The 247,868-nt window shown below is 38.4% G+C and overlaps 5 protein-coding genes and 1 long non-coding RNA gene across 11 annotated transcripts; 4 read left to right on the top strand and 2 right to left on the bottom strand.

Annotated features, from left to right (window-relative positions):
- Positions 1-8,692: 8,692 nt before the first annotated feature.
- Positions 8,693-38,456, top strand: LOC106055970 (adhesive plaque matrix protein-like). Of its 2 annotated transcripts, none has more exons than XM_056006832.1 (4): positions 8,693-9,245; positions 28,698-28,862; positions 29,211-29,304; positions 32,290-38,456. In XM_056006832.1, the coding sequence occupies exon 4, from the start codon at positions 33,241-33,243 to the stop codon at positions 34,411-34,413; it is 1,173 nt and encodes a 390-aa protein (XP_055862807.1). In that variant the 5' UTR covers positions 8,693-9,245; positions 28,698-28,862; positions 29,211-29,304; positions 32,290-33,240; the 3' UTR covers positions 34,414-38,456. The 2 variants fall into 2 exon arrangements, with proteins under 2 accessions (XP_055862807.1, XP_055862808.1); XM_056006833.1 differs by having other exon boundaries at positions 9,037-9,245.
- Positions 38,457-39,770: 1,314 nt separating this feature from the next.
- On the top strand, positions 39,771-63,087 carry LOC106055968 (uncharacterized). The gene is made up of 13 exons (XM_056006822.1): positions 39,771-40,056; positions 40,814-40,929; positions 41,323-41,449; positions 42,586-42,732; positions 43,678-43,824; positions 44,655-46,159; positions 50,702-50,811; positions 53,022-53,159; positions 53,696-53,851; positions 53,941-54,432; positions 54,547-54,758; positions 59,802-59,859; positions 61,079-63,087. Exons 1-13 carry the CDS (start codon positions 40,036-40,038, stop codon positions 61,537-61,539), a joined length of 3,690 nt encoding a protein of 1,229 aa, XP_055862797.1. The 5' UTR covers positions 39,771-40,035; the 3' UTR covers positions 61,540-63,087.
- Positions 62,162-75,177, bottom strand: LOC106055969 (fatty acid-binding protein homolog 8-like). Its single transcript, XM_013212483.2, has 5 exons — positions 74,914-75,177; positions 72,858-73,260; positions 66,796-66,965; positions 65,576-65,692; positions 62,162-62,781 (listed from the first exon to the last, which is right to left on the bottom strand). Exons 2-5 carry the CDS (start codon positions 73,216-73,218, stop codon positions 62,698-62,700), a joined length of 732 nt encoding a protein of 243 aa, XP_013067937.2. The 5' UTR covers positions 73,219-73,260; positions 74,914-75,177; the 3' UTR covers positions 62,162-62,697.
- A 3,407-nt stretch (positions 75,178-78,584) lies between these two features.
- On the bottom strand, positions 78,585-186,015 carry LOC106073490 (uncharacterized). Of its 5 annotated transcripts, XR_008774123.1 has the most exons (18): positions 185,884-186,009; positions 182,732-182,873; positions 174,769-174,874; positions 173,939-174,054; positions 172,315-172,555; positions 171,015-171,214; positions 169,565-169,718; positions 168,134-168,216; positions 165,787-166,009; positions 154,481-154,656; positions 152,806-152,998; positions 149,100-149,209; positions 138,292-138,511; positions 135,077-135,180; positions 84,678-84,924; positions 81,857-82,060; positions 78,812-79,157; positions 78,585-78,763 (listed from the first exon to the last, which is right to left on the bottom strand). XR_008774123.1 is itself a non-coding variant. In XM_056006899.1 (17 exons), the coding sequence occupies exons 3-17, from the start codon at positions 174,827-174,829 to the stop codon at positions 79,120-79,122; spliced, it is 2,370 nt and encodes a 789-aa protein (XP_055862874.1). In that variant the 5' UTR covers positions 174,830-174,874; positions 182,732-182,873; positions 185,884-186,009; the 3' UTR covers positions 78,585-79,119. The 5 variants fall into 5 exon arrangements, 4 of the variants coding, with proteins under 4 accessions (XP_055862874.1, XP_055862875.1, XP_055862876.1 ...); XM_056006899.1 differs by having other exon boundaries at positions 78,585-79,157; XM_056006900.1 differs by lacking the exon at positions 182,732-182,873 and having other exon boundaries at positions 78,585-79,157; positions 185,884-186,015.
- Positions 186,016-202,533: 16,518 nt separating this feature from the next.
- On the top strand, positions 202,534-203,748 carry LOC129922135 (uncharacterized protein K02A2.6-like). Its single transcript, XM_056006821.1, has 2 exons — positions 202,534-203,329; positions 203,462-203,748. Exons 1-2 carry the CDS (start codon positions 202,534-202,536, stop codon positions 203,746-203,748), a joined length of 1,083 nt encoding a protein of 360 aa, XP_055862796.1.
- A 1,267-nt stretch (positions 203,749-205,015) lies between these two features.
- Positions 205,016-212,843, top strand: LOC129922072 (uncharacterized). Its single transcript, XR_008774075.1, has 2 exons — positions 205,016-207,293; positions 212,577-212,843. It is a non-coding gene; the product is annotated as an uncharacterized LOC129922072 (long non-coding RNA).
- The last annotated feature ends 35,025 nt before the right edge of the window (positions 212,844-247,868 follow it).

Below are 247,868 nucleotides of genomic sequence, written 5' to 3'. Positions count from 1 at the left end.
GCAGGTTGGGTATATGTGATCACCAGGCGCCGTTGCATTATTACCATTCTTTCTGCTTCTGTAGTGTATGGCATCTGCAATCCGAGACCCTTCCTTTATGCTCTCTCTCCATGTAGATCTATCCATATCTATATATAGCGACTATGGATAATCTCATGGAAACGAGATGAAATCCTGGTCATTAACTTTGATTGTAACGATGTCGTCCACACAGCAGTTTCTCCCCTTTCCATGCAGCTGATGTTTCTGAAGGAACGAAAAGTGCAGATACAGTTTGGGATCGATCAGCGGCGTTGCAAGCTCTGCCAATGTGCAGCACTGTGCTGAAACTTCCTAAGGGTCGCTGATTTTTCCTCAAGGTTGACTCCCGAAGCCTTTCTCGTGATTGGGTATAAATGCAAGGTAGCAGAGTTTTGAATTCAGAATTTTTTTTTTCGTAGGTGATCAAAATCAAGACCTCGTCTCGTACTCGTGAGGTGTCTTGACAGTACTACACACCGAACCGTCGTAATGGGTTTCACAGAACCACATCACTGAACCATTATGAACAGAGTCGTGCGGAGGATTCCAGCTCCCGTCACCTTATCATTGTGCCTCGTCCACCCGAGGAAGCAGAAAGACTAAGAACGAGAGCAAACAGTGCATTCAGTGGGCTACCACAGTTATGTGCTAATGAGTGTACTTGCACATGGTGGGGATGGAAGAAAGTCTTGCTAACTCGTGCGCATCTGTTGCACCTTTCCCCAAGGGGGTTCATACGGGCGAGATGCCCCCCCCCCAACAGAACGCAATGTGACATTATAAGAATATGGAAGTTGTCCCCTCGTTGGCTCGGCCTCCGGCTTTGCATGGGATGGGGGAAACTCATTGCATTGGCTCAAGGATGTGACCCACGAACAGACGGATGTGATTAAATGATCATTAGGTTGGGGGGGGGGGGGCTCCAGAAAGTAGGAATAAAATCCTTTCCCGGGTTCTAAGGTTTATAAAATCGATTTATCTCGAATCTTTTTGGACATCTCAATGAGTACGTCTGACGTGATTGGCTCGAGTACTTTTCACTTAGATGTTTCTTGAATCTTCACCAGTCATCCCTGTGGACCGTCGCCACTCGTCACGGTTGGCCTCTCGTCTAGCGCTTGCCTGGGGCGATTCGTGTCGGCTGACTACACAAACTACTACCCCTACCCGAACCACCACCGAATTTATAACAATATCTACATTGATAGATAGATAGATGGATAATTTATAATATATGGTGTTTGAGAAATGAATATTCTAAGGTAACTTCAGTGCATTATCCTGCTATTCATTTAAAAATTGTAGGTCAGATATCAAAGCTGCTATTATCTTATCTTATCTTATTAACTGAACTTTAATAATGGAGCCGAAGAGGGGTAGATTTTGCTTTAGTTTTTTATTGGAAAAGTGAAGGGAGATTAACCACAAAATCCCTTTTGGCTGCGCTCATGGAGTTTGGAGAAAGCATTAGAGCTCCACTACATGACTTACAACTAATGAAATAAAATTAAAAGAAAAAAAAAGGGCAACTAACTAGTGGTAATGAAGGTGATTTGATACGTATATCACTCGGCCTACATTGGCCGTGCATTGTGGGATTGTAAAAATAATAGCTCAATACTTCTTTATATAGTTGGCTGAAAATGTGTTCCACGGTCCACGTATAAATAAACTTTCAGACACAAATACATTTTGAGACACAATAAACTTTACTATAGGTCTTTACACCAAAAAAAAAAAAAGTGACTGGATTGAGCTGTCACAAGTCCATTATCTACGGGGCTGAAAAATCCAGTTCACTAGATAGAGAGATTCGAGAAACAATTTTTATTTTCTTTCTCTTTCCTTTGCCCTCAACCTTCTGGAAGATAACAAGTAAAAAAATAAATAAATACATACTTAAAAAAAATAAATCTTAGGCTATATTAAGTGTGATTGTATCAATTAGTTTGGATCAGTCATGTTATTAACTTTGTAATAAATCTAGACTAACAATAATAAATATGTGGGATTAGAATTTATTTTTACAAATTATTTTTACATGCTTTTAGCTTTCTCAATGCCCTTTTGAGTTTTTCAGTTGGGAAAGGGGAGATGGGGAGAAAGAAGCGGCAATAACTCTGAATTTTACTGTGATCGTTTTAAAATGCATTTAATAAAAAAAAAGTACGAGTTGAATTCAAACTAGAGTGCTCAAGCATTCTTTCAAGTCAGTACACTAACCACTATGCCAGCGAAGTGCTTATGAAAATAGAAAATTTTATAGTTATCTATTGTTAGTTTCAAACATACAAGCCGCGAAATACCTCTCTACACAAATTATAGGCCTATGGGGGACTAATTCATCTTATGTCATCTCATCTGTGAAATACAATTTTACTTGTCATTGTTTGATACCAAACAAAATAATTAATTAACTAATTGTCTGTTTGTTTCTAAATTGATTCTTGTTTGTCAGGTAAAAAAAATAATTGTGCAAAATTTCAACTTAATCCGAGATTGTGTGGTAGAAATAACGTGTACAAACGTTTGACAGAGTGAGTTGTACAATTAGATACACTGTGACACAGTCAAATTTTTCAAACGTTAGTATATTTACACTTTTTTTTCCAACAGGTTTTTTCTTTTCTGAACTAATAAGGTGAACAGAAGCTGTTTTTATGGGATATTTTTTTAAAAGTGGCTTAAAAAAAAGTTTATGTACTTTTGATAGATTTATGAATTAAAAAAAAAAAAACTATTAAAATTCTGTGTAAGTTTGAAATTCTTATTTAGTTGATTTGGATCTAATTCAGGGGTGGGCAAATTATGAAACGTGGACCACATGCGGCCTGCCAGAGTGTTTTATGCGGCCCTCGGACATCTACAGAAATCAGGTGTACCTACAGTATAAACTTATAAAAATGCAAATATATTTAAAAATAATTCATATATCTATATGTGAGCTTGCGCTCCCAGAGCTAGTTTTATATGCAATTTTAGCTATTTTTTATATGTATTTTTGTTGTATAGGTTAGATCTATTTTTATATATTTTATTTTTATAGGTTAGTGTCAGATTTTATAAATGTACTTCCGCATATTTATATAGGTTAGTGCGGGATAGTATAAAAGGGACGTACTACATGCTGTCTAAAAACAATTCAGTGTACAGTTGACCAGTGGTCAGTATAGTATGTCTGTGTGACAGCCGAAGATCTTTGTGGTTTGTCGTGTAATTATTATATATTTCTGTACCTGGGATGGCCTGCTATTGTTACTGCTTTTAGTTGCTGAATATTACTGCTTTTAGCTGCTGCAATTACTCTGCTGAAATAGCTGCTGCTTATACCTGCTGTTGTAGATCTATTCTAATTCTAGAAAATCTAGTGTTATTTTCTAATTTTGTTCTGCTATAAACAGCTATTGATAGATCTAGTATTGTTATTCTTGCTGTAGATCTAGAATCTAGTGTTATTTTGTTTCTGCTATTGATAGTTTTGTTATTGTTTCTATAGATCTATTATATATCTAATTCTAGGGAAGCTAGTGTTATTTTGTTTCTGTAGTGTTATGGTTGTAGTAGTAGGATATTGTAGATCTAGACTAGTTTATTGTAGTTTGTTTGTCGATCTAGGTCTTGGGTAGTAGTTGTAGTGATTTAGTTAGATAGTTGGTTTGGTTAGTTTGTTAGTGTTTGTAGTGGTGTAGCTTTAGAGGGTTTTAGTTAGTTGATGGGTTCAATAGTAGTGATTAGTCAAGTTAGTGTATATATTATATTTTATTATTGATTTATTTTTGTATGTAAATAAAGTTTCTTCTTGTTTTATCGTAAACTAAAGTTTGTTATCTTGTTTTCATTTAGTTAAGTTAGTATAGTTAGTTGTCTGGTTACTTAGGTGACTCTAGCCCCTTGGTCACCATACCGAGGTGCACAGATTGAGCCCGCCCAGTAGCGCAAACATCTGCCTACTGTTGGTAAATTTTAATGTTGAGCAGAGAATAGGTCCTCCCACTCGCGCCTGCCTGACCTGCTCACATATATAAATTATTAAAACTGTCTCATTATAAAATGTTTCAAGTAAACAAAGACTATTCTGATAGGCTATACTTCAAGACACTAAGAAACAATCTCATGCCATTATTTATTCCATGCTATACTGTGCTGAGTGTTGGGTATACTTGGACCGAGAGAGCAAGTGTTACAACTGATGGAGCTTGAACTTTGTCATCCCAAACCATAAACTCCAAACAGGAAAGTTTGCACAAAGCTGCATAAGATATCTACATATTATTGGTGTAGAACCTTAAAAATCAAACTTATCTGAGCTAGGGAGTCTTAACCACGGGCAACTTCGAAAAGTTCTTGAAGATTTAAAAACAAATATTCCGATGCATCCGCTTGTAACGATAAGAATATAAAATCTCAAGAAAGAAATGCTTATCTTCCTTGAATGACCCTGAACTGTGACTTTATTACTAATATTTCTAATGAAGAGTGGAAGACGGATTTCATGTTTTACTTGATTGTCATTACAATGGGTTGTTTTCACATGTGTTGTGCATGTTCAATCCTTTCAAACAAAGCTTTTCCATTTCTCCAGGCAAGCAAGTGAAAACATTTTCCTTCGCTGAAATTATGAAACTGTTTCAAGTGAAATGGTTGAAAAGTACTAGACTTATTTGGAGTCGTGGACTTTATAAAGCAAATTTTAAGACGTCAAGCACCAGTTTTTAATACCACCAGCTCACACTTTAGCGAAGAAGCTGATTCAGCTCCAGAGGACGTAACTCAAAGCAAATTATGACTTGAGAAGTTCCAGTCAGTACTACTGCGTATCACAGTCTCGTTTGACATTGCCTGTTAAGTGTTCACCTCGGGTTAAGAGGGTGAAAAGACACGCGAAACTCCTGATATAGAAAGAGGAAGTAGAATGACTAAATTGACTTTGAGTTCAGTTAGTCAAGTGGTATCCTTTGGACAAGGCAGTCAAGTAGTATCTTTTGGTCCAGTACGGAAAATAGTGACTTAGAGAGTCAAGTAGTAATTTTGAGTTAAGAAGTATCTTTTGGGCAGTCGAAGCCAGTGGTCACTTGAGACATGTATTTCTAGTAGTTATTATTCTGTACTATTATTATTATTATGTATTTGTTACCCGATGTGATGCGGACGTTACTTGAAGTCTATTTTGGAGAATTTGACATGTTGGATATATTTGATACCAATGTTATGCGGATGTGACTTTGTTTCTTATTGGATTATGTAACCGACAAGGAGTGCAGTATTATTATTGTTATCCAATAAACTTTATATTTTGTCTGCTGAAACGGACTTAAGTCAATCTGTAGTATCTATGTTTGTCACGTGTCAAGTGTGACTCCAGGAAGCACGAACCCAGCATTCTACGGCATTCGCAACACATTAATAGTAACCAGTCTCATGTGTAATATTAAACTATACGTTCAGCACATAGAAGGTTTACACCGCGGGAGCTTTATGGATGCCAGGAGCTGTATTTACATACTTTAAAACAAACTTTGCTGCTAAGCGTTAACATTATTTGGGTACACATCTGTGAAGAAATTTTCATTTTTTTGTGGAAACTATAAAAAAAAATGTAATCACATTGCGATGGTAACTAACTGTAATTTGACAACAGTTACTAGGATAACAACTAGTTATCTAGTTCCACAGTTCCGGAACATTATGCACAAGTTTAAACAGTTCAATAATTCACTTAAAGTACAACTGTCCTTTTATGGTGAAATGTTGTGATGTAAAAAGACAATAGTAAGTTTTTTAAAATAGTAAAATTGGTTTCAGAAATGGCTAATTCTTGTTGTAATCCCTCAATTGGGAACGTGACAAAAGGAAAAAAAGAATTTATAATACAGTATAAATATGAATTAAAAGACATTATACAAAGCTAGGATATTTTTAAAGTTGCAAGTACGTGTATATATATATATATATATATATATATATATATATCATAGGCGTAGCCAGGGGGGGGGGTTGAGGTTCAACCCCCCCCCCCCGAAATGAAATCCCCCCCCGCAAGGGGGGGGGGGAACGGAATTAAGTGACTGAATTTTGCTTTCATTTTGTTTATGTTAGGTGCGATTTTAATACCTAATCATCACTTACCACAGCACAGCCGAGGGGGTTTTGAGTTAAAAACCCTCTACCAGGAAGTTTTGAGTTTAAAACCCCCTACCAGGGTGTGTTGAGAATTTAAAAAAACCCTATCAGGGGGTTTTGAGATACAAATCTCTCTACCAGCCAGGGAGTTTTGAGTTTAAAACCCCTACCAGAGGCTTTGAGTTTAAACCCCCCTACAGGGGTTTTGAGTTTTAAAAAAACCTACAAGGGGTTTTGCAGCTAAATCCCCCACTTCTATAAACAAAACTAAAAAAAATGCAAACGACAATTCCAAATTCCAAGAAAACAGCTAAGGAAGATTTTAACTCTAAAACCGCCTCCAAAAATTACGATAAACTCCCTCTCAATAAAAAAAGTAAATTACACACTCACAATTCTATGAGCGTAGCCAAAGGGGTTTTGAGTTTAACCCCTCCCCTTTCAGTTGGGGTTTGAAGCTAAAAAGTACCTATTCAATATAAAAAAATATTTAAAAAATCAAATTACACACTAAAATCTATGAGCGTAGCCAAAAGGGGTTTGAGTTTAAAACCCCCAGCCAGCGGGGTTTGAAGCTGAAAACTACCTCTTCAATATTAAAAAAAAAAGCAAATTACGAACTCAAAATGCTATGCGCGTAGCCAAAGGGGGTTTTGAGTTTAAATCCCCCTCCTCCAGATGAATTTTTCTTTAAAGTTTACAACCCCTCCAGATGGTTTTGAGTTTGAAATTCCCCTACAGAGCATTTTGAGATGGAAACCTCTCTCTTTAATATTATTTTAAAGCAAACTACAGTCACAAAATTCTATGATCGTAGCTAAATGGGGTTTTGAATAATAAAAAAAAACCTCCAGAGATTTTTTAATTTAAAACCCCTCAACAGATGATATTGACGATAAAACTTTCCTTTTCGATATAAAATCTAAAGCGAAATACAGGCATGTAATTCCAAGATCGTTGTCAAGAGAGGTTACAAATTTCTACCTGTGACTTGGGCTCCATTAATAAAGTGTGAATAGTCTTCTGCCGAAATTGAAAAACACTAAATGTGGCTCAACAAAGATGGCTAAGACACATTTTAGGAGTCAATTATAGAGATCGGGTCTAAATCAAAGAAATCATATGCCAAACTGGGAGTCGAACCCTTAGTAAGGTTGTGACAGAGCGTCGCATGAGGTTTTTGAGGACATGTTCTCAAAATGAATTACGCGGAAACAGCTTGCCGGAAAATGCGCCGAACGGCGCGAGAGGGTCTAAGCCAGTAAGAATAGCACATTAGGTTTTTGAAATAAAACGTTTTAATAGCAAGATAATGAGCTGTAGACACCTCAGAATATGCATTTTGTTGGCTTTAAATACCAGAAAGAGCGCTGCGAGCTCCCCCAGACCCCCTTTGCTAGCAAGGTCTACAAATTTTCCACTAATTCCAGGAAGAACCTATCCTAGGGCACAATAATTTAAACGTCTTCCGAAAGAGTCAGAATGTAATAAAGATTAATTATGTACACACATACACACATATATATATAAATTTTTTTCCGCGGGGGATTCCCCCCCCCCCCGAAAAAAAAAATCCTGGCTATGCCCATGATATATATATATATATATATATATATATATATATGGCGCCCACCCCCCACCCCCCAAAAAATATGCGGCCCTCGATACAAAAAGGTTGCCCACCCCTGATCTAATTTTTAATCAACAGAAACGGGATTACGGGGATGCGAAAAAAATTGCTGAAATAACCTATTTTGTACTTAGTTAAACTGTAAGTTAGCCAATCAATTCTATCACTCAATTACATGAACTTCAACCTTGACATACGATTCAAGCAATGTCATAGCAAAGAAAAAAGATTTTAATGAATTTAGGACTTTCAAATTGCTCACGTTTAAATATCGACCTAAAGAATACAAGAAAACAAATTCCTTGCACTACGTTGCTTATACGACAATGCCTTGACTAGGTTGTAAAGAGCCCTGACATCAAAATATCTTAGTGGAGATTTTCACGAAGAATTAAAAAAAAAAAAGAAGTCTCATTTTGGTTTAGTTGTTGGTGTGTAAGCTCAGGTTTACAGCAAAACAAAACAAAAAAAAATCATAGAAACAGAATATGGAGAAATGTGTGGGTGATATAAGGTACATTTAAGAAAAACTTCAGAAGATGAAAAATTAAGACAAAAAAAAAATTGGAAAGGATCTATATTCAAAGATCACTGTTACAAACTAAACAATGCAGAGCCACAAAGTTCAGAAATGTGATTTTACAGGCTATTTTACAGGCATTATCGGATCCGCTTTTACGTCTCAACACCACTTATTGTCTGTACACTTTCTTGATTGTACCGGTATCTATAAATAGCATTGCTTCATTCAAATTAAACGTGAGGAAAAAAGTTTGAGTCATGACGTCATGAATAATGCTATTTTAAGAAATTGTTTTGAAAGCCGAGAACTTATTTTCTAGGCTATTTACTTGTGATGTAGACCTGTGTTGTTGTGGTTGTTGTTGTTTTATGTCTAACTTTGGCTACCTACTTATTAGACTTTTCATTTCATACAATTTCTATTTCTTTATTCTCATCCCCATTTCGCCGAATACATTTCAAAGTCTTCAATTTGTTCCCGCCTTCTGCACAGTTCAACTCAGACGAACTTCCTCTACACTCGCGTTAGATTAAAATAAACTGGAAACACGATCTTTGGAATTCATTTAATCTTGACAACTAATATCTACAGCAATGTTGGACCACCCAATCGAGGGGCAACTAGTGAGGACAAATATTGTCACCATTCGTTTTGGCTCCCATCTTCTTCAGTACTTCAGATGTTGGACGTGTTGGTCACGTGTACACTTATGTAAATGAACGGCACATCTAGCTGATAGGGGGTGCGCTACAACAAAGACAGCTGCACCAGATAATAAATGAGTTGGTTGTTTACATGTTGCATACATAAATAATTATGACAAGAGACAACAATTCATTCTTCGCAGTTTTCTTGCTGTACGTATGAGTCAATGGTGAGGGGGAGAACTCTGCTGGATATTTGAGTCTTGAATAAAGTTATCTTAGTGTCCAATCTGGCAAGAAAGTCAAGGTAAGGATTCCACGTGCATTTTCAAAACATCAGAGTATTTCTATCGTTGGATTATATGACTGTATGCTCTCTCTTCCTTTTCTCCCTCTCTCTCTCTCTCTCTCTCTCTCTCTTTCTCTCTCTATCTCTCTTTATATATATATAGGCCCATATAGTCATATACACACATAATAAAAGTATGTTTGTGTATTTATGCATGTGTAGACTAAATTATATATATGTTCTGACATTGATTTCATTTTTGAAACGTAGATAACATTTGTTTGTTTTGATTTCCTGATATGTCTTCTACACATTCTCATAGCTGGCTAGTATTTATAATGACTATTTCTATAGCTAGTTTTCTATTTATAGTGTTTTTAAAGCAAGTATTTTTTAGCTAGTATTTTTAGAGTTAGTCATTTTAAAGCTAATAGTCTTATATTTAAAAGTTAAGTTCCCCTTTCAGACCTTGCGATCAATAAGACAGATGATGTAAAGGTCATCTGTTTCTGTGGCCCACGGTTAACGAAGGCGTCATGTGGCCAACCGCTTTTACTTTTCCCCAACTTATCTCGGGTACCCATTAGAGCTGGGTGGACTCAGAGGCGCCCAAAGATCCGGATATTAAAAATCCGTCTTCACCAGGATTCTAGCCCCGGAATCCCGGTTCGGAGGCCAACGCTTTACCGCTCAGCCACCGCGTCTCATAGTCTTATAATTAGTTGTATTTTTTTTTTGGGGGGGGGGGGGGGCTTTGCTATTTCCGAAGCGAGGCATATTGTAATAGTTATTTTAAATATAATAAAAAAAGATACATTTTTGATTCCGATAAGTGATGTCTCTATTGTACCCAAACCCCAAACACTGCAAGATAACAACTTGCAAACTATTTTTTGTTTGTTTGGTTCAACTTTTACCTTATTGTTTCTCTCCTAGCCTTTCTTTCTTGAGAACTAGACTGTTAGATTTAGATAGCAATGAAATGATTTTCATAAGGAACTATAAAGAAACTAATGACACTCACCTATTTAAAAAAAATACAGGAATCTACAGACCAGTATTACTTACCAACACAAACTCTTATAGCTTAATGAACTGATCACTCATTATGTCTCTCCACGGACTTAGTTTTGAAATGATCACACCACATATCCCTCAGAGAGCCTTGTGCTCCAGTGAGTTGAAAACAAAAGAATACAAGAAAAAGGTTACAAAAACTACTAGCTAACACGTTTGTAAAATGTTTTACATGTTTCGGATGTTCCTTCAGAGTTGAAGATAATTTACGTCCTAGTCCAAACCTCCCGCAGGACGACGGGGAATGGGAGCGGGCAGGGTTTGAACCCGGGACCACCGATAACGACCAGGCAACCATCCACGACCAAGCAACCATCCACGACCACTAAATAGAGTATAAATAAAGTCTTGACCTGACCTTGACCAGCTAGATTATTAAAAGAAATTACCAACACGCTAACATCAGTGTTCAATTTTTTTTTCTACCGTACTTAAGTACTGGCCTTTTAACTACATAAACTCAATGTACTCTCCAGCTTAACTTCTGGATCTCACACGTCCCCAAAACGCGATATAACCCGAAAGACATCTGTTTTTTATGCAGTAAAGGATAATAAGAAAGAATGCCATCAGGTACGTAAGCTTATTTTGATAAATTCTATATCTGAGGCTCTGGTCGTGAGCCTCGGCGTTCTGAATTCGTCGAAGAAGTTCTTGCATGGTTGGGTAGAATTTGGGTAGAATTTGTCATACATCTCAACTATTCTCAACCAAGTATAAAAACTGACCGTTGCATAAAGTGTTTATGTTCTCCCATTAAATGCGCGTTTTTTTTTGTTTTTTTTTTTGTTGCAAGGTACTGAACTCTTTCTAAAATTCTTGCGCGCGAATGATTTTTTTCTTTTCTAATTTGTTCTAGCATTTCCATAGCGCTACCATTGGGCGCGGTGGCTGAGTGGTTAAGCGCTTGGCTTTTGAGCCTGGAGTCCTGGGTTTGAATCTAGATGAAGACTGGTCTGAAAGGGGAACTTTCAGAGTTTAATCCAATCACGCTGACACATAATTATAAGTATGGATGGCTGTCTGGTCGTGCGGTATGCGCGCTGGACTGTTGTTCGGTCGTCTCAATGGTCCCAGGTTCATATCCTGCCCGCTCCCATCCCGCGTCGTCTTGTAGGAGGTTTGGACCAGGAAGTAGATTATCTTTAACTCCGAAGGAACATCCGATACATCCGAGCTGTATGGCCAAGATGTTTCCAGTCACAGCAACTTTCGTTTGCTCATTGGCCTCCGGTAGCTATCGAGTCAAACAACTTACTAGAATAAGAAAATACTGCCTTTAGTCTTTGGTATAAGAACAAAGTGTACAGTGGTACATTCACTTTCGCAGATCCGACTTTCTAATGAAAAAAAAATACATTCGAGTGGGATGGGACTTTGGCTCCTATCGCCCCCGGATCCGCCAGTGCCTCTGATACACAGTGGGGTACATCTATTTTTGTGAATGCAGACGAATATATCTTTTAAATGGATTTATGGTTTTGGGTTTCTTCTCATAAACCTTGTTCTAAACTGCAATCAAAGAGAAATCCATAGGTGTCAGGTCAGGTGAACGTGGTGGCCATTCTATGCTGCGGCTGCTGCCCCTTCTGAACCAACGCTGTGGAAAAACTTCATCTGTAAATCCACCTGTGGGCCAACCTGTATATATATATATATATATATATATATATATATATATATATATACATATATATATATATATATCATGGGCGTAGCCAGGATTTTTTTCGGGGGGGGGGTTTAGGGGGGGATTTTTCGCCCCCCCCCGAACCCCCCCCTCGCGAAAAAAAAATTTGTATATATGTATGTGTGTGTGTGTGCATAATCTTTATTACATTCTGACTATTCATTCTTTTGGAACACGTTTATTGTGCCCTAGAATAGGTTCTTCCTGTAGTTAGTGAAAAAAATGTTGACCCCCGCCGGCATAGAATGCCAACAAAATGCATATTCTGAGGTATCTACAGTGCATTTTCCTGCTATTAAAAAGTCTTATTACAAAAATGTATGTGCTATTTTTACTGACTAAGACCCTGCAGCGCCGTTCGGCGCATTAGCCGTCAAGCTGTTTCCACAAAAATCTGTCACTGGTAATTTCTGAAGCCTCTTTCCACCTACTCCGAGGACCTCCATGAATGTGTGGCGCCAAGTTGTACTAGGATGTCATCGCAACTCTTATTATGCGTAATTTATTTAGTCGGAGAACATGTCCCGCAAACCTCATGCAACGCTCTGTCACAAGTTTACTAAGGGGTCGACTCCCAGTTTGGCATAGGATTTCCTTGATTTAGACCCGACCTCAATAACTAACTCCTAAAATCTCTCTTAGCCATCTATGTTGAGCCACATTTAGTGTTTTTCAATTTCGGCAGATAACTATTCACTGCACATTATTAATGGAGCCCCGCCACTGGTAGAAATGTGTAGCCTCTCTTGGATACGCTCTTGGAATTGGGTGACTGTAGTTTGCTTTAGATTTTATATCGAAAAGTGAAGTTTTATCGTCAAAATCATCTGTTAGAGGTTTTAAACTAAAAATCTCAGGACTTTGTTGTTTTTTAAATTCAAAACCCCATTTAGCTACGATCATAGAATTTGGTAACTGTAGTTTGCTTTAGAGTAATATTGAAGATAGAGGTTTTCCACCTCAAAACGCTCTGTAGGGGGATTTTAAACTCAAAACCATCTTGAGGAAAGGAGTTTAAACTCAAACCCCCCTATTCGCTTGGCTACGCTCAAATAATTTTAGTGTGTAATTTGCGTTTTTTTTTTTATATTGAAGAGGTATTTTTTAGCATCAAACCCTTGTGAAGGGGGATATGAACTCAAAACCCATTTTGGCAACGCTCATAGCATTTTAGTGCGTAATTTGCTTTTTTTTTTACATTGAAGATGTACTTTTAACTTCAAACCCCGCTGGCGGTGGGTTTAAACTCAAAACCCATATGGCTACGCTCTTAGATTTTAGTGTGTGTAATTTGCTTTTTTTTTTTTTTTTATTGAAGATGTATTTTTTGCTTCAAACTCCACTGGAGGGGAGTTTAAACTTAAAACTGAGTCAAAACCCATTTAGCTACGCTCATAACATTTTGAGTGCATAATTTGCTTTTTTTTCATATTGAAGAGGGGGTCTATCGTAAATTTTGGAGGGGGGTTTTAAATCAAAATCTTCCTTAACTGTGCACTTGGAATTTGGGGATTATCGTTTGCATTTTTTGTGTGTTTTGTTTTATAGAAGAGGGGGATTTAACTACAAAAACCCCTGGTAGGGGTTTTAAACTCAAAACCCCTTTAGCTGTGCTGGGGCAAGTAATGGTTTAGTATTAAAATCTCACCTAAAATTAACAAAATCAAAGCAAAAAAACATGTCACTAAAGTGCGTCTCCCCCCCCCCCCCGTGGTAGGGGGTTTAAAAATTAAAACCCCATGGTAGGGGTTTTAAACTCAAAACCCCTTTGGCTGCGTTGGGGCAAGTGATGGTTTAGTATTAAAATCTCACCTAAAATAAAGAAAATCAAAGCAAAAAATCAGTCACTAAAGTCCGTCTCCCCCCCCCCCCCGATTTCATTTCGGGGGGGGGGGGGTTGAACCCCCCCTAGCTACGCCCATGATATATATTTATATATATGTATGTGGTGTGTGAATAACATTTAGCCTAATTAGGTAGTTGCTAAACCCTAATTTAAAGATACAAAAACACAACCTAATTATACTTTCTACATGTATTCCGTAGGCTTGGACGAATGAGTTCTCCTTCTTCCTTAGTGCCATAAGAGAATAAAACAGCTTGCCTGAATCAGCTAGTAAGCCAATGGCTTAGCAGAATTTACGTCTCTAATTAAATGCAGGAATAGATTAACACATAGATACGCGTAGGATGTAATTATCTTCTTTTTACAAGGAAAGTCTTAATGAGATAGACTCAACGCTCCTATTCAGACAACTTTAAAAGGAGATACCCTGACATTTTATTTGCAGAGAAGAATCCCTATTTTTTTGTGCTGTGTGTCTGTCTTTTTTGTCATGTTATTACCTCAAAGCATGACTGAATAGTTGCCTGGTCGTGCGGTAAGCCCGCTGGACTTTCGTCTCGATGGTTCCGAGTTTTCATCCTGTCTGCTACCCATCCCACGTCATTTAGCGGCAAGTTTTTATGAACCTGTCTGCTACCCAACCCACGTCATTTAGCGGCAAGTTTTTATGAACCTGTCTGCTACCCAACCCACGTCATTTAGCGGCAAGTTTTTATGAACCTGTATGCAATCTTATAAACTGAAATGCTTGAGTGAACATTTGTTTACTTTTGTAGTGTAATGGACATCGTTCTCGAAATAGGTAGGCCTACCCAGGCTATTTATGGACCATCTCTAAAAGTGTACATCAATGTTGTTTTTTATGCATTTTTTATGTCAACACGTCTATACCTGTTGTAAAAACAAGATGAGAAATAAGTTCATGTTACGCACTTTCTTGCCCCTATGTTGGAAACGAAATGAGAATTTATTTCATAACTCTATTCAAGTCAGAAATTCATTGCAAGAATCTGGACACGACTCTCAGAAATGGCTCTAATGTTTTTCCTAGAGATTAACAGTTGATGTATATTTAAAGCTGAGAAAAGAATTACTAGCTCGTTGGCCACACTGGGAAAACTATGTTTGACCATTTAAATTTTTCAAAGTAAAAAAAAAAAGGAAATAACGTCTACTGAACTAGACCTAGAACCATGGGCGTAGCCAGGGGGGGGTTCTTGGGGTTCAAACCCCCCCGAAATGAAATCCCCCCCCCCTTGGGGAGGGGGGGGGAGTCGGAATTGAGTGACTGATTTTTTGCTTTGATTTTGTTTATTTTAGGTGAGATTTTAATACTAAACCATCACTTGCCCTAGCACAACCAAAGGGGTTTTGAGTTTAAAACCCCCTACCAGGGGGGTTCGAGTTTAAAAACCCCTACTAGGGGGGTTCGAGTTTAAAAACCCCTACCAGGGGGGTTCGAGTTTAAAACGCCTACCAGGGGGATTCGAGTTTAAAAAACCCTACCAGGGGGGTTCGAGTTTAAAACGCCTACCAGAGCGGTTCGAGTTTAAAAACCCCTACTAGGGGTTTTGAGTTTAAAACCCCCTACCAGGGGTTTTGAGTTTTAAACCCCCTACCTGGTGTTTTTACAGTTAACTCCCCCTCTTCTATAAAACAAAACAAAAAAAAATGCAAACGAAAATCCCCTAATTCCAAGAGCACAGTTAAGGAAGATTTTGATTTTAAAACCCCCTCCAAAATTTACGATAAACCCCCTCTTTAATATAAAAAAAAGCTCATTACGCACTCAAAATGTTATGAGCGTAGCTAAATGGATTTTGACTCAGTTTTGAATTTAAACCCCACTTCACTGGGGTTTGAAGGTAAAAAATACCTCTTTTTAATAATAAAAAAAAAGCAAATTATACACTAAAAATGTTATGAGTGTAGTCTATGGGGTTTTGAGTTTAAACTCCCCTCCAGTGGATCTTGAAGCTAAAAAGTACCTCTTCAATATAAATAAAAGAAAATTACTCACTCTAAAATCTATGAGTGTAGTCAAAGGGGTTTTGAGTTTAAACCCCCCGCCATCTTCAGTGTAAGAAAAAAAGCAAATGCAATGAGCGTTGCCGAAAGGGGTTTTGAGTTTAAACCCCCATTCAGAGGGGTTTGGTGCTAAAAATACATCTTCAATATAAAAAAAAGCAAATTACACACTAAAATTATTTGAGCGTAGCCAAGCCAATCGGGGTTTTGAGTTTCTTCTACAGATGGCTTTTTTTTTTTTAAGTTTAAAACCCCTCCAGATGGTTTTGAGTCTAAGATCCCCCTACAGAGCATTTTGAGGTGGAAAACCCCCAACAGAAGATTTTGACGATAAAACTTCTCTTTTCGATATAAAATCTAAAGCAAACTACAGTCACTTAATTCCAAGAGCGTATTCAAGAGAGGTTACACATTTTTACCAGTGGCAGGGCTCCATTAATAAACTGCAGTGAATAGTCATCTACCGAAATCGAAAAACACTAAATATAACTCAACAAAGATGGCTAAGACAGATTTCAGGAGTCAGTTATAGAAATCGGATCTAAATCAAAGAAATCCTATGCCGAACTGGGAGTCGACCCCTTAGTAAGATTGTGAGAGAACGACGCATGAGGTTAGCGGGACATGTTCTCCGACAAAATGAATTACGCATAAGAAGAGTTGCAATGATATCCTAGTACAACTTGACGCCACTCATTCATGGAGGTCCTCATGGTAGGTGGGAAGAGGCTTCAGACATTACCAGTGACAGATTTTTATGGAACCTGCTTGACGTCAAATGCTCCGAACGGCGTGGGAGGGTCTAAGTCAGTAAGAATAGCACATTAGGTTTTTGAAATAAAACTTTTTAATAGCATTAAAATGGACTGTAGACACCTCAGAATATGCATTTTGTTGGCTTTCAATACCAGAAATAGTGCTTGGCGGCGAAGCCCCGCGCTGGGGAGCTCCTGGCGCTCCCTTAGACCCCCTTGCTGGTAATGGGGGGAGTCCACATTTTTATGGAAACAGCTTGATGGCAAATGCGCCGAACGACGAGGGAGGGTCTAAGTCAGTAAGAATAGCACATTAGGTTTTTTAAATAGAACTTTTTAATAGCAGAAAAATCCACTGTAGATACCTCAGAATATGCATTTTGTTGGTTTTCAATATCAGAAATAGTGCTTGGCGGTGGGGCTTCGCCCCGCGCTGGGGGAGCTCCTAGCGCTCCCCCAGACCCCTTTGCTAGTAATGTCGAGGAATCTACAATTTTTTCACTAACTCATGGAAGAACCTATTCTAGGGCACAATAAACGTCTTCCGAAAGAATGAAGGGTCAGAATGTAATAAAGATTATGTACACACACACACACACATAAATACATATAATTTTTTTTTCCCGGGGGGGGGGGGGGGTCGGGGGGGGGGAGAAAAAAATTCACCCCCCCAAACCCCCCCCGAAAAAAAATCCTGGCTACGCCCATGCCTAGAACTAACATCGGTTTTGAAAGGACTATCGCGTTCTTAAAGGACTTCTTACAGGGATGTTCCGAATGTCAGTTATTATTGCTTCAAGAGTTTAATAAATAAATACATCAGGAAAAATTTTCGCATCGTCGTCTGTCTAGATCTAAAGGTCCCTTATTGGAATATTATAAAGGCGGGGTGGTGTTAGGGGAGTGAGGCGGGGTATAAAATGTTCCATTGTTTTTTCATTAGTTATTAAGATAAAAACAACCGCTCTAAAATTTTTATAAAGTAGGTTTTTTATTTTTTTATAAAAGTATTTTTATAAAAGTATTTTAAATGTTTTACTTGTTACAATACCTCTATTCAACTCGTAACTTTGTGTAAACTTCCTTAAACCTTCTGGGTGGACAAAACCTTGACACGGATCTAAAAAAAGGCTCTAACGATTTTCATAGAAATTTAACAGTGGCTGTTTATCATTTGGGAAAGAATGACTAACTTGTTGGCCACACTGGGAACACTTTAGTTTGACCGTTAGAGCTTTTTAAAATAAAAAAAAAAAATAATAACTGTATAACTGGAGAACGAGAAAGTATTTTTCTTGAATAGAGCTGCGTCTTCCGAAATGTTCACATTCATTGAAGAGTTTAAATGTAATAAATTAATGTAATAGTCTCCTAAGTCTAGATCTAAACAACTACCATTGGGATATTACAAAGCCTAGTAGATGTATTGTTGATCACTTTTGTTACCTCGGCTCCATCATATCCAACAACACTCTACTGGATAAAGACATAAACAACAGGATAGCCAAGGCAATGGCCACCATGTAACGGTTGCAGAAAAGAGTCTGGGACAACATATTGCTGACTAGCAGTACTAAAGACCTAGTCTACCGGACCTGTGTGTTGAGCACCTTGCTGTACGGAAGTGAAACATGGTCAACCTACTCATGGCAGGAAAAAAAGCTGAATGTCTTCCACCTCCGATGCCTAAGGCGGATCTTTAAAATAAGGTGGCAAGATAAGATAACAAATGAGGAAGTGCTACATAGAGCAGGATGCCAGGACATCCGCTCTGTTATCAGCAGCAGACGCCTTGGCTGGCTTGGCCACGTTCGTAGAATGCCAGTAGGTCGACTTCCACAGGACATCCTGTATGGCGATCTAATAGAAGGCAGGAGAGCCGCTGGTCGCCCACTCTTACGTTATACGGATGTATGCAAACGCGACATGAAGCTCTTCAAAATCGACACTGGCAACTGGGAAGAGGTGGCACTGGACAGATCCACATGGAGAGAGAGCATAAAGGAAGGGTCACAGATTGCAGATGTCATACACAACAGAAGCAGAAAGAAGGGTGAAAATGCAACGGCGCCTGGTGATTACATATGCCCAACCTGCGATCGCAGCTGTGTATCAAGGATTGGCCTCTTTAGTCACACAAGAAGTTGCAAAGGGAAAAGATCGTCTCTCGAGACGTAAAATGCCAGAGAGTAGATGTATAGATTCGCTTAACCAGGATTCTTTCTCGTGCGGAGGGGATACAAATGTTCTATTGTTATTAATGTAACATGTATATGGAATGACGAGAAGAAAACAATCGCTCTAAAAGTTTGATAAAGGAATAAATTCATTTGAAAATGTATTGTCATGTTTTTCTTGCTTATTACATAGACACGACAGGGACAATAGTTTCTTACAATGCTTCTATCAACTCTCCCTGTCTGGTAAACGCTGGAACACTTTATTTCTCCCAAACCCATTTTCGGATCAAGTAGAAACTTTGCATAATAATTCATTGGTGAAAACAATACATTAATTAATAATAAAAAAAGAATTAGTCGATCAATTACTGGTAATTAATTATTTCGTTTGATAATGAAAAGGAAATTAATTCTGTATTATTCAGAGATATGGCTAAACATATGGGGCTCTGTCCCCTTAGAAAAAAATTAGATAATTGTACACGTCTTTGCTCCCACACCCATTCTCGTATCAAGTTGAAACTAAAACATGAGTCAACTAAAAAAAACAACAACAAACTAATTTGTCAATTAATTATTGGTAATGAATTATTTTGCTTGGTGTCGAAAATGGGAAATAACTTTTACATTATTGAGAGATATAGTTTTACATGTAGAGCTCTTCCCCTAGATAAGCTTTGTTTTTTTTAAAGTATTTTTATATTTTCCTTGTAAATACGTAAACTACTGAATTATGTTATATCCAAGCAAGATTATAACATAACGTCAGTAGAAATAATGAAAAGATTGAAATAACTTAAGTTCAATAATAAACTTACTGTAGATTTAACATGAAGCTTGAAACGTATGAATTGAACAAACTCTTTTTTTCTTTGGCCCCTAGTAAAAGTCTTGTCTCCTTTCTTTATAGGCTCCCAAACATAGTCAGAAATAAAAAGTTCTTTAATTTTCTGGTACCGAAAAGAGAAATTAATTCTTCTGTATTTGGAGGTATGGCTGAATATTTGAGTTTTATCCTCTTAGATAATTACCGGAACGCGATGGTACAGCATAGGAATATGGAGTTTGTTCTCTGGTGAGCTCGGCCTCCAGCCTCGCATGAGATGGGGAACCCATTGCATTGGCTCAAGGGACAGTGACCCATGAAAATATGGATGTGATCATCTAGTTTATGGGGGCCTCCAGAAGGGTCAGTAAAAGAGCCAATCCTTCATCTTGGCCACGGGATACAAACCTTTCCCGGGTCAAAGGTTCATAAAAGGGATTCAACTCGAACCTTTATGGACACTTAGAAGAGGTACCAGAAACCAGTTAATTCAACATAGATGATCTACTCTTCTGTGTAGAAACTGGAAGCTTGCAGAAGACAAATGATTACAAAAACTTCTTGCCTTTGAATGTGACGAAACAAATGTCATTGATCTGTTGAAGTGACGCTCTAGAGCCCAGTGCACAATCAAAGTCAAGCTAACAACAACAACAACAAAAAAGGTTACCATTTAACAATTACTTCAATAAGGAGGAGTCAGGAGGAGTGAATATTTTGTTCACATTTGTCGTTAGTAAATTGAGGCAGGAATAAGTTGAACCTGTCTGCCAAAAAAATGCCACATATTTAAATGACCTTTTCCACATTGATGTGACCTTTACTTTACATGTAGGTGACTTTTGACACACATGTAAGTGACCTTTGCCTCAAAATTTAATAAATTGCTTGGGAAATAAGAAGAACGTTTTGGCACTGCTCTTGTACGTGTCTTCTAGATGTCGTCCAGTAGGACGAGGGACTTGTCACGTGTTCAAATCTTTCTCCCCCCCCCCCCCAATCATCCTCTCAATTCTTTTCCGTGCTCTCCTCGTTTTGTTTCTTTAGACACTGACCAAACAACAAATCTGTAACACAAGTCAAAGTGTAGTCCGTCTCAGGTAAACACAAAAATGATGAACTATTTTTATAATAATGTAAAACAAAACTCGTCTAAACCTGAGCCACAACTTTTTTGGTATGGAAACAATGTGAATCTTTCAAGTCAACACTTGAATGTGTGTCAAGTAAATAAACATTCCTTTTTTGGGCGAGCAGCACACTGTGCCGTCTCACTGTAATCCTATTAGGTGTCTCTTTCATTTGTCATCATGACAACTAAGGGAGAGAACTCATTGTCAGGTAAACAAAAACAAAAGTTTGACAATAAGTTGTTCACTTCTGTGAAGTCATAAAATACAAACTGCGTGGACAAAAAGCTGCCAACATTGGTTTTTCGTTTACCTAGAAATAGGTTTTTTTTTTGGTTACAAAGCTATCAGCAATGGAGTCTTTGAATGGACTAAATGACAACCTTTCTAACAGAAAATGCTTAACTAAATCTACCCTATACTACTGACTTATTCACTATGGAATCTCTTACACTATCGTATGAATCCACTTAAAATGTCTTACACATTTCTTCTTCTTCATCGTTCTCATTGTTATGTTGGAGTGTTCATATGACTAGACCAATACATGAGATGAACTGCGCAGTGGTTTCCAAATCAGGGAGCTCTCCATATAGTTTTCTTTCTATTGGGGTGATTTGGGGCCAATGTCTTATACGGGCCTCTTGATAAAGAGAGCAGTTTTGGAGGACGTGGTCGGCATTTTCTGGTGATACTCCACATGGGCAGATTTCACTGGTTCCAATTTTGAGTTTCCGGTAAATGTGTTGTCGCATTCTGTTGTGTCCGGTCCTGAGTCGAAAGATTAGACATTGGTCTTGTCGGGATAGCTTATAGTAAGCGTCATCTTTCTTGTGATTTGGATGAGTGCTCGTCCATTTCTCATTTATTTTATCTACAATTAATTTCTTCATTTTTTCTGGATAGAGTGCAGAGTTAATTTGTGAGTTTGTTCTCCCACTCTTGGCGAGTGTGTCAGCCTTCTCATTTCCTGCTAGTTGTATATGAGCTGGTATCCATTGAATAACAGATTCCTTTTACCTTCTAGGTACTCACTGAGAACAGTTTTTGACAGAATCGCAACCTTGGGCTCGCTATTCGCGAAAACCTGCAGGCTTTCTATCAAACCGTTGTATTTTATGTTCGGTATTTACCAAAAGGCCGCATTCTACATAAAAAGCATTAACAAAAATAATGAATTTCGTATTTTTAAAGCAATATTTTTCCTTTTCTCTTAGTCTACTCATGGTCTACTCATGTACTCATGGTCTACTCATGGTCTACTCATGGTCTACTTATGTACTCATGGTCTACTCATGGTCTACTTATGTTACTCATGGTCTACTCATGGTCTACTCATGGTCTACTCATGGTCTACTTTTGTACTCATGGTCTACTCATGGTCTACTCATGGTCTACTTATGGTCTGCTCATGGTCTTCTCATGGTCTACTCATGGTCTACTTAGTCTTAATATGCCTTACGTCAATTCCACTTCCTTTTAGAAGTGGTCTAAACAAGAAAACAAAATTAATTCTAATAGCATTAATAAGATAGATCTAGAGATTTAGTCTTTTTCTTTTCCTTTTCGAGAGAGAGAGAGAAAGAGGGAGAGAAAGAAAGAGAGAGAGAGAGAGAGAGAGCAAGTAATGGTTCTTTGCAACACTAAAAATCTAATTAAAATAAAAAAAAATAAATCTTGATCTATTATCATTTCGCTATATGCACCTGGTTGCATGCGGCCTCAGAACGAGACAGCTGGAGGTCACTCAAAAAGGCTGCGGGATACACATTTGGGACCAAAAGAAAATCCGCTGCAGAGGATAGACGCAGACGGGGAAAAGAATCTTAATTGACCACCAGCGGACAATGGTGGTGCTTGCCATGGATTTGGCAAAATGTGTAGGTCACATCTGGGGCTGCGTAGCCACGGGAAATACTGCATTCCTCATAAATCTTCGGACTCGAAGACAAGCCATATTATTATATTTAATAGATTCTGGAAGAGCAGGCTATGGAGCCTACATCGACTTTCTTGGCTCTTACACAGTCAAAATCTTTGGACCATGTGGTAGTGTTTGCAGTTTTGATGCGGAGACCATGGCAGTCTGTGAAGCCTTAAAAGTCATTGACTCTCAACTCGGCGAGAAACATTTGAGGGCAACACAGATTGTTGTGGTCACTGACTCAAAATCTGTACTACAGGCTTTGCAAAGCCCCGGACCATGGCCCCCCAATATCAACACTGTCATCATGGCTTCACATAACATTAAACAACGCTATGGCACCCCTGTAATAATGCAGTGGGTACAGAGTCACATAGGTGTGACTGGCAACACAATTGCAGACTCTTTGGCCCACCAGGGAGGGCAAATTCCACCCACTGATCAGGCTGTAAGCTTTCATCCAGCCCTGGCTATAACAGAAAAAACAGAAATGGAAAAGTGGTTTGAGTGCTGGGACAAGTCCCAAAAAGCCCGTGGAGTCTGGGAGCGCATGAGGCGCCCTGACCGCACTTCCCCGTGGTGGAGGCTGTCCAGGCCTGAGCAAGCTATTATAGCACAGTACAGGACAGGCCACTGTCCTGTTGGCTCATATTTCTCGCGGATATGGCCAAATTTTGATTCACGGTGCCCCCGCTGCGGATAAGAAGAGGAAACCGTGCCTCATATTCTGTTTGACTGCCCCAGACTTGCTGATCTCCGTCTCGACAGGTCTGGGAAACCCAAAATTCTCGACCTGTATGGCGACATTTATGCACTACGCAAGACAGCAGGGTTTCTGTCCAGGGCTTTTGCAAGAGAGGATTTGAGCCTCTCAAGCCCTCACTCTAATGGAGTTTGATGATGATGATGATGATTATATTTAAATGGGGTCAAATAAAATAACAATGATCAATACCGATTAGATATTCCTTTTTATTTAGAGAACAAAATACTCAGATAAATGACGAAATAGGATCGGGAAAGAGAGAAATAGAGAGCGCGGGCCGTGAAATTTCATTGTTCACTTACATTAATTCACGTTCTAAAAAAAAAGTCTGTTAGGTTAATCGTGATTAAATTTGTATTAGATCTAGACTAACAATAATAAATTTGTGTGATAAGAAATATTTTTTCCCAATCGTTTTTGTTTAGCGCAATTTCATGCTTTTAGCTTTCTCAATACGCTATGATACTATCACTTGTCTAAACCAGTTGGAAAAGGGTAGGGAGAGAAAGAACGGTGTATCTGGGTGATCACCTTTTAAATATATATATATTTTAAAAAAAGGAACGACTTGAATTCGAACTTGTGGGCTAAAGCCTTCTCGGACTTCTCAAGCCAACGAGGTAACCACTCTACTAGCGAAGAGTCTATGAACATGGAAGATTGTTTCTATTTTATGTTTATGTTCACAAAGCCTCAGACGATAATATATGAAGGGGACTAATTCAGCTTATTCCACCACTTCAGTCGAGTATAAATTCTTTCCCTTGTTTGAGATACCAAACAAAATAATTTTAAAAAATTGATTCTTGTGTTGTAGGGTAAAAGAAATAATTATGCAAAATTTCAGCTTGATTCGAGATTGAGTCTCGGAGAAATAACCTGTACAAACTTTTAGCCAGACAGACAAAGTGAGTACATATAAGATTTGTAAAGAAGGGGGCGTTCCGACCATAATATAACAATAAAAACCTGGAAACAAATCAACGGGGATAGCCGGTGCGTACTGCTTATATTATTTATATGATCGTAACTTTGGGAATTCAAATGTTACGTTTTGTAAAGAGAAAATGTAGCTCTTCACCTAAAGAATCATTCCAGGCATGCACTATGACAACTGTAGGATCAGCTTGAATACACACTGGATTGCGGCACTGGTTGAGTAATAGTACTTATCAAGTGACACAGTCGCTTCTTCTAACCAGCTCTTTACTGCTGTGCTGTAAGCTCTTTTGCAGTCTGCAGTGTTGGTTATGTTGGGATGTAGTGCTAGTAGGGTCTGCCATACAGAGTGTTGGTTATGTTGGGATGTAGTGCTAGTAGGGTCTGCCATACAGAGTGTTGGTTATATTGGGCTGTAGTGCTAGTAGGGTCTGCCATACAGAGTGTTGGTAATGTTGGGATGTAGTGCTAGTAGGGTCTGCCATACAGAGTGTTGGTTATGTTGGGCTGTAGTGCTAGTAGGGTCTGCCATACAGAGTGTTGGTTATGTTGGGATGTAGTGCTAGTAGGGTCTGCCATACAGAGTGTTGGTTATATTGGGCTGTAGTGCTAGTAGGGTCTGCCATACAGAGTGTTGGTAATGTTGGGATGTAGTGCTAGTAGGGTCTGCCATACTGAGTGTTGGTAATGTTGGGATGTAGTGCTAGTAGGGTCTGCCATACAGAGTGTTGGTAATGTTGGGATGTAGTGCTAGTAGGGTCTGCCATACAGAGTGTTGGTTATGTTGGGATGTAGTGCTAGTAGGGTCTGCCATACAGAGTGTTGGTAATGTTGGGATGTAGTGCTAGTAGGGTCTGCCATACAGAGTGTTGGTAATGTTGGGATGTAGTGCTAGTAGGGTCTGCCATACAGAGTGTTGGTAATGTTGGGATGTAGTGCTAGTAGGGTCTGCCATACAGAGTGTTGGTAATGTTGGGATGTAGTGCTAGTAGGGTCTGCCATACAGAGTGTTGGTAATGTTGGGATGTAGTGCTAGTAGGGTCTGCCATACAGAGTGTTGGTAATGTTGGGATGTAGTGCTAGTAGGGTCTGCCATACAGAGTGTTGGTAATGTTGGGATGTAGTGCTAGTAGGGTCTGCCATACAGAGTGTTGGTAATGTTGGGATGTAGTGCTAGTAGGGTCTGCCATACAGAGTGTTGGTAATGTTGGGATGTAGTGCTAGTAGGGTCTGCCATACAGAGTGTTGGTAATGTTGGGATGTAGTGCTAGTAGGGTCTGCCATACAGAGTGTTGGTAATGTTGGGATGTAGTGCTAGTAGGGTCTGCCATACAGAGTGTTGGTAATGTTGGGATGTAGTGCTAGTAGGGTCTGCCATACAGAGTGTTGGTAATGTTGGGCTGTAGTGCTAGTATGGTCTGCCATACAGAGTGTTGGTTATATTGGGCTGTAGTGCTACTAGTGTCTGCCATACAGAGTGTTGGTTATATTGGGCTGTAGTGCTACTAGGGTCTGCCATACAGAGTGTTGGTAATGTTGGGATGTAGTGCTAGTAGGGTCTGCCATACAGAGTGTTGGTTATATTGGGCTGTAGTGCTAGTAGGGTCTGCCATACAGAGTGTTGGTTATATTGGGCTGTAGTGCTAGTAGGGTCTGCCATACAGAGTGTTGGTAATGTTGGGATGTAGTGCTAGTAGGGTCTGCCATACAGAGTGTTGGTAATGTTGGGATGTAGTGCTACTAGGATCTGCCATAGAGAGTGTTAGTTATGTTAGACTGTAGTGCTAGTAGGGTTTGCCTAAGGTAGATTTAAATGGGATATTCGGATAGGACATGATTCACAGTTAATGGGACACGTCAGCCTTAATAATGCAACTCCTGTAGGAGAAGGAAAACTCTGACTACAAGCCTCCACATTGTGGCGATATTCCCCCGTGTGGGTATCGTGGTCTTGGAAATGACCAAGGATAAAATAACCTCACTTCTTTTCCCACTTGACTTTCGTTAAAGGTGAATAATACTGGGCAGTCCTCTCCCTAGGTGCTATTTGACGGAGGTCTGGATAGCACTACTCCAGACAGAGGTATATGTCTTACTAATGCTCTATTATAGGACGTAAACTCATCATGAGGATTTTTGGAACTGGTGAATGTGAAAGCGCGAAGAGGTCTGGATAGAGGATGTGACGAGTGCACAGGCACACCCAAGGCACAGTTGACTTTAAAATTGTTACTGCAGGTAATTTCGTTTGGAGAGTTCTGTGTGTGGCAGAGAATGGACCAGCGGCTAACCACACGTTGTCCCGTGGACAGTCCAGTCACAGGACCATTGGCTAACCACACGTTGTCCCATGGATAGTCCAGTCACAGGACCATCGGCTAACCACTCGTTGTCCCATGGACAGTCCAGTCACAGCACCAGCGGCTAACCACACGTTGTCCCGTGGACAGTCCAGTCACAGGACCATCGGCTAACCACTCGTTGTCCCATGGACAGTCCAGTCACAGCACCAGCGGCTAACCACACGTTGTCCCATGGACAGTCCAGTCACAAGACCATCAGCTAACCACACGTTGTCCCATGGATAGTCCAGTCACAGCACCATCGGCTAACCACACGTTGTCCCATGGACAGTCCAGTCACAAGACCATCAACTAACCACGCGTTGTCCCATGGACAGTCCAGTCACAAGACCATCGGTTAACCACACGTTGTCCCATGGACAGTCCAGTCACAAGACCATCAACTAACCACGCGTTGTCCCATGGACAGACCAGTCACAAGACCATCGGTTAACCACACGTTGTCCCATGGATAGTCCAGTCACAAGACCATCGGCTAATCGCACGTTGTCCCATGGATAGTCCAGTCACAAGACCATAGGCTAACCACACGTTGTTCCATGGACAGCCTAGTCACAGCACCAGCGGCTAATCACACGTTGTCCCATGGATAGTCCAGTCACAAGACCATCGGCTAACCACACGTTGTTCCATGGACAGTCCAGTCACAAGACCATCGGCTAACCACACGTTGTCCCATGGACAGTCTAGTCACAGCACCAACGGCTAATCACACGTTGTCCAATGGATATTCCAGTCACAAGACCATCGGCTAATCACACGTTGTCCCATGGATAGTCCAGTCACAGGACCATCGGCTAACCACACGTTGTCCCATGGATAGTCCAGTCACAGCACCAGCGGCTAACCACACGTTGTCCCATGGACAGTCCAGTCACGGCTAGACTCAGTTGTTGTTTTTTTTTTACTTCACAATTGGAGCAACTTTTCAAGACCGAAAACTTCCTTAAAATGCGGGTATTATATAAAAAGTTTGAGGAAACTCCCAGCCTAAACTAAAGGCCGTCACATTTACACCAGGGAATATTTCCAGACTTTGAAGTAGACAATTGCCAATCTTTGCCAACTAAACTGTAGAAAAACTAAACGTCACGTTTTGAGTAAGTCATTAATAGCCGTTGTATATTTTGAGCACATTGAAGACAAAAGTAAAATCTTATATCCAAAGTTAGTTTCGAGATAATACCTTGTGTAAAACAAAAAGCCTGATCTCAGTTAGTTATGTCTATAAACTGACGTTAGCTAATTATGTCTATAAAACTGACGTAAGCTAATTATGTCTATAAAACTGACGTAAGCTAATTATGTCTATAAACTGACGTAAGCTATTATGTCTATAAAACTGACGTAAGCTAATTATGTCTATAAATTGACGTAAGCTAATTATGTCTATAAACTGACATAAGCTAATTGTGTCTGTAAATTGACATAAGCTAATTATGTCTATAAATTGAGTAAGCTAATTATGTCTATAAACTGACTTAAGCTAATTATGTCTATAAACTGACGTAAGCTAATTATGTCTATAAATTGACGTAAGCTAATTATGTCTATAAATCGACGTAAGCTAATTATGTCTATAAACTGACTTAAGCAAATTATGTCTATAAATTGACGTAAGCTAATTATGTCTATAAATCGACGTAAGCTAATTTTGTCTATAAACTGACTTAAGCTAATTATGTCTATAAATCGACGTAAGCTAATTTTGTCTATAAATTAACGTAAGCTAATTTTGTCTATAAACTGACTTAAGCTAATCATGTCTATAAATCGACGTAAGCTAATTTTGTCTATAAATTAACGTGGGCTAATTTTGTCTATAAATTAACGTAAGCTAATTTTGTCTATAAACTCTTCAAGTATGAAGTAATCATACCTAAAGACTAAAGGAGGTTTTAAGACTTAGTAAATGCATGAATCATGTCAACCAATTTCTATTTCAGTGTATCATGATTCGTTTCCTTCTTGTGATTTGTTTACTGGGCTGGACACATCCGGCCAAAACATCAGTCGCAAGTAACACAGCAGCATCGAAACATCATGGGACAAGCAAAGACTTCAAAGATATTAAATTGTGCAGAATTTTTAAATGTCTTTTTGTAGAGATGGTAAGTTATCTATCTATCTATCTATCTATCTATCTATCTATCTATCTATCTATCTATCTATCTATCTATCTATCTATCCATCCATCCATCCATCCATCCATCTATCTATCTATCTATCTATCTATCTATTTATCTATCTATCTATCTATCTATCTATCCATCCATCCATCCATCCATCCATTCATCTATCTATCTATCTATCTATCTATCTATCTATCTATCTATCTATCTATCTATCTGTCTGTCTGTTTGTCTGTCTGTCTGCCTGTCTAAACATTGACCTACTTACACAACTAACATATTTTCAACTAAAATTCCGTTACCGCTTCTGTTGTAAAACTCTCCCAGGGTTGTGCAGACACACCACTTAAAAGTGACGACACTTTATGTCGGGTTAACTTGTATGAAAATCTCAAAAAGGATAAAGCGTGTCCATGGAAACGTAAGTTCAAACAAATTGTATTTATTGATATTTTAAAATAAGGATGATACAATGGAAGGAATAACTTAATCATTAGTTCACTTTTTTATGTCTTGCGTTGTCATAAACCTGCAGTGCAGATTGTCATAACCTGCAGTGTAGATTGTCATAAACCTGCAGTGTAGATTGTCATAACCTGCAGTATAGATTGTCATAACCTGCAGTGCAGATTGTCATAACCTGCAGTGCAGATTGTCATAACCTGCAGTGTAGATTGTCATAACCTGCAGTGTAGATTGTCATAACCTGCAGTGTAGATTGTCATAACCTGCAGTGCAGATTGTCATAACCTGCAGTGCAGATTGTCATAAACCTGCAGTGTAGATTGTCATAACCTGCAGTGTAGATTGTCATAACCTGCAGTGTAGATTGTTATAACCTGCAGTGCAGATTGTCATAACCTGCAGTGTAGATTGTCATAACCTGCAGTGTAGATTGTCATAACCTGCAGTGTAGATTGTCACAACCTGCAGTGCAGATTGTCTTAAACCTGCAGTGTAGATTGTCATAACCTGCAGTGTAGATTGTCATAACCTGCAGTGCAGATTGTCATAACCTGCAGTGCAGATTGTCATAAAGCTGCAGTGTAGATTGTCATAACCTGCAGTGCAGATTGTCATAACCTGCAGGGCAGATTGTCATAAAGCTGCAGTGTAGATTGTCATAACCTGCAGTGTAGATTGTCATAACCTGCAGTGTAGATTGTCATAACCTGCAGTGCAGATTGAGATTGTCATAACCTGCAGTGCAGATTGCCATAAACCTGAAGTGTAGATTGTCATAACCTGCTGTTCAGATTGTCATAACCTGCAGTGCAGATTGTCATAAACCTGCAGTGCAGATTGCCATAAACCTGAAGTGTAGATTGTCATAACCTGCAGTGTAGATTGTCATCAACTAGCAATAACTAAATTCTGAAATAATGTATATGATAGTCTTAATGAGCTTTAAAAGCATGGACGTCAAGTATTAGTTTATATCAACTAAATCGTCAATTGTCACTCGAGCTAGCGAGTGGTCTCTTTTTTGTGTTTGACAATATTGCATCAATTTATCATAACAGACCATACTTTAACTTAATTAATAACATTTCCCTAAACCTGACACTACATTCTAAATAGCAGTATAAAAATATTTAAGGTCTAATGCTAATCTTAACCCTAAAGCACTTTCCATTGATTGAAAGAATACAAAGTCAGAAAAGGGTAAAGAAAGTTGAAGGTAAAAGGTTTTGAACAGTTCAACATATTCTCTAATTGTTATGAAGTATGTCATTTTTAGCGGCCCCCGAAAGGGGAAAAGACGCTATTAGTTTTGTCTGGAATGTCTGTCTGTCCGTCCGTCCCGTTTAGATATCTTAACTAAAGGAAAACTTTTATTTATTTTTTTAGAGAAAGGTTTTCTTCTTGAGGAATAAGAGATTGACCCTTAACAAAAAATTAGATCAATTATATTTATTATAAGACATTAGTTAGGCCAGGTTCACATCTAACTTCACATTCACCTGTCCTTTGGTCTGCTGGACCGCTGGGGCACCACACAAGATCTGTCAACCTTCTTTCTCCATTCTTTTCTGTCCTTTGTCTTTGATAGAATTTCATTCTGTTGTTCTTCCTGAAAATATTGAAACCTGCCTTTTTATCTTCCTGGGTGGACCACTTCGGGGGCCGATTTTGAGTTTCTGTTTCCACACAAACTGTATTTGTAACCTTGTTATCGGATATGTTGAGGGCAAGCTGCTGGTCCCTCAGGGAGTAAAGATAAAAGTATAATGATGTCATATGAATGTTATATCTGTAATACAATTTCTTTAAATAAAACAAGTATATTATAAAAAATACCTTATTTATAGGATTAACTCCCCATTTACAACCATATAGCTCAATAATGTAAGATTTATTTAACCTTCACGTTATAAAAATATTATTTACCATCATTTTATTAATTTTTTGGTTAATTATTAGATTGGTTCATATGTTGTCTTCGGATGGGAAATGGGAGAAATAACGTGTTGAAAATTTGTATCAGACAGACAGACAGAGTTACTTTGTATAATCTTCGTAATAAAATTAAACACTTAATTAAGAAATGATCCTAACACTAGCATGCTGTAGCGCGGTCAATACGAGACCAGCACAAGATATCAACACGAGATCATTGTTGTTAATGGTTCTAGTAGCTAATCTAACAGTAGACGACATTTTACTTTGCATAGTATTTACTACTAGTCAAACCAGTCGAACCATGGCCTAGCATACGCCGCTATTTTGCAGGGCCGGCCTTAGGCTACTGCAACCTATGCGACCTCAGTGGGCCCCGCACTTTCATAGGTCCCACGCTAATCCTAGGTGTAAATTATTAAATTAAACTTTTTATAAACTCTTAATTTTCAATTATTATCCGTATCTCTATCCAAACTAGGCGCCGCGCGATCAGTTTCGCATAGGGCGCCGCAATGGTTATGTCCGGCCCTGCTATTTAGTAACGAATGAATACAGAGAAGATATTCCCCCCCCCCCTTTTTTTTTACGCCGCAAAAGTTATTTGGGGTAACTCTAGTGCGACTTGCAGAAATAATAGAGTTATCTTTCCATGACATATTGTGGTGTCAGGCATGGTTGAGCCATGAAGAGAATTATATATATATATATATATATATATATATATATATATATATATATATATATATATATATATATATATATATATATATATATATATATATATATATATATACTTTTGTAACAGGGCTTCAATGAAAATGAAAGAATTTCGCATTTTTTTTTCATTTGGTTACAATTAAACTGTTTGAAAAATATATCTCATAATGTAAAACTAGTAGAAATGAAAGATTGTATCTCGCAAATTAAAAAAAAAAAAAATTAAAACGAAATCTCCCAACTTGTAAATTATTTTTCGAGTAAAACATATCATGTGTATTTTCAGCTTGCCAAGGTTATGACCAACCAGAAAATCACTACTGCATTGCCAAAAATTCGTCTTGTCCTGAACTTGAGGTGCCTTATGGACTTTGTGGTCAAAATATGCACTGCTGCTCATCTCTTCTTTCCATCCCGGAAACTCTACCACTGGTTCCGCATGTTACAGACAGCTATGAGCCACGCAGACCAGCCACCACCACAGCAAGACCACAGGTTGTAAGGCCCTCAGTATCTCCCCAGATAATGCCTCCTGTGGCAGCTCATGGAAGCGTGGCCTTGGATTCTCCTAAATGTTTGATTCCAGATTTTCCAAACAGAAGATGTATCAAAGGCGGCTTTTGTTCCTTTGACCCTGCGGTGAAGGTTCTTCCCCACCACGCGTGTCCTGACCGTGAGGATCTGTGCTGTGAGACTTTGCTCTAAACCTGGTCATGTTAGGATTTGGTCAGACCAGTGATAACATCAATGTCAAAGCTTCTGTAGAGGCCATAATGTGGATTGTGTTGACCGTAAATATAACGTTATATATGGCCACAGAACAGATACCAAATAAAAAAAGTGGTTTTGTTACATTGTAGTTATGTCATCGTGGCGATAACTTTGAACATGAAAGTTTTGATAAAAGTTGCACATTTTCAATGAAAGTCTGATACTTTGGAGACTATTGCTCTCGTTTTTGTTTCTTACTCTACTCTTTATCATTACTCCTCTTTATCTTTATCAAGCCTTTTATTTATTTGACGAAAACTAAAGTAGTAAATCATTTAGTCGATGGACTCATTTCAAAACAAAACCCCAAACTGTTTTGAGCTATCTACGCTCTAGTTCGCACTTGCTTTTGTTCTTTTGGTGTAACTTCCAGACAATATACCCAACACCGTGTAACTTCCAGACAATATACCCAACATCGTGTAACTTCCAGACAATATACCCAACACCGTGTAACTTCCAGACAATGTACCCAACACCGTGTAACTTCCAGACAATGTACCCAACACCATGTAACTTCCAGACAATATACCCAACACCGTGTAACTTCCAGACAATATACCCAACACCGTGTAACTTCCAGACAATATACCCAACATCGTGTAACTTCCAGACAATATACCCAACATCGTGTAACTTCCAGACAATGTACCCAACACCGTGTAACTTCCAGACAATGTACCCAACATCATGTAACTTCCAGACAATATACCCAACATCATGTAACTTCCAGACAATATACCCAACACCGTGTAACTTCCAGACAATGTACCCAACACCGTGTAACTTCCAGACAATATACCCAACACCGTGTAACTTCCAGACAATATACCCAACACCGTGTAACTTCCAGACAATATACCCAACACCGTGTAACTTCCAGACAATGTACCCAACACCGTGTAACTTCCAGACAATATACCCAACATCATGTAACTTCCAGACAATATACCCAACACCGTGTAACTTCCAGACAATATACCCAACATCATGTAACTTCCAGACAATATACCCAACATCATGTAACTTCCAGACAATATACCCAACATCATGTAACTTCCAGACAATATACCCAACATCATGTAACTTCCAGACAATATACCCAACACCGTGTAACTTCCAGACAATATACCCAACATCGTGTAACTTCCAGACAATGTACCCAACACCGTGTAACTTCCAGACAATATACCCAACATCGTGTAACCTCCAGACAATATACCCAACACCGTGTAACTTCCAGACAATGTACCCAACACCGTGTAACTTCCAGACAATGTACCCAACACCGTGTAACTTCCAGACAATATACCCAACACCGTGTAACTTCCAGACAATATACCCAACATCGTGTAACTTCCAGACAATGTACCCAACACCGTGTAACTTCCAGACAATATACCCAACATCGTGTAACTTCCAGACAATATACCCAACATCGTGTAACTTCCAGACAATGTACCCAACATCGTGTAACTTCCAGACAATATACCCAACATCGTGTAACTTCCAGACAATATACCCAACATCGTGTAACTTCCAGACAATGTACCCAACATCGTGTAACTTCCAGACAATATACCCAACATCGTGTAACTTCCAGACAATATACCCAACATCGTTTCTTTTTTATTACTAATTAAACGTTTTACACGATACATCTTAAAAAAATATTATTTTTATAATTGTAAAAATCGTTTGTTACTTTGTTAAAAATGTTAAAGACTGACAGAAAAACGCAACACACACATACATGACAGATTCTTTGATACACAGACATCTTTTTAACAAACACATAAACACTTATTTAACACATTTGTTGGCCCTACACATACATGTAGTTGTCAATATGCAGCCTATTTAATACCATCTGTAGATAAGCACATTCTAGACATAAACATTCACAAACACACATCCACAAACATGGAGCTTAATTTAATGAACACAGACAGACAGGCACGAAACACTTATCAACATAAACACACACACACACATACAGCTATTTATTAATTAAATATTTATTCAATAACACATACACCACAAAAATGTATCTCTCAAATACAAACAAAAACTCAAAAAAAACAAAACAAACTCTTGCCACAGTAGCACAATAACCACTACTTACCAATTAATACTAATGGCAATGTCTTCGTATCCGAAGATTTAGAATGAGTGCAGTTTTTCGAATGGCTAAGCAAACTTAGTTAGCACATGAATAGACTAACACATATATTTAATTCACACATACACCTACATACATTTACACGCACGTGCACAAACTAAAATTTAAAAATGAAATTGCTATTGTTGTAGTACGGTTCTTTTTGTCACGTCTTAATGAGACCACTGCTTTGTCTATGTCTCGGCACTATTTTGTCGCATCTTGACGTGACACTGCTTTGTATATAAATTGTGACATTGTGCAGTATTTTATTCTATTTCACATCTAGATGTCACACTTTTATTTCATTTTTAGCGGCCCCCGTAAATGGAAAAGCCGCTTTTTAGGTTTGTACAAAATGTCCGTCTTTCCGTCTGTCAAACTCAGATCTCGAAAACTAGAGAGAAATGAAAAATATTTTTTCACCATGCGATGCTGCTGAAAAGCTTAGTTGCAACGGCTACTTTTGGTTTTCTAAAAGCGAACCGTTTAATTTATAAAATTAATTATGCAAGCAATTTGTTCATAAAAATACACCAATTCTAAAACAATTACGTAAATGTAAGGCAGGCAATGTTAACAAAGAACAATTGTATATATATATATATCTATCTGCAGTATCACTAAGTCAAATATATTTTTAAAATGTATTAGAATTGTTCACAACAAATATAAATATTAGTTAAAGGTGTTTTTTCTGGCCAACTAGCTGCTAAAATAAAATTAAAAGATAACATTTATGTTTGTTTATAAAGGCTAAAAATGCACTTTGTATGTAGATATCCCGCACATTTTTTAAAATGGACCTTTTATGCAGCGACTTTCATGCAGTAGCGTGACAAGCATCTGCAAGACATGGTACTATCAGTTCCTTCAAAATTTTAAGCATAATCAGATTTTATTTATTTTTTGTTTAATGCCCCCATCAGAATAAAAGAGGCTTATTTGTGTGCGTTTTGTCGGTTGGTCGGTCTGTCCGTCACGTTTAAATAAAAAAAAACAACAACTCTATAAGCTATTGAAAATCTGATTTACCCTTTAATGTTTCTCCCGTAACATCTCAATAGTTTTAAGTATCTATAATTGATTGTTCCGGATGTTTTTGTGAAAAACTTATCAATGCCAACGAATGTTTGTTTTGCTCTTCTAACCTATATTACATTTAATTTCCATGCTTAAACGTTGCAAAAACACATTATCAATAATATGTTATAGCATATAAATGCTAAATCAAAATCTCTATACTGATTGACAGTAAAAATGTTCTGGATATTGTTTTATAAAAAAATGAATTATGGCAAATGATTGTTTGAAATCGCATAATTTACTAATATTACACTAATATTCTTTGACAAATAAGTTACCATAGTTTAATTATCGATATATATTAGTTCCGTATTTTCATCTTTAAACAAATTTCAAAAATGTCGACAATAGGTTGTTCAGGATTTTAAATAAAGAAAGTAATTTACTAGAAATGATTACTGAAAATTACATTTAAGACTTATTTTACATTTAATTTTCTTGCTGAAGCATAACAAAAGTTTTTTTAATCAATAAAGAATGTTCCGGATTTGTTTTGAAAAGAAAACGACCTACATTACTTACATTTTCTTACAAATCGTCGCTAAAAATTTCCGAATTTTATATGAAAAATCTACTAACGCCAAATAACTGTTTGAAATCTCCCTTCTAATTAATAACACAAATAATCTTCGCATTTACGAAAAAATGTTCCGGATTTTTTATGAAAAATATTTTAACTCTATTGTTATGTAAAATCTCACTTCTCTCTTACAGTTTATTTAATTTTCTAGCTAAAACGTTACAAAATCTAATTATCGTTAATATTATGTTCCTATTTTTAAGGAAAACAACTTGTAAACACCAAAGTATGGTGTGAAAATCTCTCCACAAGGCCACCCCAAAAACTTAATTAACGGTATAACATTTATCTGGAATTCTCTTTTATAGAAACATCCGGAACAATCTATTATACTGAAAACTATTGCGATGTTTCGAATCGAAAATTAAAGGTTAATCAAATTTTCAATAATTTTTAGTTGTTTTTTTTATATTAACATGACAGAAAGACAAAACGCACAAAAAAAATGCGGCTTTAATCCTCTTTAAATTAATTCTATTAGAACTCCGTGCACCAATGTCGTTAAATATCTCGTGTTAATAATGACAGTTTTTGGTACTTTTTAAGTCTAACTAGGCCGTGTGACGTAGTGGATTTTTTTTCCTTTGACGTCGTGTGGAATTAATTCTTTAAATGAAATGCTAAAAAAACTCACTCGGTGCACCAATGTCTATGAACACTCGATAACTGGCTCGTATAGATGAAGGCATCTTTTGTCTAACTAGGCCGTGTGACGTAGTGTTTTTTTTTTCCTTAGACGTCATATGGAATAATTTCTTTGAATGAAATGCTAAATCAACTCGGTATAGTAATATTTATAAAACCTCGTTATCTGACTCGTCTTTTAAAAAGACATAATAGCTAAATTAAGATCTTATCTAGATTTTTAAAACTAAATCTAGATTTTTTTACAGTATATCTAGATTTTTTTACAGTATATCTAGATTTTTTAAACTAGATATATATTTTTATTGTAATTAAAATCATCCTAGGTCTAGTTTAAAATGATATAGACTAGATCAAGATATAGAATTTCAATTTCTAGAATTAAAGTTTAGATTTTGATTTCCAAACGTCTAGATCAATATTGCAATCTTGCAATGTTATAGCCTAATATACTAAAACTAATCTATTTTGTTTTTAGTTTTTTTACCAGTTAGTTACCTGGTCGTGCGGTTAGCGTGCTGGACTGATTATCTCGACGGTCCCGGGTTCATATCCAGCTTGCTGCCATCCCCCGTCGTCCAGCGGGAGGTTTGGACAAGGAAGTTAATTATCTTTAATTTTGAAAAAACATCCGAAACATGTAAGACAGAAAAAAAAAATTTACAACGGCAAATAAATATTTGAAACATTATTACTTTTGACAATCAAAATAAAATCACGTCTTGAATATTCCTTTCGAATAGGCGGATCCGAAGGGGGCTGTAATCTTGTTTTTATTTTATTTCACGTCTTGGATGTCATTTACTGTTGTCTTTATACAAGAAAATGTATGGTACTTTAGTCTGTACCACGTCTAGCAGTGACTATGTGCAGTACTTTAGTGCATGTCACGTCTAGCAGTGACAATGTGCAGTACTTAAGTGCTTGTCACGTCTAGCAGTGACAATGTGCAGTACTTAAGTGCTTGTCACGTCTAGCAGTGACAATGTATAATACTTTTATTGAAAAATCTATTTGTTATGTTTTTCATTGTGGAGTTTTTCTTGCATTACTATTTGTTGAAATTTGTTGTCAAAAATATTAATTAATAATTACTTAATTAGTTAAAGTTATAATTGTATACGTGCTTATTATCTGTGCGAACTGGTCAAACAGACAGACAAGAAAAAATATTTGAAATATTGAATTTCATGTTGAAATAAAACTTGTCACTACAGTTTCTTGTTTTCACTTGCCTTTGTTTTTTTTTATTTGTTTTTTTTATATTTAACGAAAACTCAATAATTAATAACGTTTAATAAGGTAACGAAATGATTGATTAGTTTAACAATTACATAAATACTTGATCGAAACTTTCAACTGCGGTTGATCAAAGTACAATTCAACTCCAGTAAATACTTGATCGAAACTTTTAACTGCGGTTGATCAAAGTACAATTCAACTCCAGTAAATACTTGATCGAAACTTTTAACTGCGATCGATCAATGTAGAATTCAACTCCAGTAAATACTTGATCGAAACTTTTAACTGCGATCGATCAATGTAGAATTCAACTCCAGTAAATACTTGATCAAAACTTTTAACTGCGATCGATCAATGTAGAATTCAACTCCAGTAAATACTTGATCAAAACTTTTAACTGCGATCGATCAATGTAGAATTCAACTCAAGTAAATACTTGATCGAAACTTTTAACTGCGATCGATCAATGTAGAATTCAACTCCAGTAAATACTTGATCGAAACTTTTAACTGCGATCGATCAATGTAGAATTCAACTCAAGTAAATACTTGATCGAAACTTTTAACTGCGATCGATCAATGTAGAATTCAACTCCAGTAAATACTTGATCAAAACTTTTAACTGCGATCGATCAATGTAGAATTCAACTCCAGTAAATACTTGATCGAAACTTTTAACTGCGATCGATCAATGTAGAATTCAACTCAAGTAAATACTTGATCGAAACTTTTAACTGCGATCGATCAATGTAGAATTCAACTCCAGTAAATACTTGATCAAAACTTTTAACTGCGATCGATCAATGTAGAATTCAACTCCAGTAAATACTTGATCGAAACTTTTAACTGCGATCGATCAATGTAGAATTCAACTCCAGTAAATACTTGATCGAAACTTTTAACTGCGATCGATCAATGTAGAATTCAACTCAAGTAAATACTTGATCGAAACTTTTAACTGCGATCGATCAATGTAGAATTCAACTCAAGTAAATACTTGATCGAAACTTTTAACTGCGATCGATCAATGTAGAATTCAACTCAAGTAAATACTTGATCGAAACTTTTAACTGCGATCGATCAATGTAGAATTCAACTCAAGTAAATACTTGATCGAAACTTTTAACTGCGATCGATCAATGTAGAATTCATCTCCAGTAAATCCATTGTTTACAGCAACTATTTAAGAAGTGTCCACTTAGTCCACGCGGCTGACTGATGACCGAAACATCAGCTTAGTTTCACGACAGCTGAACAAACAGTTTTCTCTTCAACTTGCTATAAGTTAGTAGCTGATCTGGACAGGTCATTCTTAGACAGGTCAATCGGGTTACATTTCAAGAGAGTCTATTTATTTTCCGCATTCACCAGAAGGATACATATATTCACATTTGAAACAAAATAGACGGAAAAACATTTCACTTTAGAGAAGGTTGGTCTCAATACAAAAGTCAAACTTGAAGTGTACAACTATTTCTATTGGAAGTCGCAAGGCTGTCTTATGAATTTCTCCTCCTCTCTTTAGCAGTCGAGTCTAACGAATTGATCATGGGACACCTATCATGGCTGGTAAGTATTGGATCTATATTAATAGTGTTATGGAGTATGTGTACGTACTTCTGTTTTAACCATGAGTAAAAACACGACAGATATTTTGTTCTGTAATAGCTCTCAAAATCCAAACCCGTGGTTTTAGTTCAGTGTGCCTGTCCACTGCTGATTCTCGGCAGCACTATCTCAATACCAAGTTTGTTTGCCAGCATATAGAGTAAAGAATTGATAGCCTATAATAAAGCCTACATGTTGGCCACTGGGCCATCAACACAGTTACTCTAAGCCAGCCTATTACAATAATAACTTATCCTTACAACTTTAGCTGAAGCACTACTTGTTCAGTTGCTAGTTAACAGATTTGAAGTTGCAAACAAGAAAAACATTTTAAAATACTTTTAACAAAATGTAATACAAAGTGTAATTGTACCAATTAGTTTAGATCATGTCATTACATTTGTAATAGATCTAGACCAACAACAATAAAAATGTGCTTATAGAAGTATTTTGACCAATTGTTTTGGGCGCTATTTCATGCTTTTAGCTTTCTCAATACGCTATGATTCTATCACTTGTCTGGACCAGTTGGGAAATTGAGGGGGGGGGGGGTAAGAAAGAAAGGGATATCTGGGGTATGATATAGTACAACTATTTCTATTGGAACATACATATATATATATATATATATATATATGTGTGTGTTAGTGTATGCGTGTCAGTACTGGTACTATTTTTGCTAAAAAGTCTGCTGTGACGAAACAACTTTTGTTTTCAGACTTCCATGTCGGCCTGGTTCACATTAGGTACAACGAGCTTCATGGTAACATCACATGTCTCGTTACTATGGTTACTACGTCTCTACAAATACGAACAGATCCACCCTGCAACTTGGTGAGTACAATCTGTTGATGTCAGGGACGAAAAAAAAGTTATTGCTTTTGAGGACAAAAATTAAGTAATTTGCAGATTTATGAGTAGACCAGAAAACCTAACTTTGACCTAACTTTGACCTACATTTTCGACCAAAAATCAGGCTTTCATACGATTATACAAAAAGTGTAAATAAAATTTTGACTTAATTTCCCTTCCAAGCAAGTTATAGAGCAAAGTTCAGGGGAAGAAAAAACATACGACTTAATACATTGTACTCGGATTTTTTTTAAAGAACGTCAAAACTGTCTTCCTTTTTCTTGTAAACTTTGTATTGAAACCAAAAACATTGCCGAAACATCTTCATAAAAGATTGCAAGCAGGTATAGACTTCATTGACAATTGCTTCTCTAGGTATCTCATTCTACTCCTACTGTTATCTGGACCACACATTGTCAACTTTCTGTATCTGCTTTGGAAAACTCCGATACTAAGTTCAGCTTACAGTCTTCATGATTCCAATGTAGTCCACTTTGTTCTGGTGAGTAGACAAGTATTGTTTCTATAAGTAGACACAACTATGCAACATTGTCTCTAGTAGAAAAAACTACATTGCATTGTTTCTAGAAGTAGACAAAACTATACAACATTGTCTCTAGAAGTAGACAAAACTATACATCATTGTCTCTAGAAGTAGACAAAACTATACAACATTGTCTCTAGAAGTAGACAAAACTATACATCATTGTCTCTAGAAGTAGACAAAACTATACATCATTGTCTCTAGAAGTAGACAAAACTATACAGTACTGTTTCTCTAGAGAAAACAAAAGTTGAGATCAAGACAAACACATTGAAATAGAAAGTAATACAAACTCATGGTTTCTCTTTGCCCATCACATAGAATACAGAAACATGAATTTGTCTAAAGTAAAACAACAACAACATTTGAATGTATCCTCGATGTTTGGATTCCCGTTGACCACAATCCCACTGACAGCCAGACGATCAAGTTCTTTTATAGTTACAAACTCACTCGTTCTGTCTGTCTTCCTGTTACAAATGTTTGGACACGTTATTTCTCCCAAATTCATTCTCGGATCAAGTTGAAACTTTGCACAACACTTGAATCAATAAAAGAATAAACCAATTATTGGATCAATTAATCATAATTATTTTTTTTAATAGAAGATATATGACAAAAAACGCGGTAACCACTCTGCTAGCGAAGAGTCTATGAACATGGATGATTGTATTGTTATCTATTGTTTCTATTTCATGCTGTGTTCACTAAGCCTCAGAAGACAATCTTTAAAGGGGACTAATTCAGCTCATACCACGACTTCAGTCAAGACAATTTCTTTCCCTTGTTTGCGATACCAAACACAAGAGTAATTACCAATAGTTAATTAACTAATTGGTTAAGCTTTTTATTATTATTGATTCTTGTGTTGTCAGGTAAAAGAAATAATAGTGCAAAATTTCAGCTTGATCCGAGATCGGTTGTCGGAGAAATAACATGTACAAACTTTTGACTAGACAGACAGACAGACAGACAGACAGAGAGTGAGTTAATTATAAGATTTGTAAAAAAATGTCCTGATCGAGACCTTCTAAAAGGTAAATAAGGGGACGTAATTAGTTTCAGATTGTATTTGTATTTCTTGTCTATCCTAGGGGGTTGTCTCAGCTCTACTGGAGGGAGTGTGTACCACTGTGTTTGCTTGTGAAGTAGCACATTCAGTGCCAGAGCCTGTCTTACTGACATTACCGTCAGCAGCCCTTGCACTGGTTCTTAGCCTGGACCTCAGGAGACATTGGAAAGTACTGGCTTTACTTCGACACTCTCAGATACTCAGAATGAGACAGAGAGAAAGAGAGAGACAGAGAGAAGGATGAAAGAAGGAGAGAGAGAAAGAGATTGAAAAAGAATGAAAGAGAGAAGATAGAAAGAGAGAGAGAGAGAAAGATGAAAGAATGAGAAGAGAAAGACATTGAAATATGAAAGAATGAAAGAGAGAAATAGACTGAAAGAATGAAAGAGTGAAAGAGAGAAATAGATTGAAATATGAAAGAATGAAAGAGTGAAAGAGAGAAATAGATTGAAATATGAAAGAGTGAAAGAGAGAAAGAGATTGAAATATGAAAGAATGAAAGAGTGAAGGAGAGAAAGAGATTGAAAGATGAAAGAATGAAAGAGAGAAAGAGAGAGAAAGAGATTGAAAGATGAAAGAGTGAAAGAGAGAAAGAGAGAGAAAGAGATTGAAAGATGAACGAATGAAAGAGAGAAAGAGTAAGAGAGAGACAGAGAGAAGGATGAAAGAAGGAGAGAGAAAGAGAGAAAGATATTGAAAGCATGAGAGAGACTAAGAGAGAGAGAGAGAGAGAGAGAGAGAGAGAGAAAGATATTGAAAGATGAAAGAATGATTAAGAGAAAGAGATTAAAAGATGAAAGAATGAGAGTATATAAATGAATGAAAAGAGGAGGTAGATATTGAATGAGAGAAAAGATTTTTACAGTTTGTTGAGGACGATAGTTGACTTCACTGGAGTGTGCTTTTTCAATGGGAGTGTACTGTATTACAAAATCCTTTAATGAAATGGAGTTGATTTACTTAGCAAAAGTTAAAGTAGATTTTTTAGAAGATTGATTTGAGACGGAGAGATAAGAAAAAAACAAACTTTTGGCCCTGACCTGAATATTGAACCAATAATGACTTGTATATCAACTCTCTGCCAACACTTGTCCACTTGTCAATGTCTTTACAGAAAAAGAAACGTCTCTCCTTGTCACTCTTGGACAAGCTGTGTTACTGTGTACAGATCCTAACTGTTGGCTATGCTCTAATAGTGGTCAGTATAGTTGCTGGACTTCTGTGCCAATGGTCACAATTTAAGCAAGTTACTTTTTTTTTTTAATTATGTAGAAGTTACTTTTTTTTAAAAATTATGTAGAACATATTGAATTATTTGAATGTAAGAATTATCTTTCAAAAATACAAACAAGAAATACATTTGAAGATTAAGAAAGTAATATCACTTCTCGTGTACTTTGTATACTCTTCTTGAAACTGTCAGATAAAGTTGATCCTGGAACTCTAGGCCAGCAAAAACGAAAAAGAGCTCCCTCTCAACGGCTTAAATGAGAACGGTGTACACTGGTGTGTGTGTGGGGGGGGGGTCAGACCCTTTCTTCTTTGCACAAGTCTTATTTTTTTAAAACTACATTAACCTTTCTTATCTTATCTTATAAATGATAGACGTTACTTTAAAAGGGAAGATAATTACATCCTAGGCGTATTCATGAGTCAGTCTAGTCTTAAACGGGAGAGAACATTTACAAAGACCGCAGAGTTTAAAACTCAAACTCCCATCCAAGTGTAAGATAGACGCCTTAAAGCGTAAAGAAAACTTAAACTATGGCTCTGCCTCTGACAAGATGGATAGGTTTCTGCATAAGACACTTTTTTAATCTTTGAACGCAAAAAAAAACAATCTGTCATTTTAATTCTTCTTATTATTAATTAATAACAATAGAAAGTTGAACACATTTTCATGTTATCCTTAAGCAACACAACCTAGCTCATTGCAATCAGACCCACAACGATGAAGAGTGTATGCCATCTAGGTAGTATCGTGAATTAGCTTCATTGGCTGTTCCTAATCGCATCTTAAGTACACATTCAATGTTGGGCAGAACGGCAAATTATTAATTTAAAAACTGTTTCCAAATTTCCTAATCTTCTCAAATGACCTTTACTTTGACGAATATTTTCTTTCTGTTCAAATGTACAAACATTAAATTGTCACTTTTTATTTCCAGTTTGACCAAAGAAGGTTGTTTGATTGTGGTCATTGTCACACCTTTACTGGCTGCAGTTTGGTTACCGAGGATACAGAAACTGTCCCATAAGACAGATACTATTGGAAGATGTATTTCTATCTCAGATCTAGTCTATGTTATAATCAAGGTGTTGGCCATTTCAATGACACTCTATTTCTCCCTCATTTTCAAACTGGATGAGTTTAGGAGTTATCCCTGGCCCTGTGTTCTTATGGGACTCACTGAGTTGGCTCGATATAATATTTGGTTTGCTATCTTATGCTGCTGTTGTGGGGGGGCACTCTGTTCCCTCAACGTCTGGGCTGCATTTAAAGTTGGCCTGTCTGCCCCTGGAGTCAAAATTCCCTTTATTTTGGCAGTGCCATTATCCATCGTAATAACTGGCATACTGTGGAATGATTTTGAGACGGGTGCATTCTGGGAACTTACTGCTACCGATGTCTATGCATGGACCGCTATTGGTCTTTCTACCATTTGCTGGTTAATTCCTTTTATTTTTCCCGCCTTCGCGGGGTTCAAATGTCATAATGTAAAAAACAGGCGTGTGTACTCCAAGATGAATGAGTTTTCTTGGAATGTCCTGTACCTACAGACCAGATTGTTATTAATGAACTATGAAGAATGTGAAACAGGTTGTGCTTTGAAAGATGGTGCTGACAAGACAACTAGAAGCACAGTTTATATTTGCACTACTATGTATAAAGAGAGTCCAGTGGAAATGCTGAGGTATTTGACCAGCATTCAGAATATCTTTGAGAAGAACCACGAGAAAAAGATGAACTTAGAAGCTCATGTGTTTGTTGATAATTCTATTGGCTGTGACAAGATCAACTCGCGTGCTCGACAACTCTTGTCTCTGCTCTGTGACACGTTTCAACTGACACTCTCTCAGTTGGTCATCTTGTCCACTCCATATGGCTGCCAAGTGAACACCAGTAACTTATTGGACTCAACTCTGTACATTCATTTCAAGGATGAAGCTAAAGTCAAGTGTAAAAAACGTTGGAGCCAAGTCATGTATTTAAATTATGTCCTACACTTCAGGCACAAGTCTAAGAACAACGGTAGAGACACACTGTCAGTTAGTCCAAAACATCAGTGTGAGCATTACACTCAGTTTAAATCTAGCTCCCCAGGGATGTCACATTATATTTTAAACTCCAGTTCTTCTGCTGAACCAACTGATGAAATGAAGAGAAACAAGGACTCTTTAAGTTTGTCTGTCTCTCAGTTTTTTACCAACATTGACCCAAGTAGATCCCTTCTGAGGACAAGCACATTGAAGCAGCAGAAGTCTGACTCCACTGCACGCTTTCTTTATTTGGACAGTCGACTGCAGCCCAGCTTGAAGTCTTCCAGTTCCTTCAGTTCAGACAGTGGACAGAGTAGTTCCATAGACACAGTCAGGTAATATCTGCTAGTCAAGCTTTAGAGAAACAGTTTTAAATAATGCTATTATGTGCTACGAATAAACTATCTGGCCTAATAGAATTTTACTAACCGCATATTTTTAAAAAAAGTTTTAACGCGATATACCAATCATTGTGTTTTTATATAAACATTTTACACCATTGGCGACAATAAGTCAGGAACATAAAATGCCCTGAAAAATAAACTAAAGTAATTGTAATGTAGCTGGGATTGCATTTACATTCAACACTCCTGCTTAATACACAGAGAACTAAAAGTGACAAAGGCCCGATGCACTGTTTTATATACAGTCGATGAGCAGTTTAAAGTGAATGTGCGATGGTGCAAATACGTGCTTAAATCTTATCTATCTATCTATATCGATACTATAAAGTAGAATGTAAGGCGTATGCATGTATGTGCCGAATAGAAATCAAAACCGTTTGATAAATCTTGATAAAACTTGGCAGAAATGTTCCTTGGGTGCTAACTTAGTAGTTTATGTAGCCATAAAGCAAACTTCAGACCCTCAAGAAAAGTTGACCGACTCTATGAAAGTATAGTATCTTATAAATCTAGGCCATGTTTACCATGTTGACATGAAAAAAGATTGAAAGGATTTAGATCTAGATATAATTTTAAGAACTACACTTTGCACAGATAGTTTTTTACTTTGACACATGAAAATTACAAAATATAGTCTATTGATTTCATTATTTAATAAAATTAAGCTTTAAATTTGTCTTTCTAAAGCATTGTTACATAAATTCTTTCCTTATATCTGCGAATTTAGAATTCCTGACGTACATTATTACATAAGACAATACCGTAAAGTTACACATCTATCTATTCCTCTAAAACTCTAATTCAACTCTAAGATGATATGATGATATAACTTCTCTTCGCAAAGATAGTTTTACACTTTAACACATGAACATACTAATTATAATCCATTCATTTCATATTTTAATCAAATTAACATTCAAATTTGTTTTTCTAAAGCATTTTTCATACATTCGTTCGCTAAAGCTGCAAAGCCGTGTTGAGATATATTCTAATAGTTTCATTCATGAATCGCGTAATCTAATTAAAAAAAAGGTCACGCATGCGCAGAGCGAAACCTTCACGCACGCGAAGAATGAATGCAATCTAAACCAATATTTAACTCTAGATCTAGATCCATGTCTAACTCAAGATCTACTTTATACTTTAACAAATGAACATACAAAATTAAGTCTTTTCATTAAAAAATTTAATCAAATATATGTAGGCCTACAAGCAAATGTTTTTATTTGAAAAACTGAATTTTAAGTCGATTAGCTATTTTGATAGCTCCATTCAGACTATTTTTACATTTACCCATGCTAACCCATACGCTTTACTTATAAAATTATTATTTCGTTTAATTGTTTACAAAGCACTCACAGTGACTATATCGAAAGTGATACGCAAATTAAGACCCGTGGGCCGAGGCCAACATATGGCTAGTATATCTATAATATATAGCAGAAAGTAAGGCATATGTATGTATGTATGTATGTATGTATGTATGTATGTATGTATGTATGTATGTATGTATGTATGTATGTATGTATGTATGTATGTATGTATGTATATATGTATGTATGTTCCGAATAGAAATCAAAACCGTTTGACAAATCTTATTGAAACTTGACATAAATGTTCCTTGGGTACTAACTGGAACAGTGATGTATATTAGCCCTAAAACAAACTTAAGACCTTCAAACAAAAAAATCCTTGTAATTTTTGTGTTCCATAATGAAATGTTACCTTCACTAACATGAATTAATAAACAAAATTTGTGACATTTTACGTCTCGGGACATGTCTCTCTCCCTTTGGAACTTTTTGTGTGATTAAAGAGGCCAAATCCTTGATACTGTTACGTATTTCTGAATCTTCTGGCTAAATGTATTAGTAGGCACACAAATAAAAACACTGCAAAGAACTTGACGACTAAACTTTCAGTTTTATATAACTTTAATGACTATTAACTCTAACAATTTGTTACTGTAACATGTAGCGTAGAAGACTGTACAATATCTGTCAGTTTACAGTTAGCTATACTTCGTTGCAATTCATCTCTTCACTTCGTTGCAATTCATTTCTCAACTTGCATCGAGCCGTATTCCACAGAACAGACCAACGACACACTTCCCAGTGTCGCTCCAGGTCTCCCAAAGCTGAACCAAGTCGTACTCAAGTCTACCGAATCAGAGCCGCACACGTCTTACATCGACTGTATCGACTGTAACGGCTCAAGTCCACTGTAGTTCGCTGTATAGACTTTAACGACAGTAGTCCACTCCAGTTAACTCTACCCTAGTTAACTTGCATCGAGTCGTACACATCTCTCTTCTACTGTCTCGCACAGTAGACAACAGTACCGACGACTCATTCACGACTCCATACGACTGACTTTCACATTAACTCTCTGGCTTATATAGAGTCCCTAATCGCTTGTCCAAAGTTGCACAAACACGGCTAGTATCCTCCGGAATAACACGTGAGGAAACGTCACATCCTGTCTTTGTTTATACATGTAGATTCCAGAAAACATCGGCTGCAGTGTCATCTAGCCGGGGTCACAAGTTGTGACCTCTATCTGTCACTGGACATTGCTATTACCTTCTAAAATAACACGTAAGGACACGTCACATCCTGTCTTTGTTGATACATGTACATTCCAGAGAACACCCGCCGCTGTGTTATCTCGCCGGGGTCATACGTTGACCTCTACCTATCACTGTCATTTGTAACAATACACAGCTGCGGTCGCAGGTTGGGCATATGTAATCAACAGACGCCTTTGCATTTTCACTCTTCTTTCTGCTTCTGTAGTGTGAGGCAGTTTACATTAATATAAATGTATGCCTAACGTCACGTGAGACTATTTCGGGTGACGTCTTGAGGTTGTTGAAAAGCTATTTCGTTTATAAAGATTAGTAATACACAAACTAAGGCCCGCAGGCCGCGGATAATGTCCGGCTAGTATTTATTAAAACCCTCACTCACACATCACTCATTCGCCCACTTCGAGCTGTGAATGATATGGACATTTCAACTGCTACCACTACCTTTAGTCTACGACAATATTTTCATGGTCGAAACCGCAGCGGTTAAATTGACCAAAAACAATTTTTTTTTTATTTCGCAGTTTCGACCCAATATGCTTTTTAGCGCCATATTGAAAAGTAAAGGATTATATTTCCGTTTTTAAGCACTACTTTTTAAGCTGAATGTAATAACATACGGTGAGGAGGTCAATCGGTAGAGTATCAGATTTGAACTCGCGAGTTACCTTTTATTCATTTTTAAAAGCGTTTTTTTTTTGTGCACATTTTAATTTTAATAATTTGATTTACATTAAAGTAAAAACGGAATTTATAACTTGATCCCAGTACAGTTAAGAAAAACAGTTGACTCAAAAATTGATGTTTTTTTTTAAATTATCAGACAGCATTTCAAATATTTCGATAAAAAGTTGAAAAGTCGAAGAGTACTCAGTACTTATATGTATGTAATGTGCCAATTAGATGTAACAAACTAAAATTATTTTTTTTATGTTTTTGGGGGCGGGGGGGGGGAGGAGAGAAAAATGTGATTAAGAATTCTCAGGCCAGAAGGGAGTGTTTGGGAGAGTGTCTATATTATTAAATTGTTATAAGTAAAAAAAATGTAGTGAATGACAAAATAACAATCTCTAGCCTGGGGACAACGGGCCTAGCCGGTAGGTAATGCAAGTACTATATAAGAAAAGAAAGAGAAGTCGAAAGGGAATGGAGATAAAGACAAACGATTGTGTGTTCTGTCAACACGGTGAAACTAATGACAGAAGAATTCATTGATGGTTCTAGGGGGTTGTAATAATAAGCTACTCAGGCTCTTCTAGTGTTAAGGTACAACCCACGTAGTTCTTGGTAAAAAAAACGAAGGGGGTGTTCAGGAAAGAGAAGTCTCGCTCTCTCTCTCTCTCTCTCTCTCGTCAACTATTGAGATCTCGAAACCTAGTGCCTGTAGCGGGAAAAGACAAAAGTGAGATAGCAGCGTTCAAAGAAATATGGAGACTAAACATGGATATAGAAAAAAAAAAGAAAATGAAAAGGTTACCAATGAGAGAGAAAAGAAAAATGAAATGGTTGACATTGAAAGAGATTGGCTTTGGAAAAGGAGATTGAAGAGTCAAAGAAACAAATAGAAGAAAAGAAAATAGACACAAAAAAAAAAAAGAAACTTCGTGAAAGAAATGAACAAATTCCAAAAATTAATAGAAAAAAATTTCACAAGTCAAATGTAGGGAGACATTTTTTCTTAGTTTGAACTCGAGCTGAGGGAACAAGAAATGGACATTCTTTACTATCCCAACAATAACATAGTCTTTCACAAGTGTTCTTGGTCTCATTTCACCCCCCCCCCTCCTCCCCCTCCTCTTTCGCTGTTAAGAAACATTATTAGAACTCTTAATTATCTAAAACCACCTACCTCTCACCATTTTATTCTTCTATTGTTTTTTATGTAGCACGCAGACGACATGGGACAATGATAAACTTTTTATGACGGAGAGTACTACATTACATCAACAATCTTGTTATGATGATGTCTTCATTCTGACCACCGATGCTGATACAGGTCAGTGCTGATTTCTACCTTTAGAATTATAGTATTAGACCTTAGACTGCAATCTGACTGTTAACTCATTTATGCTTCAATAGAGTTCAGCCATCATTGAGAAAGAAATCCAACATAAAACTGTTTTTTCTTCAGATCTCTCAATGTGCCTTCTGTCTGTCCGGTACAAATCTTGTCCACGTTAGTGCTTCCCACTTCCCATTCTCAGATCAAGATCAAACTTTGCACAACTATTAATGAATCAATTAAAGAAAACAATTAGTTAATTAATTAAAGGCTTTTAATTTATTTTGTTTTATATAGAAAAGGGGAATAAATCGTGTAGTATTGAGTGATATAGCAGTAATTGTATAATTTTTTCCCTTATATAAGCTTTGTTTTTCACAAGTATTTCTACAAAGCTTATATCAACTGTCTGTCTGTCTGTTAAAAACATTTTGAACACGTTATTTCTCCCACACACACATTTCAAACAATAATTTTTTTGTACCTAACAAAACTGAATCAATAAAAAAAAAATAATTATTTCGTTTGATATCCGAAAAAGGAAATAACATCTACATTTTTGAAAGATATGTTTGTAAGTGTGGAGTTCTTCGCCTTGGATAAGCTTTTTTTTTTTTTGTTTTTTTAAAGGATATTGTATATTTGCTTGTTTATATTTTGCTTGTTCTTCAATCTAAATCAAGAGCTCTTAAGCTAGTCAGCAGTGGTGCCACAAATGCGTTCCACGAATCACATCCGGTCCTTGGCGCGATTCCGCCTGGCCTGCCCGAAACATCGGCACAAAGTCTAGAAAATGTTCTCTCAAAAAAAAAAAAAGTTTGAAAAATAATCTTTCCCTCAGTCAGTGTAAATAGATTGTTCCCGATACTAAGTTCACATATTTGTTTCAATAAAGAACGAGCTGCTTTTAATCTAGAACATAACATTCAACAGCTTTATGAAACCGAACACATAAAGAAGTAAGGCAAATTGCGCTTTTGGTAACCTCAGACTGAGAGTATGGCGGAATAGAACTCTTCACCTAGCAACAAAAGTCAGTGTTTATAAGGCAGTGATCCCCCACTACATTCCTGTATGGCTGTAAGTCCTGGGTGCTCTACCGAAGGCATTTAAAGCTCCTTGAATGCTTCTATCAAAGTGCCTTCGCCTCACGATGGGCAAACGCTGGCAAGACTACATTACAAATAATTATGTTCTGCTGGAGGCCAGTGTGGAAAGTACAGAAGCACTAGTTACCATTAGACAACTGCGCTGGGTCGGACATATATCCCTCATGGGAGACGACTGCATGTCAAAGGCGATTTCTTTGGCGAGCTTAAAAAAGAAGGACGGCGTAACAGAGGTACCCTCAGTAAGCGCTATAACTATCAACTCAGACGTCATTTCACCCTCACTGGTGAAAGTAGCTGGCAACAGATGGCTTCTTAAATAGACAGTTGAGTCCAAATGATTTGGATTGAGATACACACATTGTAATTGAAAAAAAAAGTTTTCGTTGTATTTCTGTGTTTGATGAAATGAGTCTTTTTTACAGCTTTAATTGCCATGGTTTTGTTTTTTTAGGTGTTGGATTGAAACAAATCTATTCAAACTTTTAGTATATGGCTAGATGCTCTGGTTTTAATAATTAAGAACTTTTGAGCCATTTTAGTGGAAGTGAACTTAACAAGAAAAACATTTTAAAAAAATACAAAGGTTATATTAATTGAAATTGTTTCAATAAGTTTCGATCAGTGGTATGGGATTGACCTAGACATAATAAAACTGTCAGATTAGGAATACTTTTAACAATCGTTTCTGTTTAGCTTTAAGCTTTCTTAATGCGCTCTGTCTGGACCAGTTGTGAAAGGGGGAGGGAAGAAGGGGGGGGGGGTATCTTGGTGAATGTTTACATCACTCAGGGCTCGAGTCCTCAAGGGGACTAATTCAACTTATACCACCAAATCTGTCAACTACGATTTATTTCCCTTGTTCAAAATACAAAAGAAAAAAGAAATTAATTACCACTAGTTAATTAGCTATAAGGTTAAAAAAAAATTTATTCTTGTGTTGGCAGGTAAGAGAAAAAAATGTGCAAAATTTCAGCTTAAACCGAGCATGGGTATGGGAGAAATGATGTGTACAATTTTTTTACCAGACAGACAGACAAAAAATGAACTTAGTAAAAATTCTATCATTCTTTACATTTCTGTTCATCTCTCCAGAGTTTAATTCCAAGAGTTTGTTTCAAGTTCTAGAAAAATGCCAATCAGGTGACAATGTTGGAGCCGTTTGTGGGAGGACAGTTCCTATTGGTGCATTGAAACCAATTGTTTGGTATCAGAAATTTGAATATGCTAAAGGTAGTTATACTTACATCTATTATTACATAGAATAAAAGTAATATTAAAAAAAAACTTCAATTTATTAAATGTAAAAACTATGATACTAGAAATATGTACAAACTTGTATTTCTTTCAGTTGGATAAACCTATAACTCCTATGATCTATTTGATAAACCTATAACTCCTATGATCTATTTGATAAACCTATAACTCCTATAATCTATTTGATAAACCTATAACTGCAATGATCTAATTGAGAAACCTATAACTCCTATGATCTATTTGATAAACCTATAACTGCAATGATCTAATTGAGAAACCTATAACTCCAATGATCTATTTGATAAACCTATAACTCCTATGATCTATTTGATAAACCTGTAACTGCAATGATCTAATTGAGAAACCTATAACTCCTATGATCTATTTGATAAAACTATAACTCCTATGATCGATTTGATGAACATATAACTGCAATGATCTAATTAAGAAACCTATAACTGCTATGATCTATTTGATAAAACTATAACTCATAGGATTTATTTTATTTCCAGATTTTTGGCTTGTCAAATCTTCTCAAAATGTGATTGGTTCTGTTACGTGCTGCCCCGGATGTTTCAGTATTTACCGCGGCGCTGCTATGGCAACAGTTTTATCTGAATTTTGTAAACCTACTACTTCAGCTTTTGAAAATTTAGTTATGGATCATGGTAAGTTAGTTGACACCAAAGTTTAACCACAAATAGTGAACCAGAATGTCAAGACAATCGATAATAGGTACTTTTATTTTCTTGACTAGGTGAAGACAGATGGCTGTGTACACTACTCATGCAGCGTGGCTGGCGCCTGGCTTATTCCTCAAGTGCCCATAACTCTACTCACTGCCCCGAGACTGTAGGCGAGTTTTTGCGTCAGAGGCGGCGATGGGTACTGTCTGAGTTGTCCAACACAGCAGACATTTTTCTGTCCATCTCAGTTCTGGTCCGAAACAACTCCTCTTTCTCTGCCATGTTCCTTATCTCACTCCTTAGCACATTCCTATGGGTGATTCTCTCCCCTGCCACCACAGTTGTTTTCATGTGTGCAGGCTTTGATGTTCTTTACAGCGTCCCGATGACTTGGACATTGCCCCTTGCCCTGGCAATCTTCCTTGGTTACTGCTTGGTTTCTGGTCTGGCACAGCATGACAAACAAAAAATCGTTTCCATCTTGATGATTTCCTTATTAGCCGCCACTGTTTTTATTTTGTCCATCGGATTTATTCTGTACATAGTCAGCTGTATCAGCACCGGTAAGTTTATCAGTCAAGATGGTTAGTTATCTTGATTCGTGGTAAGTTGTATTAGTCAAGATTGTTAGCCGTCTATTTGTCACTCTATTCCAACAACTGTTTGTTTCCTCTTAGATGTTCAAGATCTAGGTTACATTCAGTTTCGTCCATATTTCCTGGTGTTCCTGTTGATTATCGCAATTGTCTACGCCGCTGCTTTACACCCCAAGGAAAGCCAGTGTTTGATCTATGGTTTTGCCTACGCCATGTTATTTCCGGCAATGTTCGTTGTACTTCCGGTCTACGGTGTCGCCAACATGTTGGACCAATCCTGGGGTACCCGTGAGGTAAGACTTAGAGCAAGTATCAGGTATCATTGGTTGAGCTACAATCGGAACACCTTCGAAAACTAGAACTAAAACAAAGACAGTAGTCTAGTCTACAATACTGGTTCTAGATATATGGTCTAGAAGATTCCTAGAAGATTGTTGCTAGTCCTATAGATCCAGACTTAGAAGACAGTTTGGTGCTAGGCCTATAGATCCAGACTTAGAAGACAGTTTACTGCTAGGCCTATAGATCCAGACTTAGAAGACAGTTTACTGCTAGTCCTATAGATCCAGACTTAGAAGACAGTTTGGTGCTAGGCCTATAGATCCAGACTTAGAAGACAGTTTGGTGCTAGGCCTATAGATCCAGACTTAGAAGACAGTTTACTGCTAGTCCTATAGATCCAGACTTAGAAGACAGTTTGGTGCTAGGCCTATAGATCCAGACTTAGAAGACAGTTTGGTGCTAGGCCTATAGATCCAGACTTAGAATACAGTTTGGTGCTAGGCCTATAGATCCAGACTTAGAAGACAGTTTACTGCTAGTCCTATAGATCCAGACTTAGAAGACAGTTTGGTGCTAGGCCTATAGATCCAGACTTAGAAGACAGTTTGGTGCTAGGCCTATAGATCCAGACTTAGAAGACAGTTTGGTGCTAGGCCTATAGATCCAGACTTAGAATACAGTTTGGTGCTAGGCCTATAGATCCAGACTTAGAATACAGTTTGGTGCTAGTCCTATAGATCCAGACTTAGAAGACAGTTTGGTGCTAGGCCTATAGATCCAGACTTAGAAGACAGTTTGGTGCTAGGCCTATAGATCCAGACTTAGAATACAGTTTGGTGCTAGGCCTATAGATCCAGACTTAGAAGACAGTTTGGTGCTAGGCCTATAGATCCAGACTTAGAATACAGTTTGGTGCTAGGCCTATAGATCCAGACTTAGAAGACAGTTTGGTGCTAGGCCTATAGATCCAGACTTAGAAGACAGTTTGGTGCTAGGCCTATAGATCCAGACTTAGAAGACAGTTTGGTGCTAGGCCTATAGATCCAGACTTAGAAGACAGTTTGGTGCTAGGCCTATAGATCCAGACTTAGAAGACAGTTTGGTGCTAGGCCTATAGATCCAGACTTAGAAGACAGTTTGGTGCTAGGCCTATAGATCCAGACTTAGAATACAGTTTGGTGCTAGGCCTATAGATCCAGACTTAGAAGACAGTTTGGTGCTAGGCCTATAGATCCAGACTTAGAATACAGTTTGGTGCTAGGCCTATAGATCCAGACTTAGAAGACAGTTTGGTGCTAGGCCTATAGATCCAGACTTAGAAGACAGTTTGGTGCTAGGCCTATAGATCCAGACGTATACCAAATTAATATAATATTGCTACTGCGCATGCACCTTTTTTCTTTACTTCCGACACATACTATTTCCTTTTCCTTGTAAAGGCTAAGTTCATGGTGAGGTCAAACTCAGGAGGTGTGGAATTATTCTTTTTTACTACCCGGTAGTGAATGAAATGGGTAATGGGATTAAGGCTATTTTTAAGTCTGATGGCTCATCAGCTCAAAGAGACTATTTGAAGTTGGGAAATGGTGCAATGGATGGTGTTCTTGCGCTGGAGTAAAAAGAAAATGACTTTATATTGAAAATTAAATATTAAAACATGTTTTTAGATATATTTTCTTTGATCTGTTCGAACCTTCCATCAACCCATTCGAGCTTACTAACTGGGGAAAAATCTGCTCGAGGTAAAGTACGCTTGGCGATACCTACCCTACACCTCTTTGAACTCATATTTATTTTTAACTAAGCCTAGTGATACATTAAATTCGATCTATTTTTTTAGAAAAAAGGACGAGGAATTCAGAGATACCATCAGTTTTTTCATAGGTCAGACCGTTACGGTGCTATAAAAATCCAAACGTGAAAATGGCTGCCTGCGGGCTTAATAATTTCGAACTTCGCACTTTACTATATATATAATTTTTCAAAGTAAAATAAAAATTAAAATTAAATTTGATCTGACGGTTTGGACAATGTTTATTTTGAACACATCTACGTCAGGGGGTATTCCCGCATGTCAGGGGGTATTCCCGCATGTCTTCATTGAAGAGTGAAATACATAACTAGACGTTCCAGAACATTTTGCGCCCCGTCTTCTTCTCATTGACTACTTCTCTCTCCACTTGTACAGGCCTCATTGACTACTTCTCTCTCCACTTGTACAGGCCTCATTGACTACTTCTCTCTCCACTTGTACAGGCCTCATTGACTACTTCTCTCTCCACTTGTACAGGTCTCATTGACTACTTCTCTCTCCACTTGTACAGGTCTCATTTACTACTTCTCTCTCCACTTGTACAGGTCTCATTGACTACTTCTCTCTCCACTTGTACAGGTCTCATTGACTACTTCTCTCTCACTTGTACAAACCTCATTGACTACTTCTCTCTCCACTTGTACAGGTCTCATTTACTACTTCTCTCTCCACTTGTACAGGTCTCATTTACTACTTCTCTCTCCACTTGTACAGGTCTCATTGACTACTTCTCTCTCCACTTGTACAGGCCTCATTGACTACTTCTCTCTCCACTTGTACAGGTCTCATAAAAGTTGAAATGTAATTTATAACCTCAATCCTAATACTTGATGACAAAGCTCATGGTGTTTCAAAGCATCAGTGATTTTCAAATATTTCGATAAAAAGTCGAAGAATACTAAATACTAGTATATACTGTATGTTGGACTAGTTTCTAAAGCGTAGAGACAGAGTGTGTGTGTGTGTGTGATATTGGTAATTGAATTCACTGGAAAAAACGTATTTGGGAGAGGAAGTGTATTGATGGGCTGGGAGGGGGTGGGGTGGAAAAGTGAAAAAAGGAGGGTTGGGGAGAGAAAAGTGATATAGAAATCAAAGGCCAGAAATGAGTATGTTTTGGAGGCTGATTGAAAGCGGGCTGTTCTAATTAAACGTAACATATCCTAGAATACAATGGACTAAATGAGGGTTTGTTGAAATGCGGATAGTTCAACTGTTAAAAAAATATAACAAAAAAAAAAAAATAAAGGGCTTGGAGAGAAATGATAGTCGAATTTACGGGCTGGTTGAATTCAACGTAATAGATACAAAAATTAGCTGAAATTTATGGAGGGGGGGGGTACTATTTACTTTTCTCTACATATAATTCTCTCTTCCCTCAACAGTTTGAACTAGAAGAAGTAAAGGAAAGATCACTCTCTTTTTTTTTATGCGGATAGTCCACGAGAAAACAAGAGTAGTATTCACACTACGGATGACTGACTGCGCGCTTGACTGTCGTTTAAATTTATCAAACCCTGCCCGCTCCCATCCCCCTTTGTCCTGCGGGAGGTTGGGACTTGGAACTAATCTAAGTAATCTACTATGTATCTATATATATGTAAATAGCAGGGCCGGACGTAACCATTGTGGGGCCCTATGCGAAGCGGATTTCGTGGGACCAAGTTTAGGTAGAGAAGCGGATAATAAGTGAAATTTAAGAGTTTGTATTAGAAAATAAATTCGTCTATGCGTTTTATTCATTCTTTACTACGTACAGAATAACTTTACGAGCCTCGCGTGTAGCAAGGTCATACAGTATATCATAATAATTCTGTTTCCTACATAGATCACGCTCAATAGCAAGAATTACCAAATGTTTCAATCTATCTTTGAGAATTGTTGACCTCAAGTAATTCTTCATTAGTTTGAGGCGCGAGAAGCTTCTTTCACCAGATTACACAATTACGGCTGATGCATAATGCCGCGCTTAAGATTGGCACTTTCCATATTGAAGGACACCCCAAAATGACAATTTTTGTGTATATATTTCCGTATATTTTAAGGACTTTTTCATATATTTTGAAATTTCGGGAGATTTCCAGGAGCTCCTGGTAAATCGACAGGAGGACGCGGGAAATCTGTTTTAAGTTATAAAATGGTTTAATTTAATAATTTATACACCTTGAATTAGAGCGAATCCTATGAAAGTGCGGGGCCCACTGCGGTCGCATAGGTTGCAGTGGCCTAAGTCCGGCCCTGCAATATCATAATAATTCTGTCCTACATAGATCCCGCTCATTAGCAAGAATTACCAAATGTTTCAATCTATCTTTGAGAATGGTTGACCTCAAGTATTTGTTCATTATTTTGAGGCGCGAGAAGCTTCTTTCACCTGATTACACATTTACTGCTAATGCATAATGCCGTTTTTATTTATCGCGCGTAGGATTGGCGTTTTTCATATTGAATGACACGGTCGCATAGGTTGCAGTGGCCTAAGACTGGCCCTGCAAAATAGCGGCGTATGCTACGCCGCCGGTCGACTAGTATCATTATATTGTTTTAAGTTAGAAAAAGGAGAAGGGGACCATAGCAAAAAAAAACAACAACACAATATACAGCCTGGGAACAAATCAACGAGCGAAGCCGGTGGCTAATGCTTGTTTACACATATTTATACATCAGCTCGTATTGAAGTCTAGAATGTTTGTTTGGTGTAATGCACCAATTGTAAGACGAATGGTTGAGAGGCTAAGTACGCTTGAACTTGGCTTGGCTTGGGTAACCACAAATACCAGAGGTTATATACCCGACTCGAGCAGAGTTGTGTTTACTGAGCGCGTAAAGACAGCACGGAAAATCTTCTCCCAGATACCCCCACCACCACCCCCACTAATCCACAAATGAGATTGGACCATAGCGCTCCAAGCATGAAAGTAACGCTATATAGAAGATATAATTTATGTATCATAAAGATTATTATGATTATTATTATAACTTCCAGTAGAATAACTTTGCACTAAAAAGAAATAAAATAAACAAAAATGTGTGTTTTTGTTAACGGATCATTTCCAGCATGTTGCCATTTTTTTTTGTAAACAATTTATGCATGTGTCTATTACATTTGTCACGATAAACTAAGCAATGTCAAGGACGTCAAATAATCGTCACTACTGCCAACTAAATAAATTCAGAACTAACACAAAAAAAGCTTAGAAAATGTGATTCCTTAGTGCTCTCCATGTTCTGTTACAAACAGGCAGGTTCCCATGGCTGCTGTCAGAGTCCAGAGGAAGAAGAAGAAGATACATTTACAAGTAAGTTATCTTTGACTCAGTGGCGTAGCTTGGGTGCGGGAGGGGGGTCCACATTGAAAAGTCCCCACGGGCCTCCATCAACCAAATGCATGTCCTAATTTTTTTTTCACATTAAATATTACGCCACTCCCATGTGGAATCAAAACTACTAGAAACCACTGATCTAGATTATACATGACGTTATAGATGACCTTTGACCCTTGCTGCCTATAAAGCACGACATGAGGCGCTATGACTTGAGATTTGTCACTTGTGCATTATCTCGCCAATAAACAACGGTATCATTCATTAAAACAGTCTTAAGGTTGTTTTTTTTTTTGTTAATTTACTTATATGACCAATTTGAATTTCGACACATATTTATAAGTACATGTCATGATGTCGCATGTTACAATGCGGGGGCTCCTAAAAAGGTCAAGCCCCCCCCCCCCCGCCCCCTGAAAAAATCCCTAGCTACACCAGTGCTTTGACTTGAGTTTTATCCTAGACTTATATAGTAGACTAGACTGGAATCCGGAAATACATTCTTATCCGCGATTGATCGATTCACAAACCTATATACATTTTTATGTACGTAAACTCTTTTTCAAGCTCCAGGCGGAGTCGCCCCAATCAATCTTTTCTGTCTTTGAAAATTAATGATCTTTAGTTTTCAAAGTTTAGAAATAATGCAAAATCATTTCTCGGATATTCACGCAAATATATGAAACAAAGCCATTTCCTGTTTGTTTCCATTGAGATATTGCTTCAAAAATCCTAGATCGAAATAATTCATGTTGATTTAAATCATCTAATGTTTAAATAGATTGATTACATAGATCTTTCTAGATTATGGATCTAAAAATTGCAAAATAATAATTATGAGACGAGAGTTCTCTCATTTTTTGATGTTCATTTCTAGATCTAGATCTAAAAATTAAATTAAATGTTACATAGGTGAGGGTTGAAAAAACAAACAAATGTACTTCTTTTAACTACTTTACAAAACAACGCCTTGATTCAACTTTCTAAAAAATTTACACATTTTTTGTAATGTTTAAAAATCTCCATGTCCAGTCTAGAGTAGTATATATAAGTCTACGAGTTTTATTATGGAAAACAATTAACAGTCTGGCAAATAGTGTTTTTTTTGCCTGTATAGATCTACATTCTACACAAATACTTATTAAAAACAATTATAACTATGCTAGGGTTTGTTACTCTTTCTATTATTATTTAGATTATGATATTAAGGTGTCAAGTCTTCAAGAGTTGAGCTCCATGCCAGGTGGCGACACTGAACGTACATTCTGGAACAATTTGATCAATGTGTACATTGGCAATGACGTCAACAAAGGGAAGCCTAAGCACCAATTAACTGACGATTTACACAGCCTTCGCGGAAGAACCATGCTGGGTTTAACCATCTCCAACTTCCTATGGTTTATTTGTTTGAGTGTTCTATATGCCTTTGCAGGAAGTGATGTTATATGTTATTGTGTGGCCGCAATTTTTAGTTTTAGTTTAGTAATTCAACTGATTGGTCTGACATGTTTTAAGTTCGACAATTTAATAGAAAGTAGCTTGAACACAAATGTCAATGACGTCATTAAGCAAGATGAAAAATCATTTCAATCTCAGACAAAAGAAGATTTCAGTAAAATAACTTTGCATGGCATTTTTGAAGAGTCCGAGTTTTAAGGGACTTTTTTTTTTTTCAACTGCATGAGATAGAGAAATGCATTGCGTAAGTCTCGACAACATTCTATTTTTGTTGTACACAAACCATTGAACCTAACGTAGTGTTCATATAATGAGAGAGAACATTGAACTAGTCCATCTTCCTTGATTATAACGAGCTCTATCTATCTATCTATCTATCTATCTATCTATCTATCTATCTATCTATCAATCAATCTATCTATCTATCTATCTATCTCGAGATCTCATTACCTGTGCGTCTGACGGATCACTCTATTTGTATATTGTTCTCACCAATTCAAACACTTAGTTCTATTGATGTTTATTTAAATGTTATAAATCCTTGTAAGTTGTATACTTCGCAGTAATTAGAATGATTCATTTAGAAAAAAAACTTTCTTTAATTATTAACAATTTAATCAGCAGCGTGATTTCTTGTGGATACGAATTTTCAAGAAACATGAACTCTTAAGGCTGTTACTTAGACAGTATTATGTCTTTAATTTGACACATCAAACCTTATTGGAAACTGTTTTTTAAATTGAGACAAATGGATGTGCAAATTAAAATAAACATTTTTAGAAATAAATCAAGGAATGTAATAGACCCTGAAAGACATACATTTTATATTGAATAGAACATTTTTTATAATAAATTATTGGAAGTTATTTATTTTGACAATGACAAGGTGACCCATTAAAACGATACATACAATGAAGAAAGAGGAGAGATATATGTATATATAAACTTCTTGACTAACAAAACGTAGCATTGATTTAGAGATGAACCTTCATAACATACAAGTTAATAGAGACATCTATTTAGACTAGGTCTCTTATTATTGTATAATATGTCAACATTTATTTACTTCTTATTGTATCATGTAAACATTAATAAGAAAATCATTGATTGAAGCTGTACAATTGAGCATTGATTGATATACACATTCATTAGATTATAATACTGAACATTGGTTTATTACAACTTCTAAACTCTATGATATAGCACTAACTATTAGAGCAGTGATGTATGTAACATTGATGTCAAGTATCCTGCACTGATGCTTGTCGCCCTTCATTAACTCTACTATTTAGCACTGGATAATTGGACAATGTAAATGTTGGTGTAGTCAAGTTCTTCCACTCGTCTGAATGTCTTTCATTGTGCTAGAGGTGGTAGTGTTACAAGATCTGGGAGTCGAGTAAAGTATCTTCTACACACAACATTACCACAGGTGTGGATCTGAGAAATACAAGACAGAGGTGCATAGAATAGTTGAATACATAGCTGCACTGCAGACTGAGCAAAGATTTTTCATCTACATCAGACAGTAAAAAAATTAACATTCATAATTCTTTCACATACGCCAATATGGTGAGCAAACATTTTTTTTTAATTGTCAAATCATCGCCTTTGACTTGACATAATTTAGGTTTTCATTACACACCGGCTACGCCCGTTGATTTGTTCCCAGGCTTTATGTCGTTTCTTATGACCGGAATATCCCCCTCCTTTTCTTTGTTGAAATTTCAATAAACGATCCCCCTCCCCCCAACACACTTTGTAGCTCGCGAATTAGTAGGCCAGCTCTCTCTTTCTTTCTCTCTGGAAGCCTCCTTTACCTGCGCATCGTAATGTCTCCAACATAGACTGCCTGGGGGCTTGATCTCGGGCCCTTACATTTTGACATTCAACATCATGACATGAGATAATGGCGTAATATTTAATGGAAAAAAGAAATTCGGACCCCCATCCTAGCTACGCCACTGCATAAACTTTTGACTTGATTTGGAAAGAGGCGCTCTATAACGCCCCGATACACACACACACACATGCTTTAGGCCCGTGAATTTTAGCATAACGTTCACCCTCCCCCCCGCCCACAACATAAAAGTTAGCCCTACGTACAAGCCCTGACTTTACTTCAGATTCTCACTTCAATCTCTTCTATCTATCTATCTAATACATCCTCTTCACTTAACAGTTTGGACGAGCAACAAGTAAAGGAATGATCACTCTCTTATTTCTGCGGATTCTCAATTCAATCTCTTCTATCTATATATATAATCATCCTCTTCACTTAACAGTTTGGACGAGCAACAAGTAAAGGAATGATCACTCTCTTATTTCTGCGGATTCTCAATTCAATCTCTTCTATCTATATATATAATCATCCTCTTCACTTAACAGTTTGGACGAGCAACAAGTAAAGGAATGATCACTATCTTATTTCTGCGGATTCTCAATTCAATCTCTTCTATCTATATATATAATCATCCTCTTCACTTAACAGTTTGGACGAGCAACAAGTAAAGGAATGATCACTCTCTTATTTCTGCGGATTCTCAATTCAATCTCTTCTATCTATATATATAATCATCCTCTTCACTTAACAGTTTGGACGAGCAAGAAGTAAAGGAATGATCACTCTCTTATTTCTGCGGATTCTCAATTCAATCTCTTCTATCTATATATATAATCATCCTCTTCACTTAACAGTTTGGACGAGCAAGAAGTAAAGGAATGATCACTCTCTTATTTCTGCGGATTCTCACTTCAATCTCTTCTATCTATATGTATAATCATCCTCTTCACTTAACAGTTTGGACGAGCAAGAAGTAAGGGAATGATCACTCTCTTATTTCTGCGGATTCTCAATTCAATCTCTTCTATCTATATATATAATCATCCTCTTCACTTAACAGTTTGGACGAGCAAGAAGTAAAGGAATGATCACTCTCTTATTTCTGCGGATTCTCAATTCAATCTCTTCTATCTATATGTATAATCATCCTCTTCACTTAACAGTTTGGACGAGCAAGAAGTAAAGGAATGATCACTCTCTTATTTCTGCGGATAGTCACCCCACGAAAAAACAAGTCGAGGGGGGGGGAAACACGTTGTATTCATACGTCGTTACTGATGGCTGCGCGCTGGACTATCAAACCCTGCCAGCTCCCATCCCCCGTCGTCCTGCGGGAGGTTTGGACTAGGAAGTCAACTATCTTCAACTCTGAAGGAACATCCGAAACATGTCAAACAAAACGAAGCGAAGGAAAGCGCTCGCAAGGTGGTCAAAGAAAGCGCTCAGGGACACCCTCAAAGCTTCTCTGAAGGCGTTCAGCATAGACCCAGCCACCTGGTAGACAGGCACATGACAGAGCATCATGGCGTCGCGCTGTGAAAAAATACAAAGGTATAATATAAAGCTTGCATTTTTTAATTTTTTGGCGAATGACAAAGTGGTTAGGTTTGTGAATCTGTCTAAATCGTGTCTTAGTTTGCACTTTAAGAGGTGAAAGAAACATGTGCAGGACATTTCATTACAATACGTATGATAGTTTCAGAGATCTGGTAAATACATACTTCAATCAAAGGTATTTTGTGCTTATATCTAGTAGATTTAATATAAAAAATTTTCTGAAAACAAAATAGTTTCACTTTTAAGGTTTTACATTCAACGGTCTCTATGCGTGCCATAACGTGCTTTCGTTTTAATAAAAAAAAAATTAAAGAACCCACCTATAGGGCAGAGGATGTAAAAGTCATCTGTTTCAATGGCCGAAGTTTAACAAGGGACCAGCACAACAACAACTCGCCATCGTGTTCCCCAACTACCTATTAGAGTCAGGCACTTTACAAATAAACGAATTTCAAAATCTTAGCAAGATTTGAACCCGAAATATCTCTATGTTTGTCCAAAACGCTTTTTCTCTTTTTGATTGGTAGATTTAATGATGTTTTTGAAGCACCTACCATAACATGCAAGATTTAATGATGTTTTTGAAGTACCCACCATAACATGCAAGATTTAATGATGTTTTTGAAGCACCTACCATAACATGCAAGATTTAATGATGTTTTTGAAGTACCTACCATAACATGCAAGATTTAATGATGTTTTTGAAGCACCTACCATAACATGCAAGATTTAATGATGTTTTTGAAGCACCTACCATAACATGCAAGATTTAATGATGTTTTTGAAGCACCTACCATAACATGCAAGATTTAATGATGTTTTTGAAGTACCTACCATAACATGCTCCCCTAGATCATTGATAAATCTCTCGACTCCTTGTGTTTTGTTCCATCCCTCTTCCAATGATGTCAGTAATAAAATAAGTTTTCCATCTTTGTAGCTGGCAAAAACCTAATGGATACAGATGACAGATAACTAACGGAAGTATTGTTGCCTCCTCACGGGAAACAATGTATTTTATAAAGACCTTTATGTAAATTATACTTGGGCAGTCGACATGAGTGTTTACTTAGTGTTTTGTTAGAGTGTATGTATTGCGATAATTAAACCATTAAATTGTATTAATTAATTAGAAATGCTACTGTAAATAATAAAGAAAATTGCCAAATGTTTGACAAGTATTCACTCGTCTGTTTTATTACTAGCCTGGGTAACTTATTGGACTGGTATCTAGACTAAACAGCTTCTAGACTGTAGAATGATTATTAGATCTCTGTTGTAAAGAGCGTCGTATTAGGGGAGGAAACTCAATGCACGTAACTCCAGATTACTTTTAAATTTATGAAAATGTTCCCTCACTTTACAAAACATCTTATTGCAACAAAATAATAACTCTACATGACAACAGCACTTTTATTTCACGAGAAGCTCAAATTCGGCAGAGTTATTGGATTCTGTAAATTAGTAACGACTATAAATATTTTTATGCTATTTATTAAAGTACATGTTGAATTTAATCTTCTACTGTGTCGTGGTAGGACAGAGCTGCCAGTATGTAGATTATTAAATGTGGGCGCTTCTGTTAAGTAACCACTTGACCAAAAAAATGGTTATATCGTTAGATCTTTTGTTTCTACATTCATGGCAGGACATTTGTAAACATAGTTGAGAGCACGTTATGGCGATTGGTCTCGTTTGGATCAACATGTTTCTGGATAAGCACACATACTAATGACGTCATTTCAACGGCTTCTTAATTCCCCTTAGATTTTAACTTAGCCACATCGCTGTAATGACATTCTAGAAATGTGGTCAGACTATTAACAATGTATATAGATTTGTTCAGACAACTTAAACTTTTGTCTAGATTTGTTCAGACTACTACTAACACTTTGTCTAGATTTGTTCAGACTACTACTAACACTTTATCTAGATTTGTTCAGACTACTACTAAAACTTTGTCTAGATTTGTTCAGACTACTACTAAAACTTTGTCTAGATTTGTTCAGACTACTACTAACACTTTATCTAGATTTGTTCAGACTACTACTAACACTTTGTCTAGATTTCTCCACCAAATTCTCCACGGCTGTTTCCAGTTGGTAGACGTAGTTCTGGTTGTGTAGAGTGGAATGGAAGCTGACGTAGATCTGATCTCCTCTCACACTAAATACTTGCTCAGGTAGAGAGTTGCCTGCCAATGTTCTAGTCAAGAGACCAACTCCTGAGAAAATAGAATGTTAGTTAGACTCGCGGATGACAAATGAATGCATAGAAACATAACACACGACTGAGTAGACAACTTTGTTCATTACCTGACATTCATTTTACATCATTGAAGTACACATTTTATGGGTAATAAACAAACCCCGTTAATAATTTCCTTACTTAATTAAGACAGACTGCTTCCTTCTGCCCGAAACATACAATTTTAGATCCGCCTTCATATTTTCACGCTTATCTCTTTGTGGTAACACATTTTTCCTTGTTTGTCTCCAACTGGCAAATTGCATTTAGTTTTTTGAGTACTAAGAAGTTTGATGACTTTGTAGTAACTTGGTACAGTTCCTTTATCCAATAGCTCCTTTATCTGCTGCTTCTTCTGCCTATTCTGAGTATTACTTACAAAATGATAGTTTGTCCCGCCTAAGTATTTTATTGACTTTTTGAGAAACTGCTTGGTAGTCTTGTTATGATTGTTGCTTGCAATTTCTCGTTTTTGCTTTGCTAACTACCTGTTTAGCATATTTCCTTTCTTCGATTAATGTCCATGCCTCATCACTAATCCAGTGTTTTTTTTTCCCCTTTTAGCGTTAAGACTTAGTAAGCCTACTTCATTGCTTGTTTCTGTAGTCATTTCTTTGAAATTTTTGCGATCATTTATCTGAGCTTTGTTCTGGTTTCATCTAGTTATATCATAGCAAATCTATTTTGAAGGAATAGTTTGAATTTCTTTTTAATCTGGTGTCAAGGAGCATGTCTAAGTCAAATCTTTTCCTTTTATTTAAGTGGTGCTCAGAGCCAATAGCTGCTCCTCTTCTGCTTCGTACATCCAGTAACAGTATAGTCTTTACTAATAGTAACGTGGTCGAGTTGGTTCTCTGTCGTATTGTCTGGTGAGACCCATGTCACTTTGTGGCATTTTTGTGGAGGGAAATGCTACCTCCTATCACCCATTCATTAAATGTACAGAAGTCTGCAAACATTTCTCCGTTTTCATTTATGCTGCCAAGTCTCTCTTATCACTTCCCAGTTTGGTATTGAAGACTCCCATGACATCTCTTGCCAAGTCTCTCTCATCACTTCCCAGTTTGGTATTGAAGACTCCCATGACATCTCTTGCCATGTCTCTCTCATCACTTCCCAGTTTGGTATTGAAGACTCCCATGACATCTCTTGCCAAGTCTCTCTTATCACTTCCCAGTTTGGTATTGAAGACTCCCATGACATCTCTTGCCATGTCTCTCTCATCACTTCCCAGTTTGGTATTGAAGACTCCCATGACATCTCTTGCCATGTCTCTCTCATCACTTCCCAGTTTGGTATTGAAGACTCCCATGACATCTCTTGCCATGTCTCTCTCATCACTTCCCAGTTTGGTATTGAAGACTCCCATGACATCTCTTGCCATGTCTCTCTCATCACTTCCCAGTTTGGTATTGAAGACTCCCATGACATCTCTTGCCATGTCTCTCTCATCACTTCCCAGTTTGGTATTCAAGACTCCCATGACATCTCTTGCCATGTCTCTCTTATCACTTCCCAGTTTGGTATTGAAGACTCCCATGACATCTCTTGCCATGTCTCTCTTATCACTTCCCAGTTTGGTATTCAAGACTCCCATGACATCTCTTGCCATGTCTCTCTCATCACTTCCCAGTTTGGTATTGAAGACTCCCATGACATCTCTTGCCAAGTCTCTCTTATCACTTCCCAGTTTGGTATTGAAGACTCCCATGACATCTCTTGCCATGTCTCTCTTATCACTTCCCAGTTTGGTATTGAAGACTCCCATGACATCTCTTGCCATGTCTCTCTTATCACTTCCCAGTTTGGTATTCAAGACTCCCATGACATCTCTTGCCATGTCTCTCTTATCACTTCCCAGTTTGGTATTGAAGACTCCCATGACATCTCTTGCCATGTCTCTCTTATCACTTCCCAGTTTGGTATTGAAGACTCCCATGACATCTCTTGCCATGTCTCTCTCATCACTTCCCAGTTTGGTATTGAAGACTCCCATGACATCTCTTGCCAAGTCTCTCTTATCACTTCCCAGTTTGGTATTGAAGACTCCCATGACATCTCTTGCCATGTCTCTCTTATCACTTCCCAGTTTGGTATTGAAGACTCCCATGACATCTCTTGCCAAGTCTCTCTTATCACTTCCCAGTTTGGTATTGAAGACTCCCATGACATCTCTTGCCATGTCTCTCTCATCACTTCCCAGTTTGGTATTCAAGACTCCCATGACATCTCTTTCCAAGTCTCTCTTATCACTTTCCAGTTTGGTATTCAAGATTCCCATGACAATCAAAACATCTCTTGTTGGTATTTTGTCAACTCTAATTTGCAGTTGGTCATAAAACGTGTTTCTGTCAGTATCACTTGCAAGGTTGGTGGGAGCATAACACATAATAACGTGAACATTTTAGAACTTAGACAAAAATATGGCTCTAATTTTTAGCGGCCCCCGAAAGGGGAAAAGACGCTATTAGTTTTGTGTGGTTTGTCTGTCCGTCCGTCCTTCCCATTTAGATGTGGTAAACTAGAAAAGATAGGAAAAATCCGACATAATAATATCTTAGACCATTAAAAGTTCTGATGCAACTGCTACTTTTTTTTTCTGAAAGCGAAAAAAATCATTTTTAAAATCAAGTATGCAAGCAGTTTTTTTTATAAAAATACACCATTTTTATAACTATTCACTATTAATAGTAACAAATACTGGAGGCTATTTAGTAAGGGAGATGACCATTTACCATATTTTTAATACATTTATGCAAAAGGTTTTAGTTTTTTTTTTTCTCAATTTTTTGTTTACAATTGTATTACAAAGTTACGTAAGTTCTGTCATACTAACTAGACCTACTTACAAAAGAATTTTAACTTTTATTTTTAAAGAGAAAAAATCTATTGAGTATGCATATAAGTGGAACATATTGTAAAACAACAATTAATAAGTAATTTTCCATATTATCACGTGTACTGTGGTACAGCCAGGCACTCGTGGAATTAACTAAAATATTTTTTTTTTTGTTTTTTTTGTTTTTTGTTTACGAAATGTTTTTTTTTTCTTGAGGTTTTCAATAAGAGAATTGGCCCTTTACAAAACAATTAGACCAATTGGATAATCATTATAAGACATCAGTTATTCATGGTTCACATCTAACTTCACTTTCACCTATCCTTTGGTCTGCTGGAGCGCTGGGGCACCACCCAAGATCTGTCAACCTTCTTTCTCAATTCTTCTCTGTCATTTGCCTTTGATAGAATTTCATCATGATATTCCTTGTGAAAATATTGCAACTTGCCTTTTTATCTGCCAGGGTGGACCACTTCGGGGGCCGATTTTGAGTTTGTGTTTCAACACAAACTGTCTTTGTAACCTTGTTCTTTCTGAAACTGGTTCCCATTCCAACAGACTTTTAAAAGCTTCCTTCTTAAGTAGTAATGCTACACCATTTTCATGGAAATATTCTTTTTCCTTTCCAGAGAAGAGAAGGGTTTCTCCTGATTGCAGTCTTTTTACTCCGAAATTGTTCCATCGATATTCTCTTATTCTCAATGGGTATAGTTTGTAGTTAGCCATTTCCTTGACAACTTGTGCACATCCAGCTAGGTACGGACACACCATGTTCCCAAGTTAAATGATGCATCTAAGTAAAGAAAGGTTTCTTTTTTCATCGGCTTAAGTAGAGTGGTCTTACAGAATTCGTTCGACTTTCCCTGCATAAGTTCATAAGTCTCCTTTGAGGAGCTCTACTCTCACCTCTGACTAAGTCAACTGTTTTTGTTTTTGCTATGGTTCTTTAACAGTATTTTGTTTTCATGGAAAGGTTGTGAACAACCCTTATGTTCCGGCGAGGGTGATGCAACTTTTATTTTGCCGCCTACCTGCCAGGAGTAATGAGCTCCCACCGGTTAGCTTTGAGGATCACTGAGGTACGCAAGCTGTGAAGTGTATGTGCATCAGGGGACATATAAATATTATGCTAAAGCTTCTATTCAATGAACCATACGGTTAAGTTGCAGTGTAAATGGTTCTGTTTCTTCACGTTTCAAGTCATTGCTTATTAAACCAGTTGGTTAACTGGGTGTGTTCAAAATAATTAGAATGGTGAGAACTTCCCAAGCAAGCCATAGAGCCAGCAGCTTACATCCGAGGCATAGTCACAGAATCATAAGGTGGCTTCATTTCTTGGCTGAGGTTTGTCTCTTTCAGCTGAACTTTGACCAAAGAAACGTCTCAATGCTCATCATATGCTCAGCGACGAACTCGGAGAGCTTTGAAAGACAAGGACAAGAAAGTTTGAAGTGAGTGTCAAGTTGTAAGAAATGTAAACATGTTCCCAAGTCTGTAAACATGTTCCTAAGCCTGTAAACATGTTCCAAAGTCTAGACATTGTCTCCAAAAATTAGGTGAACGCCGTAACTTAAAATATTAGGCTTTCTGTTAACGTGGAAAGGAAATAAAGACTTTATTGGTTGTACCAGGAACTGGAGCATCACTTATCTCGTGCTCTGTCCAAATTACTTTAATACGGGCTTTGGATTTACTAGGCTTCGATTTTTAGTGTGATTTTGGCTACCGACTCCATTAATCAAGATTTAGATACCATGGCCTGACTTATTTTGGCTACCTACTCCATTAAATTCAAGATTTAGATACCATGGCCTGACTTATTTTGGCTACCTACTCCATTAAATTCAAGATTTAGATACCATGGCCTGACTTATTTTGGCTACCTACTCCATTAAATTCAAGATTTAGATACCATGGCCTGACTTATTTTGGCTACCTACTCCATTAAATTCAAGATTTAGATACCATGGCCTGACTTATTTTGGCTACCTACTCCATTAAGATTAAGATTTAGATACCATAGCCTGACTTATTTTGGCTACCTACTCCATTAAATTCAAGATTTAGATACCATGGCCTGACTTATTTTGGCTACCTACTCCATTAAGATTAAGATTTAGATACCATGACCTGACTTATTTTGGCTACCTACTCCATTAAATTCAAGATTTAGATACCATGGCATGACCTATTTTGGCTACCTACTCCATTAATCAAGATCTAGATACCATGACCTGACTTATTTTGGCTACCTACTACATTAATCAAGATTTAGATACCATGACCTGACTTATTTTGGCTACCTACTCCATTAAGATCAAGATTTAGATAGCATAACCTGACTTATTTTGGCTACCTACTCCATTAATCAAGATTTAGATACCATGACCTGACTTATTTTGGCTACCTACTCCTTTAATCAAGATTTAGATACCATGACCTGACTTATTTTGGCTACCTACTCCATTAATCAAGATTTAGATACCATGACCTGCCTTATTTTGGCTACCTACTCCATTAATCAAGATTTAGATACTATGACCTGACTTATTTTGGCTACCTACTCCATTAATCAAGATTTAGATACTATGACCTGACTTATTTTGGCTACCTACTCCATTAATCAAGATTTAGATACTATGACCTGACTTATTTTGGCTACCTACTCCATTAATCAAGATTTAGATACTATGACCTGACTTATTTTGGCTACCTACTCCATTAATCAAGATTTAGATACTATGACCTGACTTATTTTGGCTACCTACTCCATTAATCAAGATTTAGATACTATGACCTGACTTATTTTGGCTACCTACTCCATTAATCAAGATTTAGATACTATGACCTGACTTATTTTGGCTACCTACTCCATTAATCAAGATTTAGATACTATGACCTGACTTATTTTGGCTACCTACTCCATTAATCAAGATTTAGATACTATGACCTGACTTATTTTGGCTACCTACTCCATTAATCAAGATTTAGATACTATGACCTGACTTATTTAATGTGTCCAATTCTTACCAGCAGCTTTGAGATACTCAGCATATGGATCAGATCGAACCAGTTTCCATCGACCACCAAACTTGGCCTGAATCTCTTTGAGAACTTCTGTAGACGGCTCCTCTTGTTTTAACGTGAACATCTCAGAGTTTGGCTTTGTTGCTGTTTTTCCTGCTGTTATGTCTGTTGGTGATGCTGTGGCTGGTGTTGTTTGTGGTTGGGATAAAGTCTCTGTGGCTACAGATGAAGGAGGCTCCACTGTGGTAGCAGCGGATGTTTCTTTGAGTGACTCTGTCTGAGATGGAGCTAAATTTGTGTTGACTTGAGGAGCAGCTGTTACTGGTGAGACTGAGTCCAAGCCGAGACCAAGTAAATCTTCCATGTCTATTTTTAAATCCTAAACGATTCTCTGGAGACAAACTTTCTGGTAATAGAGAAACATTCACGTTCTGTGAGGTAACACCCTATACATTTTGTGGACTAACATCAACCTTAACGGACAAAAGATTCATTTAAAACATCAACCTTAAAATGAATTATGTGTTTAAAATATTAAAAGTGTCTTGTTTTTTAAAAGTTTGTTTTTGTTCGCAAGACTCTTTTTAGTGTTCATTAAATGAAAAGACCAAACAGTCGGAGGTCAGAGGCTTCAGAACTCGTCAGATTTTTTAAAATGTTACAATTTAGTTTCTTCCCTTTTTCTCTCCATCACAAGTCGCATCTTATCTTATAAATTACTGACGTTACTTCCTAACAGAATATAGTTTCGTCCTTTTCGTATCCATGTGTCAATCTGTGTATATTTATTTCAGACGTAAACCTTACTAAGTCATTTGTTTTCCTGGCTGATCCAGGCAACCCGTTCCATGCTCCAATGTCACTAAGGAAGAAGGAAAACTTCTATCAATGTGTGCTAGTATCTGGGATAAGAAATGATCCTTTACCTTTGTTTTGTGTTTTTGTATTTGTAAATCATGGTTCAGTGTTTTATGTATAATTGCTACTTTACTTTTTATACTTCTGTCTTGAAGCATCTCTAAGTTTAGTGAGTTTACTACTAGTGTTACTCTAATCCAATGGGATTACTAGATTGTTATAACTCTCACAGCTCTATTTGCGTCTGTTCAGTTTCTTTATGTTTTCTTGAGTTGAGGGGGTCCCAGAGGACGCATATTCTAATATTGGCATAACCTGGGTTAAATAGCATTTTAATTACTATGCTTATAATAACTCACTCTGTCTGGTCAAAGTTTGTACACGTTATTTCTCCAACACCCAATGTCGGTTCAAGCTAAAATTTTGCACAATTATTTATTGTACCTGACAAAACAAAATTAAATAAAAGAAAATTACCAATTAGTTAATTAACTATGGTAATTAATTATTTTGTTTGGTATCGCACAAGGGAAAGAAATCGTACTTGACAGATGTGATGGTATAGGTTTAATTTACCCCCCTTAGGAGGCTTGAGCCCTGAATGAACAGGTTTTATAATACATTTAACAATCGATCTCGGTAACATTCACTCTGAAAAGTGAAAGGATCAAATTGCACTGAGAAATCTAAAAGCATGACTGATCCGAACTAATTTATACAATTACACATAATATAAGCTTTATTTTTTTTAAATGTTTTTTATGTTTTCTAGTTTTTTCTTCCTGTTTAATTTATTAATTAGTACAATTTTTTTTTAATAAACCATAAAACTATGATTGATTTTTTCAAAAATTACCTCAACCATGTGTCCATTCTTTGATTACATTTTATTTATTATAACACTTAGATGTTTTGAATTTTAAGTCAGTGTACATGTTTATGAATAAGATTAATTTATTTAATTTATTAATTTTCATTTGTTTTTATTTGTTACTCTTTATCAATGACTTTGCAATTGGTACTGTAGTGCTGCTATGTTATATCATTTTATCGGTATATTTGAATTCATTAGTTTCAACATTAACATTCAAACTTCACTTATATTTGACTAGCATTTTTATAATGCATTTCATTATATGATAAATATATCATAAAAACATGTTTTCATTATCCATTAATTGTATTAGATAGTTTCGATTACCTGATTGACCAAACGAGTTAGCTGTACTACTTATGTCAGTAGCAGTTCATTGTTCACTTGAACAAGTCATCAAACATGTTCAGCTATGTATAACTTGTTGATTTCTAAACAGACTAGTGAAGATAAGCTGTTTTTTTTTACCTTGAATATGATAACATTAATACACACGTGTGTGTTCGATACGATAATCACATTGTTACACACTTGTGTGTTCGATACGATGATTACATTGTTACACACTTGTGTGTTCGATACGATGATTACATTGTTACACACTTGTGTGTTCGATACGATGAAAGCTAACATTTGTTGACTAGGGAATCTGTCCTAGCTGCACATTGGCTATTGACTTCTTCACCTCCTAGTACACTTTGAACAAGGCGGGAGAGAGAGGATCTTTCTCTTACAACGAGGATATTATTCCAATCCAGCTTTTTCTCGGTCTTTCTGAGATTGAATACTTAGATCTAGTTGTTAAGGCTCTTAGATGTCCGATCAGAAGTAAATGCAAAAGATTTCTCACAAGAGCAAGATTTAAATTTAGATGAAAATATTTTAGGAAGTGTGACATGATGCGTTGACATCAATTAAGTTATTACCAACACAAAATCAACAGGTTGAGCAGCATACGCATAGAAATTAAACAATTTAAACTAGTTCTAGTAAAGTGGTAAAAAAAACCACAACTCTTGTTTGAATTCTGTTAGGTAATAAAAACAAAATCAGCCTCAATTCTTGCTCATTAAATGTCAATGTACACAGTACACTAAAGAACAGACATGTACAAGATGGTCAAAAGTATTACTGTCTCAAAACAACGTGAGAGGAAGGAGATTATTTGAGCTCTGGTACACATAGAGGACACAGACTCCACCCAAGAAGGTTGGATCAAAAACGTTAAAAGAAGGAAACTATGTCCCCAATGACTTCAAAGTCAAATGTGTCCCCAATGACTTCAAAGTCAAATGTATCCCCAACGACTTCAAAGTCAAATCCCAACAACTGTAGAGGCGAAATAGACTTTTCTAAAAGCAGGGCTAAAAGACTCAACGTCTACACTAGTCGTCTACACTAGAGGGCAGGGACAGATCGTCTACACTAGAGGGCAGGGACAGATCATCTACACTAGAGGGCAGGGACAGATCGTCTACACTAGAGGGCAGGGACAGATCGTCTACACTAGAGGGCAGGGACAGATCGTCTACACTAGAGGGCAGGGACAGATCGTCTACACTAGAGGGCAGGGACAGATCGTCTACACTAGAGGGCAGGGACAGATCGTCTACACTAGAGGGCAGGGACAGATCGTCTACACTAGAGGGCAGGGACAGATCGTCTACACTAGAGGGCAGGGACAGATCGTCTACACTAGAGGGCAGGGACAGATCGTCTACACTAGAGGGCAGGGACAGATCGTCTACACTAGAGGGCAGGGACAGATCGTCTACACTAGAGGGCAGGGACAGATCGTCTACACTAGAGGGCAGGGACAGATCGTCTACACTAGAGGGCAGGGACAGACCAACATTATACACATAGAAGACGCGACCCTTTCAGTCACATTTTGAAATTGCCTTTTTTGATGTGTTGCATGTAAACTCTGACGAAGCTACGGCCAAATAGTGTCGGTACTAGAGACCTTGAGTTGTGAACTCTTCCTACCTTATGTGTAGGCTGATTACAACATAATGTCCTTCAATACACCCACTGTGAGAAGTGAAGTCACGTGACTCTAAGATAACGCTGTGTTAATTAGAATCACTGACAGACACTCATGGCCTAGTACAACGAGACACTCAGCACAGCGTGTTTCATGGGCGTAGCGTGGGGGATTTCGTGACTGTTTTTTTTTTTGCTTTACTTTTGTTTATTGTAGGTGACATTTTAATGTTAAACCATCACTTGCCCCAGCGCAGCCAAAGGGGATTTTGAGTTTAAAATCCCCCTCCAGGGGGGGGGGTTAAGGTTAACCCTCCTGTTCTATAAACAAAAAATTAAAGCAAACGACAGTCACCAAATTCCATGAGTGTAGCCAAAAAGGGTTTTGAGTTTTTTTGCCATTAAAATCCCCTTTTTCAACATGAGAGTAAAGCAAGCAACAGTCACCAGATTCAATGAGCGTAGCCAAGAAGAGTTTTGAGATCTCTCCAGTGGTTTTCAGGTGAACTACTCCCTTTTCAATATAAACCTAAAGCAAACTACAGTCACCAAATTATATGAACGTAGCAGAGGTTGTTGTTTTTTTTTTTAGTTTAAAAGCCCCCTTCAGAGGGTTTTGACCTTAAAAGCCCCCTTCAGAGAGTTTTGAGGTTAAAAACTCCATATGTATTATTAAACTAAAGCAATTAACCACAGTCATCAAATTCTATGAGCGTAGCTAAGGAGTTTTTGAGCTAAAAATCCCTTCCAGATAGTTTTGAGTTACAACTCACCTTTTCGATACAAAAAAACTAAGCAAACTACAGTTACAAAATGTCATGGCCGTAGCCAAAAGGTTTAATGGTTACCCTCCACAAAAAAGTCTAAAGCGTAACTTCAATTACTATATTTCGTACCAGTCGCTGGCTCTATTAATAAAGTGCTGTGAATAAAAAATTTGGTTTTTGACCTATGATGTTTGAATAGAAGGTTAGCAGGATAACACACCGTAGATAACTCAGAATATGCATTTTTTTTTGTTTTTGTTCTAAATACCCGAAATACTGTTTGGTGCCAGGGCTCCAGTAAGAACATATTCTAGAGTACACAAAACGTCCGAAAGAATCAAGGCTCGGTATGGAATAAAGAATTATTACTGTATGCACACACACGCATAAATCCTGGCTACGCCCATGGCGTGTAGTCTTGGAAACACAAGGGATCATTAGTTCTAAGATGAAAATGATCTCAGCCAGTCAATGGAGGCAATTAGATGAATCAATTAATTATTTCAACTATTCACTCATTTTTGTAAATTAATTGACTAAAACAAGATACACTAAACTTTTGAACAAAGGACATTCGCATTAATGTCATTATTGTAAAATAAAATACTTAAAACATGCTAATTTAGATATACACATTTGACATTACAAAAAGAAATGAGACATTTGACATTACAAAAAGAAATGAGACATTTGACATTACAAAGCACATAACTGTACACAGTAATTGCACAAACTAGTTTGGTTCACTTTCTGTCATCAATACCAATCATAATAAGCCGTAGTCAGGAGGCTCGGTAGCTAAGCGGTAAAGTGCTCGGCTTCCGAAACGGAGGCCCCGGGTTCGAATCCTGGTGAAGATTTTTAATTTCGGGATCTTTGGGAGCCTTTGAGTCCGACCAAATCTAAGGGTACCTAACATTAGTTGGGGAAATGTAAAGGTCGTTGTGCTGGCCCCATGACACCCACGTTAACCGTGGACCACAAATAACAGATGACCTTTACATCATCTGCCCTATAGACCAAAAGGTCTGTAGGGGGACTTTACTATTTTTTGTATAGTCAGTTCATTTCACATATTTCCATCTCCATAAACATAGACTTCCTTAATGTTACTACAGACATGACTTAGAGAAGTACATCGCTTCTCCTAGATCTAGATTTCGCCAGGTGACAGTAAGTAGGTCATGATCTATTGTACTGGGAATATCACACAGAGCAAAACGTAGACTGAAACACAAAATGTCAAAGAGTTCAAAAGATTCTAAAACATTTATTGAATCCGTTGGAAGAGTATTGAACGATGACATAGAAGCAGTGCCCGTCTTACTATGACGTCAACATATACAACTTGAAGGGAAGAGGTGTACAAAGATATAATTATACTAAATAGAATTCAATGGTTTTAGTACAGTACTAGATGTTCCCTCTACACAGCAGACTCTTCTGGAATAAATCCTAGATGTTCCCTCTACATCTACACATCAGACTCTTCTGGAATAAATCCTAGATGTTCCTCCTGATACAAAATCTACACAGCAGACAGTCCTGGAATAAATTCTAGATGTTTCCTTTACATCTACACAGCAGACTCTTCTGGAATAAATCTTAGATGTTCCCTCTACATCTACACAGCAGACTCTTTTAAATAAATCCTAGATGTTCCCCCCTGATACAACATCTACACAGAAGTCTCTCCTGGAATAAATCCTAGATGCTCTCTCTACATCTACACAGTAGACTTTTCTGGAATAAATTTTAGATGTTCCCTCTGATACAACATCTACACAGCAGACTCTCCTGGAATAAATGATTTCACACCTACAGAAAAAAAGAAAACCCTGATTTAACTGAGAGATGTCTTTGTGATGTCTGTGTTATGTCTGAGAGATGTCTGTGTGATGTCTGAGAGATGTTTGTGTGATGTCTGTGTTCTGTCTTAGAGATGTCTGTGTGATGTCTGAGAAATGTCTGTGTGATGTCTGAGAAATGTCTTCAATTTTCTTGTGACACCCCCCTCCTTCTCTTCAACGAAAAAAAATACGTCCGCACCTACTTGGGAGAAAAGGGTTGTGGGGGAGCAGTATAAAGTTCCTTAGCAGGCTCGGACCGTCCTTGCCAAATGATGTAGAAAAACATTTAGCAATGTATTCTACTCGTGTCATCAGTTCTTCTCTAGTCCGAAGAGCGGCAGGTCCGAGAAATGGACGAGACGTGCCGCTACTGAAGTCTGAGAGACATTTGTTGAACGCAATAGTCTGGACTGGACTTTAGACTATTCAAATCATCTTCGTAGTAAGAAAACACTTTTGAAGCGGACCTTATCTAGTAGCGGATCTTATTTTGTAGTGGACCTTACAGTAGTACTGCTCTAAAGAGAAATTCGACTGTTCTAGTGTGAGAAAGTTAGATACAATCATATTTGATGACATTTACTGAAAAGTCCTTTCAAACAAAAATTTTGAGTCATCTTATTCTAGACGGTTCTTACGAAAATGCAAAATAAAAATTGGTCCTACTAGAAAGAAAAAACAAGCGACATTTCGGTGGTTGCTAACAAAACTTGACAAATAAAAAAACAAAACAAGAAAAGCATTTAAAAAATACATTTTTAAAAAGAGAATAACTCCAAATACAACTTAAAATTTAATAAAGACCGTCAGCTGCGTGTACCTTAGACGTTATCCATTGGCCAGCGGGCAATACAGACTTGAACGATTATTGATTGGTATATACTTTTTTATGAACATCTAGATCTAACACTAGAACTTGACTTCTAATTTAGAACTCTTAAGACCTAGTCTAGATCTATCTATAGATCTAGAATCTAGATGTAGTTTGTATTAGATTTACGTACAAAATTGTAAGTTAAGCTTAGATAATCTTTCAATAAACTTGAAAAAACTTTAAATTTACACAGTTATTGCATAATAACGGTACACTACGGCTGACTACGACATTATATTATTGTTATTTTATTGTAATACTTCCAATGATATGCCTTTAAATCTAGACTTAGACAACGATGCGCAAACGTTTCCTGAACATCCATTTAGTAAACTCTACGCCTTACATTGCAACATTCCCGAACGCGATAGTCCTTTCAGAACCGGCTCTAGATCTAGTACTCAAGCCAAATCTTTCCAAAATTATAACGGTCAAACTAGAGTTTTTTCTTTATGTGGCCAAAGAGTTAGTGATTCTTTCTCAGCGATATACATCAACTGTTAAATTTCTAGAAAAATTGATTGAGCCGTTTTTGAGATCAGCCTTCCAGGTTCCTGGATAAAGGTTCCTGAAGGCTCCATGAAGTTCTTGACTTGGATGGAGGTATTGTAAAAATGATAAATAAAAACAAATATATTATTTATAGAAATGTAAAATATCGTAATGAATTCTCTGACTCGATTGATCGTCGGACGGGATCCTCTTCTAGTTCTACATGAACTTGATAAGCAATGAGGTGTGCACTAGATTTAGTTATAAATGAACTTGATAAGCAATGAGGTGTGCACTAGATCTAGTTCTAAATGAACTTGATAAGCAATGAGGTGTGCACTAGATTTAGTTCTACATGAACTTGATAAGCAATGAGGTGTGCACTAGATCTAGTTCTAAATGAACTTGATAAGCAATGAGGTGTGCACTAGATCTAGTTCTAAATGAACTTGATAAGCAATGAGGTGTGCACTAGATCTAGTTCTAAATGAAATTGATAAGCAATGAGGTGTGCACTAGATTTAGTTCTACATGAACTTGATAAGCAATGAGGTGTGCACTAGATCTAGTTCTAAATGAACTTGATAAGTTATGAGGTGTGCACTAGATCTAGTTCTAAATGAACTTGATAAGCAATGAGGTGTGCACTAGATCTAGTTCTAAATGAACTTGATAAGCAATGAGGTGTGCATTAGATTTAGTTATAAATGAACTTGATAAGTTATGAGGTGTGCACTAGATCTAGTTCTAAATGAACTTGATAAGCAATGAGGTGTGCACTAGATCTAGTTCTACATGAACTTGATAAGCAATGAGGTGTGCACTAGATCTAGTTCTAAATGAACTTGATAAGCAATGAGGTGTGCACTAGATCTAGTTCTAAATGAAATTGATAAGCAATGAGGTGTGCACTAGATCTAGTTCTAAATGAAATTGATAAGCAATGAGGTGTGCACTAGATCTAGTTCTAAATGAACTTGATAAGCAATGAGGTGTGCACTAGATTTAGTTATAAATGAACTTGATAAGCAATGAGGTGTGCACTAGATCTAGTTCTAAATGAACTTGATAAGCAATGAGGTGTGCATTAGATTTAGTTATAAATGAACTTGATAAGCAATGAGGTGTGCACTAGATCTAGTTCTAAATGAACTTGATAAGCAATGAGGTGTGCACTAGATCTAGTTCTAAATGAACTTGATAAGTTATGAGGTGTGCACTAGATTTAGATTTAGTTCTAAGCCAGCACGAGTGCACTAGATCTATGTCTAAATGAGTTCGAATGTATCCTCTACATTTACCTTTGGTCAATTTGATTCTGGGAAGCTCAGCTACTGAAGAGACTACAATAGAAGTTTGACTCACACTCATCTTACGTTCTATGGTTTTCTTAAGGAATAAAACATGAAGAACTCCAGCCAAAATTGATATAACAAGAGGTCCAAAGATTATGGGGATCAACCATAAGATTGAGAAGGAACTAGACAGCGAAGTGTTGGTCCACTCTACAACACAAAGAAATAAAGCAATATTGACATCTCTTTAAATACAATGTTTGCTCTTTTGTTCAACATTCATGATCTAGCATGCTCAGTGCGCTAGGGTCCCAGCTCTTTGTGGAACATTTTGGGGGAGGGAATACATGGAATGGAATTTTACTTTTACCTTTCCCTTAGTCTATTGGACCGTTGGGGCACCATGCACGACTCCTCGACCGTCTTTCTCCATCTCTATCTTTTGCCTTAGTTAGAACCTCTTTCAATGGTAGGCCCGTCCATTCTTTAATGTTGTCCTCCCATCGCTTTCTCTGTCTGCCTCTTCTTCTTTTACCTAGTACTGTTCCCTGAAGGTAGGTCTTTGCGAGCCCCGAAGATCTTGTAATATGGCCATAGTTTTTAAGCTTGCATTTTTTTAAAAATAGTTAGCAGGTCATCATGGGGTCCAATCGCTGCAGTAACCCTGTCTCTAATCTCTTGGTTTGTGATGCGGTCTTTGAATGTGATACATAGGATCATTCTGTTGCATCTCAATTCCATTGCTAGGATCCTCCTCTCTAGCTCTGCAGTCAGCGTCCAAGACTCATAAGCATATAGAAATGTGGCCATGACCAGGGAGCGCATCAGTTTGATTTTGGTGCCGAGGGCTAGGCCCTTATCTTTCCATATTATTTTAAGTTTTGAAAGGGCTGCTGTGAACTGTGCTATTCGGGCCAATAGTTCGGGTTTTGTTCCCTCATCTGAGACAATAGCTCCAATGTATTTGAAGCTGCTAAAACTAGTCAGCTTTTCACCTCCAATACTGATGCCCCTTTTAAAGCCCTGTTGGCTATTGGTCATAATTTGTTGTTTTTTTCGACCATTATTTGCATGCCATATGCTGCGGAAGTCTTGTCAATGCGCATCACCAAGTCAGCTAGTTCTTCTTATGTCATCTGCGAACATCTTCTATTATCCTTTCAAGGGAGATATTAAAAACTTTTGGTGAGAGTAGGCAGTCTTGTCTTACTCCGTGGTTATGAACCAGTCCCCAATATTATTGCTGAAGTACACCGCACTGGTGGCATCCTTGTAGAGGTTCTGGATAACTTTAATTATGTTTTTATTTATATTGCACTTTTCCATTGTCGCCCAGAGTGCCCCATGCCATACTCGAGCGAAAGATTTCTTGAAATCAATAAAGATAGAAAAGATTTTCTTGGTGTTGGAGATATTTTCGACAGAGTATTCTGAGGTTTAGAATTTGTTCTGTTGTTCTGCGACTTTGTCTAAAACCCGCTTGTTCTTCTGATATGATTTAGTCTGCTATCGGTTTTAGTCGGTTTAATGTGATTTTTAACAGAACTTTGCTGGGATGGCTTATGAGACTGATGGTACGGTAGTTTTGACAGAGTTGCACATTGCCTTTCTTTGGAAGGTTATGATGAGTGATTGAATCCATGGTTTGGGCCATTCTCCTGACTGTCAGATCTTTTTGCGAATCGTACAAAGTGTGTTTATCATGATTTTCCTACCGCCAGTAGAAATTCACTAGGAATGTTGTCAACTCCGGCCAATTTACCCATTTTTAATGGAATGGAATATTTCTGCTGCTATTAGGCGCTCAGAAAACACAACAGAACGTTTTGCCAATCATTGATAGGAAGTGGTTTAGGAGTTATTAAAAAGTTGAGGTATTTAACTGATTCAGATAGAATCTCTATGTAAGATGCTATTTCAAATTTCAATATTATGTTTCTTGAGTTTATTCAAGTGATTACTTTTAAAAAGTTGAGGTATTTAAGTGACTACTTTTAAAAAGTTGAGGTATTCAACACATCCAGTTATAATGCCTCTGGAAGCTGCTGTTTTTATCACCAAGCTTATATCAACTCTGTCTGTGTGGTAATAAAAGTTTGAACAGGTGATTTCTCTAGATTCGTTCTATGATTAGTTGAAACTTTGCCCAATCATTCATTGGCGTATACAAGACATGAATTAGTAAAAATACAACAACCAATTAGTCAATTAATTAGTGGTTATTAGTTTTTGTTTGAGACCAGCAAGGGAAATTAATCCTTTAGTATTCACAGATATGGCTAAATGTATCGGATTTTGTCCCCTTAAATAATTGTATATGTTATTTCGTCCACACACATTCTCGGATCACGTTGAAACTTTGAACTATTATGTATTGTACGCAACAAAACATATATTAATGTAAACAAATTAACCAATTAGTCAATTAATTATTTGTCATTAATTATTTTGTTTAAAATCGAGTAAGGGGAATAACTTCTACATTCTTGAGTGTTAGTCAGATAAGCTTTGCTTGTTTGGGATAGTAGAGCTCTTGAATCTAGTCCAAAGACTTCTGAATCTTGCACAGTTCTCTGGTCTACGTGATGAGCAGATACCATCTCTAGAACTAGAACAACCAAATTCAACTTCCCTCGAAAGTAACGTTTACCAATTGTTGAACACATCACAAATGAACTGTAGGTCTACTAAATGCATAACACATCATAAATGTACTGTAAGCCTACTAAATAATTGACACATCACGAAGGTACGGTAGACCTACTAATATTTGAAACATCACAAATGTACTGTATTTAGTCTAGACCTAAACTAGAATGAAATGTACCATGTTTGCTAACAGTGACCACGACAGACGAGGTCCAGCTGAAATATTTACACTTGAATTGTGTTGAGCTCTCCAGCGATTGGATGGTCAAGTTGTACTGCAGGAAGTACTCAGCACATTCTGACCTCGAGGATTGATTGAACTTGATACTTGCTTTACTCACTTCAATCTTTGAAGGCATTTCGGCAATTGAAATTTCTTCATTGTTATACATGTAGTACAGCTCAAGAGGAAAGGCCAATGGAGTCTGTAGAGAAATAAAATGTCTTCTGTTTGAATCAGAAGCTTTCTAGGGAGACATAGTCACGAGTTTTTATGAGACAAAAGAATGCAGGTCACAGATATTCTTTGCCAAAAACAAATTAATGAGTTTTATTTTCTGAATTAAATCACATAACGTAATCTCTTTTTTTTATATACGAACTAGAGAGAAATTAATGAGTGATAAGAGTTATGTGGGTTGCTGAATTCGTGCTCACCGTAATTTAGTTTAAGTAGCGCATATAAGTTACCCAGATCTAGTAAAAAAAAACCAACATGGAACTATGCTACATAAGCAGCAAATATCAAAACAGAAGCATCTTTTTAAAGTTAATTCGACGGGTAAGATGATCTACGTAATGATGTAAATAGGACAATTCAAAAGCTCGTTTACACTATCAGTCAAGTGAATCACAGCATTTTTTCTAATTTATTCATTTCAATTTAATTATTTCCCCTTTCTAAGCTCAATTTTCCACACCAAACCCCTCCCTTTTTTCTTCTCGCTCGACATTGGCAGACAAATTATCACGCCCTTTCGCTTATCTCCCCTTGACGCAGGTAAAGACAAACAAGACCTAAAACGAGCGCTGGTCATTGGCGCCATGCATTCAGCGGTCATCATTGACCTCACCTGGGCATCCCCAGGTAAACCTACTAGCCCCGATCTTCTGGACCCATTTCACTCTCTACAGTGGCGTCAATAGGGGGTGCGGTCCGCACCGACTGATGCCATTTAGAGGTGATACCCATATATATATATATATATATACTAGACATATGTTACCCGCGACCCGCGGGTCTTTATTTGCGCATTACTGTCGATATAGTCACTGAGAGTGTTTTGTAAAAAATTAAACGAAATAATAATGTAATAAGTAAAGCGAATGTGTCAATGTAAAAATAGCTAATAGGCTTAAATCCATTTTTTTTTTAAATTAAAACATTTGCGTTTGAATAATCTAGTGGATAGGATTTAGATGTATGTTAAACGTAGCTAATGATCCTTTCACGTTATTTCTCTTTCGCTACGAAAATAAAATTAGGTTTGCGAAAATGGTTTACCCGAAGTCTATACATTCTTATCTATTAAAAACGAAAAGAGCGATAGCTTTGTTCAATAAATGGGATTATAAAGTGAACAATTAAACGAAATAATTTTTAGTACGCGATTCATGAATGAATATAGATCTAGGCCTATCTCAACTCGGCTTCGCAGCTTTCGTAAATGAATGTAGCTTTAGAAAACCAAATTTGAATGTTTATTTGATCAAAATATGAAATGAATGGACTTTAATTAATATGTTTATGTGTTAAAGTATAAAACTATCCGTGCGAAGAGAAGTTTTATCATCTTAGAGTTGAATTAGAGTTTTAGATCTAGGGATGGGATCATGGGCGTAGCCAGGATTTTTTTTCGGGGAGGGTTTTGGAGGGGGGATTCCCCCCTGACCCCCCCCCCCGCGGAAAAAAATTATATATATATATAATATATATATATATGTGTGTTAGTGTGTGTGTGTACATAATTAATCTTTATTACATTCTGACCCTTTCGGAAAACGTTTATTGTTTATTGTAGATTCCCCGCCCTTGCTAGCAAGGGGTCTGGGGGAGTTCGCAGCGCTCCCCCAGCGCGGGGCGAAGCCCCGCCGCCGAGCACTATTTCTGGTATTGAAAGCCAACAAAATGCATATTCTGAGGTATCTACAGTGCATTATCTTGCTATTAAAAAGTTTATTTCAAAAACCTAATGTGCTATTCTTACTGACTTAGACCCTCTCGCGCCGTTCGGCGCATTTTCCGGCAAGCTGTTTCCGCAACTCTTATTTTGCGTAATTCATTTTGTGTGAGAACATGTCCCGCAAAACCTCATGCGACGCTCTGTCACAACCTTACAAAGGATTCGACTCCCAGTTCGGCATATGATTTCTTTGATTTAGACCCGATCTCTATGACTGACTCCTAAAATCTGTCTTAGTCATCTTTGTTGAGACACATTTAATGATTTTCAAATTCGGCAGAAGACTATTCACACTTTATTAATGGAGCCCAAGCCACTGGTAGAAATTTGTAACCTTTCTTGACTACGCTCTTGGAATTGCATGCCTGTATTTTGCTTTAGATTTTATATCGAAAAGGAAAGTTTTTTCGTCAAATCATCTGTTGATGGGTTTTAAACTAAGAAATCTCTGGAGTTTTTTTGTTTTGTTTTTAATTCAAAACCCCCTTTAGCTACGATCATAGAATTTGGTGACTGTAGTTTGCTTTAAAATAATATTGAAGAGAGAGGTTTTCAACTCTAAACGCTCTGTAAGGGAATTTTAAACTCAAAACCATCTGGAGGGGTTTTAAACAAAGTTAAAGCCATCTGGAGGAGGGGGATTTAAACTCAAAACCCCTTTGGCTACGCTCATAGATTTTATAGTGTGTAATTTGCTTTTTTTTTTATATTGACGAGGTACTTTTTAGCTTCAAACCCCAACTGGAGGGGAGGGGGATTTAAACTCAAAACCCCTTTGGCTACGCTCATAGAATTTTGAGTGTGTAATTCGCTTTTTTTATATTGAAGATGGGGTTTATCGTAAATTTTGGAGGGGGTTTTAAAATCAAAATCTTCCTCAACTGTGGTGTTGGAATTTGGGGATTGTTGTTTGCATTTTTTTTGTTTTGTTTTATAGAAGAGTGGGATTTAACTGCAAAAACCTCTGGTAGGGGGTTTAAAATTCAAAACCCCCTGTAGGGGTTTTAAACTCAAAGCCCCCTTGTAGAGGGATTTGTATCTCAAAACCCCCTGATAGGTGTTTTTTAAATCTCAAAACCCCCTGGTAGGGGGATTTAAACTCAAAACCCCCTGGTAGAGGGTTTTTAACTCAAAACTGCCTCGGCTGTGCTGTGGTAAGTGTTGATTTAGTATTAAAATCTCACCTAAAATAAACAAAATGAAAGCAAAAATCAGTCACTTAATTCCGTTCCCCCCCCCCCTGCGGGGGGGGATTTCATTTCGTGGGGGGTTTGAACCCCAAGAACCCCCCCCTGGCTACGCCCATGGATGGGATTATAAAGTAAACAATTAAACGAAATAATTTTTAGTACGCGATTCATGAATGAATATAGATCTAGGCCTATCTCAACTCGGCTTCGCAGCTGTCGTAAACGAATGTAGCTTTAGAAAACCAAATTTGATTGTTTATTTGATCAAAATATGAAATGAATGGACTTTAATTAATATGTTTATGTGTTAAAGTATAAAACTATCCGTGCGAAGAGAAGTTTTTATTAGAGTTGAATTAGAGTTTTAGATCTAGGGATGGGATTATAAAGTAAAGAATTAAACGAATTAATTTTTAGTACGCGATTCATTACGGTATTGTCTAATGAAAGAATGTTCGTCAGGAAATCTGTAATCACAGATATAAGGAACTAATTAATGTAAAAAATGCTTTTGAAACACAAAATTGAAGATTAATTTTATTATATAATGAAATCAATGGATCTTCTTTTGTATTTTCATGTGTCAAAGTAAAAAACTATCTGCGCAAAGTGTATTTCTTAAAATTAGATCTAGGTCTAAATCCTTTCTATCTTTTCTTATGTCAACATTGTAGACATGGCCTAGATCCATAAAATACTATAGCTGTAATAGAGTCGGACAACTTTATTTTTTTTGAGGGTCTTACATTTGTTTTAGGGCTACAATACATTCACTAAGGTCTAAGTTGGTACCCAAGGAACATTCCTGCCTAGTTTTATCAAGATTGGTCAAGCGGTTTTGATGTCTATAAGTAACATACATACATACATACATACATACATACATACCCCTCACATTCTACTTTATAATATACTAGACATATGTTACCCGCGACCCGCGGGTCTTTATTTGCGCATTACTGTCGATATAGTCACTGAGAGTGTTTTGTAAACAATTAAACGAAATAATAATGTAATAAGTAAAGCGAATGTGTCAATGTAAAAATAGTGTGAATGAAGCTATCAAATCAAAATAGCTAATAGGCTTAAATCCATTTTTTAAAATTAAAACATTTGCTTTTGAATAATCTAGTGGATTGGATTTAGATGTATGTTAAACGTAGCTAATGATCCTTTCACGTTATTTCTCTTTCGCTACGAAAATAAAATTAGTTTTGCGAAAATGGTTTACCCGAAGTCGATACATTCTTATCTATTAAAAACGAAAAGAGCGATAGCTTTGTTAAATAAATGGGATTATAAAGTGAACAATTAAACGAAATAATTTTTAGTACGCGATTCATCAATGAATATAGATCTAGGCCTATCTCAACTCGGCTTCGCAGCTTTCGTAAGCGAATGTAGCTTTAGAAAACCAAATTTAAATGTTTATTTGATCAAAATATGAAATGAATGGACTTTAATTAATATATTTATGTGTTAAAGTATAAAACTATCTGTGCGAAGAGAAGTTTTATCATCTTAGAGTTGGATTAGAGTTTTAGATCTAGGGATGGGATTATAAAGTAAACAATTAAACGAAATAATTTTTAGTACGCGATTCATGAATGAATATAGATCTAGGCCTATCTCAACGCGGCTTCGCAGCTTTCGTAAACGAATGTAGCTTTAGAAAACCAAATTTGAATGTTTATTTGATCAAAATATGAAATGAATGGACTTTAATTAATATGTTTATGTGTTAAAGTATAAAACTATCTGTGCGAAGAGAAGTTTTATCATCTTAGAGTTGAATTAGAGTTTTAGATCTAGGGATGGGATTATAAAGTAAACAATTAAACGACTAACGGTATTGTCTAATGAAAGAATGTTCGTCAGGAAATCTGTAGTCACAGATATCAGGAACTAATTTATGTAAAAAATGCTTTTGAAACACAAAATTGAAGGTTAATTTTATTATATAATGAAATCAATGGATCTTCTATTGTATTTTCATGTGCCAAAGTAAAAAAACTATCTGCGCAAAGTGTATTTCTTAAAATTAGATCTAGGTCTAAATCCTTTCTATCTTTTCTTATGTCAACATTGTAGACATGGCCTAGATCCATAAAATACTATAGCTGTAATAGAGTCGGACAACTTTTTTTTTTTTTTTGAGGGTCTTAAGTTTGTTTTAGGGCTACAATACATACACTACGGTCTAAGTTGGTACCCAAGGAACATTCCTGCCTAGTTTTATCAAGATTGGTCAAGCGGTTTTGATGTCTATAAGTAACATACATACATACATACACCTCACATTCTACTTTATAATATAGATATATATATATATATATATATATATATATATCTATATATATATATATATATATATATAATATATATATCTATCTATCTATATATATATAATATATCTATCTATCTATATATATCTATATATATATATATATATATATATATATATATATATATATATATCTATATATATAGATATATATATCTATGGCAAAAGCAGAAAAATACCAAAAAAAAAAATAACATCTCTAGAGATATAGCCAAACATGCCTATGCCCAGCTACTGTAGTAATGTAGAAAAAATATTTTTAGGCCTTATTATATTTTATGTTGTTCGTACAGATGGCAAAGGTGGCCTTTCTTTTAAAAACAAAAATGGTTTTATTTGCTGTTTGATATTTGCATTGTAGTTAATAGTAATCTTTTAGTATTAATCAAGTACAAACGACATTGTTACAAAAATTTAGGAAATTAATTATTAATTTATCATGTAAGTACAACCTTTTTACATTAGCAGTAAGACTTATTCAAAAGATTCTTTAAGAAAACATTTGTTCATGTCTCTTCACCAGGCGATTCCATAGTCTAACTCATTTTTATGTCAGGACAGACCAATTTCTCCAGACTAATGTATCATCTCGATTGGTCAGAATGATCAAAATTCTCTCAAGTTTTAACATCGCAAAGTTGACCACGTAATGTGGTTGTGACCGAGCTTCGTATGAGGTTTGCGGGACTTGTACTCTGGCAGAAAGAATTACGCATACCAAGAGCTGATCATACATGGAGGCCAATACGAGAAAAGCGCAAACAGGAGGTCCTTGTATAGCATGGCGCCACACATTCGTGAAGGACCTCAGAGCAGAGGACACCAGGTGGGAGGACGCTCCAGACATATTTTTACGGAGACAGCTTGCCACAAAATGCGCTGAACGGCGCGGGAGTATCTAAGTCCAAGTAAGTAAAGTGGACGACCTTTGTGAGCCAAAAAGTTCGCGGCAAGGCTTCTTACTTAACGCGAAGATTATATTAATTTGTCCCATTCCGCTACTGGATTGAGAGGGAGCCTCTCTAAAACTATTTCCAGAAAAACATTTTTGGTTATACAAAACACTTTAAAATGATCCACAAAACACTTTAAAATGATCCACAAAACACTTTAAAATGATCCACAAAACACTTTAAAATGATCCACAAAACACTTTAAAATGATCCACAAAACACTTTAAAATGATCCACAAAACACTTTAAAATGATCCACAAAACACTTTAAAATGATCCACAAAACACTTTAAAATGATCCACAAAACACTTTAAAATGATCCACAAAACACTTTAAAATGATCCACAAAACACTTTAAAATGATCCACAAAACACTTTAAAATGATCCACAAAACACTTTAAAATGATCCACAAAACACTATTTCTGAAAAGAAACAAAAATCCAAAACGTTTAGCGTAAAAGTCCCACAACTTTCAGTTTTCTGTTTTTTTTACTAGGAGAAATAGTACAAGCAACACCACTATCGGATCCAGAACTATTGAGAAGGAGGGACGATTTAACCCTAACCCTTACTGGGCGTAAATCTTAACCCTATGTATAAACGCGCGAGCGCAAACACATACATTATATATATCTGGTTGGCAGATTAAAGATTCAATGTAAATACTGTTGTTCCAAAACTCACGCCAGAGAGCGTCTGATTGAGTTCATAATCGGACTTTGGATCTAACTCATGTGTTTTATTATTGTTTTTAACACTTCAATTTCACAACTCTTAAATCTGTATATTTTTTCCTATATTTAGTGGCCCCCGAAAGGGGAAAAGACGCTATTAGTTATGTGTGGTTTGTCTGTCCGTCTGTCTGACCGTCCGTCCGTCCCGTTTAGATCTCGTAAACTACAAAATATAGTGAAAATCCGACATAAAAATATTTTAGATCATTCAAAGTTCTGATGCAACGACTTTTTTCTTTTCTGAAAGCAAAAAAAATATTTTTTTAAATCACTTATGCAATCAGTTTTTTTCATAAAAAAAAATACACCACTTTTACAACTACTTACTATTAATAGTAACAAACACTCGAAGCTCTTTATTAGGGGAGTCAACTATCTACTATATTTTTAACACATTTATGCAAACGGTTGTAGATTTTTGACAATTTTTTTTCTATATTTATATTGTTAAGTTATGTATTTAGTATGCATATAAGTCAGACATAATTTAAAACAACAATTAATAATTAGTTTTTCATATAATCGCGTGAACTGCAGTGCTCTGACATCTATAGAATGCCTAACCAAAGAAAAGAAAATTATTTATTTTTTTTTTTTTAACGGAAATGTTTTATTCTTGGGTATTATATTTTTGGCCCTTTACAAAACAATTTGATCAATTAGATATTCATTATTAGACATCAGTTAGGAGAGGTTCACATCTAACTTCACATTCACTTTCACCTATTCTTTGGTCTGCTGGACCGCTGGGGCACCACACAAGATCTGTCAACCTTCTTTCTCTATTCTTCTATGTCATTTGTCTTTGATAGAATTTCATTCTGATATTATTGAAACCTGGCTTTTTACTTGCCTGGGTGGACAACTTCGAGGGCCGATTTTCAGTTTGTGTTTCCACACAAACTGTCTTTGTAACCTTGTTTGTTTTTGATTTTGTTCTACGAATTTTCTAAATGATGCTTTGCTTGTATCATATGTTCACCCTCATATGTGTATATTTCAAAAATGTTTATATTGTTTAAAACCCCACATGGTTATTGAATAACTCATGTCATACTTGTCACCTAGTTGTTAGACAACTCATGTCATACTTGTCAATTAGTTTTTAGACACCTCATGTCATACTTGTCACCTAGTTTTTGTCAACTCATGTCATACTTGTCACCTGGTTGTTGGACAACTCATATCATACTTGTCACCTAGTTGTTAGAAAACTCATGTCATACTTGTCACCTAGTTGTTAGTCAACTCATGTCATACTTGTCACCTAGTTGTTAGACAACTCATATCATATTTGTCACCTAGTTGTTAGACAACTCATGTCATACTTGTCACCTAATTGTTAGACAACTTATGTCATACTTGTCACCAGGTTGTTGGACAACTCATGTCATACTTGTCACCTAGTTGTTGGAAAACTCATGTCATACTTGTCACCTGGTTGTTGGACAACTCATGTCATACTTGTCATCTATTTCTAAGACAACTTATGTCATACTTGTCACCTAGTTGTTGGACAACTCATGTCATACTTGTCACTTAGTTGTTGGACAACTCATGTCATACTTGTCACCTAGTTCTTGGACAACTCATGTCATACTTGTCATCTATTTGTAAGACAACTTATGTTATACTTTTCACCTAGTTGTTGGTCAATTCATGTCATACTTGTCACCAAGTTGTTGGACAACTCATGTCATACTTGTCACCTGGATGTTGGACCTCATGTCATACTTGTCACCTAGTTGTTGGACAACTCATGTCATACTTGTCACTTAGTTGTTGGACAACTCATGTCATACTTGTCACCTAGTTGTTGGACATCATGTCATACTTGTCATCTAATTGTAAGACAACTTATGTCATACTTGTCACCTAGTTGTTGGTCAATTCATGTCATACTTGTCACCAAGTTGTTGGACAACTCATGTCATACTTGTCACCTGGATTTTGGACCTCATGTCATACTTGTCACCTAGTTGTTGGACAACTCATGTCATACTTGTCACCTAGTTGTTGGACAACTCATGTCATACTTGTCACCTAGTTGTTGGACAACTCATGTCATACTTGTCACCTAGTTGTTGGACAACTCATGTCATACTTGTCACCTAGTTGTTGGACAACTCATGTCAAACTTGTCACCTAGTTGTTGGATAACTCATGTCATACTTGTCACCTAGTTGTTGGACAACTCATGTCATACTTGTCACCTAGTTGTTGGAAAACTATATGTCATACTTGTCACCTAGTTGTTGGACAACTCATGTCAAACTTGTCACTTAATTGTTGGACAACTCATGTCATACTTGTCACCTAGTTGTTAGACAACTCATTTCATACTTGTCACCTAGTTGTTAAACAACTCATGTCATACTTGACACTTAATTGTTGGACAACTCATGTCATACTTGACACTTAATTGTTGGACAACTCATGTCATACTTGTCACCTAGTTGTTGGACAACTCATGTCATACTTGTCACCTAGTTGTTGGACAACTCATGTCATACTTGTCACCTAGTTGTTGGACAACTCATGTCATACTTCTCACCTAGTTGTTGGACAAAACATGTCATACTTGTCACCTAGTTGTTGGACAACTCATGTCATACTTGTCACCTAGTTGTTGGACAACTCATGTCATACTTGTCACCTAGTTGTTGGACAACTCATGTCATACTTGTCACCTAGTTGTTGGAAAACTCATGTCATACTTGTCACCTAGTTGTTGGACAACTCATGTCAAACTTGTCACTTAATTGTTGGACAACTCATGTCATACTTGTCACCTAGTTGTTAGACAACTCATTTCATACTTGTCACCTAGTTGTTAAACAACTCATGTCATACTTGACACTTAATTGTTGGACAACTCATGTCATACTTGACACTTAATTGTTGGACAACTCATGTCATACTTGTCACCTAGTTGTTGGTCAACTCATGTCATACTTGTCACCTAGTTGTTAGACAACTCATGTCATACTTGTCACCTAGTTGTTGGAAAACTCATGTCATACTTGTCACCTAGTTGTTGAAAACTCATGTCATACTTGTCACCTAGTTGTTGGAAAACTCATGTCATACTTGTCACCTAGTTGTTGGACAACTCATGTCATACTTGTCAACTAGTTGTTGGTCAACTCATGTCATACTTGTCATTTGGTTGTTAGACAACTCATATCATACTTGTAACCTAGTTTTTAGACAACTCATGTAATACTTGTCACCTAGTTGTTAGATAACTCATGTCATACTTGTCACCTAGTTGTTGAACAACTCATGTCATACTTGTCATCTATTTGTAAGACAACTTATGTCATACTTGTCACCTAGTTGTTGGTCAACTCATGTCATACTTATCACCAAGTTGTTGGACAACTCATGTCATACTTGTCACCTGATTGTTGGACAACTCATGTCATACTAGTCACCTAGTTGTTGGACGACTCATGTCATACTTGTCACCTAGTTGTTGGACAGCTCATGTCATACTTGTCACCTAGTTGTTAAACAACTCATTTCATACTTGTCACCAAGTTGTTAGACAACTCATGTCATACTTATCACCTAGTTGTTGGACAATTCATGTCATACTTGTCACCTGTTTGTTGGACAACTCATGTCATACTTGTCACCTTGTTGTTGGTCAACTCATGTCATACTTGTCACCTAGTTGTTAGACAACTAATTTCATACTTGTCACCTAGTTGTTGGACAACTCATGTCATACTTGTCATCTATTTGTAAGACAACTTATGTCATACTTGTCACTTAGTTGTTGGTCAATTCATGTCATACATGTCACCAAGTTGTTGGACAACTCATGTCATACTTGTCACCTAGTTGTTGGACAACTCATGTCATAATTGTCACCTAGTTGTTGGAAAACTCATGTCATACTTGTCACCTAGTTGTTGGACAACTCATGTCATACTTGTCACTTAATTTTTGGACAACTTATGTCATACTTGTCACCTAGTTGTTAAACAACTCATTTCATACTTGTCACCTATTTGTTAGACAACTCATGTCATACTTATCACCTAGTTGTTGGACAACTCATGTCATACTTGTCACCAGTTTGTTGAACAACTTATGTCATACTTGTCACCTAGTTGTTGGTCAACTCATGTCATACTTGTCACCTAGTTGTTGGACAACTCATGTCATACTTGTCACTTAATTGTTGGACAACTCATGTCATACTTGTCACCTAGTTGTTAGAAAACTAATTTCATACTTGTCACCTAGTTGTTGGACAACTCATGTCATACTTGTCATCTATTTGTAAGACAACTTATGTCATACTTGTCACCTAGTTGTTGGTCAAATCATGTCATACTTGTCACCAAGTTGTTGGAAAACTCATGTCATACTTGTCACTTGGATGTTGGACCTCATGTCATACTTGTCACCTAGTTGTTGGACAACTCGTGTCATACTTGTCACCTAGTTGTTGGACAACTTATGTCATACTTGTCACTTAATTGTTGGACAACTCATGTATACTTGTCACCTAGTTGTTGGCCAACTCATGTCATACTTGTCACCTAGTTGTTGGACAACTTATGTCATACTTGTCACCTAGTTTTTAAACAACTCATGTCATACTTGTCAACTAGTTGTTGGTCAACTCATGTCATACTTGTCACCTAGTTTTTAAACAACTCATGTCATACTTGTCACCTAGTTGATGGACAACTCATGTCATACTTGTCACCTGGCTGTTGGACAGCTCATGTCATACTTGTCACCTAGTTGTTAGACAACTCATGTCACACTTGTCACCTAGTTTTTAGACAACTCATGTCATACTTGTCACCTAGTTGTTAGACAACTCATGTCATACTTGTCACCTAGTTGTTGGACAACTCATGTCATACTTGTCACCTAGTTGTTGGACAACTCATGTCATACTTGTCACCTGGCTGTTGGACAACTCATGTCATACTTGTCACCTAGTTGTTAGACAACTCATGTCATACTTGTCACCTAGTTGTTAGACAACTCATGTCATACTTGTCACCTAGTTTTTAGACAGCTCAAGTCATACTTGTCACCTAGTTGTTGGACAACTCATATCATACTTGTCACTTAGTTGTTGATCAACTCATGTCATACTTGTCACCTAGTTTTTAGACAACTCATGTCATACTTGTCACCTAGTTGTTGGACAACTCATATCATACTTGTCAACTAGTTGTTGGACAACTCATGTCATATTTGTCACCTAGTTGTTGGACAACTCATGTCATACTTGTCACCTTGTTGTTAGACAACTCATGTCATACTTGTCACCTAGTTGTTGGTCAACTCATGTCATACTTGTTACCTGGCTGTTGGAAAATTCATGTCATACTGCTCACCTAGTTGTTGGACAACTCATGTCATACTTGTCACCTGGTTGTTAGACATCTAATGTCATACTTGTCACCTAGTTGTTCGACAACTCATGTCATACTTGTCACCTAGTTGTTGGACAACTCATGTTATACTTGTCACCTAGTTTTTAGACAACTCATGTCATACTTGTCAACTAGTTGTTGGTCAACTCATGTCATACTTGTCACCTAGTTTTTAGACAACTAATTTCATACTTGTCACCTAGTTGTTGGACAACTCATGTCATACTTGTCACTTAGTTGTTGATCAACTCATGTCATACTTGTCACCTAGTTTTTAGACAACTCATGTCATACTTGTCACCTAGTTGTTGGACAACTCATATCATACTTGTCAACTAGTTGTTGGACAACTCATGTCATACTTGTCACCTAGTTGTTGGACAACTCATGTCATACTTGTCACCTTGTTGTTAGACAACTCATGTCATACTTGTCACCTAGTTGTTGGTCAACTCATGTCATACTTGTTACCTGGCTGTTGGAAAATTCATGTCATACTGCTCACCTAGTTGTTGGACAACTCATGTCATACTTGTCACCTAGTTGTTGGACAACTCATGTCATACTTGTCACCTAGTTGTTGGACAACTCATGTCATACTTGTCAAATAGTTGTTGGACAACTCATGTCATACTTGTCACCTAGTTGTTAGACAACTCATGTCATACTTGTCACCTAGTTGTTGGTCAACTCATGTCATAATTGTCACCTAGTTGTTGGACAACTCATGTCATACTTGTCACCTAGTTAATGGAAAACTCATGTCATACTTCTCACCTGGATGTTGGACAACTCATGTCATACTTGTCACCTAGTTGTATGACAACTCATTTTATACTTGTCACCTGGTTGTTGGACAACTCATGTCATACTTGTCACCTAGTTGTTGGACAACTCATGTCATACTTGTCACCTAGTTGTTGGACAACTCATGTCATACTTGTCACCTGGTTGTTGGACAACTTATGTCATACTTGTCACCTAGTTGTTGGACAGCTCATTTCATTCTTGTCACCTAGTTGTTGGACAACTCATGTCATACTTGTCACCTTGTTGTTGGACAGCTCATGTCATACTTGTCACCTAGTTGTTAGTCAACTTATGTCATACTTGTCACCTAGTTGTTAGACAACTCATTTCATACTTGTCACCTAGTTGTTGGACAACTCATGTCATACTTGTCACCTAGTTCTTAGACAACCCATGTCATACTTTTCACCTAGTTGTTGGACAACTCATGTCATACTTGTCACCTAGTTCTTAGACAACTCATGTCATACTTGTAACCTAGTTGTTGGACAACTTATATCATACTTGTCACTTAGTTGTTGATCAACTCATGTCATACTTGTCACCTAGTTTTTAGACAACTCATGTCATACTTGTCACCTAGTTGTTGGACAACTCATATCATACTTGTCACCTAGTTGTTGGACAACTCATGTCATACTTGTCACCTAGTTGTTGGACAACTCATGTCATACTTGTCACCTAGTTTTTAGACACTTTATGTCATACTTGTCACCTAGTTCTTGGACAACTCATGTCATACTTGTCACCTGGCTGTTGGACCTCTCATGTCATACTTGTCACCTAGTTGTTGGACAACTTATGTCATACTTTTCACCTGGCTGTTAGACAACTCATGTCATACTTGTCACCTAGTTTTTAGACAACTCATGTCATACTTGTCACCTAGTTGTTGGACAACTCATGTCATACTTGTCACCTGGCTGTTGGACAACTCATGTCATACTTGTCACCTAGTTGTTAGACAACTCATATCATACTTGTCACCTAGTTGTTAGACAACTCATGTAATACTTGTCACCTAGTTGTTGGATAACTCATGTCATACTTGTCACCTAGTTGTTGAACAACTCATGTCATACTTGTCATCTATTCGTAAGACAACTTATGTCATACTTGTCACTTAGTTGTTGGACAACTCATGTCATACTTGTCACCTAGTTGTTAGACAACTCATGTCATACTTGTCACCTAGTTGTTGGACAGCTCATGTCATACTTGTCACCTAGTTGTTGGACAACTCATGTCATACTTGTCACCTGGTTGTTGGACAACTCATGTCATACTTGTCACCTAGTTGTTGGACAGCTCATGTCATTGTTGTCACCTAGTTGTTGGACAACTCATGTCATACTTTTCACCTTGTTGTTGGACAGCTCATGTCATACTTGTCACCTAGTTGTTAGACAACTTATGTCATACTTGTCACCTAGTTGTTAGACAACTCATTTCATACTTGTCACCTTGTTGTTGGACAGCTCATGTCATACTTGTCAACTAGTTGTTGGACAACTCATGTCATACTTGTCACCTAGCTGTTGGACAACTCATGTCATACTTGTCACCTAGTTGTTAAACAACTCATTTCATACTTGTCACCTAGTTTTTTGACAACTCATGTCATACTTGTCACCTAGTTCTTAGACAACTCATGTCATACTTTTCACATAGTTGTTGGACAACTCATGTCATACTTGTCATCTAGTTCTTAGACAACTCATGTCATACTTGTCACCTAGTTGTTGGACAACTCATATCATACTTGTCACTTAGTTGTTGATCAACTCATGTCATACTTGTCACCTAGTTTTTAGACAACTCATGTTATACTTGTCACCTAGTTGTTGGACAACTCATATCATACTTGTCAACTAGTTGTTGGACAACTCATGTCATACTTGTCACCTAGTTGTTGGACAACTCATGTCATACTTGTCACCTTGTTGTTAGACAACTCATGTCATACTTGTCACCTAGTTGTTGGTCAACTCATGTCATACTTGTTACCTGGCTGTTGGAAAATTCATGTCATACTGCTCACCTAGTTGTTGGACAACTCATGTCATACTTGTCACCTAGTTGTTGGACAACTCATGTCATACTTGTCACCTAGTTGTTGGACAACTCATGTCATACTTGTCAAATAGTTGTTGGACAACTCATGTCATACTTGTCACCTAGTTGTTAGACAACTCATGTCATACTTGTCACCTAGTTGTTGGACAACTCATGTCATACTTGTCACCTGGCTGTTAGACAACTCATGTCATACTTGTCACCTAGTTGTTGGTCAACACATGTCATAATTGTCACCTAGTTGTTGGACAACTCATGTCATACTTGTCACCTAGTTAATGGAAAACTCATGTCATACTTCTCACCTGGATGTTGGACAACTCATGTCATACTTGTCACCTAGTTGTATGACAACTCATTTTATACTTGTCACCTGGTTGTTGGACAACTCATGTCATACTTGTCACCTAGTTGTTGGACAACTCATGTCATACTTGTCACCTAGTTGTTGGACAACTCATGTCATACTTGTCACCTGGTTGTTGGACAACTTATGTCATACTTGTCACCTAGTTGTTGGACAGCTCATTTCATTCTTGTCACCTAGTTGTTGGACAACTCATGTCATACTTGTCACCTTGTTGTTGGACAGCTCATGTCATACTTGTCACCTAGTTGTTAGTCAACTTATGTCATACTTGTCACCTAGTTGTTAGACAACTCATTTCATACTTGTCACCTAGTTGTTGGACAACTCATGTCATACTTGTCACCTAGTTCTTAGACAACCCATGTCATACTTTTCACCTAGTTGTTGGACAACTCATGTCATACTTGTCACCTAGTTCTTAGACAACTCATGTCATACTTGTAACCTAGTTGTTGGACAACTTATATCATACTTGTCACTTAGTTGTTGATCAACTCATGTCATACTTGTCACCTAGTTTTTAGACAACTCATGTCATACTTGTCACCTAGTTGTTGGACAACTCATATCATACTTGTCACCTAGTTGTTGGACAACTCATGTCATACTTGTCACCTAGTTGTTGGACAACTCATGTCATACTTGTCACCTAGTTTTTAGACACTTTATGTCATACTTGTCACCTAGTTCTTGGACAACTCATGTCATACTTGTCACCTGGCTGTTGGACCTCTCATGTCATACTTGTCACCTAGTTGTTGGACAACTTATGTCATACTTTTCACCTGGCTGTTAGACAACTCATGTCATACTTGTCACCTAGTTTTTAGACAACTCATGTCATACTTGTCACCTAGTTGTTGGACAACTCATGTCATACTTGTCACCTGGCTGTTGGACAACTCATGTCATACTTGTCACCTAGTTGTTAGACAACTCATGTCATACTTGTCACCTGGCTGTTGGACAGCTCATGTCATACTTGTCACCTAGTTGTTGGACAACTCATGTCATACTTGTCACCTAGTTTTTAGACAACCCATGTCATACTTGTCACCTAGTTTTTAGACAACTCTTGTCATACTTGTCACCTAGTTGTTGGAAAACTCATGTCATACTTATCACCTAGTTGTTGGAAAACTCATGTCATACTTGTCACCTGGTTGTTGGACAACTCATGTCATACTTGTCAACTAGTTGTTGGTCAACTCATGTCATACTTGTCATTTGGTTGTTAGACAACTCATATCATACTTGTCACCTAGTTTTTAGACAACTTATTTCATACTTGTCACCTAGTTGTTGGACAACTCATGTCATACTTGTCACCTAGTTTTTAGACAACTCATGTCATACTTGTCACCTAGTTGTTAGACAACTCATGTCATACTTGTCACCTAGTTGTTGGACAACTCATGTCATACTTGTCACCTAGTTGTTGGACAACTCATGTCATACTTGTCACCTGGCTGTTGGACAACTCATGTCATACTTGTCACCTAGTTGTTAGACAACTCATGTCATACTTGTCACCTAGTTGTTAGACAACTCATGTCATACTTGTCACCTAGTTTTTAGACAGCTCAAGTCATACTTGTCACCTAGTTGTTAGACAACTCATGTCATACTTGTCACCTAGTTGTTAGACAACTCATGTCATACTTGTCACCTGGCTGTTGGAAAGCTCATGTCATACTTGTCACCTAGTTGTTAGACAACTCATGTCATACTTGTCACCTGGTTGTTAGACAACTTATGTCATATTTGTCACCTAGTTGTTGGACAACTCATGTCATACTTGTCACCTGGTTGTTAGACATCTAATGTCATACTTGTCACCTAGTTGTTCGACAACTCATGTCATACTTGTCACCTAGTTGTTGGACAACTCATGTCATACTTGTCACCTAGTTTTTAGACAACTCATGTCATACTTGTCAACTAGTTGTTGGTCAACTCATGTCATACTTGTCACCTAGTTTTTAGACAACTAATTTCATACTTGTCACCTAGTTGTTGGACAACTCATGTCATACTTATCAACTAGTTGTTGGACAACTCATGTCATACTTGTCACCTGTTTGTTGGACAACTCTTGTCATACTTGTCACCTAGTTGTTGGAAAACTCATGTCATACTTATCACCTAGTTGTTGGAAAACTCATGTCATACTTGTCACCTGGTTGTTGGACAACTCATGTCATACTTGTCAACTAGTTGTTGGTCAACTCATGTCATACTTGTCATTTGGTTGTTAGACAACTCATATCATACTTGTCACCTAGTTTTTAGACAACTCATTTCATACTTGTCACCTAGTTGTTGGACAACTCATGTCATACTTGTCACCTAGTTTTTAGACAACTCATGTCATACTTGTCACCTAGTTGTTAGACAACTCATGTCATACTTGTCACCTAGTTGTTGGACAACTCATGTCATACTTGTCACCTAGTTGTTGGACAACTCATGTCATACTTGTCACCTGGCTGTTGGACAACTCATGTCATACTTGTCACCTAGTTGTTAGACAACTCATGTCATACTTGTCACCTAGTTGTTAGACAACTCATGTCATACTTGTAACCTAGTTTTTAGACAGCTCAAGTCATACTTGTCACCTAGTTGTTAGACAACTCATGTCATACTTGTCACCTAGTTGTTAGACAACTCATGTCATACTTGTCACCTGGCTGTTGGAAAGCTCATGTCATACTTGTCACCTAGTTGTTAGACAACTCATGTCATACTTGTCACCTGGTTGTTAGACAACTTATGTCATATTTGTCACCTAGTTGTTGGACAACTCATGTCATACTTGTCACCTGGTTGTTAGACATCTAATGTCATACTTGTCACCTAGTTGTTCGACAACTCATGTCATACTTGTCACCTAGTTGTTGGACAACTCATGTCATACTTGTCACCTAGTTTTTAGACAACTCATGTCATACTTGTCAACTAGTTGTTGGTCAACTCATGTCATACTTGTCACCTAGTTTTTAGACAACTAATTTCATACTTGTCACCTAGTTGTTGGACAACTCATGTCATACTTATCAACTAGTTGTTGGACAACTCATGTCATACTTGTCACCTGTTTGTTGGACAACTCATGTCATACTTGTCACCTAGTTATTAGAAAACTCATGTCATACTTGTCACATAGTTGTTGGACAACTCATGCCATACTTGTCCCCTAGTTGTTGGAAAACTTATGTCATACTTGTCACCTGGTTGTTGGACAACTCATGTCATACTTGTCACCTGGATGTTGGACAACTCATGTCATACTTGTCACCTAGTTGTTGGCCAACTCATGTCATACTTGTCACCTGGTTGTTGGACAACTCATGTCATACTTGTCACCTGGTTGTTGGACAACTCATGTCATACTTGTCACCTAGTTGTTGGTCAACTCATGTCATACTTGTCACCTAGTTGTTAGACAACTCATGTCATACTTGTCACCTAGTTGTTAGACAACTCATGTCATACTTGTCACCTAGTTGTTAGACAACTCATATCATACTTGTCACCTAGTTGTTAGACAACTCATGTAATACTTGTCACCTAGTTGTTGGATAACTCATGTCATACTTGTCACCTAGTTGTTGAACAACTCATGTCATACTTGTCATCTATTCGTAAGACAACTTATGTCATACTTGTCACCTAGTTGTTGGACAACTCATGTCATACTTGTCACCTAGTTGTTAGACAACTCATGTCATACTTGTCACCTAGTTGTTAGACAACTCATGTCATACTTGTCACCTAGTTGTTAGACAACTCATATCATACTTGTCACCTAGTTGTTAGACAACTCATGTAATACTTGTCACCTAGTTGTTGGATAACTCATGTCATACTTGTCACCTAGTTGTTGAACAACTCATGTCATACTTGTCATCTATTCGTAAGACAACTTATGTCATACTTGTCACCTAGTTGTTGGACAACTCATGTCATACTTGTCACCTAGTTTTTAGACAACTCATGTCATACTTGTCACCTAGTTGTTGGACAGCTCATGTCATACTTGTCACCTAGTTGTTGGACAACTCATGTCATACTTGTCACCTGGTTGTTGGACAACTCATGTCATACTTGTCACCTAGTTGTTGGACAGCTCATGTCATTGTTGTCACCTAGTTGTTGGACAACTCATGTCATACTTTTCACCTTGTTGTTGGACAGCTCATATCATACTTGTCACCTAGTTGTTAGACAACTTATGTCATTCTTGTCACCTAGTTGTTAGACAACTCATTTCATACTTGTCAACTTGTTGTTGGACAGCTCATGTCATACTTGTCAACTAGTTGTTGGACAACTCATGTCATACTTGTCACCTAGCTGTTGGACAACTCATGTCATACTTGTCACCTAGTTGTTAGACAACTCATTTCATACTTGTCACCTAGTTTTTTGACAACTCATGTCATACTTGTCACCTAGTTCTTAGACAACTCATGTCATACTTTTCACATAGTTGTTGGACAACTCATGTCATACTTGTCATCTAGTTCTTAGACAACTCATGTCATACTTGTCACCTAGTTGTTGGACAACTCATATCATACTTGTCACTTAGTTGTTGATCAACTCATGTCATACTTGTCACCTAGTTTTTAGACAACTCATGTCATACTTGTCACCTAGTTGTTGGACAACTCATATCATACTTGTCAACTAGTTGTTGGACAACTCATGTCATACTTGTCACCTAGTTGTTGGACAACTCATGTCATACTTGTCACCTTGTTGTTAGACAACTCATGTCATACTTGTCACCTAGTTGTTGGTCAACTCATGTCATACTTGTTACCTGGCTGTTGGAAAATTCATGTCATACTGCTCACCTAGTTGTTGGACAACTCATGTCATACTTGTCACCTAGTTGTTGGACAACTCATGTCATACTTGTCACCTAGTTGTTGGACAACTCATGTCATACTTGTCAAATAGTTGTTGGACAACTCATGTCATACTTGTCACCTAGTTGTTGGACAACTCATGTCATACTTGTCACCTGGCTGTTAGACAACTCATGTCATACTTGTCACCTAGTTGTTGGTCAACTCATGTCATAATTGTCACCTAGTTGTTGGACAACTCATGTCATACTTGTGACCTAGTTAATGGAAAACTCATGTCATACTTCTCACCTGGATGTTGGACAACTCATGTCATACTTGTCACCTAGTTTTATGACAACTCATTTTATACTTGTCACCTGGTTGTTGGACAACTCATGTCATACTTGTCACCTAGTTGTTGGACAACTCATGTCATACTTGTCGCCTAGTTGTTGGACAACTCATGTCATACTTGTCACCTGGTTGTTGGACAACTTATGTCATACTTGTCACCTAGTTGTTGGACAGCTCATTTCATTCTTGTCACCTAGTTGTTGGACAACTCATGTCATACTTGTCACCTTGTTGTTGGACAGCTCATGTCATACTTGTCACCTAGTTGTTAGTCAACTTATGTCATACTTGTCACCTAGTTGTTAGACAACTCATTTCATACTTGTCACCTAGTTGTTGGACAACTCATGTCATACTTGTCACCTAGTTCTTAGACAACCCATGTCATACTTTTCACCTAGTTGTTGGACAACTCATGTCATACTTGTCACCTAGTTCTTAGACAACTCATGTCATACTTGTAACCTAGTTGTTGGACAACTTATATCATACTTGTCACTTAGTTGTTGATCAACTCATGTCATACTTGTCACCTAGTTTTTAGACAACTCATGTCATACTTGTCACCTAGTTGTTGGACAACTCATATCATACTTGTCACCTAGTTGTTGGACAACTCATGTCATACTTGTCACCTAGTTGTTGGACAACTCATGTCATACTTGTCACCTAGTTTTTAGACACTTTATGTCATACTTGTCACCTAGTTGTTGGACAACTCATGTCATACTTGTCACCTGGCTGTTGGACCTCTCATGTCATACTTGTCACCTAGTTGTTGGACAACTTATGTCATACTTTTCACCTGGCTGTTAGACAACTCATGTCATACTTGTCACCTAGTTTTTAGACAACTCATGTCATACTTGTCACCTAGTTGTTAGACAACTCATGTCATACTTGTCACCTAGTTGTTGGACAACTCATGTCATACTTGTCACCTAGTTGTTGGACAACTCATGTCATACTTGTCACCTGGCTGTTGGACAGCTCATGTCATACTTGTCACCTAGTTGTTGGACAACTCATGTCATACTTGTCACCTAGTTTTTAGACAACCCATGTCATACTTGTCACCTAGTTTTTAGACAACTCTTGTCATACTTGTCACCTAGTTGTTGGAAAACTCATGTCATACTTATCACCTAGTTGTTGGAAAACTCATGTCATACTTGTCACCTGGTTGTTGGACAACTCATGTCATACTTGTCAACTAGTTGTTGGTCAACTCATGTCATACTTGTCATTTGGTTGTTAGACAACTCATATCATACTTGTCACCTAGTTTTTAGACAACTCATTTCATACTTGTCACCTAGTTGTTGGACAACTCATGTCATACTTGTCACCTAGTTGTTGGACAACTCATGTCATACTTGTCACCTAGTTGTTGGACAACTCATGTCATACTTGTCACCTGGCTGTTGGACAACTCATGTCATACTTGTCACCTAGTTGTTAGACAACTCATGTCATACTTGTCACCTAGTTGTTAGACAACTCATGTCATACTTGTCACCTAGTTTTTAGACAGCTCAAGTCATACTTGTCACCTAGTTGTTAGACAACTCATGTCATACTTGTCACCTAGTTGTTAGACAACTCATGTCATACTTGTCACCTGGCTGTTGGAAAGCTCATGTCATACTTGTCACCTAGTTGTTAGACAACTCATGTCATACTTGTCACCTGGTTGATAGACAACTTATGTCATATTTGTCACCTAGTTGTTGGACAACTCATGTCATACTTGTCACCTGGTTGTTAGACATCTAATGTCATACTTGTCACCTAGTTGTTGGACAACTCATGTCATACTTGTCACCTAGTTTTTAGACAACCCATGTCATACTTGTCACCTAGTTTTTAGACAACTCTTGTCATACTTGTCACCTAGTTGTTGGAAAACTCATGTCATACTTATCACCTAGTTGTTGGAAAACTCATGTCATACTTGTCACCTGGTTGTTGGACAACTCATGTCATACTTGTCAACTAGTTGTTGGTCAACTCATGTCATACTTGTCATTTGGTTGTTAGACAACTCATATCATACTTGTCACCTAGTTTTTAGACAACTCATTTCATACTTGTCACCTAGTTGTTGGACAACTCATGTCATACTTGTCACCTAGTTTTTAGACAACTCATGTCATACTTGTCACCTAGTTGTTAGACAACTCATGTCATACTTGTCACCTAGTTGTTGGACAACTCATGTCATACTTGTCACCTAGTTGTTGGACAACTCATGTCATACTTGTCACCTGGCTGTTGGACAACTCATGTCATACTTGTCACCTAGTTGTTAGACAACTCATGTCATACTTGTCACCTAGTTGTTAGACAACTCATGTCATACTTGTCACCTAGTTTTTAGACAGCTCAAGTCATACTTGTCACCTAGTTGTTAGACAACTCATGTCATACTTGTCACCTAGTTGTTAGCAACTCATGTCATACTTGTCACCTGGCTGTTGGAAAGCTCATGTCATACTTGTCACCTAGTTGTTAGACAACTCATGTCATACTTGTCACCTGGTTGTTAGACAACTTATGTCATATTTGTCACCTAGTTGTTGGACAACTCATGTCATACTTGTCACCTGGTTGTTAGACATCTAATGTCATACTTGTCACCTAGTTGTTCGACAACTCATGTCATACTTGTCACCTAGTTGTTGGACAACTCATGTCATACTTGTCACCTAGTTTTTAGACAACTCATGTCATACTTGTCAACTAGTTGTTGGACAACTCATGTCATACTTGTCACCTAGTTTTTAGACAACTCATGTCATACTTGTCAACTAGTTGTTGGTCAACTCATGTCATACTTGTCACCTAGTTTTTAGACAACTAATTTCATACTTGTCACCTAGTTGTTGGACAACTCATGTCATACTTATCAACTAGTTGTTGGACAACTCATGTCATACTTGTCACCTGTTTGTTGGACAACTCATGTCATACTTGTCACCTAGTTATTAGAAAACTCATGTCATACTTGTCACATAGTTGTTGGACAACTCATGTCATACTTGTCCCCTAGTTGTTGGAAAACTTATGTCATACTTGTCACCTGGTTGTTGGACAACTCATGTCATACTTGTCACCTAGTTGTTGGACAACTCATGTCATACTTGTCACCTAGTTGTTGGCCAACTCATGTCATACTTGTCACCTAGTTGTTGGACAACTCATGTCATAATTGTCACTAAGTTGTTGGACAACTCATGTCATACTTGTCACCTAGTTGTTAGACAACTTATGTCATACTTGTCACCTAGTTGTTAGACAACTCATTTCATACTTGTCACCAAGTTGTTGGACAACTCATGTCATACTTGTCACCTAGATCTTAGACAACTCATGTCATACTTGTCACCTAGTTGTTGGAAAACTTATGTCATACTTGTCACCTGGTTGTTGGACAACTCATGTCATACTTGTCACCTAGTTGTTGGAAAACTCATGTCATACTTGTCACCTAGTTGTTGGACAACTCATGTCATACTTGTCAATTAATTGTTGGACAACTCATGTCATACTTGTCACCTAGTTGTTAGACAACTCATTTTATACTTGTCACCTAGTTGTTAAACAACTCATGTCATACTTGACACTTAATTGTTGGACAACTCATGTCATAATTGTCACCTAGTTGTTGGTCAACTCATGTCATACTTGTCACCTTGTTGTTAGACAACTCATGTCATACTTGTCACCTAGTTGTTGGAAAACTCATGTCATACTTATCACCTAGTTGTTGAAAAAATCATGTCATACTTGTCACCTGGTTGTTGGACAACTCATGTCATACTTGTCAACTAGTTGTTGGTCAACTCATGTCATACTTGTCATTTGGTTGTTAGACAACTCATATCATATTTGTCACCTAGTTTTTAGACAACTCATTTCATACTTGTCACCTAGTTCTTGGACAACTCATGTCATACTTGTCACCTAGTTGTTAGACAACTCATATCATACTTGTCACCTGGTTGTTGGACAACTCATGTCATACTTGTCACCTGGTTGTTGGACAACTCATGTCATACTTGTCACCTAGTTGTTGGTCAACTCATGTCATACTTGTCACCTAGTTGTTAGACAACTCATGTCATACTTGTCACCTAGTTGTTAGACAACTCATGTCATACTTGTCACCTAGTTGTTAGACAACTCATATCATACTTGTCACCTAGTTGTTAGACAACTCATGTAATACTTGTCACCTAGTTGTTGGATAACTCATGTCATACTTGTCACCTAGTTGTTGAACAACTCATGTCATACTTGTCATCTATTCGTAAGACAACTTATGTCATACTTGTCACCTAGTTGTTGGACAACTCATGTCATACTTGTCACCTAGTTGTTAGACAACTCATGTCATACTTGTCACCTAGTTGTTAGACAACTCATGTCATACTTGTCACCTAGTTGTTAGACAACTCATATCATACTTGTCACCTAGTTGTTAGACAACTCATGTAATACTTGTCACCTAGTTGTTGGATAACTCATGTCATACTTGTCATCTAGTTGTTGAACAACTCATGTCATACTTGTCATCTATTCGTAAGACAACTTATGTCATACTTGTCACCTAGTTGTTGGACAACTCATGTCATACTTGTCACCTAGTTGTTAGACAACTCATGTCATACTTGTCACCTAGTTGTTGGACAGCTCATGTCATACTTGTCACCTAGTTGTTGGACAACTCATGTCATACTTGTCACCTGGTTGTTGGACAACTCATGTCATACTTGTCACCTAGTTGTTGGACAGCTCATGTCATTGTTGTCACCTAGTTGTTGGACAACTCATGTCATACTTTTCACCTTGTTGTTGGACAGCTCATGTCATACTTGTCACCTAGTTGTTAGACAACTCATGTCATACTTGTCACCTAGTTGTTAGACAACTCATTTCATACTTGTCACCTTGTTGTTGGACAGCTCATGTCATACTTGTCAACTAGTTGTTGGACAACTCATGTCATACTTGTCACCTAGCTGTTGGACAACTCATGTCATACTTGTCACCTAGTTGTTAGACAACTCATTTCATACTTGTCACCTAGTTTTTGTCAACTCATGTCATACTTGTCACCTAGTTCTTAGACAACTCATGTCATACTTTTCACATAGTTGTTGGACAACTCATGTCATACTTGTCATCTAGTTCTTAGACAACTCATGTCATACTTGTCACCTAGTTGTTGGACAACTCATATCATACTTGTCACTTAGTTGTTGATCAACTCATGTCATACTTGTCACCTAGTTTTTAGACAACTCATGTCATACTTGTCACCTAGTTGTTGGACAACTCATATCATACTTGTCAACTAGTTGTTGGACAACTCATGTCATACTTGTCACCTAGTTGTTGGACAACTCATGTCATACTTGTCACCTTGTTGTTAGACAACTCATGTCATACTTGTCACCTAGTTGTTGGTCAACTCATGTCATACTTGTTACCTGGCTGTTGGAAAATTCATGTCATACTGCTCACCTAGTTGTTGGACAACTCATGTCATACTTGTCACCTAGTTGTTGGACAACTCATGTCATACTTGTCACCTAGTTGTTGGACAACTCATGTCATACTTGTCAAATAGTTATTGGACAACTCATGTCATACTTGTCACCTAGTTGTTAGACAACTCATGTCATACTTGTCACCTAGTTGTTGGACAACTCATGTCATACTTGTCACCTGGCTGTTAGACAACTCATGTCATACTTGTCACCTAGTTGTTGGTCAACTCATGTCATAATTGTCACCTAGTTGTTGGACAACTCATGTCATACTTGTCACCTAGTTAATGGAAAACTCATGTCATACTTCTCACCTGGATGTTGGACAACTCATGTCATACTTGTCACCTAGTTGTATGACAACTCATTTTATACTTGTCACCTGGTTGTTGGACAACTCATGTCATACTTGTCACCTAGTTGTTGGACAACTCATGTCATACTTGTCTTCTAGTTGTTGGACAACTCATGTCATACTTGTCACCTGGTTGTTGGACAACTTATGTCATACTTGTCACCTAGTTGTTGGACAGCTCATTTCATTCTTGTCACCTAGTTGTTGGACAACTCATGTCATACTTGTCACCTTGTTGTTGGACAGCTCATGTCATACTTGTCACCTAGTTGTTAGTCAACTTATGTCATACTTGTCACCTAGTTGTTAGACAACTCATTTCATACTTGTCACCTAGTTGTTGGACAACTCATGTCATACTTGTCACCTAGTTCTTAGACAACCCATGTCATACTTTTCACCTAGTTGTTGGACAACTCATGTCATACTTGTCACCTAGTTCTTAGACAACTCATGTCATACTTGTAACCTAGTTGTTGGACAACTTATATCATACTTGTCACTTAGTTGTTGATCAACTCATGTCATACTTGTCACCTAGTTTTTAGACAACTCATGTCATACTTGTCACCTAGTTGTTGGACAACTCATATCATACTTGTCTCCTAGTTGTTGGACAACTCATGTCATACTTGTCACCTAGTTGTTGGACAACTCATGTCATACTTGTCACCTAGTTTTTAGACACTTTATGTCATACTTGTCACCTAGTTGTTGGACAACTCATGTCATACTTGTCACCTAGTTGTTGGACAACTTATGTCATACTTTTCACCTGGCTGTTAGACAACTCATGTCATACTTGTCACCTAGTTTTTAGACAACTCATGTCATACTTGTCACCTAGTTGTTAGACAACTCATGTCATACTTGTCACCTAGTTGTTGGACAACTCATGTCATACTTGTCACCTAGTTGTTGGACAACTCATGTCATACTTGTCACCTGGCTGTTGGACAGCTCATGTCATACTTGTCACCTAGTTGTTGGACAACTCATGTCATACTTGTCACCTAGTTTTTAGACAACCCATGTCATACTTGTCACCTAGTTTTTAGACAACTCTTGTCATACTTGTCACCTAGTTGTTGGAAAACTCATGTCATACTTATCACCTAGTTGTTGGAAAACTCATGTCATACTTGTCACCTGGTTGTTGGACAACTCATGTCATACTTGTCAACTAGTTGTTGGTCAACTCATGTCATACTTGTCATTTGGTTGTTAGACAACTCATATCATACTTGTCACCTAGTTTTTAGACAACTCATTTCATACTTGTCACCTAGTTGTTGGACAACTCATGTCATACTTGTCACCTAGTTGTTAGACAACTCATATCATACTTGTCACCTGGTTGTTGGACAACTCATGTCATACTTGTCACCTGGTTGTTGGACAACTCATGTCATACTTGTCACCTAGTTGTTGGTCAACTCATGTCATACTTGTCACCTAGTTGTTAGACAACTCATATCATACTTGTCACCTAGTTTTTAGACAACTCATGTCATACTTGTCACCTGGTTGTTGGACAACTCATGTCATACTTGTCACCTAGTTGTTGGACAACTCATGTCATACTTGTCACCTAGATCTTAGACAACTCATGTCATACTTGTCACCTAGTTGTTGGAAAACTTATGTCATACTTGTCACCTGGTTGTTGGACAACTCATGTCATACTTGTCACCTAGTTGTTGGAAAACTCATGTCATACTTGTCACCTAGTTGTTGGACAACTCATGTCATACTTGTCAATTAATTGTTGGACAACTCATGTCATACTTGTCACCTAGTTGTTAGACAACTCATTTTATACTTGTCACCTAGTTGTTAAACAACTCATGTCATACTTGACACTTAATTGTTGGACAACTCATGTCATAATTGTCACCTAGTTGTTGGACAACTCATGTCATACTTTTCACCTTGTTGTTGGACAGCTCATGTCATACTTGTCACCTAGTTGTTAGACAACTTATGTCATACTTGTCACCTAGTTGTTAGACAACTCATTTCATACTTGTCACCTTGTTGTTGGACAGCTCATGTCATACTTGTCAACTAGTTGTTGGACAACTCATGTCATACTTGTCACCTAGCTGTTGGACTACTCATGTCATACTAGTCACCTAGTTGTTAGACAACTCATTTCATACTTGTCACCTAGTTTTTTGACAACTCAAGTCATACTTGTCACCTAGTTCTTAGACAACTCATGTCATACTTTTTACATAGTTGTTGGACAACTCATGTCATACTTGTCATCTAGTTCTTAGACAACTCATGTCATACTTGTCACCTAGTTGTTGGACAACTCATATCATACTTGTCACTTAGTTGTTGATCAACTCATGTCATACTTGTCACCTAGTTTTTAGACAACTCATGTCATACTTGTCACCTAGTTGTTGGAAAACTCATGTCATACTTATCACCTAGTTGTTGGAAAACTCATGTCATACTTGTCACCTGGTTGTTGGACAACTCATGTCATACTTGTCAACTAGTTGTTGGTCAACTCATGTCATACTTGTCATTTGGTTGTTAGACAACTCATATCATATTTGTCACCTTGTTGTTGGACAACTCATGTCATACTTTTCACCTTGTTGTTGGACAGCTCATGTCATACTTGTCACCTAGTTGTTAGACAACTTATGTCATACTTGTCACCTAGTTGTTAGACAACTCATTTCATACTTGTCACCTTGTTGTTGGACAGCTCATGTCATACTTGTCAACTAGTTGTTGGACAACTCATGTCATACTTGTCACCTAGCTGTTGGACAACTCATGTCATACTAGTCACCTAGTTGTTAGACAACTCATTTCATACTTGTCACCTAGTTTTTTGACAACTCAAGTCATACTTGTCACCTAGTTCTTAGACAACTCATGTCATACTTTTCACATAGTTGTTGGACAACTCATGTCATACTTGTCATCTAGTTCTTAGACAACTCATGTCATACTTGTCACCTAGTTGTTGGACAACTCATATCATACTTGTCACTTAGTTGTTGATCAACTCATGTCATACTTGTCACCTAGTTTTTAGACAACTCATGTCATACTTGTCACCTAGTTGTTGGACAACTCATATCATACTTGTCAACTAGTTGTTGGACAACTCATGTCATACTTGTCACCTAGTTGTTGGACAACTCATGTCATACTTGTCACCTTGTTGTTAGACAACTCATGTCATACTTGTCACCTAGTTGTTGGTCAACTCATGTCATACTTGTTACCTGGCTGTTGGAAAATTCATGTCATACTGCTCACCTAGTTGTTGGACAACTCATGTCATACTTGTCACCTAGTTGTTGGACAACTCATGTCATACTTGTCACCTAGTTGTTGGACAACTCATGTCATACTTGTCAAATAGTTGTTGGACAACTCATGTCATACTTGTTACCTAGTTGTTAGACAACTCATGTCATACTTGTCACCTAGTTGTTGGACAACTCATGTCATACTTGTCACCTGGCTGTTAGACAACTCATGTCATACTTGTCACCTAGTTGTTGGTCAACTCATGTCATACTTGTCACCTAGTTGTTGGACAACTCATGTCATACTTGTCACCTAGTTAATGGAAAACTCATGTCATACTTCTCACCTGGATGTTGGACAACTCATGTCATACTTGTCACCTAGTTGTATGACAAATCATTTTATACTTGTCACCTGGTTGTTGGACAACTCATGTCATACTTGTCACCTAGTTGTTGGACAACTCATGTCATACTTGTCACCTAGTTGTTGGACAACTCATGTCATACTTGTCACCTGGTTGTTGGACAACTTATGTCATACTTGTCACCTAGTTGTTGGACAGCTCATTTCATTCTTGTCACCTAATTGTTGGACAACTCATGTCATACTTGTCACCTTGTTGTTGGACAGCTCATGTCATACTTGTCACCTAGTTGTTAGACAACTTATGTCATACTTGTCACCTAGTTGTTAGACAACTTATTTCATACTTGTCACCTAGTTGTTGGACAACTCATGTCATACTTGTCACCTAGTTCTTAGACAACTCATGTCATACTTTTCACCTAGTTGTTGGACAACTCATGTCATACTTGTCACCTAGTTCTTAGACAACTCATGTCATACTTGTAACCTAGTTGTTGGACAACTTATATCATACTTGTCACTTAGTTGTTGATCAACTCATGTCATACTTGTCACCTAGTTTTTAGACAACTCATGTCATACTTGTCACCTAGTTGTTGGACAACTCATATCATACTTGTCACCTAGTTGTTGGACAACTCATGTCATACTTGTCACCTAGTTGTTGGACAACTCATGTCATACTTGTCACCTAGTTTTTAGACACTTTATGTCATACTTGTCACCTAGTTGTTGGACAACTCATGTCATACTTGTCACCTGGCTGTTGGACCTCTCATGTCATACTTGTCACCTAGTTGTTGGACAACTTATGTCATACTTTTCACCTGGCTGTTAGACAACTCATGTCATACTTGTCACCTAGTTTTTAGACAACTCATGTCATACTTGTCACCTAGTTGTTAGACAACTCATGTCATACTTGTCACCTAGTTGTTGGACAACTCATGTCATACTTGTCACCTAGATCTTAGACAACTCATGTCATACTTGTCACCTAGTTGTTGGAAAACTTATGTCATACTTGTCACCTGGTTGTTGGACAACTCATGTCATACTTGTCACCTAGTTGTTGGAAAACTCATGTCATACTTGTCACCTAGTTGTTGGACAACTCATGTCATACTTGTCAATTAATTGTTGGACAACTCATGTCATACTTGTCACCTAGTTGTTAGACAACTCATTTTATACTTGTCACCTAGTTGTTAAACAACTCATGTCATACTTGACACTTAATTGTTGGACAACTCATGTCATAATTGTCACCTAGTTGTTGGTCAACTCATGTCATACTTGTCACCTAGTTGTTAGACAACTCATTTCATACTTGTCACCTAGTTGTTAGACAACTCATGTCATACTTGTCACCTAGTTGTTGGAAAACTCATGTCATACTTATCACCTAGTTGTTGGAAAACTCATGTCATACTTGTCACCTGGTTGTTGGACAACTCATGTCATACTTGTCAACTAGTTGTTGGTCAACTCATGTCATACTTGTCATTTGGTTGTTAGACAACTCATATCATATTTGTCACCTAGTTGTTGGACAACTCATGTCATACTTTTCACCTTGTTTTTGGACAGCTCATGTCATACTTGTCACCTAGTTGTTAGACAACTTATGTCATACTTGTCACCTAGTTGTTAGACAACTCATTTCATACTTGTCACCTTGTTGTTGGACAGCTCATGTCATACTTGTCAACTAGTTGTTGGACAACTCATGTCATACTTGTCACCTAGCTGTTGGACAACTCATGTCATACTAGTCACCTAGTTGTTAGACAACTCATTTCATACTTGTCACCTAGTTTTTTGACAACTCAAGTCATACTTGTCACCTAGTTCTTAGACAACTCATGTCATACTTTTCACATAGTTGTTGGACAACTCATGTCATACTTGTCATCTAGTTCTTAGACAACTCATGTCATACTTGTCACCTAGTTGTTGGACAACTCATATCATACTTGTCACTTAGTTGTTGATCAACTCATGTCATACTTGTCACCTAGTTTTTAGACAACTCATGTCATACTTGTCACCTAGTTGTTGGAAAACTCATGTCATACTTATCACCTAGTTGTTGGAAAACTCATGTCATACTTGTCACCTGGTTGTTGGACAACTCATGTCATACTTGTCAACTAGTTGTTGGTCAACTCATGTCATACTTGTCATTTGGTTGTTAGACAACTCATATCATATTTGTCACCTAGTTGTTGGACAACTCATGTCATACTTTTCACCTTGTTGTTGGACAGCTCATGTCATACTTGTCACCTAGTTGTTAGACAACTTATGTCATACTTGTCACCTAGTTGTTAGACAACTCATTTCATACTTGTCACCTTGTTGTTGGACAGCTCATGTCATACTTGTCAACTAGTTGTTGGACAACTCATGTCATACTTGTCACCTAGCTGTTGGACAACTCATGTCATACTAGTCACCTAGTTGTTAGACAACTCATTTCATACTTGTCACCTAGTTTTTTGACAACTCAAGTCATACTTGTCACCTAGTTCTTAGACAACTCATGTCATACTTTTCACATAGTTGTTGGACAACTCATGTTATACTTGTCATCTAGTTCTTAGACAACTCATGTCATACTTGTCACCTAGTTGTTGGACAACTCATATCATACTTGTCACTTAGTTGTTGATCAACTCATGTCATACTTGTCACCTAGTTTTTAGACAACTCATGTCATACTTGTCACCTAGTTGTTGGACAACTCATATCATACTTGTCAACTAGTTGTTGGACAACTCATGTCATACTTGTCACCTAGTTGTTGGACAACTCATGTCATACTTGTCACCTTGTTGTTAGACAACTCATGTCATACTTGTCACCTAGTTGTTGGTCAACTCATGTCATACTTGTTACCTGGCTGTTGGAAAATTCATGTCATACTGCTCACCTAGTTGTTGGACAACTCATGTCATACTTGTCACCTAGTTGTTGGACAACTCATGTCATACTTGTCACCTAGTTGTTGGACAACTCATGTCATACTTGTCAAATAGTTGTTGGACCACTCATGTCATACTTGTCACCTAGTTGTTAGACAACTCATGTCATACTTGTCACCTAGTTGTTGGACAACTCATGTCATACTTGTCACCTGGCTGTTAGACAACTCATGTCATACTTGTCACCTAGTTGTTGGTCAACTCATGTCATAATTGTCACCTAGTTGTTGGACAACTCATGTCATACTTGTCACCTAGTTAATGGAAAACTCATGTCATACTTCTCACCTGGATGTTGGACAACTCATGTCATACTTGTCACCTAGTTGTATGACAAATCATTTTATACTTGTCACCTGGTTGTTGGACAACTCATGTCATACTTGTCACCTAGTTGTTGGACAACTCATGTCATACTTGTCACCTAGTTGTTGGACAACTCATGTCATACTTGTCACCTGGTTGTTGGACAACTTATGTCATACTTGTCACCTAGTTGTTGGACAGCTCATTTCATTCTTGTTACCTAGTTGTTGGACAACTCATGTCATACTTGTCACCTTGTTGTTGGACAGCTCATGTCATACTTGTCACCTAGTTGTTAGACAACTTATGTCATACTTGTCACCTAGTTGTTAGACAACTCATTTCATACTTGTCACCTAGTTGTTAGACAACTCATGTCATACTTGTCACCTAGTTGTTGGAAAACTCATGTCATACTTATCACCTAGTTGTTGGAAAACTCATGTCATACTTGTCACCTGGTTGTTGGACAACTCATGTCATACTTGTCAACTAGTTGTTGGTCAACTCATGTCATACTTGTCATTTGGTTGTTAGACAACTCATATCATATTTGTCACCTAGTTGTTGGACAACTCATGTCATACTTTTCACCTTGTTGTTGGACAGCTCATGTCATACTTGTCACCTAGTTGTTAGACAACTTATGTCATACTTGTCACCTAGTTGTTAGACAACTCATTTCATACTTGTCACCTTGTTGTTGGACAGCTCATGTCATACTTGTCAACTAGTTGTTGGACAACTCATGTCATACTTGTCACCTAGCTGTTGGACAACTCATGTCATACTAGTCACCTAGTTGTTAGACAACTCATTTCATACTTGTCACCTAGTTTTTTGACAACTCAAGTCATACTTGTCACCTAGTTCTTAGACAACTCATGTCATACTTTTCACATAGTTGTTGGACAACTCATGTCATACTTGTCATCTAGTTCTTAGACAACTCATGTCATACTTGTCACCTAGTTGTTGGACAACTCATGTCATACTTTTCACTTAGTTGTTGATCAACTCATGTCATACTTGTCACCTAGTTTTTAGACAACTCATGTCATACTTGTCACCTAGTTGTTGGACAACTCATGTCATACTTGTCACCTGGCTGTTAGACAACTCATGTCATACTTGTCACCTAGTTGTTGATCAACTCATGTCATACTTGTCACCTAGTTTTTAGACAACTCATGTCATACTTGTCACCTAGTTGTTAGACAACTCATGTCATACTTGTCACCTAGTTGTTGGACAACTCATGTCATACTTGTCACCTAGTTGTTGGACAACTCATGTCATACTTGTCACCTGGCTGTTGGACAGCTCATGTCATACTTGTCACCTAGTTGTTGGACAACTCATGTCATACTTGTCACCTAGTTTTTAGAAAACCCATGTCATACTTGTCACCTAGTTTTTAGACAACTCTTGTCATACTTGTCACCTAGTTGTTGGAAAACTCATGTCATACTTGTCACCTAGTTGTTAGACAACTCATGTCATACTTGTCACCTAGTTGTTGGACAACTCATGTCATACTTGTCACCTGGCTGTTAGACAACTCATGTCATACTTGTCACCTAGTTGTTGATCAACTCATGTCATACTTGTCACCTAGTTTTTAGACAACTCATGTCATACTTGTCACCTAGTTGTTGGACAACTCATATCATACTTGTCACCTAGTTGTTGGACAACTCATATCATACTTGTCACCTAGTTGTTGGACAACTCATGTCATACTTGTCACCTAGTTTTTAGACACTTTATGTCATACTTGTCACCTAGTTGTTGGACAACTCATGTCATACTTGTCACCTGGCTGTTGGACCTCTCATGTCATACTTGTCACCTAGTTGTTGGACAACTTATGTCATACTTTTCACCTGGCTGTTAGACATTTCATGTCATACTTGTCACCTAGTTTTTAGACAACTCATGTCATACTTGTCACCTAGTTGTTAGACAACTCATGTCATACTTGTCACCTAGTTGTTGGACAACTCATGTCATACTTGTCGCCTAGATCTTAGACAACTCATGTCATACTTGTCACCTAGTTGTTGGAAAACTTATGTCATACTTGTCACCTGGTTGTTGGACAACTCATGTCATACTTGTCACCTAGTTGTTGGAAAACTCATGTCATACTTGTCACCTAGTTGTTGGACAACTCATGTCATACTTGTCAATTAATTGTTGGACAACTCATGTCATACTTGTCACCTAGTTGTTAGACAACTCATTTTATACTTGTCACCTAGTTGTTAAACAACTCATGTCATACTTGACACTTAATTGTTGGACAACTCATGTCATAATTGTCACCTAGTTGTTGGTCAACTCATGTCATACTTGTCACCTAGTTGTTAGACAACTCATTTCATACTTGTCACCTAGTTGTTAGACAACTCATGTCATACTTGTCACCTAGTTGTTGGAAAACTCATGTCATACTTATCACCTAGTTGTTGGAAAACTCATGTCATACTTGTCACCTGGTTGTTGGACAACTCATGTCATACTTGTCAACTAGTTGTTGGTCAACTCATGTCATACTTGTCATTTGGTTGTTAGACAACTCATATCATATTTGTCACCTAGTTGTTGGACAACTCATGTCATACTTTTCACCTTGTTGTTGGACAGCTCATGTCATACTTGTCACCTAGTTGTTAGACAACTTATGTCATACTTGTCACCTAGTTGTTAGACAACTCATTTCATACTTGTCACCTTGTTGTTGGACAGCTCATGTCATACTTGTCAACTAGTTGTTGGACAACTCATGTCATACTTGTCACCTAGCTGTTGGACAACTCATGTCATACTAGTCACCTAGTTGTTAGACAACTCATTTCATTCTTGTCACCTAGTTTTTTGACAACTCAAGTCATACTTGTCACCTAGTTCTTAGACAACTCATGTCATACTTTTCACATAGTTGTTGGACAACTCATGTCATACTTGTCATCTAGTTCTTAGACAACTCATGTCATACTTGTCACCTAGTTGTTGGACAACTCATATCATACTTGTCACTTAGTTGTTGATCAACTCATGTCATACTTGTCACCTAGTTTTTAGACAACTCATGTCATACTTGTCACCTAGTTGTTGGAAAACTCATGTCATACTTATCACCTAGTTGTTGGAAAACTCATGTCATACTTGTCACCTGGTTGTTGGACAACTCATGTCATACTTGTCAACTAGTTGTTGGTCAACTCATGTCATACTTGTCATTTGGTTGTTAGACAACTCATATCATATTTGTCACCTAGTTGTTGGACAACTCATGTCATACTTTTCACCTTGTTGTTGGACAGCTCATGTCATACTTGTCACCTAGTTGTTAGACAACTTATGTCATACTTGTCACCTAGTTGTTAGACAACTCATTTCATACTTGTCACCTTGTTGTTGGACAGCTCATGTCATACTTGTCAACTAGTTGTTGGACAACTCATGTCATACTTGTCACCTAGCTGTTGGACAACTCATGTCATACTAGTCACCTAGTTGTTAGACAACTCATTTCATACTTGTCACCTAGTTTTTTGACAACTCAAGTCATACTTGTCACCTAGTTCTTAGACAACTCATGTCATACTTTTCACATAGTTGTTGGACAACTCATGTTATACTTGTCATCTAGTTCTTAGACAACTCATGTCATACTTGTCACCTAGTTGTTGGACAACTCATATCATACTTGTCACTTAGTTGTTGATCAACTCATGTCATACTTGTCACCTAGTTTTTAGACAACTCATGTCATACTTGTCACCTAGTTGTTGGACAACTCATATCATACTTGTCAACTAGTTGTTGGACAACTCATGTCATACTTGTCACCTAGTTGTTGGACAACTCATGTCATACTTGTCACCTTGTTGTTAGACAACTCATGTCATACTTGTCACCTAGTTGTTGGTCAACTCATGTCATACTTGTTACCTGGCTGTTGGAAAATTCATGTCATACTGCTCACCTAGTTGTTGGACAACTCATGTCATACTTGTCACCTAGTTGTTGGACAACTCATGTCATACTTGTCACCTAGTTGTTGGACAACTCATGTCATACTTGTCAAATAGTTGTTGGACAACTCATGTCATACTTGTCACCTAGTTGTTAGACAACTCATGTCATACTTGTCACCTAGTTGTTGGACAACTCATGTCATACTTGTCACCTGGCTGTTAGACAACTCATGTCATACTTGTCACCTAGTTGTTGGTCAACTCATGTCATAATTGTCACCTAGTTGTTGGACAACTCATGTCATACTTGTCACCTAGTTAATGGAAAACTCATGTCATACTTCTCACCTGGATGTTGGACAACTCATGTCATACTTGTCACCTAGTTGTATGACAAATCATTTTATACTTGTCACCTGGTTGTTGGACAACTCATGTCATACTTGTCACCTAGTTGTTGGACAACTCATGTCATACTTGTCACCTAGTTGTTGGACAACTCATGTCATACTTGTCACCTGGTTGTTGGACAACTTATGTCATACTTGTCACCTAGTTGTTGGACAGCTCATTTCATTCTTGTTACCTAGTTGTTGGACAACTCATGTCATACTTGTCACCTTGTTGTTGGACAGCTCATGTCATACTTGTCACCTAGTTGTTAGACAACTTATGTCATACTTGTCACCTAGTTGTTAGACAACTCATTTCATACTTGTCACCTAGTTGTTGGACAACTCATGTCATACTTGTCACCTAGTTCTTAGACAACTCATGTCATACTTTTCACCTAGTTGTTGGACAACTCATGTCATACTTGTCACCTAGTTCTTAGACAACTCATGTCATACTTGTAACCTAGTTGTTGGACAACTTATATCATACTTGTCACTTAGTTGTTGATCAACTCATGTCATACTTGTCACCTAGTTTTTAGACAACTCATGTCATACTTGTCACCTAGTTGTTGGACAACTCATATCATACTTGTCACCTAGTTGTTGGACAACTCATGTCATACTTGTCACCTAGTTGTTGGACAACTCATGTCATACTTGTCACCTAGTTTTTAGACACTTTATGTCATACTTGTCACCTAGTTGTTGGACAACTCATGTCATACTTGTCACCTGGCTGTTGGACCTCTCATGTCATACTTGTCACCTAGTTGTTGGACAACTTATGTCATACTTTTCACCTGGCTGTTAGACAACTCATGTCATACTTGTCACCTAGTTTTTAGACAACTCATGTCATACTTGTCACCTAGTTGTTAGACAACTCATGTCATACTTGTCACCTAGTTGTTGGACAACTCATGTCATACTTGTCACCTAGTTGTTGGACAACTCATGTCATACTTGTCACCTGGCTGTTGGACAGCTCATGTCATACTTGTCACCTAGTTGTTGGACAACTCATGTCATACTTGTCACCTAGTTTTTAGAAAACCCATGTCATACTTGTCACCTAGTTTTTAGACAACTCTTGTCATACTTGTCACCTAGTTGTTGGAAAACTCATGTCATACTTATCACCTAGTTGTTGGAAAACTCATGTCATACTTGTCACCTGGTTGTTGGACAACTCATGTCATACTTGTCAACTAGTTGTTGGTCAACTCATGTCATACTTGTCATTTGGTTGTTAGACAACTCATATCATACTTGTCACCTAGTTTTTAGACAACTCATTTCATACTTGTCACCTGGTTGTTGGACAACTCATGTCATACTTGTCACCTAGTTGTTGGTCAACTCATGTCATACTTGTCACCTAGTTGTTAGACAACTCATATCATACTTATCACCTAGTTTTTAGACAACTCATGTCATACTTGTCACCTAGTTGTTAGACAACTCATGTCATACTTGTCACCTGGTTGTTAGACAACTCATATCATACTTGTCACCTAGTTTTTAGACAACTCATGTCATACTTGTCATCTATTTGTAAGGCAACATATGTCATACTTGTCACCTAGTTGTTAGACAACTCATGTAATACTTGTCACCTAGTTGTTGGATAACTTATGTCATACTTGTCACCTAGTTGTTGAACAACTCATGTCATACTTGTCATCTATTTGTAAGACAACTTATGTCATACTTGTCACCTAGTTGTTGGACAACTCATGTCATACTTGTCACCTAGTTGTTAGACAACTCATGTCATACTTGTCACCTAGTTGTTGGACAGCTCATGTCATACTTGTCACCTAGTTGTTGGACAACTCATGTCATACTTGTCACCTGGTTGTTGGACAACTTATGTCATACTTGTCACCTAGTTGTTGGACAGCTCATGTCATTCTTGTCACCTAGTTGTTGGACAACTCATGTCATACTTGTCACCTTGTTGTTGGACAGCTCATGTCATACTTGTCACCTAGTTGTTAGACAACTTATGTCATACTTGTCACCTAGTTGTTAGACAACTCATTTCATACTTGTCACCTTGTTGTTGGACAGCTCATGTCATACTTGTCACCTAGTTGTTGGACAACTCATGTCATACTTGTCACTTAGTTGTTGATCAACTCATGTCATACTTGTCACCTAGTTTTTAGACAACTCATGTCATACTTGTCACCTAGTTGTTGGACAACTCATATCATACTTGTCAACTAGTTGTTGGACAACTCATGTCATACTTGTCACCTAGTTGTTGGACAACTCATATCATACTTGTCACTTAGTTGTTGATCAATTCATGTCATACTTGTCACCTAGTTTTTAGACAACTCATGTCATACTTGTCACCTAGTTGTTGGACAACTCATATCATACTTGTCAACTAGTTGTTGGACAACTCATGTCATACTTGTCACCTAGTTGTTGGACAACTCATGTCATACTTGTCACCTTGTTGTTAGACAACTCATGTCATACTTGTCACCTAGTTGTTGGTCAACTCATGTCATACTTGTTACCTGGCTGTTGGAAAATTCATGTCATACTGCTCACCTAGTTGTTGGACAACTTATGTCATACTTGTCACCTAGTTGTTGGACAACTCATGTCATACTTGTCAAATAGTTGTTGGACAACTCATGTCATACTTGTCACCTAGTTGTTAGACAACTCATGTCATACTTGTCACCTAGTTGTTGGACAACTCATGTCATACTTGTCACCTGGCTGTTAGACAACTCATGTCATACTTGTCACCTAGTTGTTGGTCAACTCATGTCATAATTGTCACCTAGTTGTTAGAAAACTCATGTCATACTTCTCACCTGGATGTTGGACAACTCATGTCATACTTGTCACCTAGTTAATGGAAAACTCATGTCATACTTCTCACCTGGATGTTGGACAACTCATGTCATACTTGTCACCTAGTTGTATGACAACTCATTTTATACTTGTCACCTGGTTTTTGGACAACTCATGTCATACTTGTCACCTAGTTGTTGGACAACTCATGTCATACTTGTCACCTAGTTGTTGGACAACTCATGTCATACTTGTCACCTGGTTGTTGGACAACTCATGTCATACTTGTCACCTAGTTGTTGGACAGCTCATGTCATTCTTGTCACCTAGTTGTTGGACAACTCATGTCATACTTGTCACCTTGTTGTTGGACAGCTCATGTCATACTTGTCACCTAGTTGTTGGACAGCTCATGTCATTCTTGTCACCTAGTTGTTGGACAACTCATGTCATACTTGTCACCTTGTTGTTGGACAGCTCATGTCATACTTGTCACCTAGTTGTTAGACAACTTATGTCATACTTGTCACCTAGTTGTTAGAAAACTCATTTCATACTTGTCACCTTGTTGTTGGACAGCTCATGTCATACTTGTCACCTAGTTGTTGGACAACTCATGTCATACTTGTCACTTAGTTGTTGATCAACTCATGTCATACTTGTCACCTAGTTTTTAGACAACTCATGTCATACTTGTCACCTAGTTGTTGGACAACTCATATCATACTTGTCAACTAGTTGTTGGACAACTCATGTCATACTTGTCACCTAGTTGTTGGACAACTCATATCATACTTGTCACTTAGTTGTTGATCAACTCATGTCATACTTGTCACCTAGTTTTTAGACAACTCATGTCATACTTGTCACCTAGTTGTTGGACAACTCATATCATACTTGTCAATTAGTTGTTGGACAACTCATGTAATACTTGTCACCTAGTTGTTGGACAACTCATATCATACTTGTCACTTAGTTGTTGATCAACTCATGTCATACTTGTCACCTAGTTTTTAGACAACTCATGTCATACTTGTCACCTAGTTGTTGGACAACTCATATCATACTTGTCAACTAGTTGTTGGACAACTCATGTCATACTTGTCACCTAGTTGTTGGACAACTCATGTCATACTTGTCACCTTGTTGTTAGACAACTCATGTCATACTTGTCACCTAGTTGTTGGTCAACTCATGTCATACTTGTTACCTGGCTGTTGGAAAATTCATGTCATACTGCTCACCTAGTTGTTGGACAACTCATGTCATACTTGTCACCTAGTTGTTGGACAACTCATGTCATACTTGTCAAATAGTTGTTGGACAACTCATGTCATACTTGTCACCTAGTTGTTAGACAACTCATGTCATACTTGTCACCTAGTTGTTGGACAACTCATGTCATACTTGTCACCTGGCTGTTAGACAACTCATGTCATACTTGTCACCTAGTTCTTGGTCAACTCATGTCATAATTGTCACCTAGTTGTTAGAAAACTCATGTCATACTTCTCACCTGGATGTTGGATAACTCATGTCATACTTGTCACCTAGTTAATGGAAAACTCATGTCATACTTCTCACCTGGATGTTGGACAACTCATGTCATACTTGTCACCTAGTTGTATGACAACTCATTTTATACTTGTCACCTGGTTGTTGGACAACTCATGTCATACTTGTCACCTAGTTGTTGGACAACTCATGTCATACTTGTCACCTAGTTGTTGGACAACTCATGTCATACTTGTCACTTAGTTGTTGGACAACTCATGTCATACTTGTCACCTAGTTGTTGGACAGCTCATGTCATTTTTGTCACCTAGTTGTTGGACAACTCATGTCATACTTGTCACCTTGTTGTTGGACAGCTCATGTCATACTTGTCACCTAGTTGTTAGACAACTTATGTCATACTTGTCACCTAGTTGTTAGACCACTCATTTTATACTTGTCACCTAGTTGTTGGACAACTCATGTCATACTTGTCACCTAGTTCTTAGACAACTCATGTCATACTTTTCACCTAGTTGTTGGACAACTCATGTCATACTTGTCACCTAGTTCTTAGACAACTCATGTCATACTTGTAACCTAGTTGTTGGACAACTTATATCATACTTGTCACTTAGTTGTTATCAACTCATGTCATACTTGTCACCTAGTTTTTAGACAACTCATGTCATACTTGTCACCTAGTTGTTGGACAACTCATATCATACTTGTCACCTAGTTGTTGGACAACTCATGTCATACTTGTCACCTAGTTGTTGGACAACTCATGTCATAATTGTCACCTAGTTTTTAGACACTTTATGTCATACTTGTCACCTAGTTGTTGGACAACTCATGTCATACTTGTCACCTGGCTGTTGGACCGCTCATGTCATACTTGTCACCTAGTTGTTGGACAACTTATGTCATACTTTTCACCTGGCTGTTAGACAACTCATGTCATACTTGTCACCTAGTTTTTAGACAACTCATGTCATACTTGTCACCTAGTTGTTAGACAACTCATGTCACACTTGTCACCTAGTTGTTGGACAACTCATGTCATACTTGTCACCTAGTTGTTGGACAACTCATGTCATACTTGTCACCTGGCTGTTGGACAGCTCATGTCATACTTGTCACCTAGTTGTTGGACAACTCATGTCATACTTGTCACCTAGTTTTTAGACAACTCATGTCATACTTGTCACCTAGTTGTTGGACAACTCATGTCATACTTGTCACCTTGTTGTTAGACAACTCATGTCATACTTGTCACCTAGTTGTTGGTCAACTCATGTCATACTTGTTACCAGGCTGTTGGAAAATTCATGTCATACTGCTCACCTAGTTGTTGGACAACTCATGTCATACTTGTCACCTAGTTGTTGGACAACTCATGTCATACTTGTCACCTAGTTGTTGGACAACTCATGTCATACTTGTCAAATAGTTGTTGGACAACTCATGTCATACTTGTCACCTAGTTGTTAGACAACTCATGTCATACTTGTCACCTAGTTGTTGGACAACTCATGTCATACTTGTCACCTGGCTGTTAGACAACTCATGTCATACTTGTCATCTAGTTGTTGGTCAACTCATGTCATAATTGTCACCTAGTTGTTGGACAACTCATGTCATACTTGTCACCTAGTTAATGGAAAACTCATGTCATACTTCTCACCTGGATGTTGGACAACTCATGTCATACTTGTCACCTAGTTGTATGACAACTCATTTTATACTTGTCACCTGGTTGTTGGACAACTCATGTCATACTTGTCACCTAGTTGTTGGACAACTCATGTCATACTTGTCACCTAGTTGTTGGACAACTCATGTCATACTTGTCACCTGGTTGTTGGACAACTTATGTCATACTTGTCACCTAGTTGTTGGACAGCTCATTTCATTCTTGTCACCTAGTTGTTGGACAACTCATGTCATACTTGTCACCTTGTTGTTGGACAGCTCATGTCATACTTGTCACCTAGTTGTTAGACAACTTATGTCATACTTGTCACCTAGTTGTTAGACAACTCATTTCATACTTGTCACCTAGTTGTTGGACAACTCATGTCATACTTGTCACCTAGTTCTTAGACAACTCATGTCATACTTGTCACCTAGTTGTTGGACAACTTATATCATACTTGTCACTTAGTTGTTGATCAACTCATGTCATACTTGTCACCTAGTTTTTAGACAACTCATGTCATACTTGTCACCTAGTTGTTGGACAACTCATATCATACTTGTCAACTAGTTGTTGGACAACTCATGTCATACTTGTCACCTAGTTGTTGGACAACTCATGTCATACTTGTCACCTTGTTGTTAGACAACTCATGTCATACTTGTCACCTAGTTGTTGGTCAACTCATGTCATACTTGTTACCTGGCTGTTGGAAAATTCATGTCATACTGCTCACCTAGTTGTTGGACAACTCATGTCATACTTGTCACCTAGTTGTTGGACAACTCATGTCATACTTGTCAAATAGTTGTTGGACAACTCATGTCATACTTGTCACCTAGTTGTTGGACAACTCATATCATACTTGTCACTTAGTTGTTGATCAACTCATGTCATACTTGTCACCTAGTTTTTAGACAACTCATGTCATACTTGTCACCTAGTTGTTGGACAACTCATATCATACTTGTCAACTAGTTGTTGGACAACTCATGTCATACTTGTCACCTAGTTGTTGGACAACTCATGTCATACTTGTCACCTTGTTGTTAGACAACTCATGTCATACTTGTCACCTAGTTGTTGGTCAACTCATGTCATACTTGTTACCTGGCTGTTGGAAAATTCATATCATACTTGTCACCTAGTTGTTGGACAACTCATGTCATACTTGTCACCTAGTTGTTGGACAACTCATGTCATACTTGTCAAATAGTTGTTGGACAACTCATGTCATACTTGTCACCTAGTTGTTAGACAACTCATGTCATACTTGTCACCTAGTTGTTGGACAACTCATGTCATACTTGTCACCTGGCTGTTAGACAACTCATGTCATACTTGTCACCTAGTTGTTGGTCAACTCATGTCATAATTGTCACCTAGTTGTTAGAAAACTCATGTCATACTTCTCACCTGGATGTTGGACAACTCATGTCATACTTGTCACCTAGTTAATGGAAAACTCATGTCATACTTCTCACCTGGATGTTGGACAACTCATGTCATACTTGTCACCTAGTTGTATGACAACTCATTTTATACTTGTCACCTGGTTGTTGGACAACTCATGTCATACTTGTCACCTAGTTGTTGGACAACTCATGTCATACTTGTCACCTAGTTGTTGGACAACTCATGTCATACTTGTCACCTGGTTGTTGGACAACTCATGTCATACTTGTCACCTAGTTGTTGGACAGCTCATGTCATTCTTGTCACCTAGTTGTTGGACAACTCATGTCATACTTGTCACCTTGTTGTTGGACAGCTCATGTCATACTTGTCACCTAGTTGTTAGACAACTTATGTCATACTTGTCACCTAGTTGTTAGACAACTCATTTTATACTTGTCACCTAGTTGTTGGACAACTCATGTCATACTTGTCACCTAGTTCTTAGACAACTCATGTCATACTTTTCACCTAGTTGTTGGACAACTCATGTCATACTTTTCACCTAGTTCTTAGACAACTCATGTCATACTTGTAACCTAGTTGTTGGACAACTTATATCATACTTGTCACTTAGTTGTTGATCAACTCATTTCATACTTGTCACCTAGTTTTTAGACAACTCATGTCATACTTGTCACCTAGTTGTTGGACAACTCATATCATACTTGTCACCTAGTTGTTGGACAACTCATGTCATACTTGTCACCTAGTTGTTGGACAACTCATGTCATACTTGTCACCTAGTTTTTAGACACTTTATGTCATACTTGTCACCTAGTTGTTGGACAACTCATGTCATACTTGTCACCTGGCTGTTGGACCGCTCATGTCATACTTGTCACCTAGTTGTTGGACAACTTATGTCATACTTTTCACCTGGCTGTTAGACAACTCATGTCATACTTGTCACCTAGTTTTTAGACAACTCATGTCATACTTGTCACCTAGTTGTTAGACAACTCATGTCATACTTGTCACCTAGTTGTTGGACAACTCATGTCATACTTGTCACCTAGTTGTTGGACAACTCATGTCATACTTGTCACCTGGCTGTTGGACAGCTCATGTCATACTTGTCACCTAGTTGTTGGACAACTCATGTCATACTTGTCACCTAGTTTTTAGACAACTCATGTCATACTTGTCACCTAGTTTTTAGACAACTCATGTCATACTTGTCACCTAGTTGTTAGACAACTCATGTCATACTTGTCACCTAGTTGTTGGACAACTCATGTCATACTTGTCACCTAGTTGTTGGACAACTCTTGTCATACTTGTCACCTGGTTGTTGGACAACTCATGTCATACTTGTCACCTAGTTGTTGGACAACTCATGTCATACTTGTCACCTAGTTGTTGGACAACTCATGTCATACTTGTCACCTAGTTGTTAGACAACTCATGTCATACTTGTCACCTAGTTGTTGGACAACTCATGTCATACTTGTCACCTAGTTGTTAGACAACTCATGTCATACTTGTCACCTAGTTGTTAGACAACTCATGTCATACTTGTCACCTAGTTGTTGGACAACTCATGTCATACTTGTCACCTAGTTGTTGGACAACTCTTGTCATACTTGTCACCTAGTTGTTAGACGACTCATGTCATACTTGTCACTTAGTTGTTGGACAACTCATGTCATACTTGTCACCTGGATGTTGGACAACTCATGTCATACTTGTCACCTAGTTGTTAGACGACTCATGTCATACTTGTCACTTAGTTGTTAAACAAATTATCTTGGACAACACCTGTCAAACTTGTCATGTCATACTACTACTATTACTACTTTGTTATGTTCTTGTATTTATTGTTGTAATTGTTATAAGTAGCATTCTCTTTTAGCTATTTTAATTTTGTCATAATCTCCCATGATTGTAATTAGAAATAAATTGTATTAACCTGACCTACACATCATCCCCTAGACACATACAAGCTACACAAACAAGCTTTACAAAGAAGCTACACAAACAAGCTACACAAACAAGCTACACAAACAAGCTACACAAACAAGCTACACAAACAAGCTACACAAACAAGCTTTACAAAGAAGCTACACATACAAGCTACACAAACAAGCTTTACAAACAAGCTATACAAACAAGCTACACATACAAGCTACACATACAAGCTACACATACAAGCTACACAAACAAGCTTTACAAAGAAGCTACACAAACAAGCTACACAAACAAGCTACACAAACAAGCTACACATACAAGCTACACAAACAAGCTTTACAAAGAATCTACACAAACAAGCTACACAAACAAGCTACACAAACAAGCTACACATACAAGCTTTACATACAAGCTACACATACAAGCTACACATACAAGCTACACAAACAAGCTACACAAACAAGCTACACAAACAAGCTACACATACAAGCTACACATAGAAGCTACACATACAAGCTACACAAACAAGCTACACAAACAAGCTACACATACAAGCTACACATACAAGCTACACAAACAAGCTACACATACAAGCTACACATACAAGCTACACATACAAGCTACACATACAAGCTACACATACAAGCTACACAAACAAGCTACACAAACAAGCTACACAAACAAGCTACACATACAAGCTACACATACAAGCTACACAAACAAGCAATACATACAAGCTACACAAACAAGCTACACAAACAAGCTACACAAACAAGCTACACAAACAAGCTACACAAACAAGCTACACAAACAAGCTACACAAACAAGCTACACAAACAAGCTACACAAACAAGCTACACAAACAAGCTACACAAACAAGCTACACATACAAGCTACACATACAAGCTACACAAACAAGCTACACAAACAAGCTACACAAACAAGCTACACATACAAGCTACACATACAAGCTACACATACAAGCTACACATACAAGCTACACAAACAAGCTACACAAACAAGCTTTACAAAGAATCTACACAAACAAGCTACACAAACAAGCTACACAAACAAGCTACACATACAAGCTTTACATACAAGCTACACATACAAGCTACACATACAAGCTACACAAACAAGCTACACAAACAAGCTACACAAACAAGCTACACATACGAGCTACACATAGAAGCTACACATACAAGCTACACAAACAAGCTACACAAACAAGCTACACATACAAGCTACACATACAAGCTACACATACAAGCTACACATCAAGCTACACATACAAGCTACACATACAAGCTACACATACAAGCTACACATACAAGCTACACATACAAGCTACACAAACAAGCTACACAAACAAGCTACACAAACAAGCTACACATACAAGCTACACATACAAGCTACACAAACAAGCAATACATACAAGCTACACAAACAAGCTACACAAACAAGCTACACAAACAAGCTACACAAACAAGCTACACAAACAAGCTACACAAACAAGCTACACAAACAAGCTACACAAACAAGCTACACAAACAAGCTACACAAACAAGCTACACAAACAAGCTACACAAACAAGCTACACATACAAGCTACACATACAAGCTACACAAACAAGCTACACAAACAAGCTACACATACAAGCTACACATACAAGCTACACATACAAGCTACACATACAAGCTACACAAACAAGCTACACATACAAGCTACACAAACAAGCAATACATGCTGGTCGCCACAGTCTACTATAACAGCCCTTCAAACATGGTTGATGAATTTCTTATGAAGCTTTTTTTTTAAAGAGCCAATTTGTTTCTCTACAACATGGGTAAATCCTTTTGGTATAGTTCAATTCTTAAATGATTCAACATTTCTTTTTATGCTCAATATATAGAATCCGGCCTTTTGGGGGAAATACCGAAAATAAAATCTAAAGGTTTAACAGAAAGCTTTTCCCGTATAAGACGTTCAGGTTAGGAGTGAATCCAAACTGTGTCTTAGCAAGCAGCTAGAGGGAGAAAATGTAACGTGATCCCGTATGGCATTTGATGAGATACAAGAGTCCATGGTAAATGGGCAGTGTATTGTTATGACTCTACATTGCATGCTGTCATTAGGTGCGAGACTGTGCACCATGAGACACAGGACAGAGACATGATAGGAGAGAGGAAGTGGAAGACGATGATGTCAACAAGCAAGAAGTGTTGTTATTACTTAGTACCATATTGGAATACTTATTGAATTACTGTTGTTATACTATTAAATTAGTTTTTTATATACTCCTTTCGTTGAGGTTCTTTGAGCTCGCTCTTGGCTAAGTTACAGCATATATATATATATATATATATATATATATATATATATATATATATATATATATATATATGCAGGAAATGCAAAATAAAAAAGATAGGATTAATTCTTGATCTTACAAGTTGACAACATCCGCCAATAGAATTTGAGAACCATATTTAATAAACATTGAATGCCTACTAATAGTAATTCGGTTCATCAACATTACATTACCTAAGAATGCCAATAAGTCATTAAACATTATATTACCTAACAAGAGGGATAAGTCAATACACATATTACATTACAAGAGGGATCGATGAAACCAGTCAAGTCTGAGTGTAGAGCAATACTTACAGCCCTTGTCTTCAAAGAACAAACTAGTTGAACTTTGCTATTTCTGATAACAGAACAACGACTTTCTTGTGGACATTGAGTGGCAAAAATATTGGGCATTGACTCTGTCAATCCAGAAAACAAACAGTTATTGTATCAAACATTGCATGCATTATGTAGACAAGAAAAAAGAACAAGTTTTCAGGCCTGATGCTAGCCTGTGCTACAACCTAAATGTACTAAATACAATGTTTGTGTGTGTGTGTGTGTTGTCTACAATGTCAACTTCTTGAGCTACATTCTCCAATGTCGAAAAAAAATGTAAACACCTGACGTGTAGAACTTAAATATTTTAATGATCTCATTAACAAGAGTTAATTATCACACACATTATCTTGACCATTATGTGCACATTAAATGTACTCATGGAATCAACAAAGGCAACAAACTAAAGAGCACAATACTTACACCAAATCAAGAAAGTCATAAAACCTCTAAAGGTCCTTGACGAAACTTAATTTTGGTTTACTGTTTAGAGTGGAACAATGTGTTTTTAATTCCAGACTAATCAACTTTTTGTTTGAGGGGAGGCGTGGGAATATAAAGTGAAGAATATAACTTACATATAAGAATAAGTAAGTAAGTGTAACACAGTGTTTTACTTCAAGTAGAAGTTAGTATTAGTGTTTTATCTCAAGTAAAAATTTTTGTCTTATCTCAAGTAAAAGTTATTGTCTTATCTCAAGTAGAAGTTAGTGTTTTATCTCAAGTAGAAGTTAATGTTAGTGTTTTATCTCAAGTAGAAGTTAGTGTTTTATCACAAGTAAAAGTTATTGTCTTATCTCAAGTAGAAGTAAGTGTTTTATCTCAAGTAGAAGTTAATGTTAGTGTTTTATCTCAAGTAGAAGTTAGTGTTTTATATCAAGTAGAAGTTAATGTTAGTGTTTTATCTCAGGTAGAAGTTAGTGTTTTATCTCAAGTAGAAGTTAATGTTAGTGTTTTATCTCAAGTAGAAGTTAGTGTTTTATCTCAAGTAGAAGTTAGTGTTTTATCTCAAGTAGAAGTTAGTGTTTTATCTCAAGTAGAAGTTAGTGTTTTATCTCAAGTAGAAGTTAGTGTTTTATCTCAAGTAAAAGTTAGTATTTTATCTCAAGTAGAAGTTAATGTTAGTGTTTTATCTCAAGTAGAAGTTAATGTTAATGTTTTATCTCAAGTAGAAGTTAGTGTTTTATCTCAAGTAGAAGTTAATGTTAGTGTTTTATCTCAAGTAGAAGTTAATGTTTTATCTCAAGTAGAAGTTAATGTTTTATCTCAAGTAGAAGCTAATGTTAGTGTTTTATCTCAAGTAGAAGTTAGTGTTTTATCTCAAGTAGAAGTTAATGTTAGTGTTTTATCTCAAGTAGAAGTTAATGTTAGTGTTTTATCTCAAGTAGAAGTTAATGTTAATGTTTTATCTCAAGTAGAAGTTAATGTTAGTGTTTTATCTCAAGTAGAAGTTAATGTTAGTGTTTTATCTCAAGTAGAAGTTAATGTTAGTGTTTTATCTCAAATAGAAGTTAGTGTTTTATCTCAAGTAGAAGTTAATGTTAGTGTTTTATCTCAAGTAGAAGTTAATGTTTTATCTCAAGTAGAAGTTAATGTTAGTGTTTTATCTCAAGTAGAAGTTAATGTTTTATCTCAAGTAGAAGTTAATGTTTTATCTCAAGTAGAAGTTAATGTTAGTGTTTTATCTCAAGTAGAAGTTAATGTTAATGTTTTATCTCAAGTAGAAGTTAATGTTAGTGTTTTATCTCAAGTAGAAGTTAATGTTAGTGTTTTATCTCAAGTAGAAGTTAATGTTAGTGTTTTATCTCAAGTAGAAGTTAGTGTTTTATCTCAAGTAGAAGTTAATGTTAGTGTTTTATCTCAAGTAGAAGTTAATGTTTTATCTCAAGTAGAAGTTAATGTTAGTGTTTTATCTCAAGTAGAAGTTAATGTTTTATCTCAAGTAGAAGTTAATGTTAGTGTTTTATCTCAAGTAGAAGTTAATGTTTTATCTCAAGTAGAAGTTAATGTTTTATCTCAAGTAGAAGTTAATGTTAGTGTTTTATCTCAAGTAGAAGTTAGTGTTAGTGTTTTATCTCAAGTAGAAGTTAATGTTTTATCTCAAGTAGAAGTTAATGTTAGTGTTTTATCTCAAGTAGAAGTTAATGTTAGTGTTTTATGTCAAGTAGAAGTTAATGTTTTATCTCAAGTAGAAGTTAATGTTAGTGTTTTATCTCAAGTAGAAGTTAATGTTATTGTCTTATCTCAAGTAGAAGTTATTGTTTTATCTCAAGTAGAAGTTAATGTTTTATCTCAAGTAGAAGTTAATGTTTTATCTCAAGTAGAAGTTAATGTTTTATCTCAAGTAGAAGTTAATGTTAGTGTTTTATCTCAAGTAGAAGTTAATGTTAGTGTTTTATCTCAAGTAGAAGTTAATGTTAATGTTTTATCTCAAGTAGAAGTTAATGTTAGTGTTTTATCTCAAGTAGAAGTTAATGTTAGTGTTTTATCTCAAGTAGAAGTTAATGTTATTGTCTTATCTCAAGTAGAAGTTATTGTTTTATCTCAAGTAGAAGTTAATGTTTTATCTCAAGTAGAAGTTAATGTTAGTGTTTTATCTCAAGTAGAAGTTAGTGTTTTATCTCAAGTAGAAGTTAGTGTTTTATCTCAAGTAGAAGTTAATGTTTTATCTCAAGTAGAAGTTAATGTTTTATCTCAAGTAGAAGTTAATGTTAGTGTTTTATCTCAAGTAGAAGTTAATGTTAATGTTTTATCTCAAGTAGAAGTTAATGTTTTATCTCAAGTAGAAGTTAGTGTTTTATCTCAAGTAGAAGTTAATGTTTTATCTCAAGTAGAAGTTAATGTTTTATCTCAAGTAGAAGCTAATGTTTTATCTCAAGTAGAAGTTAATGTTAGTGTTTTATCTCAAGTAGAAGTTAGTGTTAGTGTTTTATCTCAAATAGAAGTTAGTGTTAGTGTTTTATCTCAAATAGAAGTTAGTGTTAGTGTTTTATCTCAAGTAGTAGTTATTGTTTAATCTCAAGTAGAAGTTAGTGTTTTATCTCAAGTTCAAGTTAGTGTTAGTGTTTTATCTCAAGTAGAAGTTAATGTTAGTGTTTTATCTCAATTGGTTAGATTAAACTGACATTAGAAAGTCTTCCCTTGATTCTAGAGACTAAATAAAAAACAAAATAAATAAAAGCTATGCTTACGTTTTTGCAGGACCATGATCTTGACCTCTGACCTAGCCTCTAATATTTGACAGGTGATAACTTTGTCGGTTTGAACGGAGACTATTGTCATGTCCGATGTTTTAATGTGCACTGGACACATGCTCTTCTCCCTAACGTTGAGTTCTGTTTGATTTTTTCTTCTGACGTTCTCTGCATCGTGGCTAGGGTACAATAACTGGAGCTCACTCATGGACGTCGTCTGATAGACAAACATTTGGACAGCTAGTTTAAAGAATTCAATATTTGTTTCATTCAAGTATTTTATTAATCAAAAACATAACTTCATTACAACAATATGACCTCCATAAGAACTATAAAATTCTACATATGTTAGCCTCCTTCAGTTGTAGAAAGGCTATGGTTCACCTCGTAGAGCACTATTTCCTGGTTCATCTCGTAGAGCACTATTTCCTGGTTCACCTCGTAGAGCACTATTTCCTGGTTCACCTCGTAGAGCACTATTTCCTGGTTCATCTCGTAGAGCACTATTTCCTGGTTCACCTCGTAGAGCACTATTTCCTGGTTCATCTCGTAGAGCACTATTTCCTGGTTCATCTCGTAGAGCACTATTTCCTGGTTCACCTCGTAGAGCACTATTTCCTGGTTCATCTCGTAGAGCACTATTTCCTGGTTCACCTCGTAGAGCACTATTTCCTGGTTCACCTCGTAGAGCACTATTTCCTGGTTCACCTCGTAGAGCACTATTTCCTGGTTCACCTAGTAGAGCACTATTTCCTGGTTCACCTCGTAGAGCATTATTTCCTGGTTCACCTCGTAGAGCACTATTTCCTGGTTCACCTCGTAGAGCATTATTTCCTGGTTCACCTCGTAGAGCACTATTTCCTGGTTCACCTCGTAGAGCATTATTTCCTGGTTCACCTCGTAGAGCACTATTTCCTGGTTCACATCGTAGAGCATTATTTCCTGGTTCACCTCGTAGAGCACTATTTCCTGGTTCACCTAGTAGAACACTATTTCCTGGTTCACCTCGTAGAGCACTATTTCCTGGTTCACCTCGTAGAACACTATTTCCTGGTTCACCTCGTAGAACACTATTTCCTGGTTCACCTCGTAGAGCACTATTTCCTGGTTCACCTCGTAGAGCACTATTTCCTGGTTCACCTAGTAGAACAATATTTCCTGGTTCACCTCGTAGAGCACTATTTCCTGGTTCACCTCGTAGAACACTATTTCCTGGTTCACCTCGTAGAACACTATTTCCTGGTTCATCTCGTAGAACACTATTTCTTTGTTAACCTCGTAGAGCACTATTTCCTGGTTCACCTCGTAGAACACTATTTCCTGGTTCACCTCGTAGAACACTATTTCTTTGTTCACCTCGTAGAACACTATTTCCTGGTTCACCTCGTAGAACACTATTTCCTGGTTCACCTCGTAGAGCACTATTTCCTGGTTCATCTCGTAGAACACTATTTCTTTGTTAACCTCGTAGAACACTATTTCCTGGTTCACCTCGTAGAACACTATTTCCTGGTTCACCTCATAGAACACTATTTCCTGGTTCATCTCGTAGAACACTATTTCTTTGCTAACATCGTAGAGCACTATTTCCTGGTTCACCTCGTAGAACACTATTTCCTGGTTCACCTCGTAGAACACTATTTCTTTGTTCACCTCGTAGAACACTATTTCCTGGTTCACCTCGTAGAACACTATTTCCTGGTTCACCTCGTAGAGCACTATTTCCTGGTTCATCTCGTAGAACACTATTTCTTTGTTAACCTCGTAGAACACTATTTCCTGGTTCACCTCGTAGAACACTATTTCCTGGTTCACCTCGTAGAGCACTATTTCCTGGTTCATCTCGTAGAACACTATTTCTTTGTTAACCTCGTAGAACACTATTTCCTGGTTCACCTCATAGAACACTATTTCCTGGTTCACCTCGTAGAGCACTATTTCCTGGTTCATCTCGTAGAACACTATTTCTTTGTTAACCTCGTAGAACACTATTTCCTGGTTCAACACGTAGAGCACTATTTCCTGGTTCATCTCGTAGAGCACTATTTCCTGGTTCATCTCGTAGAGCACTATTTCCTGGTTCATCTCGTAGAACACTATCTCTTTGTTAACCTCGTAGAGCACTATTTCTTTGTTAACCTCGTAGAACACTATTTCCTGGTTCACCTCGTAGAACACTATTTCCTGGTTCATCTCGTAGAACACTATCTCTTTGTTAACCTCGTAGAGCACTATTTCTTTGTTAACCTCGTAGAACACTATTTCCTGGTTCACCTCGTAGAACACTATTTCCTGGTTCACCTCGTAGAGCACTATTTCCTGGTTCATCTCGTAGAGCACTATTTCTTTGTTAACCTCGTAGAGCACTATTTCCTGGTTCAACACGTAGAGCACTATTTCCTGGTTCATCTCTTAGAGCACTATTTCCTGGTTCATCTCGTAGAGCACTATTTCTTTGTTAACCTCGTAGAGCACTATTTCCTGGTTCAACACGTAGAGCACTATTTCCTGGTTTACCTCGTAGAGCACTATTTCTTTGTTAACCTCGTAGAGCACTATTTCCTGGTTCACCTCGTAGAACACTATTTCCTGGTTCATCTCGTAGAGCACTATTTCCTGGTTCATCTCGTAGAGCACTATTTCCTGGTTCATCTCGTAGAACACTATTTCCTGGTTCATCTCGTAGAACACTATTTCCTGGTTCAACACGTAGAGCACTATTTCCTGGTTCATCTCGTAGAGCACTATTTCCTGGTTCATCTCGTAGAGCACTATTTCTTTGTTAACCTCGTAGAGCACTATTTCCTGGTTCAACACGTAGAGCACTATTTCCTGGTTTACCTCGTAGAGCACTATTTCTTTGTTAACCTCGTAGAGCACTATTTCCTGGTTCACCTCGTAGAACACTATTTCCTGGTTCATCTCGTAGAACACTATTTCCTGGTTCAACACGTAGAGCACTATTTCCTGGTTCATCTCGTAGAGCACTATTTCCTGGTTCATCTCGTAGAGCACTATTTCCTGGTTCACCTCGTAGAGCACTATTTCCTGGTTCATCTCGTAGAACACTATTTCTTTGTTAACCTCGTAGAACACTATTTCCTGGTTCACCTCGTAGAACACTATTTCCTGGTTCACCTCGTAGAGCACTATTTCCTGGTTCATCTCGTAGAACACTATTTCTTTGTTAGTCTCGTAGAACACTATTTCCTGGTTCATCTCGTAGAACACTATTTCCTGGTTCATCTCGTAGAACACTATTTCTTTGTTAACCTCGTAGAACACTATTTCCTGGTTCATCTCGTAGAACACTATTTCTTTGTTAACCTCGTAGAACACTATTTCCTGGTTCATCTCGTAGAACACTATTTCCTGGTTCATCTCGTAGAACACTATTTCTTTGTTAACCTCGTAGAACACTATTTCCTGGTTCAACACGTAGAGCACTATTTCCTGGTTCATCTCGTAGAGCACTATTTCCTGGTTCATCTCGTAGAGCACTATTTCCTGGTTCATCTCGTAGAACACTATCTCTTTGTTAACCTCGTAGAGCACTATTTCTTTGTTAACCTCGTAGAACACTATTTCCTGGTTCACCTCGTAGAACACTATTTCCTGGTTCATCTCGTAGAGCACTATTTCTTTGTTAACCTCGTAGAGCACTATTTCCTGGTTCAACACGTAGAGCACTATTTCCTGGTTTACCTCGTAGAGCACTATTTCTTTGTTAACCTCGTAGAGCACTATTTCCTGGTTCACCTCGTAGAACACTATTTCCTGGTTCACCTCGTAGAACACTATTTCCTGGTTCATCTCGTAGAGCACTATTTCCTGGTTCATCTCGTAGAGCACTATTTCTTTGTTAACCTCGTAGAGCACTATTTCCTGGTTCAACACGTAGAGCACTATTTCCTGGTTTACCTCGTAGAGCACTATTTCTTTGTTAACCTCGTAGAGCACTATTTCCTGGTTCACCTCGTAGAACACTATTTCCTGGTTCACCTCGTAGAACACTATTTCCTGGTTCATCTCGTAGAGCACTATTTCCTGGTTCATCTCGTAGAGCACTATTTCCTGGTTCACCTCGTAGAGCACTATTTCCTGGTTCATCTCGTAGAACACTATTTCTTTGTTAAACTCGTAGAACACTATTTCCTGGTTCACCTCGTAGAACACTATTTCCTGGTTCACCTCGTAGAACACTATTTCCTGGTTCATCTCGTAGAGCACTATTTCTTTGTTCACCTCGTAGAGCACTATTTCTTTGTTAACCTCGTAGAGCACTATTTCCTGGTTCAACACGTAGAGTACTATTTCCTGGTTCAACTCGTAGAACACTATTTCCTGGTTCATCTCGTAGAGCCCTATTTCCTGGTTCATCTCATATAGCACTATTTCCTGGTTCACCTTGTAGAGCACTATTTCCTGATTCACCTAGTAGAGCACTATTTCCTGCTTCATCTCGTAGAGCACTATTTCCTGGTTCACCTCGCAGAGCACTATTTCCTGGTTCACCTAGTAGAGCATGATTTCTTTGTTCACCTCGTAGAGCACTATTTCCTGGTTCACCTCGTAGAGCACTTTTTCCTGGTTCACCTCGTAGAACACTATTTCCTGGTTCACCTCGTAGAACACTATTTCCTGGTTCACCTCGTAGAACACTATTTCCTGGTTCACCTCGTAGAGCACTATTTCCTGGTTCACCTCGCAGAGCACTATTTCCTAATTCATCTAGTAGAGCACTAATTCCTGTTTCATCTCATAGAGCACTATTTCCTGGTTCATCTCGTAAAGCACTATTCTGGTTCATCTAGTAGAGCACTATTTCCTGGTTTATCTAGTAGAGCACTTATTCCTGGTTCATCTTGTAGAGCACTATTTCCTGGTTCATCTAGTAGAGCACTATTTCCTGGTTCACCTCGTAGAGCACTATTTCCTGATTCACCTCGTAGAACACTATTTCCTGTTTCACCTCGTAGAACACTATTTCTTGGTTCACCTCGTATAACACTATTTCCTAGTTTACCTCGTAGAGCACTATTTCCTGATTCATCTAGTAGAGCACTAATTCCTGTTTCATCTCATAGAGCACTATTTCCTGGTTCATCTCGTAGAGCACTATTTCCTGGTTCATCTAGTAGAGCACAGCACTATTTCCTGATTCATCTAGTAGAACACTATTTCCTGGTTCACCTCGTAGAACACTATTTCCTGGTTCACCTCGTAGAGCACTATTTCATGGTTCACCTCGCAGAGCACTATTTCCTGATTCATCTAGTAGAGCACTAATTTCTGTTTCACCTCATAGAGCACTATTTCCTGGTTCATCTTGTAGAGCACTTTTTCCTGGTTTATCTAGTAGAACACTATTTCCTGGTTCACCTCGTAGAGCACTATTTCCTGGTTCACCTCGTAGAACACTATTTCCTGGTTAACCTCGTAGAACACTATTTCCTGGTTCACCTCGTAGAACACTATTTCCTGGTTCACCTCGTAAAGCACTATTTTCTGGTTCACCTCGCAGAGCACTATTTCCTGATTCATCTAGTAGAGCACTAATTCCTGTTTCATCTCAAAGAGCACTATTTCCTGGTTCATCTCGTAGAGCACTATTACCTGGTTCATCTAGTAGAGCACTATTTCCTGGTTCATCTAGTAGAGCTCTATTTCCTGATTCATCTAGTAGAGCACTAATTTCTGTTTCATCTCATAGAGCACTATTTACTGGTTCATCTTGTAGAGCACTATTTCCTGGTTCATCTAGTAGAGCACTATTTCCTGGTTCATCTAGTAGAGCTCTATGTCCTGATTCATCTAGTAGAGCACTTATTCCTGTTTCATCTCATAGAGCACTATTTCTTGGTTCACCTCGTAGAGCACTATTTCTTTGTTCACCTAGTAGAGCACTATTTCCTGGTTCACCTTGTAGAGCACTATTTCCTGGTTCACCTTGTAGAACACTTTTTCCTGATTCATCTAGTAGAGCACTATTTCCTGGTTCACCTTGTAGAGCACTATTTCCTGGTTCACCTCGTAGAGCACTATTTTCTGGTTCACCTCGTAGAACACTTTTTCCTGATTCATCTAGTAGAGCACTAATTCCTGTTTCATCTCATAGAGAACTATTTCCTAGTTCATCTAGTACAAGACTATTCATGGTTCATCTAGTACATTATTTTATTGGTTCATTTCGTAGAGCACTATTTCCTAATTCATCTAGTAGAGCACTATTTCGTGCTTCATCTAGTAGAGCTCTATTTACTGATTCATCTAGTAGAGCACTAATTCCTGTTTCATCTCATAGAGCACTATTTCCTGATTCGTCTAGTAGAGAACTATTACCTGGTTCATCTAGTAGAGCAATATTTCCTGATTCATCTCGTACAGCCTTATTACCTGGTTCATCTAGTAGAGCACTATTTCCTGATTCATCTCGTACAGCACTATTTCCTGGTTCATCTAGTAGAGCACTAATTCCTGATTCATCTAGTAGAGCACTAATTTCTGTTTCATCTCATAGAGCACTATTTCCTGGTTCACCTCGTAGAGCACTATTTCCTGATTCACCTCGTAGAACACTATTTCCTGGTTCACCTCGTAGAACACTATTTCCTGGTTCACCTCGTAGAACACTATTTCCTGGTTCACCTCGTAGAGCACTATTTCCTGATTCATCTAGTAGAGCACTAATTCCTGTTTCATCTCATAGAGCACTATTTCCTGGTTCATCTCGTAGAGCACTATTTCCTGGTTCATCTAGTAGAGCACTATTTCCTGGTTCATCTAGTAGAGTTCTATTTCCTGATTCATCTAGTAGAACACTAATTTCTGTTTCATCTCATAGAGCACTATTTCCTGGTTCATCTTGTAGAGCACTATTTTCTGGTTCATCTAGTAGAACACTATTTCCTGGTTCACCTCATAGAGCACTAATTCCTGGTTCACCTCGTAGAACACTATTTCCGGGTTCACCTCGTAGAACACTATATCCTGGTTCACCTCGTAGAACACTATTTCCTGGTTCACCTCGTAGAGCACTATTTTCTGGTTCACCTCGCAGAGCACTATTTCCTGATTCATCTAGTAGAGCACTAATTCCTGTTTCAGCTCATAGAGCACTATTTCCTGGTTCATCTTGTAGAGCACCATTTCCTGGTTCATCTAGTAGAGCACTATTTCCTGGTTCATCTAGTAGAGCTCTATTTCCTGATTCATCTAGTAGAGCACTAATTCCTGTTTCATCTCATAGAGCATTATTTCTTGGTTCACCTCGTAGAGCACTATTTCTTTGTTCACCTAGTAGAGCACTATTTCTTGGTTCATCTAGTAGAGCTCTATTTCCTGATTCATCTAGTAGAGCACTAATTTCTGTTTCATCTCATAGAGCACTATTTCCTGGTTCATCTAGTACACTATTTCCATGTTCATCTCGTAGAGCACTATTTCCTGGTTCATCTAGTAGAGCACTATTTCCTGGTTCATCTAGTAGAGCACTAATTACTGTTTCTTCTCATAGAGCACTATTTCCTGCTTCATCTCGTAGAGCACTATTTCCTGGTTCACCTCGCAGAGCACTATTTCCTGGTTTACCTAGTAGAGTATGATTTCTTTCTTCACCTCCTAAAGCACTATTTCCTGGTTCACCTCGTAGAGCACTATTTCCTGGTTCACCTCGTAGAACACTATTTCCTGGTTCACCTCGTAGAACAATATTTCCTGGTTCACCTCGTAGAACACTATTTCCTGGTTCACCTCGTAGAACAATATTTCCTGGTTCACCTCGTAGAGCACTAAATTCTGGTTCACCTCGCAGAGCACTATTTCCTGATTCATCTAGTAGAGCACTAATAACTGTTTCATCTCATAATGCACTATTTCCTGGTTCATCTCGTTGAGCACTATTTCCTGGTTCTTCTAGTAGAGCAATATTTCCTGGTTCATCTAGTAGAGCTCTATTTCCTGATTCATCTAGTAGAGTACTTTTTCCTGGTTCACCTCGTAGAGCACTATTTCATGGTTCACCTCGTAGAACACTATTTCCTAGTTCACCTCGTAGAACTCTATTTCCTGGTTCACCTCGTAGAACACTATTTCCTGGTTCACCTCGTAGAGCACTATTTCCTGGTTCACCTCGCAGAGCACTATTTCCTGATTCATCTAGTAGAGCACTTATTCCTGTTTCATCTTATAGAGCACTATTTCCTGGTTCATCTCGTAGAGCACTATTTCCTGGTTCATCTATTAGAGCACTATTTCTTGGTTCATCTAGTAGAGCTCTTTTTCCTGATTCATCTAGTAGAGCACTAATTTCTGTTTCATCTCATAGAGCACTATTTCCTGGTTCATCTCGTAGAGCACTATTTCCTGGTTCATCTAGTAGAGCAATAATTTCCTGGTTCATCTAGTAGAGCTCTATTTCCTGAGTCATCTAGTAGAGCACTAATTTCTGTTTCATCTCATAGAGCACTATTTCCTGGTTCATGTTGTAGAGCACTATTTCCTGGTTCATTTAGTAGAGCACTATTTCCTGGTTCATCTTGTAGAGCTCTATTTCCTGATTCATCTAGTAGAACACTATTTCCTGTTTAACCTTGTAGAGCACTATTTCCTGGTTCACCTCGTAGAGCACTATTTCCTAGTTCACCTCGTAGAACACTATTTCCTGATTCATCTAGTAGAGCACTAATTCCTGTTTTATCTCATAGAGCACTATTTCCTGGTTCATCTAGTACAAGACTATTTCCTGGTTCATCTAGTACACTATTTTATTGGTTCATTTCGTAGAGCACTATTTCGTATTTCATCTAGTAGAGCACTATTTCCTGCTTCATGTAGTAGAGCTCTATTTACTGATTCATCTAGTAGGGCACTAATTCATGTTTCATCTCATAGAGCACTATTTCCTGGTTCGTCTAGTAGAGCACTATTACCTGGTTCATCTAGTAGAGCACTATTTCCTGATTCATCTCATAGAGCACTATTTCCTGGTTCACTTCGTAGAGCACTATTTCATAGTTCACCTATTAGAGCACTATTTCCTGGTTCACCTCGTAGAGCACTTTTTCCTGGTTCACCTCGTAGAGCACTATTTCCTGGTTCACCTCGTAGAGTATTTTTTCTGGTTCACTTTGTAGAGCACTATTTCCTGGTTAATCTCGTAAAGCACTATTTCCTGGTTCACCTTGTAAAGCAATATTTCCTGGTTCACCTAGTAGAACACTGTTTCCTGGTTCACCTCGTAGAGCACTATTTCCTGGTTTACCTCGCAGAGCACTATTTTCTGATTCATCTAGTAGAGCACTAATTCCTGTTTCATCTCATAGAGCTTTATTTCCTGGTTGATCTAGTAGAAGACTATTTTCTGGTTCATCTAGTACACTATTTCCTTGTTCATCTCGTAGAGCACTATTTTCTGGTTCATCTAGTAGAGCACTATTTCCTGGTTCATCTAGTAGAGCACTATTTCCTGTTTCATCTAGTAGAGCACTAATTCCTGTTTCATCTCATAGAGCACTATTTCCTGATTCGTATAGTAGAGCACTATTACCTGGTTCATCTAGTAGAGCACTATTTCCTGATTCATCTCGTAGAGCACTATTTCCTGGTTCACCTCGTAGAGCACTATTTCCTGGTTCATCTAGTACAGCACTATTTCCTGGTTCATCTAGTAGAGCACTAATTCCTGATTCATCTAGTAGAGCACTAATTTCTGTTTCATCTCATAGAGCACTATTTCCTGGTTCACCTCGTAGAGCACTATTTCCTGATTCACCTCGTAGAACACTATTTCCTGGTTCACCTCGTAGAACACTATTTCCTGGTTCACCTCGTTGAACACTATTTCCTGGTTCACCTCGTAGAGCACTATTTCCTGATTCATCTAGTAGAGCACTAATTCCTGTTTCATCTCATAGAGCACTATTTCCTGGTTCATCTCGTAGAGCACTATTTCCTGGTTCATCTAGTAGAGCACTATTTCCTGGTTCATCTAGTAGAGCTCTATTTCCTTATTCATCTATTAGAGCACTAATTTCTGTTTCATCTCATAGATCACTATTTCCTGGTTCACCTCGTAGAGCACTATTTCCTGGTTTATCTAGTGGAGCATTATTTCCTGGTTCATCTAGTAGAACACTATTACATCCATATATTGGATGTGGGGTCAACCAGTTTTTCTGGAGGCAATCGTGAGTTGTCCATATGTGATATCTTTCAGAACATCTTCGTACTCTATCAGGCAGACATAACAAATTAGTGCAGGCTGAGACTTGTAAAGATGCTGGGAGGACTAAGCGACTATTTCAGTGTAACATATTCTTTCTTGTCATGTGATTCTCAATGACGTGAGACTTTCAGGACATCCTGGCTACCTATTGGCCTTATAACTTGCTGTGGAACTTACATGACATTCTGACTACCCACTGGCCTCATAACTTTCTTTGGAACTTACATGACATTTTGGCTACCTACTGGTCTCACAACTTCTTGTGGGACTTACATGACATTCTAGCTACCTACTGGCCTCACAAATTCCTGTGGGACATACATGACATTTTGGCTACCTAAAGGCCTCACAATTCCTGTGAGACTTACGTGACATTCTGGCTACCTAATTTAGTGAGTAACTACTTACAGAACATCCTGGCTACCTACTACGACTGACTACTTACATTGATAGAATATCATGGCTACCTATTACGAATGACTACTTACATTGAAAGAACATCATGGCTACCTTCTTTTATAAATGACTACTTACATTGACAGAACATCCTGGCTACCTACTTTTATGGGTGACTACTTACATTGACAGAACAGGTCACATTGATGGTTTGATTTTGTTCAACACAACAAACTTGCTGACTTGGACATTGTTTTGTTTGAATGAGCGGCTGATTAGTCTCAACTCTTCGATCTAGAGATTCAAATTAGTGGTGTGACAACTAACCAGATCTTTCAAAATAGGAAGCTTAATTATCCAATAGGCCAATAGTTAAATAGGATGCAAAAGAAAAGAAAAAAATATTATTAATAACTCTAGTGGACAATTCAATTTAGCATCTAATTCTTCTGCCGTGTTGTTACCCACTGCAACTGACAAACTGGAACAGTTCCATCTGCTGAGTTTAAATGTACAACTGTAAGTAGATCTAGAAAGCATTTAAACTAAAGGGCCTGGTCCTAGCTAAAGCAACTATTCGGAATTTTGTTTATTTTTCAGACATATTTCAGATACGTCTTTACCAAAAGCGAATAGAATTGCTTCAATTGAACCAGAAACAAACAAATTATTTTAAAAAATCTCCTCTGAGAGTAAAGCTTATCTAAGGGGGGGAAACGAAAATTAATGCCATATATCTTAATACTACAGTAATAACCTCCCCTTTTATACATGAAACAAATTTAATTAATTACCACTAAATGATTAACAAATTCCTTATTTTTACAAAGCTTTTTAAACTCACTGTCTGTCTATCTGTCAGTCTGTATGTTAAAAAATGTGTACATGTTATTTCTACTACTGTTATTTCTACCACATCCAATCTTGGATTAAGCTGACATTTCGCATAATTATTTCTTTTACCTGACAACACAAGAATCAATTTAAAAAAAAACAACAATAAGTTAATTAACTATTGGTAATTAATTATTTTGTTCCTAATCTTCAACAAGAGAATGAAATTGTACGTGACAGATGAGGTGGTATAAGTTGAATTAGTCCCCTTGAGGACTCCTGAGCCCTGAGTCAACATTTGTTTACGCATTAAAAAAAAAACGATCATATAAACCTTCAGAAAGATAGCCCTTCCACCCCCCACCCCCTTTCACAACTGCTCCAGACAAGTGATAGGATCATAGTGCATTGAGAAAGCTATGCTAAACAAAAACAATTGGTAAAAATATTTCTAATATCACATATTTATAATGTCTAGGTCAATTACGCATATAATTATATGGCTGATCCCAACTAATTAATTTAATTAAATTTATTATAAACTTTTATTTTTAGCGGCCCCCGAAAAAGGAAAAGACGCTATTAGTTTTATGTGAAATGTCTGTCCGTCTTTCCGTCCGTCCAGTTTAGATCTCGTAAACTAGAAAAGATAGCGAAAATCCGACATCTCAATATTTTAGACCATTCAAAATTCTGATGCAACGGCTACTTTTTCTTTTCTGAAACCGAAAAATCTAATTTTTTAAATCCCTTTGCAAGCAGTTTTTGTCATTAAAAAAAAACACCAAACACGGTAACAAACAAGGGGAGGCTCCTTGGGAGATTGCCATTTACCATATTTTTAACACATTTATGCAACAATTAATAAATAGTTTTTCATATTATCGCGTGAACTGCAGCGTTGCACTATGACGATAGAACACTGAAGTAAAGGAATTTTTTTTTAAGGAAATGTTTTTTTCTTGCGGAATATGAGATTGTCCCTTTACAAAACAATTAGAGCAATTCATTCATTATAAGACATCAGTTAAGCTAGGTTTCCATCTTACTTCACATTCACTTTCACCTATATTTTAATCTGCTGGACCACTGGGGCACCACACGAGATCTGTTAACCTTTTTTTTTCCATTATTTTCTGTCATTTGTCTTTGATAGAATTTCATTCTGATAATATTGAAACCTGCCTTTTTAACTGCCTGGGTGGACCACTTCGGAGGCCGATTTTCAGCTTGTGTTTCCACACAAACTGTCTTTATAACCATGTTTTTATTGTTTCATGTTTTGTTACGTACAATAAATAATTGTGTAAAATTTCACTTTGAACCAAGAATGGGTGTAAGAGAAATAACCTGTACAAAAATTATATCAAACATACAGAGCGAGTTGAAATAAGCTTAGTAAAAATGTAATTATGTTCGTTTAGCCCTTAAGGAAGAGAGAGAGAGAAAGAGAGACATGCATTAGTTTACCCTTAGCATAACATTTCTCTTTCAAGAAATATCGAAACTCTTATGTTTTTAAACTTAGACGGATCTAAACTGAAGATAAAACCATTCCTAACGCTCCACCTTGCTATGTGACGTCATAGCACACAAATAAGAGCAACCCAACAAATAGGATAAAAATAAAGGGACAAAAGTCAAAAAAATAATTTACCCATCAATAAAATTTCCCACAATATCAATAACAATAAAATGACTACGCCCATTTCAACTTACTAACATCAGTGACAACATACTGAGAACACCAATTTCAACGTACCATGTATATATATATATATATATATACCCTCCTTCATGATCAAAGATGAGCCCATTTCTTATTTCCTAAGGACTCGAAGATGGCTGTAAAGCCCAATACTCGCTTTCAAAAGCCGGCCGCATACGTGATATGAGTGGGTTAGGTCAGTTGCAGATAGGCCTGCTTCTTCTCTCAGCTTTTTGTTGGTTCGGCGCTCCTTCACCCTGGCCACTCTTCTTGCTTCAAATCTTGAGACTCCGGGACTCACATCTTCACCATGAGGAGCGATCGAGAGCTAGTGTTTCCTAGCCGTTAATGTCGATATCGCATTCCTTGAAGGAGCTCTTGAGAGTGTCTTTATAGCGCTTGTATTGACCTCCCCGAGATTGCTTTTCTGCACACAACTTCCCGTACAGAAGTCGTTTGGGAAGGCGATTGTATGGCATGCGGATTATATGTCCCCCCCATCAAAGTTGGGACATTTTTACTGTCGCATTGATACTGTTTATGTTGGACAGCTTTAAGATTTCTCTGTCTGGTATGTGGTCGGACCAACGCACTTTAGACTGCGTAGGTGGAAGGAGTTTAACTTTTGGGTGTGGCGGGAATATAGGGTCCAGGAGTCTAATGATGTGATGGGAGCACTACAGCACTGTAGACTTTCAGTTTTGTGGATACGCTGAGTGCTCTCCGTTGCCACACTTGTCCTTGAAGTCTGCCAAAAGCAGCACTGGCACGAACAACACGGAAGTCAACCTCATCATCTAGGTTGGCATTTGCTGACATGGTGCTTTCCAGATAGACATACTTTTGACTTTTGCTAATTTCTGGCCATCTATGAGAATGTCTGATTCTGTGACAGCTTTATTTGGAGGAGGTTGGTGCAGCACTATTTTATTTTTTACATTTATGGTGTGGCCAAATTTTTTGCAGGCGTTAGCGAAGAAGGACAGGCTCTTTTGAAGGTCTTCTTCGTTTGTGGCATTTAGGGCACAGTCATCAGCGAATAGCAGGTCTCTGATGTAGTTGTAGTTTACTTTGGTCCTGGGGTTAGTTTTTGAGCGTTGAATGAACTTGCATCAGTGCGATATCGTATACCTACTCCAATGCTTTGAGTGCGAAAGGCATCTTTCAGCATGGTGGTGAACATTATGCTGAAAAGCACACAGCCCTGCTTCACGCCATTTGAGACAGGAAAAGGCTTGAAGTAGTTTCCGTTGTCTAAGTTGACTTACCTACAACATCAACGACAACACCCATTTCAACTTTCCAACAACGTCAATAAAACATACTGAGAACACCCATTTCAACTTACCGACAACATCAATGAGAAATGATTGAAACAATTCTTGATGAGCTTTGGTTTGATTGTGATAGAATGTTGCCAGACAGAGATACAGACCGTCATCCAGACAAGTGACATTGACCTTTGTCACCTGTAGAGCTACATTTCCATAGATCTGCGTCTGGTTTGCAGACCAATTAGTTGCTGTTGTAACTAGGGATTTCTGAAATTCATTCATTATCTTTCAAAGAAAAACTTGTACAAATACAAGTACTAGTAACTAGGGCCTAGAAGTTTTTTTCAATTATAAACAAATAAGTTTTACCCATTTTAGTTAAGTGACAGATATTTATCGTAGTTAGTCTACTCCTTGTCACTAGCAGGTCTGTGGGAGTTAACAACGCTTCAATGTTCTTCCATTGTCTGAGTGTATTCAATCTGTAAACCTAAAGCTTCATTCTATGAACTATACATCTGTCGTGACTCCATTATTGTGTCTACTAAAGCTTCATTCTATGAACTATACATCTGTCGTGACTCCATTATTTTGTCTACTAAAGCTTCATTCTATGAACTATACATCTGTCGTGACTCCATTATTTTGTCTACTAAAGCTTCATTCTATGAACTATACATCTGTCGTGACTCCATTATTTTGTCTACTAAAGCTTCATTCTATGAACTATACATCTGTCGTTACTCCATTATTTTGTCTACTAAAGTTTCATTCTATGAACTATACATCTGTCGTTACTCCATTATTTTGTCTACTAAAGCTTCATTCTATGAACTATACATCTGTCGTTACTCCATTATTTTGTCTACTAAAGTTTCATTCTATGAACTATACATCTGTCGTTACTCCATTATTTTGTCTACTAAAGCTTCATTCTATGAACTATACATCTGTCGTTACTCCATTATTTTGTCTACTAAAGCTTCATTCTATGAACTATACATCTGTCGTTACTCCATTATTTTGTCTACTAAAGTTTCATAGCTACCTGAACTGATAAGGACTACATTCTTTAACATTACAATCTATTTACCTTATCTGAAGGATGGGATACAACGCATCAGCTAGAGCAGACATCGTAGTTCAAGTAAACAACATTCTCGCAAACTTAGATTGAGTCTCATCATTGTAACTTACGTTTAAGTCTCATCATTCTAACTTACGTTTAAGTCTCATCATTCTAACTTACGTTTAAGTCTCATCATTCTAACTTACGTTTAAGTCTCATCATTCTAACTTAGGGTTAAGTCTCATCATTATAACTTACGTTTCAGTCTCATCATTCTAACTTACGTTTAAGTCTCATCATTCTAGCTTACGTTTGAGTCTCATCATTCTAACTTACGTTTAAGTCTCATCATTCTAACTTACGTTTAAGTCTCATCATTCCAACTTACGTTTAAGTCTCATCATTCTAACTTAGGTTTAAGTCTCATCATTCTAACTTACGTTTAAGTCTCATCATTCTAACTTACGTTTAAGTCTCATCATTCTAACTTACGTTTGAGTCTCATCATTCTAACTTACGTTTAAGTCTCATCATTCTAACTTACGTTTAAGTCTCATCATTCTAACTTACGTTTAAGTCTCATCATTCCAACTTACGTTTAAGTCTCATCATTCTAACTTAATTTTACGTTTGAGTCTCATCATTCTAACTTACGTTTGAGTCTCATCATTCTAACTTACGTTTGAGTCTAAGTTAATTCTAGCACGTTCTTCACGGTGTCCATCACTGTTTTGTTTCGCTACACTTAGCGTGGTCATGCTGAAGTTTGTCAGATGGAACCATTTCTGTGTGCAGTTGATAATTAAATGAGATTGATACTCTAGAATTATATTCTTGACCATTGTATCTTCATCATCTGTGGAACGTAGAAGTCTAGTTGTATCATCTTTTATTGACTTGCACTTGTTCTTGCATTTGAGAAGTAATGCCTAGATCTATGATTTTTACCATTTAAGAAGTAATGCATAGATCTATCATTTTTACCATTTGAGAAATAATGTCTAGATCTATCATTTTTACCATTTGAGAAGTAGCCTAATGTCTAGATCTATCATTTTCACCATTTGAGAAGTAATGTCTAGATCTATCATTTTTACCATTTGAGAAGTAATGTCTAGATCTATCATTTTTACCATTTGAGAAGTAATGCCTAGATCTATCATTTTTACCATTTGAGAAGTAATGTCTAGATCTATCATTTTTACCATTTGAGAAGTAATGCCTAGATCTATCATTTTTACCATTTGAGAAGTAATGTCTAGATCTATCATTTTTACCATTTGAGAAGTAATGTCTAGATCTATCATTTTCACCATTTGAGAAGTAATGTCTAGATCTATCATTTTTACCATTTGAGAAGTAATGTCTAGATCTATCATTTTTACCATTTCAGAAGTAATGCCTAGATCTATCATTTGTACCATTTGAGAAGTAATGTCTAGATCTATCATTTTTACCATTTGAGAAGTAATGCCTAGATCTATCATTTTTACCATTTGATAAGTAATGTCTAGATCTATCATTTTTACCATTTGAGAAGTAATGCCTAGATCTATCATTTTTACCATTTGAGAAGTAATGCCTAGATCTATCATTTTTACCATTTGAGAAGTAGGCCCTAATGTCTAGATCTATCATTTTTACCATTTGAGAAGTAATGTCTAGATCTATCATTTTTACCATTTGATAAGTAATGCCTAGATCTATCATTTTTACCATTTGAGAAGGAATGTCTAGATCTATCATTTTTACCATTTGAGAAGTAATGCCTAGATCTATCATTTTTACCATTTGAGAAGTAATGTCTAGATCTATAATTTTTACCATTTGAGAAGTAGGCCTAATGTCTAGATCTATCATTTTTACCATTTGAGAAGTAATGTCTAGATCTATCATTTTTACCATTTGAGAAGTAATGCCTAGATCTATCATTTTTACCATTTGAGAAGTAATGTCTAGATCTATCATTTTTACCATTTGAGAAGTAATGTCTAGATCTATCATTTTTACCATTTGAGAAGTAATGCCTAGATCTATCATTTTTACCATTTGAGAAGTAATGCCTTGATGTATCATTTTTACCATTTGAGAAGTAATGCCTAGATCTATCATTTTTACCATTTGAGAAGTAGGCCTAATGCCTAGATCTATCATTTTTACCATTTGAGAAGTAATGCCTAGTTATAGCATTTTAAATGTACACAAACAAAAGAATGGATTTAATACGTGTACTTCTACGGAGTTAAACTACCGCCACACAGTGTGTTCCTGTCTCATTCAAGGATCACGAAGTACCCCCCCCCCCTTTTCAGATCTTGCAATTTCTAGGGCAGATGATGTCAAGGACAGATGATGTCATGGGCAGATAATGTAAAGGTCATCTGTTTCTATGGACGACGGTTAAAGAGGTTGTCATGTGGCCAGCACAACGCCCAACCCCCTTTACTTTCCCCAAGTAATTTCAGGTAGAGTTGAGTTGACACTCAGGGAAGACATTCAAACTCAAGACCTCTCGGTTCAGCAGCTCCAAGAAACAAATAATTCAACGTTCTATAAACAATTGATTGATCAACTATCCTAGGAGTAAAATATTTCTTAGACCGTAAGTTTGCTGCGGAAAACTTAATCCTCAAATAAAACTTTGACAAACTTTAACATACTTTTTAGCCCGTGAATTATTGTATCGGCTCACTTTTTTCTTTTTCCTACGGATAAGTGAAATTGATACTAGAATCCACTGGCCAAAAACATATGTTGTGGGGGGGGGGGAAGGGGCGTTATGAAGTGGGTGGTTCCAAATCTTGTCACACGTCTATGTCAGAGAATAGTGTGATGTGCATGCTGAACAAATCTCAAACGGGGTTCCAAAGAGAGAGAGGAAGAGAGGGAGAGAGAACAAGTGGCGCTTGCACTGATGTCTGAACAAGTAGCGCTTCCACTGGTGACCGAACAAGTAGCGTTTCCACAGCCGCTGCTGACAGGTACTTGAATGCCCGTAAGGACTTAAAAGGCAAAGCAATCGCGACAGACCAGCAAACAGACCAACCAACTTCTCCGGCTCAGTCCAACCTTGCTTATAAAACTCCTTAGCACAACCAGGCACCAGGCCGGTAATCAGCCCCTCATAACCATAATAACCGCCCAACCATCAGTCTCGCTATAATCAGGCTAACTACTCTCAGCGTGACTCACGTCATGGCGCACAAGACAGTAGACCCACCCCATAACGGCAGCAGCAGGCCCCACGGACCCTATCTATGGTGATGCCAGTCCCTCAACCCTCTGCGATTGATCCATCTGACCAACCAGAGGAGGACACATACGTCGTCTCAACGATGGCCGTGGCTCCTCAACCCATTGCCTCTCAGCGAACCAGAACTCTTCCCATTACTACCTCACCCCATCTCTTCTCCTCCGGGAGTAGAGGCCATTCTGGCCAACGTTGCTGAAGTTGTGGGCTTGTACGATTCAGGTTGTTCTTTTAGCGCGGTTATCAGTGGATCTCACAAAGTGAAGATCCAATCCATAGACCGTGGCACTCCTCCACACATTCTACCTGTCGCAAGGGTACACGTAGAGTGCAGGTACGTACATGGCACCATTGACGAGCCGTCATTGACAACCCAGTGTACGACTTCATTCTGGGATCCCGATATGTTCCTCTGGGAGTTGTGAAGAAACCATACTTCTCTCTGCCCGTCAGTAGAACGACGGAGCAGAAAAGTGTCCGCAACCAGCTGGTTGGAAGCCCTGGTCGCCATGCTAACATGCCTAGTCCCGACTCCTCAGCGAAGCTCAAACCACTCCTCCCTGGCATTGACACTGCTAGGAAGTCACGAGTTAAACCGTACACACACACTCGTGAGGGTCTACTAGACCCAGGCTACTCAGCCAAAATCATGCATCCTTCCCCTGATATTGACAGTGTCAGGATGCCGCGAGGTAAGGTGAACCCTTGCTCTCGTGGACTCCTCTTCATAGCTCCTCAGCCACCATTCAATATCAACCTTCCCCTGGCATTGACCATGCCCGGAAGCGACTATGTAAGCCAATTTATCGCACTCGTGGGGACGTTCACCATCAGAACTCCACACCCTTAATCCGGCCACTCTTCCCTAACATTGACTACTTACTGTCGTAAAGAAACGCCTCACAGCGGCTTCGGAGGTAAGCCCCAACGTGCACACGTGTCTTGGGCACCCCACCTAAGCCCCAATCACGCTCACCAATCCGCCCCAGGAAGGAGAAACTACTTATCAAGTCGCCCCATCGACTCTCCCAGGCCATCCCCACTGATTCACTCAGGTGACAACGTACACGGGAACGGGAAGTAGGATACAGCGGACAGACTTGGACAGACCCTCCTTCTGACATGGCTACCCTTATATTCCCAGATTTTTTTTCTAAAGCTGTGATGACAACTGATCCCTAAGTTAGAGTGCCATCAGTCCGCTCGCATTTTATGGATCTTCTGCGATAGATCCATCTTGACGGGGGCGTTTGTGACAAGTCAAAAGCTTGCTGTCAGAGTCACTCAATTTTATCACAGCATTAATTATTATTATTTATTATTTATTTATTTTATCTTAATCATTTCTCATATATCTCCCCTATTTCCCTACCAACCGCCATCCTTTTCCTCTTCTCACTAGACTGAGTCCACCACCTTGGCAACAACTAGGCCACGGCTTTCACTAACCCTTGACCGGAGAAAGATAAACACACAGTCTCTTTGGTCTTACCCGCGGGATGTCTGACGGTCGCAGTTGACTCCACCTTGGTTGGAATACAAATCATTCTTTCTTCCCCCCCCCCTCTCCCATGTCTCTCTTTGATCAAAGAGATCACTCGGATCAACACGCCCCTCGACACTACAAGGTGTGACTCTCATCTCGAGTCAAATTCACCCACGTGAGAGATAATCCTTAGGCCTATCGCATATCCTGTTTCCGCCCATCTCTTCCGGACCTTTATAAGGTAGAATAAGGCGGGACCTACACTCTCTCACTTCTCATTCTCGCTGACCAGTCGAGTCTGGACTATTTCATTCACTCTTACTCTTAGAAGAATACCTGGTGGTAAGCCGAACTTAATCACAGTTCCATCTTAATTACTTTGTGCATATTTCCCACTGGATATTATGATGTGGATTTTATTAGTTCATTTATATTTAATTAGTGCATTGTGTATTTCTCACTGTTGTAAGTAGAAAACATAAACATGACATATGTATTTATTTATGTATTGCATTAATCTATTAATGCTGCGTTGCTCAATTGATCGTTGATGCAACCGTGTATATCTTATTTGTACATCTCATTTTATTTCCTTTATCTCGGCTGACCGCCTTGATAATTTTACTAGCGCACTAATAATGCGCTTAGAAAAGAGATATGAATTATCTCCCCCTTTACTCATTTTACTTGAACGGACACTCTCCATTCAAGTGCATTCCATTGTTCTCGGCCGACAGCCGTATGTAAACAAACCGTCATGGTCGCTGATCACAGCCCTGATCACAGCCCTCCCCCCCTTCTCTTTCCACTTGTGTTGTTTATTTGAGATTATTATTTCCCCTTTTATGTACATTTTTATATTGCTACTATCAGCCATCTATTTTCCCAATCCCGTTTGCCATCATCTCCTCATTGTGCTCAAAAGCAATTTTCCAATCTGACGAATGCACCTCAGTCGAGGGCATCGACAAGATGCATGAGAGACATGTCCTAACTTGTCTTTATTTATCCATAGCCTCCCTCAGGTGTCTGCCTATTTATTATTGAGTATCACGTATTGCCTACTTTGATCTACTCAACTATTTATTCGGCATTGTTTGACAGCCACTCGTCGACCTACTCAATTGCCTACTTATGCGGCATTGTTTGACAGCCACTCGTCAACCTACTCAGTCGCCTAGGTACTTAGTGCCTACTTATTCCACATCAATCAATTATTCTATTTGGTACTAGTCAGCATTGCGATCTACTACTCGGCGCTATCGGCTCTACCTGCCCGCCTATTCGACAGCTCAACTTATTAAGTACGACGTCCCTATAGACCACGTGTCTCTGCGAGACGTCATAGCTCCGTCAGATCCCCGCAACTCACTGGACTTATCCTGCTAATGACGCTGTCAACGGCAGATCAGCTCTGCCCGCAGTACACGTGTGCCCACATTAGCCGGCCACCTGCCCTACTGTGCCCACTACAGATATCAGAACTTTGGATTGAGACTCCACTAGAACTGTATCACCGGCGTCCCTCTACCCGCTAGAGCGCCACATCCAGCTGCAGAACCTCAAGCTAGGACACAGCCAGCTGCGACCCAAGCAGGACAATCAGCTTAGTTCAGAAGACAAAGTGACATACTCTCTTATTAAGTGCAAGAGTTATGATTAAATATAGTATAGATTAGAGATAGATGCAAACCCTCCCCCTTTTTATTCTTCTATGTAAATATTTATGTAAATAAATATTGTTCAATTTTTATCTCTCTTTCATTGCTTGTCTCGTTGCGCGCCTGCTCCCTATCTATATGCTGATAGGTTGGTGGGTGATAGCTTTCAAAATAATCATCCCCAAGATATTAAACAAGCCAAACACACGTCACACGCGAAAACCCGTCACATTATTATTATATTTAGTTAAGGCCTAGAATATGATAAACGTTGTTTTTTTTTTGCGTTGGAGAAGAAATCCTTGCCAGCTGTCTTTCGATGTGATAAATATGAAAGTTTCTTTTGAACAAGAGTGAAGAGTGCAGTCATCTTGGTAAATGTTTTCACGTTTTGCGGAGTTGCAATCAGTGTCAGCGCTCATTAAAATAGAAGGCAAAACCCGTCCACCAGTTTACGATAAAAGAGATATAAGAAAGTTCCTCAGATCCCATTGTCTGAGTCAAAACATTTATTTGTATCAACGGAGCACTGGCAGCAGCAAGAGACCAAAAAGTACGAGCAGCAGCAGCCTAAATTAACTGCATTTGCTTGGCATTTTGTTCATGAAACTGCAGATATCTCAGGCAGTAAACAGATGCCTTTTAAGTGTTCGGTTTATTGATGGTGATTGTTTTATTTGAGAAGACTTCATTGGTTTTGTCCCTGTTGTTAGAGAGACACACTGCCTGTGTCTGATGTCATTGTCAGTAAATAGATAATGCACTGTCTAAACATGGATAAAGTACTCGGCCAGGGCTAATATGTCTGACCCGTGATAGCTGGCATTCAGACCTGTATTAAAGCTAGGATTCATGAAAGATATCCAGAAGCAGCCTCTGTCATTTGCTCGTCCCATAGACTTAACATTGTTTTAAATGAACTGAAAGAAGTTTCGGATATTTATAATGCTGTTGGTGTCATCAAGAAGATAATATCTTTTATACGTAAAGACCATAATTATCCCAAAACAAGAGCGTTGGAGCTAAATTTACCACTTTTGTGGGAGACACAATTGCCTGTTAAATACGAATTCTTTCACGCTTTAAGTTACAATTTCAAGAAGATGTATTGACAGTTTGGCGGATCTTAAATAACGGCAGCAAGTGAAACACATGAGAGACAGGTACTAATTTTACGTGTGCAGTTTGTCTTTTAATTAATGTCAATAATTCATCTGTTCTTGAACCAATTTCCCTGATGTTGCAGTCTGCACAACTTAACACAGTGGCCGCTCAACAGTACATCAGCAGGCACATTAATGACATAATCAAAAACCAACTTGACCAGGTCGAGAAACACTTCAGGGATAGCATCTTGAGGAAGACGAGTCTGTTGGCAGACAAACGTGGTACCGGGTGTGATAAACCGTTTTAGCTCACTCAAGGTATCACTCAGGTCTAAGCATTTAATTAATTTATTCACACGCTATTAATCATCAATTTACTAATTTAGCCAATCAAGCGCTAAAAACACACACCACCACCCCTCCAATCCAACCCCTACCGCCATAGGCACCGTCGTCTCACCTTGACACGTGTCACACTAGACTCTTGACAAGGGTACATTCCCCCCCCCATCTATCTTTTCAAACATCCGTTGACCCCCCCCCTTTCCGTGAGCGGCTGGTCACTTCAAAGAGCCCTATTGAACTCAACGCCTTGGGCAGCGATCCCCCCGATCGTCTAGCGCTAGATATTATCAAGGTATAATCTCCCTTGATCTGGCCGAGCTCTGATAATCCCCCCTCCTTCATATCCTCTACGCCACCTGGGCGAATTTCCTGGACTTTCAACTCGCGCCTTTGCGCAATGTCTATCTCCCGGAAACTCTCCTCACGGTCAAGCGGGGATTCCTTTTTCAAAAGACGCCAGATAGTCTAGACTACCTTTGCACTTATCTCCCGCCACTCATTCCCCTCTCCACGTCTATATGGGCAAAACTTCATCGTTCGATCACATTCTCGCTGGAGAGCTGACAGGGAGCACATCTATCTCTTGCTTGAGCTCTGGACTATTTTCATTCACTTTGGATTGGTGGTATGTAACTTAGTAGAGTGCTTGAGAACCATTTTACTTAGTGATGCGTATATATTGTGTGAATTATTTACTACCTTATTTGTATAAATATATTTGTGTATTCCTTATAGATAATGTAAGTAGATTACTGTATGCTTATATTTAATATAATGACTTTGTGGCTAAATGTCCAAGTCATCTGGACTAGAATTTATTGATAATTCACACCTCATGTATTTAGCTATATAACTATTATTATTCTATCGTTGATGAATTATCGCTCAGCACGAACCTTTTTTATATTATTACTGACTAATTCCTTGGCCGGGAACTATCATAATATTTCTGTAAGCATATAATTTTACTAGCTATTTATGTACTATATTTACCGGCCATGCTGGCCAACACGTACTACGATAGTAAATCATGTCTATTTACTTACACTCTATGTTTACGTATGTGAAAGCATGGGCGAGTATCAGTCGTTGATCTCCCCTTCCCTTTCATCTCATTTATCTAAGCAATGTATATAATTGCTAGTAACCATGACTGGTGAACATCACTTGTCTTACCTTATCATTTATTACTTATTAGTGTTGTTATCTCCCTAAATGAAATTTCCCATTATTGTTGTTATCTCCCTTTGATGGGATACAATATTTATTTGTTAGCTCCCATTACAATTTATGAAACTAGTTTATAGTTTCTCTACATCATTCTGAAGATGTCCTTCACGGAAAGGCATCTACCTCCCAGTGTTATTATTATGGCTAAACCGACGTATACATCATATCGTTGCAGCTTTTATTTATAGGCTACATCCGCCTGAAATCTTAGCAACCTAAAGCTGATACCAGATTTGTTGGCACCAGATCTGTAGACATCAGACCTACTCATCCTTCAAGAGTCCAAGTAACAACGCTAGCCACAGACTCGTCACTGGCTTAACTGAATGGTAGACGCAGCTTAGTTCTACAACCATACTACGTTGGGCTGCACCCGGAGCCTGGATTCACTACGCCTAGCCCACCCGCAGACAGCGTCAGTACCAGCCACACCCGTCTCATCAGTGCAGCATCGAACCAAAAGCTAAGCAACCAGCCTAATGACACTCAGACCACTTGGTTCTCAAATCTAATGATGATAGACTTGTTTATGTAAATACTCTAGGTCCTATTCTAGCACCTGTACAGCATTTCACCTTTTTATTATCTTGTTTTGTATAATAAACTGTACATAGTTTTACATCATAGTGTTTGTTGCCTGCATTATAACGCTGTGCTTGTAGTTTTTATGTGCAAGTGTGGGTTCTCAAACTACAAAATTCCCTAGACACCCAAAACGGCCAAACTTTAATCCAACTTGTCACACCGGGTATTGAGTTGGTGCTGCCGAAATTTTGCAGTCTACAGACACACCGAGCAAAAACCACATGTTTGGATTTTGGAAGTTATTACAGAACACGGCTTTACATTACGTATTTTGAGTGGTTAGTTTCTTCATTACGTCTTGCTTTTCGAACTATACTAATGCTCAGTTATACCTAAAACGAATATCAGATCTGCACGATAAATGTTTATCGCCAGCGTGTCGATCGCGATGACAACAATTCATTAGTAAAGTTATTGTTAGTTTCGTCAGCCACAGTTAACGTTTGTATTTTTTTGTTTGATCGACCGTTGGGAGGCACGAACCGCGCGGAACATTTAACAACATGTACAGTAAATAGTTCGTTCATGTGTTTCTTTTGTTTTTTCACCAAACAAGTATTAACAGTGCAATTATAGTTGAAGACAGTTTGGTGCGTGTGTGTATTAGAAGACTTGTGAGAAGACAGTTTGGTGTGTGTGTGTGTATTAGAAGACTTGTGAGAAGACAATTTGGTGTCTGTGTGTGTATTAGAAGACTTGTGAGAAGACATTTTGATGCGTGTGTGTATTAGAAGACTTGTGAGAAGACACTTTTGTGTGTGTGTGTGTATTAGAAGACTTGTAAGAAGACAGTTTGGTGTGTGTGTGTATTAAAAGACTTGTGAGAAGATAGTTTGATGTGTGTGTGTGTGTGTATTAGAAGACTTGTGAGAAGACAGTTTGGTGTGTGTGTGTGTATTAGAAGACTTGTAAGAAGACAATTTGGTGTGTGTGTATTAGAAGACTTGTAAGAAGACAGTTTGGTGTATGTGTGTGTATTAGAAGACTTGTGAGAAGACAGTTTGATGTGTGTGTGTATTAGAAGACTTGTGAGAAGATAGTTTGGTGTGTGTGTGTGTGTGTATTAGAAGACTTGTGAGAAGATAGTTTGGTGTGTGTGTGTGTGTGTATTAGAAGACTTGTGAGAAGATAGTTTGGAGTGTGTGTGTGTGTGTATTAGAAGACTTGTGAGAAGATAGTTTGGTGTGTGTGTGTGTATTAGAAGACTTGTGAGAAGACAGTTTGGTGTGTGTGTGTATTAGAAGACTTGTGAGAAGATAGTTTGGTGTCTGTGTGTGTGTATTAGAAGACTTGTAAGAAGACACTTTGGTGTGTTTGTGTGTATTAGAAGACTTGTGAGAAGATAGTTTGGTGTGTGTGTGCGTATTAGAAGACTTGTGAGAAGATAGTTTGGTGTGTGTGTATTAGTAGACTTGTGAGAAGATAGTTTGGTGTGTGTGTGTGTATTAGAAGACTTGTGAGAAGATAGTTTGGTGTGTGTGTATTAGTAGACTTGTGAGAAGATAGTTTGGTGTGTGTGTGTGTATTAGAAGACTTGTGAGAAGATAGTTTGGTGTGTGTGTGTGTATTAGAAGACTTGTGAAAAGATAGTTTGGTGTGTGTGTGTGCATTAGAAGACATGTGAGAAGACAGTTTGATGTGTGTGTGTGTATTAGAAGACTTGTGAGAAGATAGTTTTGTCTTAAACTGTTCCATCATGTTAAGAAAAGAAATGACACTCATGTATCCAGGACTAGTTCAAATGTGATGGAAATGGAGAATCAAGGCGGTGATTAGGAGAAAGTATTTTTATCTTTGGGGCTAAAACTGAGCAATAATTTGTCATCATACGTGTTTGGAGGCTAATTTGTAGAAAAGCTTCTTTTAAGACTTTTCCCATTGTTAAACTAAAAGAATGTTTACTTGATAGTCTCTAAGTAACAGACCAGAGAGATATGTGAGATAGAAGAAGAAGCGTCAGTAAAGAGACTAAAAAGAAAGTGTACAAACTAAAAAGAAGGCGTACAAACTAAAAAGAAAGTGTACAAACTAAAAAGAAAGTGTACAAACTAAAAAGTTAGGAGGCTGGGAGTTGATACATTTTTCTAGGAAGAGAAAAACAAAGGTATGAAGTTTGATTAGAATTCAAGGTAAAAAAGAATCGTTTTGTGGGGAGGGGTGTGGACGGTTTAATGTGTGTGTGTACGTTCTCCTATTTTTCAACTTGTGTCAAACAAAAATCTCTCTTTCAACTTTTTCACTGTAGCAAAAGCTAGCTGCAATAAATAGTACAGAGCAGAAACTATCTGGAAGAGATCGACTTATTAGAAACTAATGTTTGTACCTAGCTCACTGCTTCGTTGATCATAAGAAGTGAACTCGTCTTCATAAGCTACAGAGCATGTCGGTAAATCGTGGAGATGTTTCTCTGGCAGTGAGATAGTGGAAGTTACCATGTAGAGTTTATGGCCGCAGTCTGATTGACCTAGAGCTGCTGTAAACTGTTTGGCACTTTCATCCCATTTACTTTTTGGAAACAACCAGTTAATATGCATCAACAATGGGCCCTGTGACAAAAAAGATAGCCTTATATTCACCCACATAGAACTGGGCAACAAAATACTTCAGTTCGAAACATAGAAACGATGGAACCTCTATCAGGCTCACCACGACATGAAGGAGTCAAGAACTTGACGGGCTCAAAAATAACTTGATAATTTATGACAAACAAATCAACCGCTAATACTGTACTGGCAACACAAAACTCTAACTGTACACTAACTAACTGTACTGTACACTAACTGTACACTGACTAACTGTACTGTAAACTAACTGTACACTGACTAACTGTACTGTACACTAACTGTACACTAACTAACTGTACTGTACACTAACTAACGGTACTGTACACTAACTGTACACTAACTAACTGTACTGTACACTAACTGTACACTAACTAACTGTACACTAACTAACTGTACTGTACACTAACTGTACTGTACACTAACTGTACACTAACTGTACTGTACACTAACTGTACACTAACTGTACAAAAGTTTCACCGCAGACAATCGAACTGCCGTAACTAAACTCTATCCGCCTGTCTTGCAGTTTATCACTCTGGACTCACAGTATCGGCCTGTCTTGCAGTGCTTTACTCTGGACTCACAGTATCCGCCTGTCTTGCAGTGCTTCATTCTGGACTCACAGTATCGGCCTGTCTTGCAGTGCTTCAGTCTGGACTCACAGTATCGGCCTGTCTTGCAGTGCTTTACTCTGGACTCACAGTATCGGCCTATCTTGCAATGCTTCACTCTGGACTCACAGTATCGGCCTGTCTTGCAGTGCTTCACTCTGGACTCACAGTATCGGCCTTTCTTGCAGTGCTTCACTCTGGACTCACAGTATCGGCCTGTCTTGCAGTGCTGAACTGTTCCTGATTCTGACCCACTCTTTTTATATTAGGTTCATCAAGTCTTTCTCGACAAATCAGGAAACGCCAGAGTCTTTTCTACATGACCCAAGACTACATCACGTGCAAGTCATGTGGACCAGTGATTCCCAAATTTTTGACCTGTGTGTACCACTTTTATCATTTTCGATGTGATGTATCTATGTACTGAGATGACAGATCATATAATTTGGTTCCCTGATTGTTAATTTTAATCTGAGATGATGGTCCTCATCTAATAGTCTGTTTCTTTTTTTTTTCAACTTAATGTTTACAAATGCTGAATAAAAAAAGCAACTTATAAATATAAAGCTGGATATGACAAGATGTATTTCGGATATCATAGAGTTAAAATGCGTGACGATTCTAACCTTTTTAAATCACACAAATGAAACGTGTATTATGAATGTCTTTTCATTCCACTAAACAAGCGTATTAGTCTATTCTCTAGTGTCATTTGGTACATCCAAAACTAAACTATAAATCTTTGACAATGAAGTCTTCAATTGGTGGGATTCATTTATGTATTTCTACATTACACAATTCATTGTAAATAAAATTTAATCTTATTGACATTAAAAAAATCCTTATTCATTACCCGATCTTTGTGAAATTTATTTTTAAGATGTATAACACCAATTATGGGTTTGTATAAATACAAAAAAAAATAATATTAAAGAAAGTGGATTAAATTTATTAGTAATTTATCTTAATTTATTAACAAAACATTATAAATGGGCATTTTAAAAAAATCAGCATAGTTAATGAGGTGCAACGCTTACCTCCCTCCAAAGTCTCTCCGTACCCCTGGTGGTACGCTTACCTCCCTCCAAAGTCTCCCCGTACCCCTGGTGGTACGCTTACCTCCTCCAAAGTCTCCCCGTACCCCTGGTGGTACGCTTACCTCCCTCCAAAGTCTCCCCGTACCCCTGGTGGTACGCTTACCTCCCTCCAAAGTCTCCCCGTACCCCTGGTGGTACGCTTACCTCCCTCCAAAGTCTCCCCGTACCCCTGGTGGTACGCTTACCTCCCTCCAAAGTCTCCCCGTTCCCCTGGTGGTACGCTTACCTCCCTCCAAAGTCTCCCCGTACCCCTGGTGGTACGCTTACCTCCCTCCAAAGTCTCCCCGTACCCCTGGTGGTACGCTTACCCCAATTAGGGAAACACAGATCTACAGAATCAAAACAGAAGTAGACATTAGATGTTTTAACAAAGAACCTACACAGACACAAATACAGACCTTAGCGACACACACCAATGTCACGTTTGAGCAGCCAATGCTTTCACATGGAACAATTTTGTATGCTAAGATTCTTGGTCTATCTGTTCAGTTGACAAGAAAGAAATAATGAACTATTTAAATAATGAACTATTTAAATAATGAACTATTTACCAAAACGAAGATGAAACATACAGGAACTAGAAATGGTTGAAAGAAATCACAGTCCTACTTATGACAGCTAACAATTTGATAGACAAGCCTCATTAAGCAATACTTAGTATGTTTTTGTTATAATAATATTCTATTTTTACTTTAAAAAAAAAATCAAAATAAAAATTTGTAAGTATTTGTACTCGTATATTCATACTAGGTCTCTTTTATCCTGACCACTCTGTAGTAATAGTCAAATACAATATAAATATGGCCATACAGCTGTGTCTACTGAACATACATCTTGTAAAATGTTGTACATGTGTCAGATTTTGAAGATATATACATACTAGCCCAAACCTCCAACAGGAGGACGGAGGATGGCGGTGGGTAGGGTTCAAACCCGAGACAATCGAGCAACAGACCACATATTACACGACCATACATCCATTTAATTAATTCATTTTTTCTCCAGATTTATTTGTTCCTTGGTTTGTATTTAATTGATGGTTCTAAATATCTTATTTGTTACAAAGCTTCTATCAACTCCTACTGCCTGTCTGTTTGTCTGGTCAAAAGTCTGAACATATTTTGTCTCCCATTTCTCATTCTCGGATCAAGTTGAAACTTTGCACAATTGTTCAATGCACCTGACAAGACTTGAAACGATAGCAAAAAAAAACCAATTAGTTTATTAATTATTGACAATTAATTATTTTGTTTGATATCGAAAAAGGGAAATAGCTGCTGCTTAGTGAGAGATGTGGATGTATATATGGATATTATTCCCTAATTACGTTTTGACACGTTTTTCTCACACTTCGCATTCTCGGCTCACGTTGAAAATTTGCATAATTATTCATAGTCGATGATAATGAACGAATCAATAAAAAAATAATCAATTAGTTATTCAATTAGTACTAATGAATTAATTTTGTTTTAAATGCCAAGAAGGGAGCTAAACCCTGACATTTTCAGATAAATGGTAGTAATTAGCATTTCTTTCCCTTAGATAAGCTTTGTTTTTTAATAAGATTAATAATAAATCTTTTTTATCTGTGGGAAAATTGTTTTTTTTTCAATAGTGCATTATATATTGTTTTTTTTTTGTTTTTTTGCTTGTTTCAAGATCTAGAAGTCTACAAAGACATAGTTGCACAATTTACAGTCTTTTAAAAGTTCAACAATTTGTAAAACGTGGTAATGTTTACATTGAAACTAGAGACTACAAATTATAAACAGAACATTTTTACAATTCAGTAATACAAAGTTCATTTTATAAAAAGGCATAAAATTTACCTAAAACTCTCAAATATTCCGATGGAGATATAAATGTAATATTTTTAGAGGTGATAGCAGAACATCTGTAGAGACCTGCATCTGAACAGACAGCGTTTGTTTTATTTCTGACTAAACCTATGGTCCCATTCTCCTGACACAGTTGCCAACTAGACTGATAAAAATGTAGTTCAAGAATCATGTTGAAGATAATGTGAAACATTTATCAAAAATAAGTAATATTAATGTTTTTAAAATATGATTGATTCATTAATTATTGAGGTCTATATAAAAAGGATTCATTTGAAACTCAAGTAGTGCTAGACCTACGACTGAAACACGCGATGAGAGTTTTTGTTCAATGTTCATTTTAAATAGTGTGGATAGATTGATTGATTTTTTGTAATTTTAATTCTATTTGATTGCTCAGTCCACAATTATTCAGTCCTAGTTCAGAAATTTGACGAAATCAAAATGTATTGAAATGTTTCCGAGTCCTGAAGACAGTAACCGTGCCCCATTCAGACCTTGCGATCTATAGGGCTCATAATGTCAAGGTCATCTGCTTGTGTGGCCCACGGTTAACGAGAGTGTCATGTAGCTAGAAAAACGACCAACGGCCTTTACTTTTCCCCAACTAATGTCAGGTACCCATTTGATCTGGATATATACTAGCCGAAAATGACCCGCGGCCTGCGAGCAGGGTTTACCCGATTTGTAGTAGAGTTTCGCTCTTTGATAGTAATCAATTTAGGTCTTTTCTTTTCTTTGTTGTGGGAGGGGTTGGACATTGAACTTACTCTACTTTCCCGCCATGATCTAAGGAACTTTTATGCCAAATAATATCAAGATTGGTCGAAGGGTTTTGTTTTCTATACATACTAACATACATACATACATACATACATACATACACACATACATACACATACATATACATACATGCATACATACATACATTCATACATACATACACACACACATACATACATACACAAATACATAGATACACACATACATACATACACATACACATACATACATACATACATACATACATACATACATACATACATACACACACACACATACATACATACACACATACATACATACTTACATACATACACATACATATACATACATGCATACATACATACATACATACATACACATACATATACATACATGCATACATACATGGATACATACATATATACGCCTTACTTTCTACTTTATAGTATAGATATACACTTTAGGAAATGTGAATGTTAACGAGACAATTGTGAAATAATTGTATGACTATTGTATGACTAATGTATGACTATTGTATGACTATTGTATGACTATTGTATGACTATTATAAATATTATGAAATAATCATGTTTTGATCGTATGAGATAAAAAAATAGTTATTTTAATGAAATCCATCAGAAATCAAATGAATATTACAAGAAAGTTGTATACTGACTGCTGAGCAATTCTTAAATTTCGGACTGTGGACTAGAATCACTTCGTATTTGTCGCTCGTACTATTATATTTCTCTAAACGAAACTCCTTAATGAGTGTTGTATTTTCCTCCATCTTAAAACTTGTCTTCAAACACTGAAGTGTAAAGGAGTTATCCTGGAAGACTTCTTCTGGCAGGGCTATTCTTTCATAGCTTGCACCTGAACATAAAACAAAACCTGTTCAGTTCATTGGTGTTAAGAAACACGTAACTTTAAAGATGTTTTCTTTCTAATCCAATTCAAACATGACAAAATTAAATGTGGAATTGCCCATTGCCATAACTCTTTCAACTAACAATCTTTTTTTTTTGTATTTAGAACATGAAAACAACAAATGAAATAAAATTTCAAAATCCATAACAAATCAAAGTTTAAATTTCGGCTTTTTGAGAGATACCGTGCACTTGATACAACAGGAGATCACTTTTGAGAGATACCGTGCACTTGATACAACAGGAGATCACTTTTGAGAGATACCGTGCACTTGATACAACAGGAGATCACTTTTGAGAGATACCGTGCACTTGATACTACTGGAGATCACTTTTGAGAGATACCATGCACTTGATACTACTGGAGATCACTTTTGAGAGATACCATGCACTTGATACTACTGGAGATCACTTTTGAGAGATACCATGCACTTGATAAAATATGGGATCACTTTTGAGAGATACCGTGCACTTGATACAACAGGGGATCACTTTGAGAGATACCATGCACTTGATACAACAGGGGATCACTTTTGAGAGATACCATGCACTTGATACTACTGGGGATCACTTTTGAGAGATACCATGCACTTGATACTACTGGAGATCACTTTTGAGAGATACCATGCACTTGATACTACTGGAGATCACTTTTGAGAGATACCATGCACTTGATACTACTGGGGATCACTTTTGAGAGATACCATGCACTTGATACAAAAGGGGATCACTTTTGAGAGATACTATGCACTTGATACTACAGGAGATTACTTTGAGAGATACCATGCACTGGATAGATCACTTTGATTATTATCTTTAATAAACTTATTGCATGCTTAGTGCTCTCTGGCCCAATACAATTGATGCCCTCAGCAAATGCAACTCAGATCGAATGAAATTTCTTAACATACATCGGGATTCGAACCTCAAACCCCCATCTGTGAGGTAGCCAAGAGATTTTAGCCACCTAGCCAGATATCATCAACACTAGCCAGTTGGAAATCTTGACTTTGTTTATTGACTAAGCATTTAAACTCTAAAACGAACCTATTTTCATGACAACCTCTTGTGTTGTGTTGTTTACAGTACCCAAACATCTGATGGCTGTATTGCCTTGTGCCGAGTCCGAGTTGGCAATAACAAGTGTTGAGGTATAATTCCAATAATTGTCTCCACAGAGACAGGGGCTGGAAGTCGTTTGGACACCACGTGAACTATTGCCAACTGTGGTCTCTACCTTCATATTGAAAGGAGTGTATTTCCACGTCATCTGCAAACCTTGTAAAGCCTGTCCAATAGGAAATAATTAGCATTCATTGCGAGAGTCATTACTAAAATAGATGCTTTTGTAATTGTGTTAGTAGATCTGATTGGTTAATGTAATTAACCCAATCGTACCTAAAGTGAAGTTAGAATGGAATTCTTCTATTCAATGAGCTATGTGGTAAGAAATGTCCACTCCATGAAAAGTGAATTGTACTGAATAGTTCAAGGTCAAAGAAGTGGTCAGACAGATAGAGATAAGAATTGAGTTGATGAAAAGTTGGTTGAATTCATTTGGAGCTGAGATTTGGTTACAATTGAGTTCATGTCCAGCTGGAAGAGAACAAGTACGATTTATTTGAGTTCAGATTGAAATAGAGTTACTGAAGTTGTTGAATACTTGACACTTATTAGGGAGAATGGAGTCCTTAGTCTACGTATGACATTAGCATGCTTAGTACACTTAAGTGTACGTATGACATTAGCATGCTTAGTACGCTTAAGTGTACGTATGACATTAGCATGCTTAGTACGCTTAAGTGTACGTATGACATTAGCATGCTTAGTACGCTTAAGTGTACGTATGACATTAGCATGCTTAGTACGCTTAAGTGTACGTATGACATTAGCATGCTTAGTACGCTTAAGTGTACGTATGACATTAGCATGCTTAGTACGCTTAAGTGTACGTATGACATTAGCATGCTTAGTACGCTTAAGTGTACGTATGACATTAGCATGCTTAGTACGCTTAAGTGTACGTATGACATTAGCATGCTTAGTACGCTTAAGTGTACGTATGACATTAGCATGCTTAGTACGCTTAAGTGTACGTATGACATTAGCATGCTTAGTACGCTTAAGTGTACGTATGACATTAGCATGCTTAGTACGCTTAAGTGTACGTATGACATTAGCATTCTTAGTACACTTAAGTGTACGTATGACATTAGCATGCTTAGTACGCTTAAGTGTAAGTATGACATTAGCATGCTTAGTACGCTTAAGTGTACGTATGACATTAGCATGCTTAGTACGCTTAAGTGTACGTATGACATTAGCATGCTTAGTACGCTTAAGTGTACGTATGACATTAGCATGCTTAGTACACTTAAGTGTACGTATGACATTAGCATGCTTAGTACACTTAAGTGTAAGTATGACATTAACATGCTTAGTACACTTAAGTGTACGTATGACATTAGCATGCTTAGTACACTTAAGTGTACGTATGACATTAGCATGCTTAGTACACTTAAGTGTACGTATGGCATTAACAAGCTCATTGTGCTCTGGTCTACATGGCCTAAGTTACAAATGTTACCAAGTTACATGTGATACTAAGTTGTTACCAAGTTACATGTGATACTAAGTTGTTACCAAGTTACATGTGATACTAAGTTGTTACCGTAAAAGTGCATATGATTCTCGTTTTTCGGTATCGATATATGTCACAATAGTTTGTTAGATTGTCTGGATTTGAACATGGCGTGACACTTAGATTTTTGTGCTTGACAGGCGATGCTGAAACAAAATACAATATTTCATAGCACAAAATATAATTATGGCCATGACTTGGATTTCGCACATCAATGAGTGTAAGGTTTCACACGACTACAAAAACCCAGTGGCGACCTGCAGATGTTGTCTTTTGCACCTGTTTTTCTTTTGGGCCTCAAAAGTGTGTCCCGTGGCCTACGTGAGAGCTCTCCAATATCGACCTGAGCGTTAAAATGCTGGCCGTTCGACTGCATGTGTGAAAAAAAAAGAGGATGAAGGCTACAGACAAACGAAACAATATAAAGCCTAAGAATAAATCAACGGGAGTAGTCCGTGTGTATAGCTAGTAAATCTATAGGGATCTATTTCAAGTGGATATTCACATTTATACAAACAAAATCACTAAATAGTGACGTCATGGATTAGTGGGTTCTATTGTATATATGTTATTATTAGTCAGTTGGTATTGGGAATTCAAGGTGACATCTTATCCCGGATAGAGACTCGATTTTGGCATTAATGCATTAAACTGTATTCACGTATCTAGCATTCTGGGCTTAGTCCTAATATTTTGTTAATGTGTAGGTATTATTCATAAGTAGTTTAAACACATCTATTATACCCGTACAAGAAACTCAAACATCTTCTAAGTAATCTGTCGAAGTCAGAAAGCCATCAGACAATTACAAGATCAAGGCCTATCACAATAATAAAAACAAAACTGGATGGTTGACTTACTTGACAATACACTTATCCAAAACAATGTCATGATACTAAGATCAGTTAGAACCCTCTTCATAGCGACTTTGTAGTGGCTGAACTAAAAGATTGTCACTTGACGTCACTGAAACATAAAATGTTGACAAAGAAATGAGACCATCTGTGTTAAACGATATCAGAGACACAACTCTTTCGAGCACAACAACCTGAATCACATCTCAGTTGAATATATCGATCTAAGTCACATCTCTTTCGAGCACAACAACCTGAATCACATCTCAGTTGAATATATCGATCTAAGTCACATCTCTTTCGAGCACAACAACCTGAATCACATCTCAGTTGAATATATCGATCTAAGTCACATCTCTTTCGAGCACAACAACCTGAATCACATCTCAGTTGAATATATCGATCTAAGTCACATCTCTTTCAAGCACAACAACCTGAATCACATCTCAGTTGAATATATCGATCTAAGTCACATCTCTTTCGAGCACAACAACCTGAATCACATCTCAGTTGAATATATCGATCTAAGTCACATCTCTTTCGAGCACAACAACCTGAATCACATCTCAGTTGAATATATCGATCTAAGTCACATCTCTTTCGAGCACAACAACCTGAATCACATCTCAGTTGAATATATCGATCTAAGTCACATCTCTTTCGAGCACAACAACCTGAATCACATCTCAGTTGAATATATCGATCTAAGTCACATCTCTTTCGAGCACAACAACCTGAATCACATCTCAGTTGAATATATCGATCTAAGTCACATCTCTTTCGAGCACAACAACCTGAATCACATCTCAGTTGAATATATCGATCTAAGTCACATCTCTTTCGAGCACAACAACCTGAATCACATCTCAGTTGAATATATCGATCTAAGTCACATCTCTTTCGAGCACAACAACCTGAATCACATCTCAGTTGAATATATCGATCTAAGTCACATCTCTTTCGAGCACAACAACCTGAATCACATCTCAGTTGAATATATCGATCTAAGTCACATCTCTTTCGAGCACAACAACCTGAATCACATCTCAGTTGAATATATCGATCTAAGTCACATCTCTTTCGAGCACAACAACCTGAATCACATCTCAGTTGAATATATCGATCTAAGTCACATCTCTTTCGAGCACAACAACCTGAATCACATCTCAGTTGAATATATCGATCTAAGTCACATCTCTTTCGAGCACAACAACCTGAATCACATCTCAGTTGAATATATCGATCTAAGTCACATCTCTTTCGAGCACAACAACCTGAATCACATCTCAGTTGAATATATCGATCTAAGTCACATCTCTTTCGAGCACAACAACCTGAATCACATCTCAGTTGAATATATCGATCTAAGTCACATCTCTTTCGAGCACAACAACCTGAATCACATCTCAGTTGAATATATCGATCTAAGTCACATCTCTTTCGAGCACAACAACCTGAATCACATCTCAGTTGAATATATCGATCTAAGTCACATCTCTTTCGAGCACAACAACCTGAATCACATCTCAGTTGAATATATCGATCTAAGTCACATCTCTTTCGAGCACAACAACCTGAATCACATCTCAGTTGAATATATCGATCTAAGTCACATCTCTTTCGAGCACAACAACCTGAATCACATCTCAGTTGAATATATCGATCTAAGTCACATCTCTTTCGAGCACAACAACCTGAATCACATCTCAGTTGAATATATCGATCTAAGTCACATCTCTTTCGAGCACAACAACCTGAATCACATCTCAGTTGAATATATCGATCTAAGTCACATCTCTTTCGAGCACAACAACCTGAATCACATCTCAGTTGAATATATCGATCTAAGTCACATCTCTTTCGAGCACAACAACCTGAATCACATCTCAGTTGAATATATCGATCTAAGTCACATCTCTTTCGAGCACAACAACCTGAATCACATCTCAGTTGAATATATCGATCTAAGTCACATCTCTTTCGAGCACAACCTGAATCACATCTCAGTTGAATATATCGATCTAAGTCACATCTCTTTCGAGCACAACAACCTGAATCACATCTCAGTTGAATATATCGATCTAAGTCACATCTCTTTCGAGCACAACAACCTGAATCACATCTCAGTTGAATATATCGATCTAAGTCACATCTCTTTCGAGCACAACAACCTGAATCACATCTCAGTTGAATATATCGATCTAAGTCACATCTCTTTCGAGCACAACAACCTGAATCACATCTCAGTTGAATATATCGATCTAAGTCACATCTCTTTCGAGCACAACAACCTGAATCACATCTCAGTTGAATATATCGATCTAAGTCACATCTCTTTCGAGCACAACCTGAATCACATCTCAGTTGAATATATCGATCTAAGTCACATCTCTTTCGAGCACAACAACCTGAATCACATCTCAGTTGAATATATCGATCTAAGTCACATCTCTTTCGAGCACAACAACCTGAATCACATCTCAGTTGAATATATCGATCTAAGTCACATCTCTTTCGAGCACAACAACCTGAATCACATCTCAGTTGAATATATCGATCTAAGTCACATCTCTTTCGAGCACAACAACCTGAATCACATCTCAGTTGAATATATCGATCTAAGTCACATCTCTTTCGAGCACAACCTGAATCACATCTCAGTTGAATATATCGATCTAAGTCACATCTCTTTCGAGCACAACAACCTGAATCACATCTCAGTTGAATATATCGATCTAAGTCACATCTCTTTCGAGCACAACAACCTGAATCACATCTCAGTTGAATATATCGATCTAAGTCACATCTCTTTCGAGCACAACAACCTGAATCACATCTCAGTTGAATATATCGATCTAAGTCACATCTCTTTCGAGCACAACAACCTGAATCACATCTCAGTTGAATATATCGATCTAAGTCACATCTCTTTCGAGCACAACAACCTGAATCACATCTCAGTTGAATATATCGATCTAAGTCACATCTCTTTCGAGCACAACAACCTGAATCACATCTCAGTTGAATATATCGATCTAAGTCACATCTCTTTCGAGCACAACCTGAATCACATCTCAGTTGAATATATCGATCTAAGTCACATCTCTTTCGAGCACAACAACCTGAATCACATCTCAGTTGAATATATCGATCTAAGTCACATCTCTTTCGAGCACAACAACCTGAATCACATCTCAGTTGAATATATCGATCTAAGTCACATCTCTTTCGAGCACAACAACCTGAATCACATCTCAGTTGAATATATCGATCTAAGTCACATCTCTTTCGAGCACAACAACCTGAATCACATCTCAGTTGAATATATCGATCTAAGTCACATCTCTTTCGAGCACAACAACCTGAATCACATCTCAGTTGAATATATCGATCTAAGTCACATCTCTTTCGAGCACAACAACCTGAATCACATCTCAGTTGAATATATCGATCTAAGTCACATCTCTTTCGAGCACAACAACCTGAATCACATCTCAGTTGAATATATCGATCTAAGTCACATCTCTTTCGAGCACAACAACCTGAATCACATCTCAGTTGAATATATCGATCTAAGTCACATCTCTTTCGAGCACAACAACCTGAATCACATCTCAGTTGAATATATCGATCTAAGTCACATCTCTTTCGAGCACAACAACCTGAATCACATCTCAGTTGAATATATCGATCTAAGTCACATCTCTTTCGAGCACAACAACCTGAATCACATCTCAGTTGAATATATCGATCTAAGTCACATCTCTTTCGAGCACAACAACCTGAATCACATCTCAGTTGAATATATCGATCTAAGTCACATCTCTTTCGAGCACAACAACCTGAATCACATCTCAGTTGAATATATCGATCTAAGTCACATCTCTTTCGAGCACAACAACCTGAATCACATCTCAGTTGAATATATCGATCTAAGTCACATCTCTTTCGAGCACAACAACCTGAATCACATCTCAGTTGAATATATCGATCTAAGTCACATCTCTTTCGAGCACAACAACCTGAATCACATCTCAGTTGAATATATCGATCTAAGTCACATCTCTTTCGAGCACAACAACCTGAATCACATCTCAGTTGAATATATCGATCTAAGTCACATCTCTTTCGAGCACAACAACCTGAATCACATCTCAGTTGAATATATCGATCTAAGTCACATCTCTTTCGAGCACAACAACCTGAATCACATCTCAGTTGAATATATCGATCTAAGTCACATCTCTTTCAAGCACAACAACCTGAATCACATCTCAGTTGAATATATCGATCTAAGTCACATCTCTTTCGAGCACAACAACCTGAATCACATCTCAGTTGAATATATCGATCTAAGTCACATCTCTTTCGAGCACAACAACCTGAATCACATCTCAGTTGAATATATCGATCTAAGTCACATCTCTTTCGAGCACAACAACCTGAATCACATCTCAGTTGAATATATCGATCTAAGTCACATCTCTTTCAAGCACAACAACCTGAATCACATCTCAGTTGAATATATCGATCTAAGTCACATCTCTTTCGAGCACAACAACCTGAATCACATCTCAGTTGAATATATCGATCTAAGTCACATCTCTTTCAAGCACAACAACCTGAATCACATCTCAGTTGAATATATCGATCTAAGTCACATCTCTTTCGAGCACAACAACCTGAATCACATCTCAGTTGAATATATCGATCTAAGTCACATCTCTTTCGAGCACAACAACCTGAATCACATCTCAGTTGAATATATCGATCTAAGTCACATCTCTTTCGAGCACAACAACCTGAATCACATCTCAGTTGAATATATCGATCTAAGTCACATCTCTTTCGAGCACAACAACCTGAATCACATCTCAGTTGAATATATCGATCTAAGTCACATCTCTTTCAAGCACAACAACCTGAATCACATCTCAGTTGAATATATCGATCTAAGTCACATCTCTTTCGAGCACAACAACCTGAATCACATCTCAGTTGAATATATCGATCTAAGTCACATCTCTTTCAAGCACAACAACCTGAATCACATCTCAGTTGAATATATCGATCTAAGTCACATCTCTTTCGAGCACAACAACCTGAATCACATCTCAGTTGAATATATCGATCTAAGTCACATCTCTTTCGAGCACAACAACCTGAATCACATCTCAGTTGAATATATCGATCTAAGTCACATCTCTTTCGAGCACAACAACCTGAATCACATCTCAGTTGAATATATCGATCTAAGTCACATCTCTTTCGAGCACAACAACCTGAATCACATCTCAGTTGAATATATCGATCTAAGTCACATCTCTTTCAAGCACAACAACCTGAATCACATCTCAGTTGAATATATCGATCTAAGTCACATCTCTTTCGAGCACAACAACCTGAATCACATCTCAGTTGAATATATCGATCTAAGTCACATCTCTTTCGAGCACAACAACCTGAATCACATCTCAGTTGAATATATCGATCTAAGTCACATCTCTTTCGAGCACAACAACCTGAATCACATCTCAGTTGAATATATCGATCTAAGTCACATCTCTTTCGAGCACAACAACCTGAATCACATCTCAGTTGAATATATCGATCTAAGTCACATCTCTTTCAAGCACAACAACCTGAATCACATCTCAGTTGAATATATCGATCTAAGTCACATCTCTTTCGAGCACAACAACCTGAATCACATCTCAGTTGAATATATCGATCTAAGTCACATCTCTTTCAAGCACAACAACCTGAATCACATCTCAGTTGAATATATCGATCTAAGTCACATCTCTTTCGAGCACAACAACCTGAATCACATCTCAGTTGAATATATCGATCTAAGTCACATCTCTTTCGAGCACAACCTGAATCACATCTCAGTTGAATATATCGATCTAAGTCACATCTCTTTCGAGCACAACAACCTGAATCACATCTCAGTTGAATATATCGATCTAAGTCACATCTCTTTCAAGCACAACAACCTGAATCACATCTCAGTTGAATATATCGATCTAAGTCACATCTCTTTCAAGCACAACAACCTGAATCACATCTCAGTTGAATATATCGATCTAAGTCACATCTCTTTCGAGCACAACAACCTGAATCACATCTCAGTTGAATATATCGATCTAAGTCACATCTCTTTCGAGCACAACAACCTGAATCACATCTCAGTTGAATATATCGATCTAAGTCACATCTCTTTCGAGCACAACAACCTGAATCACATCTCAGTTGAATATATCGATCTAAGTCACATCTCTTTCGAGCACAACAACCTGAATCACATCTCAGTTGAATATATCGATCTAAGTCACATCTCTTTCGAGCACAACAACCTGAATCACATCTCAGTTGAATATATCGATCTAAGTCACATCTCTTTCGAGCACAACAACCTGAATCACATCTCAGTTGAATATATCGATCTAAGTCACATCTCTTTCGAGCACAACAACCTGAATCACATCTCAGTTGAATATATCGATCTAAGTCACATCTCTTTCGAGCACAACAACCTGAATCACATCTCAGTTGAATATATCGATCTAAGTCACATCTCTTTCGAGCACAACAACCTGAATCACATCTCAGTTGAATATATCGATCTAAGTCACATCTCTTTCGAGCACAACAACCTGAATCACATCTCAGTTGAATATATCGATCTAAGTCACATCTCTTTCGAGCACAACAACCTGAATCACATCTCAGTTGAATATATCGATCTAAGTCACATCTCTTTCAAGCACAACAACCTGAATCACATCTCAGTTGAATATATCGATCTAAGTCACATCTCTTTCGAGCACAACAACCTGAATCACATCTCAGTTGAATATATCGATCTAAGTCACATCTCTTTTGAGCACATCGACCTAAGTCACATCTCAATTGAACATATTGACCTGAGTCACAAGACTTACATCTCAATTGAGCACATCGACCTGAGTCACATGACTTACATCTCAATTGAGAATTTCTGACACTCGTGCCCCTTAGAGTAACTATTTCAACATTTTTATGGTCAGAAATTATCATAATATATTCAAAGTCTCATTTTATAGATGCAGGGCTGCAACGATATCATACAGCTGACTCTGGGTTAGGGTCTGTCTGTCGGGCCGAAAGTCTGTACACGTTCTTTCTCTGACACTAAAGAGCTCCATCAAGGAATGTGGAATCTTGACTGAGAAATGCTAGCCTTTGATCGCGCCTAAAACGTGTCAAAGAAGACAGCTATCATAAGCAAAGAAAAAATAGAAATAAAACAAGTTAGATAAAACAAGCTTTTTAAAACCAACTGAATAAAGTTGATGGTAATCTAGGATTTCCTCTTTCGATTTAGTTCTTGTAGTGCTTCATGATTGCAAGGTGTCTTTCCGATGAGCACATCGGGATTTTCCTATTTCCAAACATTCTCGGATTTGACTCGTCCACAACTGTTCATTAAGTCTTGTGTTTCTTCCTTTCTTTGTTGACTAGAAACATTGGAGGGAAGTGCATGTTGTGAGCCGACAGAGTCGAAAGCCATTTGCTATCGTCCAGCCCGAATGAGGAGATATCATTATTACTAGGCTTACATAGTTATACTGTGATCGATTTGACGTTCAGTTTTGTCTCTCTACTTTGACCGCGTCCGAACCGTTTCTCACAAAATAAAAAGTTGTGTCCGATTGTGATTTACTACAGGCCTGTTACTTATGTGAATGTGAGAAAGAAGTAGGTTATGTTAAAGGAACCATTGCTACTCGCTAGAGATGATCATAGCTACTTACCAATTGACTGTTCAGACAAGATCTGTTCAGGGAACTACCCTGCAGCTGGTACTTACAAATTGACTGTTCAGAAAAGGACTGGGAACTACCCTGCAGCTGGTACTTACAACTGGACTGTTCAGACAAGGACTGGGAACTACCCTGCAGCTAGTACTTACAAATGGACTTACTTGGTTAGCAAAAGGCTCAACTCAGCAAACGGAGAAGACAATGTTGCTTTCAGTAGACTTCCAAGTTGCAACTTTGCACCACAAAATGGAAAGTCCCTAGAGCAGCAATCTACTTGTAGTCCTACTCTTCCAACCACACCAGCTACCCACCATATTTAACATAAAGAAGCAAGAAGCAAGATAAATCTTTGGACATATTGAACTTTAAACCAAGAACGTCAGAAGAGAAAGAGCAAAATAGAGAAAAAAAAAAGAAAAGAAAAGAAAAACTAATTTCCTATAGCCGGTCCGCCCCTATACAGACAGACAAAACACAGTGATAGATAGATAGGCAGACAGATAAATAGATAGATAGATAGATAGATAGATAGATAGATAGATAGATAGATAGATAGATAGATAGATAGATAGATAGATAGATAAGTGTATTAGACCAGTTAGAATGTTATGTCAACTTAAAATGCCTCTGATACGTTGTGGTAGCTTTATTAGATTTTTATAGAAAAAAAACACAAAATGTTTCTCAATGGTTTGTATAGGGACGTTTCACCACTCCAACCATTCAGGACTTCATCGGAGATTCTAATCGAACATCTAGATACATAGAGACTAGATCTAGATGCATAGAGACTAGATCTAGATACATAGAGACTGGATCTAGATGTATAGAGACTAGATCTAGATACATAGAGACTAGATCTAGATACATAGAGACTAGATCTAGATACATAGAGACTGGATCTAGTTGCATAGAGACTGGATCTAGATACATAGAGACTGGATCTAGTTGCATAGAGACTGGATCTAGTTGCATAGAGACTAGATCTAGATCAGTGATTCCCAAAGTGGTCTATATAGACCCGCAGGGGTCTACGAAGACTTTCAAGGGGTCTACATAGTGAAAAAACAAATTGGGGGTCCATGAGATGTCCAAGGGGGTCTATGATAATAGATTTCATATAAGCAGGTTGTGACTAATTTTTACATCCCATTAATGTAATTCTTCACAATATATATAATTTGTGACTTAGATAATCATTTAAATATTTATCCCGCTATTCAAACGAAAAATTGTTGTATTTAATTTCAATACTTATTAAAATAACTAAATTTTATCTTCATGTAAATAATGTTAACAAAAAGAAATGTAGACTGTCTAGCATTGATTATATAAAATTGTTCATTCTTTCCTTGTCAACGAAGCGGTTACCGATTGCCTTTTTTATGACGATATGAAACTAATTACGCTTGAGGATCATCTGCGACAATATCACCCAGATAAAAAGATATAGATTTGAAAAACTTTTGAACAGTCAAAGATAAAGTTCAGAATAGACCCACAAAATCTTTATTCAACATCATGTAGAGAAGATGGTGGTTTATGAGTCTTACAATATCTGTTCAATTATAGCAAAATAAGGGTGTGGTGGTAGTGGTTAAGCGCTTGGCTTCCGTAATTGGGGTCCTGGGTTTGAATCTCTGTGAATTTTGAATTTCAGGATTTTCAGGGCTCCCCTGAGTCCACCCATCTCTAATGGGTACCTGAATTATGTTAGTAAAAGTAAAGGCGGTTGGTCGTTGTTCTGCCCACATGACACCCTTCTCGTTAACCGTTGGCCAAAGAAACAGATGACCATAACATCATCACAATGTCTGAAAGGGGAAATTTACTTATTTATGGCAAAATGCGGAAAACACCATAGGTAAAACATTGATTTTTACCAGACGTTGTTGTTTTAAAACCTGTTTTACACAAACCCACATCTGATATTATTAAAAGAATTTCTTTAAGCAACAATACAGTTCAAGGTTGCTTTGGTGGCATGAGTTATAAAATTAAAAGCTTCATATGTAATTCTTTGCAAACGATATATATAAGTTTGGGCTCAGCAGCGTAACAGGTTCTGCCAGGATGTAGTGGTGTGTGCTGCAAACTGCATTATGGTCGCCGGCTCCTTATTTTTCCTCAGGTTAAAACACAAAACCTTTCCCATGTTTGAGTTGCAAGACAGGAGAGTTTTGAATTCAGTTTTTCTTCTGCTAGGTGGGTAGCCAGCCAAGACTAATGAGCCCTTCATGCTTACTGGTTTAGGCGACAGTCACTCGCCTTCGCTCTTTCTCCCGATAGTGATAACATCTTCGCGAGGACACAAAATTTGAGCAACTCGTGAAACGTCAACAAAATAGACGAGAAACTGCTCTTTGCGAAAACTCTTACAATGATACTTAAGGCTATTGTAGTTGGAGATTCCAGCAATACATATTGCTATTTTAATTGGTTTTGAATTTTATCAATAAAAAAGAGAGATCTCTAAAATCTCTAATATGTAGCTTTAAATTACTTTTTCACTTTTCAACTCTCTACAGATAGAAATTAGGAGGCGGTTTGGCTGAGCGGTAAAGTGCTTGGCTTCTGAACTGGGGGTCCCGAGTTTGAATCCTGTTAAAGACTTGGATTTTTTATTTCGGAATCTTTTGGGCGCCTCTGAGGCCACCCAGCTCTAATGGGTACCTGACATTAGTTGGGGAAAGTAAAGGCTGTTGGTCGTTGTGCTGGCCACATGAAACCCTCGATAATCATAGGCCACAGAAACAGATGACCTTTACATCATCTGCCCTATAGACCACAAGGTCTGAGGGGAACTTTACTTTACTTTTTGTACAGATAGAAATTAGTTTTAAAAATGTTGAATTTGCAAAAATTTGAAAGTTAAGCAGGGGGTCTACCGATAACCAGAAAACATGGCAAGGGGTCTATAAGAGACAAAAAAGTTTGGGAACCACTGATCTAGATGCATAGAGACTGGATCTAGTTGCATAGAGACTAGATCTAGATGCATAGAGACTAGATCTAGATGCATAGAGACTGGATCTAGTTGCATAGAGACTAGATCTAGATGCATAGAGACTAGATCTAGATGCATAGAGACTAGATCTAGATACACATAGACTGGATCTAGATACATAGAGACTGGATCTAGATGTAGACTACATTCAGTAACATTGACAATGATTGACATAAGTAAAAACTATCATTAGTAAGATTATTATGATTAGACTCGCTAGATAATCATGTCTTTAAAAAAAAAAAGGAATGTATTCTTCAATAGGCCCCTCCAGTTCTAGGACTGTGCTATAATTACTTGGTTTACCGTTAAGGCTTCAGTAACTGCACCATCAGATCTAGACCGTGACTACATTAGACTGACTAGAGTAGGAAGACATGCACTGCGATGATAACGTCCATAGAAAGTAGCGTTCCTTTGTTCTCATGAAGTTGAAAGTGCACAGCAAGAAGAAATGGTGCGTTTTAGTTTTAACCAAATATCACAAAGATATTCTTATGCCAGTGTTTCTCAAACTGAAGTATGCAGACCCCCAAGAGTCCGCAAGACGACCATACGGGGACCGCCAGAAAGATGAAAATTATCTACGATGACGAAAACGTGTTAGCTAAAAGCCACCTTAGCCGATCGGATAATTTAACTAATTATGAGCTCGCTCCTCAATTAAATTTGTCTATCAAGTACTCTTCTATGACAACCTAAACCAAAGACTGGAAGACACTCTTCACTAGGATAATCCCGAATGAGTATTGAACCCTTTTTCGCGTAGACACCTCATTCAAGTTATATTTTCTTTAAAATTTTATTTTAAATAAAAGTTATAATCTCATTAGTCAATCCTATGTAGAGTGTACATATATACATGAGCGTAGCCAGGATTTTTTTTAGGGGGGGGATTCTTTTCTCCCCCCTCCCGCCCCCCCCCCCCGCTAAAACATATATATATATATATATGTTTGGATGGATGAATGTGTGTGTGTGTGTACATAATTAATATCTATTACATTCTGACCCTTCATTCTTTTGGAAGACGTTTATTGTGCCCTAGAATAGGTTCTTCCTGGAATTAGTGCAAGGGGTCTGGGGGATCGCTGAGAGCCCCCTCGCTGCCAAGCACTATATCTGGTTTTAAAAGCCAACAAAATGTATATTCTGGGGTATCTACAGTGCATTATCCTGCTATTAAAAAGTTTTATTTCAAAAACCCAATGTGCTATTCTTACTGACTTAGACCCTCCCGCGCCATTCGGCGCATTTGCCGTCAAGCTGTTTCCACAAAAATCTGTCACGGGCGATGTCTGAAGCCTCTTCCCACCTGCTCTGAGGACCTCCATGAAAGTGTGTTGTACTAGGATGTCATCAGAACTCTTCTTATGCGTAATTCATTTTGTCGGAGCAAATGTCCTGCAAACCTCTTGCGACGCTCTGTCACAGTGTTACTAAGGGGTCTGGGGGAGCGCTAGGAGCTTCCCCAGTGCGGGGCGGAGCCAAGCACTATTTCTGGTATTGAAAGCCAACAAAATGCATATTCTGAGGTATCTACAGTGCATTTTCCTACTATTAAAAAGTTGTATTTCAAAATCGAATCTGCTATTCGGCGCATTTCAAGCTGTTTGCACAAAATCTGTCACTGGTAATGTCTTAAGCCTCTTCCCACCTGCTCTGAGGACCTCAATGAATGTGTGGTGCCAAGTTGTACTAGGATGTCATCGCAACTCTTCTTATGCGTAATTCATTTTGTCGGAGAAAATGTCCTGCAAACCTCATGGGCGCTCTGTCGCAATCTTACTAAGGAGTCGACTCCCAGTTCGGCATAGGATTTCCTTGATTTAGACCCGATCTCTATAACTAATTCCTAAAATCTGTCTTAGCCATCTTTGTTGAGCCACACTTAGTGTTTTTCAATTTCGGTAGATGACTATTCACTGTAATATATTAATGGAGCCCCGTCGCTGGTAGAAATGTGTAACCTCTCTTGAATACGCTCTTGGAATTAAGTAACTGTACTTTGCTTTAGATTTTATATCGAAAAGGGAAGTTTTATCTTCAAAATCATCTGTCGGGGGTTTTAAACTAAAAAATCTCTGGATTTGTTTTTTTTTTATTCAAAACCCAATTTAGCTACGATAATAGCATTTAGTAACTGTAGTTTGCTTTAGAATAATATTGAAGTTAGAGGTTTTCCACCTCAAACGCTCTGTAGGGGGATTTTAATCTCAAATTTATCTTGAGGGGTTTAAAACTTTTAAAAAGCCATCTGGAGGAGAGGAGTTTAAACTCGAAAACCCCAATTGGATTGGCTACGCTCAAATATTTTTAGTGTGTAATTTGCTTTTTTTAATATTGAAGAGGTATATTTTAGCATCAGACCCCTCTGAAGGGGGGTTAAACTCAAAACCCCTTGTGGCAACGCTCATAGCATTGTGAGTGCGTAATTTGCTTTTTTTTCGTACACTGAAGATGTATTTTTTAGCTTCAAACCCCGTTGGCGGGGGATTTAAACTCAAAACCTCTTTGGCTATGCTCATAAATTTTTGCGTTTTTATTTATATTGAAGAGGTATTGCTTTGTTTTTATTATTAAAAAGGTATTTTTTTACCTTCAAACCCCGCTGAAGGGGGGGGTTAAATTCAAAACTGAGTCAAAACCCATTTAGCTACGCTCATAACATTTTGAGTGCGTAATTTGCTTTTTTTTATATTGAAGAGGTATTCTTTAGCTGCAAACCCTACTGAAGAGGGGGTGGGGTAAACTCAAAACCCCTTTGGCTACGCTCATAGAATTATTAGTGTGTAATTTGCTTTTTTTATATTGAAGAGGGGGTTTATCGTAAATTTTGGAGGGGGGTTTAAAATCAAAATATTCCTAAACTGTGCTCTTGGAATTTGGGGATTGTCGTTTGCATTTTTTTTCTGTTTTGTTTTATAGAAGAGGGGGAGTTAACTGCAAAAACACCTGGTAGGGGGTTTTAAAATCAAACCCCCCTGGTAAGGTGTTTTAAACACGAACCCCCCCTGATAGGGTATTTTTTAACTCGAACCTCGAAGAGGGGGAGTTAACTGCAAAAACACCTGGTAGGGAGTTTTAAACTCAAAACCCCCTTGGTTTAGCTGGGGCAAGTGATGGTTTAGTATTAAAATCTCACCTAAAATAAATAAAATCAAAGCAAAAAATCAGTCACTAAATTCTGATTCCCCCCCCCCTTTTGCGGATATAGATCTAAAATCTAAAAAAAAATTGAATGCCATAGTAGTCTAGTCAATAACTAAAGACTTTGAGCCTAGTAAATGGCTTGTGTTGACCTAGATCTAGCTACTATGACGACATGATGAATGAAATGTTTGTATAATTATGTAGCTATGCTAAGAGGTCTAAATGCGCATAAGTAAATCTGAAAGAAAAAAGTCAATTGAAATTAAAGACTTAAAATTAAAACCGAATCAGTAACTGTAGGCTTAAATGCTTTAAAAAAACACATTGGAAAGTAAATTGTATTATGTAAGTAGTTTATTAGTTTAATAATATACCTTTATAATGCGCGATATTATGACCTCTGACGTTCATTTCATTTGTATCACTAAGAGGATCATGTAATGGAGCCGCAAGTTACGGAAAAATATGTCAAGACGTTTAAAGCTATTTACATTTAGAGCGAACGATTTTATGTAAAAAAAAATGTTGTGTAAACTCAAATTTGAAGGTTAATTTTCATTAAATAATGAAATGAATACACACTAATATGTATGTTCATTTGTAAAAGTAAAAAATTATGTTTTCTTGAATGACTGCTAATTCAGACCTAGACATTTTTATCTCTGCGCATGCGTGACCTCTTCGTCTTGATGTAGACATGGCGTTGTGACCTAGATTTATAAGATACAATACTTTTATAAAGTTGGGCAACGTTTTTTTAGGGTCTTAAGTTTGTTTTAGGGCTACTTTACATTCGTCACGGTTCAAGTTAGCACACAAGGAACATTTCTGCCAAATTTTATCAAGTTTGGTCAAACGGTTTTGATTTCTATTTGGCACATACATACTGTAATAACTTAAGGGAGGCAAACTCAACGAGGCACATATATCTTTATTTACACGACATCAAAAGTTCATAAAACATCATCTTTCTTAGGCACAGTCTTTTCACTTCGGCTCTCAACTTGGGCGGAAATCGTTCTCCTCTCTTCCTAATGTTGACATCCTTCTAGGTCTAGTTTATCACAGTGCGCACCTTCTAGCACTAGTCTGGATGGCGGTGCGCACGGCAGAGTTATAACATTGCCCCCTTCTTAGAGCTTTTCGTCCCGAAAAGAAACAGTGCAGTGGAGCTTTGACAGTTCAGGTGGAGGTCGATCGGTGGGAACCACAGACTTTAGGGTGTCTGTTGCCCACAAAGCCATCTGCACAGTTTCCCGTGGTCGTCGCTTCCTCTTCTTCCAGTTGGCAAGTCTACGCTTGAGGCGATATCGTGGTCGCTGCTTCGACCTCATGACGATAGACGCTGATGCCAGCCAGCTGACACATGGAGAGTTAGTGGAGGTCAGGGTTGCCAGCCTGTTGTGGCGATGACCGTAGATTCCAGGGTTGTTGTTCTAAGACGCTGACTCAGCGGACCTTTTCCATGGACGTGTCGTGACACAAATGTAGGCCCACAGCTAGCCATGGTCTCAAGCACATAGTCTTTCTCAGCTTCATCTGTAAGGTGTGCCCATGAAACATCCTTGTAATGTTCATCCACCACTACATCATGTTTCGCTGGGATTAATTCACCACCGTTCAAGTCACTTTCACTAATGTGGGCAGAAGTACACATTTCTGTCAAGCTCAGGTCTTGTAGCTGGGTATCTTGGCATGGGCACTTACCCCGCAGGACGCCGCATACACAGTTCATGTCAATCGCCAGGATGCAGTTGCCAAGTATGGAGTTCTCCCTTATGCCGCTGCCAAAGTCAAATTCGTTCTTTCTGTCTCGGCCATTGTTGGGACCCGTATTCGCAATTTCACTCGACGACATCAAAGGAATCAGAAACGGTCTTGAGGCTTTCATGGTTTGAGTTCTCATCAAAGATACTGACAGATAAACAGAGGTCTTTAAGGTCCACAGCAGCCAGCTTGGACGCAGACCCAACGTTGTCTTTATCTATCCGGCTCGTTGCAGGTATACCAGGAACAAAAGTTTCAGGCGCATAACAGACTTCTCTAGTTTCTTCATTTGTTTCTTTTCTTTCAATTCTGTATATCCCATTGAGATCGCCGCAGCAATCGTTGTCATCCCCGCCAGACTTGCCCACAACACAGTCACAGACAGCGCTCCAATCCCCAGTGCCTCCAACACCACTGTTTGTGCAGCCACAGTCCTGACCAGGCAACTGATCCTTCCCTAATGAGTTTATTCCTCCTTTTGCTTGCGACACAATTTTATCACTTTGGTCTATATGGCCTTCTAATTGCAATACACTTTCATCAACTTTGTTCAACTTTATGTTCCTGCTCATGTTCAGTTGTTCATCAAATGCATCCACAAAGTCCTGGATCTTGCCAATGAACTCAACAATCCCAAGTTCAATTTTAAATGTGTAGGTCTCCGGATCTTCCTCTTCATTGATCAGAGCTTGCCTCAGACGAGCCGTGAGCGTTTCCCTGCTACCGAGGGATTTTAAACCTCTGTCCCGAAGCTCTTGTCTTATCTCTTTAATTGAGAGCTGATGTAATAGCTTCAAATATGTCATTGTAATCAAAGCCTACCTCCTCTCATTGAGTTGCCTATGATCCCACTTCTTACACCAATTGTAATAACTTAAGTGAGGCCACTCAACGAGGCACATATATCTTTATTTACACGACATCACAAGTTCATAAAACATCATCTTTCTTAGGCACAGTCTTTTCACTTCGGCTCTCAACTTGGGCGGAAATCATTTTCCTCTCCTCTTCCTAATGTTGACATCCTTCTAGGTCTAGTTTATCACAGTGCGCACCTTCTAGCACTAGTCTGGATGGCGGTGCGCACGGCAGAGTTATAAGAATACATACATACATACATACATACATACATACATACATAACTACCTACATACGCCTTACTTTCTACTTTACAATATACTAGACATATATTACCCGCGGGTCTTAATTTGCGTATCAGTGTCGATATATCAAATAAGCAAATTCACGACAGTCACTGAGAGTGTTTTGTAATCAATTAAACAAAATAATAATGTTATAAGTAAAGCGAATGCGTGAATGTAAAAATAGTATGAATGAAGCTATCAAAATAGCTAATCGACCTAACTCCATTTTTTCAAATAAAAACATTTGCTTGTAGGCCTACATATATTTGATTAAAATATGAACTGAATAGGCTTAATTTTGTATATATATGGCTCCTTTTGTCTCGAAAGGCAATGGATGCGCCCAAGTGAGTCACTGGTATTGGCTTAATCTTGAGACGGGCAGAATCTGGTGTGGCTAATCAAGCCAATTCTAGAACGGCAGACTTTGCCACAATTCGTACATGTGTATGCCTCTGATTTAGGGCTAGCAGACAGGGCAGCTTTCTTTTTTTCCCTCTTGATTAAAGCCGCTTCAATTCTTTTGTTCTCAGCAAGGGTTGTCCCAGCACGCACAGTCTGTCTCCATGCACTCCGGTCTTTGACATCTCTATATGTTAGTCTTGGGCGGCCCTTAGGTCTGACTCCTTCCACAAGCTCAGCATATAAGATATCTTTCGGGATTCTACCATCTGGCATGCGGGTGACATGTCCGAGCCAGCGTAATCTTCTTTGTGTCAGGAGAGCATACATGCTGTTCATATTGGCCAATCTCAAAACTTCCTGATTGGAGACATGGTCCCTCCAAGAGATGCCCATTATGCGTCTCAGGCAGCGCAAGTGGAAACTATTCAATCTGTGCTCTTGGTACATGTATGTTGACCAGCTTTCACTGCCGTAAAGGAGAGTGCTCACAACACAGGCGTTGTAGACTAGGATTTTGGTCGCTGTGGTCAATTTACCATTTTCCCAGACGTGCTTGGAGAGTTTTGCCAATGCTGTGGTAGCTTTTCCAATCCTTTTTGTCAGCTCGATGTCTAAGTCTAGGTTACTGACAATTGTTGAACCCAAGTAGGTAAATTCCTGCACCACTGAAAGGGTGTGGTTCCCAATTTGTATTATAGGTATTTCTGCGACGTCTTGTGCCAGGATTTCGGTCTTGGAGAGACTTATAGTAAGGCTAAACTCTTGACAAGCAGCTGCTAAGGCGTTCACTAGCTTCTGTAGACCTCCTTGTGAGTGAGATACGAGTGCCGCGTCATCGGCAAACAGCAGCTCCCTTATCAAGATACGACGCCTTTTCGTTTTGGCTTTAAGACGTGCCAGGTTAAAGAGCCTTCCATCGGATCTGCTATGGATGTATATTCCGTCTTCCAGGGATTTAAAAGCACTGGATAGTACGACTGAGAAGAAGATGCCAAATAGTGTAGGGGGCAGTACACATCCTTGTTTTACACCGCTCTTAATGGAGAATGGCCTGGAGGAAGAACTTTCAAACTGAACGGTGCCCTGCATATTTTCGTGAAAAGCTGACACTAGTTTTCTTAACTTATTTGGGCAGCCGATTCTCTCCAGTACAGCAAACAGACCGCTTCTGCTAACAAGGTCAAAGGCCTTGGTCAAATCAATAAAAGCTATGAAGAGGGGCTGCTTTTGTTCTCTGCTCTTCTCCTGTAGCTGCCGCAGAGAGAAAATCATATCTGTTGTAGATCTACCTGCCCTAAAGCCACACTGCGACTCTGGATAAACACGATCTGCCAGGATCTGTAATCGCTTTAGTAATACTCTAGCAAAAGCCTTTCCGACTATGCTAAGCAGTAAGATGCCTCTGTAATTGTTTCAATCAGAGCGGTCGCCTTTATTTTTATAAATTGTAACAATGTTGGAGTCTTTCAATTCCTGGGGGACCATTCCTTGTTCCCAGCACAAGCTTAGCATTTCATGGAGTGGTTTGATTAGGGCATGTTTTCCAGCCTGAATTACTTCAGCAGGAATGCCATCTCCTCCGGGTGTTTTCCCATGTGCAAGCATGTCAATGGCAATGCTCAGCTCCTTTACTGAGGGCGTTTCGTCTAATTCCGTCAAAACTGGAAGTGATGGGAAGTTGGAAACAGCATTTGGTGAGATGGCGTTTTCAATCTGGTAGAGTTCTGCATAGTGTTCTACCCATCGTTCCATTTGCAGCTCACGATCGCTGATGATTGAGCCATCTTTTGACTTGAGCGGAGCACACTTGCTGGTGTGAGGTCCAAAGGCTTTTCTCATGCCCTCATATAGTCCTCTTATGTTACCACAGTCGGCACAAGATTGAATATCTTCGCATAGCTCCTGCCAGTATTTGTTAGCACATTGTCTCGCTACTCTTTGGGCATTGTTACGTGCAGCTCTGAGCCTTTTTAAGTTGCTTGGGGTGGGATCCTTCTTGTAGATTAGCATGGCTGCTCTCTTGTTCGTAGTGGCAGTTTCCATTTCTGGTAGACTAGCTTCAAACCAGTCTTCGCTTTTCTTGGTTTTGTTTCCAAAGACCAGTGATGATGTTTGGTAGATTGTATCACGTCCAGCTTTTTTCTACCTCAGTCACAGAGAAGTTTTTAAAAGCTTCCTCTAATTTGTTCTCAAATTCGGTGCAAAGATCAGGATTTTTTGTGCTAGTAGTATTCAAGCGTGATTTTCTTTTTCCCTGTGAAGTGTGGATCTTAGTTGGCAGCAGTATTGTCCGGCAGGACACTAAAGTATGATCAGTATCACAATCCGCGCTTTGGTAGCTACGTGTCAGCAGTATATTTCCAATGTCCTTTTTTCGTGTCAGTATCATATCCAGCTGGTGCCAGTGCCCAGACCTAGGGTGCCTCCATGAGACACAGTGCTGTGGTTTTGTTCTGAAGTATGTGTTGGTAATGCAGAGCTTATGGTATGTGCAGAATTCAAGCAGTCTTTGTCCGTTCTCATTCATCTTTCCGATTCCAAAAAGCCCAAGACAGTCTGGCCAGGTAGTGTGATCTGATCCTACTCTGGCATTGAAGTCACCTAGAAGGATCATATGTTCTTTTTGAGGAATGTTTGCAATGGCTTCTTTGAGGTCTTCATAGAACTTGTCTTTGTCCTCCTGAAGCGAGCATAGTGTGGGGGCATAGGCACTAATTAGAGTGACCTTTCCAGATGCTGTCATCATACTTATGCTTAGTAGCCGTTCCGAGCCACCAACTGGAGGGACTATCATGGGAAGAAGACTGTTCTTGACAGCAAAGCCCACACCATGTATTCGAGTCTCATCCTGTGCTTTCCCTTTCCAAAAGAAAGTGTAGTCAGTCTCGCGGAGCATGCCGTTTTCGGCCAGTCGGGTTTCTTGCAGGGCTGCAATGTCAATATGTAACCTTTTTAGCTCGTTGTTTATAACTGCCGTCTTCCTTGCGTCGTCGATCTGCCTAAGATCATCAGTGAGACAAGGACACATTGTCCTGACATTACAAGTGGCCAGTCGCACGACAGGGATTTTTTTTTCAGTTTAATTTTTCTTCTTTTCAAAGGTTGTCATGGCCAGGGGTGTCAATGGAGTTAAGCTCCCATTGTCTATAAAATACACCTAATGGCATGTGTCTCAAATAGCCTCTGACAACTAAGTCCAGCATCTGGCCTGCTCGTGTGGCCCGGTGAGACCAGAACACATTGTCCTGACATTCCAAGTGGCCAGTCGCATGACAGGGATTTTCTTTTTCAGTTTAATTTTTCTTCTTTTGTTGCTTGGTGCAAGTTTCCAGCCTACTTGTCGTTTTAAACTAAGCTCTAAGCACCCATTAGAGCAGGCAGGCTGTGGCGGATCAGCACCTAACTGACTGGGGGCTGCCCAGGTTGAGGCGGGCGGTAGCTGATCAGTGAGGCGCGAAGACCTCTCCCACCGTCAGAGACAACCCGTGGCGTCCATACATTACGCCAATCAAGTTGGACTTATAACCCGTAACTGTTGTCTCCCGTGTTGTTTTAGCCGCTTTGCAGCAGCACCAGAGTTTCCTCTCCGGGGCGCATTCCTGGGCCTTGGATAAAGGGGTCATGGGTGGCCCATGCGTTATGATCACTCTCTCGACCTTGCTGATGTGATCCAAAGGAACGGATCACATTACATTTGGCACCAGCTCAGTTGCAGAAGCTGCCGGAGGGAATTTCGTAGCTGATACTCCCAACGCCTAAGGGGCTTCACTCCTGATTTCTCCTCGAGGTTGTCTCCTGAAGCCTCAGTACCGCAAGGCAGCGGGGGTTTGAAGTCAGAGTACCCCTCTCCTAGATGAACTGCCTTACTAGGCTGACGAGCTCCATCTGCCCGAAGCTCCCGGTTTTGTGGCGCCAGGTATCCGCCTTCACCCCTTCACCTGTTAGTAAGAGCAGTTTCGCCGGGCTTAATATCTAAGCCACACGAGCAGGCCAGGTGCTGGACTTAGTTGTCAGAGGCTATTTGAGACGCATGCCATTAGGAGTACTTTATAGACAATGGGAGCTTAACCCCATTGACACCCCTGGCCATGACAACCTTTTCAATTTTGTATGTTCATATGTTAAAGTATAAAGCATAGACTTATATATACTATATCTAGACTGGACATGGAGATTTTTTAGGACTACAAAAAATGTCGTGAAAATTTTTTAGAACGTTGGATCAAGGCGTTGTTTTGTAAAGTAGTAAAAAGAAGTAGAGCTTTTGGATTTTTTTTAACGCTAACCTATGTAAGATATAATTTAATTTTTATATCTAGATCTAGTAATTGAACATCAAAAGTGAGAGAACTCTCGTCTCTTAATTATTATTTTGCAATCTTTAGATACATAATTTAGAAAGATCTAGGTAATCCATCTATTTAAATGTACATAAGATGATTTAAATCAACATGAATTATTTCGATCTAGGATTTAAAAAAAAAACATTCTCAATGGAAACAAACAAGAAATGGCTTTGTTTCATATATTTGCGTGAATATCCGAGAAATGATTTTGCATTATTTCTAAACGTTGAAAACATAGACATATATATATATATATATATATATATATATATAGACTGGACGATAAAGTAAAAATTATTATGGGAAACATTTAGGAACAGATAAGTTTGTATAAGTTATACAGCAATTATGAGCAGTGTAAAATTAAAAGTATTTATAGTTGTTTTTTTTCACCCATAACCTATATAATTGATAGAACCCCTTCTGTATTATTATATCTCTAATCGTGCCTACCAAATCTATTAAATTTACATAATTAAAATAATTATAAATAGTTTTAAATACTAGATTTAGATCTAGTCTATATAAATACTATAGTAAAAAAATACTACTTACTACTAGTACTATACTACTATACTATAAACTATAATTGTAATCTGTATAGTCTAGTTTATAGACTGAGTATAGTTAGTATATAAATAGTCTAGGCTAGATTGTCACTAGATCTATAATTATAATCTATACTTATACTAGATCTAGTCTGTAGTCTGCATGCATAGATGATAGACTGACTAGTTTAATAGTTAGTAGTAAAAAGTATGAAAAGTATTAGACCTAGTTATTACAAATATTAGTCATATTTTTTAGATTTAGATCTATCAATATTAAATTAGTGACAGTCACAGTGATACTGAATTATTCTGACTTACTGAAACTGAAAGTTACTGTAGTGTGTATAATATTCAATTTTTTTTCAACCTTTAGAATTTATCCTTGGCCTATCGTGCTACGAACATTAGAGCACGTTCTGCTCATTTTCTTTGACTTTTTTTGACTAAAAACTAATTCTAACAATTTGAATCGATAAGACGACCGCCATACATTAATAAAGAAGCCATATGTCAACAAACATAGATCCACATCACAAACCTATATATATTTACCTATATCTATGATTATGAAACAAAGCCAAATATTGGGAATATGGCAGTTTTGTACTTTTCAAAACTAAAGATCATAATTATATATTGGCTGAAATGTTAGTCCTAGAATTTATAGCTCAATTGCCGCCATTTTTTTCCACATAGATATAGTACATAAAACATATTTGACTTCCCCCAAATAAAAATAACTTCTTACTTTCAGTCTATATTTATTTATGTCTATGGTTGAAAACTAAAGATCATTACTTTTCTAAGACAGAAAAGATTGATTGGGGCGACTCCCCTTAGAGTTAAGTCTATGGTATAAAGTAGATCTTGAGTTAGACATAAATCTAGATCTAGGGAATCTAGAGTTAAATATTGGCTTGGAGAGTTCATTCTGCGCTGCGAGAAGGCTTTGCTCTGCGCATGCGTGACCTTTTTTGTACTCGATTCATGAATGAATATATCTCAACACGGCTTCGCAGCTTTAGCGAACGAACGTATGAAAAATGCTTTAGGAAAACAAATTTGAATATTAATTTGATTAAAATATGAAATGAATGGACTATAATTAGTATTGTTGATGTGTGTTTTATATAGGTTGCACCAATCGGTGTTTGGGAGTAACATCCCTTGTAACTGTTGTCAACCAATATGGCGTTAGATTAAACAGCTGATTTCATGTCTTATAAGTTATATCCAGAGTCTTGTTATTATTCGTTCATAATAATCAACATGGTGGCAGCGGTAACAAGAATTATATTTAGATTTATATCAGTGATATAAATCTAGTTAAATTAAGAAAAAAAAACGATCTAAAGTGTAGATCTAGAATCTAGTAGATTCCAGAGTCTCAGTCTAGAATATAGAGAGAGAGGCTCGGGGTTATTCAGTTACGGTAGATATACTATAGTGAAGTTTTCATTGAAGATGGCAGAAGGTCTACTTAAACCACCAACAGAGTTAAATGTGACTGAAGGTAATGTCAGTGAAAACTTTCGTCAATGGAGAAGACAAGTGGAACTGTTTCTGTTAGCAATAGGAGCTGAAGAAAAACCTAAAATCAGACAAAAAGCAATAATACTACATTGTGCTGGACCTCAGGCCCAAGAGATTTGTGAGCAGTTGCAGTATGATGAGAATGAAGACGTGAATGACCCGCAAATATTACTAAAGAAATTACACGACTATTGCAACCCCAGAAAAAAATGAAGTTCTGTAAAGTTTCAGATTTAGGAACATAGAAAAGGTGTCATCTTGTGATGTGTTCATTACCCAGCTTAGAGCTCAGGCTGAAAAATGTAATTTCAAGGAAAAGGATAGAATGATTAGAGACAAAATCGTATTCTCCTTGGAGAAAAGACTGCAGGAGAGATTATTGAATCACGATGATCTTACATTGAAGAAGTGTTTAGATATATGCCAAACATATGAGCAAACTGCAAAAGGATTGGCAGAGATAAATAAGGAAGCTGTTGTGAAGATAGATAAGATAGAACAAAAGAAAACTGACAACAGAAACAACCTAATAGATTGCTGGTTTTGTGGAGGCAGACATGCAGTGAACAGAACATCATGTCCGGCTTGGGGAAAACATTTGCAATAAATGCAAAGGTAAAAATCATTTTGCAGTTAAGTGTAAAACTAAGAATAAAATACATATGCATAATGCTATGGATGAATTTGACCAAGAGGAACAATTAAACTCAATAAATGTGTTAAACATAAATAGGGACAGAATGACAGCACTATTCATGATAAATAGTCAACAAATAAGATTTCAACTGGACACAGGAGCAGATGTTAACATTACATGTAAGAAATATGTTAAACAGTCACAAATTAAGAAGACTGTTAAAACATTAACAATGTGGAATAATTCTAAATTAAAAACTGAGGGCACTGCTAACTTAATAATAACGAATCCTAAAAACAAAAAGAATTACTTGGTAACGTTCACAGTTGTAGAGAACCATTATCAATGTTTATTAAGCCGTAAAACATGCCAAAGTTTAAGTCTGATCACATTAAATGAATTCATATCACAAGTAAGCACAATGGATTGTCATCTGGGAGATTTAGGTGAAACATCATTAACTGTCAATGAGAACATAGCTCCGGTGGTATCACCTTGTCGCAATATTCCATTTGCATTTCAATAGAAAGTGGAAGCAGAAATAGAGACATTAGTAAAAATGAAAATATTAATTCTTGTAAATCAGTGATTCCCAAAGTGGTCTATATAGACACCTAGGGGTCTACGAAGACTTCCAAGGGGTCTACGAAAGTGAAAAAATAAATTGGGGGTCTATGAGATGTCCAAGGGGGTCTACGATAAAAGATTTCACTTAAGTAGGTCGTGAATTAAATTTTCACATCCCATTAAATGTAATTATTTCATACACAAATATATGATTTATCATTTTACCTTAGTTAAACCTTTCAATATTTATTCTGCTATTCTCAATAAATTATTGTTGTATTTGATTTTAATACTTATTTTAATGGCTTAATTTTGTCTACATGAAGCTGATGTTTAACAAAAAGACATTTTACCGCGTTGATTATTTAAAATCTGGATTCATTCCTTCTTTGTCAAACAAGCGGTTGCCTAAGTGTCTTTTTATGATGATATGAAACTAATTATGCTGGAGGATCATTTGAGATGACACCGCCCTGACGAAAAGATAAATATTTAAACAACTTTTGAACTAACACAAACTCTCTCTTCAACATCATAGAGTGAAGAGGTTTTGTGAAGTTAATTTATTTTACTAGCTGTTGAAGTAGTTTTAAATCTGTTTTACACAAACCTGCTTCTGATATTATGAACGAATTGCTTAAAGCAACAATACAATTCAAGGACACATCGGTGGTATAAGTTATAACAGCTAAAGCTTTTTATGGAATTCTTTGCAAACAACATACACAAATTAGGAAAAGCGGCGTCACAAGCTCTGACAGGGTGTAGCACTGTGTGCTGCATACTGCCTAAGGGTCGCCGGCTCCTTATTTTTCATGTTTTGGTATAGCTGCAAATCAGCAGAGGTTTGAATTCAGTTTACCTTCTGTCAGGTGGGTCGCAAGCCAAAGCTAAATGAGTTCCTCTTGCCCAAAGCTTACTAGTTTAGGCACCAGTTACTCGCCTTTGCCCCTTCTCCTATAAATGAAAACAGTTCCGCGAACCCAAAATTTGAGCCTGACATGAAAGATCAATAAATACATGAGAAACTACTCAATGCGAAAACTTTTGCAATATTACTCAAGCCAAATTATTTTTTTTTAAATTTTAGCTTTAATATACCGCTACTTTCATGGACCAGTGGGGGAGAGGGGGTACTTCAGTAGAAACAACTCTGCTCGAGTGGGGTGTCGAACCTCAAGCCCCATTCATATGTAGTCAAGCCAAGTTCAAGCTTTCACAGAACAAAAAAATTCCTATTGAAACATAATATCCAGAGCAATGAATGATGAAACAGCAACAACAACAAAAAAGTATAATAAAATTTTCAGTTTGTTTAATGATTCTAGTAATACATATTGCTATTTTAATTGGTTTAAATCTATATATTTTATCATAAAAAAGGATAGACCTCTATAACGAATATGTAGCTTTTAATTACCTCCTCACTCTTCGATTCACTACATTTGGAATTTGTTTAAATGATGGAGTTGATGAATTTGCGAAAATGAAATATAAATTAAGCAGGGGTCTACCGAAAACCATAAAACATGGCAAGGGGTCCACCAGACAAAAAAGTTTGGGAACCACTGCTGTAAATGAACCAACAGATTGGGTCAGCCAGATGGCTGTGGTTCAAAAGCCAAATGGGGATTTAAGGATCTGCATTGACCCAAGACATCTAAACACTGTTTTAAAAAGAGAACATTTTAAGTTACCAACTTTGGAAGCTGTAATGCCACAGTTCCTAAATGCTAAAATATTTTCTAAATTAGACGTAAAGGAGGCTTACTGGCATGTACGTCTAGATGAAAAGTCTAGTCTACTAACAACCATGATCACACCATGTGGGAGGTACAGATGGTCAAGACTTCCTTTTGGACTAAGTGTAAGTGGGGAAATATTCCAGAAGAAGTTAACAGAAGCATTGTTAGGATTAGAAGGATGCATTAATGTGGCTGATGATATCGTGATTGTGGGATGATGTCAGTCCAAAGAAGAAGCAGAAAAAGATCACTCTGACAAACTGAAGAGAAATGCATTAAATTAAATGAAACAAAAACAGTAGAGAAACAAGACCAGATAAGTTTCATGGGACACTGCATTAGTGTGCAAGGCATAAAGCCTGACACAAAGAAGATCAAAGCTATTCTGGAAATGAAGAAACCAGAAAATAGCCAGGAAGCAAGAAAATTATGTGGAATGTTGCAGTATTTGTCAAAATTTTTGAACAATGCAGTATTTGTCAAAATTTTTGAACAATCTAGCCGAAGTGTCTCAACCATTAAGAGAACTAACAAAGAAAGATTGCAATTTTAGATGGACTGAAAAATGTAAAGAGGCATTCAACAAGATAAAAACAATGATTACCAATACTCCAGTCCTTATATTCTACAACCCAGACAAGAAACTTGAAATACAAGTGGACAGTAGTCAAGTGGACTTGGAGCTGTACTAATGCAAGAAGGACAACCAATAGAATTTGCCTCTAGAGCATTGACACCAAAGAAAAACGGTGGGCTCAGATTGAAAAAGAACTACTTACCGTAGTTTTTTTGGGCTAGAAAGATTTAATCAATATACATTTGGAAAACATGTAATAATAATAAATGATCATAAGCCATTTGCAAACATCTTAAGGAAGCCTCTAAACCAGGCTCCAAGAAGATTACAAAACTTGATGTTGAGGAGCATCGGGTAGAAGGAAATAGTTTACACATTACTGACACATTATCGCGACTGTGCAATCAAGAGGAGAAGCAAGATGAAGTTTTTAACATATGCCAGTTGTGGACATACCGGATCCGTTATTAGAAAGAATAAAACAAGAAACAGACTTAGATGACACATTAAGTGAATTATCAAAGCAAATTATGAATGGATGGCCTCAAAGAAAACAAGATTTAGACAACAGGGTAAAACCATATTTTGATTTTGCTGATACTTTGGGACTTAATAATGGAGTAATTTTGAAAGGAGAAGGGGTAGTCATACCTTTCAGTATGCGTCAAGAAATGAAGAAAAAACTGCACACAGCACACATTGCATATGATGGAATGATGAGGAGGGCCCGGCAGACGATGTTCTGGCCAGGCATGGCTGATGAAATAAAGCAGATGGCAGAGACATGCACTGCTTGTCAAGAAAGAAAACCTATGAACCAGAGAGAAACACTTATACAACATGATGAAGGAAATGTACCATGGGAAAAAGTTGGAGCTGACCTGATGGAAGTGGATGAAAGACAGTATCTAATTACTGTTGATTATTACTCTAATTTTATTGAGCATGATTATCTATCAACAACAACATCACAAGATGTGATTAGAAAATTGAAAGGACAATTCGCTCGGTTTGGTGCTCCAAAAATGTTAATAACAGATGGCGGTCCACAATTTAGTTCAAATGAGTTTTTGAGATTCACAAGGCGATGGAACATCCATCACATCAGATCAGATCCTGGTTATCCGAGAACAAATGGGAAGGCGGAAGCTGCTGTAAAGATAATGAAGAATTTAATACTGAAAACTAAACATAATGGGGATGATCCATATGAAGCTTTACTGGAACTCAGAAATACACCTCGGCAATGTACCGGATTTAGCCCAGTTGAAATGTGTCTCAAAAGAAGTCCTCGGACATTGATTCCCAGCACTTCAAAGTGTTTAAGTGAACATGTTGTAGCTGAGAGGAAAGAGAATTACAAACGACAAGTAAAAAGACAATATGATAAGCAAGCTCGGGATTTACCAAAACTCCATCTAGGGCAAACTATTTATTAACAAAACCAAGGCCAAACAGGATGGTATCCTGGAATAATCAGGGAACAACCATCTCCAAGATTTTATAAGATCAATGGGGATAATGGAGGATTCTACATACGCAACAGATTTCATATTAGGCCAAGGAAAACTATTGTGAAAGACACTGATGTCTATGATGGGAATGTCTTGGATGATGATGATGATAATGAAAGGCCAGATTTTTCTGATAACTGTTCTCAACATGCAGCACAGTCTGGAGTTGTTTCTCATGTACCAGACAATAATTGTGATAGAAATAAGCCAGCAAGAACTAGCACTCGATAAACTAATAGACCTGTGTGGCATAGGGATTATGATATGTACTAAGAATTTTTATGACAATATTAATATGCATGTTGAAATATTTATTCTATTTATTCTATATGTGTCACACTCTCAATTGAAATTAATTTTTATTTTTAGTTGTTATTTATAAAATATATGGCTCCTTTTGTCTCGAAAGGCAATGGATGCGCCCAAATGAGTCACTGATTTTGGCTTAATCTTGAGACGGGCAGAATCTGTTGTGGCTAATCAAGCCAATTCTAGAACGGCAGACTTTGCCACAATTCGTACATGTGTATGCCTCTGATTTAGGACTAGCGGACAGGGCAGCTTTCTTTTTTTCCCTGTTGATTAAGGCCACTTCAATTCTTTTGTTCTCAGCAAGGGTTGTCCCAGCACGCACAGTCTGTCTCCATGCACTCCGGTCTTTGGCTATGTTTTCCCACATACTTTCATTGATGCCTGTGGCTCTTATGTCTCGCTTGTACACATCTCTATATGTTAGTCTTGGGCGGCCCTTGGGTCTGACTCCTTCCACAAGCTCAGCATATAAGATATCTTTCGGGATTCTACCATCTGGCATGCGGGTGACATGTCCAAGCCAGCGTAATCTTCTTTGTGTCAGGAGAGCATACATGCTGTTCGTATTGGCCAATCTCAAAACTTCCTGATTGGAGACATGGTCCCTCCAAGAGATGCCCATTATGCGTCTCAGGCAGCGCAAGTGGAAACTATTCAATCTGTGCTCTTGGTACATGTATGTTGACCAGCTTTCACTGCCATAAAGGAGAGTGCTCACAACACAGGCGTTGTAGACTAGGATTTTGGTCGCTGTGGTCAATTTACCATTTTCCCAGACGCGCTTGGAGAGTTTTGCCATGCTGTGGTAGCTTTTCCAATCCTTTTTGTAAGCTCGATGTCTAAGTCTAGGAAAATTGATGTCTAATACTAGGACAATTGTTGAACCCAAGTAGGTAAATTCTTGCACCACTGAAAGGGTGTGGTTCCCAATTAGTATTATAGGTATTTCTGCGACGTCTTGTGCCAGGATTTAGGTCTTGGAGAGACTTATAGTAAGGCTAAACTCTTGACAAGCAGCTGCTAAGGCGTTCACTAGCTTCTGTAGACCTCCTTGTGAGTGAGATACGAGTGCCGCGTCATCGGCAAACAGCAGCTCCCTTATCAAGATACGACGCCTTTTCGTTTTGGCTTTAAGACGTGCCAGGTTAAAGAGCCTTCCATCGGATCTGCTATGGATATATATTCCGTGTTAGACACCTTATTTATATAGGTTAGTTATTTTAGTTATTTAGCGACGCACCATAGTAGACGCATATTGAACGGGACTAGTGACGTTTGGGATATGTTGGGTTAGAGACCGGAAAATCAGTTAGCGATAGAACATTCCAGGGTAACGACGTGTTTAGTGACAGAGACTTATACTGTGGCCTTTTATCATAATAAATATATATTAACTTGTTCATCATCGTTGACTACATCTCTTCACCTGTTACAATCGATGTGCCAGTTCTTGTTTGTGTTGTTGGTCAACTACACGTAATACACCCGAACAATTACACCCAAACGATTGCAGAGTAATTGGTTGACTTCAAGACAGCCTGAACTAGCAACATCACAGTGGCGACCCCGAACCTCGAAGCCGGACCCCTGTTGAAGACGAACATCGAACCGGACCTCGAAGCAGAACGTTTACTCAGGTGAGGGTCGTGCACTCGAAGTTATAAGATTTCATCGGAGTACGGCTGAACACAGCAGCATCGCAGAGTGACTTTGTTCTAGATCTACATACAGTCGTCGCCTGTTTGATCGCACGTTCAACGAGCCGTTAACTCAGGGTGACCTTCGTCAGGACCGTAATCATCGCAACGTCTGGTCTACTTAACCAGTATAGTATCAAAGCCTGATCTTCATATGCTGAATCGACCTACAACCAGAGAAACCGTTCATTCATAACGGGTGAGAGATCGTTAGTGAACCTGTTGGACATATTTTTTCTTCGTCATAGGAGCCACGTCGAGTATCAAGTTTTACCTCGTCAGTTTCGAGAAGGACAGTTTGCCCGCTGTCAGAAGTATTGTGAGTACTACAAGTTTGGTAGCTAACTAAATCGAAATCGCTCTGTCGTCTTACCCTTGGAGAGATTCTTGTGGAGCAGTTTGCTCATTGAACCGGTTGCTTGCCACGTTTATAACGGTCACTGTGTTTAACCTTTGGAAGGTTAGTGAAGTAATCTTTATCAGTACTGAACATTGACATATCTAGTATTCGTCGGTCTAGACCATATCTAGACTTGTTAGCAGTGAAGTTGTGGAAACAGCTACATCCACTTAATTTCGTTGAAAACCGTTAATCGTCTAACGGAACGTCGTCGGAGGTGACCTTGGTTTCACCTAGTCTACATTGGACAGTTGGTCTAGTGAAGCAGAGTACAACAGCAAACTTCGTCGTACTACCAGAGTAGCAGCAGAAGCAGTGAACTATTTTAGAAAGCCGTTATTCGTCAGCCCAGATCAAGTCATCGTCAAGAAAGTCGTTATTCGTCAGCCCAGATCAAGTCATCGTCAAGAAAGTCGTTATTCGTCAGCCCAGATCAAGTCATCGTCAAGAAATTCGTTATTCGTCAGTCGTCCAGATCAAGTTGCCGTCAAGAGACTGTTATTTGTCAGTAGTCGTCTACACAAGTCAAGTCATCGCCAGAAGAACCGTTAACCTATTCGTCAGTAACTGTGTACACAAGGTCGTCGGAACTACACATACGCTCATCAACAGTCGTCGAAGAAACTGGAACATTTTGCTGTGGCATATCAGGACATCTGTGGCATTACGTGGGATACTAGTAGCACCGGAGAACAGAGTCAGAACTGGAAGAGAGGCAGTGGAATTTGTTGTGATCTAGCATATTCGGGAGTCCGAACAAAGGGATCTTTCTTATCAAAAGCTAAGTGCCATTTTTCTTATTAGTATATGTTTAGATTGCCCTTAGAAATAGATTTTGTCTAAATTTGGTACGTTAGCCTGAGTAAAATCAGGTGGTGCGCCTTAAAACCCGTCGGGGTAGAAGACGTAATTTAGATGAAAAGCTATATTATACGTTTAGGGTTGTAATTTGTTTTGTTTGTGTAAACGTCATATCCGTTGTTGCCTGGTTACTTCGTGACGTTATCATTGTGTGCCATATTGTCATATCCCAACCCATAGCGATAGTCTCATTTTAATTATTTCATTTGTTTATATTATTTTAAATTATTTATTTTTATTAATTTAATTAGATCTGTATTTTTTTTTCACTTAATGATAGAAAGTGCGGGTAGGATTCTTTCATTGTGAATCAGACTAAAATAATTTTAGTTTGAGCGGTTAAAATCAAATATGATTTTGCCATGAGAATAATGCCGAAACTGGCTATGTAGTCAAACACTATCGTCTGGCTAAATTTAGATCTGCAAATTGTTGTACATCTCTTTGGTACAATTTAATTATCTAGACTCTAATTTGAAATATTATTAAGTTGAAGATGAATGAAGGTAGTACATTCTAGATATATATCTTGTTGAAGATATATTTGACATTGTATAAACATATTTGTTTTATACGGTTAAATAGAACCATAATCTACTCTAGATCTAGACTCTAGACAGTCCTTGAATTTACTCTAGACACTTCACTGTGACTTCAGTCATACCGGATTTTAAAATTGATCATAGTTATTCATACTAGATCTAATAGTCATAGTGCTCTTGATAACTAGATCTAAATAGTATTATTATACATACTATAATATACTAGATTTAAATTTGTGTGTAATACTGGACCTAATATACAGATTTGAATATAACCATAATAACTCAGACTAGACTTACTCATTTACTAAATCTATAGATAGAGACATACCATTTAAAATTTGTATAAAAGTGTGGAAAAATTTAAATATAAAATAAGTTTAAAGTATAGCCATAACCAATATAGGCTAAGTAAAAATATATATAAAATATAAAACACAATGGCTACATTATCATATGTGGACCTTAAGGAGGTTAAGGAAACAGCTATGCAGGATGGAAAGGCCATGGAGTTAAAAGGAAAAGACTTAGCAGCTTATGTACAGCAAGTTGTGAAGGAAGAAACGGAACGTCAAAGACAAGAGATAGAAAGACAAGAAGAAAGGCAAGACAAAGAGAGAGAAAAAATTAGAGAACATGAAGCTAAAATGGAGAAGATGAGATTGGATGCAGCACAAGTCAGAGCTCAAACTGAACAAGGAAATAACACAAATAACTCAAATAATTATACCACTCAAAGAGACAACCCTAATTCGCAGACATGGCTAAAGAGAAAGATACAAAGTTTTGATGAACAGAAGGATGACATTGGTGATTTTCTGAAAAGATATGAGGCAAAAATGTCTACATTTAATATGCCTGAAGAAGAATGGTCTGAAATACTGATAGACTTTGTTCATGGTCAAGCTCTAACAATATGCCAAAATCATGACCATCATATTGATGATAGCTATCAGGTTTTAAAAAGAGAGTTATTGAATGCCTATGGTCATAATGCTACAACTTTTAGAAAGAAATACTTTGACAATATACCATCATTAGGAATAGAACCCCAAACTACCATTAATATGGAAAAGGATTTTTTCAATAAGTGGGTAAAATTAGAAAAAGTAACAAACTCTTATGAGGGATTAAAAAATTTTATTTTAGTGGACAACTTTGTAAATAAATGTGATCCTCAGTTACAATCTTTTATTAAAGAAAGAAACCCAAAAACTATAGATGAAATAACAGAAATAATGAGAGTATACAAAAATGCCTATCCAAATAAACCATTTTCTGATAGGGATAAGAGCAAAGTAGATTTAATAGGATACACCAAAGAAAATGTTGATAGAAGTAGAAATAGAAACAGATCAAATAGTGGAAATAGAAAATATAGTGAAATAACCTGTTTTAAATGTCAAGGAAAAGGTCATATAGCAGCTAACTGTAGAAGAGGGAATAGTAGGTCTGGAAGTAGAAATAGATACAATGAACAAAATAACAATAGATATAGGAGTAGAGATAGGAATGACAGGGGAAATTATAGAAATAGAAGTTACAGTAGGGAATACAAAAATAAAGGTACAGATAGGATATATTTCATGGAAGGAAATAGGAACAATTTTGCAGTGTACCCAGGGTTTGTAGATAGAATTCCGGTGGAATTAATCAGGGATTCAGGTTGTAACACTTTGGCAGTAAAAACTAAATTTGTCAAACCTCATTGGTATAAAGGGTTTACTAAGAAAGTAGAATTAGCAGATGGCACTGTAAGGGAATTTAAAGCTATAAGGGTGTACATTGAAACTCCATTTTTCACTGGTTATTGTGATGGCATTGCAATACCAGAAATGAGATATGATATGTTAGTAGGAAACATAAAAGGAGTTAAAGAATGTTCAAGAAAAGAATTAGAAGACTGGCAAAACAAATACAAAAACATAAGACAAAATCATGAAAACATAGAAACACAAAATATAACAAGTATGGTAATAACAAGATCAATGAATAAACAAGATGAGAAACATGAAAATACAATAAATGTAATAAGTAAGGATGAAGAAAAAGAAACCAGTAATGTAATACAAATAGAAAATACAGATGTTAAGGAAAGAGAGATAGAAAATGAAACACAAAATAGTCTTGAAACACAAATATCTCAAAGTGAAAAAGAAACAACACCCACATTTGCATTAGAACAAATGAATGACAATATTATTGGGAAAATTTATTCAAGAATATTAGATAAAAACAATAATAATCCAATGGAGAAATTTTGTATAGAGAATAAAATATTATTTAGACAAACAAGTAATGATAACAAGAAAATAAAACAACTTGTCTTACCACAGAAATATTGGAAAGATGTTTTAATCATGACACATGATAATAATTTAGCAGCACATAGGGGAGTAAAGAAATGTTATAGGAATTTGTCAAAACAAGTATTTTGGCCCAAAATGAAAGCAACAATCAACAAATACATAAACTCATGTGACATATGTCAAAAGAGATCTAACAAAAGCCTAGTGAATAAAGCACCTATTCAAGAAATGGATGAACCTACAGCACCATTTCAGAAAGTATCTATTGATTTAATAGGTCCTTTAATTCAAACTGAAAATAATAACAAATACATTCTAACAATAATAGACATGTTTAGTAGATACCCAGAGGCAATCCCATTATCAAATACAAGTGCAGAAAATATCATTAATGCCATAACTCAAAAAGTAATTACAAGACATGGTATACCTAAAATTATATTGAGTGATCAGGGATCTCAGTTTAAGTCAGAACAATTTAAGAAATGGACTAAACAATACAATATACAGCACATATACTCTTCGGTTTACCACCCGGAGAGTAACGGTTTATGTGAACGATATGGTGGATCATTAAAAAGATCACTAACAAAGATAATTCAGAATAATCAGAACAAGTGGGATCATTACATTAACTATATACTATTTGCTCATAGAAACAACATCCATGAAGCAACACAATTTTCACCATATGAAATAATACATGGAAGAAAACCCAGAGATGAATTAGATGTTTTTAAAGAAAATCTAATAGATAATGAGAATAAATTAAATAATGACAGTGAAACAACAATCACAACAGAATTGAAAGAAATATGGACTCAAGCATATAACAACAATAAGAAATACAAACAAAGTGCTCATGAGAATCTAAATAAGAAAAGACAATTGAAAACACTAGAAGTAGGAAACAACGTATTAATATTAATAAATGACCTGAAAAATAAAATTGGTAAACAATGGAAAGGTCCATTTAAGGTGATAAAACAAATTAATGATGTGAATTATCAAATTGAAATAAATGGGAAAATTAAAACATATCACATAAATAATTTGAAACTGTATCATGATAGAGAAGATGAGTTAATACAAAACATTCAGGAGGAAATAGAAAATAAATTTTCAGAAAGAGAAGAATGCTTGATGATAATAACAAATGAAAATCACAATGAAAATGATATTAAGGAAATACCTGTAATAGAAACAAAAGAGAATCAAACTTGGCAAAAGATTAATCTTAATAATTTAACTAAGGAAAAGTCAAAAGATATAACTAAAATAATACAGGAATACAAAGAAATTTTTTCCAGCATACCAGGAAAAACAAATATTATTAAACATGACATTAAAGTAACAGACCCAAAACCTATCAAGCTTAAGCCATATAGAATACCGCTACATTTACAAGACAAAGTAAAGAAAGAAATAGACAATTTACTAGAATCAGGTATAATTGAACCATCAACATCTCCTTATGCTTCACCAATTGTGATAGCTAAAAAGAAGAATGGAGATATAAGGTTATGTATTGATTATAGGAAACTTAACAACATCACAGAATTTGACCCATATCCAATGCCAAATATAGAGGATATTTTACATAAATTAAATGGAGCAAAATTTTTTACTAAATTAGATTTAACTAAAGGTTATTGGCAAATACCTTTAACAGAAAATGCAAAACCTTACACAGCATTTGTAACACCATATGGTATTTTTCAATGGAATTATATGAGTTTTGGATTAGTAAATGCACCTGCCACATTTAATAGAATGATGAACATGATAATTGGAAACAAAGAAAATGTTATTTGCTATTTAGATGACATATGTATTTTTAATAATAGTTGGGAGGAACATTTGGTAGATGTAAAAGAAGTATTCAAAATAATAAAAGAAAGTGGACTTACAATTCAAGCAGAAAAAGTAGAAATAGGATTGGAGGAAATAATTTTCTTAGGACATAAAATAAATAACAACATGATTAGCCCTATTGAAGATAACATAAAGAAAGTACTTAATATTGAAATACCTACAACAAAAAGACAAATTAAAAGTATATTGGGAATAGTAAATTATTACAGAAAGTTTATAAAAAACTTAGCAGAAATAGTGAATCCACTAAATGACTTACTTAAAAAAGGAAAACCTCAAAAAGTAGTTTGTAATGAGGAATGTGTGAAAGCTATTGACAGAATTAAAGATGTTTTTAGTCATGAACTAATATTAAGACTACCTGATAAAGACAAAATATTTTATGTCACAACTGATGCATCTGGTAATGCTATTGGTGGTTGTTTAATGCAGAACTATGATAACTTACATCCTATATTATATGTAAGCAGAAAATTATCAGAGGCAGAGAAAAAATATAGTGTCATTGAAAGAGAAGCCTTAGCTGTAATATGGGTAATTACTAAGCTAGAGAGCTATTTAATAGGAAGGAAATTCATATTATTAACTGATCATAAACCTATTCAGTATATACAGCAAAAGAGCATGAAAAACAGTCGTGTTTATAGATGGTTCTTAGCACTACAGGAGTATAAATTTGAAGTGAAAGCTATTAGTGGATCTGTGAATATTGTAGCTGATCTATTGTCTAGAATGACATTGAAGTGAAACAATTTTGTAAATAAACTATGATTATATTGATTATGTACTATATATTAATATATTGACACCATTTATATGTTATGGAAAAGGGAGATAAGTAAATTTGATGTTAAGCATTTAAAAGTAAGTATGGATATATTTTTTTTTTTTTTTTTTGTGTGAATCATTTCATATATCATTGACGAAAGTTAGTTCTATGGAAAAGGGTGAGTATAAAAGAAAAATGGACAAAAGCGTATAAAAGGGTGGTAAGAAAAGAAAAAATTTATTGAATGTGTAAATAAAGTTTGTAATTGTTTTTTGAAATATTGTATTTTATCAGATTACTGTCAGTGAAGAACAATTGTGACTTATGAGGTGCCCATAGGATGCCACATTTTCCTCTATGATGAACTGTATACCAATGAAGATGATTCTGGAATGTTATGAACTGTTATGAACATTGACATGAATATGAGGAACTGTCAAGATGAAGATGTCAAGATGAAGAGATCAAGATTTTATGTTTGTGGTCTTCCCCTTAAATTGAAAATGCCCTTGTAAGACTTGACAGTAGTGGAAAAATATTGACATATTTTTTTTTTTTCAAGGGGGGGAGGAATCTGTTAGACACCTTATTTATATAGGTTAGTTATTTTAGTTATTTAGCGACGCACCATAGTAGACGCATATTGAACGGGACTAGTGACGTTTGGGATATGTTGGGTTAGAGACCGGAAAATCAGTTAGCGATAGAACATTCCAGGGTAACGACGTGTTTAGTGACAGAGACTTATACTGTGGCCTTTTATCATAATAAATATATATTAACTTGTTCATCATCGTTGACTACATCTCTTCACCTGTTACAATCGATGTGCCAGTTCTTGTTTGTGTTGTTGGTCAACTACACGTAATACACCCGAACAATTACACCCAAACGATTGCAGAGTAATTGGTTGACTTCAAGACAGCCTGAACTAGCAACATCACATCCGTCTTCCAGGGATTTAAAAGCACTGGTTAGTACAACTGAGAAAAAGATGCCAAATAGTGTAGGGGCCAGTACACATCCTTGTTTTACACCGCTCTTAATGGAGAATGGCCTGGAGGAAGAACTTTCAAACTGAACAGTGCCTGCATATTTTCGTGAAAAGCTGACACTAGTTTTCTTAACTTATTTAGGCAGCCGATTCTCTCTAGTACAGCAAACAGACCGCTTCTGCTAACAAGGTCAAAGGCCTTGGTCAAATCAATAAATGCTATGAAGAGGGGCTGCTTTTGTTCTCTGCTCTTCTCCTGTAGCTGCCGCAGAGAGAAAATCATATCTGTTGTAGATCTACCTGCCCTAAAGCCACACTGTGACTCTGGATAAACACGATCTGCCAGGATCTGTAATCGCTTTAGTAATACTCTAGCAAAAGCCTTCCCGACTATGTTAAGCAGTAAGATGCCTCTGTAATTGTTACAATCAGAGCGGTCGCCTTTATTATTTTAAATTGTAACTATGTTGGAGTCTTTCAACTCCTGGGGGACCATTCCTTGTTCCCAGCACAAGCTTAGCAGTTCATGGAGTGGTTTGATTAGGGCATGTTTTCCAGCCTGAATTACTTCAGCAGGAATGCCATCTCCTCCGGGTGTTTTCCCATGTGCAAGCATGTCAATGGCAATGCTCAGCTCCTTTACTGAGTGCGTTTCGTCTAATTCCGACAAAACTGGAAGTGATGGGAAGTAGGAAACAGCATTAGGTATCTTCGCATAGCTCCCGCCAGTATTTGTTAGCACATTGTCTCGCTACACTTTGGGCATTTTTACGTGCAGCTCTGAGCCTTTTTAAGTTGCTTGGGGTGGGATCCTTCTTGTAGATTAGCATGGCTGCTCTCTTGTTCATAGTGGCAGTTTCCATTTCTGGTAGACTAGCTTCAAACCAAATCATATCCAGCTGGTGCCAATGCCCAGACCTAGGGTGCCTCCATGAGACACAGTACTGTGGTTTTGTTCTGAAGTATGTGTTGGTATTGCAGAGCTTATGGTATGTGCAAAATTCAAGCAGTCTTTGTCTGTTCTCATTCATCTTTCCGATTCCAAAAAGCCCAAGACAGTCTGGCCAGGTAGTGTGATCTGATCCTACTCTGGCATTGAAGTCACCTAGAAGGATCATATGTTCTTTTTGAGGAATGTTTGCAATGGCTTCTTTGAGGTCTTCATTTAACTTGTCTTTGTCCGCCTGAAGCGAGCATAGTGTGGGGGCATAGTCACTAATTAGAGTGACTTTTCCAGATGCTGTCATCATACTTATGCTTAGTAGCCGTTCCGAGCCACCAACTGGAGGGACTATTATGGGAAGAAGACTGTTCTTGACAGCAAAGCCCACACCATGTATTCGAGTCTCATCCTGTGCTTTCCCTTTCCAAAAGAAAGTGTAGTCAGTCTCGCGGAGCATGCCGTTTTCGGCCAGTCGGGTTTCTTGCAGGGCTGCAATGTCAATATGTAACCTTTTTAGCTCGTTGTTTATAACTGCCGTCTTCCTTGCGTCGTCGATCTGCCTAAGATCATCAGTGAGACAAGGACACATTGTCCTGACATTCCAAGTGGCCAGTCGCATGACAGGGATTTTTTTTCAGTTTAATTTTTCTTCTTTTCAAAGGTTGTCATGGCCAGGGGTGTCAATGGAGTTAAGCTCCCATTGTCTATAAAATACACCTAATGGCATGTGTCTCAAATAGCCTCTGACAACTAAGTCCAGCATCTGGCCTGCTCGTGTGGCCCGGCGAAACTGCTGTTACTAACAGGTGAAGGGGTGAAGGCGGATACCTGGCGCCACAAAACCGGGAGCTTCGGGCAGATGGAGCTCGTCAGCCTAGTAAGGCAGTTCATCTAGGAGAGGGGTACTCTGACTTCAAACCCCTCTGCCTTGCGGTACTGAGGCTTCAGGAGACAACCTCGAGGATAAATCAGGAGTGAAGCCCCTTAGGCTTTGGGAGAATCAGCTATGAAATTCCCTCCGGCAGCTTTTGCAACTGATTTGGTGCCAAATGTAATGCGATGCGTTTCTTTGGATCACATCAGCAAGGTCAAGAGAGGGATCATGACGCATGGGCCACCCATGACCGCTTTATCCAAGGCCCAGGAAACTCTGGTCCTGCTGCAAAGCGGCTAAAACAACACGGGAGACAACAGTTACGGGTTATACGTCCAACTTGATTGGCGTAATGTATGGACGCCACGGGTTGTCTCTGATGGTGGGAGAGGTCTTCGCGCCTCACTGATCAGCTACCGCCCGCCTCAACCTGGGCAGCCCCCAGTCAGTTAGGTGCTGATCCGCCACAGCCTGCCTGCTCTAATGGGTGCTTAGAGCTTAGTTTAAAACGACAAGTAGGCTGGAAACTTGCACCAAGCAACAAAAGAAGAAAAAAAAAATAAAATATATTTATAAAATAAGATGAGTTATTAATGTTTGTTATTTTAATTGCAAATATTTCTGATATGTATTTTGTTAGCTATAGAAAGAGAAGGATGTTGATGTGTGTTTTATATAGGTTGCCCCAATCGGTTTTTGGGAGTAACATCCCTTGTAACTGTTGTTGTCAACCAATATGGCGTTAGATAAAACATCTGGTTTCATGTTTTATAAGTTATATCCAGAGTCTTGTTATTATTCGTTCATAATAATCAACAAGTATGATCATGTGTTTAATTATAAAACTATCTTTGCGAAGAGAAGTTGTATCATCTTTGAGTGGAATTAGAGTTTTAGACCTAGGAATAGAGAGATGTGTTATTGTGTAACATTTCGCGTAATGTCTAATGATAGAATGTTCGTCAGGAATTTATAAAATCGCAGATATAAGGAACGAATTTATGTAAAAATGCATTTGAAACACACATTTGAATGTTAATTTTATTAAATAATGAAATCAATAGACTATATTTTGTATTTCATGTGTCAAAGTGTAGTTTCTAAAATTAGATCTAGATCCTTTCTATGAAAGCGTAACTTCATCGGCTAGGCTATGTGAAAAGATCATTTACATGAAAAGTTGACCAACTTTTTTTTGAAGGTCTTAAGTTTGTTTTAGGGCTACAATACATACACTACTGTCTAAGTTAGCACCCAAGGAATATTTCTGCCAAGTTTTATCAAGATTGATCAAACTGTTTTGATTTCCATTCGGTACACATATACATACATACATACATACGCCCTACGTTCTACTTTATAATATAGATATATATAAATAGATATAATAATAATAAGGCTTGTCTTCGAGTCCGAAGATTAGTATGGAGTGCAGTATTTCCCGTGGCAGCGCAGCCCCAGCTTTGACCTACATATTTTGCCACAAGCAAAGCAAGCATAACCATTGTCCGCAGGAGGTCGATTTATATTTTCTTTTCGCCCTCTGCGTTTGTCCTCGGCAGCGGATTTTCTTTTGGTCTCAAATATGTATCCCGTGACCTCCAGCTGTCTCATTCTGAGGCCGCATGCAACCAGGTTCTCTCTTCTATGTCAGCCAAGGAAAGTTGACGCCTAAGATGGTCTTTGAAGCGTTTCCGTGGGGCGCCTCTGTTTCGTCGACCACCTTTTAGCTCACCAAAAAAGACTGCCCTTGGCATACGTTCGTCTCCCATACGAGATACGTGCCCTACCCAGCGTAACTGCCGGACCATAAGAAGTCCCTCTATACTGTCCATACCGGCGTTCGCAAGGACATCGCTGTTTGTAGTGCGGTCTTGCCACCGTATGTCCATGATGGAGCGCAAGCATCTTTGGTGGAAGCGCTCAAGAAGTCTTGTTTTCTGTTTAGTGTCCATGTCTCAGAGCCATATACAACTGTTGAGAGAATTGGTAGACATTGATTTTTGTAGGCAGGCGAGCGATTTGCTCCGCCAAACTCCCGTTTGGTCCATCTGACGCTATGTAATAGTTTAATTAGCGCATTCTTTCGACATGTCAGCAATGTGGGTTACTTGGTTACATTTTTGTGTGTATTTTCAGTATCACTAAAATATACATATTAGTTAACTGTGTCTTTCTTGTCAACTAGCTGCTAAAATTAAAAGAAAACATTTATGTCTGTTTATAAAGGCTAAGAATGCACTTTCTATGTAAATACAATGCACATTTTTTAAAATGAACTTTTTATGCAGCAACTTTCGTGCAGTATCGTAATAAGTAGTGGCAAAACATGGTACTAATCAGTTTCCTCAATTTTCTTTTAATAATCAGATTTTATTTATTTGTTTTTTAGCGCCCACATCAGGATAAAAGACGCTTATTTTTGTGCGTTTTGTCTGTTGGTCTTTCTGTCCGTCACGTTTAGATTAAAAAAAACAACAACACTATAGGCTATTCAAAATCTGATTTAACCTTTAATGTTCATTCCGAAATATTGCAATAGTTTTAAGTATGTACAATAGATTGTTCCAGACGTTTTTGTGAAAAATGAATCAATGCCCTCGAATGTTTAGTTGCATTTATAACTTATATTACATTTTATTTCCGTGCTTAAACGTTGCAAAAACACATGATTAATAATATTGTTGTAAACCTGGTGGTGACACAGATGGGGGTAGTGCTGTGTATTTTTGGCCTATCCAAATCGCCACAGTCCAGCGCAGGAAGAGCGGTCTACTGTGACCAGTGACAGTACACGCCAGTTCAGCAACGACCTGTGTGTAAATATTACGCACGCAAGTCACGGCGATTGTGATCATTCTGGTCAAGAACGTTCTATCCGATTCTAGAAGGCCAGTAGAGACACTATATAAGAGCGAGTGTGTCAGAAAGACTGGACTTCACGTTACCTCGCAATGTGACCATTACGAGGCGAGAACCAGCACGGTGTGTGAAGTCAGGCGGAGCAAGGCTAGGTTTTACAAAAGACAGTGTAATATTGTTGCCAACTGTACAGTGTTGTAATGTATTTGAAATTAAATTGCTACTGTTACTTTGGAGCCCTGAGTTGTGAGGTTCTTTAAGTTCGTAGTGTCGAGTGGTGCAGTGTGAAGAGAGCCTGGGTAGTATGTTGTTCCTGTTTTGTTTTTTTTAAGTAAATAGCATATAAATTCTAAATGAAAATCTCTAGACTGACATATTTCATTAACTATTAAATTGTTCCGGATAATGTTTTATAAAAAAAAATTATATCAAATGATTTTTTCAAATCGCATAATTGCCTAATTTGCACACTCACTCACCCAAGAGCACATCCCATTCTACACTCACCCACCTGCACACACCAACATGCACACTCACCCACCTGCACATCCCATTTTGCACACAAACACACTCACCCACCTGCACATCCCATTTTGCACACACCAACCTGCACATCCCATTCTACACTCACCTACATGCACATCCCAGTCTACACTCACCCACCTGCACATCCCATTCTACACTCACCCACCTGCACAACCCATTTTGCACACAAACACACTCACCCACATGCACATCCCATTTTGCACACAAACACACTCACCAACCTGCACATCCCATTCTACACTCACCTACCTGCACATCCCATTCTACACTCACCCACCTGCACATCCGATTCTACACTCACCCACCTGCACACAAACACACTCAGCCACCTGCACATCCCATTTTGCACACAAACACACTCACCCACCTGCACACACCAACCTGCACACTCACCCACCTGCACACAAACACACTCACCCACCTGCAGATCCCATTTTACACTCACCCACCTGCACATCCCATTTTGCACACAAACACACTCACCCACCTGCACATCCCATTTTGCACACACCAACCTGCACATCCCATTCTATATTCACCCACCTGCACATCCCATTCTACACTCACCCACCAGCACAACCCATTTTGAACACAAACACACTCACCCACCTGCACACACCAACCTGCACACTAACCCACCTGCACATCCCATTTTGCACACAAACACACTCACCCACCTGCACATCCCATTTTGCACACAAACACACTCACCCACATGCACATCCGATTCTTCACTCACCCACATGCACATTCAATTCTACACTCGACCACCTGCACACAAACACACTCAACCACATCCCATTTTGCACACACCAACCTGCACACTCACCCACCTGCACATCCCATTTTGCACACAAACAGACTCACCCACCTGCACATCCCATTCTACACTCACCCACCTGCACATCCCATTTTACACACAAAACACTCACCCACCTGCACACACCAACATGCACACTCACCCACCTGCACATCCCATTTTGCACACAAACACACTCACCCACCTGCACATCCCATTTTGCACACAAACACACTCACCCACATGCACATCCGATTCTACACTCACCCACATGCACATCCGATTCTACACTCACCCACCTGCACACAAACACACTCACCCACCTGCACACACCAACCTGCACACTCACCCACCTGCACATCCCATTTTGCACACAAACAGACTCACCCACCTGCACATCCCATTTTGCACACAAACACACTCACCCACCTGCACACACCAACATGCACACTCACCCACCTGCACATCCCATTTTGCACACAAACACACTCACCCACCTGCACATCCCATTTTGCACACACCAACCTGCACATCCCATTCTACACTCACCTACCTGCACATCCTATTCTACACTCACCCACCTGCACATCCCATTCTACACTCACCCACCTGCACAACCCATTTTGCACACAAACACACTCACCCATCTGCACATCCCATTTTGCACACAAACACACTCACCAACCTGCACATCCCATTCTACACTCACCTACCTGCACATCCCATTCTACACTCACCCACCTGCACAACCCATTTTGCACACAAACACACTCACCCACCTGCACACACCAACCTGCACACTCACCCACCTGCACATCCCATTTTTCACACAAACACACTCACCCACATGCACATCCCATTTTGCACAAAAAAAAACTCACCCACATGCACATCCCATTTTACACACAAACACACCCGATTCTACACTCACCCACATGCACATCCGATTCTACATTCACCCACCTGCACACAAACACACTCAACCACATCCCATTTTGCACACACCTACCTGCACACTCACCCACATGCACATCCCATTTTGCACACAAACAGACTCACCCACCTGCACATCCCATTTAGCACACACCAACCTGCACATCCCATTCTGCACTCACGCACCTGCACATCCCATTCTACACTCACCAACCTGCACATCCCATTTTGCATACAAACACAATCACGCACCTGCAAATCCCATTTTGCACACAAACACACTCACCCACATGCACATCCGATTCTACACTCACAGACCTGCACATCCCATTTTGCACACAAACACACTCACCCACCTGCACATCCAATTTTGCACACAAACACACTCACCCACCTGCACATCCCATTTTTCACACAAACACGCTCACCCACATGCACATCCGATTTTGCACAAAAACACACTCACCCACATGCACATCCCATTTTACACACAAACACACTCACCAGATTCTACACTCACCCACATGCACATCCGATTTTACATTCACCCACCTGCACACAAACACACTCAACCACATCCCAGTTTGCACACACCAACCTGCACACTCACCCACATGCACATCCCATTTTGCACACAAACAGACTCACCCACCTGCACATCCCATTTAGCACACACCAACCTGCACATCCCATTCTGCACTCACGCACCTGCACATCCCATTCTACACTCACCAACCTGCACATCCCATTTTGCATACAAACACAATCACGCACCTGCAAATCCCATTTTGCACACAAACACACTCACCCACATGCACATCCGATTCTACACTCACAGACCTGCACATCCCATTTTGCACACAAACACACTCACCCACCTGCACATCCCATTTTGCACACAAACACACTTACCCACCTGCACATCCGATTCTACACTCTCCCACCTGCACACAAACACACTCAGCCACCTGCACATCCCATTTTGCAAACAAACACACTCACCCACCTGCACACACCAACCTGCACACTCACCCACCTGCACACAAACTCACCCATCTGCAGATCCCATTCTACACTCACCCACCTGCACATCCCATTTTGCACACAAACACACTCACCCACCTGCACATTCCATTTTGCACACACCAACCTGCACATCCCATTCTACATTCACCCACCTGCACATCGCATTCTACACTCACCCATCTGCACAACCCATTTTCAACACAAATATACTCACCCACCTGCACATCCCATTTTGCACACACCAACCTGCACATCCTATTCTACATTCACCCACCTGCACATCCCATTCTACACTCACCCACCTGCACAACCCATTTTGCACACAAATACACTCACCCATCTGCACACACCAACCTGCACACTCACCCACCTGCACATCCCATTTTGCACACAAACACACTCACCCACCTGCACACACCAACATGCACACTAACCCACCTGCACATCCCATTTTGCACAAAAACACTCACATCCCATTTTGCACACACCAACCTGCACATCCCATTCTACACTCACCCACCTGCACATCCAATTTTGCACACAAACACACACACCCACCTGCACATCCCATTTTGCACACAAACACACTCACCCACCTGCACATCCCATTTTACACACAAACACACTCACCCACCTGCACATCCAATTTTGAACACGCACATCCCACCTTTTACGCATTTTGCACACACACACACACACGCGCGCGCGCACACCTAAGCATCCAAATTTGCACACGAACACCCCACCTTTTACGCATTTTGCACACACACACACACACGCGCGCACACCTGCGCATCCCATTTTGCACACGCACACCCAAACTTTTACGCATTTTACACACATACAAACACTCGCGAGCGCACACCTGCGCATCCAATTTTGCACACTAACATTCCACCTTTTACGCATTTTGCACACACACACACACACACGCGCGCGCACACCTGCGCACACGCACACCCCACCTTTTACGCATTTTGCACACACACACACACGCGCGCGCACACCTGCGCATCCCATTTTGCACACAAACACACTCACCCACCTGCACACACCAACATGCACACTAACCCACCTGCACATCCCATTTTGCACAAAAACACTCACATCCCATTTTGCACACACCAACCTGCACATCCCATTCTACACTCACCCACCTGCACATCCAATTTTGCACACAAACACACACACCCACCTGCACATCCCATTTTGCACACAAACACACTCACCCACCTGCACATCCCATTTTACACACAAACACACTCACCCACCTGCACATCCAATTTTGAACACGCACATCCCACCTTTTACGCATTTTGCACACACACACACACACGCGCGCGCGCACACCTAAGCATCCAAATTTGCACACGAACACCCCACCTTTTACGCATTTTGCACACACACACACACACGCGCGCACACCTGCGCATCCCATTTTGCACACGCACACCCAAACTTTTACGCATTTTACACACATACAAACACTCGCGAGCGCACACCTGCGCATCCAATTTTGCACACTAACATTCCACCTTTTACGCATTTTGCACACACACACACACACACGCGCGCGCACACCTGCGCACACGCACACCCCACCTTTTACGCATTTTGCACACACACACACACACGCGCGCGCGCACACCTAAGCATCCAAATTTGCACACGAACACCCCACCTTTTACGCATTTTGCACACACACACACACACGCGCGCACACCTGCGCATCCCATTTTGCACACGCACACCCAAACTTTTACGCATTTTACACACATACAAACACTCGCGAGCGCACACCTGCGCATCCAATTTTGCACACTAACATTCCACCTTTTACGCATTTTGCACACACACTCACACACACGCGCGCGCACACCTGCGCACACGCACACCCCACCTTTTACGCATTTTGCACACACACACACACACGCGCGCGCACACCTTCGCATCTCATTTTGCACACGCACACTTCACCTTTTACGCAATTTGCACACACACACACACAAACGCGCGCACACCTGTGCATCCCATTTTGCACACGAACACCCCACCTTTTACGCATTTTGCACACACACACACACACACACGCGCGCGCACACCTGCGCATCTTATTTTGCACACGACCACCTCACCTTTTACGCATTTTGCACACACACACACACGCGCGCGCGCACACCTGCGCATCCTATTTTGCAAACGCACACCCCACCTTTTACGCAATTTACACACACACACACACATTCGCGTGCGCAGACCTGCGCATCCCATTTCGCACACGCACACCCCACCTTTTACGCATTTTGCACACACACACACACACGCGCGCACACCTGCGCATCCAATTTTGCACACGCACACCTCACCTTTTACGCATTTTGCACACAAACATTTTGCACACAAACACACTCACCCACCTGCACATCCCATTCTACACTCACCCACCATCACATCCTATTTTGCACACACCAACCTGCACATCCCATTCTGAACTCACCCACCTGCACAACCCATTCTACAGTCACCCACCTGCGCATCCCATTTTGCACACGCACACCCCACCTTTTACGCATTTTGCACACACACACACACACAGGCGCTCGCACACCTGCGCATTCCATTTTGCAAACGCACACCCCACCTTTTACGCATTTTGCACACACACACACACACATGCGCACACCTGCGCATCCAATTTTGCACACGCACACCCGGCCTTTTACGCATTTTGCACACACACACACACTCGCGCGCGCACACCTGCGCATCCCATTTTGTACACGAACACCTCACCTTTTACGCATTTTGCACACACACACACGCGCTCGCTCACTTGCGCATTCCATTTTGCACACGCACACCCCACCTTTACGCATTTTGCACACACACACACACGCGCGCGCGCGCAAACCTAACCCTAACCCCACCTGCACACACCAACATTCACACTCACCCACCTGCACATCCCATTTTTCACACAAACACACTCACCCACATGCACATCCCATTTTGCACAAAAACACACTCACCCACATGCACATCCCATTTTACACACAAATACACTCACCCGATTCTACACTCACCCACATGCACATCCGATTCTACATTCACCCACCTGCACACAAACACACTCAACCACATCCCATTTTGCACACACCAACCTGCACACTCACCCACATGCACATCCCATTTTGCACACAAACAGACTCACCCACCTGCACATCCCATTTAGCACACACCAACCTGCACATCCCATTCTGCACTCACGCACCTGCACATCCCATTCTACACTCACCAACCTGCACATCCCATTTTGCATACAAACACAATCACGCACATGCAAATCCCATTTTGCACACAAACACACTCACCCACATGCACATCCGATTCTACACTCACAGACCTGCACATCCCATTTTGCACACAAACACACTCACCCACCTGCACATCCCATTTTGCACACAAACACACTTACCCACCTGCACATCCGATTCTACACTCTCCCACCTGCACACAAACACACTCAGCCACCTGCACATCCCATTTTGCAAACAAACACACTCACCCACCTGCACACACCAACCTGCACACTCACCCACCTGCACACAAACTCACCCACCTGCAGATCCCATTCTACACTCACCCACCTGCACATCCCATTTTGCACACAAACACACTCACCCACCTGCACATTCCATTTTGCACACACCAACCTGCACATCCCATTCTACATTCACCCACCTGCACATCGCATTCTACACTCACCCACCTGCACAACCCATTTTCAACACAAATATACTCACCCACCTGCACATCCCATTTTGCACACACCAACCTGCACATCCTATTCTACATTCACCCACCTGCACATCCCATTCTACACTCACCCACCTGCACAACCCATTTTGCACACAAATACACTCACCCATCTGCACACACCAACCTGCACACTCACCCACCTGCACATCCCATTTTGCACACAAACACACTCACCCACCTGCACACACCAACATGCACACTAACCCACCTGCACATCCCATTTTGCACAAAAACACTCACATCCCATTTTGCACACACCAACCTGCACATCCCATTCTACACTCACCCACCTGCACATCCAATTTTGCACACAAACACACACACCCACCTGCACATCCCATTTTGCACACAAACACACTCACCCACCTGCACATCCCATTTTACACACAAACACACTCACCCACCTGCACATCCAATTTTGAACACGCACATCCCACCTTTTACGCATTTTGCACACACACACACACACGCGCGCGCGCACACCTAAGCATCCAAATTTGCACACGAACACCCCACCTTTTACGCATTTTGCACACACACACACACACGCGCGCACACCTGCGCATCCCATTTTGCACACGCACACCCAAACTTTTACGCATTTTACACACATACAAACACTCGCGAGCGCACACCTGCGCATCCAATTTTGCACACTAACATTCCACCTTTTACGCATTTTGCACACACACACACACACACGCGCGCGCACACCTGCGCACACGCACACCCCACCTTTTACGCATTTTGCACACACACACACACACGCGCGCGCACACCTGCGCATCCCATTTTGCACACGCACACCCCACCTTTTACGCATTTTGCACACACACACACACACGCGCGCGCGCACACCTGCGCATCCCATTTTGCAAACGAACACCCCACCTTTTACGCATTTTGCACACACACACACACACACGCGCGCGCACACCTGCGCATCCCATTTTGCACACGAACACCCCACCTTTTACGCCTTTTGCAAACCAACACACACACACGCGCGCACACCTTCGCATCTCATTTTGCACACGCACACTTCACCTTTTACGCAATTTGCACACACACACACACAAACGCGCGCACACCTGCGCATCCCATTTTGCACACGAACACCCCACCTTTTACGCATTTTGCACACACACACACACACACACACACGCGCGCGCACACCTGCGCATCTTATTTTGCACACGACCACCTCACCTTTTACGCATTTTGCACACACACACACACGCGCGCGCGCACACCTGCACATCCTATTTTGCAAACGCACACCCCACCTTTTACGCAATTTACACACACACACACACATTCGCGTGCGCAGACCTGCGCATCCCATTTCGCACACGCACACCCCACCTTTTACGCATTTTGCACACACACACACACACGCGCGCACACCTGCGCATCCAATTTTGCACACGCACACCTCACCTTTTACGCATTTTGCACACAAACATTTTGCACACAAACACACTCACCCACCTGCACATCCCATTCTACACTCACCCACCATCACATCCTATTTTGCACACACCAACCTGCACATCCCATTCTGAACTCACCCACCTGCACAACCCATTCTACAGTCACCCACCTGCGCATCCCATTTTGCACACGCACACCCCACCTTTTACGCATTTTGCACACACACACACACACAGGCGCTCGCACACCTGCGCATTCCATTTTGCAAACGCACACCCCACCTTTTACGCATTTTGCACACACACACACACACACACATGCGCACACCTGCGCATCCAATTTTGCACACGCACACCCGGCCTTTTACGCATTTTGCACACACACACACACTCGCGCGCGCACACCTGCGCATCCCATTTTGTACACGAACACCTCACCTTTTACGCATTTTGCACACACACACACGCGCTCGCTCACTTGCGCATTCCATTTTGCACACGCACAACCCACCTTTTACGCATTTTGCACACACACACACACGCGCGCGCGCGCAAACCTAACCCTAACCCCACCTGCACACACCAACCAACATACACACTCACCCACCTGCACATCCCATTCTACACTCACCTACCTGCACATCCTATTTTGCACACACCAACCTGCACATCCCATTCTGAACTCACCCACCTGCACATCCCATTTTGCACACGCACACCCCACCTTTTACGCATTTTGCACACACACACACACACACACGCGCTCGCTCACCTGCGCATTCTATTTTGCACACGCACACCCCACCTTTTATGCATTTTGCACACACACACGCGCACGCGCAAACCTAACCCTAACCCCACCTGCACACACCAACATTCACACTCACCCACCTGCGCATCCCATTTTGTACACGAACACCTCACCTTTTACGCATTTTGCACACACACACACGCGCTCGCTCACCTGCGCATTCCATTTTGCACACGCACACCCCACCTTTTACGCATTTTACACACACACACACACACGCGCGCACACCTGCGCATCCCAATTTGCAAACGCACACCCCACCTTTTACGCATTTTCAACACACACACACACCTGCGAATCCCATTTTGCACACGCACACCTCACCTTTTACGCATTTTGCACACACACTCACACACACGCGCGCGCTTACCTGCGCATCCCATTTTGCAAACGCACACCCCACCTTTTACGCATTTTGCAAACACACACACACACACACGCGCGCACATCTCATTTTGCACACGCACACTTCACCTTTTACGCATTTTGCACACACACACGCGCGCAAACCTAACCCTAACCCCACCTGCACACACCAACATTCACACTCACCCACCTGCGCATCCCATTTTGCACACGCACACCCCACCTTTTACGCATTTTGCAAACACACACACACACACACGCGCGCACATCTCATTTTGCACACGCACACTTCACCTTTTACGCATTTTGCACACACACACGCGCGCAAACCTAACCCTAACCCCACCTGCACACACCAACATTCACACTCACCCACCTGCATATCCCATTTTGCACACAAACACTCACATCCCATTCTACACTCACATTCTACACTCACCCACCTGCACATCCCATTTTGCACACAAACACCCACCTGCACATCCCATTTTGCACACAAACACCCACCTGCACATCCCATTCCACCTGTACATCCCATTGTACATTCACCTACCTGCACATCCCATTTTGCACACAAACACCCACCTGCACATCCCATTCCACCTGTACATCTTATTCTACACTCACCCACATGCACATCCGATTCTACACTCACCCACCTGCACACAAACACACTCAACAACATCCCATTTTGCACACACCAACCTGTACACTCATCTGTATATCCCATTTTGCACACAAACAGACTCACCCGATTCTACACTCACCCACCTGCACACAAACACACTCAACAACATCCCATTTTGCACACACCAACCTGTACACTCATCTGTATATCCCATTTTGCACACAAACAGACTCACCCACCTGCACATCCCATTCTACACTCACCCACAAACAGCAAATCGGTTTATTTATAAATCTCTCTATACACAGTATTCTCTATTATCTTACACCATATACACATATGCACACAAACAGCAAATCGGTTTATTTATAAATCTTTTTATTCTTATTCAATACTCGAATCTATCTGATATTTGATCATTACTCTTAATTTTGACTTTTTTTTATTATTTAATTTAATATTTATTAATGAAATACCACCGTGCCCAAATTGGGATTCGTACCCAAGACCACTTGATCGAAATTTGATTGAGAGGCAAACGTCTATACCACTAAGCCACACATCCATGTAAGACTTGGCAGAACAAGAACATAAGAAGAGATGGACCTTGAATCCTAATGTACTGGTGACTGATTAGGACAAGAAAGTTTGAGTAAAAAGTGTTCACATTTATTGAAGGCTAATTAAAATCCTACATCTATTTATATTTTACATTTCTATGAAAATTGAATTAAATCTAATCAGAAACTGAAAAAAAACAACAAAATTTGTGGTGGTTGCAAAATGTCAAGATGGCGTCCAAACATTCTAGACTTACTTAGATGTGTCACTGGCAATGTCTGAAGCCTCCTCCCACCTGGTGTCCACTGTTCTGAGGTCCTCCATGAAGGTGTGTCGCCAGGTAATACGAGGACGTCCCTGTTTGCGCTTTCCTCGTTTTGGCTTCCATGTTATCGCAACTCTTGGTGTGCGTAATTCATTTTGACGAAGAACATGTCCCGCAAACATGTTCCGGATTTAAATCCGTATATTGTGGTATACTGAACTGATTAAATTACATACAGTATATTGTGGATTACTGAACTGATTGAACTACATACCGTATATTGTGGATTACTGAACTGATTAAACTACATACCGTAAATTGTGGATTACTGAACTGATTAAACTACATACCGTATATTGTGAATTACTGAACTGATTGAACTACATACCGTATATTGTGGATTACTGAACTGATTAAACTACATACCGTATATTGTGAATTACTGAACTGATTGAACTACATACCGTATATTGTGGATTACTCAGCTGATTGAACTACATACCGCATATTGTGGATTACTGAACGGGTTTAACTACATACCGTATATTGTGGATTACTGAACGGAATGAACTGCATACCGTATATTGTGGATTACTGAACGGATTGAACTGCATACCGTATATTGTGGATTACTGAACGGATTGAACTGCATACCGTATATTGTGGATTACTGAACGGATTGAACTACATACCGTATATTGTGGATTACTGAACGGATTGAACTACATACCGTATATTGTGGATTACTGAACTGATTGAACTACATACCGAATATTGTGGATTACTGAACGGATTGAACTACATACTGTATATTGTGGATTACTGAACGGATTGAACTACATACCGTATATTGTGGATTACTGAACTGATTGAACTACATACCGTATATTGTGGATTACTGAACTGATTGAACTACATACAGTATATTGTGGATTACTCAGCTGATTGAACTACATACCGCATATTGTAGATTACTGAACGGGTTGAACTACATACCGTATATTGTGGATTACTGAACGGAATGAACTGCATACCGTATATTGTGGATTACTGAACGGAATGAACTGCATACCGTATATTGTGGATTACTGAACGGATTGAACTGCATACCGTATATTGTGGATTACTGAACGGATTGAACTACATACCGTATATTGTGGATTACTAAACGAATTGAACAACATACTGTATATTGTGGATTACTGAACGGATTGAACTATATACCGTATATTGTGGATTACTGAACGGATTGAACTACATACCGTATATTGTTGATTACTGAACTGATTGAACTACATACCGTATATTGTGGATTACTGAACTGATTGAACTACATACTGTATATTGTGGATTACTCAGCTGATTGAACTACATACCGCATATTGTGGATTACTGAACGGGTTGAACTACATACCGTATATTGTGGATTACTGAACGGAATGAACTGCATACCGTATATTGTGGATTACTAAACGGAATGAACTGCATACCGTATATTGTGGATTACTGAACGGATTGAACTACATAACGTATATTGTGGATTACTAAACGAATTGAACTACATACTGTATATTGTGGATTACTGAACGGATTGAACTACATACCGTATATTGTGGATTACTGAACGGATTGAACTACATACCGTATATTGTGGATTACTGAACTGATTGAACTACATACCGTATATTGTGGATTACTGAACGGATTGAATTACATACAATATATTGTGGATTACTGAACTGATTGAACTACATACCGTATTTTGTGGATTACTGAACTGATTGAACTACATACCATATATTGAGGATTACTGAACTGATTGAACTACATACCGTATATTGTGGATTACTGAACGGATTGAACTACATACCGTATATTGTGGATTACTGAACTGATTAAACTACATACCGTATATTGTGGATTACTGAACTGATTAAATTACATACTGTATATTGTAGATTACTTAACTGATTGAATTACATACCATATATTTTGGATTACTGAACTGATTGAACTAAATACCGTATATTGTGGATTACAGAACTGATTGAATTACATAGAGTATCATATTGTGGATTACTAAACTGATTTAAACTACATACCGTCTATGGTAGATTACTGAACTGATTAAATTACATACTGTATATTGTGGATTACTGAACTGATTGAACTACATACCTTATATTGTGGATTACTGAACGGACTGAACTACATACTGTATATTGTACATTACTAAGCTGATTAAACTACATACCGTATATTATGGATTACTGAACTGATTGAATGGATTACTGAACTGATTGAATTACATACAATATATTGTGAATTACTGAACGGATTGAACTGCATACCGTATATTGTAGATTACTGAACGGATTGAACTACATACCGTATTTTGTGGATTACTGAATTGATTGAACTACATACCGTATATTGTGGATTACTGAACGGATTGAACTACATACCGTATATTGTGGATTACTGAACTGATTGAACTACATACCGTCTATTGTGGATTACTGAACTGATTAAATTACATACTGTATATTGTAGATTACTGAACTGATTGAATTACATACCATATATTGTGGATTACTGAACTGATTGAACTAAATACCGTATATTGTGGATTACTGAACTTATGAATTACATAGAGTATCATATTGTGGATTACTAAACTGATTTAAACTACATACCGTCTATGGTAGATTACTGAACTGATTAAATTACATACGGTATATTGTGGATTACTGAACTGATTGAACTACATACCTTATATTGTGGATTACTGAACGGACTGAACTACATACTGTATATTGTACATTACTAAGCTGATTAAACTACATACCGTATATTAAGGATTACTGAACTGATTGAATGGATTACTGAACTGATTGAATTACATACAGTATATTGTGAATTACTGAACGGATTGAACTGCATACCGTATATTGTAGATTACTGAACGGATTGAACTACATACCGTATTTTGTGGATTACTGAACTGATTTAACTACATACCGTATATTGTGGATTACTGAACGGATAGAACTAAATACCGTATATTGTGGATTACTGAACTGATTGAACTGCATACCGTATATTGTGGATTACTGAACGGATTGAACTACATACCGTATATTGTGGATTACTAAACGAATTGAACTACATACTGTACATTGTGGATTACTGAACGGATTGAACTACATACCGTATATTGTGGATTACTGAACGGATTGAACTACATACCGTATATTGTGGATTACTGAACTGATTAAACTTAATACCGTATATTGTGGATTACTGAACGGATTGAATTACATACAATATATTGTGGATTACTGAACTGATTGAACTACATACCGTATTTTGTGGATTACTGAACTGATTGAACTACATACCATATATTGTGGATTACTGAACTGATTGAACTACATACCGTATATTGTGGATTACTGAACGGAATGAACTGCATACCGTATATTGTGGATTACGAAACGGATTGAACTACATACCGTATATTGTGGATTACTGAACGGATTGAACTGCATACCGTATATTGTGGATTACTGAACGGATTGAACTACATACCGTATATTGTGGATTACTAAACGAATTGAACTACATACTGTATATTGTGGATTACTGAACGGATTGAACTACATACCGTATATTGTGGATTACTGAACGGATTGAACTACATACCGTATATTGTGGATTACTGAACTGATTGAACTACATACCGTATATTGTGGATTACTGAACTGATTGAACTACATACCGTATATTGTGGATTAATCAGCTGATTGAACTACATACCGCATATTGTGGATTACTGAACGGGTTGAACTACATACCGTATATTGTGGATTACTGAACGGAATGAACTGCATACCGTATATTGTGGATTACTGAACGGATTGAACTGCATACCGTATATTGTGGATTACTGAACGGATTGAACTGCATACCGTATATTGTGGATTACTGAACGGATTGAACTACATACCGTATATTGTGGATTACTAAACGAATTGAACTACATACTGTATATTGTGGATTACTGAACGGATTAAACTACATACCGTATATTGTGGATTACTGAACGGATTGAACTACATACCGTATATTGTGGATTACTGAACTGATTGAACTACATACCGTATATTGTGGATTACTGAACGGATTGAATTACATACAGTATATTGTGGATTACTGAACTGATTGAACTACATACCATATTTTGTGGATTACTAAACTGATTGAACTACATACCGTATATTGTGGATTACTGAACTGATTGAACTACATACCGTATATTGTGGATTACTGAACGGATTGAACTACATACCGTATATTGTGGATTACTGAACTGATTGAACTACATACCGTCTATTGTGGATTACTGAATTGATTAAATTACATACTGTATATTGTAGATTACTGAACTGATTGAATTACATACCATATATTGTGGTTTACTGAACTGATTGAACTAAATACCGTATATTGTGGATTACTGAACTGATTGAATTACATAGAGTATCATATTGTGGATTACTAAACTTATTTAAACTACATACCGTCTATGGTAGATTACTGAACTGATTAAATTACATACTGTATATTGTGGATTACTGAACTGATTGAACTACATACCTTATATTGTGGATTACTGAACGGACTGAACTACATACTATATATTGTACATTACTAAGCTGATTAAACTACATACCGTATATTGTGGATTACTGAACTGATTGAATGGATTACTGAACTGATTGAATTACATACAGTATATTGTGAATTACTGAACGGATTGAACTACATACCGTATATTGTAGATTACTGAACGGATTGAACTACATACCGTATTTTGTGGATTACTGAACGGATTGAACTACATACCGTATATTGTGGATTACTGAACGGATTGAACTACATACCGTATATTGTGGATTACTGAACTGATTGAACTACATACCGTCTATTGTGGATTACTGAACTGATTAAATTACATACTGTATATTGTAGATTACTGAACTGATTGAATTACATACCATATAGTGTGGATTACTGAACTGATTGAACTAAATACCGTATATTGTGGATTACTGAACTGATTGAATTACATAGAGTATCATATTGTGGATTACTAAACTGATTTAAACTACATACCGTCTATGGTAGATTACTGAACTGATTAAATTACATACGGTATATTGTGGATTACTGAACTGATTGAACTACATACCTTATATTGTGGATTACTGAACGGACTGAACTACATACTGTATATTGTACATTACTAAGCTGATTAAACTACATACCGTATATTGTGGATTACTGAACTGATTGAATGGATTACTGAACTGATTGAATTACATACAGTATATTGTGAATTACTGAACGGATTGAACTGCATACCGTATATTGTAGATTACTGAACGGATTGAACTACATACCGTATTTTGTGGATTACTGAACTGATTTAACTACATACCGTATATTGTGGATTACTGAACGGATTGAACTACATACCGTATATTGTGGATTACTGAACTGATTGAACTACATACCGTATATTGTGGATTACTGAACGGATTGAATTACATACAATATATTGTGGATTACTGAACTGATTGAACTACATACTGTATATTGTAAATTACTGAACTGATTGAACTACATACCGCATATTGTGGATTACTGAACGGATTGAACTACATACCATATATTGTGGATTACTGAACTGATTGAACTACATACCGTATATTGTGGATTACTGAACGGATTGAATTACATACAATATATTGTGGATTACTGAACTGATTGAACTACATACCGTATATTGTGGATTACTGAACTGATTGAACTACATACCGCATATTGTGGATTACTGAACGGATTGAACTACATACCATATATTGTGGATTACTGAACTGATTGAACTACATACCGTCTATTGTGGATTACTGAACTGATTAAATTACATACTGTATATTGTAGATTACTGAACTGATTGAATTACATACCATATATTGTGGATTACTGAACTGATTGAACTAAATACCGTATATTGTGGATTACTGAACTGATTGAATTACATAGAGTATCATATTGTGGATTACTAAACTGATTTAAACTACATACCGTCTATGGTAGATTACTAAACTAATTAAATTACATACTGTATATTGTGGATTACTGAACTGATTGAACTACATACCTTATATTGTGGATTACTGAACGGACTGAACTACATACTGTATATTGTACATTACTAAGCTGATTAAACTACATACCGTATATTGTGGATTACTGAACTGATTGAATGGATTACTGAACTGATTGAATTACATACAGTATATTGTGAATTACTGAACGGATTGAACTGCATACCGTATATTGTAGATTACTGAACGGATTGAACTACATACCGTATTTTGTGGATTATTGAACTGATTGAACTACATACCGTATATTGTGGATTACTGAACGGATTGAACTACATACCGTATATTGTGGATTACTGAACTGATTGAACTACATACCGTCTATTGTGGATTACTGAACTGATTAAATTACATACTGTATATTGTAGATTACTGAACTGATTGAATTACATACCATATATTGTGGATTACTGAACTGATTGAACTAAATACCGTATATTGTGGATTACTGAACTGATTGAATTACATAGAGTATCATATTGTGGATTACTAAACTGATTTAAACTACATACCGTCTATCGTAGATTACTGAACTGATTAAATTACATACTGTATATTGTGGATTACTGAACTGATTGAACTACATACCATATATTGTGGATTACTGAACGGACTGAAGTACATACTGTATATTGTACATTACTAAGCTGATTAAACTACATACCGTATATTGTAGATTACTGAACTGATTGAATGGATTACTGAACTGATTGAATTACATACAGTATATTGTGAATTACTGAACGGATTGAACTGCATACCGTATATTGTAGATTACTGAACGGATTGAACTACATACCGTATTTTGTGGATTACTGAACTGATTGAACTACATACCGTATATTGTGGATTACTGAACGGATTGAACTACATACCGTATATTGTGGATTACTGAACTGATTGAACTACATACCGTCTATTGTGGATTACTGAACTAATTGAACTACATACCGTATATTGTGGATTACTGAACGGATTGAACTACATACCGTATATTGTGGATTACTGAACTGATTGAACTACATACCGTCTATTGTGAATTACTGAACTGATTAAATTACATACTGTATATTGTAGATTACTGAACAGATTAAACTACATACAGTATCATATTGTGGATTACTGAACTGATTGAATTACATACTGTATATTGTAGATTACTAAACTGATTGAATTACATACCATATATTGTGGATTACTGAACTGATTGAACTAAATATCGTATATTGTGGATTACTGAATTGATTGAATTACATAGAGTATCATATTGTGGATTACTAAACTGATTTGAACTACATACCGTCTATGGTAGATTACTGAACTGATTAAATTACATACTGTATTGTGGATTACTGAACTGATTGAACTACATACCTTATATTGTGGATTACTGAACGGACTGAACTACATACTGTATATTGTACATTACTAAGCTGATTAAACTACATACTGTATATTGTGGATTACTGAACTGATTGAATGGATTACTGAACTGATTGAATTACATACAATATATTGTGAATTACTGAACTGATTTAACTACATACCGTATATTGTGGATTTCTGAACTAATTGAATCACATACAGTATATTGTGTATTACTGAACTGATTGAATTACATACAGTATATTGTGTATTACTGAACTGATTGAATTACATACAATATATTGTGAATTACTGAACTGATTTAACTACATACCGTATATTGTGGATTTCTGAACTAATTGAATTACATACAGTATATTGTGTATTACTGAACTGATTGAATTACATACAGTATATTGTGTATTACTGAACTGATTGAATTACATACAGTATATTGTAGTCAATGAGTCAATGCCCTCGAATGTTTAGTTGCATTTCTAACTTATATTACATTTTATTTAGTATAATTATCGATATCAAATAGTTCCGTATTTCTAACTTTAAGGTTGTTCAGTATTTTAAAATAAGAAAGTAATTTACTAGAAGAGATTATTGATAATCAATTTTTATTCTTATTTTACAGTTAATTTTCTTGCCGAAACATATCAAACATGTTCCGGATTTTAAAAAAAGAAACATTTCTGTCTATTGTACACAGACTCATGTATAAACTTTTTACGTCACACTACACCATTAAAAAAAATAGAATACACCAAGCACGTGAACTATTTTGCACATGACACTTACACACACATCTGAAACCTCAACTTCACACACACTCACACTCACCCACCTGCACATCCCATTCTACACACAAACATTCTCACCCACCTGCAAATCCCATTCTACACTCACCCGAATGCACATGCCATTCTACACTAACCGTAGTGCACATCCCATTCTGCACTCACCCACCTGCACACATACACTCACCCACCCGCACATCCCATTCTGCACTCATACACACAAACCTGCAATATGCCATTTTGCACACAAACTCAGATTTAATTTTTTCACTATAACACTCATCCATCCACACATCCCATTCTGCAAAAATACACACACTCTACCACCTGCACCTCCCATACACTCACCCACCTGCACATCTCATTTTGAACACGCACACCCCACCTTTTACACATTTTGCACACACTCACACACACACCAATTCACCTGCGCATCCCATTTTGCACACGCACATCCCACATTTTACGCTTTTTGCACATACACACACACACGCGCGCGCACACCTGCGTATCCCATTTTGCACACGCACACCCCACCTTTTACGCATTTTGCACACACACACGCGCGCGCACAACTGCGCATCCCATTTTGCACACGCACCTGCACCTTTTACGCAACTTACACACACACACACACACATACGCGCGCTCACCTGCGCATCCCATTTTGCACACGCACACCCAACCTTTTACACAATTTACACACACACACTCGCGCGCGCACACCTGCGCATCCCATTTTGCACACGCACACCCCACCTTTTACGCATTTTGCACACACACGCACACACGCGCGCGCACACCTGCGCATCCAATTTTGCACACGCACACCTGACCTTTTACGCATTTTGCACACACACACACACACGCGCGCTAACCTGCGCATCCCATTTTGCACACGCACACCCCACATTTTACGCATTTTGCAAACACACACACACACACGCGCGCGCGCATTCCTGCGCATCCCATTTTGCACACGCACACCCCACCTTTTACGCATTTTGCACACACACACACACACGCGCGCGCACACCTGCGCATCCCATTTTGCACACGCACACCCAACCTTTTACGAAATTTACACACACACACACTCGCGCGCGCACACCTGCGCATCCCATTTTGCACACGCACACCCCACCTTTTACGCATTTTGCACACACACACACACACACACGCGCGCTCGCACACCTGCGCATCCCATTTTGCACACGAACACCCCACCTTTTACGCATTTTGCACACACACACACACGCGCGCGCACACCTGTGCATCCCATTTTGCACACGCACCTGCACCTTTTACGCAACTTACACACACACACACACACACACGCACACCTGCGCATCCCATTTTGCACACGCACACCCCAACTTTTACGCATTTTGCACACACACACACTCACGCGCGCGCAAACCTGCGCATTCCATTTTGCACACGAACACCCTACCTTTTACGCATTTTGCACACACACTCACTCACGCGCGCGCAAACCTGCGCATTCCATTTTGCACACGCACACCCCACCTTTTACGCAACTTACACACACACACACACACACATACGCGCGCGCACACCTGTGCATCCCATTTTGCACACGCACCTGCACCTTTTACGCAACTTACACACACACACACACACACACACATACGCGCGCGCACACCTGCGCATCCCATTTTGCACACGCACACCCCACCTTTTACGCCTTTTGCACACACACACACACACACACACACATACGCGCGCGCACACCTGTGCATCCCATTTTGCACACGCACCTGCACCTTTTACGCAACTTACACACACACACACACACACACACATACGCGCGCGCACACCTGCGCATCCCATTTTGCACACGCACACCCCACCTTTTACGCATTTTGCAAACACACACACACACACGCGAGCGCGCACTCCTGCGCATCCCATTTTGCACACGCACACCCCACCTTTTACGCATTTTGCACACACACACACACACACGCGCTCGCACACCTGCGCATCCCATTTTGCACACGAACACCCCATCTTTTACGCATTTTGCACACACACACACACACACACACGCGCTCGCGCACACCTGCGCATCCCATTTTGCACACGCACACCCCACCTTTTATGCATTTTGCACACACACACACACACGCGCGCGCACACCTGCGCATCCCATTTTGCACACGAACACCCCACCTTTTACGCATTTTGCACACAAACACACACGCGCGCGCACACCTGTGCATCCCATTTTGCACACGCACCTGCACCTTTTACGCAACTTACACACACACACACACACACATACGCGCGCGCTCACCTGCGCACCCCTTTTGCATGTTAAGACCTCTGCGCGGTGTCGATTCTTGACAATCTGTCTAGTGTAGATCTGACTGTAGGTAACGCTGAATTCAACACTTCAGTAACACCGGCGAAAGGCCGAAACAATCAAATATGTAGTCGACGCTGATATGTTGTTCTAACAATATGTTTAATACTCAAAAGGGAATCGTCCGATGTCAATAATGTCGTACTCAAGTCTACTACTTTACAATAAGCGTCCTCCTTCTAGCGTCGTTTAGAGCGTTCTTCTTTTTAAAAGATCTGTCACGTCACTTGTCGCTAATTAAAACTTTACCCTATTCCCGAAACAAATAACTAATTCCTAACTACTTCCTAATCATGTCATAACAACTCCTCCCCCTCCCGCTAAAAAAAATTGCCTGTCAATTTTTTAATCTACTGTCTTAGTCTTACAATGTGCAAGGGCCAAAATGTAGGGAAACATAAAAGACAACACAACTTGATTCTTGATTGCGGTTTCAACTTCTCTTCCTGTGTCCACAATCAAGTTCCTCTGAATACATATTTCCCTCAAGTGTCACTAAGTGCTACTGTCCAATGTGATGTGCCATAGGTGGCCGCAGACATAGTTCGTTTGCGCTGACACTATAGGTGTGTCTATCTATACTTCATCACATCACGTTCCAGAGGTTACACCGCTTTCCCTCACACGTCAGGACAGACAATTTACCTAATATGACAAATTGACATTTATCAATGCTCGTTCTCCCACTATACACCTAACGTTCTTTCGGGCATTTACAAGTGTATTTTATTTCCTCTCTCCACTTACTTGTCCCCACACGACCTAACTCTTTACTGATGTATGATCATGATCAAATACAAAGAATAAATTATAAAACTTACTTTTCCTTGATGTAACTACATCGTCGCCTTATAAATGCCCTTTTTATTCATACCAACATACATACAATTCATACATACTACCCGAAATCAATAACCAACACGATTTAATCTAATAATCACGCAATAGCATTTATATTATATCATAAATATCATATTCAAAGATACCTTAACACAACCTAATACCCGTCTAGTTATGACTACTAGTTAGGTCAATTAATTAAGAATAAACAATTTAAATAAAATCCAACTTATTTACACACTACGGTCTCATAGTGCTATGTTTCACAAGCTATCTACCCGACTCATACATTTGTTCTCTCCAACTGGAGTTAACATCTCTTCTTACACCACTATAGCCCGCTTGTGGCCTTCTACCACTATATGACTTGCGATTACCGCTACCACAATCATCTCTTCTATCATCACTATCGGATATAGACCTGCGCCTCCTATCCGAACTCGCAATCTTCTGTTTAGACTGTTCTGCCCTACTCCAACAGTCTTTAGCGATGTGCCCATGTTTATGGCAGTTAAAACAAATTCTGTCATTTCTAGGTTTATTTCGCCTCATGTTGCCATACCTGCTTTTCCAACTTCTAACCTGTTTGTCAGAAGCGGCGCTGACACCTGCTACATTTCCAAGTAAAACATCTCTAGATAACCTCGGCATGGCTACCCCTTCGCAATACCCTGTGTATAATGGAGATCGAAGGAACACTTTGCACGCTTCGAATCTCTTAACTGCGCCGTCTGCCAACCTGACTGATTTGGTATAGCCTAAATAATCCTTAGATTTCACTAATCCCCCTCGAACTGCGAGTGTACTGCTAGCTGTGTCCCGGATCACATTTACCTGTTTATTATTTATCATGCCTGGATATAGTTTAAATCTATCTTCCCCACAATCAACGTAATTAATTTCTTCATCTGGTTCACTATGTCCACTATCACGATCCCTGTCTTGGATGCTCCTTACAAAATTAACCCTATCCGGTGGCCGATTATCCCTCTCTTGTCTACGGTTTTCTCGATTACCTCTCCTATCACTAGTGCCACTATTACCCTGTGCATTTCTATTGCCAGCTCCATTCCCTCTATGTTTCTTACACTGGTATGCCATGTGTCCCTTTTCCTGACAGTTAAAACATGTAACATCCCTAAGGTTTCTATCACCCGCTTTAGGTCTATCTTTTCTCCTACCATAACTTTCCCTGCCATTGTTTTCATTTTCCCAAGGTCTATCATTTAAGCCTTCATAACTATCCCGACCATTGTTCCCACGTTCCCTGGACCTATCATTTCTCCTACCATAATCCCTATCACTAACATCATTTCTCTTTACATAATTTACCAGGTCAATGACTTTTTTATGGTCGCTAACTGAAAGTGGGTTGTTTGGGTAAGCATTCTTAAAGATCCTAATAATTTCTACCAAGTCTTCAATTACCTTCGGGTTTCTTTCTTTTACAAAGGACTGTAGCTGAGGGTCGCACTTATTGATAAAGTTATCAATCAGAATGAAGTTCTTCAACCCCTCGTAGGTGTTCTCTACATTCTCGAATGCGAGCCATTTAGTGAAGAAGTCTTTCTCTGAGTTGATAGTTGTTTGGGGATCAACTTGGCTGGATGGAGTGTTTTCATAATACTTCTTTCGGAATGTTTCCGCGTTGTGCCCGTATGCGTTTAGCAGTTCCTTCTTTAGCACCTGATAGCTGTTTTGCATGGAGTGGTCGTGGTTTTGGCAAATCGTGAGGGCTTTCCCATGTACGAAGTCCAACAAGATTTCGGACCACTCCTTCTCCTGGACATTAAACTTTGCAAGTTTAATTTCAAAGCGTTTCAGATAGTCGCAGATGTCGTCCTTGTCTTCCGCAAAAGGTTGGATTTTCTTCTTCATCCATGCGGCGCTACTATGGCTTTCTATGTTGGCACTATTGTTGCTGTTTCCTTCGGTGGGCCCACTTACACCAGCCTCTATCCTCATCTGTTCTACTTGAATTCTCACTTTTCTGTCCGCCTCTTCTTTTTTCTCCCTCTCTACTCGTTCCGCCTCTCTAACCTTTTCCCTCTCCAACTTTTCTGCCTCTCTAACCTTTTCACGCTCTATGCGATCTGCTTCTTCTTTTTCTTTTTCTCTGCCTCTAGCTTTCTCTCTCTCCAAGCGTTCTGCTTCTCTACTTCTTTCCTTCTCCAAGCGCTCTGCTTCTGACGCCACCATCTGCTGTACATAAGCAGTTAGTTCTTTGCCGCGCAGTTCTAGTTCTGTCTTAGCTTCATGAATTAGCTTTTTCCTAAATTCTTCCAGGTCGTAACCTGAAGTAGCTGCCATATTACCTTTGTTACTTTACCTCGCTTTTTATTTAAATTATCTTACACACAGGCCTAATAGCGTCTATTACCTATGTTCTATAAATCAAATTACCTTTTGAGCGTAACCTCGCTCCGCGGCTACCTAATACCTCTTGATTCAACTAAATTAAATTCGTCCCTCTACCCTTGGCGTCTAAACTGCCAAATCCGACTTATAATAACTTCTGTACTTTCCAAGATACACTTAGTATCCTTGGTACCAGTGTGTAGGCTACACTCTGACCCGACTGAATACGCTGGGCGACACACGCACACACACCCGACTACGTGTTACTCACACGAGTCGCCGGTAAATAGACCAACCTGTCTATTTACAAATACTAAAATTTACAAATGGGCAATCAGGCTTCACCTCGATTGTTCCCCAGATCTAGTCTAGATTACGCTAGATCTTAGTTACTTCTTACCTGCTTTCACAGCCAGGAGTGTATATAACTTACTCATACCAATAAACTATGAAATTAAACCTAAATACGATAAACACCAAACTATAGCTCTAGTTCTAATGAATGAGACTTTCGTCTGACAGTAAGACTTAAGACGGGAGTATTGCAAACAATTAATACATGACGTTACTAAAAATGATTAACTAAATGATTCACATTCACATACAGGACGAATTAACAGCTAAACGTATATCTGGACCTCTTGCTAGATTACACCTAATTTTAAGGATATCCCCAATCCACCACGATTTAACCTGGTAGTGATAATCTAGCGAGTGGTCACTTCCCTACAGACTCTAATTATTCTAAGGAGAAAGTAGTTAAATAACACTTGACTTATCTGTCTAAGAAGCGGCGATAACTCCACAGTCAGTCTCGGGTCCACTCTTCCTACGCTAATGTCTGTCCCGGCGGCAAGGCTCACGGCGATGTCTTCCCTAGCGGTGAGATAAGGACAGCGAACGTTTCGGCTCTCCAAGGTCCTTCGATACTGGTCTGCAACGGCTCCGGTTCTTTGGTGGTACGGCGTCTGGTTCTGGTTCACGGTGATCTGTCGTCTGGCTCCGGTTCGTCGGTGACGTAGAGTCTGGTTCCGGTTGCTGGTTCCAAGGCAGGTACGGTGGTTCCAGGTGGTCGTCTGTCCGAAGTGAAACTGGAACGGTCCAACAGTTGACCCAGCGACAAAGTCAAAAGTCCAGTGCTAAAATACCGGCTATCTGGCTATCTAACGTGTAGCACAGATTCAGCCGAGACGTAGATCAAATTAGCACTACTGTACTTAAGTGCCGTAGGCAGTAAGATGGTTCCTACGTCACAAGTTCTTTGGCGTGACCTCAACGGTCGATCTTGGCCTTGCAGAGGTGACCTTCACGTTCGTTCTCAAGATGCCGGGCAGGCGATATCTCTTCAGTACGGCTTCGACAGGACGGTTTTCCTCCCTTCAGCAAACTGTAGCCTTCTCGATACCGAACTACAGGCTTCAATACGATGCCCCAACGTATGGGCGTTTACAAATTACAAATGTAGATCTAGATCTATATTTCGTTACCTCCTAGGTCTACGAGTCCAGGATCTCACTGGCTTTCCTTCGCCGACGTGGCTGTATAACCAGGGTCTAGCTGCAGACTAGGCCGATGACGTTAACTTCTGCCTCCTCCTAACAGAGGGCTTCTATCCTTCTGAACGTTGATGCCAGTGAGCTCCGAGTCTGGGGTCGCCACGTTGTTAAGACCTCTGCGCGGTGTCGATTCTTGACAATCTGTCTAGTGTAGATCTGACTGTAGGTAACGCTGAATTCAACACTTCAGTAACACCGGCGAAAGGCCGAAACAATCAAATATGTAGTCGACGCTGATATGTTGTTCTAACAATATGTTTAATACTCAAAAGGGAATCGTCCGATGTCAATAATGTCGTACTCAAGTCTACTACTTTACAATAAGCGTCCTCCTTCTAGCGTCGTTTAGAGCGTTCTTCTTTTTAAAAGATCTGTCACGTCACTTGTCGCTAATTAAAACTTTACCGTATTCCCGAAACAAATAACTAATTCCTAACTACTTCCTAATCATGTCATAACAGCACACGCACACCCCACGTTTTACGCCTTTTGCACACACACACACACACGCGCGCACACCTGCGCATCTCATTTTGCACACGCACACCCCACGTTTTACGCCTTTTGCACACACACACACACACGCGCGCACACCTGCGCATCTCATTTTGCACACGCACACCCAGCCTTTTACGCATTTTGCACACACACACACACACACACACGCGCGCACACCTGCGCATCCAATTTTGCACACGCACACCCCACCTTTTACGCATTTTGCACACACACACACACACGCGCGCGCACTCCTGCGCATCCCATTTTGCACACGCACACCCCACCTTTTACGCATTTTGCACACACACACACACACGCGCGCGCACTCCTGCGCATCCCATTTTGCACACGCACACCCCACGTTTTACGCCTTTTGCACACACACACACACACACGCGCACACCTGCGCATCCCATTTTGCACACGCACACCCCACCTTTTACGCATTTTGCACACACACACACACACGCGCGCGCACACCTGCGAATCCCATTTTGCACACGCACACCCCACGTTTTACGCCTTTTGCACACACACACACACACGCGCGCACACCTGCGCATCCCATTTTGCACACGCACACCCCACCTTTTACGCATTTTGCACACACACACACAAGCGCGCACTCCTGCGCATCCCATTTTGCACACGCACACCCCACCTTTTACGCATTTTGCACACACACACACGCACGCGCGCTAACCTGTGCATCCCATTTTGCACACGAACACCCCACCTTTTACGCATTTTGCACACACACACACGCGCGCGCGCACACCTGTGCATCCCATTTTGCACACGAACATCCCACCTTTTACGCATTTTGCACACACACACACACGCGCGCGCACTCCTGCGCATCCCATTTTGCACACGCACACCCCACCTTTTACGCATTTTGCACACACACGCGCGCGCACACCTGCGCATCTTATTTTGCACACGCCCACCCCACCTTTTACGCATTTTGCAAACACACACACACACACGCGCGCGCACTCCTGCGCATCCCATTTTGCACACGCACACCCCACCTTTTACGCATTTTGCACACACACACACACACGCGCGCTAACCTGTGCATCCCATTTTGCACACGAACACCCCACCTTTTACGCATTTTGCACACACACACACGCGCGCGCGCACACCTGTGCATCCCATTTTGCACACGAACACCCCACCTTTTACGCATTTTGCACACACACACACACGCGCGCGCACTCCTGCGCATCCCATTTTGCACACGCACACCCCACCTTTTACGCATTTTGCACACACACGCGCACACCTGCGCCTCTTATTTTGCACACGCACACCCCACCTTTTACGCATTTCGCACACGCACACCCCACCTTTTACGCATTTTGCACACACACACACACACGCGCGCGCGCAAACCTAACCCTAACCCTAACTCCACCTGCACACACCAACATTCACACTCACCCACCTGCATATCCCATTTTGCACACAAACACTCACATCCCATTCTACACTCACCCACCTGCACATCCCGTTTTGCACACAAACACTCTCACCCACCTGCACATCCCATTTTGCACACAAACACACTCACCAACCTGCACATCCCATTCTACACTTACCTACCTGCACATCCCATTCTACACTCACCCACCTGCACATCCCGTTTTGCACACAAACACACTCACCCACCTGCACATCCCATTCTACACTTACCTACCTGCACATCACATTCTACACTCACCCACCTGCACATCCCGTTTTACACACAAACACACTCACCCACCTGCACATCCCATTCTACACTTACCTACCTGCACATCCCATTCTACACTCACCCACCTGCACACAAACACACTCAACAACATCCCATTTTGCACACACCAACCTGTACTCTCATCCACCTGCACATCCCATTCTACACTCACCCACCTGCACATCCCATTTTGCACACAAACACCCACCTGCACATCCCATTCCACATGCACATCCCATTCTGCACATCTGTACACCCTAACCCTGCACATCTCATTCTGCACTCACCCATCTGCATATCCCATTCTGCACTCAGACACAAACACACTCACACTCACAAACAGCAAATCGGTTTATTTATAAATATAGTTTATTCTTATTCAATACTCGAATCTATCTGATATTTGATCATTACTCTTGATTTTGACTTTTTTAATTATTTAATTTAATATTTATTAATAAAATACCACCGTGCCCAAATTGGGATTCGTACCCGAGACCACTTGATCGAAATTTGATTGAGAGGCAAACGTCTATACCACTAAGCCACACATCCATGTAAGACTTGGCAGAACAAGAACATAAGAAGAGATGGACCTTGAATCCTAATGTACTGGTGACTGATTAGGACAAGAAAGTTTGAGTAAAAAGTGTTCACATTTATTGAAGGCTAATTAAAATCCAACATCTATTTATATTTTACATTTCTATGAAAATTGAATTAAATCTAATCAGAAACTGAAAAAAAAAAAACAAAATTTGGGGTGGTTGGAAAAGGTCAAGATGGCGTCCGAACATTCTAGACCTAGACTCTAATATACACTTGAAACGATTCGATGTATTAGTTTAAAACAATAACAAAGTATCGAGAAATTTAAAATTAAACTCTCTACACCCCTGTTTATTTTTATTTTTAAATTAATATATTGACATTT

This window comes from Biomphalaria glabrata, chromosome 12 (assembly GCF_947242115.1).
Source record: "Biomphalaria glabrata chromosome 12, xgBioGlab47.1, whole genome shotgun sequence".
NCBI lineage: Eukaryota > Metazoa > Mollusca > Gastropoda > Planorbidae > Biomphalaria > Biomphalaria glabrata.
This window is presented reverse-complemented; position numbering and strand designations above follow the sequence as displayed.

Excerpts from the sequence above, each read along its gene's own strand:
- LOC106055970 (XM_056006832.1), top strand. The coding sequence starts at position 33,241 with ATGTACCCAACACCGTGTAACTTCCAGACAATGTACCCAACACCATGT.
- LOC106055968 (XM_056006822.1), top strand. The coding sequence starts at position 40,036 with ATGGGACACCTATCATGGCTG. Across the intron at positions 43,825-44,654 it reads AGCAAGTTACTTTTTTTTTT|CAAATGACCTTTACTTTGAC; the intron begins TAATTATGTAGA and ends TCCTAATCTTCT. Across the intron at positions 53,160-53,695 it reads GAAATTTGAATATGCTAAAG|ATTTTTGGCTTGTCAAATCT; the intron begins GTAGTTATACTT and ends TTTTATTTCCAG.
- LOC106055969 (XM_013212483.2), bottom strand. The coding sequence starts at position 73,218 with ATGGAAGATTTACTTGGTCTCGGCTTGGACTCAGTCTCACCAGTAACA. Across the intron at positions 65,693-66,795 it reads TGGAGAAATCTAGACAAAGT|GTTTTTGCCAGCTACAAAGA; the intron begins GTTAGTAGTAGT and ends TGTATCCATTAG. Across the intron at positions 62,782-65,575 it reads ATCTAGGGGAGCATGTTATG|ATCCACACCTGTGGTAATGT; the intron begins GTAGGTACTTCA and ends TGTATTTCTCAG.
- LOC106073490 (XM_056006900.1), bottom strand. The coding sequence starts at position 174,829 with ATGAAGAGGGTTCTAACTGATCTTAGTATCATGACATTGTTTTGGATA. Across the intron at positions 154,657-165,786 it reads TCAACGAAGCAGTGAGCTAG|ATGATGAAGATACAATGGTC; the intron begins GTACAAACATTA and ends TACGTTCCACAG. Across the intron at positions 84,925-135,076 it reads GTTCTTTGAAGACAAGGGCT|ACTCCATTGGCCTTTCCTCT; the intron begins GTAAGTATTGCT and ends ATTTCTCTACAG.
- LOC129922135 (XM_056006821.1), top strand. The coding sequence starts at position 202,534 with ATGAATGGATGGCCTCAAAGAAAACAAGATTTAGACAACAGGGTAAAA. Across the intron at positions 203,330-203,461 it reads CAGCACTTCAAAGTGTTTAA|GATGGTATCCTGGAATAATC; the intron begins GTGAACATGTTG and ends AAGGCCAAACAG.